This window comes from Lethenteron reissneri, chromosome 3 (genome assembly GCF_015708825.2).
Source record: "Lethenteron reissneri isolate LAM-NWPU_2019-01 chromosome 3, ASM1570882v1, whole genome shotgun sequence".
In the NCBI taxonomy this organism is placed as follows: domain Eukaryota; kingdom Metazoa; phylum Chordata; class Hyperoartia; order Petromyzontiformes; family Petromyzontidae; genus Lethenteron; species Lethenteron reissneri.
The window spans coordinates 13528393-13816750 of NC_083781.1; the positions used below are offsets into that span (position 1 = coordinate 13528393).

General features: G+C 47.3%; 9 protein-coding genes across 19 annotated transcripts; 4 read left to right on the plus strand and 5 right to left on the minus strand.

The window, feature by feature from the left end:
• Positions 1-1575: 1575 nt before the first annotated feature.
• Positions 1576-30903, minus strand: LOC133347136 (transcription factor 20-like). Of its 3 annotated transcripts, none has more exons than XM_061559153.1 (7): positions 30844-30903; positions 25502-25569; positions 8304-14396; positions 6579-6672; positions 5943-5992; positions 4538-4606; positions 1576-3715 (listed from the first exon to the last, which is right to left on the minus strand). In XM_061559153.1, exons 3-6 carry the CDS (start codon positions 14379-14381, stop codon positions 4562-4564), a joined length of 6267 nt encoding a protein of 2088 aa, XP_061415137.1. In that variant the 5' UTR covers positions 14382-14396; positions 25502-25569; positions 30844-30903; the 3' UTR covers positions 1576-3715; positions 4538-4561. The 3 variants fall into 3 exon arrangements, with proteins under 3 accessions (XP_061415137.1, XP_061415128.1, XP_061415147.1); XM_061559144.1 differs by lacking the exon at positions 30844-30903 and adding an exon at positions 29619-29788; XM_061559163.1 differs by lacking the exons at positions 25502-25569; positions 30844-30903 and adding an exon at positions 29619-29753.
• Positions 30904-52436: 21533 nt separating this feature from the next.
• LOC133347690 (GTP-binding protein Rhes-like) lies at positions 52437-62209 on the minus strand. The gene is given in 4 exon segments (XM_061560189.1): positions 52437-52752; positions 52754-53070; positions 56415-56752; positions 61765-62209. Coding segments are annotated over 3 exon segments (861 nt in total). The 5' UTR covers positions 56686-56752; positions 61765-62209; the 3' UTR covers positions 52437-52479.
• A 28132-nt stretch (positions 62210-90341) lies between these two features.
• Positions 90342-175690, plus strand: MYCBPAP (MYCBP associated protein). 2 transcript variants are annotated; one of them, XM_061559176.1, is made up of 20 exons: positions 90342-90483; positions 91801-91891; positions 96811-96950; positions 119285-119459; positions 126204-126310; positions 127695-127899; positions 133171-133286; positions 135402-135552; positions 146758-146888; positions 149094-149212; positions 154013-154121; positions 154998-155190; positions 156271-156458; positions 163135-163281; positions 164488-164595; positions 167710-167831; positions 168861-168973; positions 169437-169537; positions 170137-170316; positions 173655-175690. In XM_061559176.1, the coding sequence occupies exons 2-20, from the start codon at positions 91831-91833 to the stop codon at positions 173787-173789; spliced, it is 2601 nt and encodes an 866-aa protein (XP_061415160.1). In that variant the 5' UTR covers positions 90342-90483; positions 91801-91830; the 3' UTR covers positions 173790-175690. The 2 variants fall into 2 exon arrangements, with proteins under 2 accessions (XP_061415160.1, XP_061415170.1); XM_061559186.1 differs by having other exon boundaries at positions 169446-169537.
• Positions 175691-175772: 82 nt separating this feature from the next.
• NOL12 (nucleolar protein 12) lies at positions 175773-181231 on the minus strand. Its single transcript, XM_061559196.1, has 6 exons — positions 181024-181231; positions 179897-180002; positions 179664-179718; positions 178938-179083; positions 178086-178225; positions 175773-176982 (listed from the first exon to the last, which is right to left on the minus strand). Exons 1-6 carry the CDS (start codon positions 181098-181100, stop codon positions 176805-176807), a joined length of 702 nt encoding a protein of 233 aa, XP_061415180.1. The 5' UTR covers positions 181101-181231; the 3' UTR covers positions 175773-176804.
• Positions 181232-182592: 1361 nt separating this feature from the next.
• Positions 182593-188102, plus strand: LOC133347167 (zinc finger protein 45-like). 2 transcript variants are annotated; one of them, XM_061559210.1, is made up of 4 exons: positions 182593-183168; positions 184463-184609; positions 185067-185192; positions 186616-188102. In XM_061559210.1, exons 1-4 carry the CDS (start codon positions 182688-182690, stop codon positions 187203-187205), a joined length of 1344 nt encoding a protein of 447 aa, XP_061415194.1. In that variant the 5' UTR covers positions 182593-182687; the 3' UTR covers positions 187206-188102. The 2 variants fall into 2 exon arrangements, with proteins under 2 accessions (XP_061415194.1, XP_061415204.1); XM_061559220.1 differs by having other exon boundaries at positions 184466-184609.
• Positions 188103-191355: 3253 nt separating this feature from the next.
• LOC133347188 (protein phosphatase 1 regulatory subunit pprA-like) lies at positions 191356-209857 on the plus strand. 4 transcript variants are annotated; one of them, XM_061559274.1, is made up of 19 exons: positions 191356-191505; positions 192128-192233; positions 193266-193377; positions 194592-194681; positions 195488-195618; positions 196766-196818; positions 197286-197428; positions 198555-198641; positions 200307-200381; positions 200948-201003; positions 201906-202029; positions 202931-203013; positions 203110-203161; positions 203392-203455; positions 203624-203705; positions 204040-204107; positions 205186-205240; positions 205506-205604; positions 206364-209857. In XM_061559274.1, the coding sequence occupies exons 2-18, from the start codon at positions 192133-192135 to the stop codon at positions 205561-205563; spliced, it is 1434 nt and encodes a 477-aa protein (XP_061415258.1). In that variant the 5' UTR covers positions 191356-191505; positions 192128-192132; the 3' UTR covers positions 205564-205604; positions 206364-209857. The 4 variants fall into 4 exon arrangements, 3 of the variants coding, with proteins under 3 accessions (XP_061415258.1, XP_061415249.1, XP_061415239.1); XM_061559265.1 differs by having other exon boundaries at positions 207076-209857; XM_061559255.1 differs by lacking the exon at positions 206364-209857 and adding an exon at positions 205833-206242.
• On the minus strand, positions 205878-218052 carry LOC133347179 (splicing factor U2AF 65 kDa subunit-like). Of its 2 annotated transcripts, none has more exons than XM_061559242.1 (11): positions 217870-218052; positions 216013-216205; positions 215573-215676; positions 214700-214863; positions 214186-214302; positions 213451-213589; positions 212556-212638; positions 208915-209037; positions 208097-208183; positions 207149-207397; positions 205878-206797 (listed from the first exon to the last, which is right to left on the minus strand). In XM_061559242.1, the coding sequence occupies exons 1-11, from the start codon at positions 217916-217918 to the stop codon at positions 206666-206668; spliced, it is 1440 nt and encodes a 479-aa protein (XP_061415226.1). In that variant the 5' UTR covers positions 217919-218052; the 3' UTR covers positions 205878-206665. The 2 variants fall into 2 exon arrangements, with proteins under 2 accessions (XP_061415226.1, XP_061415217.1); XM_061559233.1 differs by having other exon boundaries at positions 208067-208183.
• A 20498-nt stretch (positions 218053-238550) lies between these two features.
• Positions 238551-254630, minus strand: LOC133347205 (NLR family CARD domain-containing protein 3-like). 3 transcript variants are annotated; one of them, XM_061559308.1, is made up of 9 exons: positions 254301-254630; positions 250245-251688; positions 245609-247552; positions 244597-244793; positions 242758-242844; positions 242372-242455; positions 241772-241855; positions 241252-241335; positions 238551-240249 (listed from the first exon to the last, which is right to left on the minus strand). In XM_061559308.1, the coding sequence occupies exons 3-9, from the start codon at positions 247508-247510 to the stop codon at positions 240153-240155; spliced, it is 2535 nt and encodes an 844-aa protein (XP_061415292.1). In that variant the 5' UTR covers positions 247511-247552; positions 250245-251688; positions 254301-254630; the 3' UTR covers positions 238551-240152. The 3 variants fall into 3 exon arrangements, with proteins under 3 accessions (XP_061415292.1, XP_061415273.1, XP_061415282.1); XM_061559289.1 differs by lacking the exon at positions 250245-251688; XM_061559298.1 differs by lacking the exons at positions 250245-251688; positions 254301-254630 and adding an exon at positions 248028-249927.
• A 3005-nt stretch (positions 254631-257635) lies between these two features.
• PLBD1 (phospholipase B domain containing 1) lies at positions 257636-273759 on the plus strand. Its single transcript, XM_061559318.1, is given in 12 exon segments — positions 257636-257700; positions 258362-258450; positions 261110-261341; positions 262229-262312; positions 263788-263928; positions 264956-265118; positions 267297-267441; positions 267996-268196; positions 268429-268569; positions 269758-269943; positions 271216-271322; positions 272064-273759. Coding segments are annotated over 12 exon segments (1746 nt in total). The 3' UTR covers positions 272256-273759.
• The last annotated feature ends 14599 nt before the right edge of the window (positions 273760-288358 follow it).

Below are 288358 nucleotides of genomic sequence, written 5' to 3' on the forward strand. Positions count from 1 at the left end.
TTTTTTTTATCAGTGCCTTTTCTGTTTCCGCAGCGTAATAATACAGTTGGCCCTTTAAATTGGTCACAGTCCAACGAACAACCTTGCCTTGTTATTGTGACGTGACGTGAAACTCAAAAAGGAAACTCGTGGCCATGGCCGCTCAAAACGCCGCGCCCCAGGAGAGGTTGGGGAAGGCGAAACGGACAATTCGGCTTCAGTCCCGGCTCCGCGAGGCAGGCATGCGGCTAATTGCCCTCAAAAAGCTTTTCGAGCAGTGTTCCGAGCCCCAATGTCGAGCCCGCACCGTGAAACGGCACGAAATGGGATACATTATCAGGAGCATTAATTAAGTGTAACAAAAAAATGATCCTGGGTAGTGTTATTTCCGAATTGCTTATGCCTCAAAAGTACAGAAAATGGATATTACTCCCCACACTTTGCTTTTGTGGCCAGGACAGTGATGTTTTGAAATTTACCTATTTTCAATGAGAAAACGCGGTGTGCATTTGTGTCTTTCGTTCACATACAAGTCCTGGCCACAAAAGCAAAGTTTGTGGGGAATCAGCCATTTTCTATACTTTTAGGCATAATCAATAAAAAAAATAACACTTAGTACCCAGGAACAAAAATGGTGTTAGTGTTATCGTCAGCAGCAGCAGCCACGATAAATCGACGATATGAAACCCTCTCCCAAGCCGGCCGTGTGTAATCCACCTCTAGCACACCTGCATACGGGTCGATTGCAGAGCACGGTTTCTCCATTGCGTGGTTTCTAGGCCACATTAGTCTTCGATTGCCACTTGCCTTGACCACCAGCCATCAGAGACACGTCTTACCCAATCCAACTTGTTACACGTTAAAATGATGCCAATAACCTGCATGTTTTCTAATTCACGTGCCTTTGTCTCAAATTAATTCCAAGTATGAAATATGTCCATGCTTCTTTGCTCACTTTTATAGATTTGTTGATAGGTTCTGAGCTATCATAGCAGACAGCAGTACACGGCTGTTTCTTATTTCGGCACACTGCAACGTTACGTTTATCAGGTTCAAAATAAATTATTCGCCCGTTAAAAACTAAGCAGTTTTTGTTTTGTGCGTTTAAACGCAAGACTGTATGGAGCACTGCGTAGGCATGCACTGATTATAGAGGGCAAGAGTAAGCGTCAAGTGTTGGAAGGTAAAAAAAGCAGTAGGGGGTTGTATGCAAGGGACATCGTCAACGTGTGTATACATCAGATTCATTGCAAAAATGAATCAAGGACAACATGCAAGGGCAACCCAAGTGGGTGGGTGGGGGAGGTTAGAGAGTCAACGGTGATGGGAATTTAACCTAATTTGTGGTCGTAAATTTGATAAGAAAGCTTATTGACTTTAAATATTTGGCATTTAATTTGTTGCTTTTTGAGAAACATCCGTAGGGCATACACACACACTGCCAAATAACAGCAACTTCGGCATGTGACTTTGTAAAGCCACATGGTACGGACATTAACAAAACACTCACAAAGGAGAAATGTCACCCAAAATAAAACTTTTAAACGGGTCTGCCGGTGACTGAGCGACAGTGAATGTATACACACGCGTTGAGAATCAACAGTAATAACATTTTATTGTATAATACATAAACAATACAATCACGTAACATTCAATGTGGCGCAATCCCACACTTACGTAAAATTGAACTTTACAACACAAAAAAGAAAACCACCAGCAGATTTATGAACGAAATGGGCACTTTCATTAAAAATATGCACAAAAATACAATAGAAGTATGCACAGTTTGTGGAGTTCTAACCCTATGGAACGTCAGAAAATGTGTGTCGCTTTCGTAAAGGAAATTAAACGCAAAATGGACCAACAGAGCTGGGATTTTAAAGAGTAATATTTCATTTGAACACAAGTCCTGTCAATATCATTGAATGTTCACCATGGCAAGACAACAGCTTGTAACTCAACATTGGTGACTTTATGCAGTTCCGTTGCCGTGTACGTGCTCAGCCGTGTTGTTGGCTTGTGTATTAAAGCGAAGGCGCAACACGTGTCATAGAAACCGTAGGAAGCTGTAGATGATATGAATAACTCGGCGGGACAAAGGCGGTTGCATCTGATTTGCGGGGGAGAAAGCCAGCCAGCTGTCAATCACGTTACATTGCTGAATAAACCTTTTCAGCAGCTAAAGAATGCTCCGTAACTACAAAAGTTTTCACTTTAAAAATTGGTACGAATGCTCTCGTCGTAAGATTCCACTGAAATTGTGCATCGGTCCTGAATGGGGATATGACATTTTACTGCGCACAACGAAGTAGAATTGTAATTTTTTTTTTTAAACTAAATCCTCGCCTAGCAAATTTAAACAAAACTATGTGAAAATAGAAAAATATGATTGGAAACCAATTCATTTCTCATCTAAGTGCAAAGGGGCCCAAAAGCAGTCAGGGCAGATTCTCGGTGACAATGGAAGCACGCCTCAAAAGAACAAGGCAGTAGAACACTGCTGCAATACCGCGTGCTTCCAGAGCGGATGCTCTTTCAATTTGTTTAAACACTGTTTCTTTTTTTTTGCAAGGGAAGGTGAATCAAGGCAACTGATGTTGTTCTTTAGCTACGAGCTTGGTTCCAAAATTTGCGAGATGTTTTGCACAAAGCACTTCCAAAAATGTGTGAAAAGGAATTCTCATGTGGGACGTTGCGTGTATATTTTATTGTTCAAACGACAGTCGGTGACATGCCAAGAATACCCCCCCCCTTCAACACTGCCGTGGTTTCCAACTAAACTAATACAGTATAACCATATTTACCGCCCTTTGTATACAGCTTCTTCCCTTAGCTTCAGAACACTAACTTACCTACAAGGACTAGATGATCAAAAAGTAAACGCTGGCATGAGCACTATGTCATTGGCAAGGGTTAAATTGTAGGGAAGGTGGCAGCTGTAAGGGGAATTTGTGTCATGTTTATTCCTTATTCTTTCACAAGGCCAATTGAAATGCAGCTGCTCCCAGTTTAGATACGGCACTTGCACTAAGCTGCATTACGGGTCCACCACTTATAAAACCAAGACAATGGTCAATACTCCTCCTACAATTTAACCCCTGCTTGTTTGTAAACTGTTAACTCTTTATCCATCAAATTATTCTGCAGGATTATCTTTTTCCTGTGTTTCAGGCCACATTTTTAAACATTAAAAACAGTCTTACAATGAGAAGAATGCACATAAATTCTAATGGGAGATCTTTCTACAAAAATGCATTTAAACTTTTGCTAACCGTTTTTGATATTTGAAAATGTTGGCTTGCCAGGGGGAAAACCGAAGGTGTTAACTATCGTTATGCAGATGACGTTTAAAGAATACATAATTCTGCAGCTCTTAAGAAAGGTGTTGCACACTTGTTTTAACGCCTCAAATTGTAACATAATCCTGGCAAGCCGACCGATATATTACAACAATACAATGCCATCACCTGGTCAGTGCTAAATGTACTCGACTATGAATGAGTCGTATAAGCGAGTTCTTACAGGCTGTCTTGTCCGTGGCCAGTAGCAGCATGTGGACATCACGTGGGTGATTTGAAATAAAAACAGCTGTGAATGAACAGCAATTCCACCAGGCCTTTTTATTTTTTTCCTTTCTTAAAATCCTGGAGAACTGTGCAGGCAGCAAATTGCTAGAGGGCAGGAAGTTGTGGGGAGATGGTAAATAATTTCTACTGATACATCAATCCTTCGAAACCTGCAAAACAATGGAAATGCGGTGGTGTTATGTTCTTAAGTATGCATTTTAGGCAGTGATGTTTAAAATGCTATGCATTTTACCTAAAAGATTAATGTGATCATAATGTAATATACTCTTCACTATTCAATTTGGAATAATGCATAATACATCTATTAATAGTGCCCACATGTTTTAATCTAAAACAAGAGTCATTTACAGTCCTTTTTCAAGATCCTGCTTGATTAATCCAACCACACGACCGGGTTGTGTTTAACACATTTCACCACGAAGGACAGGTGAAGGGCAGGGTGGGGGGGGGGGGCCAGGAGCGGTTTAGAGATCACTCGCCACCGATGTTAGTCGTAGCCGGGAATTAAACTCAGGTCGCGCCGAGTTCACAGCGCACCAAGCACTGCACTCACCAATTCAAGACCCACCACCACCACCATCACCGCATTCAACGTGAGCCGCTCGACCGATTTGATCAGTGTCAGTCCTGCACAGCAGATGGCGCTGTGGCTCAAAATCAACCTATATTTCAGAGCCAGACAAGGGCAGTTTCCTACGATGGCAAGTGCGCTTACACCAACCACGTCTTATTATGTTAAGTGCAAAGCGCATGATGAAAGCACCATACACTAACGGCAAATTGGTCTGCCAGTGTGGATTTTTTAAATTTTATTTACGACTGTTCTTATGGTTCATTTGAACCACCCATAACCCCCTTCAACACGGGCTTGCCTGTACCCATCCCTATTGAAGAGTTCACATATCTTAGGCGCTAAGCCCGTAATGGTTGTGTGGTGTTACTGCCCAGTGTTTGGTGTTCATTATTCATACCATTCTGGTGATAAGAGAGCGTGGTTATCTCCTCTCTGTGCTTTCCACAGAAGCAGCCATCCCTCTACCCTGTCAAAACAACAAGTCAATGGAAAAATATTGCTCGCCAATACATTCAATTGGTTAGCAAACAAATGCAGTATATATATAAAAAACTCGATCCAATGCAATTAAATGTAGCTGGTATAATAAAAAAATAACCCCTTTAAAATTCAAGTAGTTTAACTGAATATAATATTGTCACATTTGTTCCTGCCCATCAACCTAATTTTCGACTGATTGCTCGCTAGAATATTTCGTATGTAGGCTTGACGGTCGAATAGTGCCACCAATAGGAGAGAAGCATGCAAAACGTACAGAAAAATTAAGCATTGATCACGGAAGCACAATACTTTATGAACAATAAAATGACCAGTCTAAGACGACATACGCATCTTAGTACACGAAATCAAATTATACGATTCTGTACCTTAGAAATATTCACTGCGCTGTGTAAAGTAACGAGATATCAAACGAAGGACGCCACGTGAGAATAAACACACGGACATGCTTATGTGTCAATTGTCCAAGGGTGTCGTTGCGTCTTCGTACGCACGAGTTTCCACTGGGTTCTCTGGGTTTCCTCCCACATTGAACCACTCGCTCACGGAATTGGCGAAACATATTCAGTTTGGAACTATGCTGATAATAGTGTTCAAGTGGAGCGAGTGAGGCCTTCCCTGGGTAAATAATTGACCTCAAAATAAATAGTGACATTATGTGTATATCATTTACAGATGTATTTAGTCATTACATTTACAGTTTTAACTGTGTTGGGCATATTACACATTGTGCAGCCTTTGATGTTGGCCAACACAATTGTTGACAACATAGGACGTTTTTTAATTATGCGTTATTAAAACGATTGAGGTTTGCCACTTTAGAATGGGCACGTCATTTAATTGATACTGTAGTGCAAAGACTAGTTTTCACTTCCGCATTGGGGGTTTGAGAAGTAGGCTTTTATCCTCTGAAGCACTCAACGTGGTATTTAAGGGGGGAATTTTTTTTTCTCAAGACATTTTCAGTCTATAATTTGTCCATGTCAAAATGTAAAATGATCGAGTGAACAACACAGAATGTACACTTTAAAACATGTTCAATTTTGCAACCTGGTATTTATTGTAAACATGACCTTTTGTTAGTGGTTTATCTCGCACACCCAACATGCCATGGCTTCACATGAAAATTGGAAGGCAATTTTAACTACGATCTTTGAAATTAATGTTGTAACTCAATCGAAAATTTTCCCCAAAAGATTGTAACTCACAAGGCGATTGTACAATTGATATACAAAACCAAATGTTTTCACAGACAATGAAAATCGATCATGTAAATACACACTGCAAAGAAGAGTCCACCATACCTTATGTTTGGCACATTTGATCAGGAAATTATCTTCGCATAGCAAACAATCTGTAAACACAAGCAGAATTAATTAGGGCAAAAAGTCCTACTTTCACTTGTACACACATATCTTATTATGCATGTTGCATGTTAAGTCATATGGAGAGTCAAAGCAGGGCTATACAAAAACTAATTAAATATGAAACTGCTAAGACTCGCTTATGCAAGTAATGCATCTCCAGACTTGCAAATGTACCGAGGATTGGACAAAGGAACAAGGGTCATCTCGTATTGAGCACATTCACCGCTCAAGACGCAAGCTGGTTACCATGAACCTGATATAAATACTAATTCAAACTGTAACTATGTCCAGAGGTTGGGTACTGCCCGTACCTTGCACACGGTGTCCAAAAATACAGCCAAGACGGACTCTGTAATGACATCAGTGGCGATCGCACTACACAGTATGGATCTTGGTATGCATGGGGTTGGACCTGGGGTGGAAAGCTTTACGGCGCGCTGGCTCTGTGGCGAGGCGCAGCTAAGTGCAGCAGGGCACGGCGCCCAGCTGGGAGGCTGGACTACGAGGGCAGCCACTCACGGTTAGAGTCGCAGACGCGTTACGCAATCGTCAATTAAAAAGAACAGCACCCACCCGCTTCCATGGCACAGATGAAGTGATAGCGCTGGGCGCATCCCTTGCCGTGGCATCCCAGCGTGGCTCCTGTCCGCTGGCACTTGGAACAGCTCTGTCGTGCCATGGGAACAATACGCGTTTTTTTTTACATATAATATGTATGTAAAACGAGCTAAAATTGTTATCTACGCCAACATGTTTTTATTATGGCACTTGTCCGTCCAACTCCTTTGATAAAAACTGCAGCAACAGACCAAAGAGCCAACGGTGATCTGATCGCGTTTTGAAAATATATTGGCCAAAAGGAAATGCTCGTAGATACGGCTTCACTCGGCTGTGTTCCCTCCCTTCACAGCTGAAATATTATTCTGTGTCGCTTGACGCGTTCCGTTATTCATGAAAGTAGTGGCTACTACCAATGTGACGCGGTGCTGACTGGCCGAGAACAGATATTGCTGCCCAGGGCTACACTCGGTGGAAACGATCCAAATTCTTACGGTTATTGCTTGCAATATATCGTGTCAAAATATTTTTTTATCTACATTTACTTTTTAAAAATGTTACATATCATGACATGCGAGCTTGCTTCGACATATGCAAGATATTCAAACGGAATATACAACCTAACCATTTTACATAGCTTTTAAAAGAGAATGATTTTAATTGCTGTCAATACGTATACAGCTATGCTCAAGTAAACATTTGATGAAATTTATAAAAGCAAACGTGTTTCTGCTGTGTAGGGAACATATTGTAACACAAGTTTAAAATGGCAAACAATTGCAAATACTTGTAGATAAAAGTTACAACCTGCTATGTAACCAGAAATGAAAAAATACTATTGCGGTATATATTACTGTTACAAATTCCAAACATGCACATCACTCAACTCCTCCACCTTGGGAATATCTAAGTCACATGACAAACACGTGGAGGTGATATTATGCAATGTGATAATCGCAACATAGATCTGCAGGGAAACGTAGATTTTTCATTCGGCTCTTCCACGGCGAGACAAGTGACACCGCCGTGCGATAAAACGGGTCCCAGCTGTGCCGTGGGGTGCAATGCGAGAGAGTTACTGCACACCGACGACGCGGAAAGTCACAATTGCAGCGGGCGCACCGCCTGCTGTAGATGCTGCTCTACCCTCGTTTTCGTGGTGTGCCGGGGAAGGTGGCAGCTAAGTTTAGGACGGAGACGCAGTCACGTTTCGCAAACGATCCCCCCCCCCATTTACTACACGAATTGCTGCGGGTGGCCTTGTAGGTGGAGCAAATGAATTAGGCCCACGGCACGCATTTACTTAGGTGTTTATTTTGCGTTTCCGCAGAAGGTCATGCTGGCAAAGCTAAAGCAAATAGAGCATTATTTCAGCAGTACTTTTTTCTTTGGGTGCCATATCAGCATTGTATATATACGATGTCGGGAATAAAAAATATGGGGAGGGCTACTTTATTCTGAAAGGCTTTAAATCAACGCTGAAACAGAATCACAAAAGACTTGGTTTTAAAGCCATAAGGATAGTTTATGATGTCATTAATATGGATAAGATTCAAATGTGCTTTCGTAAAGCTGTACTTTGATTTTAAACAATGGCTTATGCTGGTGAATGGTACATGGTGAATAAGCTCCTGTTTTTTGCTGGGGGAGAGAGGAAGGGGTTAGAGCACAAGCCAATGATTTGTACAAAGACAAGGTCATATTGCGATTATGATTTCAAGAATGCAAAGCCACACTCACAACGTCACGAGCAATCTCCACCGCTTCGAGCAGTCCGTAGAGCCGCCCTCCGACGAGGAAGACGTCGCTAGTCCACACGGCGCACGGCTGGTGGACCCAGAACTCCTCGTTGTCGAGCGGCACCTCGGGAGGCGGCTGCGCCTCCGCAGTCGGCGACTCTTTCTCCGCCGCCTCCTTCCTCCCTTTCCTGGAGCGACCGTCCGAACTCTTCTCCACGGCCCCGTCGCTGTCCACGCAGCAGTAGCAGCTGGGTTTGCGGCAGCGCGCCCCCCTCGTGCTCCCGCGTAACGACGCACAGTTCTCGTCCGTGGAGCCTGCCCGTGGCTTCTTTGTTCCTCTGTGGTCGCTCGACCCTGCCGGTTCGGCAGGGCTGGCCTTGTGTCCTGCTTCCTCGGGCTCCTCCGAAACTCGGGTCGTCTCGCTCGCGACCTCGGCATCCTCGCTCGGACGATCCTTGCTTGGGGCCGACTGAGGCTTCCTTGCCGCAGGTGCGTGGCCTTGTGGGTAGTATGGGCCAAAGAGGTCCCCGAGCTCTTTGAAGTTGGCAGAGAAGCCGCAAAAGCAGCACACGAGCGCGCCCTTGTTCTGGGTGTCCGTTACCACTCGACCCATCACAAAGCAGGATGACAATGGAACGATGTGAGAAACCGTTTGCGTGAGCGCTGTGCCAGATGATTTCTTTGGTTTGTCTAATTTAGACTCCTCGTCATTGCTGTTCACAACAGTACACATGGACTTTAAACTATTCTTGTTTTGCAATCTGATGTACGGAGAGAAGCATTTGATTTTCGAATCGGTTTTCTCTTCAGGCCTGTGAGACAAAGATTTAAGCTTTATCTCAGGCTCATTGGGCTGCACTCTGGGTCCAAACTGCTTTTTGGGTCGCCCCCTTCTCTTTTTTGCCACTGGCCCTAATTTCTTTCCTTTATTGATCATCTTTCTCTTTCTGGTCTCATCACCCTTTCCAGTATTAGAAGCATCATGCTTGGCTGTACTCTCAGATACCGGTTCTTTTTTAATAGCACACACAGGCTTGTCTAAACCCTTTACATACGACCTACACTGCTGCTCTGCAAGCTTTGCGCCTGAACCTGTGGCCGATGCTCTGACTATGACTGGGCCTGTAGCAGAAGGCCTAACTGCTGGGACATTAGATGCTGTTTTTACAGAGTTACCTGGAAGCCTGACGTTTGGTGAACACAATGTTGGTCTGACCATCGTACCAGGTGCTGCAAGGCGGACAGCCAGGCTCGGTGTTTTGTGTCTGAACGTCGGACTTGAAACCATTGGTCTCGTCGCTGAACCCGAGCCAGTGGGTTGCACTACAGCAGGTGGAGCCCTCGGTCTGCCAACAATTCCAGGAGTCCTGGGTCTGGCAGTGTAACTCGACGATGTTGGCATATTAGGTGCCGCAGGAAACCTTGGTCCGCGATATAAAGTAGATCGCCCAGGAGGGGACAATGTGGAAGATGTGTTGTAAGCATTGTTTAAATTAACTCTGGACCACTTGGGGGACGAGGTGGATGCCTTCATTATATTTTGGGCAGAATTTGCATTTTGAGGTACAGATGTCGTTGGGAGTGCAGGAAATGCATTTGCCCGATTCATGGCATGGGGCGGTGACTTCACTGGAGGCATTCCTGGCTTTGTAATGCCATCAGAGTTTGGATATTTAAATGGCTGTAAGGATGCAGCTTTTCTGATTCCCTTGTTGGTCCCCCCATGCATCTCTTCATCGCTGTCCCCTATTGTAATCGTTACTATCTCAGGAGAAACTACTCCCAGATTACCTGGACTTACATTTAAATTAGTCTTCTGCTGCGGAGCAGGTAAAGCCAATTTATTGTCAGATTTATCCTCCGGCTCGACCTTAACACGATGTTGATCAGTGTTTCCTGACAGAATTGCTTCCAGACAAGAACTATTTGTGTGTCCATCGGGAGTATTGTTGGCCGAAGAAGAAATTAATCGTTTTGGCGATGTGATTTTCTGGACAATCTCTTCCAACTTCAGTCCTCTGCTCTTTCTTGGAGGAAGAATTTTTGTCCTACCCGGAGTTGGAAGGTTGGACAGACTTTGTTTACAGTGAGAATTTGGACTTGCTTTTACCTGGCTCTCATTGACAACCGATGCCTGCTTGTTAACGTTAGCATCTAACGACTCGGAACGTGGTCTCTTTAGAGAAAGGTCTTTAGCTGGTTGTTTGTACTTTCTTTTCATAGAGTCATTTTCTTCCTGGTCATTGCGCAAAGCAAGCTCTTTTCGTGCAAAGTTTCCTTTCGACATGTCAATGGCTATGGTTGCATCTGACACCTGCCTCCGTTTATTCATACCCTGCCTGTAATCAGCCGATGCAGACGGTTTTGCTGATTCTCCCATTTCTCCTTTAGAGTTGGTAGTCGAATTTACCATTTGGTGGTCCGACGGAGTTTGTCTGATCTGACTCAAAACCCTGTTAGAGGGCGAAGCGGGTAGAATGGGGCCATCTTCCGCAGACATACTTCCACGAGGGGATGTCTTTCGTGGGCTCATCCTTGTTGGATACACGGGACTGTTGGGAGGACCCTGCAATTTCTTTGCCAGCTGAGGGCTGGTAGCAGGACTGACACTCACTCCAGCAGTTCCAGGCCCTTTAATGTTTTCAGCCGCGGAGCCTGAACTAACTCGACGCAAAGGCCTTTTCCCTGCAGCCTCTGTACTTTGTTGTTCTTCGGTCCTCTTGCCCTGCTCATCCATCCGCTTCTCATTTCCATCGTCGTCTATGGTTCCTTTTTTGTCTGTTGGTGAAAACTGTGGCCTTCCAGACCTTCGCAATGTTGGCGGAGTGTTCTTGTTCCCCGTCATGTCTATGCCTGCAGATGGTTTTGTGGGCGACAAGCTAACACTCTGATCGCTGTGTACTAGTGGAGAGGGTTTTGTTGTATGACCGTGAACAGGAGACCTTTGCTGGCCATCAATTGAATTTTTGACACTTGGCCTACGTCCCGACCTCTTTCTGTCAGGTGTAACAGACATGGAATAATCTATGCCCTCGGCACTTGCCGCTTGTGCAGGAATTTCCAATTTGAGTTTTTTAGCCTCAACATTTCTTCCTGGCTTTTTGGAATCGTAAGCATTCACTGGGTTGGGTTTTCCCATTGCCGCGGATGGTGCCGAATGAGCTGTGATGGGCATTCCGTGGGCAACGCTTCTTACAGGTGATGTTTTACCACCCCTAAAGTAACTACCGGGGGCATGTTTTTGTGGAGATTTACTGTGTTGGGAAAAATCAACAGCAGACTGATTTTTATCCATGTTGGCTGACTGTAAAACAGAAGACCTCGTATTGGACCTCGGAGATTTTCTGCTGGGGATTTCAGATTGATGGTTTGATACACACTCGCCCTTGGAACCCAACAGCTGATCAGGTTGTTGAGATGCAGAATTCCTTTTATTAACATGACTATCGACACTCTGGAGTGGAATGGACAGGTCACGAATCAGCTGTTTCATCGAAGACATTTGCTCGTGTTCAGATTTTTCTATGAGCCTACTAAAACTTTCCAAAGCAATGCGACTGTTCTCTGCACTATCCGAGCATCTGTCAGATGACTGAGGGGGCCCATACTTTGTGGGAAACCCACCCTGGTGGTCTTTATTGGGGGTGTCTGTACACTGTGAATGATATCGGCCATCTGAAGCTTTTGCGTTACTCGTATTGTTGGCTTCTTGAACAGGTATTGCCATTTGGCAGGACTTGCCCATTGTGCTGGTGGCGTTTACATGGGACACTAAGTCACTGGTACTTGGCCTAGAACTCATATTTACAGCATTTTCTCTATTTACATTTATTTCCCCCGTCAGACTGTCCGCCTCCCGTTTGGTGGGATCCTCCATTCCCGAAGAAATAACGCTAACGCACTGAAAAGGCCACCGCTCATTCATCTCAGTTACTAAGTTTGTGTCACTTTTTTCAACTGCACCACCTTGCTCCTTACGTATGACGTACTCCTTTGAGGACATGTCAATGCCATCCCTTGAAACAATAACGCCAGGACATTTGCCATCTCCCTTTGTCAAGTGGTTTCCTGAAATGGGTTCTTTAGGAGCTCCTACCGAGTTTCCAGAGTCTTTGTTAACCAGTCTGGGTTGAGATACAGGAGAGATCAACTCTGTGCCGTGAGATATACTAGGTACTGGCTGCTGTCGGTGCAGCATGTAGGATGACGACAAATGACTCTGGAGCAGCTGATCTTTGTTCTCCAAGTGAAAAGATTTCTGAACATCGGTCTCCTCGCCAAACAGCATCCGTTCAGAACCGGCCGGGCTACTGCAGTTGCTGCTTTTTATCGAGGATTCCACGCTCCCTGGCTGTTCACGCAACGTTTCCGACTTTTTTGGTGACCGTTTCCCACCCTTCTTATGCGCTGCAAGAGGATCCGTTAGCAGCAGTTGTTGAACGGTGTTTGGAATGTTCTCGACCTGAGAACTGAGAGCGTTCAAGCTGCTTAGACTCGGGTCCATCCTCCTGCTTTCAGGAAGAGGTGACGCTTCCTGACTTCCTGCACCGATATCTGAAGCCGTTCTGATGTCCAAACCTGTTCCGGTCATATTAATACCACCACTGGTATCAGCTCTCTTATCAGTCCCTTTCCTAATTATGTCCAAACTTGGCCCAGGTCCGCACTCAGAAACATTTCTACCATCGCCCGCTGGTTTGCTGCCGTCAGAATTGGACACGGCATCCAAGTTAATTCGCATCGCGTCCATGCACGATCTCGACTCGGTCGCACTCCTGACATCTGCATTCACCCCACCATCCAAAGCAGGAGCCTTGAAGTGGCTATTTGCTAACGTGGTGGACGGGTTTGGGGAGTGCAGCAGCTGCGTCATGGGACCCCTCACATTGCCGGCGAGGGGCGTTTGAAGATAGTGGCTCCCTTCAGGGCTCTGAACCATGGGAGAGGTGTTGGAGCTGTATGGAGGGGACTTAATTTGCTGCTGCTGTGGAGCTGGGGAGTGTGTGGATGCAGGGCTGAACGGTTGGTGGTGAAACTGCGAGGGAGATTTCACCCCCATGTCTGCATTGCTGTATAGGTTAATCTGACCAGCAGCTTGACTGTGGGGTGTTGAGAACTGCCGCTTTTGTGTTGCCTGCGCTTGCTCAAAGCCGGCTGCCACTGCTCCTTGCTGGTACCCGAACCCGCCACCCTGATTACTGTAACTGCCACCACCTCCACCGCTAGGGAATCCAGTTAAATGGGCATCGTACTGCGACATGGTGAACGGGTGCGACTTTGGGTTGTAATGTTGCTGAGACTGAAAAGGGGATGGTGAAGATGACTGGTAGTGCTGCGAAAAGTGCATGGGTGTCGGAGGGTAGTGGGGTGACTGCTGCTGCTGTTGCTGCTGTTGCTGCTGTTGCTGCTGCTGCTGCTGCGAATGTGACATGGTGGACTGCGAGAGGTGTTGAGACAGGCTGGTGGGCGGCTGAGACGTCAGCGATGTCGGGGTTGACGCTGGGTGCTGCGACAGAGGCGTTGGCGCCGGCGGAGGGTGCTGGGAGAGGGGCGTCGGGGCAGGCGGGGGATGCTGGGCACCCCCCGAGTGCTGCAGCTGCACCGTCCGCACGCCCTGCACAGACTGCTGCGATGGTGCCTGCGTCTGCTGGTAGTGCGGCGAGGAGAAGGGGCTGCTGTAGCGGTCCTGCTCATACAGAGCATACGGCAGCGGTGTCGACCGCGGGCCCCTCCACTGCAGCTGCCCCTCGCTGTTGTACTGTCCTATGTAGTTGCCATCTTGGGCCGGGAGGTAATTACCAAGTCCCGTGGCCGACTGCGCGGCCTGCGGTGGCTTGGCCCCGGTGTAGTAATATCCACTGGGATTGTTCAGATAGCTGTGGTACGGGTGCTGGCTGCTGTAGTAGTCCCCCGCCCCGGAGGCAGAAGGGGGCGGTGGCTGCTGTTGTTGCTGTTGCTGCTGTTGCTGCTGCTGCTGCTGCTGTTCGAAGCCACGGTACTGGCCCGTCGCTTGGTAACCCTCTCTTAATCCTCCTGGTTGGGGGTTGGTTATACCCAGCTGCTCGCTGAACGACTGCATTTTCTCTCAAAGAACCTGAAAATGCAACAACACGTTTTGTATAAGCATCGGTTATATGAGCAGCAGCGTCATGTTGTGTCAGGTCTATCGTTGCATCTCCCTCTACAAAAATAACGTATAATGTTGCCCGCTTTCATTTGCAGTTATCATATTTGCATAATATACATATTTGAAGAGCAGTTGGTCTCTAGCACACACTGGCACAAGCAACGTTTTTAAATAAAGTATAAATGTAGCACTTATATTGGCTACGATTAGAAAAAGGCTGGTGGCCATTTTTGTGAGGCTGACACGCAACCATGTGAACCTGCACAGCGCACTGTCCGGCACTGCGTATAATCATCGCGCCCATTAGTTTGTGCTCCAGGGTTAAACGGTTGCCAGAGGAATGTGAGCACGTAGCGCGACGTGACGCACCGATAGCACAGCACCGATAAGTAATGCTCAAACGATAGCCTAAAAATCTATCGCAACGCCCATTGTAATCAATAAACACGTGGATAATCTGCCAGTGTATGCAAGACACATGGGTTTGTCTAAAAAAATCGTGGACAAACCGAAAAATGAACAATAGCAGCTTTCGTACCTTTCTAAAATAAACCTAAAGTCGCCATGGCAAAATCTAAATAACTCCCAGAAACAGATGACTATTGTGCTACCAATAACATGTCCAAGCATAGCCAGCATTGCACATTATAATACCTGCGCGGGAGTCAAGATTATTTATTTTAGGAATTGTTTGAGGCATAAACACAAAATGCATGCTGCTTGATAGCCAATGTTTCATTTCTGGCCATATTTGTATTCATAAATAGCACTACCAAAAGGGAGTATTTGTTTACAGAAACAGCTCTTGACGGTAGCATAATTTTAAGACCATGCCAGAAGCAACTTCTTGGAGGCATACATGTGTGCAGAAGTGGTTTATTGTTGGCATGATTTAAAAATGTATAATGGGGATTAATGCATGTAAATTTGGGTAACCATGTTTCTGGGTTTCACTCGACTGTCTTTCTCAGTGACAGGTACGACTGATTATCATGGAAATCCTTGGTTACATTTTTAAGCCATGCCGACCACTGTACAATAAGCTGCATTTAAAACACTTAATGAGCATATCACAAGGGATTATTTGTTCATGCAGATTATTGAATGAATTGAATGAATCATGATATGAGATCACTGCTTTTCTTTCCTTCACACAGTATACCCCATGATATTTTTACAGAGTAACAATGTAATACAAATTAAAGAATAATACTATCCACACATTTATCATGGACAGTATCTTATGAGGAGCAGACCAACCATATCCTGGCTAATCACTAAAATAAATATATAAGCAAACAATACGCACCAATCTGCAACCAATCAAAAATAAATGAGTGCTATTTTGTTCATCAATTGCAAAATTAGTGCAAGATTGAGCCAAAACCCAAGCATGTAAACACCCCCCCCCCCCGCACCTATCCGGAAAAAAAAATTAATCAGATCCAAAGGATTCTCTTTAATTATAGGTCTCTGCATCTTTGTTCCTCGGCACCGACACGCAGATAAAAATAAATTAACGGAGTGGATATTTTAAAATCCGAACGTCAACATACGCACGGCATAAGGCCTCCTTCGGCCTGCATTCAGTGTACGGTGAAGACTGATATTTTTCTTGGCACAAAACCGTTCTGTGCAAACAAGGCCACATCTCCATACGTCAGGAGGCCCACACCATTGAATGGCGCCAGCGCAGATGTCACACACGCCTACATTTACTATTGTTACCGTCATCTGCTCCCCCCCCCTCCCACCATCCTGTGCGTACAAGTCTCCTGGCAGCGGTGGAGTGACGGGCAGGTTGGGCTGCAATGCCTTGCATTACGCAGACAGTGCACGCGGTAATGAGAAAAGAACCATTGAGGGACCGGTGGACTGGCCAGACGCATCACATACATCGTCGCATGCTTTCAACACAAGTGTAAAAAAACCTCAACAGAACCAGACCTTGCCACTGGCGCATCGCCCCCGAACATCCAAATGCTCAGTTCTCACAGCCCACGCTGAAATTCTCTTCCGCTAGCAACGGCGAGGCAAACCTATGGACAGCTGTTTGCACCAAGTACGACAAAAAAACCCACGAACTGCAAGCAACGGCATGCTTTGTTTGTTCCAGTTATCTAGTACCAAGCGCACACGTTAAATGAACTCTGCATTATAAGAAAAACAGACAATGCAATAATAAAAAAGCATATAAACATGCGAGTCCAGCCAATGTGCACTTGCAGCGCTGAATCTTAACTCCAGTTGCGGTAGTGTGCGGTTGTAACCGCACAACAGCGGCCCTCCTTTGCAACAGCTTTAATAAAGCACCGCGAGACTTCGTACGCACCCCCGCGTGAAGGCAGATTTAATAATACAGCTCCATTGTGCTACGAGACATGCATGCATGCTTGCTTCTGCTTCGTGAAGTACACGAACCGTTATGGAAAGTGGAAGGAATATTCTCGTATGGACACAATCACGGTGTGTTACGTACTAACTTAATTGTATTAACACAGTTATTTGTTAGGATGTTTTTTTATCATTACATACCTGCGGACACTGTGCACCCGACACAATAAGACACGTGATTCCATTCGCCTCATTATCCTCCCCTGTGACCATATGGCACCCTTAGCATTTTATTCCCAGCAGCAGATTCCTTACGTAAAGCTCAAAGGTAAACACGGTCCTTCCTTCCGCAAGCTGCCGATTCACATCTGTTACAACACAAACCGCACTGTATAACAGGACAACATTTGGTATTTCTTACTGGCCATTCACACGAACGTGCTTTAATACGATTTACTCAAGGCTGTTTTGCCTTTTCAAGATGCGTTTACCGTTAATCAAAGTGAGAATTCAGAGGTTAGGAAATCAGTTACTGTCATTGTGAACATAATTTCTGTTCAGATGAAGACATAGCCTATTTTATGTTTATTTCATTGGCTGCTGTATCAATAATAAAATTGCTTATTTTATTAATTCTCTAGGCTGCTGTAACACACAAGGGGTATTTTTTTGCTCTCAGAAAACACACGAGAGCACGAACATTTGACCAAAGCAAAATCGACTATGGTGGTGGCACTATTTAAGGATGCGCAGATTCAAAGGCAGCCTACATTTGCCCCTCCCACGACAAAAGCACTACTTGCAAAATCCCTCCGCGGGGAAAAAATGTGCCGTGTGTTAGCCCAATGGTTGGGTGGTCTCGTGGAGAGCAATATTTACCAGCAACCACCCAGATTGCAGTCTTCCAAGTGAAGCCTTACATGACCCACAATGTTTGTCAAATTAGGAGAAATTTATTCCAATTTCTCTGCTCAACATAACAATGTACGACGATATTTGTCCAGAATAATGATTTGCCTATTGTGAGTAAAAACTACACCCAGGACGTGAACAGTCTGTTCATCCACATTTATACTAGAGGGAGGACAGCACTGCGTATTTCCTACAAATATATCGGCACGTAGCTCAATGTTGCCGAGCCGCAGACTTAATGCGCTTGACTTTTCTAAACGAAAGGCGGTTTTGTACTTGGCATCGACCTCCTCAGTTGACTAATCTTAAAAGAAGTGCCAACCTCAATGCCGCGGAAACAAAGGCAGCAGCAGGGCACAGTGCTGGGCTATATCTACCTTCTGGTGTGCAGCCGGGAAATGTGTGCCACAGGCCCAACGGACCAGAAAGAGGGGGTCTTGTCTTTGTTGTTGCACATTGCCTTTTGAGACTGGAAACCCACAAGGAGATGCAACTTAGGAGGCGATGGAGGTAAGCTCAGCTGCTGCACCTTGTACCAACATAATCAAAGTCCTCAGCCCAAAGCAAACTTCTTATATTTTGTCTTAAGAGCCGCTTTGCACGATTTGAAAAGCCTCAAAACATATAGAATAGGGCAAGACAATGTATTCATCCCACACACAGCCATGAGAAGCAGTACCTGCTCAACTGGCCTGATTTGATTACATTCCCCCTCCACTTGTGGTATTTGGCACACACCGGCGTCATTTCCCGTGCACTTTTGGGCATGCATCAAATGCTAAATGTGCCCTTTACCGGTGCTTTATCACAAAACGCCTCCATCTCATTACAAATTTTAAATACAGCATTAAAAAAAACATACTACAACACGCAGCTTGCTCGGTCACACAATATCAGGATATTCTGTGGAAATGTCGTCGTCTGCAGCGCTTTATTTGCAACGTAAGGAAGGGCTCTCATAGGGATTTCATACATTAAAAAATTCTGCGATGTTTTAAAAGTTGTACACTCAAATTTGACGAAGGTAACAGCAGCAAATGACGCTTTGTCATGTGTATTTGTCTTAACCCTTAAACGTTTGGGCATGTTTGTAGAATATTCATGACGCACCCCAGTTCATGTTTTCCCCCTAGCTTCCTCCTAAACGTGTGCCAGTCCGATCATGTTTTTTTCTTGTTAAAAATCCTTAGACTTGTTTTTCACTCGGCAGCCTTTTAAGTGTTAAGTCACATTGTACATCTAGAAATGCAATGCAGTACGCGTGCGTGCGCGCACACTAGAATAACCGCATTAGCTACAGATTTCAGATCCCAGCAGCAATGTCCATCGCGCCATGGCACGTTTGCTCACATTTACCCAGGAATTGCCAATGAATCGTACAGAAGAACAGACTGCATTTGCCAAAGCGCCTATTCAGGTGTTCCGTGTAATGACAATATACAAAGCCGTTTGTATATTGTCCAATTTGTGCTTTTTTCTCGGCAGGTCACTTAAGTGGTCAAAACATTGCACTGTGATTGTTAAATGCTGTAATTTTATAACGCTGTAATTGTACATTGAATACTGGAGAGGTATGCCTCGGAGCACAAAATGGACATTTAAAAAAAAAAACAATTATTTTCAAATAAAAATCCCACACGCATGCGCGCAGGAGAATGCCATATTTATAGAAAGGTCGATAAAAAAACACACAACCGCACACTTCAGCTTAAACTCGCCCCCTGCCTTCATATTATGGCATTCCACTAGGTCTCACTGAAGGCAATAACACACAAGTTGCCATAGCAATAACGGCTCCAAAGTCGCATGCCGCTCATCGTCCCGATGCTGCGTGGATACCACGTAAGGCAATCATTTCATTTACAGCCCTTTGTCAATCCACTGCTGAATGAAATCTGCTCCACGCTCATGTTGATCACTGGGGTTGTTTGACAATACTTCACCAAGTGTGGGTTGGTGAAGCAAGGGAGAAAGGCCAGAACCGGTTTACTCACTGCTAGTCTAGTAGTAGGTTTTTACCCTTTCAACTGGTACACAAAACTGACACCTTTATACAAGGCATCATGTTTGCAATAACCACAACACAAGCAGTCAAAATGCAAACAAAAAGAAAACTCTAATGATGATAATGATATGCACTGTCCTTGAAGTTGATTGGTCCACACCCGAGACAGCTTTTCTTAGAGCCTAGTCTCCATTGGTGTTGGACCAGATGACGCCAAAAGGCGTACAACTCAAAGACAGCACACTATCAGAGTATTGAGAGCTCGGGGTAAGCATTTACATTATGAGACCTCCTTTACCAGTGGCAAAATATAGTAATAGGTTTTTACCCTTTCAACTGGTACAAAAACTGACACCTTTATACAAGGCATCATTGCTAGTCCTTGGGCCAGAGTAGAAATCGGTACCACTTAAGGTCTTAAACTTTAGTACCAAATTTTTGCACATGGCTAATGATAATTACTTGACAAACTAATTTCAAATGGTTATCACATCATTCGCTGTCATTGGCCACATCTAGAAATGAAAACCACAAATGTTATGCGACCTTGGGGGTGGTACTGACAAGTGAAACATCGGGTCTAGGCTCATGGACTTTAACAGCCGTAGTCAGGAATCAAACTCTGGTCGCTGGATTTGTAGCGCAGTGCACATATCACTGCATCACCAGGTAAAAGCACAATAAAAAAAATCGGCAGCTCGTAAAAACATGCCTCATGCAGACAAATGAAGGATTTTTTATGAGACGTTCAGCAAACAGTAGGAACAAAGCAATACCTTGTGTCTCTGTAAGGCTCTGACTGAATTTACAGGTTCTAAGCATTGATGACAGTACTGTAGGTTTCCTACCATGCTAAAAAACATTAATCTTAGTCGTAGGATGCGACTGCTGGCCATTAAATACACAAACACCATTTTTGTGATCCCCCAATTCTTGAAGCTGTCTGGCAATCGTAAAAATAATAAGCTTGTTTGACACGGCCATGCTCAAGATTTTGATGTCGGAGACACAATATGCCCATTTAATCCAGGTTGCCACATTTCACTTGCCGAGAAGGAATACAATTTCATAGCTGAATACAAATCTCGTATGTCCACAGTACATATTATTTTTAAAATCACGAGTTTTTTGTACACCCACTGGACATAGGGTATACACTATGGTTAAGCTTTTAATGATTGCACATACTTATTAATGTAGGCTGCCATCAGGCAGTGTTGTATCTGTGGACAGCATTACATTGAGAGCAAGCTGAACTAACTGAAATACATGCGACAGTCAATTTTAGCACAAGTATTTTCCGTCTGTTTTTCCAACCTCATCCAAGTTTTGCCCTATATTTAGCAGCGGAAAGAAAATTATTGCAATCAGTGGAAACGTGTAAAATCTATTACGTAAATGCATGTAATATTACTGAAATGCCAGGAATCGTTCAATTGGCATGAAGTGCAATGGACAGGCAACAATGGGTGGCCTCATTAACCACGGTCTATGGTAGTTCAATGTGTTTCAGTTGTTAAGTACTGTACATCAATTTCAGATTCCGAGTAGGCGTATTACAGGATTGTCATGTGTTATGCATATAAAGCAGGGCACTCTTATGCAAAAGCAATAAACAGCCATGGTCTCTCCATCGCTAAATGAAGGCATGCGCCAAAGTCATTGCCATCAATAATGGTCCTGTGAAGATATCCATCTCACTCCGGTGTACCGCATCGCTCCATCTCCATGGTGGTCACTCTCAAGCACGTTTCCACCTCTGGCTACCGTTCTTTCACCAGTTTTGTGGCTCGGCCATCATTCTTCCTCAATTTGCTATGCGCCAAGTTCACCTTCTCAAGTCAATACAATGGCTCTGATCTGCATTGGTTCACGGATCCACACACTTCTCTCGCAGTGTGATTCCGAGCATGCAATCTGCCACGCTGCTTTATGCTTTTGTTCCATTTTCTTTGTCAATGTCAATGTTCCTTATTCATACATCAAAGTGGAAAAATGCACCGACTGAAAACGTTCTGCTTCTTCGATACCGACCGGTAAGCTGCTTTATACACAAAGTTCAGCTTTCCAAAAATAACTCCATGCACCTCCAATTTTTGCCCCTTTCATACTTTTTATCCCAATCCACATAATTTTCACACCTCCGATTAGCACGCTGCTAAGGAAGTTCAACACACATACATTAAAAAACTTCCCCGGGGCATACAAATTTCCGCATTTTGAGTTGTTTCTCCAAGCAATACAGGGTGACCCAATGTACAAATCATGTTTCAGTGGCCATCCAATATCTGGACATAAAAAAAATGGTGACAAAAGTATGCAAATTAAAGCGTTTTTCTTTGTTTAAAGCATGTTTTATCTTCAATCTTTGAAACTGTACCCCCCCAAAAATCTTTCCTGAATGTGGCACCAGCTTTATTATTTCCAAAATCCCATTGTATTTTACGATTATTTACTCACTAAATAAGCAGGTTTCCCAAGAGCAATGGGCACCACCTCTGTTTTTCTTCAAGTGTTATCTCTGATGAAAATAAAGGGCGGACAAAACACTGGCTCACTCGGCAAAAATTCCGAGTCGCAGGTTTCATCTCTTTTGTAAAATTGTCGCCACATCGGCGCGATGCTGCAATGGGTCGAAAACGTTTTTATTATCGATACATCTCAAAAGGGCACTTTTGCAGTAATGGCAAACAATGTCCCTTTTGTGAATCCCAACACGTGGTTACAGGGCATTGTTCTAATGATGATTGTGTCAATGGTAATATGCCCTCAAGACAAGTTGTGTCCAATCCATTGGATCTATAAAAAGCAACACATCGTTTTGTGGCGCACCATCATCATCGGCGGCATTACTGCTACGTGTCTATCACGCACTTTTCTTTACATCAGATCTACAATGGCATAAATACAATTGTTTATGCAATACAGCATCACATGAAATGCATGCATTTCCTGAAAATTGCACCAATAAGAACACCAGTCTGCATAGCAATGAGATCTGAAGAAAGTGTTTCTTATTGCTCGTTACATATCCCTAATGGTCTCAGGCACTGAAGTACAGAACAATTCTCCTTGTGTCAGACCTAGCGAAAGTATATCCCCTGCTCTTTTGAAGACCGCATACAGAGCTTGTAAGCATTTATTTTTTTCAATTGAAATTATTTACACACGGTAGGTACAATATATTGCATATAACCAGTTTACTGGGACATTTTTCTTATCTTTAAAGAGATCCCTACATATTTCAAAATACCACATCTATACCCAACGGTAAATCCTTTCGTATTATGGCATCATTTATACTCAATGATGTATGTCATATTGTACCTATAATTTTTTTAATTAGATGTATGAAGGGCACTTGAGCCACGGAAGCTTGAAGATGAAATCGTCACTCGTAGGGCCCGATTGCCATCATGGTGGAAACTTTTCTACCTGCTATTGGGTAAAAAGGCTGCAAATATTTCTAAAAAAAGGTCACGGCTTAAGGCGAGCCAATTGAGGCTTGGAACACCATAACCTAACTGGGACTCGGCTTTTGTATTTCATGGAACTCCAGAAAACACATCCCATCAAAATGATAATTGTTTACTTTAATCCTTAGTATCTGCATGTTGTTTGGACACAAGCCAAACGTGAAATAGTTTTGGTCAAGGCATGTGATCTGTGAAGAATTTGACCAGAAATTTCTCACTTTTGCTTTGTAAAGTGAAATATTTGTCCAAAATGGGATTGACACAGAGTCCTTGTTTTTATCAAATTTCTCCATCATTAATTACCAAATCACTCAGAACGTGAAGAATCTAATCAGATTTTAGAAACTAAGCGGGGTTGTTGCATGGCTCATACACTTGATGGGAGACTGCTTGGGAACACCAGAAATTGTACGCTTGCTCTGCAAAGTGGCCAGAAAATGGCCGTACTTGTTTCCTCTCACAAACCAAACGTTTACAAATTAGCGGACCAAACATTGGAATGCAGGACCTTCCGTAAAAAGGGTTTTAGCGGACCAAACATTGGAATGCAGGACATTCCGTAAAAAGGGTTTTGAGAAATTGTGAGGGTTTCCTGGGCATATAAATGTCTTTCTTACTATTATACGAGCACTATGCCAATATTGTGATATAGGTGCCAGCAATATTGGAGGATTCAAGACATTCATTTATTGAAGAACATTTTATATTAGGTTGCCGTTTGGATTCGCAGTTCTTTCTTCAATGGCTCCACCCCTTCAAGAATCAGTGCCTTGGATTTACAATGGGATAAGCATCAAGAGGAGGTAATATCTGAACTGTGTGGAGGTCACAGGAAGAATAGGTTAAATCAGGGGATTTAAACTTGAATCTTGGGGTCACCCATCCACAGTCAAAGCTTTACATATCAGTGACAGAGCAGGTAAAACAAAAATGTGATATTGCCATTAGCACACACAGCACTTATGCGAATTCGGTTGATTCAAAGCAGGAATGCGGCACTGTTGTAAGAACGGGGTTTTGCGAGCACTGCTGGCCTAGAAGGTTATTTCCGGTAGAAGAGTACAGTTACATGCGATGGATTTTTTTTACAAGCAGCCGAGGAAGAAGTACGTAAAAAAACCTTGAGGCAAGTCTGGGTATAGCTGACCGAGCCCAATCTTCTCCCCAATACTTTCACCTTTGTCGTATTGCAGTAATGCAGCTAAAATAAGCACAGGTTTAAAAAAATTTTTACACATGAACGTTAAAACTGATGTTGGTTTTTCTAAAGCCAAGGTAATCTTTTACATTTTAATGATGAATTTCCCCTTTGTAATGAAAATCCAGGATGCCAACTTCACACTATAATTATGCCATTTATTTACTCAGGAAATATATAGTCGAGTTATTTTCCAGAGGGTCTTCTACATTGTGATGTTTGGTCATTGCTAGGGATGTGATTATGCATCGCGTCACCATTTAATATTGACTTTTAAGCCTTGCAATACAAGGATTGAATGTCAAAAGAATCAATAATTATTTGACTTATGCAAATTCTGTTGATGTAACATTTATGCTCACAGAGTGAACTGTACAAAGGTACAGACAAACGTGAGAAAATACGAATGACGCAGGAAAAGAGACCAAAAAAATACCGATTCTGGCACAATCACTAGTCTGAATTCAACAAATCACTGGGAAGGCGAATCGTTTCACCCCCCTAAGCAACACCAGTAATGAGTGTATAGGCAGGTGGGAGGAAACTACATAGCATACGGAGAAAACCCCACGTGTACACGAGAGAATGGGTGACACTGGCCACTGCCGTGTCCTGGATACCCCCACTGCCCCACACCTATAAAACCTGTCAAGCCCTGGTGGGGTCACCCTTACGAGTACTATCCAGGCTTCAATAGCCCATTGTCTAGACGGGAAATTCAGATGTTTTTCTTCACCACTTCTCAACGGCACAGTATTTCATTTCACAAAAACCTTCCCATTATCCACGTTAACCGTGAATGTTATGCTATAATTTTATATAACCACATGTTTAGATTGACCATAAATTTGTTTTAACAAGTCAGCGATTTAGAAACCACAATAAAACTACTTTTACATTTAAAAGAAAAAGTTTAAAAGAGGAAGCGAATATATTACCAGCAGATGAGTTACAAGCATGGAGACATTTCCAAGAGAGGCCTGGAATGCAGTAACGTTTATTTTTACTGCAAACAAAAGAATCGCTCAGTAGGAGCAATAACGACTATCAACTGAGCTGGTCACAAATGTGGCTTAGCCCACATAACATTGTGAATGAAACATTCAGACAGGAGATGTAAATACAGCACAAACATGTATTGACTGACCTCATGTAGTGGTAAGAATCCACATGAGTGGTCAGCAAGGTCCCAAAGTGCACTTCAAGGGTCATACACTGTAATGAAAAAGAAACATCAGCTTGCACAGTGTCTTGTGGTCATTACAAAGTCCATGTCTCCCTGCTACAACAAGCTAGAGTAGTACTTATCTCCATTGGTGACCGAGACAGTGTTTTAGAAATTAGACGCTCGTTTGGCGGGAGAATTACCGCTGTCAAGTTCCCACAGAGCAGTTCTCGTTTTACTGAACCTCGATGGATGATGAGCTAAACCGATAACCCCCCACCGGTCACCATTTGAACTCACAGCTTTTCTGTTTGGGAATCAGGAAATCTGACAAGGGAGTCACAAGCAACCTGAATTCAGTAACAGGATGCAGTCCAAATCGAAGCTCAATTAAGATACGAATCCATCAGAAGCAGGAATGTTGAACAAGCATTGTTTAATCGATTATTTTATTTTAACGTCTTCTTACTTTACACGCAATTGGTGATACTTTGCAGTTGATACTGTACTCCAAAATAAAATGTACAGTACTGAGTTAGGCAAAGGTATGTGAAATATTCATGTCGGCACCAGCCATTCTACTGTTGTTACAGCAACTACAACCACGTGAATCTTGAAATCAATGTGCGCGACGTTGTACAACGGTGAATATGTGAAAGTACTGTACGCAAAATAAATAATGCCCATCACGGTTACGTTGACGTGGCTGCACTACAGCACAAATGTGCGGTGCCGACACACATTTAGCAAGTGCATTCTTGCGGGCTCCCTGTGAGGAATGCAAATGTAACCAGACCCTCCTGACAGCTCCATTTAAACCCCCTTTAATGTGTAGGTGGGGTAGTAGAGTGGTGGCACAGTGATGAGTCCACTGCACCATGAACCCAGAAACCTACTAAGTTGATTCCCCACCTCGGCAACAGCAACCGAGAATGATATTTGAAGCGGTCCATGCGCCCTGCCACCCTTCTTCACCAAACCACTCCAAACCAGTTTGGAGGACATTTCAACACCCCCCCCCGCCCGCCATAATCGACAGGCGTGGGGAGAATTTCATTCACCTGGTACGCTAATATACTCAGCCATAATGAAACCAATTCACCGAGAACCTGCCTGCACATCCTCTCGCATGAGTTGGTAGCAATACAGCTGCATTTTATAACTGCAAAACGATCGTGATGATAATGCCTTGCAATAGTGCCTTACATTCTTGACTTGGCGATGACAATTCACAAGGTGTTTTCAACCATTGGCTTGTCTGCCGAGTGCACCCATGAGCTTCAGCACTTTTACACAGGTATAAAAGTTACACATCCATGCCACTGTGAGCATAAACACAGCACAGTAGACGTACTAGCTTTATAGAACTGGCTGGCTATTGTTGCCTGCTGCTGTAACATTAAACCCAATTACGCCACTTTCCAGTCGAGGCCAATGCCACGAGTCACAAATACTGTAACCTACAGATTTCGTGTCACAGTCTCCCCTAAACCTATTTTTTTCACACCCTTTCGTGTTTTATATTTTTTGTCTTTGTGATTCTTCCTCCCCCCACCCCCTTCTTCCTCGCAAGAATGTCCTTCCTCAAGATAGTCTTTTATCTGGTTAAAAAGGGATTTGATGGATGTATTTGCGCCTATTACTTAACGTGGCCTAAAATTCTCACTCATGCCGCTAAGGGGTTCATTTAATCACAGCACAGCACGTATTGTTGTGCAATCGCGTTCTTAATGGCCTGTATACCGTACACAAGGCCCTTTAGCTTTCACGTTATGAAGTGGACACTCGTGTCCAGCCAAAGATGACAACATCAATTCCAAGTTCCTCCGAAACGTTACATTTACAAATTGTTTAGGGGGACAATTGCCTCTGACTAAAATCACCCGGGATGGGTTCTATCCCCCGTAAGACTTCAGAAAGCTTATCAGGTTTTGAGCCTGGATAATGGGCGCCCAGCCAGCACAAACAAACAGGTTTTGTAGGCGCTGCAGGCAGCAGAGGGCAGTGGTTAAAATTCCATTGTTATGTACTCAGCCCCCCCCCCCCGCTCTCATCCAGTGGTGAATTGACAAGCCGGGGTAGTTGTACGTGCAAGACAATTGTGCAAACGAATTGCCGCCTTTAAAAAAAAACACTCGTCCCTCTAAATATAAATACACCGAAGCTATAATAAAAAAAAAATGTCACGCTTGTCAAATCGGACTTTCACATTTTAAAAAGGGTACATTCTCTCTTTTTACGTTATTTTCTCATTTCCACTTTCACACATGCCCGTGAAGTAATAATCTGGTCGCGTGATATATGAGAGCTGGCGTTATACCAGAGCTTTGATCCTTTTTTCAATGTATCTGTTTACACGATACAATGCATTGACATGTATGTGTTGTTATGAGAAACATGCATTTCTCACGGGTTGATATTATGAATGTACGCTTTTTTCTTCCAAATCCGTACCGAAATGTTGTACATAACATACTTTGAATTTGAGATCTCCCCTGCAAAATGTATATGTCGGTGTGTATGGGATCCCACCGACGTTTCGAGCGTTGCGGTGGCCAGATGTTTACTACCTCGCCTGGTACGCAGGAGGTCGTGAGTTCGATCCAGACCCTGCTGTATATTTGGATTTTGCATGTTCTCTCCGTGGTCGCGTGCATTTTTCTCCGGGTCCTCCGGTTTATCCCTCCACAATTAGAATCAACATCACCACGCGTTCAGAGCATTTGGCTGATATAAATGTCCACGTGATAAGCCACTTTATTAAGCTATCATTTGTGACCAGGTTGCTTATAAAAAAAACTTTCTCAGTGGGCCTTACCTGCTAAGATACATGTTTTAATAGTTCACGTACTGAAAATATAAACCACGACGACAGTATACAACCCAGAGTATACAGCCTTAAAGTTACACGTTGTTTTGAGGACAGTAGTAAAACTAGACGTGGGTCAAGAGTAAGGTTAAATGTGTCATGGTCTTAGATTTAAATGACAGCAAGATGAATCTCTTTGGTCAAAATAAGTGTGCGTGATGCCAGCAAGATAATTACCGATATAAAAGTTAAATGTGGTGGACAACAGAGAGGTGAAGTATTTCGCAACAATAAAGATTCCATATACAGCTATCCACGTTTCAGGCCATCAGTAAAACTGAGTACAGTAACAATAAATGATTGGTCTTACATGTGCTTACTGTTGTAACGTTGTGTGACGCTGCGAGTCAGCGGTGGCGATCCAAAAAACATTGCAATGTGTGGTTACATCAACCCCGGTAATGGTGAAATACACCCGCAATGTCTCACGACGGTCAAAGTTAACAATATTACGGAGATAAGTCGTTTGAATGCTGGTGTGCAAGGGGGCCGAGATCCACCACCCCCTTCTCTCTCTCGTCTGTGGTAAAATCTGGGCCTTTCCATGAGGATGTGACTCATCGCCACCGGTGGTGGGTTGGTGGTGGTGGTGACCTCAGCCTCTTGCGTGCAACGCACTTGCCCATCCGCCACGGTTCCAAGCGACACGGCCACAACCGATTCCCATTAAACCACTTGCGAGGGTGACAACAGAGGAAGCAACAACAACAAAAACATCCACCGCTAATTAAACGCAGACGCGGAGAAGAAAAAAAAGCGTAGCGTAGGAATCGAGAGCGAGCGAGGCCTGTGACGCACCGCAGCTCTCTGCAGCGAGCGACACGCAAAGTCGACAAATCGACCACGCCAGCAACAGTCGCAGTAACCACATCCAAGCGTGACCACATGCAAGCGAAGACAACCACACAATAGTGTGTTTAATATAACAAGGGGAGTAATTGGGAGAGTTCTATTGCGAGCAAGGCGAGTCGCCACGCTTGACGAGCACACCCGCTGTTACACTAAACATTAGATGTTAGCCAGCGCCGAGGCGGGGTGCCCCACACACGCGCGGGGCAGACGAGGCCTGCGACTCGTTGCAGATCGCCACGCTTCACACGCAACCATTTCACAGCAAACCTCGCACGAAGGCACCCACACCGATGATAGCGAGAAGAACAGAGTGTGTGAATGGAGGAGTGTGGAGGGAGAGAGAGAGCAGCGCGGGGCTGGGTGCGTGGGGTCACGTACGCGACTGCGGGAGCGCGACTCGGCCCGTAGCAGGCCCCGGACATCACCGCCTCCGCCTCCTCCACCTCGCCTCTCAAATCCCGTGCTCGCCAACAAACCTACTCCTCCCCGCCACGACTACGAACCATCACTCGTTCGTATTGGTCCACGCCGATTCAACAGCCGTATCGCTTTCTCGATCGCGCCTCGCGGACGCCGCATGAGCCGCAGCGCCAGGTAAGAGCCGCGCGGCTCCCGACACAACTACGACTACTGCCACCACTACTACGACGACGACTAATAATATTTTAAAATAAACGACCGCCTTGCTGCATTCGCGCTATGGCGAACGTCGCCGCGTCACGCGAGGTAACCGCATCGGTAACGTCTGCTATGATTAATGTATCCTGTGCTGGTGGTTGATGTTGTTGTTGGTGGTGTTGGTGGAGGAGCGCGCTGCTGTTTATTGACGCCGAGGGCGGCGCGCGCAACAAAGAGCGCGGGGGGGGGGAGCGCGGGCGGGGGGGGAGACAACCGGAAGGGGCGGGGCTAAGAACGCGGGAGGCGGGCGCGGGCGGCGAGACAACCGGAAGGGGCGGGGACTAACAACGCGGGAGGGGGGCGCGGGCGGCGAGACAACCGGAAGGGGCGGGGACTAACAACGCGGGAGGGGGGCGAGAAAGACGACCGGAAGGGGTGTGAGCGAAGAGCTCGGGCGGGGGGGACAGCGAGGCGAACAGAATGGGCGGGGCTTAAGGACACGGGGGAGGGGCGGGAGCGTGGGTGGGCCGGAAAAGGCGGAGTTCAGAGCTTGGGGGCGGGGCGAGGCGACCGGTGGGGGCTCGAGGCGCGAGGGGGGCGGGGCGAGGCGACCGGTGGGGGCTCGAGGCGCGAGGGGGGCGGGGAGGAAGCGGCAGCCGAAAAAGGCGGGAGAGCGGCTGAGCGCGCCACAGCCGGAACAGCAGCGGCGGCGGCGGCTACCATTACACGAGTGTCGACGATTTTTTTGCCTCAAGATCACTTTTATTGTGCATCAGCGATGCATGGACAGGCTACACGAGTTGCAAAGTGTCTGTGAACCTACAGGTTTGTTTAATAAAAAATATTCTATCTTACGCGTAATAATAACTCAACAAATTCCTCACAAACACTGCCTTTAAAGGAAAACATGTCAATAGGCGGACGTTTCTGATAATAGCCCTTCACATCACACGGATTATTCCAGGCACGATTTGACGCATTGTACCGTGAGTGCAGTCCAAAGATTGAATCTGAATCGCGAGATTGTTCAGGACTCCCGCCCGTTTTAACCCGTTCATCGCCGCGGTGGGGGCGCGCCAGCTCCTCGTTTTCGCGCCAAATCTCCATCGCGACAGCCCCTCCCCCCGCCCCATCGATAGATAACCCCTTGACCCCCCCCCATCACAGTGCAGCCCCGCCCCTCTTCCACGCATCACGTGACATGCCGAGTCCCCGCCCCTCGTCAGAATGGCTCCGCCCCCACACACACGTCACTTGGATTCTAGATTTGAAGCTTTTCGTGACTGCAAGTATTCATATTTTTAGGTTTTTTGGTAAAGTCACGGAGGTAAAAAATAAAAATGCATAAAAGTAAAATATATTTATAATATAAAATATATTTTATAATATATTTTATTTTTATTTAACTTTTTTTAATTTTAAACCTAAAAACACGTCACTTGGACACTGGCCAAGCCTCGCCCTCGGTACACGTGAACGTGCCACACACGAGCCACGCCTCTTCCCACCACGTGACACCTACAGGTCGGTCCTTCCTTCCCACCACGTGACACAGGCCCCCCACTCCCTTTCCACCACGTGACACCCACGGGCCCCGCCCCTCCCCAACCACCACGTGACACCCAAGGGCCCCTTCCGCTAACTGCGTCACACCCGCAGGCCCCGCCCCCGGTCACGTGGCACCGACGGCCCCCGCCACTCGCGCGGTGCCTGCGAGGAATTCCAAGCGGTGTCTTAAGCCGGCCTTCACTCGGCCCCAGCAATGTATTACCAATAATACTACCACTACTAATTACATACAGCAAGCTACACTAACATGGCCCAACACTGGTACTAATAGACCCGCAATAGCCACGGCCCTCGTCACGGGGGCAGCAGAGAAACTCTCTCCAAGCCACCACTTTAAGGATAAAGTGGTGGCTTGGAGAGAGTTTCTCTGCTGGTGCCAATACACGTGAGTGGCCACAGGAGTGGCCACTCACGTGTATTGGCACCATTGCAATAGAAGTCCTATGGGAGGTGTGGTTGTGAATTCGGTGCTGACTTCGTGGACGGAGTTCTCGCAGCTGTCAACCCAGACGGGTTACTCCGTATTCTTGTCCAGGGAAATAGGGAAATCGACTTTTCAGGTCCATACCGCGTACAGCCTTTAAATGCTGAAAAACTTTTTTTTGTCTGTTTCTCCCTTGTGATGGGACTTAGTAGAGATAAAGTCTCCATTTATAAGGGCACGGGGTGAGTAATAATGTCTGAATTGGTCTTTAATAAGGTAGGGCACTGATAAGGGTTTGACAGGTATGAGTTCTACAATACTGTAAAATTAAACCACAGTCCACCAATGGATTGAGGCCTCCCATACTTTAGCGTTGGTTAGTGTGGGTTGGTGAAGGGTGGTTCATATCAGAAAATTGATCCTGGAAGAATCCGATGAGCTATGAAGCTCTTTTTCACAGATGTATATTAGGGGCTTGTCAGCGATTTAATAATGACAATACAAAACAACAATAGCAGTTAAAAGTATAGAAAATGTAAGTCACTTCAAATAAAGTACTGCATATTCTGTAGGTACACAAATTGACATTGCCACTGATGTGAGCCGTGGCTGAGAATCGAACTCAGATGCCCCACGTAGAATGTTCTCAACATTGCCCCAATGACCCCAACGCCCTCGTTCAATCCCGTGGCCCCTGTGTAGATGACCAAAAACACGGGGCGTCTTGCCGATTGTCACTCGCCTCGTTAAAGGGCACGGGCCAGTAATTGTCTTCGTCATTACATTATAACTGATGAATCAAATTAAGCCATAATATAGGTTTTATTTTGGGTTAGATCGCGTAAATATACAAATGTGTCGTTAAAACCCGTCCGTCACGTAAACAGAACGTGGCCAATTCGTCACTAGTACAGCACTTACCGGTGTGTTGGAGAGCCAAGCCACAACATTTACAATCTGAGTACGACGTTTCGCTAGTAATTACAACTAGCTTCATCAGTATCAAATGAAGTTGTAGAAATAATGACGTTGTACACCGCAGCAATATGTCGTCACGCTTCTTACAACGTTAATAATGGTGCAGCCACTGCAATGATAGCACTGAACAGCACTGTGTTTATTTGCATAATAACACCAGCACATCTGCATATTAAAATTTCCGTAATGCATCCTGTAGATAATGCGATATTGTTTAGTCCTCTCATCACTGCTCTGTCAACTGCATAATAGCATCATCTTATTTTGCGTCGCCTTAATTGCATTTATATATATATCTTAAATGCACTCTCTATCCACTGCTGGCTGCTGTATACATTGTCCAACACCCCCAACACTCAACAGTTCAACCCGATGTGACATCATCGATTTGATCAGCAACCTTCCCAGTTTTCCTTTGACCAACTAATTAGAATGCCATTAAGTCCACCCTAAAGAAATCTCACCTCCCAGTAGACAGTTGGGAAGAAGTGATCTAAGACCGCTCTAGTTGGCGAAGCCTATGTCACATCTCTTGTGTCACTGTTTGAAAGGCAGCGAATTTCAAAAGCCCAAAAGAAGGGGTATGATCGCAACAACCATTGATCTATCGCTGGTGTTATCCACTGGTCTGGAATGTCCTGGCGTCTGCGGGTTCAGAATCAGACTCCACAGTCAGATGAGAACCCACATAATAAGTGCCGAAACAAGCGCGTACAAACGACATCTGACTCCTACGCCCCGAACACAACTAGACTTCGTTGCAGAGAGAGCACATCAAGGGCCTCCATTGTCGACTAGAGCAGACGCCCATCATCACCACTTGAGGAACAGAGCAGTATGGAAGGTGATAGGCCGCTGAAGGGATCTTGCACATTGAACGATTTAGTGACGGTAGGGAGGACCTTATTGTCAGATATCCTTCAGCATTCATCCTAGGTGCAGGCCTGGCTTGTAAGGGAGATCTGGCTTGAATATAAAAAGTGTACAGTATATATATAAATCCGAATGTTAAGAGAAGCGAGCTTTACGAGTATACAACAAAAATACCCGTGTGAAATTAAATATTAATCATTTACAGGGGCCCATTATATCTCCATCTTTTTTTTTTACCATATATAGCCAAATACATAATGCCAAACAAAAATGCTAATTTTACTTTGCACAAAGAAATTCAAGTCATCACACAAAAAAGATAATAATAAAAATGTCATCAAGCATTCCTGGAATTTCTTAGCTTGCCAGCATGATAGCTGCTAAAATATTTATATTAACATTTGTTCATATAAAGAGAGGCCAGACATAATTGGTGCAATTAGCGTGAATACGTAAATATACATTATATTTCTACAGGCCTACCTTATGTATGATGTGCAAACTATCACTAAAGCTTTCTTGCTCTCTCAGTAGAGTGTGAATTTGCGTTTGATTGCGATGAATTAAAAATAAATTATAATTTGCAGCGCTTGGTCAAGCTACTGCCAGATAAAAGCCTCCCTCACACCATGTCAGTCAATTGGGCTATTTTTCCCTATTTCCCCGTGTTGGTCAGTACTGATTGGTGAATGGGGGTGCGCCCAAGACCTTCGCTCTCACCTTCGATGAGCACGGTTGGCTTCGTATGGTGTGAAAGAAGTTCTACATACATACAAGACAGATTCTGATATCAGGCACCACTCATATTAGTCGTGGCCAAGTGGTGAATCAAACTCAAAATTGCTGGAATTCAGTGCAGTGTGCTAACCATGACTCCACCACTCCACCCTCGCTATACATTGTGTTTGGCCGAAATCTAGACTTTACCATTTCATTCCCATTTATGCTCATGCCTTCTGCATGTGTGAGCGCTGTGTTCATATCGGTAGTCATTTGTGAGATAAAACACAACCATCTGTGCTTGTGGCTCAATGAGACCTGCATGCAACCTATACAGTATTGTAATTTTCAATTTGATGAAACTCATGATATTACGTTTTCCAATCTTCACTTACCTTCGTGATGTGGTACGTCTGTATGGAAACAGTGTCCTCACTTTAATTAAAACAAATTAACAATTCAGTTAATTTTAATTTCAATTATGAAGGCGCACCTCCAGAAATGTTAAATTGTAATCAATGGGTATGTTTTGGATAATCACGGTAGCATAATTATAAATGGGATTTCATGAATAGCCTGAGGTAAGTGTAATGATAATTACCGTGTTTACTATTCAGCGCAGTTTTCTGGATGCCTGAGAAGGCCTGCAGGCAGATTATATCTGCACTAAAATAATATTTTAAGAATCTCTGTCGTTCAGAATTAATTGATGCTACTGAATGGCATCTTTCATGCACACTACTGAGGTTACATCTTGTTATCATGTCTTGTTGCCTCGTTTAACAAATTATTGCGTGGTGTCGCATTTAAAGTGGCGCGCAAGCACGAAATAGCAACAACAACACATTCCTCAATAACTCTCCCTTCAAGGAAAAATATATACAATAATAGGCGACGTTTTGGGCAACGACCCTTTTTCATAGACTTTTCTTTCATCTGTCAGCACACCAATCCGGATCGTTCCAATGTGGTCCACACAAATGAATGTGCCCTCGTGCTTAAACGAGCCTTGCGTGGCCCAGGGCCAGTGACGGAATTCCACAATTCCCAGAATGATCTCAGATTAATTGCGCGCACATCTCACTATGGGCATTTCCCCGTGTACTGTTTGTTGCTGACCGTAGGACGCGTTTGGCCTTTGGGCATGTGTATGCTCTGCAAGTGACACACAAAACAACACACGTATACTGTGCTGTTTTGAAGAGAGTCAATTCTGCCTGTGCTCCGTTGCCACGGATCGTCAGTCGACTCAAGGAGATGGCTGCCGCCCTCTGCTGGACGACAGTGGAGAGTCTTTGACCCTTGAACCTTGGGATCTTTTGTTTTGTTACGAGGAGTCGGCAACTACCGGGGATGTTACTCTCCCCTGAACTCTCGGAAGAATCCGATTGTTTATAATCAGCCTCATTCTTGCATGCATGTGTAATGAGCTCTGCGTGATATATCTACCGGGCACTTTTACTGGTAGGAACCTCCTGGTTACACCAGCCCACAGAGGATTATTGTGTCCGTCGTGCAGGGAGGGGCTGGGTGGGGAGGGGAGGGTGGGGAGGGGGCTGGGTGGGGAGGGTGGGGCTGGGTGGGGAGGGGTGGGGAGGGTGGGGAGGGGCTGGGTGGGGAGGGTGGGGAGGGGCTGGGTGGGGAGGATCTGGGTGGGGAGGGGCTGGTCACCCCGTGGTGCCCTTATAAAACTCAACGTTTGACCTACTCACACCGGCTTGTGGTCGCCCTCACAGTCGGGCATATTTGCGGAATACACCACGCCGCCGTTGACCCTGGCCATTGACCGAGCAACCCAACGTTCCTACCAGCTCCCTCCGAAGGAATGTGTTTTGTCAGTACGTTTAATGAAGATGATACAAAAAGAAGGCGTTACCATTTCTGGTAATAACAGAGGAGGTGTTAATATATTACAACACCAAATAGACACCTATGACAAGGTATCAAGTCTGCATGAACCACACATATTTGTGGTAAAACATGCAAGCGAATATGCTTTGATGATGGATGTCCTTGAAACAAACTGGCCTCCTTTATGGGTTTGTCTCACCGCACAAGGACTGTGCCAACGCCAAAGCGTTGGAAGCTCTGGTCAAGCACGTTTTTTTTCTTCTTCTATTTAACATCTGAACATCTGTGCTATTATCTTATTAATACTGGGAAAAGTGTCCCATAGTAATTCAGAATCAATCGCCATATAACTAAATGAGGACGAACAAATATGTGTGACACGTAGGCTTTCGCGACCAATATCATCTATAATCAATGGATTTTTTTGTTATATGGCGTATATATAAATGTGTCGTTAAACCCGCCACCACCCAACACAGCCAATTAGTGACAAATCTTACTAATTGGCTGTGTTGGGTGGTGACGGGTTTTAACAACACAATCATATTTACAGGATGTACCCCAAAGTTCTCCATTTATTATATATATGATATGATGTGTTACATTGAGTGGAACCAATCAGTCTTCTCTCGCCGATAGACGATAAGGGCAAATCCAGTGACACGCCAAGCTCCACCTGAAGACGGAAGCTTGTGTTGCCTCCGAAACGTCGTGATTTTTATTTTCTTTTTCTTTTATTAATTTAATTTTTTACCTACGTGACTTTACCGGAAAAAACCTAAGAATATGAACTCCTGGAACCCCATTGGCCACTAGATGGCGACACAAGCCCCCAGTGGAGCCTCTGAGTGCCGATGCTGAATGGAGAGGAAAATACATGCGACGAAAGAGACCCGAATTTCCTACTCGCGTCTGCTTGGCGAATTGGGCATTGACTCTGGTTAGGGGTAGAGCTAGTCACAGCTGTTCGTAGACTAACTGGTTAAGGCTAAGCTCAGTGAGGGGTTAGTTATAGTGGTTGGCTCGTGATTAGTGTTCAGATCATTGGGCAGGGTAGTACTCGTAGTGACTGGTTAGGAAGGCGTTTTGAGTGGTCACTGCGGGTTGGTGAATGAGCTGGACTCATTCACCACTCATGTTAGCCATTGCAGGGTATCAAACTCAGGTGGCCGTCGGGTTCACTACGAAGTGCACTCAACACTGCCGCGCCAAGCCACCCGCAGCCACCATTATCACCAGGGCATTAAACATTACCAACTGAGGCAGGCCCTGGTCCACACTTGAGACTGATTCAGCACGAGTCAACGTGTCCAGCAGAGTGTCTCCCTGCAACCAAACAAGCAACGGATCAAAGCTCAATTCGATTTGTGGCCCCCAGGCAGTGGTGGACTTTCCACATTCCCATGGTGGGGGCCGATCCCTCTACACCAGCGCTGTTCATTGCAAGGTCCCGTGGGCCCCTAGTGGCCCTTAGTGTGGGCCCCGACAAGACACAAAAGTGAAAACACCCCCCCATCATCATCACCATCGTCATGGTGCTGCTGTCAAACCCCGCGAAGGTTCAAATGGTGTGGCGGTCCTCACACTGACGACATCTTATCGGCGAAAGTGGCCCCCTCTGGACGTGAGTGGACAACACTGCTCTACACGATGACCAATGCTGATATCGCATTAAGAGTTCATTGATTTTTCAACTCCATGTGACATTTTTGGTTGGATAAAGCCCCGCACAGGATTTGAACTCGTAAGCATCCAACCTGCGGGTTGAGCAAATGGTGAATATTGTCCTTTTAAAAACACACTTGAAATGGTTTTTTTTCTCCAATTCTATACCGATTTTGCTATGGACATTACGTCACGAGACGAAACACAAATTGTGGTCCCTCTGAGAGCAGTGCAACCCCCTTTGTGTTAGAGAACGGCTCGCATAAGTGGATATCACGGGCCTATATCTGAGTTCCCTTCACATGATCTGTTCCTCATAGTACAGGGCAACACTTTCCCACCCACTCACTCTGCCAATGTCGCATGCCAGCGAAGCCGATGTTTTAATACTGGAGTTGGAATTTAGCCAAATCAAGTGCAGAACCATGTTTACTCGGATTTGGGTGGGAGTTTATTTGTGCGCAGTCATCAGTGACCGAGCTGAGACCACCAACTTTCCACACCTCCGATTACGGCGGTTGGCTACGTACGATGTGAAAGAAGACCGGAAAGCAGGTGGATGGCTTCACTATTCTGGCAAATCGCCCGAAGATGCTGGATGTCATTTCTAGCGACACGTCGTACTCACATTGTAAATGTTGTGGATTCACTCTTCAAACACACCGGTGGGCTGAACTAGTAACTAATTGGCGTTTTGTTAACGTCAAACATTTCTTACTGATTGGCCGTGTCGGGTGGTGGAGGGTTGCGACGCATTTATACTTACGCGATCTAACCCAAAAACCGTTATTATGAATATGTATACACTTACAATTTATTACCCTTGAGAACCCAGCTTTATTTATTTAACAATTTTTTTATTTGACCAGTTGAGACCAACTTAGCTATATAGATCGCAACCTGACCATAAATGGGAGGCCAACGAAGTGGCTTATCACGTGGAAATTTATAGCAGCCAAATACTCTAAACGCGCGATGATTCTAAATGTGGAGGGAAAAACCGGAGGACCCGGAGAAAAAATCCACATCACTATGGGGAGAACATACAAACTCCAAATATACAGCAGGCGTCAGGGTCGGGATCGAACCCACGAACCTCCAGTTCACCAGGCGAGGTAGTTAACATCTCGCCACCACGGCGAGATGTTTGATTGTTGAGATTATTTTGTTGCTATAAATGTCCACATGAATCGCCACTTCGCCCAGGTTAATGAGAGGCATCTGCCTGGATTTAAACCCAGGGTCACAGCATCACCAGCTCAGCGCTCGAACCTCAGTCACCTCGTGCGTTTGTACTTTTTAAAAGCTCACACCGTATTCACGCTCACTTAAATCTAGCCAATTGACGATTGTCACGCATTGTCGTGACCGGAGCAGTTTGTGTGGGAGCCACTTAGTGAAAGTGCTCCAAGTCAATACTGTAATTGGAATACAGATTAGGGCCCCATTGCTTTTATTATATTGATTCATTGCGTGTGAAGTACTCACTCGTAGCGATGTTGAGACGCCTTTGTTGACATCCTAGCCATTCTTAACATGCATGACACATATATCCATACAGTACATGAAACATTGATGCTTGCTTCTCATGGAAAGGGCATAATTAATCTCAGGGGGGTATCTCACATGGCTAAATAAAGCGCATCAATAAATCAACATAACGATAAGCAATATCTATAATTACCTGCATACAAACATGCATACTGATGAGATCATTAGTGCACTATGCTGTGAATCTGGCGACCGGAGTTTGATTCCCAGCCACGGCTAACATCAGTGACGAGCAGTGCCGGATTATACTAGTCGCAAAAGTACCTACATATGTAGAAGCTACATATGTAGTAGCTACTAGTAGCTACTACATATGTAGTCGATACGGGCCTCGCACTTTCAAGGGCCCCGCGCTAAAAGCTTTCAAGCTATCAATTCCGTTTCAGTGATTCTGCACTTGCTCTATTACTATAGTACTATACCGCCTTCAACTTTTATAAACGACTGGGTGTTTAAGGTTAGCGATTGGTCGTATTATCTGGCTGTATAGAAAATGAAAAAATACAATTACTTTACTGTACAAGTAAAAGAAAAGGGGTTTTAATATTTATGTACATTTTTTATTTAGGGCCCTTTTATAACGCATGCTATAGGTCCCGCACTAGCTTCATCCGGCACTGGTGGCGAGTGACATCAAAACTGATCCTTGGCCTTCCTGTCTTGCCGGCCCACACTGACAGGCGTGGTTGAGCATGGTCCAACAAACCTCATGACTGACGTGGTGCGCGGGGAGGCCTTCATCCAGCAGTGGATTGACGAAGGCTCACAACTGCCGGTAGCTGTGATTCAAATTCAGGTCTGCCGTTTGGAAACCACCGCATGACCACCGCTTCGCAACCTCCTACACCGTTGCCATGGATTGTTATGGCTAATAAAATAAATAAATAACATTCCTCCTTCGGTTTCTCCGCATGAATGAAAAGTGTCGCGGTCGGTCAGCCCTTGAGACCCAGGAGGTCAGAACGGGTCAAGAAAACAAAAGACGATATTGGTCCCGTGGGCGCGTAGGCTGATGAAATAAATAACATTTTAATAGTCCGAGATGGAAGTTTTCTAACGTGATTATTTACGTGCTTAATTATAGCAAGAGCTGTCACGAGAGTCAATGGGCGATTTAACGGTGCTGGGCACAATCCACACCCTCCGTCACTTCTCGAGCAGATCGGGAGCTGCCCCGCTTATTAATCAATTCCCTGCGACGTCGCTCACAAACGGCGACGCCGTCACGGCCAGACAGACGCAGATGGTCGCAGCACCGCCGCCAAACACCGCCACCACCGCTGCCACCGCTGCCACGGTCAGTCTTAGCTCAATTCATTGCGATTACGGACGCGAGCGTAGAACGCAAACGAGTTGAACATCTGGCGCGGACGGAATCCGAACGCGCGCGCGCTCGCTCTCGTCGCATCCACACGGGGCATTGCATCGCAGCGCCCCCCCCCCCACCTGACAATTGAGAGAGGGGTGGAGCGCGCCTTGATAATTAAATGAAGGTTTAATATCGATCGTGATGAACGCCGGTGGGAAGAGTGATGGCCTGGTGGGGGCAACTTGACGCGTGGAGTATTTTATTTGTACTCGCAGCACCTCCGGCTAGCACGGTTGGCTACGTACGGTGCGAAAGAAGTTTAAAATACATGCAACGCGGATTGGTGCACGTGGAGGTCACGCCAGGGCGACATTTAATTCGCATCTGGATGGTTATCATCATCGTCATCATCAGCCATGATAAATCCACTGCTGGATGTGGCATTTCCCCCAAGTTGCCACTACATCTTACGATCTTGCAATGCTGCATGTCAGCGACCTGGAACATATACCCGCAGCTGGCACACCACATCCACGATGCCTCTCGCAGTGGCTGTGGCCACGAGCCGTGTGCCAGCGGGGACCCAGGACACATTCAGCGAGAAATCACGGCCCGGTGCAGGCATCGCGTGATGTTACTCGGGTGGCCCACGCCTGCAAGACGGAGCTCCGGGGGTCGGGTTGGTGGGTGACGCGATATCTCAACCTGATGCAGGACATGAGATCATCACCCATCTGCGTGCACCCCTGGGGTGTTACCCCCTCGCAACCACGGGGTTTCTCTGGGAACCTTGATCCCCTCCCCACACACATACATCAACAACAACCGCAATTCGCCACTAAGTGGCGGTGACGTCACCACGACGCTTGTGCCAGGCCATGTGCACCTTGAGGCCACGTGAAGTGTCGAACGCCCGCTGGCAGGAGGTCACGGGGAAGACCCAGGTGCCACGGGTCGACTGACTGAGATGACCGAGATGACACATACCCACACACACACACACGTGCAAAACACTCACGAACACAATACATTGGCCAAACATATGCAGGACTCTCCTGAAAAAAGTATTGACGCGCAGTATCACATCCATGAATGTTTTATTACATTTGTGGGTTCACCCCCTGTGGTGTGTATGGCTGGACTTACCCAGTCCTCATATTTTGTTTAAATTGATAAACACTGCGACATGCAACACTGCATTGCTAAGCCCCATTATGTCTGAGGCAGAACACAACGTTTGTTTACACAATGCCTGTCACAGGATTATTTGACACCGTTTCCAATGTCTACTTAAGCACTCTTGTTTATTGGTTATCTACATTAAGAATACGTGGCCATATTCATCCATCGATTGATGACGATCTGCATTCAAGCTGGTGATTCCGTGCATTCGTGTGGTTTTTTTTCTCTTCGTGAATCCCAGACCTCTCGGCAGAGGTCGCAATCGGGTTCTCGATACCCGTACCCTACCCGACACCCGGCTACCCGTACCCGGCCGGGTATGGGTACCCGTTTGCGACCCTGGTGCGGCCGGGTACGGGTAAATAATCAAAACCCGTTTGCGACCTCTCCTCTCGGTGCTTCTTTGGGCCCTAACTTTTTCCATTCTTTCCCTGCGGTCGTTTCCTCTGCGCCTGAGCGCCGGCCACGCGCGAGGACACTTTCTCGGGCCCCGCGTCTTGGACGGTGTCCAGTGGTCAGCGAGGGAAGCGGGTGGCGACATTGACGCCGTTGCCTTTGTTCACGAGGCGCCCGAGAGCTCAGACTCACTCCTCCGTCACACGACGAGTGCACGAGACGCTCTTCTCCAAGGATAATCGACGGGCCTCGTGTGTCGATCCGCATTCAATTTACGACAAAGTACATTGGCTGCTGCGACATAATTTCCTACGCAGGAAGCAATTTCCTTTAATCTTTAAAAAAATGAATGTGTTATGAATGCTTTTTTTCCCCTCTATCTGAAGGTGCTTATTTATTTATTTATTCATTTCAGAGTCTTACCGGAGAGTGTTGCTATTAAGCCAGGTTTGAAAAGCCACGCATTTTTTTTTTAATATATATAAAGCAGTGCTTTAAAAACGACAACAAAACATTATTAATAAATGATAAAATAATCCATCATTGTTTCATTTAGCCCTGTTCCCGGAGCATCGCGACCTAATTAATTCCCCATGTCATGTTGTGTTGTGCTCCAGATACGGTAGAAACAAAATTGTGTTCATACAAAATACAACAATTCCCGTTTGTCACGAGTTGTACGCATTCCTGACCACGTGCGTCGAGACGCACACACGGACATTTAAGCCGAGGTGACGAGATGTGAATTCCCTCGCCTGGTATGCATGACGCCTGTAAGTTTGGAGTTTTCATGTTCTCCCCTCCGAGTTTTCTCTCCTTATATAGAAACACGCGTTTAGAGTATTTTGCTGCTATAAATTTCCATGTGATAAGCTGCTTCGTCGAGTTACCATCTGTGATGGCCAGGTCGCTTATGAAAAAGAACTACATTGCTCAGTGGGCCTTACCTCGTAAAATAAAAAATAGTTTAGTTCAGAGGCCCAATTTACGTAATTGTCAGGCCATTTCCAGGACGATCGCATATGTTGGCGCTGCGGTGGAGAGATTGACTCATAACAGAATGTCGCAAGTTAAAGTCTCAAGTCAGGGTTCCACTTGGTAGTAAGATGTCCAATCAGAAAGACTGGTCTCTAACATGGAAATGTGGAATATCTACCACTGGTCCCTCTACATAATGTAATACAGTAATTAAACAAATACAACTATCATTCATTTATCCAGGAAATCCTCAATACTGTTTCAGGAGGGTCCTGCATTGATATGTTTGGCCGATTCTGTGTTGGGACGTGTTTTGCGTGTAGGAGAAAACCAGAGTACCAAGAGGAAAATCCACACAAAAAATACTCATCATGATAATAAAAAAACAAAACTTGTAACGCGTACATATCTCACAAGTTCAATGCAATCTTCGATCGAGAACTCTGAGCCAGAGGTCAATGGCCTTGCTCGTGCGTCAATGCCGCCCGAAATGTTCACTCGGTGAACACATTCTCGTGCCGCCGGCTGTGCTTGGCCCTCGACGCCGTCGATCGCGCACCTCCTGAGCGGCGCTGTGCACGACTTGCCACGGGGGGAATTTGTCCTGAACCCAGTGTTGTTGTCGTCGTCGCTTTAGCCGATAAGACATAGGCAGCGTGAGGACCGCCGCACAATTTGAAACCATCGTGGGGTTTGATAGCAGCACCATGACAATGACGATGGTGATGGTGGTGATGATGGTGATGATGATGATGATGGGGGGGGGGGGGTGTTTTCACTTTAGTGTCTTGTCGGGGGCCGCACTAAAGGCCACCGCGGGCCTTGCGATGAAGAGCGCTGCTTGGCGCTGTCTCTCAGGGCTTCAACGTGTGTGATACGTGAACACAATTAGAGACCTATCGACCCCCGCCATCTACCCCCCCCCCTCCTCCTCTTCTCCAGTGCAGAGACATTTCGACCATTAACGGTCAATCGCCATCTCCAGCTGCTCGATGGACGTCTCTGATATTCCATACCCAAGGCAGGCCAGTTTCCCCCCGCCACCGCCGCCACTCCGGAATCACCGAGAGAGACATCCTGCGCACTCAGCCCAAGTGACGCGCGCGCACAGCAGCGATGGCTGAGCCGGCTGCTCCCGTAAGGACCCCCGAGTTTCTGGGCGCGGGCAGATGAACGGGCTCCATCGTCGATTCCGATGGGGCCTCTCGCTCAAGCAGTGCTCGTTGACCCGTGCTCTTGGCTTCGAAGGGCGGGCGAGCGCGCAACACAGTCCCAGCGGTGCTGCATGCAAGGTGGCGTGGCGCGGTCCGTGGTGGTGGTGGTGGCTTTGGTGGAGTTCACAATCGAAGTTTTTGGGTTAGATCGCGTGAATACGAATGTGTCGTAACCCTCCACCACCCGACACAGCCCTATTAGTAAGGGATTTGTCACATAAACAAAATGCCAATTAGTTACTAGTTCAGCCCACCGGTGTGTTGGAGAGTAAATCCACAGCATTTACAATTTGAGTAGTCCGACGTTTCGCTGGTAATTACATTGGCTGTGTCGGGTGGTGGAGGGTTACGACACGAATACTACTGCAGAGCCGTCAGAAGAAGTTATGGTAAAATCTCATTATTCGTGCGTGTAAAACTCAGTATTAGTGCGTGTAAAACTCAGTATTCGTGCGTGTAAAACTCAGTATTAGTGCGTGTAAAACTCAGTATTAGTGCGTGTAAAACTCTGATGACGTGCACGAGGGCTTACCAGTCAAGAACGACGACGCCCGTGATGCCCTCCTCCCTTCTACTGCGCCTGCAAACTGTGCAGCCCCCGAGACGAACATCTTGCGTCTGTTTGAAACATTCACGCTGGCCTGCCTACGATCCATCCTGGGCAGAACGCAACTGGATTGCGCGAGGAGCTCACAGATCGTTGAAAGATCTGGACACAGTCCCATCAGTGAGCTCCTTGCCTGTATGTATGTTGTACTTCTTTCGCACCGTACGTAGCCGACCGTGTTAATCGGAGGTGTCGGGAAGGACACCAAACTAACTCATTTATTGCCCCCCACCCCTCCGACTCCCCCTCTCTCCGTTTAAACGTCAAGGTTGCTCATGAGATGAAGAGACATAGACGGGAGACGTGACGAGATGAGAGAAATTTTGGCAAGAGCCAAAGATGGAGTTCGCTAAGAAGATGAGAGAAGAAGATGCGGACAGGAGGTGGATGATGAAGACGTTTAGATTGTTTGTGTTTATCGGATTTTATTACAATGATCATGTTTCTATGTTTTGAATTCGAGCTGGTGTTTGCTTCAGCCCGATCTTCTTTTCCATGAATCCGGTGCGCCCTTGAGCCTCGTGACGCCCGAAGCTGTTGCTCGCTTTGTTTCTTACCCAGCGCCACCGCTGTTGCAGTCACGGGGGTGGTTACCTGTTGTTCTTGTTGTTTTATATTTAACGTAAACATGACCATCGTGACTTCGCAATAGCGGAGACCTCCTTCACCCTTCTTGGTTCTTTCGGTAAAGTCACGTAGAAGAGAAATAATAAAAAAGACACTGTCTTTCCGACAGACCTTTTCTTCACCTGAGGACGGCTGCTTGCGTTGTGGCCGAAACGTCGTGATAATGATTTTATTATGTTTTATTTGTATTCTTTTATTATTTCTCTTCTACGTGACTTTACCGAAAGAACCAAGAAGATGAATCCCTGCAGTCACGAAAGCTTTAAATCGAAACTCCTCCACCCTCTCCACGCGACTACGAGAAGGAGGAACAGGAATCTCTCTCGTGTGCCGCCTTTTGTTTTTATTATTCACATCCGACAGCAGAGGACACTCGTCGATAGAGAAAAAGGAAAAGCGAAAGCCACGTCCAGCCAGGTACAGAGCGGTCGTGGTGAGCGCATCGCGACGAGAAGAGGCACCCCCCCCCCACCTCGTCACCTCGCACGCTTAGACTGCAACGTGTAACAACGCAACGCGTGCGAGTAAATCGTAATCATTATTTTTATTGAATTATCATTTACAGAAAGCGTGCTGGATGAAGGACCCCCCCCCCTACCCACGCACCGTGATGGCACCCTGTTTGACCGTACTTCACCCAGTTGGCTACGTGTGCGTGTATGTTCAACTTCTCTCGCACCGTACGTAGCCGGCCGTGATAATCGGAGGCGCGGTTCGTGCGGGTTGGTGAAAAGGGGAGGCGCGGGCAGGGTTTAGAACCAGATCGCTGGGTTCATCGAGCAGTGCGCTAACTACTGCGCCACCGATCCACCCGGTATATGAATAAAAGGCAATATAAGTCACCTCGCAATGTAATGACAATTAGGCTTTGCTCAGCTTCATTTGGTGGCCTTGAGCCGCTAAGTGGAAGCTCCACCTTCCTTTTGGCAGGGAGAAGTCATTGCGGTGGGACTGCCACTGATGACTCCACGCGAAATGTTTCTCACTTTATCGACCCTGCAGGGATTGTGGGTGTTGAGTTGACTCCCGATCGCAATTTGACATCACAAGCTTCAAATGCGAATCATCCACAGAACTTTAAATTTGGAAGTTGAAATCATACACAAGCTTCACACGCAGTAGCTCGTGTGTGCATTTTTAAGTCTGAATCGGTCCTGGGCCTCCCCTAGGTCGACTCAGCCTTAAATGAGTACCTGGTGCGGTGTGTCAACATCGCCACTGGAGAGACAAAGGTGGCCGGGCGTTGTGCTGACCACCCACCCCCTCGTGCGCCGTTCCGGCCTTCATAGGTGCTCGCTAACAGCACTTGCCCCAACAGTCTGTGAAGGCTATACGGGGGATCTTTGTCTGTGCATGTTTAAGTGGTGGCTTGCGCGCGTCTCAATGTCTGAGCGATGTTCCGTAGCACGCGGGCGGCTCATTCATTATCTGGACACGCAACACTCATCATTACCACCACCATCATCACCATCATCGTCGTCGTCGTCGCCATTATCGTCGTGTGGAACAAAGTGCTGCGCGTGCATCCATCGCTTTGTTAAATTGGGCGACTGTCTGGATAAATGTCACGGACACTTGGGCCATCTGTCTGTTACCTAACCCCCTGGTCTTCTGTTCCCCCACCCCACCACACCCCTTCATCTCGCTTGAGGTCACCGCAGATGGGTCTGGAATAAAGACAAAGATCCTCCAGCGTACGGCCTTCTGGCCATCATTGTGCGAAACGAATCAGGACGCTCCTGATAAAAAAGGGGTCTGGAGACTAAAGTTGCCACCTGTGCAGGTTTGACCTGGGCAGTCCAGGAAATGGCACCCGTGTTCTGATGGCAGGAATTGTGATGGCAGAAATATACAACACAGTATACTAAAATCTGTCGGTATTGTGCTGAACTTTATTACAAAAACACTGCACAGTGTTGATAGACCGTGGGCTGACGGAGAAACACGTCTGGGTCTGGTCTCACTGAGACTCGGCGAGGCTTTGGCTGGCTAAATACATTCTCGGGACTCTGTACTGTTGCAATGTTTCAGTGCCGGTACTAACCCGAAGTTTCCGACCTCAATTTGGGGCTGTGGGTAACATCAGAAGGCAAGCGGTAATAGCTGGAGCAATAATACAACAATATCGATAAGATAAGCATATGTTTGTACATCAATAACAACATGAGGATATCCCGTAATCATAGCTGTTAACACATACCGGGTTACTCCGTATTCTTGTACAGGGAAATTGAGTTTTCAGGTCCATACGGCGTACAGCCGTTTTAATAGGGCAACCTTTGTTTGGTCCATTAGTTTGTGTTTCTCCTTTGTGATGAGACTTTGTCGGTTGAACTTTGAGATGTATAGGGGCACGGGGTGACCAATAAGGTCTGAAATGTTCTGTAATAAGGTAGGGCACTGACAAGGGGTTGACAGTCATGCATGAGGCCTGTTGGGGCAAGTGCTGTTGGCGAGCACCTGTGAAGGCCGTCACGGCCACCGCTCTCTCCCCACAGTGCTGCTGATGTTTACGGGCTGCACCAGGAAGTCATTTACGGCTGAGTCAATCTAGGGGAGCCCCAGGGCCGGTTCAGATGTCCACCGTGGCCACGATTGACACTAAATCGTGTCGCCGGCGTCGTGGCGCAGTGCGAAAAACGCCGCACCGCCCCTCCCCAGAGTGAACACAAAGACAAAGATCCTCCGTATAGCCTTACCAAACTGTTCGGGGCAAGTGCTGTTAGCGAGCACCTATGAAGGCCGGAGCGGCACACGAGGGCGTGGGTGGCCAGCGCCACGCCCGCCCGGCCGCCTTTGTGTCCCGAGTGGCGATGTTTACTACACATCGCACCAGGTACGCGTTTTGAGGCCGAGTCGAGCTAGGGGAGGCCCAGGACCCGTTCAGATAATTATCACTGATGTTGGTCGTGAGCGAGCGGGAATCGAACTCGGGTCGCCGGGTTCGCAGTGCAGCGCGCTAACCACTACATTACCGCTCCCCATAAGTAAACAAAGACAAAGATCCCTGGTATAGCCTCTAACAGACTGTTGGGGCAAGTGCTGCAGAGGATTGGTGGCCAACACCAGAGTAAACAAGGACACGCACGCCACACTGATCCGGCCTCATTAAAAGAGTTTGTGACCCACCAAAGAGACCCGAAAATAAGAGGCATTCCTCGCGACCACCTTGCCATCGTGCGTGTGTTCGTTCCGTCTCGCGCGGTTGCGAGAGCGCACATTTACACAGAGCTATTTGGACAATGTTAGCAGAAGCAAATGCTCTTGTTGACGCGCCAACATAGCCCCTTTGAAATGTCACTGGTACAACACAAGCGAGCCGCTGACCTACGCGGCCCCGCGCTTAATGTCACAACGTGCACGGATGAATGCCAAAGCGACAGCGCAAAGTGCCCCTGCCCCAGTTGCCAGGCCAATGTGGAGCACGCCCACGTCGAGCGAGTGGCTTCGACGCGGCTGTTGTCCATCGAGCGATCACCGCTGCATCGGCCTTGGGCCATGGGACATGGACGGAGGTTGTTACACTTCGTTTACGATTGGCCTTCTAGATTCATCGCGGTGGCTAACAGCTCCACTCGGCAGCAATCGCCGACGGCTGCGACGCCACAGCGAAGCACTCCACACGCAGAGGGAGTAGGCCGAACCCCCTGAAGCCACGAGGTTGACGTTACGGCTCGTCGCGCGCGACGCCGCCGGCCCAGCAGCCCCGCGGGCTCTCTGCTGCAGGGCTCTCTGCTCCAGGGCTCTCTGCTCCAGGGCTCTCTGCTCCAGGGCTCTCTGCTGCAGGTCTCTCTGCTGCAGGGCTCTCTGCTCCAGGGCTCTCTGCTCCAGGGCTCTCTGCTCCAGGGCTCTCTGCTCCAGGGCTCTCTGCTGCAGGGCTCTCTGCTGCAGGGCTCTCTGCTGCAGGGCTCTCTGCTCCGGGGCTCTCTGCTGCAGGGCTCTCTGCTCCAGGGCTCTCTGCTCCAGGGCTCTCTGCTCCAGGGCTCTCTGCTGCAGGGCTCTCTGCTGCAGGGCTCTCTGCTGCAGGGCTCTCTGCTGCAGGGCTCTCTGCTGCAGGGCTCTCTGCTCCAGGGCTCTCTGCTCCAGGGCTCTCTGCTCCAGGGCTCTCTGCTGCAGGGCTCTCTGCTGCAGGGCTCTCTGCTCCAGGGCTCTCTGCTCCAGGGCTCTCTGCTGCAGGGCTCTCTGCTGCAGGGCTCTCTGCTGCAGGGCTCTCTGCTCCAGGGCTCTCTGCTCCAGGGCTCTCTGCTGCAGGGCTCTCTGCTCCAGGGCTCTCTGCTCCAGGGCTCTCTGCTCCAGGGCTCTCTGCTCCGGGGCTCTCTGCTCCAGGGCTCTCTGCTCCAGGGCTCTCTGCTGCAGGGCTCTCTGCTGCAGGGCTCTCTGCTGCAGGGCTCTCTGCTGCAGGGCTCTCTGCTGCAGGGCTCTCTGCTGCAGGGCTCTCTGCTCCAGGGCTCTCTGCTCCAGGGCTCTCTGCTCCAGGGCTCTCTGCTCCGGGGCTCTCTGCTCCAGGGCTCTCTGCTCCAGGAGCCGCTCTGCTGCGCCGTGACGGTCCTCTACTCAGAGGGCCACCGCAGGCTCGGGTTCGCCACACGCACCGCATTGCGGACGCACTTGAACTATTGAGGTCGGGGTTTTTGTTGTTGTTGCTTTTAGCGAATTCGAACAAAAACCGCCTCTTCTTGTCGTTTTGGTTGCCGGCCCCTGCTCCGGACAAACGGTGCGCGCTTGCCGCAAACGGGTGATGCGGTGAACTCCCCCCGACGCACGCATTAACACACGCAGCATTGCCAACAACAACAACAACGAACAGCAGCAACAACAGCACAACTTGTAATACAAAGTAGAAAGTGGACACTTTCAGCTGCACGGCTGGTCAAATGCCACCGGTGAAGCTCGTGCGGCGAGAGCGATGATGATGATGGTGGTGGTGGTGGTGATGATGATGATGGTGGTGGTGGTGATGATGATGATGATGGTGGTGGTGGTGGCGCCGTTCCACCTCGCCGCTTGAAGACTCCGCGGGTTGCGGCGCATTCGTTTAAGCGCTTTAGACAAAGCGGCGGCTAGGAGATGTTGACTACCTCGCCTGGTATACAGGAGGTCGTTTGGGTTCGATCCCGACCCTGACGCCTGCTGCTATATATATTTGGAGTTTGCGTCTCTCTCTCCCCGTGGTCTACCGGGTTTCCCCCCTCCACATTTATAATCAACATCACGCCTTCAAGAGTTATTTGGTTGCCAATTTCGTTGATCCATCATTTGTGATAGCCAGGTCGCTTCTGAAAAAAGAGCGAAATAGCTCCGTGGACTTTACCTGCTAAAGTAAAAAATAGTTTCGTTTCTAGTTTAGATGCCACTGTGAGCGCCGGCGATGAGGTAAATCACAGTGGCGCCACGTTCGGGAAATGAAAAATAACAAAATCTCTACTGCCTTGTCTGGAAAACGGTCTTGGGTGCAACCATCGTCAGTGTTACATTTCACAAAACTGGCAGAGCGCCACGTGTGCCTGTGTTGTTGATGTTGCTCACAACAACAACGACAGCTCAAGGTGACGCCGTGGGGAGAGCAGAGGTGGCGCATTCGCCAATCATCGCAGTCGGTTAACCCGTGACACCTGGGGGTGTCCCGTGACCAGCTGCCAGGGAGCCTTAAGCACGGCATCTCGTGGCCTCAAAGCGCACCTCGCCTGGGACAAACGCCGCGGTGGCGTCACTGCCACTGAGTGGCACGTGGCAGCTGTTGTCGCTGTTGTTGTTGCTGTGTACATCTGTGCGTGTGTGTGTCTATGTGGAGCGAGAAGGCTGGAGGTGGAGGGCGAAGGAGTGATCAGGAGGCACGTCCATCCTCTCGTTCCCCTGCCTCTCCAGATCTCTGCCGCTCATGGCGTTAAAGCCCAAAGCCTGCTCCACTGGGTTTTGATGAGACCCGGACAAAGCGGTTACGCTCCAGTCCAGCGGCAACTCGTTGCCTTTTGCGGCTGAAACTCCCCGCCCGTGCGTCACATCACTCGACTTGTCTCACCACGACACCTTGAGGCGGCTGATCGGAGCCCATCAGCTTCGTTTTCTCACAACAAGCTCCGACTGCAGCCTCTCTGCCAAAGTTATTATCAACGTTTACAAAAAAAACCGCGTTCTCTCTCTGAAGACGCTCTTCGTGCATTCTCTCTGTCCGTCTTGCGTCTTGGCTGAGGAGTGTCGTTGTGTCCGAGCCGTGCTCTGCCACGGGACGTTTACTGTTCGTGATCGGAGCCCCCGGCTGTCGCGTCGTCATCTGCTTCCTGCCAGCGCAGAGCCGAGTGATGTTTGTTTGTTTTCCCACCACGCGGTGCTCGAGGGTGGCATCGGTGTCTCCCGCGGTCTCCGCTCGCCGACCCCCGTGCACGCAGCTCGCACACGAGGTGACAGGCGCACGCTCACTCACGCAAGTAAAATAACCAAAGGTAGAGGACACCTTTTTTTAGTTTTCTTCTCTAAATTGAGAAAGTTAAAAACGCAACATTTTTCCAGAATTTTTTTTGTGTTTACGAAAAACCAATACACATTCCCTTGTACCCACCCACCCAGCCCACCCAGCCCACACATCAGTACCCCGGTACCAACCAGTGAGAAAGAACCCCCCCCCCCCTCTCCTCCTCCTCCACTGGGAAACGTCACGGCACGCGAATACGAAGACGACGTCACTGGACGACGCAGCGATCGCGCGAATTCCCCAGCGCCTTCTCGCGGATGTACATGAGGTCGCTGTTGACGCTCGGCCGCCGGGCGAACGGCGTGATCGCTCCGCACGCCTCCTCCTCCTCCACGCGGCTCGGCCGCTCCTCCGGCCCGCCGCCCTCCCTCGCCGCCGGCCGCCTGCGCCCCTTGCGCCTCTGCAGCAGCGACTTCCGCGCCAGCAGCTCGCAGTAGCTCACCGACAGCTTGCGGTGCAGCGCGGGGCTCATCTCGCCAGGGCAGCCCCGCGAGCGCGAACAGCGCCTGGAACATCTCGTCGACGCCGGTGTTGCGCTTGGCCGAGATCTCGAAGTAGGCGCTGCCGGCGACGTCGCCCTCCACCAGCTCCTCGGCCTCGCGCCGGGGCACCTCGCGGCACGCGTCGCCGCGGTCGCCCTTGTTGCCGCACAGCACGAGCGGGCGGCACGCGTCGTGCGCGAGCGCGCGCCGCTTGGCCTTGAGGCACGCCTTCGTCTCGAGGATCTGCAGCCGCAGCTGCTTGGCCTCCTCGAAGGAGGCGCGGCTGTCGAGGCTGAAGACGACCACGAACAGGTCGCCTGCAGGGGGACAGGGGGGGGGGGGGGACAGAGGTGGCGCACGGGGACTGGTCATGACGAGTGGCTGCAGGTCATGCAAAGACAAAGATGCCTCGTGTAGCCTCGGCAGACTGTTAGGGCAAGTGCTGTTAGCGAGCGCCTATGAAGGTCGACGCGGCACGTGGCGGGATGGGTTGCATAGCAACCATGCCCGGCCGCCTTTGTCTCCCCAGTGGCGACGTTTACACACTCACACGCACGCACCTCCCCCCCCCCTCGCCTCCGACTGAGTTAAATGATTCTCGTTCCACACACCAGCCTCTCCCTCGCTTGACACCCACGCGACTCCCACACGGACAGACGGGGATCTGGTAACAGCAGATTGATCAGCAGTTCCTCTTTAGAGAGGGGGCTATGAACAAGAACGAGTCCGATTCCACCGGGGCAGCAGCAGCGGCGGCGGCGGCAGTGAGCCGGCCAAGCCACTCGCCCTTCGTGACGAGCTGCGGGACGTCCTCCACCCCCTCCCTGTCTGCTGCTTTGCAACACCGCAGCAGCAGCATCAGCATCAGAGGCGCAGCTCCACTTGAATAACAATTCGGAGTTCAAGGTCGCAGCACGGCCTCTGTATTGTGCCGCCCACCCCGCCAGGGCTGCCCATGGGGGCAAACCCCCACCGCGTGGACCCCCCCCCCCCCCCCCACTGAAGCCTTCAAACTCCATGAGAAGAATGACATCTAACGCCGTGACGTCGATGCGTGGGCACCCCCCCCAAACCCACTCCCCCCAGCCCCCCTCAAACCCACCCCCCAACCCCCCCAAACCCACTCCCCCCAACCCCCCCCCCAAACCCACTTCCCCCCAGCCCCCCCCAACCCACTCCCCCAACCCCCCCAACCCACTCCCCCCAATCCCCCCAACCCCCCCCCAAACCCACTTCCCCCAGCCCCCCCCCAAAGCCCACTCCTTCCCAACCCTCCCCAAACCCACTCCCCTAACCCCCCCATCCCCCAAATCGCGGGGCCCGGGGCAGCCACCCCCGTCTCTCCGTACCCTCCCGGGTTTCGCCTCTGGCCGCCGTTGCGCTCCGCGGAGGCGCCGAGTCGCGTGCAGGCGACCCACTCGCGTGTCCGTCACAAACAACACGTGACTTATGAATAATGCGTAAATATGAAAAATGCGTAAATATGAATAATGCGTAAATGAGGACGATGCAAAAATACGACGAGCGGCCACCCCGAGTCACCCCAGTTACCCTCGATAAATGCGGATTGGACCGTACGGTGAGAGGCTTTAAGCGCGCAACCTATGAGAGAGGCGGCGGCGGTGGTGGAGCGGTGGCGCGGTGGTTGGCGCGCTGACACGGAGAAACCGGCAAATCTGAGTTTTGAAAAAAACTAAATCAGGAGGAAAGCAACGGGTGTACAAGTAGCGTAGGGTGCGCGTGTCATACTGCCCCGACACACCCCTACCTGCACCTTCCTGTTGAGATGTTTGTTTGTTTGTTTGTTTTTGCCAGATCGAGAGGTGAAGTTGTTCTCTGTTTCTGCGATGCTGATGGATGCTCACGGAGCCTCACTCTCACCGGCCGCCCTGTGAACTGAGCGCGAACTCCATCCACAGTCAACAGCTCCCGGAGAGTTTGACCGTGACCCATCCCCGGCACGTGACGACGCGCAGCCTTGTCTAGACCACCAACTCAAGGAGTCGCAACTGCGGTATTAAAAAAAAAATTATTCCAGGCAGCAGTAGCAGCGCATCTGTGTCACTACCCCTGGTTGCATCCAAGTCAGCTGACCCCAAGGTGTGTGCTGTTTGCTGTTGGTGAAATGAACACCACGCGTTCAAGGTGTGGTGGCTGTCACTCCGCTTAGAGGTCTCTTAGCCAAGGGACATTTTGTTCCAGCGATCCATCACGGCGCGACACCATCGTCATCATCACCACCACTATCACTATCGTCATCACCACCACCACCATCGCCATCGTCATCATCAGCCCAATGGGTTCGAGTCCACGATTCAGCCGCCTGCTATGTGACCCGGGCACTCCGGTGTGGCGAGTGCGATGTTGCTCTCTGCGCGCTCTCGCTCTGCCTTCACAGTCCGTTGCGGTTTTCCGGCCGCGTGGTTGGTGGCAGGGGAGGGGGCACGAGTGGGGTGGAGAGATTTACATTTGGATTGCTGCAGCTCGCAGTGCATCACCCCGTGTTTGAGAATGACCCCCCTGCCCCCCGCAGGATGATGTCACAGATCTACTTTTGAAGTCTCATCACAGACATTTTTATTCACACTAGGGGCTCACCAATGAATGCCCTGCAAACGTGTGTGTTGCTGTTGTTGCTGCTGCTGTATGTCAAACTGAAATCTAGTTTTCTTAGAGCTGGTAATGTTGCTAAATTAATTGAAGAAAATCATCAGGCCAAGACAATCAACGCTCTACACCTTAGAACCCAGTTTAATGACGGCTGAAACCCATGATTGCATCCGTGCTGGTTCAGTGTTCTGAGCCTGCAACAGCTGAGCAGCTCAGACACCTTTAACAAATATGTAAATTTACATTTGATTAAAACCGCTGTGATAATGCACGACTTCACGTTATGCAAATGATCCTCGTTTCAATTTGCGACCACCGCACGAACGAGAGGCCAACATTTTCCCCATTTTTATTTCCTGAGCGAGCGGCCGATCCAACGCCTCTCGTGCTTGGGAGGCGCCCAAATCTCAAATCGCCCCCGCGCCGCCACCACCGCCGCCGCCGCTTCATTGGGGCGTCTCCGTCTCACGCGGCCGCGGCCGAATCAAAGTCCCCGAGCAGCTCCCGCAGGGTCGCCCGGCTCACAAAGGCACCCGGGGAATGAGCTGTGACTGAGTCTCTGCGTCGTAATGATGCCGCCGCGAGGTCTGGCGGCGGTGAAGCGAGGACCACCTTGTGTACATCCTGACCCATGCACTCCCCTTCCCTGCCTCCCTCCCTCCCTCGTTGTGATGGGTGGCAGGGCTAGTGTCTGGTAGGCGAGTTGGTTATGGTCAGTGGGAGGGCAAGTGACTGGTTGAATACTTAGTTAGGGTCGGTGTCAGGGTTTGTACTCATGGCCTTGTATTAGTGGGTGGCTCTCTTGGTGGGGAGGTGCAACTCGGGACCTAAGCCACGATTTATCTCCACACCCGGCACATCACATCCAGGATCCCTCTATCTATCGGCTGATTCCTACTTGAGCTCCCAGCGCGTGGAGCGAAACTCAGCCGGCAGCACTGACATGCTGAAACGTCGGACAACGCGCGGCATCCACCCGAAAAAAACCCATCGGGAAAGAGGAGAGAGAGAGAGGAAGAGCAGCGCATCGAGTCTCCACCCCACGCCGTACCTGTGAGTAGGCAGAGGCGGCGCATGGCCGGGAAGGGATGGTTCCCGGACGTGTCGAGGATGTCCAGCTGGTAGAGCTCCCCGCGGATGCGGTAGAGCTTGCGGTGGAAGTCCTCGATGGTGGGGGTGTAGGCGTCCTCGAAGCGGCCGAGCAGGAAGCGCGACACGAGCGCCGTCTTGCCGACCTTGGAGGCGCCCAGCACCACCATGCGGTAGGCGTTCTTCGCGGGCACGCCGGCCGACGGCTCGCGCGACGGCGCCAGGCTCATCATGACGGCCCCCCCACTCCTCTCTCGCCTTGCTCGAGCCTTCGGTTTAGGGCTCTCGGCGAGCTGATGTCTGGGAGACACAGAGCACAAAGATCACCTAGTGTAATTCTAGATTTGAAGCTTTCGTTTTTTCGGTAAAGTCACGTAGGTAAAAAAATAAAATTAAAATTAATAAAATTATTTTATTTTATTTATATTATTACTTTTATAAATTTTCATTAATTTTTTTTACCTACGTGACTTTACCGAAAAAACCTAAGAGTATCACCTCGTGTAGCCTTAGCCAGGCTGCTGTTTCGCCAGGAGCAACCCATGAAGGCCGGCGTGGCACACGAATGGGGACGGGGGGCCAACACCACGCTCGGCCGGCCGGCCGCTTGCGTCTCCCCGGTGGCGATCTTTACTACACACAGCACCAGGTACTCATCTGAGGCCGAGTCGACCTAGCGGAGGCCCAGGACCGGCTCAGATAATCGCCGTCAATGGTGTTGGTGGCCGTGAACGGGAATGGAACTCGGGTCGCCGGGTTCGCGAGCGCAGCGCGCTAACCGTTGCGCCACCGCTCCCCACAAGAGAGAGAGACGCGCACGCGAGATGAGCCGTACAGGACGCGCCACGGGGCCGGCGGAGCAGCCGCTGAGTTGCCCGAGACCCACGGCAGCGGCGAGGACGCAGAGCGCTGAACTGCTGCCACCGCCCAGATTCAAGCATTTGGCTTTCAGTCGCCTGTCGTCAAATCGGCACACGTGACAATAACAACGCCACCCAATTGGGGTCGGAAATATATAATAGGCGACGTTTCGGTCAATGGCCCGAAATATTGCCGATCTTATAAATATATTTATCAGAAGCGTCGCAGTGTTGTTGACGAAAGTGTTGTTGTTGTTGTTGTTGTTTTTGGTGCGTATTCACCAAAGCCAACGCAGCAGGACACATTTTCAAAAACAAAAATGCGTTTAAACCGGGTTCTAACATGACCAGCGTGGTGGAGTATGGCCAAACAACCAACCACCGTGACCGACGCGACGCGGCGAGGCCAACCCGTCTCGCAGTGGATCGACCAAGCGCTGCACAGTCGCACACTGCCGCCGTGATCCGCATTGTGTCGCCTCGCGCGTCGCTCTCGTCGAGCTGGCGCGCCCACAGCGAGTCTCGTGGAGTCGAAGGGCGCTGAGCCCCGAGGAGTCGAAGGGGAACTTCGTGCCGCGACGCTCACCGCCACCAGGCGTTGGTCCAAATAGAACCGCGACTAAATTTTTTATTTAAAGCTTTCGTGACTGCAGGGATTCATCTTCTTGGTTCTTTCGGTAAAGTCACGTAGAAGGGAAATAATAAAAATGTAACAATAAAATATTAAATTTCGATTTAAAGCTTTCGTGACTGCAGGGATTCATCTTCTTGGTTCTTTCGGTAAAGTCACGTAGAAGGGAAATAATAAAATAATAAAAATAAAACATAATCAAATAAAATTGTATTTTGTTGTATTAAATATACGCTGCCAAGCTTGGGTGGTGTTCATTCAGACGCTGTCTTTCCGACAGATCTGTTCTTCACCTGAGGACGGCTGCTTGCGTTGTGGCCGAAATGTCGTGAGAATTGTATTTTATTATGTTTTATTTTATTATTTTATTATTTCCCTTTTACGTGACTTTACCGGAAGAACCAAGAAGAACCGCGACTGTTGTTGGGAACGCTCCAGCTCGCCTGAAGTTGGTCGGCACGTCCTCGACAAGAACGCGGGCAGAATGTCACAGCCCTTCCTGAACCTTCTCGAACATCATTAGAATTTACAGCGGTCACCGAGTCGCAGTCATCCATATGCATTCAGATGCGGTCGCCTAGGACATCCTCTTCAGATCAGACTCGTACATACACCTGGCTGCTTTGCACTCTCAGCCCCATGCATGCATAATGAGCTCGCGTGTGGAAAGCCACGCTTCTGTTGTGTGCGTTTGTCATTCGTAATCCAGCGCGTGCTCCCCGCGATAGGCTGCACGTTTGTAGGTGAGGCTGAGGCGACCCCTAGGTCGGCTCAGCCTCAAACCCGGTGCGATGTGGAAACATCGCCACTGAGTAAACAAAGGCAGCCGTGCATGCGTGGGTCTGGCCACCCACCCCCTGGTGCTCGCTAACAGCACTTGCCCCAACAGTCTGTAAAGGCTACACGGGGGGGGGATCTTTGTCTGTGCCTGTTGAGGCAGAGACGTAGTTCCCAAAATTATAACTCAGATTTCGCGTAAAAGGATCGGCCCTACAATTAATTAATGACATGCTCTCGCCACTGCTGGCCAGAGAGGCTCCACGAGAGGGAGCTCCAGAGAACCCTTATAGAGGGTATTTGGCCTACTCTTCCCACGCCGGCCTGACAGCTTGGAAGACAATGTACGAAGCACAATAACTACTACTACTACCGTATTATACATTGACAGGTCTTTGTCAATCCACTGCTGGATGAATCGCCTCCTCTCTTACGCCGCCGCGGTCGGAAATGGGAGTTGTCTTGACCGTGCCTGAATAATGAATCATCAGAACGCCGCCGAGCGCTGATGCGCGTCATTGGTTTGCCGGGCTCAGCGCGCACGCTGCGACACTGCGGGCTCACCACCACCACCACGTGCAGCATGCAAACCACAGCGGCGTGTGAACACGGCTCCACAGCGCGCACGTCATTATTGCTTCGCACCTCCGATGAGGCGCGGCTGCCTCCGCACGGTGCGAAAGAAGTTTACACGTGGGATGGGGGATGGGGGGGAGTGGTGGCGCAGCGGTTAACGCACTGGCGCTAATAACGCGACCCGGCCGCCCGCATTTGAGATCGACTCGCCCCAACCCCACAGCCAATAGCCGCTGCTGGTCACTCATTTCCTGCACCGACCTGCACTGGACCAGCGCGTGGTGAATTATGGTCAAAAAACACCCGGGACGGACGGGGGATGCGGAGGCGTTCATCCAGCATTGGATTGAAGGGCCACACATTGTCATTAATTATATTCTGTCTGTTCCACGCAGGTGATGAGATATTCGTCTAAAGGCGCGTGTAAGCCATCAATCGGTACTTTTATCAATACAACATCGCTGCAAATTAAAACTCAAATGCGGTTATGAAGTGGCCACAGGCTAGAGTAATTAAATTATCTTAAATGCATCAATTACGCTTTGCGCAATAGCTGAAGCAGCGATGATGTATCATTCATGTGGATGTGAATGCATGTTCTCCGTGACTTGTTGAGCACACACACAGACGCTGCACGTGTTGTCGTGAGACTCCTTTGGCGGTGGTGCACAATTCACAATGCCTCGACAATTATCAATGTCTCGCACACAGGTGAAGGACCTTTGTCCGAAACGTCGCCTGCTAGGCCTCCACAGTTGCGTGGGCATACAAGCCCACCCTACACTCGGGTACAGGCAATAACCATCTGTGTCAGAGCCGTACCCTAGGGGACGACCGCCCCAGGCCCCGCGCTATGGGGGGCTCCGCGCTTCGATGTCACGGTGTTAGAAGTGAGACTTCGGGGGTAGTCTGAGGGCGCAGAGGGCCCACGCGGTGGGGGGTTGCCCCGGGCCCCCCCCCCCCCCCCCCCCAATGGACGGCCCTGACGGATGTAACTGAAGCGGATTATGAACTGTGAATCACTCTGCACACTCTCCCCTCTCTGCGCTGCGAAGCCGAATCTTTCAGGGCCGTGCTATTGACGAATGTGCTGGCCTTTGGTGGTTTTATACAGTACGCATACAAATTATGTGCTTTTAATTCGGGCTGCTCTAATGAAAGTTATCGATGTTTCGGCTGAGTGGTCTCCTTCAGGAAGATAATTTAACACGTTTGTACTGCCACCTGTCATGTGTCTGTGTAATACCATTGACACGGCATGTGTCTGTGTGTATGTCTTTCTTTCGTTGTATTTGTGTATGCCACGAATCCGGCGACACGAGTTCGATTCCCGCTCATGGCCAACACCAATGACGATTTAATTATCCGTGATCCGAGGATGACTACGCCTCGAACGTACATGTTGAGGCTGAATCAACCTAGGGAGACAAAGGCGGCCGGGCGTAGTGTTGGCCACCAACTCCCCTCGTGTGCCGTGTCAGCCTTCATAGGTGCCGCTTGTTAACAGCACTTGCCCCAACAGTCTGCTAAGGCTACACGGGGGATCTTTCTAGTGTTTAGCACAATGCGCTCCGTGTACGCCGACCTCAGTTCTATTTCCTGCTCACGACCAAATTAGTAAGACACATTTAAACTGGCCTTTAAATAAGTACCTGGTGTGGTATGTTAAACATCAGCACCGAGGAGACAAAGGCGGTCGGGCGTGGTGTTGGTCCCACCTTCCCACTCGTGCCGCCCTTCGTAGGGGCTCGCTAACAGCACTTGCCCCAACGGTCCGTTCAAGTCGACACGGGGGATTTTTGCCTTTGTGAGTTCGTGTGTCTGTGAGTCTCTGCGTGTCTGCCTATGTGTGCGAGTATGTTAAGTTGTGCGTGTCATGCGATTTTCACGCGTGTCAGCGCCTGTACAAGTCTCCCTGCGCCAGTCTGTGCTTACCTGTCCGTCAGTCTGTGTGCACAAGCACACTGAACAACACAAACAACTCGTCAATACTACTCGCTCCTTGAGAGGAAAACAACAATCGACGTTTCGGGAAATGGTCCTTCTTCGCACCACATGTGAAGGGCCATTACTAGAAACGTCGCCGATGATATAGATGTGTGTGTGCTGAGAGCTGTTTGCGAGTTGAACACGATCGGCTTTCGCGACCAATATTATCCGTAAACGTTTGTTTTGGGTTAAATCGCGTAAATATGAATGTGTCGTTAACCCATCACCACCCGACACAGCCAATTAGTAAGGCTTGTCACGTAAACAAAATGTGACAATGAGTGACTAGTTCAGTACACCGGCTGTGTGTTGAAGAGTACACCCACGACGACATTTACAATCTGAGTACCGTGACGCTTCGCCGGTAATCACAACAACAATAACAACAATAACAACAACAATAACAACAATAACAGAATTGTGAAAACGCCTTCCCTCCTGTTCCGGCGAGCGATGGAATGCGCGGAGCAGCAACTCACCTGAGCGGTGAGCAGGTAGGACGAGGATGATGATGAGGAGGAAGAGGAGGGAGCGCAGTTGACAATCCCGTGCCAGACCTGGGCAGCACGCAGCGTGATGCGCGCTGTCTCCTCGTGGTTATCAGCACCGCAAAGCGACGTGCAACAACGAGAGCAGCTCACCACCAGCTCACCATCAGCTCACCACCAGCTCACCACCAGCTCGCCACCAGCTCGCTCGCTCGCTCGCCCACCGATCTCGAGCCGCGGGATGAGCCTCGCAGCCACGCGAGACTCGAATCCGCGAGACTGCACGAGTGTTCTAGCGAAGCGGAGCGAGTTGATGGAGCGAGCAATCTTTATATGGCGAATGGTGAAGGTATTACCCAGGGATATCTGAGCTATGTGTGTGTGTCTGTGTCTCTCTCAGTGTCTGTGTGGAAGCGCTCGGTCCCGTGCGCGTGGCGATGGAGGTGAGGAGTTTAATGAGCGCAGCGTGCGTCCTGCACGCGCCTTTATAGGGTTAGCAGCACCCCGATCCTCGCTCCCTCCCTCCCCCACATCCTCAACCTCGCTCCACTCTCCCTCCCTCCGACGACATCACTCCCGTCGCTCTCACTCTGTCGCGCATTCCGTCCATCACTAGTCTCGTCCCATCACTGCCTCTCTCCATCACTGTCACAACATCACTCACTCCCTTCATCCCGACGGTAGGCAGGGGCCCTGTCAGCCCCTTGACTCCCTCCTTCATCCTCACCTCCCTCTTACTCCATCGCTCGTTCAAGTTCAAGTTCATTTATTTATTAGTTCATTTATTAGGTATCGCCCTGTGAGCCATTCGGCTCGTTATCTCCATACTCCCTCTGTCACGAATTCCATCCCTGCATGCATCCCTCATTCTCTCCATTACGCACTCCATGACTCACCCCATCACTCCCTACCGCTTATATCCCCCCTTACCTCTCTCGCCCTCCATCACTTTCTCCTCCCTCTTCCTACATCACTCACTCCATCTCTGCCTCCATCACTCCATCCCTGACTCCATCTGTCCACCCCTACATCACTGCTTTCACCTCCACCGACCTTCATCCCCCTCCTGTCTCCTCCCATCATGCTCCATTCTTATCCTTCCCTCCTACATCACGCTCCCCAACTCCCTCCATCCTTGCATCACTCCCACTCCCTCCATCCTTCCATCACTCCCACTCCCTCCATCCTTCCATCACTCCCACTCCCTCCATCCCTCCATCACTCCCACTCCCTCCATCCTTCCATCACTCCCACTTCCTCCATCCCTCCATCACTCCCACTCCCTCCATCCTTCCATCACTCCCACTCCCTCCATCCTTCCATCACTCCCACTCCCTCCATCCTTCCATCACTCCCACTTCCTCCATCCCTCCATCACTCCCACTCCCTCCATCCCTCCATCACTCCCACTCCCTCCATCCTTCCATCACTCCCACTCCCTCCATCCTTCCATCACTCCCACTCCCTCCTTCCTTCCAGCACTTCCTCCATCCTTCCATCACTCCCACTCCCTCCATCCTTCCATCACTCCCACTCCCTCCATCCTTCCATCACTCCCACTCCCTCCATCCCTCCATCACTCCCACTCCCTCCATCCTTCCATCACTCCCACTTCCTCCATCCCTCCATCACTCCCACTCCCTCCATCCTTCCATCACTCCCACTCCCTCCATCCTTCCATCACTCCCACTCCCTCCATCCTTCCATCACTCCCACTCCCTCCATCCTTCCATCACTCCCACTCCCTCCATCCTTCCATCACTCCCACTCCCTCCTTCCTTCCATCACTTCCTCCATCCTTCCATCACTCCCACTCCCTCCATCCTTCCATCACTCCCACTCCCTCCATCCTTCCATCACTCCCACTCCCTCCATCCTTCAATCACTCCCACTCCCTCCATCCCTCCATCACTCCCACTCCCTCCATCCTTCCATCACTCCCACTCCCTCCATCCTTCCATCACTCCCACTCCCTCCATCCTTCCATCACTCCCACTCCCTCCATCCTTCCATCACTCCCACTCCCTCCATCCTTCCATCACTCCCACTCCCTCCTTCCTTCCATCACTTCCTCCATCCTTCCATCACTCCCACTCCCTCCATCCTTCCATCACTCCCACTCCCTCCATCCTTCCATCACTCCCACTCCCTCCATCCTTCCATCACTCCCACTCCCTCCCTCTTACCATCACTCCGTCCTACTGCCACCCCGACCACCATCACTCCCCTTCCTCCCTCCCTCAGTCCCTTGCAGAAGTAAACCGGTAACCCGCGGCTGCTCGCTGCAACACACGCGCGCGTGCACGTGTGTGCGCGTGCGCGTGTGTCCAGGAGCGTTGGTGTCGCTGGGTTCGTAGCGCCACGCTGCGCTACGAACCCGGCGACTCGGGTTCGATTCCCAATCACGGCCAACACCAGCGACGATCATCTGAACCGGTCCTGGGTCTCCCCTAGCCTCAAATGAGTACCCGGTGCGGTGTGTAAACATTGGGCGTGGTGCTGGCCACCCACCCCCTTCGTGTGTCGTTCCGGCCTTCATAGATGCTGCTCGTTAACAGCACTTGCCCCTACAGTCTGTTAAGGCTACACGGGGGATCTTTGTTTTTTGTCCAGACATACGATTGGACGGATGAACGTACATACACACGTGCGTACGTGGAGGTGCGCGTGCCCACTACTCTGGTCTTCTGCCCTGTGCGCGTGCCCTCTACTCTGTGTTGTCGACACGGCCTTGTCCGTATGAGCTCTCTCATCTGCAAACGTTGCATTGTCCCTCTCGTCTGTAGTTTCAGAATTGCATTTGTATTTTATGTGCCATCTTTCCCGTAGTTAGCACAATCGTTATACATACTCGCACATGATTTATAATTTAATGTATATAAATGTTAAAATACATCTTATTTTATTATTTATTTTTACCTACGTGACTTTACCGAAAAAACCCAGGAGTATGAATCCTTGCGGTCACGAAAGCTTCAAATCTAGAATTTCTGGAAGGCTCAACCTGAGCACATCGTCAACCGGCGGCCCCTCCCTCCCTCCGCCTGCCCCGCCCACCTTCACATAACCACGCCCCTTTTACATAACCACGCCTACCTTTGCATAACCACGCCCCTTTTACATAACCACGCCCCTTTTACATAACCACGCCCACCTTTACATAACCACGCCCACTTCTGCATAACCACGCCCACTCATTCACGAGCCCTGCTCATCTCCAAATATATAAAATGCAAAGTTGTGATTATGTGTGTCTGTTCAAAATGTTTAGCGTACTTCCCGACATGCAACAAACTTGAAATTTGCCATGTGGGTACTTTCCAGACTGTACACCATGCAAAAATTATTAAAACACACGTTTGTGTTTTTTTGGGGGGAGGGGAGGGGGCTCAATAATGCATTTATTTTTTTGCACGGCAAGTGAGCTGTGACGTCACATATGTCATGTGACCCGCGCACGTGGAAGCGTAACGCATTGTAGTGTAGCGGGTAGCGCGCTGCGCTATGAACCTGGCGACCCGAGTTCGATTCCCGCTCACGGCCACCACCGGTGACGATTATTTGAACCGAATCAGAATAAAATCCCAATGTTCACAACAGACATAGGGGGGCAGATTTTTTGACCCCAGCGGGACTCGCCATGCCAAACCGAGACATTTGGTGGCTTCATGTAACCACCAGAATAGAATTAAAATCGATAATTAAATTAATCGTTATCGTGTGTATACTACAACATTCGTAAATACCACGACCTTGCAAGGAAATAAAAAAAACATAGGTGACGTTTCAGGCAATGGCCCTTGTTCAGAGCAGATAAACAGAGAAGGCCAGAGAGATATCGTGACATTTGGAGCATATGTCTGCCTCTCCTGCCTTTCTCTCCTCCATTCCGTCTGTCAGACCATGTTGGCGCTCCTCCGTGCACGCGTGCACAACGTGTCAGGCGCACAGCGGGAGCTGAAGTGACGTGAATTAATTTAGACAATTGGAAAAGGGCTCTTGCATACGTACGGACCAGACAGGCAGGTCTGGCTCCCGGATCAATTGTCATGAATGCGAGAGAGACGGTGCGCTCATGACAGCGGGTGAGATGCAATCGATCTCTGTGCGTGTTCAACGCATACGCACATCCCTTTTGTCAAATCCAGTTGCTGGATTATGAGCCCGGCCAATCCCACGTCAGTCACGGGCAGGGCTTGGAAACCAAAAATAACAAGAAGAGGCCTTTTTTGTTCAAATTCTGTAACACCCCCGCCCACCCTCAATATTTCAAGAGCCGCAACGCAACGTGAATAACGTCACCAAGCAGCGGCCCTTCAAGAGCCACCGCATGCCGCTTCCGAGCTGCACGTTGCCGACCCCTGGGCGTGACGGACAGAGAGCACAGCCACGGGTGCGTAGAAGTACAGTCCAACAATTGCTTTGTTTTTATTTCTTTCTCCACTATCCTGTGCTACCCACAAGGCAGCCGCTACAGCAGCAGCAGCAGCAGCCGTAGCCGTAGCGGTCACCCATCCATTGACTACCCAGGCTCAATCCCTCCACATTTAACATCAACATTACGTCATGTCTGGATTATTTGGCTGCTCTAAATCTACACGTGACAAGCCGCTTCGTCGACCTATTAGTTGTGACCCGGTCGCTTCTGAAAAATAAGCTGCGTAGCTCAGTGGGCCTTACCTGGTAACATTAAAAATAGTTTAGCAGAGTTGAGTTCAATTATTTTATTGAGATTAGATATGTTGATATTGGCAAAAGGATCCCATAGATGCAACCACCTGTTGAGGAGACAGTATTTGAAAGCAGCGGGGTAACAGAATCAGAATCTTCATTGAGGCTGCAGGAGGAGGAATCCGATGAGCTCTGAAGCACTTCTCCACAGATGTCCGGTATGGGCGGGTGAGTGACCCATCTCTAAATGGACCACCCGGCCCTCTCTCTCTCTGCGTGTGTGCATCGTAGAGAGTAGCAGACAGCAGGTCGCGTGCAATGCTGATGGTGGCTGGGCGACTCAACTGGGCTCATGTCAAGCGAGGAGGACACGGAGCCAGCAACTCCCTCGGTTCGCGATTAAATTGGGCTCCCGATGGATGCCCCCCTAAAAAGAAGGCACCTGGTAAGACGCTGTGTTCACGTTCATTTGCCTTAAAGTTCAGATCGGAGAATTAAAAATGTTGGTTTGACAGACAACCTCGTGGGCAAAGTGCATCGCTGATTTTACGCCTGGCGAGACGGAGCCGATGGACTGACTGGCGACTACGCAGAATGAAATGCACCGCTGTTGTTGTTTAATTATTATTATGACTGACGTGCAGCGAACACACCGATGACATGATACGAAACGGCTTCGACAAGGAATTAAAGATAAATACAATAATCTGTGACGTTTTAGGCAATGCCCCTTCACCACAGCACGTAAAATATATTTATTTTCGTAGACCACTTATACCTGCTGCTTGAAAGGCCACAGCGCCGTCGATGAACGTGTTGATTGTTGTTGCTTGTGCAGCACTGTCCACGCAGCAGCGGCGGGGGCAGCAGGAGGATCACGAACGAAAGTGTCTCCAACTCGAGTGAATGCCGCGCGCCGCCGTCCACGTGTCATCGGTCTCCTCGACTCGCGACGTCGCACGCAGAGCACAAGACGAACAAAAGCTGCGGGGGGGGGGGGGGGGCAAAGAAAGTAAACCCCCAATGAAATGTCAGCATAAAAAAAAACTTTGCGAAACTACATGACGGTATATATACAGACACACACGCGTTTATATCTATATATAGTGTAATGTGAATCAGCTCAAGCCTCCGGTACATCACGTGACTTATGTGGGGTCACCCCTCACTCCAAATCTCTCCCCACTCGCCGTTCCCCTCGCCGATCTCCTCAAGGAACAGAAACCACCTCGGAAACTCCGCTCATCCTCCCTCATCCTCCCTCATCCTCACAGCAGCAGCAGCAGTATCGGTGGCGGCTATCAGGTAGCCATCGAACAAGGCCAGTGGTCACCGCACCGCGCGCTTATCAGATGCGGCCGTCTGGAACGCTCTTCCTTCCGATATTAGGAAGCCACTGGAGCTATGCAGGTTTACATGTAGATTGAAAACTAATTTCTTTAGAACCGATTTTTGTGTTTAGTTTGTTGTCCTTCCCCCGCACCTCCGATTATCACGGTTGGCTACGTACGGTGCGAAAGAAGTTCAGCACACAGTCCATGCAAAAGAGATGCTGCTTAGTGCTGTTTGCTCCTTCTCTCTCCCTCTCATCACCACCCTCTCATCATCCCCCCGACATCTTGGCCAAGTCATCCCTTATCTCCGTCCTCCCATTCAATCCCTTTACAAAAAATGTTTCCATCCAATCCCTCTTTATTACCCATTGTTGATCTTCTCTCTTCCCTATCCTATTCCACGAACTCAATCATTCACTCTACCCACATTCCCGTGGCGGTGTGCCACGGGTGCAACGTTTATATATAAAGACCAGCATTAGTGATGGTGCAGATATTTTGTATTCGTACACGATGTACTACCCACGCAGCAACTTAAGTTTAAATTGAACTGCTCGTGTACGTCAGTGGCGCTTGACGATCTTCCGGCGCGGCAGTTTTAACAAAGGGCCCCTGTTGATATATTGTGTTTTAATCCTCCTGCCTCTGTCCACCCGGCAGTGGCCAGTTCGAGCAGTCGATGAGCAGAATCTGCTGCGGCGGGTAAAGTGTGGGTGCCCACACCTCTCCTGACACCTGCAGCCACCGTGGAAGAGTAGGCAGATCACTCCCCGTTAGAGGGGCTCCCTCGAGCTCCCTCGAGTGGCGTGAGCGAGACATGGCAAGGCTGCACCCGTGCCCGAGACACGCGTCATATTTGCAAATTGTAATTTTTTTTATTCATCACTTGTTTACGAACGCAGAGTGGATACGCCCATCTCCATTCCTATTGATGTCGTGCCTGCGTAGAGCTGCGTGTACAGCATAGCGACGGTGCACCTAGCCTGGCACAGGCGCCCGTGGTGACGTCACCGCCACTTAGTCGTGTACATGTTTATCATGATCTATACATGAGATCGAAGATTCTCGATATTGTATGTTTTGTATGCTAATTGAATGGTCACCTCGATCGGATGCCATGCATGAGACAAAGATGGCCCGTATAGCCTTAACTGAGGTTTAGGGCAAGTGCTGTTAGCGGTGGGTGGCCAGCACCACGACCGTCCGCCTTTGTCTCCCTAGTGGCGATGTTTGCACACCGCGCCAGGTACTCATTTGAAGCTGAGTCTACCTTGGGGAGGCCCAGGACCGGTTCAGGTAATCGCGATCACTGGTGATGGTGGCCGTGAGCGGGAATCGAACTCAGGTAACCGGGTCCGTAGCGCAGCGTAGCGCTGACCAACTCACGCTACACCACCGCTCCCCCCACTCTCCCCTACAGCCCCCCCCCCCCACTCTCCCCTACAGCTCCCCCCACTCTCCACTGCAGCTCCCCCAACATCGTGACCGAGAAGGATGCTGCGCTGCCTGGGATACAGCCATATAATCTCGCTGCAGAATTTCCCGTGGGGATGAAGAAGAAGAGGGAGAGGCGTGAGAGTGTGCGGCGTTGTTGTTGTTGTGTCTCTCCCTCCCTCCCTCTCCCTCCCTCTCTCTCTCCCTGCGTCCGCGTGGAAGCGGAGACGGCGGCACCCTCGGCTCCCTCACTCGGCGCGCACCGCTCCGCAGACGCCCGCCTCTTCGTGCCGCGTGTCGCACGCGCTCGGGAGAGAGGGAGGGAGAGGAGATTTCTAGAAAGATGATTCTAGATTATTCGGCCGCTAGAAATGTCCACGTGATGATGAGCCACTTCGTCGAGTCTTTTCATTTCGTGGCCAAGTCGCTTCTGGAAGAAGAAACAACTCTATAGCTCAATGGGATTTACTTGGTAAAATACAAAATAGTGAAGTTTCAGTGTATTTCGATTTAAAGCTTTCGTGACTGCAGGGATTCATCTTCTTTCGGAACAGGTCTTCACCTGAGGACGGCTGCTTGCGTTGTGGCCGAAACGTCGTGAGAATAATTTTATTGTTTTATTTTTCTTATTTCCCTTCTACGTGACTTTACCGAAAGAACCAAGAAGATGTCAGTGTATTCATGAATGTTTAAGTTACTTGTTACCTTTCCCATACTTCGCACTCCTATCTTGTATTTGTTGATAAAACTTTATGAGCCGCCCCGACTGGACATCTGTGCAAAACAGCTTCGTATCTCATCGGATTTCTCCTCCAGGATGAATGAATAATAAAGGATTCTAATTTTGAATATTGACGCGGCACATTCGCTCGCTATGGCGTGGGGGGTTTTTTAGCTAATGTTGTCAAACAATGCACAGAACATTGCAGATTTACTGTTCTTCACAGGGAAAGTTTGTTCCACCTAAATGCGAATATAATCAGAACCTTGGCTCAGCTGTCTCTCCACGTATAAATGAAACATGTGTTTCAGTCCACCAGGCGACGGGCTCCCCGAGCGTTACGCGGGCCCGGTTTGTGCGATTTCGCGCATATGCGGCTCACCTATTCATACCCATAGTTCGCTACACTACGCAGTGTTAATGCACTCATATGCGACTATGCCGTTGGACGTGGGACAACATAGTGTAGGTATGTTGCACTTCTTTCGCACCGTACGTAGCCAACCGCGTTAATCGGAGGTGCGGGCGAAGGACAACAAACTCAGCAGTTCTGTGCGCGCTACTCGGCAGCCAAGCTGCCTCGTGCGGTTTCGCTTTGTGCGTCCCCTTTTGAATTTTGGAAAGCATCTACCGCATAAAGCGAGGGAAATAGCGAACCGCATTTATTTTGATCTTCCAGACCAATGTTATATGAAGCAGCATTTTTGTTTACGCACGCCAACTGTGGAACCGGTTTCGAACCTCTGGGTCTCATCAGCAGAGTCAGGCCTGGTTAAAGCTGGTTAAACGTGGGATGCCCATTTAAGCCAAAAATCAGAACCGCACACGAGTCCACGATGCGTTGCTGCGAACTTGCAGGGCTGTTGGTGTCACGGGGTCAATGGACATCTGTCCCACAGCTGGAATAAACAATTCCATAGACAGTACGTACGGCAATGGTACAGAGCACATTGGCTCTGGTCTAAAGAATAAGAAAAAGAACAGTTTCTGCACGTGAGTTTTGCAATAATAAAATGGTTGGTGAATGAAGCAGCTGTGGATTGGTTCTGCATGTAGAGAGAGGGAGAGAGCTGTTCGGTCTCCACAGGTGTGAATGATTGAACCTCACAGGTGATGGGTCTATTCAGCCAATGGGCGAGGGACATTGAATAGCCAGGGGAGGTACACACACACATATATAGGAGACCCAGATCTGCTCAGGAGGACATCAGTTAACTAGCCAGAGGCAACAACCAGCAGAGAGGTGGTGTATCAAGAACCAACCAGGGAGACTTCTCGCCAAGCTGGTAACCATCTGAGCCCCCTCCGCGAGGAGATGGATCTTAGTCGAAGGCCCCCACCAGCCCCCACCCCCCCACCGCCCCTGACTGGGAACTGAACTCACAACTTTCTGATTGCAAGTGGCGCTCTCTGACCGGCGCCTCCGATTGAGCACGGCTGGCTACGTACGGTGAAGAAGAAGTTCTACAGACAGACAGCAGATGGGATGTCGCACGGCGATTGTAGCACACGCGGTGCTTCATTTCAGCCCGGGAGAGTCCGGGACGCTCTTCTGCCACGTCCACCTATCCTCATGACAATGCAACAACGGCGAGTTCCATGCAACTAATTAGTTTGTTGTTGTTAATAAGCATGTCCATGGTATAGAAGGCATACGACATCCACTAATGTTTAGATGATTATGGACAAGGCGGACCGTGTCGTCTGGTGGCAGTGCCTGGTGTGTCGACAATCGCTGCTCCAAGTCAGCCTCGAAAGGGTTCTGGGAAGGGAACCAAACCCGTCGAGTGATGAATCCGAGCCCCGAGCAGGTGGCTGGAGGATGAGCAGTGGCAAGTGCCACCTCGCAGCGTCTCTCGCGAAGGGGTCACGCAATCCGGGGTCGTGGCGAGATTCAAGATTGCGTTGGTGTCGCTTGGGTCTCTGGTGATTTCCCCATCTTGTTTGTGCTGTGATTGGGATTTTTGTTGTTGTCGTCTGGATCGTTTGTGACGTGTTGCTCGCTCCCTGAGCCTAAATCTAACATTGGCGAAACACGTGTACATACACGTGTACTTACATGTGTACATACATGTGTACATACATGTTTACTTACATGTTTACATCAAGGCCGTAGCCATGGAGTCAACATTGGGGGGGGGGGGGGGACTAAATCTTCCAGGGGGTCTAGGAGTCCCCTCCCCAGAAAAAAATCTCAATTAGAAAACTAATTTCCTGCCATTTCCTGCCTAAAATATAAAAAAATTCACTAACACGTGGGATGGACTTTTCATTTATTTTTTACAATGATGTCTAATAGTTTATTGTATTACATTGCTCTGTTTTTTTCCTTTGTTACCTTTTCTTGTTTCATTGTATGTAATGGCAGAGATTAGGGATTAATAAAGTACAACCATAACCACAATCATATAAACAGAAATCTATGCATTGTTATGTGAAGACAAGTCCAGATATTGTGGCCAAGGTTTAGAAAATTGTTTTTTTTATTTACAACGCATAGCAATTATTATTTTTTAAAAATGTTGTTTATAGCAATATATTGGGGGGGACATTTTGAGCATATTTGAATATTGGGGGGGATGTGGGATGTGCCCACCCCCAATATATGTTATATATATTATAATAACGGCCTTGGTTTACATACACGTTTACATACATGTTGACATGCATGTTTAATCGGGCATTCGACATGGTGATGCATCCTTACAGGCCGAGTGCAAATGTCACCGAAATTCAAATGAACGTCGCATTAGGGCAGTCTGACCTTTTGTATAGTTCTATGCTCAAAGCATATTTTCAAACCGCTGCTCATGTTTCCAAAACGTATCCACAGCCCTCGCGGAAACTCGACTTCGTCTCATTGAGCCGCGTTCCTCTCTCAAGAAATTTCACGACAATTCATACAATTATCATCATCGGCGCGGATATATCCACTGCTGGATGATGGCTTCCCCCATCCCTGTCAATCATGGGACCTGTTTCGCCATACTTCACCAGTGCGGGTCCGTGAAAGGAGTTGCCCACGGGGCCGGTTGGGATGTTGACTCATTGCCGATACCCTCCGTGGCCGGGATGTGAATTCAGCTCGCCGTGTTCGGAGCGCAGTTGCGTTCGCGAGCCACTGCACCCGCGCTCGCCCGAGCGTGAATAGAAAAAAAACGTGTGTCTCTATATATTTATTACAAATAAATACGCGGGCGAAGTTGGCTTGGGAGGAGGAGGAGGATGAGGAGGCGGCTGAGAGTTGAGTCTCAAGTGGCGGGTGCCACAACCAGGATCCACGGCGGGAGGTCTGCGGAGCGAGACACGCGGCTTCATCACGTGGCAGTCGGGGGGCAATTTCTCGTTCTGCCCCCCCCCACACTCCCCGCCCCCCCCCATACAAAAGCGAATGCGCGGTCGTGACGGTCGCTCGTCTCCGTGCGCGCCACCTCCGGCTGACTTCCCTGCGGGACTCTGGAGGAGTCGGAGAACTCCTGCTCGTCGCCGGTGATGAATACTGACAGGCTCCTCCCATCCCATTTCGAGCTCGGAGACCCCCCCCCCCTGACCTTCGCCCCCCTCCGCACCATGACCCCCACGACTCCCTTCACCCCCCCCCGCTCACCGTTTAAAGCCTCAATTGGGGTATACACAGATTGAGGCCGCTAGCGCCGTGTCAAGCAGCGCGCACTGACATCCGTGGAGGGGCTTGCTTTTGGCGGCTGTGATTTGTTAAACTCTACCTGCAGACACTGAAACAGCCTCTCGGTACATCGATAGATAGGTGTGTAGGCGGGTGAATGGTATGTGAGTGGCTGTGTAGGATGGATGGATGAAGGTAGGTGGGTGGATGGGTGTGGATCGTAATAACAATAATATCTTTCGATTTAAAGCTTTCGTGACTGCAGGGATTCATCTTCTTGGTTCTTTCGGTAAAGTCACGTAGAAGGGAAGTAATAAAATAATAAAAATAAAACATAATAAAACAATTCTCACGACGTTTCGGCCACAACGCAAGCAGCCGTCCTCAGGTGAAAACCAGGTCCGTCGAGGCGACAGAGTCTGAATGAAACAGCACACGGGCTTAGAGCATATATATAAGCTGGGCGCATTGACAAAGGAATTTGCATATCAACAGGAATTTAGCATATTTATGGGAAATGCAGGAATGTAATTAGTACTGCATATGCATGTGCATTATGCAGGATTAACAGCATCAAAGGGAGCTGCAGTTACTGCTGCTGCAGCAGTTGCTGCTGCTGCTGCAGTTTCTGCTGCTGCTGCAGTTGCTGCTGCTGCTGCAGTTGCTGCTGCTGCTGCACTTGCTGCTGCTGCTGCACTTGCTGCTGCTGCTGCACTTGCTGCTGCTGCTGCAGTTGCTGCCTTATCCATTTTAATATAACACTATGTATTATTCTACCCACCCTAATGTGTATCATACTGCTATATGTTTACTGTACAATTACGACACCATACATTACTCTGCAGAGTATGGTGTCGTAGCAGTATGATACACATTAGGGTGGGTAGAATAATACATAGTGTTATATTAAAATGGATAAGGCAGCAACTGCAGCAGCAGCAGCAAGTGCAGCAGCAGCAAGTGCAGCAGCAGCAGCAAGTGCAGCAGCAGCAGCAACTGCAGCAGCAGCAGCAACTGCAGCAGCAGCAGAAACTGCAGCAGCAGCAGCAACTGCTGCAGCAGCAGTAACTGCAGCTCCCTTTGATGCTGTTAATCCTGCATAATGCACATGCATATGCAGTACTAATTACATTCCCGCATTTCCCATAAATATGCTAAATTCCTGTTGATATGCAAATTCCTTTGTCAATGCGCCCAGCTTATATATATGCTCTAAGCCCGTGTGCTGTTTCATTCAGACTCTGTCGCCTCGACGGACCTGGTTTTCACCTGAGGACGGCTGCTTGCGTTGTGGCCGAAACGTCGTGAGAATTGTTTTATTATGTTTTATTTTTATTATTTTATTACTTCCCTTCTACGTGACTTTACCGAAAGAACCAAGAAGAACAATAATATCAATTTGTAGCGCGCCGCGCAGAACTCGCTCATGGAATCCAGGCGGTGAGCCGGGACCAACAATATTCCAAGCTCTGCGGCCCTCTACATATTAAGGTGTTATCGGCGAGTTAGTGTTTACATGTGGAAGGAAACCGGGACACTTGCATGGGGAGATCCCACACGTGCGAGGGGACAACACTCGATCCCGTGCAGATGGAACGGGCGGAGTCCAGATTCGCTGTACCGCATCCTCCTGGCGAGCCACCGCGTGGCAACCTCCTCGATGCCGACGGGAGGGGAGTTGCGCAATATGTTCGTGATCCATCAGACGAAGGTCCATGAGGTCACGCATTCACGTCGTGAAAGCCGGCGAGAACCCCCTGACGAGTACTATTATCCTCAACACGCGTTGACCGTTTGAGAGGCCGTTGAGACTGATTTCCCGATGATCTGAAGACGCACAAGGGGGTTGTGCCTTCTGCCCATCCAAACCAACTCGTCTGCCCCTCCACTTCACCCCACCGCTTTACCTCGAAAAGTTGGCAACCCCCACGAAGGATCGCGAGAGAGAGAGAGAGGGCGCGTGTGCTAGTTGGCCATGGGCGATACGGACTGGAATGTCCTGTCAGGAGCACTGGGAACTCCCGGTTCTCATCTTCATGGGTGGCCATGAGTTATGCTAACGAACGGCGATGACGTTGATGGCGACGATGATGAGAATGATGCAGGTGGTGATGACGACGATGGCACTGCAGTTCGGGGACAGTGATGAACATGCTGATGCTGATGATAAAGCTATTGGTGGTGGTGTTGACGATAGTGATGTTGATGATTGTCTAGACGATGTATTTATTCAGCAAACACACGCTGAGCCTGAGTGTTTTGCAGGCTTTCGCGTTTGCAGGGGCTGGCGTAGACACTCTGTCTGGAATCTGGATAAACTGGTTTTCGAAAAAGTAAAATTACCAGCGATCCCAACGGATTCAAGGAAAGAGGAGCTTTTAGCCGTAAACACGTAAACTAGTATTGTGCTCTTTCAAATTGAGGAAATGAGTGGAAATTCAAGTAGTCGCGTGCGTGGTTGGTGGCGGTGGCGGTGGGGGGGGGGGGGGGCGGTGGTGGCTGGGTGGGTGGGGGGTGTGAGTTCTAGCACGCGGACGACATCGCACCCGAGGTGGGAATCACAAAGAGAAGGCGGTGGCATCGTGCCGGAAGATTTCTTCGCGTGCGTGCGATATCCGTGGTCGCAATACGCGGATCGCCGACCAGACTTCGCTCAACGTCCCACCAGGTCCGTCCACTGCTCGCCGAGCTGAATTGCCTCTCGCTTGCCGAACGAAACCCGTTTGGGAGGTCGCGCTCGTTACGCGCAAAGTGCCCGCCACAAATGAACCACCAACAACGTCGCTGATCTCGTCAAGAAGCAAAAACCATCATCACGTGAACCCCGGTCATCTGCGCAGTGGCCATCGAACAAAGGCGGTGATCACTGCATCGCGCCCTTTCAGTTGTGCTTCTGCGGCCGTCTGGAACGCTCTTCCTTCCGATATTAGGAAGCTACTGGAGCCAGATTAAAAACTATTATTTATATAACTTATTTTTTGCTTAGTTTGTTGTCCTTCCTCCGTATCTCCCGCTTAGCGCGGTTGTCTACGTACGGCGAGAAAGAAGTTCAACAAAACAATCGGACTCTCTCATATGGTAAGGAGCGCCATCGATGAGATGATCCGTGGAATCCAACGACGGTTCGAGCCCACACCCACACCCGGGAGTGTCGCTTGCGCGGCCTGCGCTTGTTTACAAGCTCCACGATTTCTGGGGGTTTGCAAGCTGAGCAGATGCGATGGAGATACGCTGCCTTATGTAAACGCGTTCATGGTTAATAGCCTCCAGTTATTATTGTTGCAGTGTTTACTGTATTCACATGTTCGTATACACACTGGTCCCGGGCACAACACGAGACGCGTAACACGAACCTGGAACGCCCAGATTCGTGTTTGATAAAGGGATGCCTCTTCCACCAGTTCGGGGTTACGGGCCACTCGGCCTCAGTTTTTGTACAACATTTTGGTGAACGCAAGGATTGCGTTTCGCTACCGTCTCCCAGTAAACACGAAACGTGTGCCCAACGTTAGCGAGGTGTTTGCTGTTTAGTTTGTGCCGAACGTTGGCCGTCAGTCGGCTTGGAGGTTAGTCGTAAGTTGGTCACCGGTTCGTCGAAGGTCATTCTCGAGGTCGTCGCACGCTGGTCAATGTGGCCACGGGCACGTCCCAAGTTGCCCATTGGCCTCGCAAGTTGATTGTCAGTTGCGCGGTGGCTGCGTGCATCGGTAGCAAATTGGTTGCAAGTCAGTCGCGCGATGGTCACAAAAGTAGCGCAGAAGAAGAGCTGCTCTACTGGCTTATAACAGGAGCTCTGCATCCTGCTTTGAGAGACAGAGAGTTGGGGGTGGTGCGGGTCTGTGCGTGATCGTCGAGTTTCGCTAAGCCCACAGGGCTCTGGGCGAGGGAGGCCAAGCAGGAGTCGTGGGTCGCTTTCACAGAGCGAAGACGTCAGCCGCTGTGGATTGCGAGCGAGCTCGACTCCGATGTCACAGGATGGGTGTTTGAGACAGAAGTAAATATCCATTTGATGTGCGCGTCCCGATACGCAGCCGGACTTTAAACAAAACAACTAGACAAAGAAAGTAATACGTAAATCAATATAGATCATCATGCTCTTCATTGTACTGTCGTGTTGATTTAACAATAAAAATGTTTGTCCATCCTCCCGCTCATGACTCGCGAACGCAAAGTGATGCGAGGATGAGCGCTGTACCAAACAAAATCAACAAAAAAATAGAATTCCCCATTCCAAATGACAACTCGGTGATTGTAGCGGGCTTCACCTGAGCTGGGGAGCAACCAAAGCGCTGCACAGAGAGAACGAAACATCGTGTTCTTAGGTTTTTTTGGTAAAGTCACGTAGGTAAAAATATTAAAATTAATAAAAGTAAAATAAAAATAAAATAAAAATCACGACGTTTCGGAGGCAACACAAGCTTCCGTCTTCAAGTGGAAGCTTGTGTTGCCTCCGAAACGTCGTGATTTTTATTTGATTTTTATTTTACTTTTATTAATTACAATTTTTTACCTACGTGACTTTACCGAAAAAACCTAAGAATATGAATCCTTACAGTCACGAAAGCTTCAAATCTAGAACGAAACATCGTGTTGGCAACCTCTGCCTCACTGCCATCTGCGAGCGTCACAGAGCTCGAAGTTAGCCGATGTTTCAAGGGCACCGATGGACGTAATGTTATGCGTTTTTGTTTTATGCGCGCTGGTAACTGGGCCGAGACCAGCTTCAGCTCTCTTGCACTCCATCACCTGTTCTAATCCCGGGGGCTGCTCTAACACGGATTTCAACCGAATCGCTCGGTCTGTGGCTCCTTCGGCACTGGCAACTTCGAGACGCGCCATGAACCTTGCGTGAGAAGTTGCCCGTGACATCTCGCGATTGGCGCTAGGTGAAATAACACAGCGACACGAAGCGCAATTGGTGGAATTGACGGGTAATGGTGGGCAAGCGATGAAGTATAATCAAGCTGGAATCCAGACTTATTCTGCAGGCATCGGGGTAAATGAGTGGATCAATGGCTACACATTCCGTCCTGTCGTCATACCGCTTTCTTGCTCTCACCTTTGCCAAAGAGATGTATTGTTGCATGGATGGATGAACTGTAAAACAAAACCTCTCTCTCTTTGAACATGAATCGGCCAAACAACCAAAAGCAGGCTTGACTGAATAAATAAACGACATTATTTGTACGCACATATTTCTGACGGCAATGTGCCCTGTAAATTCAAGGGCCGTCTAAGTACAACAGTAAATATACCATCCACAAAAAAAACAACAAGAAGATCCCTCGCATAATAATCGGCGCGGCCCGTAGCGGAATGGTGCTCTGAGCGACGGGAAAGTGCGGTCAGCACCCACGCCTCGGTCGCTTTTGTCCCCCCCCCCCACCCCTCGGTGAGAATGTTTACACACCGCTCTCGGTCCTGCATTTAAGGCCGAGTCGATGTAGGGGAGGCCCAGGACCGGTTCAAATATTCGTCGCTGGTGTTGACTGAGAGCAGAAATTGAACTCGGCTTTCGGGGATCGTGGTGTGTTGCGCTAACCCCTAGGCTACCGCTCCCCACACACACACAAACACGTGGGTGTAGGGCAGGTTCCGAAGTTAGCCATGGCCGGGAATCTAAATTACAAGTTAACTGGCTTCAGAGGGCAGTGCTCTCGCCACTGCATCGCCGTGTACAAACAAAGACAAAGATCATGTGTCTAGCCTTAACAGACTGTAGGGGCAAGTGCTTTTAGCGAGCACCTATGAAGGCCGGAACGGTACACGTGGGGGTGGGTGGCCAGCACCACGCCCGACCGCCTTTGTTTCCCCAGTGGCGATGTTTACACACCGCACCAGGTACTCATTTGAGGCTGAGTCGACCGAGGGGAGGCCCGGGACCGGTTCAGATAATCGTCACCGGTGTTGGTCGTGAGCGAAAATCGATCCCGGATTGCCGGATTCATAGCGCAGCGTAGCGCTAACCGCTGCACCACCGCTCTCCACGCGCCGTGTACGACACACAGACGCGCATACAGACACGTGACTGCTGGAGATAATGCGCTGCCCTTTCACGGACGCAACTTCAATGCGTTGTAAAGGCCGAGTTGTGTAAACAAGGTCAGCTTGTAACCCGTGTGCCACCGTGCCGTGGGTGATCACGTGCCGAGCCACCCGAGGCTTGGTGTGCCTCGGACGCACGGAAGTGGTCTCTATAAACTATATGTTTGTTTCATCTGACGAGGTGAGGCCCAATGAGCTGTGTAGCTTTTTGTCAGAAGCGACCTGCCCACAAATGACAGCTCAACACGAAGTGGCTTATCGCGTGGAAATGTATAGCAGCCAACAACTCTAAACACGTGTCTAAATGTGGAGGGGAAACCCGGAGGACCCGGAGAACAATCCACGCGGCCACGGGGAGAGAGAGACACGCACACTCCAAATATACAGGGGTCAGGGTCGGGCTCGAACCCACGACCTCCTATAAAACAGGCGAGGGAGTTAACATCTCGTTTGTGTGTGGTATAACACCCACATCACCCATGAGACACTCACTGCATGTTTGGATGTGGCTAAGAGAAACCCACAGCATGTTTAATGTGGTTAAGAAATGCACAGAATCGTAGACAAAAATCCTGGTATTTTTTTTAACCCACGTGTCTCTCTCTCTTGGACCAGACGACACAAACACTGGTTGCGCTGATGACGGAACCTTTTCAAAACGCAGTCGCGCACGGACAGCGCGCTCGGTGCCGAGTCGTCTCGATGGAACATAATCGCAGGGCGGTGACACTCCTCCCTGTGACGCGTGTGGAGGGCGAACTTTGATGATCGCCAGCTCTGGGGTTCACCCAGTGGCCACTGGCAGTGCGACTCGCGAGCAGAAGAAGCCCCCCCCCCCCGCCATGGCCACAGCGTGGCCGTGTCCCTGCTGCTGATGGAGGTGGTGGTTGAACTGTCTGGCCGCGTGTCAGATGTTGACACGCAGCTTGAACTATTTGTGCTCTAAGAGTCTCCGAGCTCACCCTTATGGGCCGTATGCAACATATGGGACCAACAACCGTGATGACATTCCTGATAAAAACAATAATTATGATGATTAAAAAACTAAAGTAGTTTTTATTTTACCGGCTAAGGCCCACTGAGCTAGGTAGCTACCTGGCGATCACAAGTGATAGCTCAACGAAGTTGGCTTGTCGGCATGTGGACATTGAGAGCGGCCACACAGTCGAATGCTTCGTGTTTACCTGACAAAAGCCTCACCGAGTCTTGAGACTCATTTAAACCGGAATCTTTATTTAGACTTCCAGGATAAATAAATATTCTAATTCTCAATAATACGAAAAAACAATGTAAGAGCAAGACAGGGAAAAGGTTTTCAAGTCGTTATAAATAGAAAGCGTACTGTATCGATAACAACCACTTTGGGATCGTTTTGCTAAATGTGTGTGCTTATTTTTAAAAGGGATAATTACAAAGGTTGACTTGTGATTTTTTTTATTGGGAGGGAAAAAATATGCACGGGCACAGTTGTATTATTAATTGTATTTCAGGACACCGTGTGCTCGCCTGCAACATCGAGGTTAAATGGTGATGCACATTAGGGAACGTGGTGTGTAATTGTGGATATTTGCTAATTAATTTTTTGCTTCCCTACATTTATGAATCTCGCAACAAAAACAACAACTTCTAAAGTAATACTATTTTAGACATTGAGCGCTCAATGTTGAGCTACTGAGTGGAAGGTGGATTGTGTGTTGTGTTACCCAGAAGGTTGAAACTGGTCCACGCGGCACGGGCAGATGAACGTCACCCAGTAAGGCGTTGACAAGGGGCTTCAAATGAGTACCCACTTCTCTTTTAATTGCAGCACAATAGACTGAGAAAGGAGGAAAATAAAGCCTCCTTGTACGATGACATCCCTGACCATTTCTATCAGGCCACAAACAGTCATTTGTAACAGACTGTTGGGGAAAGTTCCTGCGAGCGAGCAGCACCTATGGACACGTGAGGGGGTGGGTGGCTAACACCACGCCCGACCGCCTTTGTCTCCCTCGTGGCGATGTTCACACACCGCACCATCTGCTCATTTGCGGCTGAGTCGACCTAGGGGCGGCCTAGGACGGGTTCAGATAATCGTCACCGGTATTGCCCGTGAGCGAGAAGCGAGTCGGGGTCGCCGGGTCCATAGCGCGGTGCGCTTAGCGCGACACGCGCACCGTCGCTCCGCAGGCTGCACGCGCGCGCGCATGGCACATGTGTGCGCGCGTGCGCCAATCCACATTCCGCCTAATTGCCGTTAATGACGTCCAAGTCGCTAATTGCATTTTTTACCCCAAATTGTGTACGTACCCTCCACAACATGTACGCAGCCGGTCACTGCGGCGAGCGCGCGAAGAGAGAGAGAGAGAGGAGCGCTTCACCCCCCCCCCGTTCCCAGCTGTCTGAAATTAAACGATGAGTGCATTAGCGCGGCGCGCCGTCTCGTGCTGCCCGCGTCTCGCGTCCTGTGATTGAACATCTCGCCCGAGACCTCCGGGCCCACCCGCTGGGTGCGTCTGCGAGCGGACGGAGCCCCCGGGGCGATGCAGACGTCTCCGTGGCACGCGGAGCGCGCGGGGACAGCGGTCTCGTGGTAGCAGTCGAAGCGAGAGAGCGGGCGGGGTGGGGGCAACCAGAATCTGTATTGAGACTGGAGGAATACAATGAGATGTAACAGCTCTTTTTGCACAGATGTCCAGCATTATGGTGATATCGTTCGCGTGCGTCTGTGCCTGGTTCGGAGATGGACCTGTTGGGATTGGCAGAGGGCCCTTAATCGAGCGATCCGGACCGAGAGTTCGAATTTCAGGTCGACTCGGTTCTGTGATACGGGGCGATTTTTAACGAGCTGTGGTTGTCCTTGGATAGGATGGTCGTGGCTCGGAGAAATGTAAAAATAAATTGCCACAATGAGCACCAGGGGCATATTTGGAAATCTAAAGCAATGGTGCTTGTGCAGTGGTCATAGTCGTGGTGCTGGCGGTGATGGGGACATTGTTGATGGTTGTGTAGTGCTGGTTGTGACCGTGTGCTGGCGGTGATGGGGACATTGTTGATGGTTGTGTAGTGCTAGTGCTGGTTGTGACCGTGTGCTGGCGGTGATGCTGGCAACGTGTGCTCAAGTACCATGCCAGATGCCATGTATGTGACACCTAGCCCCCACGCGATTCAATGCATTGTCATCATTAAATAAATGTAATTTTGCTATCATTGTGGTTTAGTTTAGCAGCTTCTAGTGGCTGGAAGGGGCTCGTGTCAACCCATGATATGCAACATACATGAATTAAGAAGAACGACTCATTCACACGTGATTTGACGCATGTGTTGGCGAACTATTACAAAATAATAAAGATAAAACAATACAATTCTCACGACGTTTCGATTGCAACACAAGCAATCATCATCAGGTGTGAGAACCACAGCAAGAAAATGTTCTTGCTGTGGTTTAATTGTTTAATTTTTTTTATTTTATGATTTCCCTTCTACGTGACTTTACCAAAAGAACCAAGAATATGAATCCCTACAGTCACGAAAACTTTAAATCGAAATTTGAAGTATTACAAGTTAATATTAATTGATTAATGATGAATTGTATTAATGTTTTGGTCTTGCTATGGTGGTTTTGTTGACTCGACTCAATCTTGCAAACAATACTTTTCCTGGCCTCGAGTTCTGACCTCGTGAAACAACAGCAACTTGAACTAACTCATTTCGTTTAATAAGAATATAGCCACTCATTCACCATCTCGCTCGCCATTTCATTCACCCACTCGATCACCCACTCACTCATTCATTCTCATTGTCTCACTCATTCACCTACTCATTCTCTCACTCATGCACTCACTCACCCACTTAATCACCACCTCTCTCATTCTCTCACTCACTCATTCACTCACTCACCCACTTAATCACCACCTCACTCATTCTCTCACTCATTAACTCAATCACTCACTCACTCATTCTCTCACTCTTCGACGACATATTGAGTCCCTATCCGAGATCCTCAATGAAATGTGCAAAATGAATTTCATTACGATTGTTAAACCAAATAAACTTGAAACCTGGAATGTATCCCTCGACCTTTACCATGTATAAGTGCCTCTGAGCCCTGACCAGCGCTCGTTTGAACTTGGATTGCACTGCCTCTTGTTCATGTGGCTTCATCCCCCAGTCAGATGGTCCATCATCTCCGAGCCATATTAGTTTGGCGGTAAAGTTTCCCAGTAACCTCTTTTCAAATAGTTTAATTGCGTATCTGAAGTGTTCAATGTGCTCGAAATTTAATGTACGATTGTGTTGTGATAGTTCCCAAGCGGAAACGGCTGCCAAAAACCCGTTGCAGGATTAGGAAATTGTAGGCAATTAAATTTGTACTAAGGAAAAAGCAGTAACTCTCATTATGTAATTACGCTTATTCAGTTTTCTCTATACGAGATAATGAATTGCGATTGGATCGTGGCTGGTTAAAAATAGCACAGAACACCCAAATATGATGGATGCAAGGCCAAAAGACCTTCCCTATATTCTGCATGGACAGTTGTGGCGTCTTGTTAGCAAGCACCTATTAATGCTGACACATCGCAAGAGGAGGCATTCATACATTGCCCCAGTCAACCTAGGGGAGTCCCTGGACCTGTTCAGGTGTCACTTACCATTGATGTTTTAATATTATTTTAAAAAATTTACCTGGATGATCCTGTGAGATGGAACCTGTCGTTTTACAATAGTTATTCGTGGCCAGGAATAAAATTCGGGTCACTGGCGTTTGTGGTGTGGGACGGTAACCACTGAGCTACGACTCCCACACCCTACAAACATCACCCGTGTGGCATTATTACTTCCCTTCTACGTGACTTTACCGAAAGAACCAAGAATATTAAACAGACTTTTCGGTCAAGTGCTGTTAGCGAGCAGCTATTAAGGCGAATCTGGGTCGACGGGTTCATAGCGCAGCGCGCGATCCGCTACACTACACACACACTGATACAGATTTACCCTACACACACACACACTGATACACCTTTACCACCACACACCCCTGCTTATGACCCAGATACTCACTGTCATTATAGGGCACACACAAACACATTCACATCATTGATCTCTTGGTCGTCATCCCGTGCCTGTGCGGGCCCATCCATCATCATCATGAACCCACGAAGTGCACAGCGCACGCACGACAATCCAGATTGCGGTAGCAACATCGCTCAGGCTGGACTGGCGTGACACATTACGCGTATTCGTAAAGGAACGTAGGTCTCAACAACACACTGATCCCAACCACACGACCCCCCACCTCCCCATGGCCAACGCTCATTTGCGGACGGCAAGTGCCGACAGATGTTGCCAAAGAGTCAATTCCCTTCCCCGGGGTGTCCTCTTCCTCCGCAAGAGGCAATCTCTTTACCCCCCCACCCCCCACCGTGAGTGTCGAGGGACTCTGTCTAATTATGTAATTGTCAGATCGACTTTGACTGAGTTGAGACGACGTGAGGGATGGTCGCAGTGGTTATGCGCTGCTGCTTCTGCTGCGGCTGATGTCACGTCTGAGATTGTTATTTTGTGTTTCCCGTCACAGTTGCTGAGCACGGCAACCCAAGGGCCCAGCAACAAACAGAACCACGCCGTCCGTTCTCCTCCAGAGGTCTCGAACGCCAAGGGCCCAGCAACAAACAGAACCACGCCGTCCGTTCTCCTCCAGAGGTCTCGAACGCCAAGGGCCCAGCAACAAACAGAACCACGCCGTCCGTTCTCCTCCAGAGGTCTCGAACGCCAAGGGCCCAGCAACAAACAGAACCACGCCGTCCGTTCTCCTCCAGAGGTCTCGAACGCCAAGGGCCCAGCAACAAACAGAACCACGCCGTCCGTTCTCCTCCAGAGGTCTCGAACGCCAAGGGCCCAGCAACAAACAGAACCACGCCGTCCGTTCTCCTCCAGAGGTCTCGAACGCCAAGGGCCCAGCAACAAACAGAACCACGCCGTCCGTTCTCCTCCAGAGGTCTCGAACGCCAAGGGCCCAGCAACAAACAGAACCACGCCGTCCGTTCTCCTCCAGAGGTCTCGAACGCCAAGGGCCCAGCAACAAACAGAACCACGCCGTCCGTTCTCCTCCAGAGGTCTCGAACGCCAAGGGCCCAGCAACAAACAGAACCACGCCGTCCGTTCTCCTCCAGAGGTCTCGAACGCCAAGGGCCCAGCAACAAACAGAACCACGCCGTCCGTTCTCCTCCAGAGGTCTCGAACGCCAAGGGCCCAGCAACAAACAGAACCACGCCGTCCGTTCTCCTCCAGAGGTCTCGAACGCCAAGGGCCCAGCAACGAGCGGCGCTGTTGAAGAAGAATCCCAGCAGAGTTTATCGAGTGCATTCGTATCCGGGCGGAAATTGTCACTCGATATTTTCCAGAATGCTGCTAGGCTGGCTTAGGGTCGGGGTTATCGGTGTAAGGCAGAGTGCAAAGTACGCCCATTCGTAATACTCCTTCATTAGTGTACCCTATATAACCGCCCTTAAAAGTAAATACCACGAGGACAAAAAATTGAGTCGAGATTCGATGCGGGCTTGCCAACATCATCACCGGCACGGCGTTGGGGACTGTCCGGTCTGGGGCACCACCACCCCACTGCCACTCCGCCGACGACGACGACGACTTTCTACTCCGGAGACGGCGGCCGAGGCATCGTCACGCCACGTCGCCCGCATCTCGAGCCACGCCGAGAGCGTGTCGCCTTGGAGTCCCTCGTGGCCCCTCGTGGTCCCTGCGTAACAGTGGCGCGCGTTCTGGGTGTGCGCCGTTACCCCTTTCGCGCGTCCCTATTCGGCGGAAGCGTCGCTCGATCGCCTCTGCGGCAGGCGAAGGTAACGACCGCAGCCCTTCGCGGTGGATGCGTGCTGAGGGCGGGCAGGGTGGCTGTCTCGGAGTGAGCTGGGGGTCACTTGGGGGGCGGGGCGGGGGGGGGACACCACTGCCCCTCCCCTCAAAACAATCAACGCTGTACATCCCTCTGGGGAGCGTGCTCGCCGTGGCGTCTGCAGAGTGGAAATGTCTCCCCCCCCCCCCTCTTCATTTTGAACAGAAAATGAGCAATATGCCGCGCGCGTTATAAAACCCAAGCAAGTGGCTCCCTTTTGGCCAAAATTAGGTCAGGAAGGTTCCCTCGGAGGGTATGCGAGGATAATAATTTGAACTTGGAACGCTCCGCACAATATTAACCCCCTCTGGAATAAAGAGAGAGAGAGAACGACTTGGAGGAGCGAGGGAACCACGGACGAGCGGGAAAGGCGGGCAGCGTCGCGGCGAACCGGTGCCAAATTCACCCCCAAGCTCTGTGATCCTATCTCTATATTAAGGTGTTAAAGGGCAATTACTGAGCGTGTGTACACGCGGGTGGAAACCGGAGCACCCCGAGAAAATCCACATGTGAGAGGGAGCAACGCTCTATCCCATACAGATGGAGCCCACATGTTGCAGTGCCACCCTCTCTGGGGAATGCATGGTACGGGGCAATATATCAAAACGTGACGTTAATTTCTCGCGTTCTCTCGCTAGTTTTTATTGCAGAAATGTAAACATATCGCTTTTTTGAACTGCTCCAGCCCATTGAGTGTCAGTGTTAATGTTTTCAATACAGTAGAATTTGAGAGCTGAAATAGCATGGTAATTGCTGTTATTGTGGCTTTTTAGATATCAGTGCTTTACATTTTAAGAGCCCACGTGAACTGAATGTTCTCAAATGTGTTTTTTTTAAGTATGGTAATTTTGATTTAGTCGTGCGGCGAGCTAAAACGCATGTTCTCGTCATAATAAATCACATTAGCATGTTCAGGTAATAACATCCCGATGAAATTTAAGTCGAAGATTGAAGAAGATGTGAAGCTATATTGCCAGGATGGCCATGGGATATTGGGATTTCCTTATTCGAAGCCTGGCAGCTGTGCAAGAGAAGTAACATGACGCACAATTCATTCAATTTAAATGAATATTTTTGCATTTTATGTATTTCTTCCCGCAAGTAGATGAGCATTTTACTCATCTAAATATATTGCGTGCTATACTCATGCACCCATTCAACATGGCATACGTTGTATTAGACATCGGTGTGCCACGGTGGCTAGGAGATGTTAACTACCTCGCCTGGTATGCAGGAGGGTCGTGGGTTCGATTCCAACCCTGACGCCTGCTGTATATTTGAAGTTTGCTTGTCCCCTCCCCATGGTCGCGTGGATTTTCCCCCAGGTCGTCTGGTTTTTCCCCTCCACATTTAGAATCGACATCACGCGTTTAGAGTCTATTTGGCTGCTTCAAATGTCCACGTGACAAGCCACTTCGTTGAGCTGTCATTTGTGGCCAGGTCGCTTCTGAAAACGAGCTACACAGCTCAGTGGGCCTTACCTGGTATGATAAAAAAACACAACAAGGAGGTGTCCAGGGCTGTGTCCAGAAGGCACAAGAAAATGAAGAGGATATATTCACTCAAAACAGAGGGAGAGGGCTCCATCACTTGTGTTGTTGTCTCAGACATGAAGAACAGGGCCGCGGCCACGTGACAATTCCAGTGGTTCGTCTATCCCCCCCCGCCGCACCTTATGCCGTATTGGCCATTGTGGTTGTTTTGATGACACTTCACCAGATCTACAAATCTGACTGTATTCGTGCGTACACGTTACTTGAATTTGGGCAACCCTTGTAAACGTGTGAACGTTGTTAATCGTTGAACAAACCTTGTAAATGTTGACACTTGTCTGTTATTGAAGTACACCTTGCGTTTGTGTACGTGACTTCTTCTGATTGGGCACATATTGCAAATTTGAATACACGTGACATGTAATTGGGTACACCTTGTAAATATGTGCGCGTGGTTGTATTTGGGTGCACCATGTAAATGTGTGCGCGTGGTTTGTATTTGGGTGCACCATGTAAATGTGTGCGCGTGGTTTGTAATTGGGTGCACCATGTAAATGTGTGCGCGTGGTTTGCAATTGGGTGCACCATGTAAATGTGTGCGCGTGGTTTGTATTTGGGTGCACCATGTAAATGTGTGCGCGTGGTTTGTAATTGGGTGCACCATGTAAATGTGTGCGCGTGGTTTGTAATTGGGTGCACCATGTAAATGTGTGCGTGTGGTTTGCAATTGGGTGCACCATGTAAATGTGTGCGTGTGGTTTGTATTTGGGTGCACCATGTAAATGTGTGCGCGTGGTTTGTATTTGGGTGCACCATGTAAATGTGTGCGCGTGGCTTGTAATTGGGTACACCATGTAAATGTGTGCGCATGGTTTGTATTTGGGTGCACCATGTAAATGTGTGCGTGTGGTTGTATTTGGGTGCACCATGTAAATGTGTGCGCGTGGTTTGTATTTGGGTGCACCATGTAAATGTGTGCGCGTGGTTGTATTTGGGTGCACCATGTAAATGTGTGCGCGTGGTTGTATTTGGGTGCACCATGTAAATGTGTGCGCGTGGTTGTATTTGGGTGCACCATGTAAATGTGTGCGCGTGGTTGTATTTGGGTGCACCATGTAAACGTGTGCGCGTGGTTGTATTTGGGTGCACCATGTAAATGTGTGCGCGTGGTTGTATTTGGGTGCACCATGTAAACGTGTGCGCGTGGTTTGTATTTGGGTGCACCATGTAAATGTGTGCGCGTGGTTGTATTTGGGTGCACCATGTAAATGTGTGCGCGTGGTTTGTATTTGGGTGCACCATGTAAATGTGTGCGCGTGGTTTGTATTTGGGTGCACCATGTAAATGTGTGCGCGTGGTTTGTATTTGGGTGCACCATGTAAATGTGTGCGCGTGGTTTGTATTTGGGTGCACCATGTAAATGTGTGCGCGTGGTTGTATTTGGGTGCACCATGTAAATGTGTGCGCGTGGTTGTATTTGGGTGCACCATGTAAATGTGTGCGCGTGGTTTGTATTTGGGTGCACCATTAAATGTGTGCGTGTGGTTTGTATTTGGGTGCACCATGTAAATGTGTGCGCGTGGTTTGTATTTGGGTGCACCATGTAAATGTGTGCGCGTGGCTTGTAATTGGGTGCACCATGTAAATGTGTGCGTGTGGTTGTATTGGGTGCACCATGTAAATGTGTGCGCGTGGTTTGTATTTGGGTGCACCATGTAAATGTGTGCGCGTGGTTTGTATTTGGGTGCACCATGTAAATGTGTGCGCGTGGTTGTATTTGGGTGCACCATGTAAATGTGTGCGCGTGGTTGTATTTGGGTGCACCATGTAAATGTGTGCGCGTGGTTGTATTTGGGTGCACCATGTAAATGTGTGCGCGTGGTTGTATTTGGGTGCACCATGTAAATGTGTGCGCGTGGTTGTATTTGGGTGCACCATGTAAATGTGTGCGCGTGGTTGTATTTGGGTGCACCATGTAAACGTGTGCGCGTGGTTTGTATTTGGGTGCACCATGTAAATGTGTGCGCGTGGTTGTATTTGGGTGCACCATGTAAATGTGTGCGCGTGGTTTGTATTTGGGTGCACCATGTAAACGTGTGCGCGTGGTTGTATTTGGGTGCACCATGTAAACGTGTGCGCGTGGTTGTATTTGGGTGCACCATGTAAATGTGTGCGCGTGGTTTGTATTTGGGTGCACCATGTAAACGTGTGCGCGTGGTTGTATTTGGGTGCACCATGTAAACGTGTGCGCGTGGTTGTAATTGGGTGCACCATGTAAATGTGTTCGCGTGGTTGTATTTGGGTGCACCATGTAAATGTGTTGCCATGGGCACGGCGCCACGTGCGTGCCGTGCCCATGGCAACGGGAAGGACGCCGCGGCCCGCACTCGCCTCGCGGCGGCCTCCAACAACCCCGTTGAGTGCGCGCACGTCAATGTGCACCTAGCCTGGCACCAGCGCCGTGGGGACGTCACCGCCGCTTGTTGTTGTTTGTGTGTGTAAGTAAAGTGTGCGTGGTGTGTGTGTGTTGTGTGTGAGGGTGTTAGTGTGGAGTGTGTGTGTTAGCTTGTGTAAACGAGTGAGTGTGCGTCCATTGAAAGTGCACCTAGCCTGGCACAAACACTGCGGCGACGTGGACGTCACCGCGAATGGCATCTTTTGTTGTACGTGGCGAGTTTCATTCCCGTTCACGGCTAACAGCAGCGAGTGACGTCTGAACCGGTCGTAGCTGTGCCTCCCTTAGGTCTACGCAGCCTCAAATGAGTACCTGGCGCTGTGTGTAAAACATGAGCACTGGGGAGACAAAGGCGGCCGGGCATAGCGCCGGAAATAGTCCACTGTATTCTCGAGTACCGCTCAAAGCACCTGCCGTCACAACGCGTCGAAGTGTATGTGATTGTGTCTGCTGTGATTGTGTTTGCGAGGATGCAATGTGCACCTAGCCTGGCACAAGAGCTGATTGTGTGATTCCTGCAGTAGGTGTAAGAGTAACGTCTATGTCAGATGAACGCCGTGCATTCATATTGCGCGTACGATAGTGTGAGCTATGTGACGTGATTAATGATCTTGCGATTGTCAGAGCATGCAACACCACGGCACAGGTGAAGAGGAGAATGGTATTCGTGTGCCCTTGATTGCGAGTTGTATCGTGTGTCATGTGTGACGTTATGATTGCATGTCGGACGCATGTTTGCATGTAGTATGTGTGTTGACATTATTGCGCACCGTACGTCGCCAAACGTGTTCGTCGGAGGTGCGGGAGAGGGACACACTAAACACACAGAGTAGTTCTAAAGACATTAGTTTGAGTTAAAAGTGCCAAGCTCCAGTGGCTTCCTAACATCGGAAGGAAGAGCGTTCCAGACGGCCGCGATTGTGATCGTGTGATTGTGCTGCTACCAGCATTGAGATATGTTGTATGTGTCTGATAGTGGTGTGTTGTATGGGTGTCACGTGCAGTAGGTTGCGATAATAGGGTAAGCGTTGTATGTTTTGTACATTAGTCGCTGTGTGTGTGTTTTATGTGATTGTAGTACAATTGTGGCTGTTGTATGATCTTCGCATGAACGTTGTATGATTATTTTATGTTGTACGATTATTACACACACGTCGTGTGATGTGTGATCGTTTATTGAATGGGAGCATATGTGTAATGTACAGTCCAACAATTCGCTGACCAGCGTGGTGAAGTATGTCCAAATAATCCCCACGACCCACGAGAAGCGGGGAAAGAACCTCATCAAGCGGTTGAATTGACAAACAATGTGTGCACATTGTGTGATCGTTGTGCCACCCTCACCTGTTTGTGTTCACAGTTTGACCTCCGTCCCGTGCGTGGGGTCACGATGATGAATCGCGCTGTGAGCAGAGCGAGGAGAGATGGGGCCTCCAGGAGCCCAAGCACAGGTGACGGGGGACTGAGAGGGAATCAAAGCTGAATGCGCACACACAACACACGGCCAACGAGAGCCGGTGGACAATCAAATTAGCTGCTGAGGCCACAATGCCGTCAGGGGCACCGCACGTACATACGCTGAACTTCTCTCGCACCGTACGGAGCCAACCATGCTGATCCGTGGCGCGGCACGGTGTACCATTGGCACTGGTATCATGCAAGCACCTCCGATTAGCACGGTCGGCTACGTACTGTGCAAGAGAAGTTCTACACACAAGCGGTAGATTGCAGGGAAACCAAAAACAGGTGCAGAGACACCGATACGAGTCAACGTAGAAACTGAATCTCAGAGAGGGTGACATTCATAGAGACATAGCTACACAGAGACAGACACAGAGAAACAGAAGAAAGGCAGAGAGACCGGTAACTGAGACGGAGGCAAAAACACAGAAATACACAGAGTAATATCGACGGTCTTAGAGGCACGCACAGAGAGACAGCGGCCACGATCCCTCAAGCAGGGAATGTTAGACACAGACACGATCCCTCAATCGTGGAATGTTAGACACAGACTCGGCAGCGCACACACTTCGTGGAATGTTAGACACAGATCGGCAGCGCACACACTTCGTGGCTGGGTGATCACGGCAGCCGCCCAATGTCCAGAGCCGTGAAGGGCACAGGGAAATGTCAGAGGGGCACAAGCTGTGTGCGAAGGAAGACTCCACACGTATGACAACAAACGAACATGCAACGATTTTAATATTCGTATGGGGATGTAACACACATGGGAGTAATGTCCAGCGATCGATTGCTCGCACGGGGAATGGCTGTTCGTAGAGGGAATGAATGCTCACATTTTGGTAGTCCAAGCAGGCATACACATGTTGGACGTGAATAGACAAACCAAGATGTAGCATTTAACACAGTGCGATGAAAGCTCCCATATTCCAAGCACAATGGTGACCTGCACATTGAATTGTGACAAAAAAGAAAGTAATTTGACACTGTTGTGTTATGGACTATGTGACCTACTTCTCATCCACTATGATTCCAGGTGATACTTCACACAATGCAGTACACGCTGTACCTACAATTGTGCAGACAAATGCACATTTTATGCTTGTATTTTAAGCCACAGGGATGAAAATGATGCGATTTAGAATCTGACCATGCAGCGTGTAAAAGCACATGCTTCTTACAAGCTGTGGGGGAAAATTGCATAGTTATCTGGATAGATTTCTATTCAAATGTTTTGAATGTTCATTTTGAAATGATCATTCGTGGGAAAAAACCCACACTTTACAATGTGCGATGGTGTAGGTGTCTGCGGTTGTGCTGTACCGTTATAGCTGTCCGATCAGAGGGCTTCCCAGTGTCTTCATCACTAAGCAATGAGGGAAAATGCCCGAGGCGATATATTTGAGCCATTTAATCAAGATGTGAATGTGGCTTAATATCAGCAGGGCAAGTAACAGGGCAGTGTAGTTCACATATTCTACAAGGAGACATTTGTAAAGCAGTGATGGATTAAGCTGGCTCAAAACCTGTGCAATGCTTAGGACTGAGAGGTGAGCACTGCAGAATGAGATTGTTGGAGAAGCAGCAGAAGAAGATGGTGCTCTCGGTTGAGCAGAGTGTGGTGGTATTAGAAAATTAATGCTTAAATCGAGCCCATTTGTCATCACACACACGGATAGATTATGTTACGATGGAAATTATGCATCTTGCAACACTTGCGAATATTCAACTTCCCTCCGAAGATGAGTAGAGAAGTTGCAGTTTGATTTGAACTTTGGCAAATCGTGGCTGGTGATGCATAACACTTTAAAATAAGCTATGCATCACCAGAAGTGTTTTGAAGGAGGACGCCGGAAACCATCACTGTCTGTCATGGTCACTTGATGCAACAATCCCATGTCTCTTCTGCACGGGAGCTGATGTTGTTACTCGAGCTCTCAGAGTCGATGCCCTGTCGGTTGCATTCCCTCTTTTGGCTGCCATTCCAACATTAGTCTCGACCACCAGCCATTATTTCCTAGAGCGACATGTCTTGCCCAAGTTCACGTCATTTCCTCACAGTCTTTATGACGTCTCTAACTTGTGTATGTTCTCCAATCCATGTGACCCGCTTCCTGTATATCAGCGTAAGTACAAGCATGCACCACCTCTCCATGCTTCTTTGCGCACTTTATCTTTTCTTCGATTTTCTTTGTCATTGTCCACGTTACCGATACATAGATCATAGCAGGCAATATATGTTGTATACTGATTTAAAAAAAACACTTTCCTCTCCAAGCATATTGGTGGTTTGCTGCTTTTAATTATGAAGTTCAACATTTTCAAGAGCACTCCGACCTGCTCTCGTTTACGTCTAAGTAAATTGATCGATCGACTTGCCACACCCTCTAAGAGTGGGAACGTTTTTGTTTTGTTTATTAATCGCGGTCAACTTTGCACGGTGTGCACAACACGGGAGTAATTGCTATTGCTGTGATGTTAAGAATGATTGGCAGTGTGTAAGATTGTTTGTTGCTGGTTTTATTGAGCCGAGTGAATGTTTAATCAGGCAAAGTGTCCAAAGGTGTGGAAGAGGGTGCAGGCTTTTGGTCCACTGCTGAAATCACATTGGAAAGCTGGCTTGCACACAGTCCGTGGTGATTGCATTTTATCAGAAGGTGAATGCGGTTGGGGGTTTGTGGAATTTATGAATTGAAGCAGAAAAAAGAATGCTGATGGAATGTCATCCGTCCATCAAGCCCATTTTCTTAGGCGATCGATGACAAGCTTGGTCATCGTCAAAATCACCAGCTGCGAAACAGCCAGTGTGGTTTAGTAAGAAGAAAAGAAGTAAATAATACGTCTCTATCAAACAATAGCAGCTGACAAGCCAGTCGATGGAAGGAGCCTCAATTTAGTTGTGGCGAGTAAAGGCACCTGGTCAGCCTATTACAAAATAACTTCGCAATTTAGTAGCAATAAGGTGAATGCAAGACAATATTTGGACTAAGATGGGTTGGTACAATTTGCTTGTATAAAACTAAGTTAATCTAATCTCACTAAATATTCTCATGCTGACACAACCATAAAAAAATCACCAATGCTGGATTGAGTATTTCTGGTGACCACGTGACTCCGTTCTGCCAATCGGTGTACTTCATACAATGGGCACGCATTTCAAACCAGGTTTGGAAAACGTTGCATGTTGCAACGAAACTATTTACGAAGTGTTACTTCTTCCTGTATTAAATGGATGTGTGTTTGAACATCTAAACACCCCCTGTTTTATTGCCAGAAAGGGTAAAACCTATTCTTATTTGTAAAACGTTGACGTAAGCCACACTATAGCATGAAAGTTGCTATGTTTAACTTTGTTCTTACGCACATGCGCTAATTGACCTAGTACAGCCAGTAATTGGAAGAAAAAAAAGACTTTGCAAAAAGTATTTTGTCGACTATTTGCGCAAACATTATAAAGATCAGGGCACTGATATTCGTAAGCGGTCTGGTAAGTTTCAAAGCAATTAATCACGGGTCTTTGTAGTCTTCATGGAAACGGAGTTTCTCAGATGAATATACTATTTCCTGTGCATAGCGATAAGTAGGCTACAATTGCTTTCAAAGCGACAGCAACAACAACAACAAATATGAAAAGATTGAACACCTCCCCCTCCCCCCGCTGTGTTTAAACTATTTATTTTGGCAGTCATCCGGTGGAAGTTGACATAAAACAACAACAGCAGCAGATAAAATGACGCACACACATTGTGATACTATGCTGAATACAAATACTTACAAAAAACCCAATAATGACATCCTAAAAATACATGCTGGTAAATTGTTCGCCGGGTGCCCTTTGATCTCATCAGTGAAACATTGACTAGATGGAGGTTTCTTATTTTGCTCCGTCACTCAGTTTTGCTGCCTCTGCTTGGGCTATGGGCACAAAGCCACGTGACAGTTATCAGCCTACAGCGGGTTCAGAGAAGCAGCACCATCTTTGGTAATTGTAGTTGTAATTGGAGTGTTTCTGGCTCAATCGCTCTTCTGTTCAAGAGGGGAGACAGAATTGAGGTGAAGAATTCAAGGCCCATAGGTATATGCCATTACTATGGATATTTGTATTGACACTGGGAGTTATTTACTGAGAGTTTGATTGGAGAAATAAAGGCATCAGTGGTGAAAGTATTAACCATGTCAGATTGAACAATGTCATTATCATAATAGCTGATGGTAATGGATGACGGATAATGATTGAAGGACTTCAAGAGGGCTGTAAAGTGAGGCTCAATATAAATGCGAGGTGAAAGAAAAGTCACGCTGAAGAAAAGAGAATCATTGTCGGAGAGACACGGCTGTATAACACAGCAGCGTATGTGCTCGTGGACCAGGAAACAATCATTGGTAACACCACGATAAACTAGAGAGGTAGGCAAGAGTAGGATGGGGTTCTTTTGGAAGTAACTTGACAATGAAAAGTGGCATCCCATTGTGCGGAAACATTTTCAGTCGGTGCAAATTACCTGCCACGACATGGATCAAAACCATGGACTGTGGCAAAATGCACGGAACAAAAGCAGAAATGTACACAATGAACATGGAGAGATGCATCCTGGGTATGACACCGAGAGACACGCATGGATCAGAGGACAAAAACAGCGTTGCTTGTGCAGGGCACATCACTCGTAGAGATGATGGTCGATAGACTGACGAAGACATGGCAGTGCAAGAGGAGAGTGTGTCCATCCGTGAGTGTGTGTGCGTGTGTGGGGAGCGGTGGTGTAGCGGTTAGCGCTACGCTGCACTCGCTAATAGCGCCTCGCTATATGGAGGGTTTTTGTGCGTGTCTGTGCATGCATAGCTCTTCTGGAAATGGTTTTTCATCTGCTTTAAGACAGTGAATTTAAACGTTCGTGTGTTTTCTCCGCAGTTTTGGACAAACGCAAAGCAGCTATCAAGCCTTCGCTGGAAGAAGTGACGACACCCATCCTGGAGGAATCTGCCAGCAGTCACATCTTGAGTGGGGATGACATTCAGGCCTTGGCAGTGCTTAGGGAAGACCTGGCAAAGGTAAACCGACCGGCGGAGATGATTATAAGATGATGACGACAATGATGCTGATGGTGGTGGTGTTGACTAACGCGACTTTATTACGATGTCAGGGATTACAACGCATCTGTGAAGGTAAGGAGCAATATTTAAACCTTATTCACCAGATGCTTCAGATACTGCAATAACGCTTGATTTATTGTGATATATGAAAATACGTCACGGAAAGAAACAATGATTTTCCTGAGTAGTTAGTAATAATATACCTATTCTTTGGGTCTTTCGGTAAAGCCACGTAGATAGAAAAAATCATCAAAATAATAATAATATCACGACGTTTCGATCGCAACACAAGCAATCGTCTTTTTTCACCTGAAGGAACGTTGCAAGGGTTGATACGGATGCACATTTGGCGCTGCATCTTACACTGCATCATGCATTCAACGCTTTCTAAGGTGTTGCTTAAAGATCAAGTAAATGGAAGCGTAGGAAGAAAATGGAGTGACAAGAGTTTGAAACGAGAGAGGGGTCCTTTGTGCACATGCTCTCAGGCGCACATGGATCAACAGGCTTCTAAAATGTTCATTTGATCCTTGCAATGCGTGCTAATATGAGATGACTCTTTGTGAACAGTTGCAGTGGCATTCTTGCCCCATGAACCACTGACTGCAGCCTTGCACTATTTTCAATGACACCAGAAAATGTAGCTGTTATCGTTTGGGATGTTTACAGGCTGACAAAGTGATTGATTATGTGAGCCTATAACATTTAGGATGGATATTTTGATATGTGTCAAAATATTGGCACTACCCTAATACTCGATGGGGAATGGTGGTGCAGTTTCTCGAAGGGCTAGAGAGCGGCATCTGAATGGGTTCTGCGCCGCTCATTCATTAACTCAAACGAATCGGCATGGTGAAGCACGGTCTAATAACCTCCACGGACGACATGGCGTTGGTGCGAGGCCTTCATTCAGCAGCGGAATTCCAGACCCCATGAGCAGCAGCAGATAAGGAGCGACCCCCCATTTTAGAGGTCAGTCAGTAGAGAGTTTTGGCAAAAGACCTTGGTGGCTGGAGTGGAGAGAGATCAAAGGGGAGTCGAGTGAGAGGAGGGCGGCTATACGCAGGGATGAGTCCATGGAAGATCTGAAAGCTGACCTGAAGATGGTGTACATATATACTCTCTGTAAAGTGTTTTGTTTTGAGTGTATCTGCATGATCCATATACATTGTTACACACCGCCTGTATAATGTACTGTGTTACAAAAAAAACACATTTCAAATGCAGTTCACATTTGCCAAGTACTGTTTTGTGATTTTCATAGCAATATAGTAAATGGTATGGAAATTTAGTTGTTCACTTCACAGTGCTGTCAATATTAAAGCAACCTCTGGAATACTGCCAGCAAAGAGCTTTAAAAGATAATGCATGTGCTTCAGTGTCTTGTTCTCGTTTGAAAATATTTCAGTCGGCTACAGCGCGTAAATGTGCTTGTGCGCACGTGCGTGCATGCGTGTGTCTGTGTGCGATAGGGGGAGCGGTGGCGCAGTGGTCGGCGTAGTTTTACAAACCCAGCAGTTTGATGTGATTCACGGCCATAGCTCGTATCAGCGTCAGGTGAATTCTGAATTGATCCTCGGCCTCCTCAACTCAACCTTAAATGAGGGCCTGGCACATCAGCACTGGAAAGACAAAATCAGCCTGGCATGGTCCTCGCCACGCCACCGCTCATGCACCACTCAAGCCTTAATATGTGCTCGCTAATACCACGTGGCACCTAATTATTCAAGGCTCTCCGGACAATGTATTAGCACCTGTTTATCCGAGGCTTTTGAAGCTGCCATATTTTAATGCGATGGGTGGATTAATGTGGCCTGACTGCTGATGCCATGCTGGATTTGTGGGTGTACGCGATGCATGCGAGAGCAATCTCGGCTTATGTTCTGACAGAACGCTGTGTGTATTGTGATGCAGTCATTTATACTGGAATCTAATTTATTTTAGGAAATCCTCATTGATTCTTGAGATATAGTGTTAGGGTTAGGGACCTGCATTAGTATGTTTGCCCAGTGCAATTTTAAGGTGTGTTTGACATCTGGTAGGAAACCAGATAATTCGAAAACAATCCACAAAAAAATCCACGTGTTTATAAACTGCAGCAGCTGCACATTTGAGACTGAGTTAACCTACATGAGGCCCAGCATGGGCTTTCATAGCAATTGCTGCCAATGTTAATAGTGGCCAGGAATAGAACGACTGTGCCATGTTGTGCTCATCCAAATGAGAAATACCACGCACATTACCCGCCACCGCCTCCCCAAAATACAATACGATTTGTATTTAAATGTCATTGAAGTGCAACTGCATCTCAAGATGCCGTACGAAATAGCAAGACACTGATCCTGTTAAAGTTGGGGTCAAGCAGCCATGGAGGTCATAGTCAAGTAGCCTCGGGGGTTCATGAAGGCTATTAATTCAGGTGTAAAGATGCATGCATGTATTGATTGCATTATCGCTCGGTGTTTGCTCAATGATGAACAGTGAACACATTTTTTTCGGTACGTGGCTTTACCGAAAGACCCAAAGAATATGAATTCCTGCAGTCAAGAAAACTTTAAGTCAAGAGTGAACAATTTGTTATGTCTATCTTTTCTTAGTTCGTTTATTCTTGTGCCGAGCTACAGAGTGATTCTCGCTCAGATTTAAATACATTATCAACATTGACTTTCGACAGGATTTCAATTGCTACTGGGAAATATAAGCCACTGGGAAATACAATTAGCAAGCATTATCCATACATTTTTAGACTCGCTGATTTCTTTCCCTGATTCATTAAAGAGAGGTTCTTTGTGTTCTGTGTGGCGTGCTAATGAGTGGTTCTGGCAAAGCCCTGTTTTAGGTTGTGTATCAGCGGTCTTCATTAATCAGCCCGCTCGGCAGATGCAACTCGCTTGCTGCTCATGCCTGGCATTCTGCCACAGTTTTAATGTGGCACCAAGAAGATGGATTTTAGTGTGCGTTGAGTTCATCCATTGGCCAAGTGGCTAAATTGAGTGTTTGGTGTAAAACTTGCCAAGCAGTTTATTACCATTATGAATTCTCGCTTCTGATTGCGGTCTACTCTTGTTGCTTTATTTGTGCAAGTCAAACTGGCAGTGGAGCAGCGCTCATCTCCTTTGGTGGCTTTGAGCCAGTGGCGGATATTCCTCATTCCCATGACAGTCTCTGCATGGGATGAACACCATTGACTTACGGGTTTCTTTAAAACACAACGTCAACGTTCCTAGATGTTGCACAGCAGTTTAGCTTGTGCGTATGATATCCGCTTGTTGTTTTTTTCCTGCTGAAGTGCGATCTTGCCTCGTGACACGAATAATTGAGCAATGTGAAAGTGATTAACCCCTTGTTCCATTGCCACCTACAGATTATTCCATCGGCACAAAGACTCCCTTCCCTATGGGGGTTGCTGGCCACTGTTTAAGAAAAGAATGACCCATAGCTCGGGGTAGACATTTAATTGTACATCGGGGCTGGCAAAAAATATCCCTCGCACTCCGCCCACGCGGCTCGCCAGGTCTATCACTAGCGATGCGCAAAGGCCACCTTCACGCATAGTGGGGCTGAGTGTCCAACATTTAATTGTACAGCGTGACTCGCTAAAAATAGCCCTCGCACTCCGCCCATGCGACCCGCCAGGCCTCTCACTCGGCTATGCGCAAAGGCCACCTTTACGCACAGTGAGCCGAGTGTCCAACATTTAATTGTGGTCACATGCACGTGGCCTTCGGGAAGGATATTCCAATGAAAAACACCTCCAATTTGACCAGTGCCCGTGGAATTAATCGCACGGATGGTGTACTCTATCTGCACCGCGAATGACCTTTTGTCACTCGGAACAAAAATGTCTGCAAATCTGTGTCATGTGGCCATGCCCTGAGGCTAGCATAAGCATTTAGTGCTGCCTAATACGTCCGAGTTTGTAGCTGTCCATCTGCGCTAATTGAGGCAGGTTTTGACACGCCTACGTCGTCCGCACATGAGCCCCGCGCGTCTGTGTCGTTTAATTGTCGCGTGATTATTTTTTTATTTTTTGTAAAACATTTCCTGCAGATTTTAGCTGAGTTTGGAACACATGGCGGACGAACGCGTTGTAATTGTAAACCACGGCGCTGTCCGTTCGTAGTAATGTAAAACAATTCCGTTTACTCTTGAGACCAGTTCAAGCACCTCCGACTAGCACGGTTGGCTACGTACGGTGTGAAAGCAAAGTTCTACACACATCCTGATGTATGATTGTTCGTATGCTTCATTTATTGTTTTATTATGCATGCTAGGTCGGTTTACATGTGCAATGCAATGTTGTATGACACCTATATGCGTCCGAGTCTCAAAGCGCTGCACAGAAACAATGGGCTTTCTTTTTCGAGGCAGTCGGTCACGAGGCAGAGGGTGTTTCTCGCTCGGAGCATAGACTCCACTACATTCATACCAAATGTCAGCTCTCTAGCCCTTCGAGAAAATCATCACAATGAACATCAGTCACTCGCAACCAGTTATATCTAATTTATTGCAGCCCTTGTCCAACCGCGTCTTGATGGCATAGACATATGGAGAATAGCATCACAATGTCTTAATATGTGTGACCTCATAAATCACTCTCCCTCGCTGGCCTCTCTGTGTACTGTGAAGAAGGGTCATTGCTCAAAATGTCACCGATTGTATAAAAAAAGTTTTAATGTTGAGTTTTAATTGTTATTTGTGCCTGTGCACCACTGCCAATTCACTATCGGCAACATGTATATCTCATTATGCGTTGCTGTGGAGCACTGCTGTTAAAAGCATATGTAAGCAACACTCTGTGTGAGTCTCCACAAATTGATTTTTTAAAATATTTGTTTCTTGGGCCCTGTTGACTTTCCAGAGTTGGTAATAAGATATTGATTGCTGTGTTGAACAGGGCCCGATAGTCGAGCTGGAATGCTCTTGCAAATAAGATCCAGTAACCCAGCAGCGTTTGTTGAACAAGCCTGACTGCTGTTGAGACCCAGAAGGTCGACACCTGCACAGCGTTTCCTTGCTGAAACCAAATGCTGTTGGATAATATTGATCTGAAAAGCCAATCGGCCGACGGCCTAGACATTATATTTATTCATATATGGAGACAATAGAAGAGAGTTTGGCTTCTGTAGACATATATTGTTTGACACGTAGGCTTTCGCGACCAATATTATTCATAATCAACGTTTTTGGGTTTAGATCGATCTAAACCCAAAAACGTTGATTATGAATATATTGTTTGGTGTATCTGTATGCTGTACTTTGATACTATTCCGTACGGCATTTGAGGCTGGACGAGACCATGACAGCGCGGGCACACAAAGGCACATAGCTCAGGTAGAGGTTCGTATTTGAGGGTTAAAGGTCATCGCATGCTGCCAGCACAGCAGCCGTGAAAACCTGCAGGAGCTACCCTTGTGCTTTAATGAAAAATGCGCGTCCACAGCTACAGAATTTTGCGACACCTTATTCCCCATAACGTGACGGAGGTGTGCGTCAGTGCCGAACACCTTCCTCGCCTGATTATCTTCTCTCCCCAATGGTTCCGCCTTGAAGCGTTAAAAAAAACACCGGCTCGGATGTGAGCGTTGCCATGGTGAGCCCCGCGGGGTGCATCTGCCGGAGCAGCCGCAGCCTGGCGATTCGCAATCTTGCGGTGATTGTAAGCCTTGAACGTGTCTTGAGCTGAAATTCCAGTGGCACTTTTCTACGGCGACGTTGCTTATAACCATGCGTGTAATATACGGCGCTTTTGTAAATCCACTGCTGGATGATGTCTTCTCTATATCCGCTGCTGGATGAGGGCTGCTCCTCGACATGTTGAGGTCCACGTTATCGCTGCTGTGCTAGGTGTGATTTGTTTCTTAGTCCACTGCTGGATGAATGCCTCCCCACATCGTGTGGATCATGGGTGGGGGGGGGGAATTATTATCCCATACTTCACCACGCTGGTCAGTGTAGTTTGATGACACAGCATAGAATCACAGGACAACATGTTACCACTGCAGCATGTCAAAACCTTCAGTCATCCTCCCCTGAATGGGAGACTGCTCCATCTATGTTGCTGCCTGATATTCTCGTGATGTGGCCATTCACAATATGAATTCATTCCTCGTGTTCAAGTGTGGGTTGAAGAAAATTCCTCAGTGCCGAGAACTGACCATCTCCTTCAGTGAAGCATCTTCATTGGTACCTTTGTAATCTTCTCTCCTGCAGCCTTTTACTCTTTGTTCCCTCCTCTGGAGAACAAAAAGTCTCCTCTTAAGGTTACATTTTTAGTTCGCCCTTGTGCTGCAGAGTCTTGAAATGCGGTTCCATTAGGAATCCAATTGTCATTGTGCCGTGTGTCAAAGGTGAACATGTCAGACGAATAGGGGTGTTTGATTCACTGCTTGCTTTCCTTCTGCCATCAAACAATCGAAACACACACATGAATTAAACTGTTTTACTTTTACCAGTTAACATATATTGTTGGTTTCAAGTTCAAGTTTTGAGCCAGGTGAGAACTCAAGAGACAAGGATAGTCCAGTTTGCAAGAGTGAGCGTGATCATCAAAATGACAAGAGTGAGTACAAGAATAAAGTAAATATAAATCAGAGCTAATATAACCAATTACTGGACTTGAAAACGTGGGTTAATCGTGGATGGCTGAAACCCAGATTCGAGCTCAGGACTTGGGCAGTGCTGGTTCAATGCTCCGACTCATTTCTCTAGAATTGATTGTTTGTGTGTTTAGTTTGTTGTTCTTTCCCCGCACCTCCGATTAGCAACGTTTGGCTACGTATGGTGAGAAAATAAGTTCTGCATAGATACATACTGACAGAGCATTAGCCCTTCTGAGCCAACCGTTTACTGAGCCGTGCAGCCCATGGATGCACAGACTCATTTGTGATCATCCCTGAATCACAGGGATGACCACGCCAGTGCCATGTGACTCACCGCTGGTACAGGCAGTTGTGGTGGGTAGCCGCAGCCCTGGCGTGGACATTTTGGACATTTGATTGTCACCTTTTTAAGGTGAAAAAAAAACAAGAGATGTCATATGAAGAAGGATATCCCACAGTGTATTATTGCACAACTGACAAAACACGGGACTTTTGAAAGTCCTGTAAAAACTTACAGATTTTACAAGACAGCTGCCTCCAAAGAGATCATGATCCTGGGACACCGAGGACAGGTGGCAACCCTCGTGGACATGCGGGGTGGCACAGGCGAAACCAGCGTTTCACGGAAGACAAATCGTCGCTGGGCTCGTGCTGTCATTTTTAAGTGGGCACTCGGCCATCTGAGGGTTCGAGTGGCTATGTTCTCCACGTGTGCAGTGGCGGTTTTGTGGCCAAGGGGACAGCTTGAGTGTCGCGCCGTGTACCTGCTTCTAAATGGTCATTCCAGAAAAGATGCCAGGTAGTTGAATGGATGTTTCACAGCGGAGTTTAATGACACCACTTTCAGTGGGGCCTTCTGACGTAGCCTCGCCACCATGGCACCGCGTTGAGGAAGGTGACGGTGTGCACAAGGGCTCATCCTTGCACTTCTTCAGCACATCGAGTTAAGAAGCAGAACGATGCGCAGAGCTCATTAAATATAGAACAAATGATCACGTGGCCACAAGGATCGTGATGAAAGCAAGCGTCTGTCAATAAAGAAATGTTAAGCATGGTGAGTTGAACAATATTGTTGTTTGACCAGCCGTCGGTTAGTAAGTGTCTGGTGAACAATCACAGCTGACCTTACGCTCCATTCAACATTTTTGCCTACTGTCCAGGTCAGGTTATACCCTTTCAAAAAACGAAATATATTTTTGTAAAGGTGAATTTAGTTGTTGGTTTTAGTGTTTTGCTCACCGTTATGCTCCTGTGGGTTCTTAAGTTCTAAGAAGAATGACCAAACATATTTAAATGAATTGGTATTATTGATAACAAACGTAACAAGCAGGACTCCTTGCATCACATCTGGCGAGGTGGCGCTGTGATCAAAGGACTCGCCTCTGAATCAGAAGAGGCGCGAATTTGTGTCTCGGTCGAGGATCTGCCCGTTATGCCTATAGCGTTCATAAAATAGGTACTGCCTTTTAGGTTGCCAACAGAGTGTCCTATGGATAAACTGAATCAGTCATGGAAGTATGGAATGTCCACCACATGCTCAGGATCGCCAGTAGAAAAGAGCAAAATGGCAAAGACAAAAATTCCCCATATAGCCTTAACAGATTGTTGGGGCAAGTGCTGTTAGCGAGCAGCACCTATGAAGGACGACACGACACACGAGGGGGTAGGTGGCCAACACCACGCCCGTCTGCCTGTATCTCCTCGGTGGCGATGTTTACACCGCGCCAGGTACTCATTTGAGGCAGAGTTGACCTAAGGGAGGCCCAGGACCGTTTCACATAATCGTCACTGGTGTTGGCCGTGAGCGGAAATTGAACTCGAGTCGCTGGCTTCTTAGCGCAGTGTAGCACTAACCTGTCGAGAAGAGCGTCCCCTGTCTGTCGTTGACTTTCATAATACTCTACCTGTCCCAAAGCACGAAACACTTAGAAATACGATGACCATGCCACAGGAAGGCAGGTACATAGGGTAGGCTGACAGGTACCAACCTGTGCAGAATGCCAGTTTCCACAAATAACAGTTTTTTTGTTGCATTAATAACATTTCTTGAAATGTGTTTTAGATTCTACGTGTGCATTGAAACAAAGTGTAATGTAAAGCTATAGCCATTTTTACATGCAAAGAAAACAACGAAGCCAAACTGGTTTTAATTTGAGTTTACGTAAAACCAGGTTATTAGCATTTGTCTTTTTTAAATGTTACACATTTCAAGCCACCTAAACGACGTGAGGCTGGAGCGGTCCCCGCGATGGTTAGCATGTTGCGCCATCAACCTGGCGACCCAAACAGTTCCGGATGCGGCTAACCTCCGTGGTGAGTGACATTTGAACCGGTACTGGGGATCCCTCCTGCATCAACCTTCACTGATTGTTCTGTCGAAGTATGCTCAAATAACCCGCATAGGGGGAGAACTTCATCCGACGTTGGATTATTTAAAAAATGAATTGCTTCGGTTTCTTTAAATATTTGGGTTAAATTGGTTGCATTCAGCCAGGTTGTGCTATCTCACGGAAAAGTAAAATGAATTGTCAAAATCATTCTCTATTTTAAATCTCATTGAATGAAAAGTTTGTGACTTTGAATAGTTTACGTAAATCCTACTATTACTACGAAGAAAAAATAGTTCAATATAGCAGCACAATTGCAAAAGAGTGTTTCGACTATGCCCTCTGGTTTTTCTGATGATAAGTACATCTCAATACTGTATGCCTCTGATGTTGATTGAGAATATTGTATTCGACTGAGCCAAATCAAAATGTAATAACCTAAGACAGTTTGCTTTTATTCCCAGACAACAAAGATCTGTCACTGATACGTTTTGTATTTGCAATGTCTGCTTTCACAAAATTCAATTGGCTTACAAAATGATAATACATTGTGTCTCTGAGTTCCCAGCTGCTGTTTGTAGAAAATACGAGAGAGGTGGTTAATGTGTGGCATGCAGTACGAAAAGTGCGTGCAGGAGCACGTGTTTTCAAATGTACATAAGCAAACACGAGTACCCCGGGCTCACAATGTCACACTATTGACATGATGCATTTAAAGTTTAAGCTTTAAGATAAAAAGCAATGTTTATTTTACGGTTTATGACAAACAAGACACATATCCTCCATATCGCCTGAACAAACTTTTGGGCCAAGTGCTGTTCGCGATCACCTATGAAGGCTGCTACGACACATGAGGGGTGGGTGGCCAGCACTACGCATGGCCGTCTTTTTCTCCCCAGTGGCGTTTTTTTCACACCGCACAAGGTAATAATTTGAGGCTGAGTCTACCTAGGGGAAGCTCGGTTTAGAAAATCGTCACTGGTTTTGGCCATGAGCGATAATATAATCGAACTCGGGTTACTGGGTTCGTAGCGCAGCGTGCTAACCGCTGCACTGCCACTCCCCACAGCAAAGACATAGACACGCACACACAAGCAAACAGCACATTCGAAGCACATGTAACATATATATTATATTTTTCACTGGGAAGGATGTTTGAAAGAAGTAAAGTTGCCATAAAGTTGCCTTTGATCGGATTGCGTTTTTGGTAGAAATATATTTCTCATTATAGAATATCAATCTCGTATTCTTTGGGTCTTTCGGTAAAGTCACGTAGATAGGTTGAAAGAAAGTAACAAAAAACTACAATATCCATCTCGTTATCTCATCATACAACTGTACGGTACGTATTCGCATTTCTTCCAAAAATCAGTTTGGAGTCTGTGATTCCATCAACCTATTTCTAGAAAAATATATACTACAATGTGAATTGAAATCCGCGTGTGCATGTTGATTGCTATCCTGGCAGACGGAAAGGAGGCCATGAATCAAACATCCCCATTCATCTGAAAGCATTTCCACATGTGATGCATCATAATAGGATAGTTTGGATTAATATAGCATCTAAATGCAACTGCATCTCAAGACAAAGGTGCGACATGCGCATCACAGGCACAAAATGGAGGTGTTTATATTCTTCAAATAAGGTGCAATTCAAGTCACTTTTTAGATAGGGACGGTCAATCATAGACAGGGGACCAAAGGGAGGCATAGAATCTCGACTTGAACACGGGCAGCACGCTTCGTCGAGGGGAAGGAATTCTAGACCTGAGAGTCCGCAGTGGATACAATGGTGACGGCGCGGTGAGCGAAGGTTGGTCCAGTTGTGCCCGTGGTTGCTGGAGCTGAGAGTACGTGAATGAGAGTAGAGTGAGGTGAAAAGGATGAGCGTAGTTATTTTATAGTTTATTACTCTGAACTCTATGAGGGGATATTGGAGAGATCTGAGGAGTGGGGTGATGTCCCATATAACGATTCATGTGATGAGTCTTGCAGCAACATTTTGGATTATTTGGAGTTTGGAGGTGAGTGATTTGGGGGGGGGGAGGCTAAGCAGAGTAAGTTGCACTAAGTCAAGACAGGAGGTGATGAATGCATGGATGCGGGTCTAGCTGAGCTGGGGCAAGGGGCTGGCGGACCTGGGAGATAGTTACACGGAGGGGGGGGGGGTGTCAGAGGTCCTGCAGAGCTGAGAGATGAGGGCCAATGGCTCGCAAGGACGCGGCGTGATACCAGAGTTCACGTTCACAGTGGAGCCCTTTGCTGAGACTGAATGTTCCTCAATCCTTGCATGTCCCTGCCGTCTCAAACATGATGTTCTCTCACCGTTGTCCAAACGATGTCGAGCGCCCTGAGTGAAGGCGCTCTATGAATATAAAATGAAATCAGACTACATTTTAGCTCGAGAAAGATTTGAACCAATTCAGGACGAGCACACATCAAGGCAGGGTACGAGTGTGGACATTAAGGGTGGGTTCGTGGAGTCGGTAGTGATGCGGAGTTGGGTGTCGCCAGCATAGAAATGGTGTCTTTTTTCTGGCTTTTCCCTCCACACGCAGCAACATGCATTTAGATTATTTGGCTGCTATAAATGTCCACATGAGAAGCCACTTTGTTGAGCTATCTTTTGTGGTCAGGTTACTTTTGAAAAAGATTCTGATAGCTCAGTGGGCTTTACCTGGTAAATTAAAATTTGTTTACTTAAATTTTTTTCATGATTTTCTTACCTTTTCGATACTTTGCACTCCTATTGTGTGTGTTGCATTGTTCGTTGTTGTAACTTTCTGATCCGCCCAGACTGGACATCTGTGAAAAGAAGAGCTTTGTAGCTTATTGGATTCCTCCTGCAGTATACATGAGATAAATTTCGTGGCAGCTGAAGATGATTTAGCCAAGTGGGGTGGGGGGAAGCTTGGTGGGAGACGGATGGAAACAATCAGCTGGGCCGGGGATGTAGCCTCGTAGTTCACAACCACAACACGAGGGTTCCTGGGAAGAAGACATCGGGCCATAGCAGCAGTGTAGAAGGAGCAGCGCTTTGAGCGGTGGGAACAGAGCAAGGAGAGCCGTGCGCAGGAGACGCCTCCGTCGTTATTGAGACGCTCAAGGAGGATCGAGTGGTCGGTGGCATCGAAAGGAGCAGTGAGGTCCGGGAGAACTTGGAGTGAGATCCTTAATGAGAGGAGAGAATAGGAGGTTGTTCAGCACACGTAAACAGTATCAGTCTCTGACCTCTGATATGTCTCTGACCTCTTATATGAATGACCCTGACGGAAACCAGATTGTACTGGGTCGTGGAGACCTTAAGCATGTGACTTGAAACGAAGTGACATATTCATCTATTGCTGGAGCATGATTACTGGAGCATGTTGTCGAGCAGACATCAAGGTACACCGCGTGAGTTCATTACCTTCGCAGTCTGGCGAACGTTGAATGAAGTTGACAAATACAAGTGGAACATTGTATTCTTGGTTCTTTCGGTAAAGTCACGTAGAAGGGAAATAATAAAATAATAAAAAGAAAACAATAAAATTCTTACGACGTTTCGATTACAACACAAGCAATCGTCATCAGGTGTGAAAAGCACAGCAAGATTTTTTTTTAAAAAACCGCCAGTTTATTATAATTTTATTTCTATTATTTTATTATTTCCCTTCTACGTGACTTTACCGAAAAAAACAAGAATATGAATCCCTGCAGTCACGAAAGCTTTAAATCGAAATGTAAGTGGCACATTGGTAACATTTTGCAATTTTGCATCCTGATGATTTTTGGAATTAGCTGCAAGTGACTTTATTTGCTCTCTGAGGGCTTTCCATTTCGAATTATTAAATTTTGTAATGGATTCTAAATCATTCGGGGTAAAATCAAATCACATATACAAATAAACTAGCCTTTGGAACGAAGGAAAATTAGCTTGGAGCCTTACAAATGACTTGTTAGAAATCAAATAAGAGTATTTTTTTCATGAAAAGCTAAGCCTTGTTCGTCATATGTATCAATGTAAAATCGTCTGCAGTGTCCCCGACCACAGTTCCACATGAGGTTAAATGCATTTAATATGCATTCAGAATGTATTTGCAGTCTTACGTAGTCGTGCCGACTGCCGCAGCTGCTTGCACAATACCTGACGATGGACCTGAATCTATCAAAGATTAACTGGGCACTGCAGAAAAATAAACGAGCCTTTGCAATTAAGTCATAGCTGATGGAACTGCCTGCCAAGCCTGGCAATTTGGAGTATGCTTAATTTGCCTGCATTATTATCGGGTTGCTACTTTTATTTTTATTTTTTAAATAACAAACATACATGAATAAAAATAAAGAATGTTTCCGATCATGCACACGTGTGTCTGTAATATATGACTGAGGTCATCTTGAAGCCACACACACACATTCGACGTAGTAAAATAAGAATGGGGTTTGTTGTTTTAACTGGTATTTTTTATTATTATTACAGTAATAAATCACACATCAAACACATGGTGCGATGCCTACATCACCATGTGCAGATTTAATAATATTTAAAATCCCACTGGGATGGAAACGCAGCTGATGCCTAATTCATACCCATAAAAGAACAAACAAAGACGCTATTAGATACACCCACTGTGCTACAGCTTGCCTCTGGGCATGCAAACACACACGCATTAATAATAAAAAATTAAATCATTATCACATTAAAACACTACCTTGTAATAGGTTTACCATCTGTGCCTGGTTCCAGTACCTTTACTATTTGTGCCCTGATTTCTGCATGCAATGTATGCATTGCACTCGGAGTGTACATGATATAAACGTCTCTTATTAGGACATAGGTGCCAAGTTTCCCATTTGTTAACTTGATAATACATTTAAAACATTGTGAGGAAATGGGGGGGGGGGGGGGGGTGAAGTCCAACGAGCCAGAGTTTGCATCTCAAAGCATCCTCATACTTTTTGGTTATGAGTGCTCGGTGTGACCATACTTCACCATGCTGGCTCCTGCGGGATGTTCAAATGAGTATCGATGGGGGGGGGGCACAGGACAGGTTGAGATATCACTCACCACGGATATTAGTCGTGGATAGGGAGCAAACTCAGGTCACCAGGTTCATAGTGCAGTGCGGAAACCACGCGCCACCGTTCCACCTATTGCGGCCACAATAATGTTTTTGTTCCCCAATCAATGTGTTGCTTCTTCTGCTCAGTATGCTTTGTGTACTTTTAAACTTTTGTCAAAATGTCTTTGCATCGTACGTATCCAACCACGCTGAGCCACCAGGCCATTACCGTCAGCGGTAGAGCGAGTGGCACACAATGGGATGGTTGTGACTCCAAATTCTGCTTGGGGTGGGGGGAGAGAGGGGTTGACTTGGCCCATCATCCATCCTGTGTCGATATGGGGAAGTCAACAGTAGTGGTCCCACCACTGGCTCAGGGCTGTTGACTCTTTCCCGTTTTGAGACGTCTGCAAGTTGCAGGGTGGGTGTCCCGTTCACCGCTGAATCACGGAACGCGCAAGCGCTTAGCTGTTAATTTTATTTAGAGAGGCATAGCGGCGTTGTTTTAAAACACATCGTGTACACCGCAGAGAACCGTAGCGACACGACCGCACTCTACGATAGCTGGCGCCAAACTGTGCCGCTCGCCCTCACGCATCGACTTGTGGGAGCCTTGATACCGATAAAATTACGTTGTGTTGTTTTTTTTTCCGGTTCCGTTTCAATGACGTAGACGTACGAACACGTAAATCATCGGAATGGGAAAGGGTTAACAGACACTGCCTCAATGCCCTTTTTGAGCAAGAAAACACTGACCTATTTTCAGTGCCACACCACGCTCTGCAGAGCATTTCTGAATATGAGCAGTATGCATCTGGGAGTGTTTACATGCGCTCAAATAGCATGAGTAGCCGGTTCAGCCAATACTGCCTTAAGCTCAAATGAATGGATTTAAAGTCCTCTTAAGGAATTCAGTGAGAATTGGATTCGCAATTAGTCCATTAATACGACTGGAGACCATAATGTTAATTCTTTGCATCTTTTCTCCCTCCAGTCGTGTTCACATGAGCAGGTGATTCACAAAAAAAGACACTGGGGTTTAATGTGGCCTTGTAAAGTGGCACCGCGTTGACGAATTTCCCAAATTCCTCAATGGATTTTCGCTCGAGTAAGTCATCTCACTTTACCACCCCCTTGTGAGCTGGGGACAATGGGAAATAGATGCATGCCAGCAGCCCTTTGCTTGGCGACTCTCGTTTCGGCTTCACATGCTCACACTATGACGTCTTCCGTCGTTTGGCAGTAAGGAGGTGCCACTTGAATACGGACACAGGGTGTACTCTCGGTGATGAAAGCAAAGCGTGAATTCTGTACATTATGATATTCAGAATGTGATTTCCTGTTAAAGTTTTCATATATATTTGTTTTGGTCAGAATCGTAATCTTTATTTATCCTGGAGAAATCTGATGAGCTATGAAGCTCTTTTTCACATGTCCCGGAGACATCATGCATATTCAGGACAGGTTTATTTTATGGAATTAGGCCACTTAGTATTACATATAATAAACGTTTTTCATTCTCGTTTATTTATTTCTCATGCCGTTTGGTCCCTCTTCCCCCCCCCCTTCTCGCCTTACCATATGCTGTAATGAAAAATGGCATGGCGGTAAATCAGCCACGACCCTCGGGACTTGCAGACGTCGTCACCGTTAATGTGGCCCCTGAGACGTGTAATCGCACGTGCCAGTCACACCGCAGAGAGCGAAGAGGGGGGGGGAGCGGCGGTCGGGGGGGGGGGGGGGGGGCTTGGCTCCACTCGGCGCGTGGATTATTCAGTGGCGCGTAAATGTCGCAGCGTTGCTCTCGTTTCATCCTCCTGACTCGCAGACGGGCATCGCCTGCAGCAGGTCCAGCACTTCTGGCCCCTGAGTAACCTTTCGCATTTACGTTGGAGAGGATGGGAGTATTGTGTGTGTGTGTATTGTGTGTGTATTGTGTGTCAGCGGTGGTAGTGTAGCGGCTTGTGCTACGCTGTGCTCGGAGCCTGGCGACCCGAGTTCGATTCTCGCTCATGGCCAACACCAGTGGCGAATATTGGAAGCGGTCCTAGGCCTCCCCGAGGTCACCTCGGCCTTGTATGAGTATCTAGTGCAGTGTGAAAACATCAAAGGTGGCCAGTGCTGGCCAAACCACTCCCCTGTGTGTCATTACAACATTCATAGCTGCTTGCTAATATGACTAGCCCCAACAGTCTATAGGCTACTTGGGAGAGTTCAATCTTAATTATGGAGCTTTCATGACTGCAGGAATTATTCTTTGGTTCTTTCGGTTAAGTCACGTTATTTTAATTTATTATTTTATCTTTAGACGTGACTTAACCGAAAGAACCAAAGAATACTTGGGAGAGCTTTAGCTTTCATGTGCGTGTGTGTTCACACACCTGCAATCCAGCACTCTTCAGGTGAGGCTGGTGGATTGCACAAAACATATGTGTGCCTAAGATGCCCAATCTGCAGAGGGAGAAATGTGCCTCTAAAAGGCAGTATAGCAGGTAGGTTGTCACTATTTGTATATTTTTGCGTTAATAAAAAAATATTTGATTGAACTGTAACCTTCAATCATGACAATTCTTCTAACCGACGGGGGACTGAATCATTACACCTTTTTTGACAGCAACATCGGTGGGTATGTTGCGTGAACTTGGTCTGGGCTTCTCTTTGGTTGGCTCGGCCAGAGATGTGAGTGCCCGTTGCATTGCGTTCAGCAGCGGCGTGGGGAAGACGGCAGTGGGGCGGCTCTGTCGACGCCAACAGGCGCTTGCTGACTTTGTTACAGCTCTTGAAACGAGGAACAAGGCGATTGTCAAATTGCGGAGGCGTGTGGCCTGTGATTGAATGGCCCGCGCGGGTGTGTAAGTGGCGCGCGGTTGCCCTGGGCTCACCCCTGCCACGACCTCTCAGCGACTCGTCCAGATGCGTTTCACCTCCCACATTGCACCATCGTCATCTGCGATTCCTTGAGTAATCCACTCGTCGTCGTCATCATCATCATTACAATCCATAGGCAGATGTAGCCTGCACATTTCGTCATTTCGTCACCAATTAGTAATCAATTACACTACTGATTACGAGTTCGATTAAAGGACGAATTGGATAACGGCGGAAGTAATTGGATAGAACAAGTCTTGCCTCTCTTCCCACGTGTGCCGCTGGGCGAGAGGCTTGGTGATGTCACCGAGGTCAGCTGCATAGCTGGGCGTGGCGTGCGGGGGTTTCTCGCCTTCAAGAGGCAGGATGTCGAGATGGTTGCCATTTTTAAAATGGGCACGAGTAACCGAAAAGTAGTCCAATTATATTGCACTACTTTTTGGTGATCATCCTACCTCTAGATCGTCCTCATTACAATGCCATAGATCTTCACAACTCTAGATCGTCCTCATTACAATGTCATAGATCGTCACAACTCTAGATTATCTTAATTACAATGCCATAGATGGTCACACCTCTAGATCGTCCTATTACAATTTCCTGGATCGTCCCAGCTCTTGTGATAATTTATTATCATGCGGATGCTGGATGAAGTGACCTCGAATCCGTTCAAACGAGCGATGGGGTGGCGGCCACCACCTTCGGTCGCCCTTCGGCATTGGTGGACGTTGCATTTCCCATGGCGAGGGCAAGTCTTTTCACAGAACGACACTCGTAAATTTCCCGTGAAGTCGTACGCATTTTATTTTTCGCGAAGGGATGATAGGCTGAGTAAACTCCCCCCCCCCCCCCCCCCCGGCTGGGATTTGTGATTTGAGCGCTTTTTATCAAAAGTGTGCCGTTATAATAATGCCACTGCCCCCGCCCGTATGCAGCTTACGTTCACGTACACATGAAATCGCAGACTTCGGTTTCCTTGTGTTTCCTTCCGCCTTGGCACTTCCGTGCTAGGTGCGATCTTTTCCCTGTGCTAACTGTAATATATAATATATAATAATTACATTCACGTTTGGACCCTTGTCAACTCGCTGCTGGACGAAGGCTCTCCCTATGCTGCTGTGTCAGTTGTTGTGGCCATCTACATCAGTGTGGGCTATTGAAGGCAGCAGTCACGGTATAAATCATAATTAGTTTTATAATAAATTTGTAATGGTTAATTTGTCCGTTTATTATTTCATAGGATATGTAAAGAATAATTTGCCGGAAAGGAAGCACAAAGTGTTAAATATTCATCTATTCATTAATTCAGTTACTGTTTTATTAATGTCAGGGTCGCATAAAAAGCGCAATTACTGCATCGTCCCAATATTCTCTATGTCACGAAATATAATGTTGAGGCAATCAAAAGAGCCGTAAGACCTCTCTCTACATACTTAGATAAACACGCAGTTTGATGAAAGGGTAAAGCACGCTAAGATGTTAAATGTGAAGTTGGCTTCTTGAAAGGATTTATTCAGGACCGTACCAAATTACGTTTTATCCACTACATGAAAGAAAGCTTCGCTCAGACTGGTGGGTTCACTGTGAGAGAATTGAGACGAATTCTGAGAGTTCAGCGCTTTGTGCAAACGCAGCGAGCATCTTGCGTGACAGAAAGCAAAGAAGTTGTGAGTCCCTAGCAAAGGCAAGGAGGGATGACACGTTCAGTCAGTCACTTTGTGTCACGGAAGGCCCCATTCCACTAGCAAGCTCTTCATTGGCAACCTGGCCAAAACGGCAAGCATGTAACATGGGAAGGGAGGGTTCACATGGGTTGGTTTCATAGAACAAAAGCAGGGACATTTTATAAACAGGATTAATAATCATAAACAACCGGAACTATGTACAATGGAAATCGAGTAAGTGAATTTCAAAATGACGAGACGAGTGAGAGAACTCGCACGTGGGATGTAGTAATGGCATTCATGACAGCCAGAATCATAATTGCATTTCCTATTTTGTATTGTCTTTCCAAAATTGGTATTTTCAAGTCTGCAGAGTGAGTCTATAACAGCGCCTGTAAATAAAAAGTGTCAGGTTTTGGGCCATTTTATAGCCTGCAACATAATAATAAAAGCTTAATACTGCCCAAGAAAAACGTCAATGGCTATAGCAAGTGATAGCGCTGTAGTGGAGGTACTTTACAACCACTTACTCATCCGCTTTCACAAAGCAAATTACTGTCGTTTATTAACAAAAGAAAACAAAAAATTAGGTTAATAGCTCACCGTATGCCATCATTTAACTTTGGCAGTGTTCATAGGCCTGTTGACCTCCTTTCATTGTCACGGCTGCCATCGCATAAATGACCTGTAACTGTTCAAACGCTGCTATAATTCAAAACTATTATCGACGCACCACCCACACACAAGGCTGTTATTTTTGCAAAAGTTTTCTCTTGGTTCTCGTTACCTTTTTGTCGTTGTATGTAAACAATATATTCAGACGCTGTCTCCCCGACAGACCTGGTTTTCACCTGAGGACGGCTGCTTGCGTTGTGGCCGAAACGTCGTGAGAATTATTTTATTATTTATTATTTTTATTATTTTATTACATCCCTTCTACGTGACTTTACCGAAAGAACCAAGAAGATGAATATATATCAACTATGATGGATAGCATTGGTTCTTGCAGACTAATATTTAATTGCCAAAACCTTCGGGTATGTTGTACTGCTCGGAAATTACACTTGAATGGTTCCCATGGAAGTTCATCCCATTTTATAACCAGCCACAGTAGTTTATTCTTATACAGCGGTCGGGATGCCCTTGATTATATTCCGTGACTGCTCTCGTGTGGCATGTGAAATAATGGCGGTGAAGATGCCTGGACATTAATTCTAGATTTGAAGCTTTCGTGACTGCAAAGATTCATATTCTTAGGTTTTTTCGGTTAAGTCACGTAAGTAAAACATCAAAATAAAAATAATAAAATAAAAATAAAAATCACGACGTTTCGGAGGCAACACAAGTCTCCGTCATCAGGTGGGACCCCACGTGCAGTCTTTGATCACCGCTCACCCTCCGCTCCGACACGTTTCCATTCATTGTGTTGAGCACTGCGTGTTGTCTTTGATCACCGCTCACCCTCCGTCCCGACACGTCTCCATTCATTGTGTTGAGCGCTGCGTGCAGTCTTTGATCGCCGCTCACCCTCCGTCCCGACACGTTTCCACTCATTGTGTTGAGCACTGCGTGCAGTCTTTGATCGCCGCTCCTCCTCCCTCCCGATACGTTTCCATTCATTGTGTTGAGCACTGCGTGCAGTGTTTGATCACCGCCCCTCCTCCCCCCCGATACGTTTCCATTCATTGGCTACCACAGTCTGATAAGCTCTCCAACCCCCCCTCTCCACCTCCCTTCAATTTGCTTATAAGGGATTACATCTTGAATCATTGCTTCACTTGATGCAGCTAATTCGGCTGTGACGGTCCCACCTGATGACGGAGACTTGTGTTGCCTCCGAAACGTCGTGATTTTTATTTTTATTTTATTATTTTTATTTTGATGTTTTACTTACGTGACTTAACCGAAAAAACCTAAGAATATGCCTGGACATGCAGCCTTTACGCACTGTGTTCAATTAATGACCGTGATTGTTTAAGTCTTCAGCTAAATTTAGTACGTACAGATGACAGATGTTGCCAAAAGGGCCTTGACTTACAGGAGCTCGAGAGAGAGAGAGAGAACTCCACCACAGGGTACTTTGGAATTTGCTTTCATGCTGGCCAGATATCTTGTATGTTTTTTTCGCATCGTTCCTAACAAACCGTGCTAATCGGAGGTGCGGGTGATGGACAACAAATTAAACACAAAAAGCGGTTCTCAACAAATGAGTTTTTCAATTCAGAATTAAAAGTGCATAACTCCAGTGGCTTCCTAATATCGGAAGGAAGAGTTTTCTAGACGGCCACAGAAGCGCATCTGAAAGCGCGTGATGCGGTGACCGTCTTTGTTTGATGACCAGCCAAAAGCCGCCGCTGCGAGGATGACCAAAGTTCGCGTGATGGTTTATGGTCCTTGACGAGGTCAGCAAGGTATTGTGGTTCATTTGTGGCGATCACTTTGTGTGTAATGAGTGCGACCTGGAAAGGTATTCGTTCGGCAACCAGAAGCCAATGCAGCTCGATGAGCACTGGACGGACACGGTCAGATCTCGCAGTGCCCGTCACGACACGTGCCATAGAATGTTGTACACGCTGCAGTTGGAACAAGTGGGAGGACCCACACTTTACCCCACCATATGCAACCTGGTGGTCGATTGTTTCAACTGCCACGCCAGGGGATTTGAACTGGTGACCTCTTGATTGCAAGCGGAGCATGTGCTCACCATTTAATCATGGCAGATGACAAACCTATTCTTACGTGCCCTTTAGAAGAGGGCTGTTATTTTTTTATTTTCCCTATGGTGCCTTGAGTGCTGTATAAATTGCACTGGCATACTCAGCGAGTGTATTGGATAATGTGGCATTCAAGCTTTGAGTTGTGAGTGTGTATGCAATTGTGAGAAATATCAATCTTATTCTTGGATCTTCCGGTAAAGTCACGTAGAAGGGAAATAATAAAAATAAAACAATAAAATTCTCCTAACCTTAGGACGCTGTCTTTCCGACAGCTCTGTTCTTCACCTGAGGACGGCTGCTTGTGTTGTGGCCGAAACGTCAGACTTTTTGATCACCGCTTGCATCGTTGGATGTCATTCATAGTGGTGGTATATTCCACCAGCCATTGCCATCTAACCGTGTCTGGCTTGCCACACCGGCCCGTCTCATCTGTTGGCATACAGCACAGAAAGATAGCGGCCCTTGATTAAAAGTAGGTGCGAGATCACTAAAAACAAAGAGCTATTTTCAGGGGAGACCTGGTGGTCTGTGTCTGCAGGTAAAAGATGAGTTTGGAATTTAAAGTAAAATTTCAGATCTTTGTTCGTATTTTTTTTTATTTGAGCATTTATTTAATGTAGTAATTACATTTTGTTTCATGCTTACAAAAGTGACATCACCCGATGTCACATGACACCACATTTGGATGGGAAAAGCACGACATGTCATGGAAGTGACGTCATGTTTTCGGATCTTCCAAAATATTGATTTATCATATCCCGAAAATCGGGAACACAACCCTAGTGCGGGGTGGCATGAGGGGAGCATCAGGGGGTGTGTGGGGTGGATACTACCCTGGCACTAGCGCCTCAGCTTTTGGTAAGTTGGGTTTAGGTTGCCAGGTTGTGCGCGTCGTCGCGAGGAAGCGAGTTGGGATGGGCATCTGTGCGTGGAGGCTCCACGTTGCCCCACCTGCGAGATGAACGCGTGTCTGATGCCGCGTGTCTGTCGCCGCGTGTCTGTCGCCGCGTGTCTAAATGCCGCTTGTCTATCGCCGAATTTCTATCTCCGCGTGTCTAAATGCCGCGTGCAGACTCACCCCCTGCGTCCGCCACCCGCCAGCGAGCGGCCCTCGACGGTGATGCGCGTGACCGTGCGGAGACCGACGCGTCAGCGGCAGCAGCAGGAAGAGGCTGCGGGGAAGACGCGGCTGCTGGTGGTGCGTCCAGCTCCTCCGGAAGCTGCTGCCAGTCTCCTGGAATACACCGGTAATCATATCGGTCACCCTTCCCGAGGACTCCAGGATCGTTCGTGGGATCGAAACTGCCTACCTCTCACCTCTCACTCATCTCACTCAATCCCCATCTACGCACTCTAATACCTGTCCCCTCTCATCTCACTCCACTGCCCTCCACACACTCTCCTACTTCTCACCTCTTACTCATCTCACTCAATCCCCATCTACGCACTCTAATACCTGTCGTCTCTCATCTCACTCCACTGCCCTCCACACACTCTCCTACTTCTCACCTCTCACTCATCTCACTCAATCCCCATCTACGCACTCTAATACCTGTCGTCTCTCATCTCACTCCACTGCCCTCCACACACTCTCCTACTTCTCACCTCTCACCTCTGTTCGGCACCACGTACTCTCCGACCGCTCCCCTTTCATCTCGCACAACTCCCGTGCACGCGCTCTCTGCCTCAAGCCCCCTATGACTGACTATATCTCAAAAACATAACTACGTCCACTGTTTCTGTGCAGCATTTTGATATACGGTTGCATTTGGTGGGATGTTGACTACCTCGAGCGGTATACAGGAGGGCATGAGTTCGATCCTGATGCCTGTATATTTGGAGTTTGCATGTTCTCCCCATGGTCGTGTGTCTTTTTCTCCGGGTCCTCAGAGTTTTTGTCTCCACATTTAGAATCAACATCACGCGTCGAGAGTATTTGGCTGCGTTACATTTCCACAAGACAAGACACTCTGTTGAGGTGTCATTTGTGGCTAGGTCGCTTCTGAAAAAGAGCTATCATAGCTAAGTGGGCCTTGCCTGGTGAGATAAAATATAGTTTAGTTCATAGTACTTTAAAATGCACGTACTATGCAACGTTATAAGCCCTGTACCCTCACCCACTCTTGCCACATTACGTCACCTGTCTGCGAACTGACCTGTGCCGCTCAGCTGCGTGGTTTGTGTTTCCGTGTAAACTTGCGTCGCAGTGCTGCCCGTGCCTCACGATGCGCTCTGTCGTCTCCTCCTCGACCCCCCGTCCTGCCGACTCTGACACAGTCACCGCCTACAGTAATTCCCCCTCTCTCTCAACCTGATGACAGTTTGCGGGTTGCGCTGCGCGGTGAGCGTTTCTCCCCTCTTGCTCTCGCCACACGCCACTGTGGGCATCTTCAGCTCCTGAAGATCCGTGCACTAGTGCGTGGCGAAAGCTCCTGGGATATTCCTGCAATGGTGTGTGGTGACAGCACCTGGTGATGCCCGCATTAGTGTATGGTAAAGGCTCCTGAAGATGTCAACAGCAGTGGGAAGAGATGCTACTCGACATGCAACCTGATCCAGAAACTGATCCTTGGATTACAATTGGCTGCGAAATCATACGTTGTATATTTACAATTTGTTTTTAAGTCTATATGCCGACCATCCACAACTCCAGTGTCCCCATTGCTGATATTGGTGTGGTTCACAAAGGTCAAAGATCAGTAAATTTCAATAAAAATAACCCCTACAGGCCAAACACTCTTTTCTCTCGCAAAGGCTGCTGGCCATTGTGTTAAATTAATGCACATCCTGTGAGGACACATTCCCACAAAGCTTTTTCTTGAACCGTTTAATAATAGAGTAATCCAGTTCTTTTTTACCCATGAAAGCTTCGCTAGATCTCCAGTCTCGCTGTCTGTAGGGAAATGATATCCGACAATGTTGATCTCATTCTGTTTTTATAGTATTTTTGGTTTGTGTTTTGCGTATTGGCAAACCACACACACAATAGGAGGATGCAGACTCTGCGCAGATAGCCCGTAATCAACCTACTTTCTGTACTGCCTCTTTAAAGGAACCTTCGCACTGGCAAGTAGGTGTGTGTGTCTCACGCAGTTGCCATCGCTATGTAATCCACCAACTATGATGACAGCTGTCTGGATTGTGTGACTATCATGTGAATTTATACACACACATTAGCTGCGTCTGCAGTCCTATTAAATATTACAATCTACTCCGTGAAACTGAAGATATCATCCATTTTTATCAAGTAATTATTTAATCTTACTTTGCAGATGCATTAACACCAAATTATCTCTTCCTCGTTACTGTTTTTAGCGGCACTTAGCAAAGTCATTAGCATAACAAACGGCCCGTTAACAGAGCATGATAACTTTTATGCAAATAACAGGAAATATCTTCTGCAAAATTTAAGATAGTTTTTTTCCTTCATATATCGTCCTATAATCTCTTTGTTTCTTTCCAAAGGCAAATTGAAAACGAAAGTGCGCTCTCAAAATCCATCTCTCCATTACAGACACTGGCTTTAATTGAAAATTCTGTTACGTAGTCACCGGATGTATTGAAGGTGTTTGTCAAGTGTTATTGTTCCTGTCGGCAGCATACACAAAGAAAACATGTAAGCATACGTGGGAGATAATGACGTCAATGGAAACATTTGCCAAATATCTCCCTGCCCAGAAGACCAATTGAGTCGTGTGCATCTCTGTTGGTGGAAATTCCACATTCCCTTCGGGAGGCCAGGTTCACTGTCGTCTGATCACTGGTGGCTTCCCACAAAGTTGCACGCGTGTTTTATCGACCCCAAAGGGCTGCTGCATTTTGTCGCTACTTGACCAGCATTTGAACTTTCTGATGGCGCATGGCCAGAGGGGTGATGGCTCTAATCACAGTGTCACTGGTTTAGTTGTTGACACCGCGTTGCTGCATTGGATACTCCAGCCAGGGCGTTACGTTTCTCAGTCAGCCCTGAGTTTTCATTAATAAACGTAAAGTAATATTCATGAAGTGGCATACTTGAATTAATCTCAACGTGACCATAAAGTATGTGGCTACAGGAGGATACAATACAATAGCCATGCATTGTAGACTTGTATAGCATCTACGTGTGACCACATCTCAACACGCTGCATTGAGTCAGTGGGCACATTTATTTTACAGAAAATCAATCGGCCATAGATAAATGCAAAGCATGTTTTATGAGCTTGAGCCTGAATTTGAACAACGGCAGTGAGTCGACAGCACAGGTGGTTGGAAGAAGCAAGTTCCAGGATGTGGGAGCAGTAGAGGAAGATGAGTGACCTCCCGCTGAGCGGAGGTTCACCAGGGACTGAGACGAAAGGCCTTGGTGGGTTGCTGGCGTAGAGAGTGCTTGGAGGGGGAGTAGAGAGATGAGAGAACAGAGGTAGGCAAGAGTGAGTCGGTAGAGGATCTTTAAGATGGTGAGTGTAATATGATATGCAACCAGGTTTAGATTGGGACTCAGTGCAGGGTTTAGAATATTGTGGTGACGTGGTCTGGTTTATGGGTGTGGGCAGCAGCATTTAGGATCACGTTAAGTTTGGAGATGAAGGATTTGAGGAGGACTTTGAGGAGAGTTGCAGTAGGAACAGCTTCAGACTTAACTTCTCCACCGTCTGTCTCACAGTATGTGCCTGGTGCGGTGTGTAAAAACATCGCCACTGGGGAGACAAAGGTGGTCGGGCGTGGTGCTGGTAACCCACCCCCTCGTGTACCGTGCCGGCCTTCATATGTGCTCGCCAACAGCACTTGCCCCAACAGTCTGTTAAGGCCATACAGGGGATCTTTGTCTTTGCCTGTCAGCGAGCCTTCACTCACTACTTTTGCTTTGGCAGATCAAGCATAGGTCTTGTCGTGTCGTGAGTCTCCCAAACTCGCTGGGCGTTTAAGTGGCCAGGAAATAGTTGCGGAGCAAATTGGGTGCGTAAGGACGTGTCTGCAAACCGTCAAGAGTTTACTGCTTGTATGTGTGGTTTCTCTTCAGCCACTCTGGGCTTCTGTTCCACATGTGAAAACGTTTGGCCAATTTGGAATCAGCAGAACATCCCATTCGGGACGGTACTAAGACATTTCGTTGAGACTTACGAAAACTTTTATACGTATGAATTGTATTTTTTTTTATAACCACTGACATCACTGCAAAGTGAATTAATTAACCAATCAAAACATAACTGCAAAAAAATGTACTTGGGACCGAACTTGTTTTTAATACTCAGTGCACAGGCACCATTATGACTTAATTTCAGCTTGTAAATGTAGCACTAACTCTTGCTTGTCGTGATGTAGCTATGACATCAGAATTACACACAAAAAACAGTGCTTTTCAATCTTGCGTTTATTTTTAGCACCACAATTTACCATTCTTGTTTTTGGTTTGACGTTCTTTAAAAAAGAAATTGCCATGAAAATGTTTGTCTCGACTCTGTTGTTGTATTGATAACTCCATTTAAATATGACTCACCACTGCCAGACCAATTTATTCTAATTATGCTCTTGGTTCTTTCAGTAAAGTCACGTAGAAGGGAAATAATAAAATAATAAAAAATAAAACATAATAAAATACAATTCTCACAACGTTTCGGCCACAACGCAAGCAGCCGTCCTCAGGTGAAGAACAGGTCTGTTTTTTTTTCCCTTCTACGTGACTTTACCGAAAGAACCAAGAAGATGAATCCCTACAGTCACGAAAGCTTTAAATCGAAAAATGTAATTATGTTATCTGAGACCACGAGTTGACTGGAAATGGTGAAGAGTTTTCCTTGTCATTATGCAGTGCATTTGGAAAGTTCAGGATTTGTAAGTTAATTATCGGTAATTGGTGCCCACCCGTGACATCGCCTCTCGTATATCTTCGCGCACTTTTTTGCCTTTTTTCCATTTCGTTTGTCAGTGTCCGTATTTATGATCCACACGTTACGGCAGGTAATATAGGCTGACTAAAAACGTACTTATTTAGAAACATTGGCATGATGCTGGCAACTACACTTACAATGAGGAACACATGCATTATAGCAGCGGTCGGGAACATATATGGCTCGCGAGCCATATATGGCTCGCGAGCCATATATGGCTCTTCCAGTGAACGGCATATGGCTCCCAGACAATTTTGAGTTGAATAAAAAAAAATCAGTTTGTAACTGATTTTAAAATACTTGTGATATTTGCTTAATAATACTGTGTCATTTTAAAGTAAACAGAAATTAGTTTTGAAGATAAATTTCACGGGTCACGGGTCCCGTGACCAGAAGTCGCATTAAAAGTAAGACATATTTAATTTATTATACGTTAAAAATACTATATGGCTCTCAATGAAATATATTTAGAAATATTTGGCTTTTATGGCTCTCCTAGTCAAAAAGGTTCCCGACCCCTGCATTATAGAATATATGAAAACGCTATTTAGTGATATCATTAAGAAAAGATGCGTAAACTTGGGCAGAGCACGTTGCTCGAAGGAACGATGTCCAGCGGTCAAGACGAACGATGGAGTGGCAGCGAGAGGAGGTCACGTGACCGAGAGAGGGTGCCCACTGGGCAGAACAAATAACGAAATAAGCTTGTGCGCAGGTGCTCGGTGGATTGCTACATCACACAACTGTGAGAGATGGCGACGGCTGATTTGGTCATGGCCGATGATGATGTTTATGATGAAGCTCCCTGTGATGGATCCTACTACGGTGGGTGGTTCAGTCTCACGCGCGTCCCACGTACTTGATTTATCTAACTCGGAAGTGCACGTGGCTGACATCACACATGCCCCCCCCCGAGTGTTGCAGGAGCCCCCTCGTGTTCCGTTTACAGGCTCTGGTCACGCCACTCACGCTTGGTATTTAGTCTGAAACCACTCGTTTGATTGTTTCCCCTAGCAAAGGAGAATTGTGAACGGAATTACTTCGTCAGCATCGGTTGTGTGAAGTGCCACTCACCTGTAATGTGACTTGTCAGAAGCGGGCCGTGCTGAATTGATTGAGGATGCAAGTGCACGATGCACTTGAGCGCCGGGTCGAGAGATCGGCCCCCGTGACATTTCACTCGGGGAGTCAAGGGGCAGAGTTGGGATTTTAAAAAACAATGAGTGTCATGTGTAGGCGTCACATCCAAGTGAGTAACATAATAAAATAATGATAAATGAGATATTTACCCAGGAAAGCCAAACTGAGTTATCAAACTTTTTTTGACGAGGGTCCTGCATTGTGTTTTTATTTGATTTATTTTAAGATGTTTTCAGCCAATTAATGACGAGTGTTTATGCAAGTGGGATTCCGAAACCAGAGCACCCGGAGAAGACTCACGCAGGCGAGGGGTAGGTGGAGACGGATGGGGTTACTCCGCTTGGAAACAGGTGTAAACAGGTGGTGGTTAGCCCACTTTTCTTACGGCCTTCTGACGAGCCAGGAATATGGTGCCTCCTCGACACCCACTGGAAGGGAGTTTCACAACATTTGTGCGGTGATTCACCAACCCTCCCTACCTCCACTGTGCTGGATTACAGGCTACCGCCCGACTAGCAGTTCACTCCCTCCCCTCCCCCACACTGCACCACAATTCAATACATCGTTACGATTCGGGGTCATGATTTTATTTAAGAATCATCTCTTTTATTCTCCCCCGGCCCCTTGTCTCCCCCGAGGATGTTAGTTACCTTTATCCTTCCCCTTTCCCCTCCCCGTATGCATCTTCATGCTCCTGCACGTGGTCCCCACTTAGGTGGGCCAGCGAGCTCAAATTCCCCTGTCCATGAGGTCCTGCCGCGCCGAAATCGGGTTGCTGATTGTGGAGTTTCTGTTCCCCTCCATTTGCGATCAGAGTATTGTACCGGGCTCACGTTGTGTTGCAATCAACACATTAAAATAAAAATACTCGTTTCTTTATTCTAACTCTAGGGCAGGCTGAATAACAACAGGGGCAACTCCCTTGCTGTTAAAGGAACAAAGTCGAAACATTCGCCCGTGTGTGTGCGTTTCATCGTCTAGGACCTGGAGGTCCACGCTTTGATGAGAAGGGCCAAGTGCTGCTGCACAGCATTCTGGGAAGCGTGGAAGACTACGTTACAGAGGCTGTGGAGAGAGGAGAGACCAAGGTATCTGCATCTTCGGCTCGGCTCCTCTTGTGGATGGCAACGTGTTGCGGAGCTGAATGCAGGCCTGCGGTCCTCAACCAGAGGGCTTCAGGAGAGGGTTTGTGTCGGTTTGCAATTCCTCCTCTGTCGAGAGAGCTCAGACTACGGTGGATTCCTATATGGCCCACTGTTTACTTCATCATCTCCTGTGGCCATGGCTACCTCGTTGGATCTCGGAAGCTAAGCAGTGTTGTGCCTGTTCAGAGCTTGGATGCGTAACCACCAATGTTTTCGGCATGGCACTGTGATATGTCCAGGAGATGCCAGTGATGAGTGTGCATGGTGGGTTTCTCAGGGTACTCTGGTTTCCTCCCACACAAAGCCGGACATGAAAGGAATTGGCCCAACTGAATGCAGGACGTTCCTTAAACGCAGTCTGGAGACTTATCACTGCACATGTGTCAATCACACGGCAGCCTTTATATTCGTTTATATATTATATTAGTTTATATTAGTTGCCGAGAACCCAATGAACCTCTCACAAGGGAGACCCTATCCCCCGCCTGGAAAGATTCTGCAATACAATAAACTCCCTCCCCTTGCTGATCACCTCCTACCACCACCCCCTATATTTTCACTTCCTTAAACTGCAATTATGTCAGTCATGTATTCTGAACACATTGCACTCTGTAAGCGTGTCGTGAAAAACACAAGGGAAGAACAATGCGGGCACGAATTTAATGCAAAAGTATCTTTGCCTTCAGAGAACGATGCACTTTGAAAACAAAATAGCAAAAATGTGAACGGCAGTGCAGCTCCATCGCTATTATCATTGCCAGCCATGATCTAACCGCTGCCGGATGAAAGCCTCCCCAACCCGTTACCACCCTTCATGGACTTACGATGCAACAATTATTTTGGTCTCTAGTTGAGTTCATGCCCTGATTTTTTAAAAGGGTAGTTTATGCATGCGTTTTATGTATTGCTCACCCTTGTATATATTTTGCTAATTAACAAACATCCTGCCCAAAATGGGTGGTCGTAAGTAGTAGTGTGATATTCTTGATGCGTGATCATGTTCATGCTCCACGCCAATAACAAAGATAATCATTTGGTAATAAAAAAACATTTTTTACAGCCCTTCACTCCCCTGCTGGATGAAGACCTCCCCTTGCCGTGCCGGTCACGGGGGTTGTTTGACCATACTTCATCGCACTGGTCAATGACGATTGGTGAAGGGTGGCACGCCGGGCCGGTTGAGATACCACTCGCCACTGACGGTGTTAGTTGCGGCCCAGAATCAAACTTAGTTCGTAACGGCAAGCGCGAACGACTGCACGACTGCACCACGCCGACCACTATGACGTGGTGAGGCCAAACCTAACGCAGCCATCCCCGTGCGCAGGTAGCGCAGCTGGTCGGCGCGCAGCGGCAGGACGGCGACCAGTGGCCTCTGCCCTCCGATGCGCCCACGCGGGTGAAGCGGAGAGGTCCCAGTGGCGCCGCAGAGCCACCTCCTGCCGCCCCGACCGGCCTGGATCAGGGGCGCGCCCTGCAGCACTGGCAGCGCCGCATGGCAGAGCGCCGTCGCCTGCAGGGGCACATCGCAAGTGAGGCCTCGCGCGGCCGCCGCAACAAGAACGGCGAGCAGTGACGGTCGCCGCATCGTCGCGCGGCGCTTTCAGACGCGCTTCTGCGGCTATCTGCAATGCTGTTCCTTCCGATATTAGGAAGCCACTGGATTGAAAACGAATTTCTTGAGAACTGATTTTTGTGTTTAGTTTGTTGTCCTTCCCCCGCACCTCCAATTAGTACGGTTGGCCACGTACGGTGCGGAAGAAGTGCAACATACATATGTACACCATACATACAACATACGTGCATACAACACACGCCGGCACTTCCCGTCCTAGCGGGACTTTGGGCCGACGTGGAGTCATCCAGGGCCCCAGCGTGGAAAAGGTCCCTCCTCTGACGTACCGCCAGACAGCCGCTTGCCTAATTACAGTCGCGCCACCTGCTTAGATGATTAAACGCATATACGAGCAGTGATCCATTCGATCTTTGCTCATACATTAAACTAAATAATCTTTAGTCTTATCAGCCTAATGGAATTTAACACCAATCCTATGAAGTAGCGTTATGAATCCAGCATACGCTGGACCAGTTTTGACCTTCTGGGTCTCATCAGCAGAGTCAGGCTTGTTAAACAAATGCTGCTGGGTTACCGGATGTTTATTGGCAAGAGCACTGCATTGAAATGATGTGGCCCTGTTTAAGGCAAGAAGCGATACCGTTCACAAACTCTGCTTCAATGAAGATCTCTGAACGTGCCGGCTGAGTGTCGCTCTAGTGGTGTTGTCTTCGGCCCTGCCGATGTCGTCCTCGATGTGAGCGTGGCAAGTAGACCAACATGCACGTGTGACTTTGTCACTGTTAATGTTGCTGCTCTAAACACTGCTGATGAGTTCGAGCGGCACGTTTCCGTGTGGGTAGTTAATCGAGTTGGAAAGTACGGCCGTGAGGGACTGCTCTCACGCCTGTGATTCTCTGGGTAGTTGTTGCGCTTGACATTCAGCAGCGTTGAAATGTAATTTGGCTGCTACTTTTCACAATAACAGCCCTTATCAGCTTATCACAGTTTGCAGGGGAAGGAAATAAATTAGACACCACGGGTGACTTTGGCTTGCTCACTTTGCAGTTGCGGAGGATTCGTACAGCAGTCGTCCGATTTGCAATCCTACAGAGAGAGCAGTGAGTGGTAAGAGTTTGAAACATGGGTCTGTTTGCCATAGGTCTGAGCGGTGCGAGCAGAGAAATGGTCGTGAAACGGGGCGGGTGGGCATAGGTGCACAGTTATTGCTTAGCGCACCAAGAGAACGGGGTTTGCAATTACTGCACCATTTAGGCGACCGCACATTCCAGCCATCTGCATTGTGAGTTACAAGAGAGGCTCCCACAACAACAAGCAGTCATTGCGCGAACTTTGCAAAAATAATGATGCGCAGAGAGAGTCGGCGAATAGTGAACGGACAACGATGCTCCAAGGAGGTTGTACAAATGAGCCGAGGTGTCTCCGACTCCGCTTAATTGGGGGCGGGGGGGGGGGGAAGCGATTCGTGGAGCGTCCTCGCCACGCGTGCCCGCCCCTGCCCGCGCTGCCGGGGTGCGGTGTCCGTGCATGTGTAGACGTCTCGGCTCTTCGTCAATGCACTGCGGGGTGAGGACCTTTTCCTTGCACTCTGTGGGTCATTTGATCATACGTCACCGTGCTAGTCAGTGAAGGTGGGTAGCATAGATATGGCAGCATAGACGTACAATACAACCCACCATGCACACGAGGGGGTAACACTCATCACTGGCATCTCCTGGACATTTCACGTACAATACAACAGTGAATTTTGCTGCACTGGCCTTTGCTGCCCACCATGTAACCCCACAGCCTATAATACTTGTTGTGCATTGTGCTTGCCCTTCCGACAATATCCAGGCTCAATCCTGCTTTAAAGCAGCATGTTCACCACTTTAAAATAAATATAATTTAACATGTTTTTATTATACATGTTATATTACATATATTCTAAATTATATACAATGTACAGTGGGTTTTTTTCTATATTCTTGTATTTATAATTCGTTATAGAATTGTGTTTCAGTAATCTGGCATAGGCCTGGCTAAATCTGAAATATGTCTACCTGGAGTCCGGCTAGCTGGGGAATTCATGTATTTGCCAGTGATGTAGTGGGTGTTATGTAAAACTAAACTCATTTTATTTAACCAGGTAAGGCCCATTGAGCTATGTAGCTCTTTTTCAGTAGCGACCTGGCTATCACAAATGATAGCTCAACGAAGTGGCTTATCATCATGTGGAAATTTATATCAGCCAAATACTCTAAACGCACGATTCTAAATGTGAAGGGAAACACCGGAGGAACCTGGAGAAAATCCACAAGATCACAGGGAGAAAGAGGACATGCAAACTCCAAATATACAGGCATCAGGGTCGGGATCGAACCCACAACCTCCTGCTTACCAGGAGAGGTAGTTAACATCTCGCCACCCATGAGGTGCATGAAACTTTTGTCAGCATAATCAAGGACCAGCTCTGGAAGTAATGTCACTTCTGAAATGCAACTCTTGCCAAACACAACAATGGAATATCAATGCATTGTTTCATTTAGTACTCAGAGAAGCTGGCATGTGCAAAATCAAAACAAATTTTTAAGTTAATAAGATTATGTTTTTTGTGCTGCCAGTGGTGAGCACGGTGAGACCACCATCTCACTTTTCTTCAGAATCTGGTTATATCACAAGTTGCTGAAACCTCGGTTCAAATCCAGGTCTGCAACAATTGCGCTCGTCGCTTGAGAATTGCTGTTTTCTCAATCCTTATGGTCACTATTAGCTTCAAGAGTCCATTCTGTTGCTTGCACAATCCCTACAACTGTCAGGGCATGGGGAGGCCTCATCCAACAGTTGAGAAAGGTCATGTGCATGTATAATTGTCACGATAGGAAACCATATGCAGTTATACAAACCCTGTGTTACCGTACATTTAAAAATATATATTTCTGAAAGGATTCGGCTAATGTTTGGGCTGATGTTGTTGCTGCTGCTGTTGCTGGAGGCAGCTGCACGATTGTGTGTGATTCTTAGAGCTCATGGAAAACTCTCTAAAATGTAAAGGTGTCGAAACATTTCCCCTGTGAAGCCGAGGCGTAAGAAGACAGCGCTATGGTTTTTAGAGGCAGCTTTATTTACTAAGCCTTTTTCCATTCGTCTGGATTAGGGGCAGAATTACAAAACCGAGTGTGCGTTCTTAATTGGCCACATTTGAAAGGCAATATTAAGATGAAATGCATTTTTCTTGCAAAATTGTGGGCAGGTAAAAAGCGAAGCTGTTTGTAGAATCAGGGCACAGGCATCAATGTATCGTAAAAATGTGTGTTAGGAGTGACACTTTGATACGATGTGTGAAAAATATAAAATGCCCTTCATATCTGGCAGCTTTGAAATGCAATGATTGGCAGCAACTTCCTGCAGCCATCTGCTGAATGCTAGAATGAGGCGTGTATTTCATTTTATGTACACGGTGTTACATTTATGAGGAGATCGCATTGCAGCTGAGATGTAGCGTTTCTATTTGCAGGGCGATGATCGCGATGGCCGCAGACGAATTCGCCATTGCCTATTTGCGTTTCTCTGAGTCTTGCTTAAAGGAAAAAAAAATGCATATGACGCATCGGTCCTACAAAAAGGAAATGATTTCACTTCGGGTCATTATGCCATATCGTTATACAATGGAGAGGCAGACTGCAGAATAATGGATAGCTGTTGGTGTTCCGTGACTTACATTACCGTGGCAGGGCACTGGCGCTAACCTTAATGTCATTCTCTGTTGCTATAAGGAATGACGCCGATCAATAAACATGTTTAGATCCTCACGGACACGTCTCTGGGCTGTGTGTTCCGTACTGTCCAGGGCTTCGTTAATGAGGAAGATGATACTTTGAAACGATTTACAGGAGAGTATTCTCGTCGATGTCATTGCAGAGATTTTATAAAAAGTAAAATAAAATCACGCAGCTTGCGGCGTCACTCGAGCGGTAACGACTTTCGTAAACGTGAAATGTTTTTTCTCCCCACATTACAACGAAGACATTAAAACGAAGTTTCAAAGCAATGTCAGTCAGACAGCCTGGGGCCCAGCCTTGTTACGTATCGATACGATTGTAGCTGGTGTGCTTTGGTCCGTGTCCTTGTATAAAGACCCTTGATCAGTCCTGTTACACAACATGCATGGTTGCCTTTAATACTGTGGAGTATCTTCGGCATAAACGGGCAGAACAACTACAAGTGCATGCCTTGTTTTGCAGAACTCTGGGACCTCTTCTGACATCTTGAGATCCCAACTCCCATAATAATATTCTGCAGGAGCATGAGCAACCGGGGGTGGCACGATGTACCCCTCTGGCGTTTCGTTGACTTGCTGCGATCAGATTTCACGATGCTAATTCAGGGATATAATTTTTTACCCATTTGTGGTGAATGGTAGTGCCTCTCCTGACATTTACCGAATCACCCTCCGAGCGATGTGGTGAATTGACACAATTCCTGGGCTCACAGTTTGCGTCACGCGACAACATTAATTATTTCTCTGCTGGTAGAAGAGGGTGTACAACAGGTACAGTGTCATTTTGCTGACGCGATCCGACTCAAAATCGTTTACGAATCATAATATTGAGAGCCGACGTGTTGAAAATGTGTATTGCACGTTAACCGCACAACGAATGTAAAACTAGCATTGCCTTCTGTAGTATAGCAGAGCGCTGGGCAGCAATATTTCAATGTTCTTATTGAGGTTGATTAGGCAGTGGATGGCTTTAGTTGTAGCCTGGCAAACATTTAAAATGCTGATGGAGAGTGATCAAGGAAGACGCTGACGTATTATTTTGTCCACAGTTTGCCTTAAATGGCATCGTTGACGTCCGGTGTGTGCGTTGCTGTGCCACTTTGAAGTGATTCCTGCCGCGTGTGTGTGTGTCTCTGGCTGTGGGGAGCGGTAGCGTAGTCGCGGTTAGCGCTACGCTGCGCTACGAACCCAGCGACCCGAGTTCGATTCCCGCTCATGGCCAACACCAGTGGCGATTATTTGAATCGGTCTTTAGGCCTCCCCTAGGTCGACTCAACCTCAAAATGAGTACCTGGTGCGGTGTGTGTAAACATCACCACTTGGGAGACAAAGGCGGCTGGGCGGGCGTGGTGCTGGCCATCCACCCCCTCGTGTGCCGTGCCGGCCTTCAGAGATGCCCGCTAACAGCACTTGCCCCAATACTCAGCTAAGGCTACACGGGGGAATCTCTGTCTTATTTGCCTTCAGAGGTGATGGACACGTCGGAGGAGCGGCTGGTGATGTGTCAGAGCGGGCGTCACCGGCACGTGCAGGAGGAGAGGGAGCTCATTGACCGCGCCATCCCACAACTCGACTACGGAAAGGTAACGCGCGTGCGACGGTGGTGCGTTGCCTCGTCGCATCTGACCATTCGCTCGTCCCTTTTTCTAGGCCTCGCTCTATCGCTGCGTTTCCATGGGGAATTAATCAAAACGAATCAGACCCCGAGCCATGCCGTGCCATTTCTGGAACAGTCTGGCATGGCTCAAGACTTGTCTCTAAGCACGGCTCTGTGATCCCAACCTCTCTCTGTCCTTTTTTCTCCACAGCCAGCGGGAAGCAATGGCTTATTCTCGAAAGTTTTAGCCAAGTTTCATTTCACGCTTGGGTTACCGTACACTATCCAAAGCAAATACACTGCTTTTGTAATTTTGAAAGGATTGCCCTCAAGCTGACCGACCTGAGAGATGCTCTCGAGGGCGCACGTCCCTTCTGCGGCTGAAGACTATTGGACGATTGGCTCTCGGTGGGCTTGTCAGCGAGGCCAATTTAATTTCTCTTTCTACGAATTCTCACCGCAGCTCATTGCTCAAATGTGCCTCGTCTGTCGGACCAACTAACTCGCGCCGCCGCCACACCAGCAGTTCCCACTCGCGCGGCTGGTTTGCGAGCTAAACAAATTGTGTGCAAATACGAGACGTCAGTTCGTACGAGTCCACGGCCACGCGCTGTGTGATTGTGCTGCCCTCGTTGAGCCTCCTGACAATGGACGGTGATTGTTCTCTCAATCGATGCCTGTGGGTCTCTGTCATACACACACAATTGTGAGTGTATATACACTCACAATTATGTATACACACACGATTGTGTATATACACACGATTGTGTATATACACATACACAATTGTATATATATACACGCACACACAATTGTGTATATACACACACACAATGTATACACACAGATACAAGGTCCTTACACCGTTCCAACCTGGTGCTGTCCTCGTGTAATTCACCGTATTTGTAATACACACGACTGTGTATATACACATACACAATTGTATATATACACGCACACACAATTGTGTATATACACACACAATGTATACACACAGACACAAGGTCCTTACACCGTTCCAACCTGGTGCTGTCCTCGTTTAATTCACCGTATTTGTAATCTCTCTCTGAATGCGGGGGGTCACTGTTGGTGGAGTAAAACGTGGGGCCTTGTTTTTTTCCCCTCAACGATGGAGGATATGTTTTGGAAACCCATGTGAATAGTCACATTGATTCCAGGGATACAAATTTGTTTTCTAATTTGGCCTCATTACTTCAGATGTGGGATTATACACTCGTGCGATGGGTTGTAATGTTCCCGTTATGCTCGTTAATGCTTGAATCCAATCCACAACATTGAAGGCATTATCATAAATGTGCATTTGAATGTGCAATTTTATTACAAAATTAATATGCCTCTTTGAAGTTTGACATTTATTTTTTTAATTTTGAGCATAACTCTCTGTATATTAATTTTATGGGCGAGTGATGGCAGAGATGAGCTTTCTGCACTATGAACCCGGCTACCCAACTCAATGGCAAGCAATATCTGAACCTATACAGGATACCGCTACCTTCACCAACCTGCACGAACCAGTATGGTGACGTCTGTGTTCAAAGAACTCCCATCAACGACACGGCATGGAAGTAGCCTTCATCCAGCAGAGGATTACAAAGAACCGTACATCAACAATATCAGTTTCTTATTTCTGCATTGTGCATTTCGGATGCCACCTCGACGTACGTTGCTTTTACTGTTACTCGTGGATACCAGGAGAGCAGTATATATTAATTTTGGCACCGTGATATAATGTGACTGAATTCAATTTCAAAACCTGTCAGATTTCTCCGTATTCAGAGGTTTTACGGGTTCAACCTCTGTCCAGGGTCGACTCGTCCCACCATCCCTCGAGGGCATATAAAACAACTACCACCTAGTCAGCAACAGTTATCTTAGGGGAGGAGTGACCCCCTCACTATAAAAACGTGAAATTTCCACCGCTGGTCCTCGACAGTGAATAGAGATGCAACGAGCGGCGCGCCCATGCTCGCTTGCGCTGGGGAGACGACGCCAATGTCACCTTGAGCCTTCGCCGCCGCCACCGCCGCCGCGTGTCTCAGACATCACGGAGAAGCCGCGACGTTAATCCGCTGTGACGCAGGGCTTCCACGTGGGCAGCGAGTTTTGGCAGCTGCCCCAGCGCCTCGGAGACGAGCTTGGCGGGATCTCGTCCACGTTGACCCAGACGGAGCGGGGTCAGCCCTGGTCCGTCACTCACGTGGGCAAGCCAATCAGCACGCAGCGGGAGACAGGTGAGCACGGCCGTTTGAAGCTGCCCACTTGGCCCTGCACTTCCACGGCCCCCTCCACTCACACTCAGTCCTCGTCGTCATTCCGTGCACAGGTCGCCTTTGTGGAGAGTTGCATTGGAGTAATTGCGTGTCAAATGCGCAATTTGAAAATTGCTTGGAATTGAAGTGTAAAAAAAAACCTCATAATTCTTGTGAGAAAATTAAGCTTACCAGGCTGCCTTTCAAAAGAGATAATTATCTTAATGGCATCTCACCTCATTGAATGTCACTGATTGACATTGAGATTCACCCCCTCTGATCTCATTAGGCAGACAGTTTGATGCCAGTGTGTGGGACTTTAGAATTATCTGAATATTGATTTGTTTCTTCTGTCCTTTTCCCAAGAGAGCAGTATTGGTAGTGCCTCCGCGTGAATGTTTTATTGTTTTCGTCATACACCATGTACCAACTGGACGCGTGGGTGTGAGTCTAGAGGCGCCGTGGTCGTGGGGAGAAGGGGCACCGTGCCTACTGCACTGCAATTTCAACCAGGCCACCTAAGTTGGATTCTCAGCGATGACCAGTACCACTGGGTAGTGTTGTCTGGAGCTGTCCCCTGGGCCTTTCCTAGAATGACTGAGTGAGAGTTGACTGCCTGGTTCACTGTGTATACAAGAGCGCTCGGGAGTTAATGCAGTCAGGCATAGTGCTGGCCATAGCATCCATCTGTATGCATGGCCCTACTCGGTGTTCACCAACAACGCTTGTCCACCATCAGGCGACAGTACCGCCTGTCCATGAGCCATGGAGCCCCGTGCGTGAACTTGAGTTGCCTCTCACTGCCACATGTTTCAATATTTTTAGTCAATTCTAGTTGGCTGCCAAATTCGGACAGCAGAACCAAATAGCCAGGCTGATTTCACTTCCCCGGCTGCCCGGAATTAGTTACATCAGAATTTGGGCCAAGCGGGAATACATCACCAAACACGTTAATCAAAACGTGTTGATGGCGGCAGAAACATTTACATTCAGCATTTAGTTCTGTCAGTAACGTGGACTTGATCTTTACGTTGCGTGTATTTTCTGGGATAGTCTTACTCACGTGGTTTCTGTAGCAACTCAAAGAGTCATTCAATTGCAGTCATTGTTTTTGTTTCTAACCAACTCAAGTTGTTCATCACTCGAGTTTTGGCAGAAATCAGGCCAGCTCGAGTGGCCTCAAGTCGACTCGAGCTGGCTGTCCATGGACACAGGGCATACGACTGTCCAGTCTAAACGTACACACATTCTGTGTGTGTGTGTGTTGTGCTGGCCTGAATGAGTGCCTACTAACGTTGCTTCCCTCAACAGACCATGAGGCCAAATGGGCAAGCTTTCTCGCTTTATTTATATTTATAGCGCACACATTGTTGTCATTATAATTCGTATAGGCAGTTTATATCCATCGTGCACACGCATGCAAAGAACACAGGGTGTAACCCCTGTAAGATTCCACACGTGCATTTAGATTCGATACACGCATTTTTACTTGCAGCAAAGTATATGCTTTTAACAGCGGGGACTGCCTGCGGTGCAAAAACGTAGCGGCGCGGGGACAGGTGGCCCATCCCGATTCTGTGTAAAAAAAAATGCGACGATGCTCTTGGCGACGACGTGGAAAAACGGCACGAGCGCGCGATCGATGGAACCCATCGGCTGTGCGGTGACGTTTCGTCCGAGCGCGCGAGATTAGGTCGTGGCGGTGACGTTTCTTCGGAGCGCGCCAGATTAGGTCGTGGCGGTGACGTCCACGGCGACCAGTCTGCCATTGTGCGCGTCGGTTCTGAACGAAGCCACCAGCTGCGTTTCAGTTTTGTGTTTCAGTGGGTGCCTCTCCGCATGCCTTCAGTTCATCTCCTGTCATTATTCTCTGGTTCTGTCTTCGCCATCGTCATTGCCGCTTGTTCCACTTGCACGACAGCTCATCAGATATTGTAATCGTGTGTTTGTCATTGATATAATTATATTTGTTGTTGTAAAAATGTGCAAAGTCTAGCACTATTGTGAAACATCATTTTGACCAACGTCAGTGGTCGGGGGATTTGTTTCATTTATTGGGATCCTGCGTGAGGTGAAAGTATTGAATATAATTTAATGATTGAATTGAAGTTAACAATATAGGGATTATTGTCGATAATGTTACCGGCATGGGGGTGGTGTTTTCGGCTCTTCTGTTGGGTGGCATTGTTGGTGACCTTTGTGACCCCGCTTTAATCGCGGTTACCGTGGTTTGTAAAACGCGCATTTGAGGAATAACTACCTTGTGAGTGAACGGTCCTTTTCCCCACCGCTGTCCAATTGAACCAGAGGAAACGTCATCTTATTTACCTCTACCGCAATCGTTATTGATCGGTGATTATTTTCAGAGATGGGGGCCTTTTTGCGGTTATGAATGAAGTCTGTACTGAGAGCTCCATCGATTAAAAAAAATTTGTTGAGTAAAGTGCGTAGCATTTAACCCGAACAAATCCTGCCTTTGCGTTATGCCACGTTGCTTCTCATCATCATCACCGTGATCAATGAGCAGATAGCCCACACGTGTCCACTGCACATTTCGTCAATTGTTTCCAATTTCCTCTGCGTTGTGCCAATGTGCCCAAGTAGTGCGCACATCTTCCCGGCACCAATCTCTCATGACGTGGTCATCGTCAAGACATTCTCTGTGAGCTCTTCCTCTCTTTACGGTTCCTTACATTTTTTCCCGAACAACAACAACAGCACACTTTAGAGTTTCCTGTTCTTGTCCATCCTACGCGCGTGTTCAAATAGTGCCACTCTCCTGCCCAGACAGAATACTCCAGCTTACATTTGTCTATGGAGGACTGTTGGCATTTACGTCGGTTTTAAATGAGAGTACAAAAAATGTACGGTGCAGTCAGCCATATGTTTCTTGACTAAACAATACAATTTAAGTCTCTCGCCACAAACGGCATGAATAACTTCCTTCTTGGTGCAGCGGTTAGTTCAAGGTATTACAAAGCTGATGGCCACTTGATGCAGCAAATCTGGCTGTGACGGTCCCACCTGATGATGGAGACTTGTGTTGCCTCCGAAACGTCGTGATTTTTATTGTTTTATTTGTATTAATTTAAATTAAAAAAAATTTTTTTACCTACGTGACTTTACCGAAAGAACTTAGAGTATGAATCCTTGCAGTCACGAAAGCTTCAAATCTAGAACTGATGGCCAGAGTTCGATTCCTAGCCATGGCTAACTAACATCAGTGGCAACTGATATCCGAACTGATCCTCCCTCTCCGACAGCTTCAGCAACCTGCATTGTCCCGTCCATTGTGGTAAAATTTGGTCAAATAATCCTCATGACCGACATGGCGTGGGTGGGTGGGGGAGGCCTTCTTCCAACAGTGTTCACAAAGGGCTCTCAATTACCATCATCATAATCACCAGATTATAAGATGCAATTTTTTTTGCCTGTAATTTAAAGCAAAATTTGTGGGTGATTCTTATCATCCGGTAGGTGCGTGCATGCACGCGTAACCATATTTGTATTACTTCATTAACACTGCGCATAATTCTTGGGTGCATATTACTATCCATAATCCGAAGAATATGGCATAGGTTATCAACATGTGTACAATACTTGTTCAAACAATTCTCTGGAAGAGTGGACGATGCATTGTCCAAATTTGCCAAATTCTAAGATTGCCCACAATTACTCAATTTGGATTATGCAGGGCAATCATCACACCATATTGGCAGACATGCCCCAGGTCACCCTTGCAAATTAAACTATCCTGAGCTCTTGAGTCCTTGCCTGTGTAAACGGAATAAACTGAATGCACTCGAGCACCTATGAAGGCCGGAACGGCACACGGGGGAGTCGTGTGGCCAGCACCACGCCCGGCCGCCTTTGTCTTCTTTGCCACATTTTTTTGTCTGAACTCCGAAGCCAGGAAGAGACCCGAGTGGTTGGTCATACGGAAGCTACTGCAGAAAGCTTCGCTGCAGGCCTCGGCATCAGGAATGGTTAGCGAGCATGGCGTTGGCCACCTTGCGATGTTTTTAAATTGACGGTCTGCTCCTTAAATTTCGATTTGAAGCTTTCGTGACTGCAGGGATTCATCTTCTTGGTTCTTTCGGTAAAGTCACGTAGAATGGAAATAATAAAATAATACAAATAAAACATAATAAAATAATTCTCACGACGTTTCGGCCACAACGCTCCAAGCCCAGGACGTGTCATTCAGACTCTGTCTTATCGACAGACTTGTTCTTCACCTGAGGACGGCTGCTTGCGTTGTGGCCGAAACGTCGTGATAATTATTTTATTATGTTTTATTTTTATTATTTTATTATTTCCGGTCTGCTCCTTCTATAGACATCGTCGTCATCAGCCGTAGTCAAGCCGCTGCTGGATGAAGGCCTGCCCACTGCCACTGCCACGGCTCCTGCGAAGCAACAATCCCGCCCGGCACCTGCACACGGGTGCCGGGCGGGATTGTTGCGCCGTGCGTATCATTTAAAATAGATAAATTCATATACTGGACTTGTCATGATGTGAGGCTGTCATCAGTATACGACCATACGTCATCATGATGTCATCAAGCGCATATTTTTAGAAACCCTGGAGTAACACGTCACTGCTCCATCTGGGCGAGCATTACACTTCTGTGTGTGCGTGCGTGTGCTGGTGGGGGAGCGGCAGTGTCGTGGTTAGCCCATCGTGCTAAAAACCCAGCGAGCCGAGTTGGATTCCCGCCCAAGAATAATTGCGGTGATTTAATTTAATTTTTTCATTTATTTTATTTTTTACCTACGTGACTTTACCGAAAAAAACAAAGAGTAATAATTGCGGTGGCGAATATTTGAACCGGCCCTGAGCCTCCTCCCTTCGGTCAACTCAGCCTTAAATGAGTACCTACTTCGGTGTTAATACATCCGCACTGGGAGAGACAAAGGCGGCCGGGCGTGGTGTTGGCCACCCCACTCACCCGTGTGCCGTGCCGGCCTTCATAGGTGCTACTCGCTAACAGCACTTGCCCCTACGGTTTATTCAAGGCTATACGGATGATTTTTGTTTTTGTTTCCGATAGGATTTGGCGCTGTGCTAAAGGAGGCGCCTTTATTATGATGAGATGTAAAACCAAATCCTTTCTCTGTCACGTGAACATTAAAGATCTCATGACGCACTTCAGTCATAAAAGGAGGGAGGTCACTGAGGTCTCTCTCGCAGCTGGATCCTTCCGTTTGACTAATCGTGTTTTTTAAAAATATAAAACAACTTCGTATATGTATGGGGGCTGGAATCTCTGCAAATGAGCACTGCACATCTCACTGGATGCATCATTCTACCATTAGAGTGCTTTTTCAATCGCATCGCTAAAGTTCGTGTAAAGCTGTGAATTTTACTCAAACCAATGATTGGATGCATCCGATAGTGGTGTACGCATTGATATTCACACACTCCGTACAATTACACCGTGAAGGATTTACAGTGAACAAAAAACATTCAGAAAAATGCAACCATTCAGCAATGGCCCTATTCACATTTTATGAACACCTTTAAGAGAGAGAAAATTCGTAAATCCTCATAATTTTGTAAAACGTTACCATTACAGTATAATAAACAGCTCAGTACAGCCTTTCTTAGCTACATATTTACAAGATATATGTATGAACATTATTTAATTGCACATGTACAGCCCCTATATCAATCAGCCACAGGATGAGGGCCTCTCCGTGCTGATAGTGGGGGTTATTTGACCCATCTTGACCCGGCATGGAGCACAGCACTGCCCTGTGCTGACAGCGTTGCCCCGCAGCAGCCTATAACACCTGTTTTTATGCATATTTGTCTCCCAAATGAGCACTATCCAAGCTCAACCCTGATTTGCTTCCAAAATTTGATAAGTTCAGATCAGTTTCGGGTGATTTTGTCAGAAATTTAATCCTTATTCAGAATAGATTTTTGGGTCAGATCGCGTAAGTAAAAGGTGTGTCGTAAACCATCTGCAAGCCGACACCGCCAGTGTATTAATGGTGATCTTAATTGGTTGTATCGGGTGGAGGAGGGTTTACAACATACATTTCACTATGTGATGTGACCCAAAAATCTATTATGAATGATACCGGTCGCGAAAGCTTACTTGTTAAATATTTATTCCTGTCTGTAAATCCACTGTTAACGTGATAACTCAGGACAATTTCCGCTGATGAATAACGAGCATCCTAGAAATCACACGATGTTGTGCATATGTCACATTATCGAAGAATAAGAAACAGGAAAACACCTGCAATCTCAGCGTTTTTTTCAGATATTTTTAAGACTCGCTTTCCTTTGTGTACATTGAGTACTTTATAAGTGTCAGCCGTATTATGTGGAGTAAATGAAAAAACTTATTTTTTTATACAAACATGGTTAGTTTTCTAAACCCCATGAAGCCATTTACCAGAAGCACAACACATGCTGTCATACTCATGGCCACACGGGAGATGAAAATCAAACTTTGTTATTTACATAAACCCTGTTACTGGTCAACTCCGTTCCACGGTGGCTCAGCGCTACGAGCAAGCGGCTTGTAGTCAGGAGGAGGGTGTGAGTTCACATCCTGGTTGGGGGTTGTCTCAGCCCATCATAGCTCCGTGGGGGCCGATAAAATGAGTGCCACTTTGTTAAGTGGTAGTCGAATGAAGAGACTCATCTTTGCCTTAGGAATGGAGAATGTTCATCACTGGCTCAGGGCTGTAAGAAGGAGAACAGTGGATCGCTTCACCTGTTACAGGCCAACTCCGTTCCACGTTTAGGTAAAAGCACAAAGTGCAAAAAGCACCTTAACGATAGAGTGACCCAGATGTATCCAGCACAAGAGGGCTTAAAAAAATAATTAGGCCGCGCCTAATTGGCTGCCAGACTCTTGTGGCACAAAAGGCAAAACGCACGGCTGATGCGCACAATTAAATGTGAAATTGTGCTTTAAAAATGTTCATTAATTTTGACAGGCAATTGAATCCAATAACCAGTTAACGCAGGACGCCAAATGCTTTGCATATTCCATGCGATCACCTTGATTGATGGCATTGCCGATTGGCACGGGGACTGTCCCGGCTGTGAGCAGGTGGCAAAGCGGTGAATTCCAGCGTTGGTTGGAGGGCGCGTGCGAATGTCCTCTCTTTGGCATCATTTTGTTTCTCGAGCAGCCAGTGCAACTCTTGATTATTACAATGAGCGGCCAGATTGCTTTCATTATCACAGCAGAAGCTCTCCGAATCGCACAATTAACGATGAGTCACAGAGGACCTGAGCAAGCGATGTAAGAGGTGGGGGAGCAAGTGCCCTTATATTTTTTCATCGCGATTTATTTCATTTCAGACAGGTTAATTGCTGTCAGGGCATTTGCCATATTTAATGTTTGTCCTCATTACATTCTACTCGTATTTGACGTGCTCAAATTTGTGTGATTTACTGTCCAACTGTGTTTACTTTCCACGTTGGAAATGTTTATGTTTTCATCAACAGATCTGACCCGTGTTCATTTCTTTTCATGGTGTCGGCCTCAAAGGGAAATATGCTTTCAGTCGGTCTCTTACACATTGCACTGGTCATGTCATTGTTAGTGTTTCGTCTGTGCAGAGAACGATCACGGCTCACGTACAAGCAAGCGCTGCCAACACACATTTAAAGAATTCCCGATTTAGCCCCAGCACGGGCACACGACGATCTGCTGTTGCATCGTGGGGCCCTAATTGAACTCCGCTGCTCGAGCAAGGATCCTCAGGAGGGTGCTCGTTTTAAAAGCACTGGATTCAGTTTTCGCGAAGCCAGCGGTGTTTTTGTGTTACGAGAGCATCACAACAAAGTACGAAGCTACCAAGCGATTTATCTTATTTGCAAAGAATTCGTTGTAATTTTAAATCATCCTGCCATCTGCTTGCTTTTCGCTTTCGTACAGCAACGTATAAGTCCATGTCCAGGCCTGACAGCCACAGGACAGCATTGGGACAAGCTGAATGGATGTTTTCATGAATGCCACCGCTGAATTCACGAGGTTCACGTTCTTTTACAATGTGGTCCCCAGGCTCTCATGTAATACTCGCGATGAAGCTTCTGCACACACACACGGTTGGCTGTGTGTGTGACCTATTAATTTGTTTTTCTTAACCTGTCTCCTAGTTACACGCAAATGTTAGAGCGTGCATCAGAAAGCATCAACGCCCGTCTACAAGGCTGTCCTTCGGTTGAGTGCTGCGCTTGTCAAAGACCGTAACTTTGACATTTAGAGGTTATTTGAACGTACTGCGTTTTCAATTATCCCACCATATTATGAGCTGTTTGGCGTATATTTATTGCCATTTCAAATGAAATTGCACCGCAGGCATTTGAACAACGCGTGCGACTGTTAAAGGTCACCCGCTAATTAATGTGAATATTCAATCCTTCCTGGCAGCCATTTATCTGATGTTAACATCAAACAACTGGTATCATTCACCTGGACACATTGCGGCATTAAGAGCAGTGTGCTGAATCCGAAATAAGGAAACCAGTTCTTTACAAATTAATGACAGCTTGCACTAGTTTCATTTTTGAATGCTATCACGTAATAATGATATTATTTACTTATCCATGAAACCCTGCACACACTTTATCAAGAGGATCGTGCATTGGGATGTTTGGCCATTTCTACTAATGAGGAGCGTTTGACCTTTGGAATGAAAACGGGTTACCTGGAGAAAGCCCCCGACGTTAGAGAAGACAACAATAATATCCTCTACAGCCAGGAGCAACTTTTGCATTACAGAGCCCATGACGCTCCTGTACAACCCAAGTCTAGAACACCTGCTATTTATTTACTTATTCATTTAAATAACGCGCCGCACAATATTCGCTCGCTCACGGGGAGGAACCACGGACTCGGCGGCGAGCCAGCGCGACCAACACTTGCCCAAGCTCTGTGGCCGTCTATATATTAAGGTGTTATTGGCCAAATTGATGAGTGTTTCCAGATATTCCTGGGCTGTCTTCCCTCCAAGTGCCCACAACATTGGATGGACATCCAAATTATGGGCACAACATCCGGGTAGCTCCTCAGCACATCTCTACGAGGAACACAAGCAAGTAATTACGTACATAACCAACCACTTTATAGGCTGTTGGGGACAAATTATATTGGTATGGCATTCTGTGGGCGGGGACACGACCACCAGTAGCACGCTGCTTGCTGCTTGTTGTGGGGCGCCACGGTAGCGAGATGTTAACTCCCTTGCCCGGTGTGCAGGAGGTCGTGGGTTTCATCCCGGCCCTGACGCCTGTATATTTGGAGTTTGCATGTTTTAACTGAGGTCGCGGTGGATTTTTCTCTGGGTCCTCTGGTTTTTCCCTCCACATTTGGCATCATCACGCGTATAGAGGAATTTGGCTGCAATACATTTCCACGTGAAAAGCCACGTCGTTGAGCTATCATTTGTGGCCAAGTGTCTTCTGAAAGAGAGCTATATAGCTCAGTGGGCCTTACCTGGTCAAATACAAATAGCTTAGTTTAACTACAATCCAGGCTGCTCAGCTTCTGTGATCAAACAAGAGTGGCAAGAAGTAAGTGATGAACGGGCTACATAAAATACCTTAAAATAGGCTGGCATTAATATTGAATGTACAAAGAAAGCCGTGTTGCTCTTTCCAGGCGTATGTACGGGTTTTTTTTCCAGCGAGCTAAACACTACTCCACATTGGCAACTCGTTAACGTTCTGAAGTACGGGTTCATCTTATAAATAAGACACGTATTGCGTCTGCAGGCGGATGCATCATCAGTGCGTACGGCACGCGGGTGTGTGCCTGCACTCACCCGCTGGCATGGAGGAATTATATGCCCAGGTGACGGGTGATGACGCATAATCTGAACAGAGGTTAAAGTAGTGTTACGTATCTGCTCATACATACGTGTTTAACGCCAACACCATTTTTTTTGCAGCGCCGCATTAGCGTCAGAGATTCGGGCACCAATTCCTGTTAAATACGCGAATGTGCGTAATTAGGTGGCTGCTGTATAACGGATCTATCTATAGCGATGTAACTTTATAATATATATTAATACTATATCCGTGAGCTTATTCAATTCTTGCCGTGCCATTTAAATTATTCATTGATGTACCGGGCCGGGAGGTGTGAAGGCACCGCACGATGTATCATTCCAGGTTTGTGCTCGTGAGATGGTCATTTTTGAATATTTTACTGTAATGCCTCAAGGGTTCTGGCTGTACTGCTGGACTATTCCACGTATATAACACGCTCCATTGTAGCGCATTTTCTTAGGAAATGTTATATGATCTCATTTGTACAGTTTCGTCACTAAATCTCTTATTTATCAGTTGACAACTGCTATTTTTCAGGAGTGTTGGCCAGTCGGGTGTTATTATCGTGTCTACGTCGGATGAAACTCGAGTTCCCGGAGAATAACCCACGCGTTCGACAGGAGAACTCTCAAACTCCACACGCCTGTGGAAAAAATAATCCACAACTGTCCTACTGCCACGGCCACCCCCGTTCGTTACTCGCCATGTGGCATCTCGAGCAAATCACCGTGGCTCTTTCTCGACGTCATCCTTCTCCACCGCTCCTCAAGTCCCCAGAGCCGTGCACAGGGGCGGGGCAGGTGGGCCTCAGATCCGCGGGGGCCTCACAAAGTGCTGAGGGATCCATCTTCTTGGTTCTTTCGGTAAAGTCACGTAGAAGGGAAGTAATAAAATAATAAAAATAGAACATAAAATTATTCTCACGACGTTTCGGCCACAACGCAAGCAGCCGTCCTCAGGTGAAAACCAGGTCCGTCGAGGCGACAGAGTCTGAATGAAACAGCACACGCCTCGACAGACCTGTTCTTCACCTGAGGACGGCTGCTTGCGTTGTGGCCGAAACGTCGTGAGAATTATTTATTATGTTCTATTTTTATTATTTTATTCACTTCCCTTCTACGTGACTTTACCGAAAGAACCAAGAAGATGAATCCCTGCAGTCACGAAAGCTTTAAATCGAAATGCTGAGGGATCATCAAATGAATTTTGCCCCAGGCCTCAAAAAACCTTTTGGCGGCTCTTCTAGCCACGGCATCCATAACAGACACCACACTCAGTGGCTCGAACGTCCTTTGTTTGCAGGGTTCACGAGGGTCTGTACTTATCGGCATTGCCAAGAGCATCGTTTGAGCCGTGGTGATGGGGATCTCATTGTCCTATTAGGCTGCGGAGGTGGCGGTGGTGGATCCCTGGCGCAGGAGCGATTTCACAAGACGTGGGAGCGCAGCGAGTACTTGCAGCAGCGCAAGCAGCAGCTGTGGGACGTCCTGCGCGAGCTGGACTTCAACCAGCCGGCGAGTGCATCCCATTCTGCCGGCACATCCCGCACACTTTCCTCCTCCTTCGTGCTATGGAGAGATGTGCGGTCGTCTGAATTCGTGTTTAGGGTAAATATGCATATTCTTTGGGTCTTTCGGTAAAGTCACGTAGATCGAAAAATAATACAAATTAAGTGAATAAATAAAATAAATAAAATAATAATAAACAAAAACCACTAATGTAGACTGTATCCTGGTTCTTAACCTCGGTGAGTATACTGACAGTCTATAATGTAGACTGTAGCCTGGTTATTAAGCTGGGTGAGTGTACTGGCAGTCTATAAGGTAGACTTATTCTTTGGTTCTTTCAGTAAAATAATCAAATCAAATTTTAAAATGAAAGACAAAAACCACAACGTTTCGATCACAACACAAGCGATCGTCTTCATGAGGAAAGAGGATTATAACAATTGCTACAGTCTACATTATAGACTGCCAGTACACTCACCCAGCTTAATAACCAGGCTACAGTCTACATTATAGACTTCCAGTACACTCACTCAGCCTAATAACCAGGCTACAGTCTACATTATAGACTGCCAGTACACTCACCAAACTTACTAATCAGGCTACAGTCTACATTATAGACTGCCAGTACACTCACCAAACTTAATAACCAGGCTACAGTCTACATTATAGACTGCCAGTACACTCACCAAACTTACTAACCAGGCTACAGTCTACATTATAGACTGCCAGTACACTCACCCAGCTTAATAACCAGGCTACAGTCTACATTATAGACTGCCAGTACACTCACCCAGCTTAATAACCAGGCTACAGTCTACATTATAGACTGCCAGTACACTCACCCAGCTTAATAACCAGGCTACAGTCTACATTATAGACTGCCAGTACACTCACCCAGCTTAATAACCAGGCTACAGTCTACATTTTAGACTGCCAGTACACTCACCCAGCTTAATAACCAGTCTACAGTCTACATTATAGACTGCCAGTACACTCACTCCAGTACACTCACCCAGCTTAATAATCAGGCTACAGTCTATATTATAGACTGCCAGTACACTCACTCAGATTAAGAACCAGGCTGCAGTCTACATTTGTGTTTTTTATTATTTGTATTGTTTGTTTATTTTTTAATCACTTTATTTTATTATATTTTTTCTATCTACGTGACTTTGCCGAAAGAACCAAAGAATATGAATTCCTGCAGTCACGAAAGTTTTAAGTTAACATTTAGGGTATATATTATTGACACTGCAGGGGCGAGGTATGTAATTACATCACGGGATCGTGGTGGCTTTGGGAGGTCTTCATCCAGCAATGGATTGACCATGGCTGATGATGATGATTTATAGACCGCAGTGCAATGCCCTTCAGTCAAAAACATTGAGGAGTTGATAATTATATACACAACGTCAAGGTGTCTTCACACTATGATTTTTAACGAGTGGCTTTTTATTACTTAATCAAATTGGAAGCCATCAATACCTTAGTCAATGAACCCCATTTACTACCAAATGAGAGCCCATCGAGATGCAAGACTGTTTTGCAAAGGTGACTTGGGATAGATTATACAAGGTGCTCAGGTTTGAAGTCATAATAAAAAAAAAACCCTCAAATATCAACAAATATAGAATGGTACAATTTAATGAAGTGCAATTACCAGTGTTAACATTGTTGACTTCCCCTGAAGCTGTCGGCCGACCAGCTCTTGTATACACTATTACTGCAGCTTTATTATCATTGGTGTAATCGCATATTCCTGGAAAAAGTGGGTTGTATTGTAGGATGGCCAAGAGGACCCACACTGTCCCCAGCACCCAGTGTGCCTGTACATAATAAATACACAGACAATCCGCCTGCTTCCGATATCTCCCTTCCACATAACATGATTTAAACACATTTTTTCAGCAAAATAACCTTTAACACAAACTAATGATGAATATAGAAAGACAAATTAATATTATTCGGTCAGTTTTGTGCTCAACTAGAACTTGCATCTCATAGAGAGGCTCCTTATAAACACCAACATTGGTTCAAGCAACGTTGACTCTGCTCATGAGACACTGAATGTCACCGTCTAGGGTCAACAGAACACACCAAGCTCATCATCAATACATTCTGAAACGAGTGCTATGACTGACAGACTGCCAGGCTGACAGGTGGACGAGTGAAGTTTGATGTGTACATATTGGTGTACATGGTCCTGTGCAGGACATCGATGGTCTGGAAGTGCTGGGGACATCACAGCCTTTCTCGTCCACGTCTGCGGAGAAATTCCCCACCCACGAGGAGATCCTGGAGGCGCAGACGGAGGAGGAGCGAGAGAATGAGTAGGGACCACCGCGGGTGTGCTTGCCTGTGCATGTTTGCGTGAGTGGGGAGCGGTAGTGTAGCGGTTAGCGCTACGTTGCACTACGGAGCCGGCGACACGAGTTCGATTCCCGCTCACCGCTTTTAATATCAGTGACGATGATCGGAACTGGTCCTGGGCCTCCCCGAAGTCGACTCAGCCCTCAAATTAGTATTTGGAGCGGTGTGTAAATATCGCCACTTGGGAGACAAAGGCGGCCGGGCGTGGTGTTGGCCACCCACCCCCTCGCGCACCGTGCCGACCTTCATAGGTGCTCTCTAACAGTACTTGCCCCAACAGTCTGTTGAAGGCTATTCTGGGGTGCAAATGTATGTGTGTGTGTGCACCAAATCTATTTACCACTCTATTTAAAATTGATTAATTTCCGTCTTTGGGAGATTGATGCTTATTACTTTTCAAGGCAGGGGGCAAGGAAATCTAAATGTCTGCAGAGCTCGGTGGATTATTATATCACAGGGTTGATAGACGTGGTGGCGGCTTTCATCCAGCAGTGGATTGACCATGGCTGATGATGAATGTTCAAGAATGGGATTGTAGTTATGTTGGTGTCGTTTTTGTAATTTCATTTGTGATAAGAGCTCATCGTCGTTACGTTTCACAAACGGATTTCATTCATAAACTTGGCAAGAACCTACTGAGACAAAGGTCCGCATTGCAAGGGTTTCCAAACTCCCTTTCGCAGCAGCTGACGGAGTGGCCGTAACAGCGGCATTTTTCTGCCGTTGTTTCATTTTAACTGTCGAACCTTTCCAGAACGATCCTGCGGCGGTCTGAGCCCCTGGTAGGGGCTGCCCAAACGGTCGGTCGTCCCCTCGAGTCCCCACCTCGTGAGGGTACGGCCAGATGTAGGGTCTCCGCGTAAACCAGACACGGATATTAAAACACCGCGGGGTGGGTGGATATTAATTCTGAGAATGATGTGTGTGGCGGTAATGAAATGGACAGTTTAATTAAGCATTATGTCACAGGAAGGCGAGAACAAACCTGGTGCTCATGCATAAATGCATGATGGTGCTTACGTCACCGCTGCACGCGTGTGCCGTTTGTTTATGCATTTCGTTTTTTAATGTAGTCTCGGAACACTTTATCTTTGTCTTTATTAATTCAATGGCTCATTAGTTTGTTAAATTACGATTTTTACCCATTTATTTGGATATGTAATCCATTTTTAAAATCTCAGTTTATATTTGAGTTGAAAAATGTTTGGTTTACAATTACAGTACATATATTTTTGTATTTATGTAGCACTTACATGCAACCGTGTCTCACAATGCCATCAAGAACATTGGGACATAGACAGCCTGGGTGTAGAATGAAAGAAACAGTCATGGGTAGAAGAAAACAAGATGGTTTTTCGAGCCTACACTTAAATGGTTGCCCATCACCTTTCATCCAGCGGCACAGAGGTAAGACTTCTTTATTCAACATTTTTTGTGTTATCTGTTTAGTCGCATAATCTAACCGATAATGTAATCGGGAGAGCGATCGATTATTTCATAATCTGACAGCCCAATTTGAAAACGGGAAGGCAAAAGAAGTTGGGTTGTCTTTGCGTCGCTGCGGTGTGGATCGATCTTGTTAATTACTGAATTATTGTCGTCGTCTTGGGATATATCAAGAGACCTCCTCACATTCTGAATGTTGCATTATACATGTGTAGTGACACCGCGCTGACTGCTGCACAGCAGCTGCAACTGCAGGTGGACACTTAGCGCACACGCCATCGAGCATATACAGATGCTCGCCCGTTGTCGTTGTCGGGAGGGCGTCCCACGCGACGAATTCTCCGTGGCACTCGGAAACTCCTTCCTGGGCTGCGGTCTCTTTCCCCCTCTTCCTTCCCCTCCTCCCCCGTCTTAGTCTTCTTCTCGGACCGTCAGCTCGGACGGGACTTGTTGAGCATAAGGCCGTGGTGAGTCCTTCAGTGGCGATCCGCTTGCATGGACCCAATGTCAGAAAACAGTGCGAAGCAATTTCTCAATGGAAGACTGCATGAACAACTCAGCTGGCTGATCCTTAAGCTCATCTGGCGTTCAGAGCTATTGAGACCTGTAACTTCAGGGCAGTGCGATAGAGTGGATAGTAACAATAACAACGACAATTAACATGTAAAATAAAAAACAATGGAATAGCACACTGGTTGATAAACAACTGGGCATCTCTACATGTATCTTTACTAATAGTGGTAGAGTGCTACAGATATGGTACGTAAAATGCGCGTTCAGTTCCTGCTGCAATACTCATTTTAAATCCTTTATATTAAGTTCACTTGCCTGCTTGCTTGCGCGCTTACGACCGTGCAAATCTTTCGTCGTTTTTTAACCCACTTCCCGTGATCCAATCGAGCTGACATTTTGCATACAGACTCGTTGTGCGTGACAATTTATTTTCGTGAAAATTTTTTTCCATAACTTTACACTTTTTAGGAATTTTTTTAAAATATTTAATTACCAATTGCTTAATGGTGGCAGGCAATCATCTGACCCATAGGTGGCAGCCATCTCAAGCCAGAGGACGAGAGGACTCTAGCCTCCACGCATATAAAGGATTTATAGTGAAAAACTTAGTTTTTACGGGTTAATTTGTACAACAATATCCAGAGCAGACTGAATCAATGCCATCTGTTTCAACATGCTACTTTTATAGCTAACTGAGACCGGAAGTTGCATAATATACCCATACATGTTATAGATGTATTAACATAAAATATGTAATGTGATGTCTGATGCAAGACATTTTTTTTTTAACACAAAGGGACTGATGTTGCACACTGCACATGAAGTATCATTTATTAATTACACTGTCCCTCTAATTCCATTCTATAATCATAATTAATCTTTGAACTGAACACATTCGTAAACAACGACTTTGAAGTGAAAATATGCAATAAATGACGGTTTGGTCAATGATGCTTCTTCATAGACGCATAACTCGTGATGAGGCCAGACAGGTAGAGGAGTTAATTATGCTTTCTAGAGCACCGTAATATGGCAGGTCCATTACACAGGCGCTGAACAAAACGCACAAACATCAAAGATTCGTCACACGCCCACTGAGGTGAGATGCAAAGGTAGTGCCGCTTGTGGCGAGTGAAAGGCCGGGTTGTGAGTGAGATTTTGAATGGCGTCAGGCAGTGTCTCAGCGGCTCGAGAGCGCGGCTTGGCAAGGGCCGTTCCACAAGCACGTGGGCCGAACATCGCCGTTGTCGTCGCTGCACCCAGTTGGCCGTGCGCAGCAGACCTCGGGCCACGTCTGGACTTGTTGTCGGACAGAAGTTGCCCAATTACCAGGTCGGAGGGCAAAGTCTTGGACTCGACGCTTTGCGGGACCTGCTACCGACGTGGTCAAGCAATTCAACTTCGCAGCGTCGCTCGCGACTGACTGTAGGTGCTGTTCGAGCCGGCGTTGAGGCGCCCCGGCCAGCTGACAGTTGCGGTCGTCAACTCTGGAGACAACAATAAGCAGTTCACTCCAGTCTTGACGGCTTCAATGGGCAGCGCTTTCACGCAGCTGTTGATTCGCTGCAGCCGAAAGAAGCACCTGCTGACCTTCATACGGGCTGAATGAGAACTTCGAGGCCAGTATCACGCCGAGGTCACGGACTGACAGCGGTGGTGTGATAGAACATGAGCGGGGCCGTGCTCAGTTGCTGTTGAGGATGAGCAGTGGGACACGACATTTTAGAAATGTTTCCTGACGAACAGTTCTTAAGTTGGCATATGATTCTCTGAGACTCACCCACTCCAGGGAACAACATCCAACAATTTGCAATCTTGCAGATTTAAGTTACCGGCACGGGGAGAGGACTTCACTGTCCCCAACACACGTCACGCTGAATGCCAATTATTCACCATAATTACACCCCCCCCCCCTTCTCCTCGAGAGTGTATTTTTCCACAAGTGGCATTGTTTCATCAAGACAGCACGTTCCATGTTCCCTTCGCCGTACACTCCATATTAACCTATGCACTACCGTAACGTATACCACTTAACACACTGCAGTTTAAGTTCAGCCTTAACATTTTACAAGAAGGCATGCACACTGCACTTGCTTGCCCTCGTCTTGAATATCGTGACTTTCTCTCAGCAGGGTCCTGCCAAGTTCTCAGAGTAGTAGGGGGCAATGACTGCTAGATGTGTAATACCAATTTGGGTCATTTATGGGTAATTTTTCAAACTTGGCAAATGTGGACTAGGATACCAAGCTGCCAGGCAAAACAATAGCCGACTCTTATGAACCACGTCAGGGGATCTTTAATGTCCACTCGTGAAACGGACGGCACCTCGCACGGTATTTTTTGTAGAATGCACCCACAGGATTGATCATATAAGAATATAAGAATAGGTTTTAACCTTTCTGGCAATAAAACAGGAGGTGTTAAGATGTTAAAACATCTAACAGAAACCTTTTTCAAGGAATCCTGTCACTGCATTAACCACATATTCTTGTGGTGAACATGCAAACCAAAAGCACGCTCTAGTAGTAGATGATGATGCATTGTCTTTGACACGGATTGGTCCACACCAGAGGCAGCTTTCTTGAGAGCCTCGTCTCACACAGTGTTAGACCAGAGGACGCCAAAAGGCGAACAGCACAGAGACAATGCCACTGTCCGCATATTGAGAGCTCGGGGCGAGCAGCTACATCGTGGCGGCCGCAGGTCACCATCCACAGAATGCCCTAACAACATAATTTGTCCCCAACAGCCTATAAAGTGGTTGGTGTTGTACGTAATTCATTGCTTGTTGTTCCCCGTAGCGATCCACTGAGGAGCTACCCGGATGTTGTGCCTCTACCCATCATTGGGCCGTCCATCCGCTTCTGTGGGCAGCCGGCGCGCTGGACTGGTGCGGAGCCCATCCACGAGGTGACGGGTGTCACAAGAAACAAATCGCAGGGTTCCTAGAAATATTTTGTGCCAAAATCATTCTCGGGGGAAGAGTGTTCCACAAGCCTGGCGATACAAAGCAGAACAACACTGCACACCTTGCCCCAATCTCGTCAGATCTTAGATGCTATGCAGGGTTCAGGGCCGGTTGGTACGTGGACGGGTGACCACCAGGGCTTGTCAGGTGTGGCAAGGTGTGGCCAGCTGATTGCGTGTGTTTGCCACATGACAGTCAAACTCATGTTTAAAAAAAAAGTTTTATTGAGGCAGTGTGCCGGCCCGATACATCGCATTGTGATGCACGTATACACTGTCAACGTAAGCCAAACTGGTTATGAAAATCAGGGGATAGAAATAATTTCAAACTCATTATTAATTCTAGATTTTTGATGCAGCTAATCTGGCTGTGACGGTCCCACCTGATGACGGAGACTTGTGTTGCCTCCGAAACGTCGTGATCTTTATTTTATTTTATTTTTTATTAATTTTGATGTTTTACCTACGTGACTTTACCGGAAAAAACCTAAGAATATGAATCATTATTAATTCCCATTGCTGGAATTTTGCCAAATTAAGCATAACACTTAATTTAACGTCGTGGTTTTTTATGCAGTCATTGCGGACTGATCTGAGACTATCTGCTTGGCATCCCAGTTTAATCACAGGCGTCTGCGTGGATTTGAACCCACGATCCCAGCGGTACCAACTGGGGGACACCATTTTAATTTTAAATACAAAGGTGACTCTAGGACAGCGAGAGCTGCTCTTCACAGCCACAGGCACCCATGCCAGCCTGCCCACTTACGCACTGTGGGTGCCGCCACTGCCGCTGCTGCGGTTGCTGCTTGCGTGCAGGATGAGGTGGGAATCGCGGCGCGCATCACGTTTGAGGCCCTGGCCGGAGAGAAAGCCACCTCCTACCTGGAGGTGGTCAACGATGGCACCACCGCTATTTACTACGAGTGGGAGCGCCTGGTGCAGCCCGGGAGCTTCCCCAACGGCCACGCCAGGGCCCACGTGCAGCGCTTCTACTTTGACGTGACCGGTGGTATGTGTGTGCGTGCGCGTGTGTCCACCTCTGGGTGATTCCCACTCAAGGCCAACATCGGTGGCGATTATCTGAACCAGTCCTGGGTCGACCCAGCCTCCGAATGAGTAGCTAGTGTAATGTGTAAAATATCGCCACTCGGGAGACAAAGGCGACCGGCCATGTGCGGTGCTGGCCGCACAAACCCATCGTGCGCCGTGCCGGCACTTCAGCCTCTATAGGAGTTCACGATCGGCACATCCCCAACAGCCTGAAATGGTGTACGGTGATGTGCGTGTGCGTACGTGTGAGAGAGCGTGAGTGAGCGTGTGTGTTTTGACAAGTGGGATGCACAGGTGGTTCATATGCCAGTTAATTAATAAAGTTAACCTATAACACCTGGGTTTGTCCAGTGACCTACTGCCAGTGAGCCATTGACATTTCACGTGGCCTCAAAGTGCACCTTTGCCTGGACACGTGCGTTGTGGTTCAGGGAGTGGTGTCGTATTGTTAAGCATACTGCGCTATGAACCGGGTGACCTGAGCTCGATTCCTAATCAGAACTCGTTCTGGGTTTCAGCCAAGCCTTAAGTAAGTCCCTTACACGGTATTTAAGCACCTTACACGGTATGTAAACATCAGCACTGGGGAGACAAAGAACAGATGAGGGAGGAAAAATCCAAACTTGTAGCTATTTTCAAAACATAATTTATAACACATCCAGATTGTGTTCTGAATTATGTTTTGTAAGGAATTCCATATTCATGTGAGACTAGGCTCTAAGGAAAGCTGTCTCGGGTGTGGACCAATCAACTTCAAGGACAGTGCATACATTATCAGAGTTATGTTTTTTGTTTGCATTATGGCTGCAGGTATTGTGGTCTATGCAAACATGACTCCTTGTAAAAAAAGGTGTCAGTTTTGTTGCCAGATAGAAGGGTAAAAAAACAATTATCATTCCCATACCTGTTTTTTAATAACAGTATGCAACATCGCTCCACGCGTGCGGAGCACGGTACATGCGGTTCGCATTTCATCAGCCCCAGAGGAGCGATCGCGCCTTTCCCTTGCCGGCTTCGCGTCTCGCCGTGGCGCGTGCAGGGGTCGCTCTCCCCGGGGCCACGCTGCTCGCGCCCTTCACGTTCAAGTCGCCGTCGGCAGGGATCTTCGGCGAGCGCTGGCGGCTGCGCACGCGCCCGCTGCTGCTGAGCGGCGCCGCCCTGCAGCTGACGCTGCGCGGGGTGGCGCTGCACGAGGACCGCACGGCGGCGCGCAGGGACAGCATCGAGGTGAGCCGAGCTCCGCGTGCTCATCGGAGCGGAGCAGAGCTGCGATCAGCGCGGGTCGGCTACGTGCGGCGGTGCGGAAGAAGTCCGACGTGCGGCGCGCACGTGCGGGGCTGTGGTGGAGCCGCGTTGAGCCGGGACAGCCCAAAGTGAACCAGAACGTGCCAATACGCGAATGCAGGTCGGGAATTATCCGGGATAAGCTCGAAGAGCCTGGGTTGAGTCGGAATGTGCCGGAATGTGCTGGAGCGATCCAGAAAAAAATCGTCTTGAGACTCGGCGAAGATTTTCTTTGTTTGGTGACTGCTATCATTAATAGTGTCGCCTGTGACCAGTTGTCCTGGAATGTGTCTGCTCAAATCTCGGAAGCTAAGCAGGGTTTGGGCCGGATTCGTGCTTTGTAAAGGCGACTGCTATGCACAGACAACTTGTCAGAGACCTTCAGAGGCTATGTAGTGGGCAGCAGAGGTCAGTCCAGCAAAATCCATTGTCCTACTGTATTGCTGTGCTCTGACACCTATGCTCTGTCTTCATCAAGGTGCACTGACCAGCGTGGTGAAGTATGGTCAAATAGCCCCCACGAACTGCACGGTGCGGGGAGGCTCTTATCCAGCAGTAGATTGGCTAAACAGCCGTGTATGTGTGAACGCAATCGACGTTATTATTTTATTTTAATTTCGTTTTTTATTCTTTTTAAATGTTCGAGTAAGTATTAATGTCGCACCACACCAATTACTCCTAGATATAAAAAAATCCCTACGCCCGTGTGGCCTTTCCTCCCGACCACTGCGCGACACCTGCGGCCCCATGGAGAGCCAACCTGCAGAGGCCTTTATGAGAGAATAATGTCTCCAGGGGAGTCCATTCTGCCGAGACATCCTGCCTATTGATGAATCAATGAAGAGCATCAATGTGTCTCATCATGCGAGGATCCTGTTAACTAAATTGGATGGAGATCGGTTGTTGCCGCTGTTAAACGCGTCTGGCATTTTGTTCACAATGCACGGCAAGTATGTCACCGTGGTTTCTCTTGACGGGTAAAAATAATGACGAGAATAATTGTACAGACCTCTGTCAATCCACCGCTGGATGAGGCCCTCCCCACCCACCGTGTCAATCACAGGGCCCGTTTGGCCACACGTCATCACGCTGCTCTGGGGGCAGGTTGGCAAAGGGGGGCCTGAGACTCGTTCATTATCACCCGCCCATTGATACTCATCGTGGTCAGGAATCAAACTCAGGTCACCGGGTTCCATAGCGCAGGCAGCTAACCACTGTGCCAGTGGTCCCCTAACGGGTACGTTTCTGCATGTGTTTAAAAGAGGCGTTCTCTATGACAATTAGTTTCCCATTTTCCTTTGGCAGGGGCACCAATCTCCATATAAAAGATTGCATTGCATTGATGCCCATCACTCGGTGCAATCTCAGCAGCTGGTGCTAAGTTTACTGACCCCAGAGTGTGTAGTGTAGCGTCCATGCAAGCGTTTGTGCCTATGTTTTATCTTGAATAAGTGGGGTTAACTTCCTGCATGTGAACGCTCATGCGTCATAGGGCCGTGAGTGCACCCACGTGAATCACCGAGAGGCCGCTGGTTCAGTAGCCCCTGTGTGCGCGCACGCCGTACTCTTGTGTCTGAAAGCTGAGTGCCTCTGGGCCGAATGCTCGACGGAGCCGTTTAGCGATGCTCGCAAGCCGCGGGTTGCCGCATTAAATCGCTTTTGCCGAGCTGAGCTTGCGTGCGATTGGTCCGCACGTGCCCACGACACGCGGACGCAATTTCGTTACGGCAAGTGGTGATTGCTCAATCATGGTACGAATGCGATGGGGCCTTATTGCATTATTGTGCATTAATGCTGCGTGTCTCTCTCTATAATCAGCTTTTAATGCGGTTTTAGCGCTGCGCTGATAGCGTTTTCCGCACCATACTGAATCCGTGCTTACAGCGCCCAAGCAAATTATGTCCCAATTTCCACGGTGCAGGCTGCGACGGTGCCACAGCTGCCGAGACCACGTCGGCGCAGCGCTTCCCGTGCGGCGTGTATGCCGCAAAGGTCATGCACTCCAGTGCTGGATTATAAAAACGCCTTCTCTGGGACTGGCTTCAGATGCCTGCGCTCCACACAACATTAACAATGCTTTCTAAAGCCAGCCATGCGCAGGGATTTAGGAAGTGGTTTTGAAATGAAAGCTATTTTGGAAAAAAGTTCACTCGCCCCTTCTTTATACATGTCTGCCGATATTTGGAGACGATTGAGCCAAGCCCAGAGATTGTGGGTGGCAGTGAAATGAGGGCCACACAACCGTGACAGGGTGTGAAGAAACACAGTCGGCAGTATGGGGCAAGAGTGAGTGTTTGACTCAGAGATGTCAGGGATTCATGCTGGGCGTGCTTTTCTTATATGAGCGACATAAAGCTCGTGCTGCTGTGGATGTCAGGTTACGCGAATGGCACCGTTTAGTGTCGTACGGTACGTTCCTTGGAAGATTTGCATGAGCAGATTGATCTTTGAACCAGAGTAGTCGCTGCTTGCGAGCTCAGGTGACGGGTGAAATATACTGAAATTTTGCCATGAATCAGTGAAATGCATGTTTTAATACATTAAATACATACTCTTTGGTTCTTTCGGTAAAGTCACGTGGGTATAAAATAAAATAAATCACGACGTTTCGGGCGCAACACAAGCGTCCGTCATCAGGTGGGAAAGATTTATTTTATACCTACTTGACTTTACCGAAAGAACCAAATAGTATGGATTCCTGCAGTCACGAAAGCTTCAAATCAAAATTAAATACAATGCAAAGTTTTTTTAGAATTCATATCCAACAACGATAGAGCGCAAGATTTCTAGAAACGAGCAGAGCACGTGGTGGTTTGACGCGCCCAAAGGCTTCAGTCTCGCACGCGCTCCGTAGTGGTGACCTTACGCTCTCTCTCTCTCTCTCGCTGGGTCTGGCTTTGAGAACTTTGTCTCGGCTGTGTTTGAATGCAAGCTGTTAAATGTTTAAGGGGGGCCCAAGCCATGGTTAGTCCTAGCCGCCCGCCACCTACGGGATCGAGCCACATGTTGATAACAAGTCCTGGTCAATCTTACTCGCTTGTCTGGCGTGTTGGTGCTCTCGCCATTGAGGCGGTGTTTCTTTTGCACGATCAATATCTCGATTCCTACAGGTGTAGCATGACGCGGAGAGGCATCGCCAGGACGCGCTGTCTGCTGTAAAGGTGACATCACAGATCACACGGCATTTTTTGTGCTGTGTGTTCTGTCCCATTTTCAGAATTTGATAAATGACCCGCAATATGATGAAAAACTCATCGTTATTTTTATGGAATTTTGAAATTAGTCTTGAGACTTAGTGAAACTTTTTTTGGGTTATTCGGATGAGGTGATCGATCATCTTTGCCATCTCCGGTTATTGATTCTGCAGTCACATTCCTTCTTTCTCTCTCTTGCCACCACCGCCAGGTTAATCTGGTTTCACCTTGTTGTTTTATCGATGTCCTTAGCAAACCCTCCTGCAGGCAGTCTTGTGCCTGGTCATCTGTGTATTGGCTTCCATTTGTATGACAATGTTGACGAGCCCATTCTCACCATGTGTCCCACCCATTTAATAATTTTCTTCCTGATAACGTCAATGGTTTTTTTGTTCGGTTTCTAACTAATGCATCGGTGCGTTTGTCTATGTAAGTGGTTCAAAGTGGATTTGGACCCCAGTTATTCTAACAGACATCTCGCCGATGTTCAAGGGCCATCATTATTCAGCTTTATGAATCCCTGCCACGTGTTGTACAACGAGGACTTCCACTTTCAATTTAACTTTCATTTTCATTTCATCATCATGCTGTAAACAAACAAACAAACTTCTCTCAAAATCTAATCTCACTTCCGTCTTTATTGTCTGTTCCGCCGCCGAGATAAATTAACCTGGGCACCTTTCCCATGTGCCTTGTTTCCGTCGTCTGTCTTTGTTGTTCTGGACCATATCTGCATGCTGCTCTCACGATCATTCATTGTCTCAGCCTTTTCATTGTTATTCCCTAGTCCACTCTCCTCTTCTGACACAGCGGTGCATTCCACGAGCTAAAACATTATTTCAGCTATCAGTACCGTCTCGTCGGCAAATGCCGTACATTGTGCATTTACGTCATTGATAGAAATGCCTGATTGCATTCCTCGCTATCGGCCCCCGTATGTAATCTAATACAATGTTAAACAAAGTTGCCGATAGGATCCCAGCCTTGTCGAAGGCCTGTCAGTGTCACGGGCTTTAAAAGGACATTATCATTGCAGGCATTGATATGCAATTGAATTTAGATGTTATACGAATCCAAATTACATTGCAAAATTGCATTGTATTGATTAAGCACTCACAGCACCGTAGCAAGAAATATATTTCATCACATTGGACTTACATTTTTGAAATGAATACGTTTTAAAATGAATTTGTAGAATTGAGGTTAAACGGAGGAATGTTTGCACGTGCGTCAGAATGTACTAAAGATTGCGAGCAGCGATAACTCTGTTCTACGTGAAGCGCAAGCGCGCACACATTCTTACCATTGCTGGTGTTGAGTTTTAAAATGAAGTCCGTGTGCAACATCAGCAAATGGAATTACATCCGCTGGAAATGAAAGCCGGCCATTGAAAATGCATTCTTTTCCATTCAACATGGTGAGTATTTAAAATTATAAAAGCCATTCCGCGTGGCTTTATTCATTTTCGATATAAAACCAAATTGCTAGACACATTCTCATCCTTGAAAGTGCTTCTGAAAGCAGCAAGCTTAATTAAGATAGTAAGCCGAGAAAGAGCTTAAAAATGCAACATCTCTCTCTCAACGGATGCTCTTTGTAAAGATTCGCAAGAGGAGGCATGTGATGGGTTGCGATGGTTCATTGACATTCGAACTGCGGTGCGATCCTCGGCTACGGCTGAAACCCTCTTGCCTCTCCCTCTCGCCCCCGAGGGTTTTTATGCCGAAAGGTCAGCACCGTTGTTTACAAATGCCTTTCTGTGTTCTTTATTTTCTTTGGCTCAGAGCAATTATTTATATATATAAAGAAAAAACGAGCACAAGAACAAATTGCAGCTTTTAGGCTGCCAAGTGGCTCGGTGAGCTGAATCACCTCGTGTGATTAATATTCCCGGCGACCTCCAGGGTCTTCAGTTCGATTCCTCCACGAAATAAAAAACCCCAAAAACGTTACAATATAAAAGGGAGAAGCGATTTCAATTCTTTCTGCTCGAGCGACCCCTTTAAAGCAACTTGCACTGGAGAATGTGATGGCCTGGGACCTGTGAGACTCGCAACAGTTTCATCTGCAAGTGTCCTGGCAAATTGAGGCATTGCCATCTTTATATATTACACGTGGAAAACCTTAGCCAGTCACGACGCGGCTTTGAACACTGGGAATAGGACGTCCCATTATCGTCTGGTCTGACAATTGGTGAAGCTTGGTTGAGCGACGGTTACTGAGCAGTGGCACATGGCGCACGTGACCGTGTCTGGCTGAGCATTAACGGATATTGTAATTCATCGATGGTCCACGCTGTGGAAGCTCAGGTTTACATTGTAAATGACGTGCGTTGTCTCAATGAGCTTCCTTCCCGGTTGTTTTTATGATGATAATGACGATGATTATGAGTCGAATGATCATCGATCATCACGGTTGGCTACGTACGGTGCGAAAGAAGTTCAACATACATACATACACGTTGACTATATTGTATATTGCAGAGTAGCCCTCTGCATAAAAAAACTTCTTTGGAAATTGACGAAAGCGACAAATAAGCTCAGCTTTTCAAATCAACTGCATCGTGAAGCCCAATAAACAGGACAATGGTGCAGCCCTGTAATGTTTCGCTCGCACCACTGCTGGAAATACCCACACTTGACCCCACCATCGGCTAACGGTGGTCGAGTATAGCCACTTATACTGCTGGGTTGACAGACGGGGGGTGGTTTAAAGAAAACTAATTCCACACCGAGAGGTCAAATCAAATCGGCGACCTATGGATTGCACATCCAGTGTGCAAACTCTTACACCACGGAGGCTCAAAAGGCCGAATAGATTGCTCGTTTCGACGTTCTCAGTTTTCTGTCTCTTCATGCATTCATCCGTGTGCCGGGCAGAGATGTTAACTCCCTCGCGTGGTATGCAGGAGGTCGTGGATTCGATCCCGACCCTGACGTCTGCTGTATATTTGGAGTTTGCGTGTTCTCTCCGTGGTCGTGTGGATTTTTATCCGGGTTCTCCAGTTTTCCCCTCCACATTTAGAATCAATGTGCGTTTAGAGTATGTGGCTGCTATAAATGTCCACGTGATAAGCCACTTCGTTGAGCTATCATTTGTGGCCAGGTCGCTTCTGAAAGAGTTATATAGCTCAGTGGACTTAAATTTCGATTTAAAGCTTTCGTGACTGCAGGGATTCATCTTTTTGTTTTTTTTTGTAGCCGAAACGTCGTGAGAATTATTTTATTATGTTTTATTTTTATTATTTTATTACTTCCCTTCTACGTGACTTTACCGAAAGAACCAAGAAGATGAAGCTCAGTGGACCTCACCTGGTGAAATAAAAATTAGTTTTTAATAGGCGCTCGCTCACAACACCTGTCCCGGAGTCCGTGGAGGCGGGACGTGAGTGGCCGCGTTGCCGTGTGTCTGCGTGTGTGTCTCAGAGAGGCTTGCGGCGCCGCGAGGCGGTGGCGGCGGCGCGCGGCCTCCTGCAGGAGGTGCTGGACGGGGTCCGCACGCCCCCGCGGGCCCCCTCGCCCACCGGCGCTCGCCTCTCCGACTGCGACCGCTTCAGCCTCAGCAACCCGCAGGTGGTGGTGGACCGCGTGCGCCTCGCTCCCAGCTGGCACGAGGGGGCGGGGAGCGATAGGAGCATGGACGAGGAGCGGAGAGGGAAGAGGAGGAGAAATATTTGAGTTGGAGTAAGGGGAGCTGAAAGTGGAGCCGGAAGAAGTGGAGAATGAGATTGAGGAGGAACAGGGGCAGGAGGAGAAGGGAGATAGCACAGCAAGTTCTCAGAGGATGCAGGAGTTATATAAATTATTTTAATGGTGACAATAAATATAGTTATAACGTGATGATATTGGAGATTATACTGAAAATAGTAATCATGGTGGTCATAGTGATGAGAGCAATAACGATCATGATGTTTTTGGTTAGTAAGAAGAGGATGGTGATTACAATTTTAGCCATGATGATGGTTTAATATGTTTGATGATGGCAATGAGAGCATTTCACGATGTTGTTAAAACATTCACAGTTGGGAAATATGGTTGCGTTTAGAACGGTTGGAGTGCCATATTCCGTGAATGATGATGATGGTGAAACTTTAACTATTTAAATAAATAAAAACATTTACCAGGTAAGGCCCACTGAGCTATGTAGCTCTTTTTCACAAGCGACCTGGTCACGAACAATAACCCAATGATGTGGCTTATCATGTGGAAATTTACAGCAGCCAAATCTTTTTAAAACCGGAGTACCTGGGAAAAAAAGTTCACGCGACCATGGGGAGAACACGCAAACTCCAAATATATCGAAGCTACGACCACCTGTAGACCAGGCAAGGTACTTAACATCTGGCCACCACAACGAGATGTTTGATTATTTAGATTATTTGGCTGCTATAAATGTCCACATGATAAGCCACTTCATTCAGCTATCTTAGGCGGCCATGTCACTTCTGAAAAATGAGCTAATAGCTCAGTGGGCTTTACCTGGTAACATAAACATAGATATGTATATATATTTTTAATAGTAATTTTTTTAACTTTCTTATACTTTGCACTGTTTTCCTATTGTTATTGTAACTTTCCCACCCACCCCTACACTGGACATCTGTGAAAAAGAGCCATATAGCTCATCGTATAAATAATGATTCTGATTCTAATAATAACAACAGCGATGATAACGATGATTGCCATGTGAGAATTCAAAGCCTTCCCTGCTGTGCACGAGCGCGTTGCGCCCGTCACTCCGCGCTCGACCCTTGCCGTGTGTTCGGTGCCCGCACGCAGCTCCACTACCACTTTGAGGTGGTGGAGAGCCTCAAGCAGCTGTATGCGGAGCACGCGGGACACGGCGTCACGCCGCAGTGGGACTTCTGCCTGAGATCCTGCAGGGCGGTACGTGCTGGAAGAGATAGAGAAACTTACGCGTGTCTGCATGTGTGTTGGGGAGGGGGGGGAGCGGTAGCAAGGTGGTTAGCGCTGCTGCGCTACGAAACCATTCGGACCGAATTCAATTCCCGCTCGTGGCCAACACCGGTGACGATTATCTGAACCGTTTATGGACCTTCCATAAGCTGACTCAGCCTCCTATGAGTACCTGGTGCGGTGTGTAAACATCGCCACTCAGGAGACAAAGGCAGGCGGACACGGTTCTCGCCACCCACCCCCTCGTGTGCCGTGCGGCTCTTCATCGGTGCTACTCGCTAACAACACTTGCCCTAACAGTCTGTTAAACGTTATACGGGGGGTCTTCGTCTTTGTGTGAAGGTCATTGCATGAGTAACGTGGCTGGCTGGCAGATGCATGGGACCATTAATGGTGAAGCCGTTATCCAGAGCTGAGGTGCGACATGTCGCCAGACTCGATGATGGAGACCGGTGGCCGAGACTATAAAGGGGATGGCAGCCAGTGAAGTAAACACGCCTGAGAGCAGGCCGTCCACCGTGGATGTAGAGCGATGCGATCAGCTTTTGTCTCGTATCCAGATGGATTGTTGCATCGCAGGATCAGCCGGATGGCAACGGCTTGGGGAAGCCTTCATCCAGCAGAGGATAGCCCGTCGCTGACGATGATTCAACCAGCAGTGAGTTTACAATGGTTGATAGGTGATGGTAATGACGATTTTAATGGTCAGACATATAATGATGCATTGATTCATATATTGAAATTGTTACTTTAGCTGCAGTGAATTGTTTGTGTGATTTTACTATTCGTGATTCACGAAAATCCTTTGCTAAATTTACATTTAAATTAATCATGACGGTTCCTTATTCACTGAGGGTGGTCAGCTGTTACGTGCCTCCCAATGATTCATACAAACGTTGTGAATATGTAAATAGATATGCCAGCTATTGCTGTTTTTAGCCACTGAAAAGTGTCTCTCCCTGAACAAATGAACAACAGAGCAGCGCTCATCTCTGTTGGCAGCGTTGACCCTGAAGTGTAAATTGCAGATGACCATGTCAGGGACAGGTTTGTCTGTATGATGACCTCTTGTTAGCTTCTGACAAAGTGGTATTCACTTTATTCACCCTTGCGGTATGATGGGCTGTGTTCACGCTCAACTGGAATCTGAAGTCATGCAGAGCGGGAATTCTGCTCACAGCGCCACCCAGTGCCCCCAATGAGGTGGTGCTACACATTGGGCTGTATCGCCAGGGGTTTACAGTGGTTCATCATAGACGTCTCACCACAAACCTCTATTATGGATGATATTGGTCGCGAAAGCCTACGTGCTAAATTTAACAGTGGTTGTTCTAGGGAGGGCCTGGCCCCTGCCACGGGAATGTGGAACTTCCACCACTGCCACAGCAGGGCCCTCGTTGAAGATGAGCACTGCCCCATGCTTGTGGGAACGGGGAGACCCCTTGACTTTTGTGCTGATTTAAGCTGTGCACTATTTGTGATACAGAGCAAATAACTAAACCTGCGGAATCGGAGCCGCACGCGGTGGCTCACTGAGGACTGCTGCTTCGTGACAGTTCTTTGTCAAGCACCACCACAGTCCCGTACTCACGACGTGCATTGTGGCTCTTGAACTGTTGAGCGTTGTTTTTTTTTTGTACCGAATTAGTAAAAAAAATGGCTCTTGTTGGGCAAAACAGTATGCACAGTGTACACTGTAAGGCACCACGGCGTCTCACTTGAATTCAATCTTTACACGAGTGCCAATTATTGATAACACTGCTTATAAACCGCGATGAAGAACAACTGCACTGGGAACAAAGCGTCTCTCCCGGGTGCAACCGGTTCATCCCGGAGCCTGCGGAGTGACCGATCACGATCGCTGGCTCCGAGCGGTCCCTGCGCTGTGCCGTTCCTGCCCTCGTGTGGAGTAACGCGTTATTGTAACACGCCAAGCACTGCCACTGAGCTACAACATTACCACGACGAATGTTAAATTACCGGGTAAGGCTTCAGAAGCGGCCTGGCTATCACAAATGATAGCCCAACGGAGTGGCTTGCCATTTATAGCAGCCAAATGCTCGAAACGCGTGATGTTGATTTCGCATGTTTCTAAGTGTGGAGGGGAAAACCGGAGGATGCGGACAAACATCCACACGACAACGGGGAGAGCATGCAAACTCCAAATATACAGGTGTCAGGGTCAGGGTCGAACCCACGACCTCCTGTATACCAGGCGAGGTAGTTAACATCTCACCACTGCGGCACCCTCATTGATTGGGGCAGCACCGCCGATGTATCCGCGGGAGCAGTCGCATCGCGCTGCGTTCTTGTGGCTCTGCTTGGCCAGTCTTGTGAACCATCCCAGACATTCGGCACAACGTAATCGATGTATATGCCTCGCTACAGCAGAAGTGGTGACACATCATCATTGCGTCCATCATGTATTACAGATTTGCAACTGTGGGGCCACGTTAGTCGGCTGTCTTTGTATCTGTGGTCTGGATGAGCACAGGGAAGCCATGCATTGGGGCAGAGTGCAGGACAAACGCACTGCTCACCGCACCTGTTGTGCCACCTGTTGTGCCACCTGTTGTTATGAATGAACTTCCATCTTCTCTGTGTTTAAAAGTAGCTGTGAGCCCTTTGGGACGGTGGCTCTGTTATGCGAAAGGCCAGAACACTTACGATACGTATACAACGTGCCCTATTAAATGGCACCACTAATAATTGACAGCACTGCTGGATTAAGGCCACCCCCAAGCATGTCAATTATAGGGGTTGCTTCACCATACCTCACCATTCTGGGTCATAGTGGATTGGTGAGGGTGGGGCCTAGGACGAGTTCAGATATCACTTGCCATGAATGTTAATTGTGGCCGGGAATTGAACTCGGGCCGCCGAGTTCACAGCGCAGTGTTTTACCCACTGCACCGTCACCCCCCACACCCGTTTGCCTTACCCGCAATGGTACGTTACCACATATTGACTGTGCATGACGCATCAACAGTTTTGTGTCACGACTCTAGACTCAACCTGTCGTAAATATATATCATCTAAAATCCCGTGTCCCTAACCGAAGGTGGCCGTGACATCGTACCGCAGGTGCTGCTGTCGATCGCCGATGCAGACAGGAGGGAGGCGGCTCTGGCCGAGTTTAACAGAGAAGCTGTGCAGCTCTCAGCCGCTCCGCTGACTGCGCACTACAGGCACATGCACAGCATCGGGTAGGAGACGCACTGGCCAAGTCGCGGCGTCTCCCTGCTCACACGAGCTTCGGGCTGGTGCTCGGCTCGCCCTGCGCGCGTGTTCAACTTATTTTTCACCGTACGTAGCCAACCGTGCTAATCGGAGGTGCGTTGGTGTCCCGGTGCCAGCAGTGGACATTCCACATTCCCATGGCGGAGGCCAGACACTCCTTAGGACGGCCACCGTTGGTTATCCCACAAAGTGACGCTCAATCGGCCACTCGTGGGGCAAACGCCGTCCCGGACTGGAACTCGCAACCTGTCGACAGTGAAACTAATGATTTGATGATACTGCGTTGGCAGCGGTGCACAAGCACACATAACAAAATAGGACTCAAGACATTCGTCAGTATACTGCCTTAAAAATAAAAAGTATTCAATAGGCGACGTTTCGGGCAATGGTCCTTCATCACGCCACATATGCCTCCCCAGGCAATGCTATTGAGGAATGTGTTGATTTATTTTGTTAAATAGTGAGGCGTGTTGCCGACCAAAAGTTCTATCTGGTTCGATTCAAAGCAAAATAGCAGTTAAGGAGTATTCCATCATGGAGCTTGTCACGCTGCGTGGTTAAGAACCATTCTACAAATTAAGAGTTGACTCTTTGTATAAATACCACCATGTGCTCATATCAACGAATATTTGTTCTCTGGGATATTTGTTGCCCTCTACTTATTTATACCCCTGGGGAGGGGTGAAGGGTTAGTTAGCCTCTCCCTCTGTTAAGACGAACTTAGGATCAAACCGAATATATAGAAGAGTTAAACAGTACTGAAAGCCAACTGAGCAAGTAATGTACAAACAATTTGGAAAGTGGTCTTAAAATTGAGATCCATGGAGATTGACTTAAATGCAAAGAAATATTTCTTTGTTACGAAAAATGAAGGCTGTGCAAATGTTCAGAATGGGAACCATTATTCCCGAATTTTAGTTCATTTGGGGGAACAAATATGAATTTCTGTAGGAACCAACATTTAATGGGGAACGTCTACCCTGTTGGACCGGCAGGTACCAGCTGCTGTCGCAGATGGTGGACGCGATGGTGGGGACATCCATGCTACTGCGCCACTCCATGTCGCTCCCGGAGAGGGAGGGAGGTTTCTCCCCGGACGACGACACCGGTTGGTTGGACAGACGAACGGGCGGGTGGATGGACGGACGGACGGTCGGGTGGATGGATGGACGGGTGGATGGACGGGTGGATGGACGGGTGGATAGACGGGTGAATGGACAGGTGGGTGGACGGGTGGATGGATGGACGGTCGAATGGATGGACGGCTGGCGGGTGGGCCGGTCGGTCGGTTAGCATTGTGTCCAGAATTTTAACTATGAATGGGTGCAATGATAGAAAGATATCTGAAAATAGAGGCAAGTGCAAAAATAAGTAGGAAGAGTGCCTTCACATTCCCAAATGTTAACGCTTTACAGAGTTTTGTCAATTCGCTGCTGGATGAAGGCCTCGCCATCCCACGCCATTCGTGGGGGCTTCCCCCATTGAGGTCAAACCAAGTGAAGTCTAATCTACTTCCCCTGTGGTTAACCTTAATGCACGAGATACATGATGCGTGCCTCCTCATCCGCAAGGTAAAAAAGGAGGGGTCCGAGTGGGCAAGGGGGAAGACCGGAAGAGCCATACTGGCAGAGAAGAGAAGAAGTCGACGGCCGGGAGGGACGACAGAAAGATGGTGAGAGAACCCAGGCTGGACTCGTTTTCCGAAAGAGCGTCCGAGCAAAAAGATTTAAATGAAAGGAAGCGTCAAGTTACCCTCACTCCATGCCCGTCACGTGTGCAGCAGACTCATGACGACGCTCACTTCTCCATCCTCATTTATACAAAAAAAAACCTCGTTTGTCAGCCACTGCACTCCAGCAGTGTTTGTTGCAAAGTGTAGAATGAGAGCTCATTGTAATAGGAAGGAGCCAGGGACCTATGTTATTGCTAATAAGCTGTGTATGATCTCTGAGCTTTGGACGAGGTAAAAAGAAATATACTCTGACCGACACCAGATTTCGCTATTATACCCACATCACTTGAGGATCGCAATGACCTGATGACGCCGAGTTAAGCCTCAGCATGTTTCACATCATGCAATGCAATTTAATTAAGCATGGTTATATATGTTGAACTTATTACACACCGTACGTAGTCAACCGTGCTGATCGTAGGTGCGGGGAATTTAGAACAAAGCGGCCGTGCAAGACAGCTTGGGATGCATCTGCTGCCACCCTTGAGCTTTGCTTTGGCTGATTGGCAGTGTGCACGGCTGTGTGTTGGTATGCGAAGGACCGGCCAGGCAGCAAGAAAGTGAAAATCAAAGAGGACAAAAAATCCAGCAAGACCCCCGGTGCGGCCAGAGATGGCAAGGAAGCCGCGTCTCTCGCCGACGGCGAGGCCGTGTCGCCCACGTCCACCCTCGTCGACCGCGCCACCCAGCACAAGTACGAGCTGCAGCTCTACATGCAGGTGGGTGTCGGGCAGGAGCCTCGCCGTGCCAACCGAGTTGCCAACCGTACACGATTGGCATGTACGGTTCGTAATTCAGATGGGTCTCTTCCGCCCTGTTCTGGACCCTTCGTGTACGTGTGGCGACCCGCTTTGTCAATGCGCTGCTGGATGACGGCCACCCCAGCTCTTGTGAAGGACATTTGAACATACTTCACCACGCTGGTCAGTGCGGGTTGCTGAAGGTGGGATGGGGAGTGCAGAACAAGGCATCTTGCTGCATTGCCCCCAACTGCCCAGTGCACCTGTTAAACCCGGCTTTGGCGCACGGTAAGTCACCCCACCAAAAACTATCCACGCTCGACCCCGTTTAGCTGCTTAGCTTCCTGGCTCAGACACATTGTGGGAGATTTTGACTCATTTAAATACCTTGTCTGATTTGAGCCTCGTGTGATTTACAATCTCCCCAAACACTTACACGCTATGATATGTGACGTTGAAGTAAAACATTTCCACGCACGATCTCTGTCCGATGATTGTTACATTCCAATTGTGGTAGCCCCTTACATGTACACACCTTGGCACGAAGCCTCGCTGGGCCATGCTGGGCTTTGCCACGCTGCGCCATGCCGTGTTACGAGGGCACTTGTTTCTAGCAGGCAGTGCATGCATCATTGAGCCAATGTTTGCCGTGCGCGCATTATGCGTTGAATCGTGCGCGTGGCCATTGGTTAATTCACGATTTTGTTCAGTGCCTCTCCACTCGAGCATCATCGCAGGCCTCCACCTCGTGACATCCTCTCTGAAATATGGCGCCGGACAAATAAATGTGCCGATTATTACAATTATAATAGTCATTAACGTTACAATTTTAGGCGAGAGGAGCGAACAAAACTGCACAAGCGAGATTATATAACGAGAAACGGCACAAACGAGACGGGAGGCACGAGACAAAAGCCTCCTGATTATTTTCATCGAATCGCCACTCTCTAAAGTGTGAAAGTTTCCGAAGTGTCTGGGAAGGTTGAAACATCACATGCCCGAGCACTTTCGTGTGTGACAGAAGCCACTCAAGTGAACCGACAAGAGTAACGAGCACAAAACTAATATGAATTTTAATGGAAAATATTATAAATACAGAAAAGATGGCTCTTGGGCAGGAGTGAGCACTCGGCTTTGGCGGCGTCTGTCTATTCTGGTCGATCAATTTTATTTTCTAATTCAGTGCGACCACACATTTTCATCTGGTGCTCCAGTTCTCTTTCCACCTCCGCGTGCCACGTCAAGCGTAGAATATGTGGCTATATAACGTCACAGTTTTGCGCCCGCTTAAATATCTCCTAACATTTTTTTTTTATTTTGAACAGTAAAACCCGTTCGTGTGCATTTTATCACGTGAAAGTTTGTAGAAAGCTGCTGCCAGAGGTAGGCTTGGTTGTGTTTATGGGACTAAAATGTGTTTTCATATCTTGATAGGACGGCACGCAACTGTGCCTTCAGATCATGGTCACCGTAGCTTGTGGACATAAAGAGATTAACAAGTGAAATATGACTGGCTCAACGTAAATCGGGAAAAGCATCTTCGTAAACCTGTTGAGTGTAATGTGAGCAACTTGACACGCTAAGCCGCGGAATGTGAAATACGCGAATGTTGAAATTGAACTATTGTAATAGAAATGGGAGTTTTACATTTTCATTGAAAATAGGAACAAAAAACGAATAAACGAAGCAGTTACTTGGGTGTCCATGGGGCTCTGGTACATTGCATCTCATGTGACGGTCTGAGAACACTAAGCGGCCTGGTTGCTTGCAGAAGTGGGTTTCCCCGTTCGTTTTTGACCAAATGAGTAACAACCAAATCGCCCGATCTCAGCAGATCTCAGAAGCTACGAAGCTAAGAAACTGGGGTGAGCACTCGGGTGGGTGATCACCGGGGCTTGTCAGGTGTTGTAGGTGTGGGGTTGCAAGGTGGCCAGGTGGCAGTACAGAATGTCACCGCTTCATAGGCGTTGGTTTTCTCTGGGTCCTCTCGTTTCCTCCCATATGCCGAACATTTATAAGCAACGGTATTGACCCCCCTCAATGCAAGACCCTCCTGAACAAAGAGCCTTCAGACTAATTGAGGCGTTCCTGGGTATTTCGATCATTGACTTTCACGCCGTCTTTTACATCCGTATTTAACCATAATTTTTTTTGTATAAAATCGTAATTTTCAGCCTGCCAGAACGGCCACAACCCACCACTTCAGATCAGATTTTTCGGCTCCGTTATATCACGCCGGTCAACCAAGTTGAGCGCAGCCGGTTCAATCAACCCCCATTGATCGACATGGTGTGGAGAGGCCTTCATTCAGCAGTGGGCTGTTTAATGATTGAATCAGTCAGTGCCTGGTGATGTGGTCGTCTGTTCTCAACCTTGCCGATTTGGCTTTGCTGCTGCAGAGCACAGAGAGATGCGTTCGCTCAGTGGCTGTTCACTTCTTCTACTCCACTGCCCACTGGAATACATCACTCTTGTTAGCCTGACTCAGCTCCTCTTCCGTTCCGCTCCCTGCTCAGGACATGCTGTGCCTCTTCACCTACGACTGACGCTTCAAACACTTTCTTCCACTGCAATATAGCTCTCTCCTCGTTGTCACAAACCGTTCCTTTCTATCCTTTCATTCAACTGTCGTTTTCCCATTGTGTCCATCACTTTGGTATATTGTTGTGTGTAAATGTCGCATTTACACACTGTGTGAATTAAAACTGTAAATGGAGCTCGGTATTGGGATGCATTCATCCTCTGTGCGCTTGACATTGGAACAAATATTCACCGATTCACTCCCGTCACGTGTTCTCCAGTGGTCAGTCGCCTCCGTATTCCTCTTCTGTCGCTATCACCGTGGTGACTGTTCCCGTGATCTTCGCTCGTTGATTCATCCACCCACGTTGAGGACTCGGCTCCACCAGACTGACTGCATTCCCTCGTCCATATTGTGTTGAACCACCACACTGCAGGTCAAAACACTTCTTCTGCTTCGTTCCTAGACAAGCTCGACCTTGCAATTCCCTCCTGCCATCACTTTCCAAAAGTTCTCATCACCTTGCCCAATTCGAGAAACGTATTCATCCCTTTATCTCTTACTCCTTCAACAAACGTTGTTTGTTGCTGCAAAGCAACTACAATTTAAAATTCAGGTGGTCAAGCCGGACAACCGCGTCAGGAGTAGCGGACGTATCGCCGTGACGTCTCCTCCGTATTTGTGGATCGAGGTGTTGTACGTTGTGTTCCAGACGACCACGGTCGCACGCTGGACCTTTGCTCAGAAACCGCGATACAAAAAAACTAAAAGCATCGAAACTGTCGTCGTTTTTCAGGTCTACGCCCTGCTCTCGGCCACGGTGGAGGAGATGGCCGGTCTCTTTGAAGAGCTTGATGAGAACACAAACGCCGAACCTCTATCCGCGTGGAAGCCTGCAGCCCAGCAAGCGACGGTGTCGCCACGTCGTTAACGGATCGTCGGCAGGGGGGCAAAGCCAACGGCGTGCGCACCCCGCCCGTGGACCTTCCCGACACGAGCTCTGCCAGGACTCTGCAGGACTCCGCCACACCACAAAGCACGAGAACGGTCATGGGGCAATTCACGACGATTCGCTCGGCACGGTTCTTCGGCTTCTTGCAGTAATGTCATTGTCTGTGGCGGTGTTTCTCAAACTGCAGTCATCAAGAACTCCTACGGTGCACCGTTCTATTACCAATCATTAGGCGAGTGTATTGTTTTTCAGCTTGATTTACATGTGAACAGAAAATATTGGATCGTCAAAAGGAAGGCTGCAGCGCAGGGTAATGGTGGACTTTGAGAAACAAGTGGCCTGTAGGTAGCGGTGTGTTCCTGCTCGAATGAGCAATGGAGTCGCAGTCATCTCCGTCGACAGCCTTGAGCTCGGAGTGGAAGTTCCACATCACGTCGGCAGACAACCTCTGCATTAAACACCGACCGCTGCGGAATTCATTTTAATAGGATGAACAGAGTCAATGCAAGTCTGGGATTCCAGCTGGCGAGCTTCCAATTGTATAAACACAAACACCCACCGAGATGCACGCAGCAACAACCGCTATCTGGGGTTTCATGGTCAAAGTCTTTCATTGGGCAGCGATGCGCGCACACCTGCTGTGGTTACAATCGCACACGCCATGAACTTGGTGGGCAGTTTGATTCCCAGCCACAGATAACATCGGTGGCGGGTGACATCTGAACTTGTCCAAGCACCCCCTTCAATACACATCTTTTCATTTATCCTGGAGAAATCCGATGAGTTATGAAGCTCTTTTCCACAGATGTCCAATGGCGAGTGTGATTGGGTATGGCCAAACAACCCAGATAACCAACACAGCATGGGGAAGCCTTCATCCTGCAGTGGATTGATGAAGGTCTGCAGATGATTTGATATGAAATCACAGGCAGTGGTGGAGCTCACCTGGAATCCCGCACTGTGGAGGAGAGAGATGGTGGATCTCACAAATGTTGTCACTCACTTCCCGCGAGCATGGAGGTGCCAAAACCCTAGCTCGCCATGTGAACGCGGTACAGCAAAAATGTGGACCTCGCCTGTTCTATCTGTGCGGGAGAGTGTTGCCACTTCACTCACAAGCACAGGTGTCTGTGGGTGCTCCGGTTTCCTCGAACATGTAAATGCTCACTAATTGGCCCCTAACATCTTCATATCTTGAGAACCATAGGGCTGGAGGGGGATGAGAATGTGGCACCGGCTCATCGCCAAGTTGCCTTGCCCACGTCTCTGTGGTTTCTCGCGCCTGTCGATTCGTTCTCGCTCTTCCAGAGCGAGCGAATAGGGCGCGGCGCGTTACAAGATAAAATCATCGTTACGGGTTTCCCTCGCTTTGAGGTAGTAGATGCACGAGACAGCTGCCTGCCGAGTAGCAGTGCACACACAGCACGCACAGTGCGCACACAGTACGCACACAGTGCACATACAGTACACACACAATGTTGTCCCACGTCCGACAGCATAGCCGCACGAGTGAATTGAAACCGCATGATATCGCGATTTTTGGAAATAGGTTCGCCGCATACATGCGAAATCGCATGAAACAAGGGAAACCTGTATTTGCATACTGTATACAGTGCATTGCTTTCAAGATGACCTGTGTGGTAGATTGATTTAAAAATTATATCCCAATTTCTGTTTATTGGCAGTAAAGTACAAACTTTTCGATACCGTTTACACTTCCTTTTGCCAGGGACATTCGTGAATGTTCCGTGGAAAATAAGATGGCAACACACTGTTTGCTTGAGAAATGTTAAAATGAGTTTATTCTAATATGTATTCATTTACATGTTCAAATGCAAAGTGTCCAATTGTGTTGGTACATATTACAAATCCTAAGAACCTACCGTTTCCATTGTATGTTCATACTTTTGGTCCACACATTTGCACTCTTTGATTTTACAGGAACGTAACATTGCTACGTGGTAAAAATGCATTTTTATTTTTTCAATCCTCCATTTGTGTATCAAGCATCCACATCTACCACGGTTGGTGCGGATGTGGCTTCGGGTTACTCAACAGCACTTGACAATTTTCTGGCCCAGCCGCATCAATGTAAAATTATAGTTGTTTCTCAATATCAGCATCAGCCATAGGCAGATTTAGATTTTCAATGTCACATGCAATAGTTATTTGTATAACACCGCTTTGGGAAGCAACGCTTTTAGAATTTGTGTTCAGGGGTAACAATGACAATCTCTGTTTTGTTAATTTCATTGCAATTTAAACCCACCCCTCGCCGAATGAAGTGGGATATTCCACAAGGCATATGGATGTTTGGCTTATTGAATAGTGGGGCGCACAGCGGAACATTCCAATTTCTATTCGGGGTATGTGCTGAGCAAATGACCTCAGACCGCACAATCGTGTTTAACGAGTATTTTATTACACTGCCCATGCTAATTGGATTGGTGTTTTAGCAGGTTCAGTCATCATTTGCACAGCCCACATTAACACATTCATTACGACGAATGGGCTGTCACAAGTTACACACACATTTGTTCACCCATGGTGACATTGCGGTGAACCGTGCATCTGATGCCTGAGCAAATGATCAGTCTCTGTGTTAGCAATTAACAAAAAAACTGCCCAGTAGGCATACCTCTCTATCTTTGTAGGGCTGCTTTAATTAGACATGAAAGGCGACTCGTCTTTGCTTCGCATAATTTAATATCAATCGTTTGTGTTGTTAAATGAAGAGCGTGCGCATCAGGTTCACGCTGTGAAAATATCACTTGAGGTTCTCCCACGAAGACACCGTCTGGGTTGACATTGTTGGCTAGGCACTTAAATCCAATGTGAGTAAGAAAAAAAAACCTAGTGTATTCAGGAAGATCCTTCGATTGGAGCCAAAACGTAGGTTCGTCCAATGCCGCCTCAGTAGTCTGCAGTGTATGACCCTGTCGCACGGCCACTGTTTATGAACTGAACATCCTTGCACAAACACCGATGAGCCATTCAACCTGAGAAACCTCCCTTCTTTTCACGGGCGCCGGTTCTCTGCCGGCGCTGGGTTTTTGTCGTCCTTCCCCCCTGCGCCGGTCGCTTGCTTTTCTTGGAGCTCTTGGCTCCTCTTTTCCACTTTTTGCCAGATTTGTTCTTCTTCGGATCGAGCGACGACATCAGCGAGGAGAGCCTGCGCGCAAAGGTGAGAAGATGGTGCCCGTTAAATAGAACTGATGGCGCTTTGCGTCAATCCATGGCGAGACGAAGGCCTCGACACGGCCGCGTCAGTCGTGAGGGCCGTTTCACCGTATAGCGCCACGGCAGAACAAATTGAAGGGAACCAGGTCCGGTTCAGATATCAATAGTCAATAACAACAAACAGCTCAACACCTTCGTTAATTACACTGCCTTATGTGGTAACATATATAACGTTTTTGGAACTGGGCTTCCCTTCATAGCACATGGAGCCATTGATGTTAGCTGTAGCCGGGATTGAATCCGAGAGCCACGGGGGGTTGGCTATACAGCGTGTGCTAACAGCTGTGCCACTGTGTTTCACCCCAGTTCATGTTTGTGCCCACAAATGCAGACATCCACAGGCATAATCAAGGGCACGCATAAAAGACAAAGATCTGGCTTGTAGCCTTCACCAGCCTAGTGCTCTTGGCATGCACTTATTGAAGCCTCAACACAATCGCATACACACGCACAGATATTCAACATGTGGGAGGTGTTTACACAAAGCAATTGAACATTTTATAACCTGAAGTAGAAACTTGCTTGAGACATTAGTTTTTTTAATGTTTGCACTGATTATTTTACATCTCTATTTAAGTTTCACACTTAGGCTTACTCTACAACACACAAGCGGTGTGCTCAAGTGGTAACTAATTGGCACGTTTTGTTTAAGTCACAAACCTTACTAACTGGCTGCATCGATTGATGGCAGGTTTAACCACACATTAATGTGATCTAACCTAAAGAAAAGCTTTATTATTAATTTGACCGTTATACAACATAGGCTAAACAGATTAAAATATATATAAATAGTACATTAACAGGTATTCTTGTTATTGTACGGCCTCCTGTTACTGATCCTTCATCTCAGTCGTGCCATCCCCATCGGAACCATGGTGCAATTTACAAACATTAACGCCGAGCAGAAGGGCAGCTATTTCCATAACCATCTGTGATGGCACAAACAGTAGCAGCTGTGCAATACATTTCCATAAATGCCTCAGAGCAGGATGCGAATATAAACGAGCCAAGAGACCTCTGGGCCTCGTGCACTACCTCTTGGACGTGAGACACTGCTTCTTGTTTGGCAGTGGGATGTCTTTCGGCTCTCCACCTTCTCCCCTCGCCTCGTCCTCTCCCTCTTTCCCTTGCTGCTGCTTGTCGTCGTCGTCGTCGTCATCATCGGCCTTTGCAAACTGACGGTCAGAAAATATCTTTCAGCGTGCTTGAATGCACCAAGCCCTGAAGAGGCTGCTTGACATTTAATACTGAAAAGCAGGAATCTGGTGCAAAGTATCAAACAATCGTTTCCACTGGTTCCCAGACCGCAGATGTACGACTGTTCATACCATAAGGCTTCGGCGCACAAGTGTCTCCTGGGTTGTAAAAAGGCACAGCATGTCTGTCACACTTTAAGATGTAACCATTACGACCACTATGTGTACAATGTGTGATAGTGCCCAAATACACTGGCATAGCCGTGGCCACCACCATGTGTGGCCGGCCTGTTCGTGGTCAAGTTCACTGCGAGTCATAACCTAAACCGTTTGTATGATGCGTGATAGTTGCCAGATACAATGACACAACCATTGTCCCCGCCATGTGTGAGATTACGTTAGGCTAGGAACACACCGAGATGTAACTATTATCATCACTATCACGTGCGTCCTGTGTTAGTGGCCAGGTACATGGATGTAACCGTGCCACGGATGTAACCGTGCCACGGATGTGTGCTAATGTCCAGGCACACTTGCACAATGCAACCGCTGTCAATACCATGTCCGAGATGTTTGTTAGTGGCCAGGTACACTCACGTGTAAATACTGGCAGCATGTGTGAGCCAGGTTAGTCAGCTAGGCACACTCCAAGGTGTAACCATAACCGCTACCGCACGCGTTCCGCCCGTACCGTGTTGGTGCCCAGTTTGAGGCCCTCTGGGTGACACAGGTCCAGGTCGCTGATGGTAGTCACCGTGACCGTGTGGTTGGGGTGGTGGTACTGAACGCTCTCCGTTTTGCTTGTCGTCACCAGGTCCAATTCGTCCAAGTCGTTCACTGATCGCAGGCGCAATGACGTGCATTCGATTAGGATGGCAAGCCGATACGCTACGTTCATTTGATGTCACGTGCCATTTGCGCCGTGCCACATCCTGGTCGTAATATTTGAATTTATTTCAAATGAATGACCAATTATTCAAATGTACCATAGCATATCAATGAATTAACTACAATGTTTGTTAATGTAAAACAATATACATTTTGATAATTGTTTTTTACCCTTTTATCTGGCAACAAAACTGACACCTTTTTTACAAGGAGTCATGTTTGCATAGACCACAATACCTGCAATCATAATGCAAACAAAAAACATAACTCTGATAATGTATGCACTGTCCGAGTTATGTTTTTTGTTTGCATTATGATTGCAGGTATTGTGGTCTATGCAAACATGACTTCTTGTAAAAAAGGTGTCAGTTTTGATGCCAGATAAAAGGGTAAAAAAACAATTATCATATTTTTTCTTCTGGCAAATGAGGTTCCAATGGAATATACATTTTATTGGCAGTTTCTGATCATTTTAAAGAGTACTTTATGTGTGCGATACATCAGATGGTCACGAGGATGCATCCCTCACCTATGCCCTGAGCTTTCCTTCTTTCTCTCATTAGATCCATGAACTGCTGCCTCCTCTGCAATTATCACACCGGGTACACACATCGCCACATTACATCGGGGCCTCCGGGTTTAATTGTAACCTTTGAAACACGACTGATGTAGTGATCGCAGCGTTCGAGACTTTATAGACCAAGTCCGTACACCGTGTCACATGGTTTGGACACAGTGGCACGTGCTGCGGATTTTTGGTACCTCGTCTTTAAGGCGCTTTTGCTCTTCCTTCATCTGCTGTACGAGCTCCTCTTTTGCCTTCCTCTTCCGCTCCACCTTCCGTTTGTGGAATCCTGTTAGATACGTCCTGCCCATAAAGCATCAGTAAAACGTTACGTGCGTTGTTCCCGTAATTTGCTGAATGGTTGACTGAGACCAACTCAGTAGAATGTAAACAGGGCCGTCCATGGGGGGGGGGGGGGGGGGCAGGGCAAATCCAACTGTGGGCCCCCCAACGCCTTCAAACTAAACCGGGAGTATTAGCATCTGATGACGCCGTGATGTCGAAACGCGGGGGCCCCCCCAAAGCGCGGGGTCCGGGGCAGTCGCCTCGATTCGCCGTATCCTAGGGTACGGCTCCTCTCTGTTTGTAAGGTCCACCACACATTTTCTCCAAAGCGGCATGATTTCAACTTCTGTATGATAATGTATTACTTTAGCAACACAACGATGGCTTAAGAGCTTCCCCACGCCGTGAAAGTTGCTGAGTTTGACCACGTTCTCAGATCTCCCTATGAAGAGACTTTGAGTATTCTTTAAAAGCAGATTTAAATTTCACATTAAACATTTCATTTTAATTAATTGTTAGCTATCCAGATCGCAATTTGAATCAATATTTTACCTCGCTTCAAGTGACCGTTGCATACAACAAACTAAATTGCCCAGTTATTTAACCAGTAAAGGCCCAAGCCTTTTCAGGAGGCACGGTGGTTAACACTCGGCAATGATACACCGCGCGCATTTGTACTTTGGTCGTAATGACTTCAATTTGTAATATAAAGCGGTACAGGTAATTGAATAACTTGGGGTTGTTTTATGCAACCAGTAGCCTGCGATGACCTATTGCAGCTCAGGGTTCTGAGTTGACATCCGGTCTGGATGCAAAGAACTAGTGTACCGCAGCGGGAAATGTCCCCCTGGTCATTTCAAGTAGGAATTTAACAGATACATTGTATATTTTTATATTTCAACCCGTTCAACGCCTTTAAATCGGCGTTTATAATCTCGCCCGGGCTCAATCAAGGAGCTGCGGACTTGTAATGTTGGCCGCGCAGGACGACTGTATCGCATTGCCGGGGCAAGTGCGCGCTTACTCATCGCCCACTTACGTTCGCTCTTCATCGTTGAACGTCAGGTACAGCTTCGTCTGCCTATTTCGAGGCGCTTTGCTTTTCGGCTTGCCCATTCTACAGCCCAGCCCACAGCCCAGCCCACAGCCCAGCGCCCAGCCCAGCACACAGCCCAGCGCCCAGCCCAGCACCGTGCAGTCACGCGCAGCCTCGCCGCCCCAGTGAACACCACCACGTGCCACGCACGTGGCCGCGCCGACTTCCGGGTCAAATGTGACCCGAGAACAATAAAATTTAAACAAAATTCTGTTTTTGTTTTTTTTTACAAACGGGGCCCTGGACGCACGCTCTTTTACGCTGCCGCAACCATCGCATACGACTGTGCCGCGCGATTAAATGTAAAACTAAAAGCGAGTTAATGGCTGTATCGTTGTTATTGTTTACGATGTACTTCCGGGGACACTGACCGGTCCAGCAAGCCGAGCCCTGCTGAGTGGAAGCGCGGTTTGCTCCGAGTCCCAACTCCTCTCTCTCCATCTCTCTTCTGTCAACTCTCTCGCTTGTTTTTCTCGTATCATCATCATCGTCATCATCGCTCGTGCGACGTTTAAGTTGCCCATACTCGTGTGTGTGCCCGCGCCATCGTGCGGCCTGTGCTGCGTGTCGGAGTGAGTGCACGTGGACACTCGGGGCCGCCGCGTCTCGATAACTCAAAAACCTCGGCTGGTGCTCTTGTTGTTGTTGTTGTCGCCTCGTGCCGTCTCTGTTCCGTGTTGTGCACCACGCACTCGAGGACACGCTAACGGCACTTGCCGCGAAAGTCGAAGTGCACCTAGCCTGGCACCCGCCACTTAAGTGGCGAACGGCGGTTGTTGCTGTTGAATCCGATCCGGGATTGATGAGAAACTCTCTTCGTCGCTTAGAGCTCCTGTGTTGTAACGTGTTGTGACTTGGTTGGGGTAGTCGCTGTTGATGTTTGTAAGAGTGTGACCCACTTGAGTCGTGATCTTCGTCTTGTCGCTGTATGACCACGGTAGCTTGGGCAGCGAGAATGTCTGTCACTGTCTGTTGAGGGCGACAGACTGGAGATCAGTGTTGGGAGCCAGTCTGTGCATACAGCACCTGGACACATTGTGCACGTACTCGACATTCAGTATACAGCCCCATACACATACACACAGCACCCACACCTACACAGACACACAGACGACAGCATCCCCCACACCGGCTGTTGTGAATATCCCGTAGTAGCCTGGCGTCACATTAATTGCACAGGGGGCATAGACGCCACTACTGTGGGTGGGGTGCGTGTTAGGTGGGTCGGTGGTGCGTGGGGTCGGGGTGTGTGGGTGGTGTGGGTGGTGTGGGTTGTGTGTGGGGTGGGTGGTGTGGGGTGGGTTGTCAGTGTGTGGGGTGGGTGGGTTGTGTGGGGTGGGTGGTGTGGGGTGGGTTGTGTGTGTGGGGTGGGTGGTGTGTGTGTGTGGGGTGGGTGGTGTGGGTGGTGTGGGGTGGGTTGTCAGTGTGTGGGGTGGGTGGGTTGTGTGGGGTGGGTGGTGTGGGGTGGGTTGTGTGTGTGGGGTGGGTGGTGTGTGTGTGTGGGGTGGGTGGTGTGGGTGGTGTGGGGTGGGTTGTCCGTGTGTGGGGTGGGTGGTGTGTGTGGGGTTGTCAGTGGGGGGAGGGGGGTAATTCCTGCAGCCACGACTATGGCCACGGCGGCAGTGGCGGCCGCAGTGGTTTCCCACATCAACCCGCGCCAGGACTTCCCGGCGTGGCTGGCCGCTCACGGCGTGAGCCTCAGCGTGGCCGAGGCCGTGGACCGGGAGCTGGGCATCGGCGACTACGAGGCCTTCCTGGCGTGCGCCGAGCAGCCCCACGTCAGGGCCGAGATGTTCGCCGCCGCCAGGGAGCGGCTGCCCTTCGCCTTCTACGCCGTGCTGCGCCGCCTCACCGAGGCCTCGTCCCCCAAGGGCCACGACGGGGCCGGCGGCGGCCTCCAGGCCGCTGGCAACACGGCGGCGTTCCAGCCGTTCCTGAGCGGCCTCCTGGACGCCATCGTCCTCATGCTCAACAGCCTGAGCCAGGAGCTGCTGCACTCGGCCGAGAGGTTCAGCTGCCTGGAGCCCGCGCTCTACCCCGTGGTGTCGCTGGACGATGGAGTGGCGAGCCACCTCGCCTCGGATGTGGGTGAGTCTGACAAGCCCCCCCCAACCTCTCCCCTGTTCGGTTGCATAAAATATCGTGAGCGATGTTTCCCCCACCCCATCCCCACCATCAGTTTGCAATGTGAATCGCTGTGATCTAAGGGGACGAGATTTAATTTTAGGGGGAGATTATGCAACTTGCCACTGGAAACCGGGACTCTAAGAATGCGTGGGTCAAGAGGTCACGAGAAGGGTTACCACGTTTCCCAAAGGCACAAACCCGGATTTATTTCTCAGCTGAGGTCTGTGACTCCTGTTGCAACATACAGTCATTAAGTTCAACACAGTAACGGTACCAGATCTCAGAACGAATCCAATCCCACCACATGACCGCACACATGCCAGTTCCTGGACTGTTCAGGTCCAACCTGGGCACGTGGCAACTCTCGTCAGGAGTGGTGCCCTCCCCCCTGCCCCGTGACACACAATAATGAGACGGTGGTCGACTGTCATCCTCCTTGGTTGCCTTCAGCCGGTGGTGGAAAAGCCACGTCCCATCATCTGTCATGAACATCATCTTCGTTACCTTTATATGCGGTTTCACACAGTCCAGGACTTGTCCAGAAGTGCGGTGTGACAACAATGTCTGGGTGTGAGAGGAGACCAGTAATCATAGAAGTACATCTTCACGTCAAGAATATACATGAGCCCATACACAACACACATTTTGATAATAGACTTTACTACCCCGTACGGTGTGGGAAGGCCCTCATCCAGCAGTGGATTGACATAGGGCTGTACATGTGCGGGCGCCGTGGTGGTGAGGTGTTAACTACCTCGCTTGGTATGCAGGAGGTTGTCGGTTCGACCCTGACGCCTGTGTATTTGGAGTTTGCATGGTCTCCCCATGGTCGTGTGGATTTCTCTCCGGGTCCTCTAGTTTTTCTCTCTGGCATTGTGATGCCTCCATGGGCGCCACGGTGGCTAGGAGATGTTAACTACCTCGTCTGGTATACAGGAGGTCGTGGGTTCGATCCCAACCCGACGCCTGCTGTTGTATATTTGGAGTTTGTGCGTCTCTCTCCCTGTGGTTGCTTGGATTTTCAATGGGTCTTCTCTGCACATTTAGAAACATGCGTTTCGAGTATTTGGCTGCTATAAATATCCACGTGATAAGCCACTTAATTTGGCTTATCTGGTGTCTTCCGATAAAGAGATATAGCCCAGTGGGCCTTACCTGGTAAAGTACAAATAGTTTATAAAAATAGTTTATATAATCGTCATGAAGTGCAAACTCACCACTGTTGTGAATGTTTTTTCCACGTGCGTGCTCACAGCAGAAGTGGTGGGAGATGTGTCTGGGAGTGAAGTAAATCACCGGTCACCCGACCCGCATTCAGACATTCAGCAAGAGCACAGCCTGCACCATGCGTGGGCAACCAATGGAGACAAAGTTGAGAGGCTCTTTCAGAATAACGTGGAAGGTAATGCAGCTGCACTCCTCATGGATGGATACATAAATACACAACTGCTTGTGTCCGCGTGAAAGTTGTCGTATTTTATTACATCGTAGGATTGTGCGAGATGGCGACGGTTTGGGGAGGCCCTTTATCCAGCAGTGGAGTGACCAAGGGCTCTAGATATATGATTACTATTATTCGTTAATGTACGTGAATTGGTATAACTTATTTTGGGGAATTCCCGACAATCATGCCTTTGTGTCACATTACGTTGTTAGTACTGTGTAGGGCTTTGTTGTATAGCTCTGCGATTTGTGTTCAGGTTTGTACCGTATGTTCAGCATGATGATGTTCGACGTTTCGCTCTATACACTGGGAGTTCCCATCGCAGACAACTACAAAAAGGAATTAATTTAAGAGCGGTGTTTTTAATTCTCCATGTGTGTAACTCACAGCTATTGTGGCCGGCTCTTCTTTCTAGAGAAGGCAGACTTGCCTCAAGTTGGGGATTGCTGGAGCGCCATCGAGGAGTCTCCTTGTGAAGTGGAGGAGACTGATGTGAACGTGACGTGGAGAGAGGTCAAAGCAGAAAGGGATGACGTCAGAGGTATCTCACGTGCCAACGTAACTCGAGAGATGAACCCTACCCTCTCGGCGGTCCACAGGGAAGCTGCTTGGGTTGCCAGTAACTTGCCAGGCGTGGAACAATTGATTAGTCGAAAAAAATCAGTTCTTACGCTCAGAGTGATGCATTGGATCGTGCGTGTAAAAAATGTATTCTTTACATTGCACGTAGATTATTTTTTGATGTTTCTTTTAGGCTAAGAAGCGAATGAAACTGTCGATACGATATAGAATGAGAAACAATACAAATGCAACAGAAAAAAACAAGACTGAGGATGCGATTCTCAAATTGAATTTAGAACCCTGAATCATTATAACTAGCGAGATGGGGAATTATTAACAACATGTTTTTAGATTACTACCAATGTCGTGGATTGTTGGCCAGAAGTGGTAATTTTATTGGGTTTTGAAGGACAATAATAGACTAAATCTATAGTTGAGAAACGTTGCAGATTAATGGACAAACCACTGTGTGTGCAGGCTGTAAGGGCAGTCATCTGAAAGAGAGAGCAAGTGGATGGTGTGTTGTTGACAAAGCCGAATTGTCCAGAGCCGATGAGATCAGCATAAGCCAGATCATTTTACTTGCAAGAGTGGTTGTGAATCAATGCTTTGATTGAGAGTTTTGTCAGCTGTTATATATGGAGAAGCTTGAAAAAGGTAATGGCCTAGATTCATTATCAACACCTCAGTGATGAAGGTTACAGGTGAGATGACAGTGATGGAAGTAGTTTATTCACAGGCTAATGCAAATACACTTGTTCATATTGTAGCTACAGTTTCTTATTTAATCTGTCACTTAAATGCAAAAAAGTATTGAAAAATACATTTGGAATATGTCACGTCATAATATTTTTTATTGAGTCAAATTTCGTGATAAGAATGCAGACAATCATGGTGAGGGCCACATGTTTTGGGTAATTATTCAATTCCAGAGTTGGTCAAATCTGGTAATCCTTTTATTATCTGAAGGTTCCAGGTCTCCCTTGCAAAAGCTATTGGATCTCAACTGGTTCTGAGAAAGGCTACTTACTTGCCTGCTAACATAGCCACATACCTCCTGCACAAGAGCTGATTTCAATGCTCCAGCTCTGTGTTGGGTGTACTTTCGGCCGTGTCCCCTCCTTTGGCTACTAATTTGTTATCAGCTTCGACCATCAACCGTCCTCCCTCCTACCATCTTGTCCTGTCCAAGCTAACTTGACAGTCAATACGATGTTTGTAACTTGCATATATTCTGTAATCCATATGTTCCTCTTGATGTCCCTCAGTATAATTCTGATCATGCACCTCTCCATGCTGCTTTGCGCACCTTTCAACTTATGTTTACATTTCTTCGTGAATGTGCACATTTCTCATGCTTACTATAATTAAACATACACCTCCGATGATGTATCTTCGCTCAGACGGAGAAACAGAGGCGACGGACGAGGAGTGTTTCTCTGTCATCACGAGAACCACCAACCAAAGCGCTCCAACCAAACTCGGCTACAACGGCGAGCTGCACTGCGTCGACCACCCACACAGGGAAGACGCCGCATACTATCCCTACAGGCGCGACACCGCCACGGCTGCCGAGTCGTACGACGGCCAGCAGGTCTGGCAGCAGCACCAGCAGCGACTGCTGGCGCCGCCGCTTGACGGACACCGATGCGATTCCTCCGAGCCAGGCGATGGCATGGATAACGCGGCGCCGTCTGGGGAGCGGCGGCCGGACAACAGCGGCGGCGGCAGCAGCGCCGGGCGCAGGGACAGCCCGCACTCGTCCACCAAGCCTTTCGGCTGCCGCGAGTGCGGCGCTCGCTTCGCCACCAAGTACAACCTGCGGGTGCACGAGAGACGGCACACGGGCGAGCGGCCGTTCGCGTGCGAGGTGTGCGGGCGGCGCTTCTCTCGCTCCTACTGCCTGGGCCGGCACAAGCGCTGCCACGTGCTGCGGCCCCTGGAGCGCGTCGCGGCTACCACCGCCACGCAGCCGCTGCGTTCGCTTCCCTAGCGTTGGGCTGGCGTCGCGGCTAGTTGTGAGCAGCGTGAAGATGGCGGTTCCTGCAGGCCTGAGGGAGGACGTTGATTTGCGTGTGGCCAGAAGCAGCGCCACGGAAAAAAACGAATTATGCACATTATTCAAATGGAACGTCGAGCGGTGTGTTTTATTTATTGTCATAATTCTTGGAGGTGGGTGGAAGTGGCACTAACATTTTGAACATTGTTGAAAAAGATTTCTGTGTTTAAAAAAAAAACCCCAGTCTGTTGTAGTGACAGGTAGGAATGGAATTTCATGCTTGTGCTGTATAAAACTGGGTGATTTTAAAGTGCAAACCATTGTCAGTGTAAATGCTGTTCGTACAGCGAGCGTTTATTTAAACGAGTTTGATTGGCAGTTGGGGTGTGACATGGTCATGATGTGTAGGCGTCATCTGGTAATGTCGCCCACTCAACCTTGTGAGAAAGCACAGCAGCGGAGAGAGGTGGTGGCAGGAGTTTCCTATACCTTGGTGTAAGGAGAGGCAGAGCCACCATTGGGGTGGCCACCAATCAAAAGGAGGAAGGTGGAGCCTGAGAAACAAAGGGGCGGGGACTAGGTGGGGTAGACATTCACAGCTGAATAATAACCATCAGGAGGCAAGAGGCTTTCGGAGGCAAACCTCGGACTCTGGGTTTGTACCAGAAACGTATTGTCAAGCCAATTCGTCAAAACGTTGTAGAGAGCTACAGGAACACATTGCATCTACACAAGATTAGTTTATTTTCTTCAAACAAATTCATATGCATTATGTGACCTCCTTTGCCAGTACCAAAATATGAGAATAGGTTTTCCCCTTTTTTCTGGCCACAAAACAGGTGTTAAGATGTTAAAACACCAAACCGAAACCTTTTACAAGGAATCATGTCTGCATTAGAGTATGTTTTTTGTTTGCATTCTGACCACAAGTATTGTGGTTAATGCAGACATGATTCCTTGTAAAAGGTTTCAGTTTGGTGTTTTAACATCTTAACACCTGTTTTGTTGCCAGAAAAAAGGGGAAAACCTATTCTCAAATTCATATGCAACTTAATACATGTTATAGGTACAAAAGAGAATATTTAAAAATGCTTTGGAAGAATCAAGTACTTTTGGTTTCTGATTGATCATTTAAAAGCGTTCTAGTTGCATTATATAACAGCAGCATTTTGTGTGGTCAGTCGTTTTACGATGACGGTTGCTTTGTGTTGATTATTGCAGGGGTATTGTCACAAACGTAAATATTTCAATACTACACAGGATCATATTTCTCGTATAGTGGCAGTATTCTGTTTCGCAATTTGTTCTAATATTGTGAGTACAGGAAAGGAATGCTATTACTTAAGAAATTGAGTCTGCTTGCTTAGTCTTTTCTGTGTGATGTTAATACACACGATGATGTCAACATTCGTTCATCAGTTCACAGAATTACAATATTTCTTGTTTTGTGCGAACATTAGTGGGGTTTTTTCGCCTAATAACAACGATCTGGAATGTTTGAAATTCATGCAACGGAATATTACAATGAAAAAAAATCACCGTTGAGGAATGGAACACTATACATTCAACCACTATATTTTCAATAATCGGTCACTTTGAGGAATCATTTTAACAAATAAAAGCTGTGCATGCCCGAGTGTTTTGTGCGTGAGTGTTTATCCTCCCCTTCACACCCAAGTGTTTCCACACCTGTGATTCTGAAACGTACCGCGACGTTCCTGGAATATCCTTGGAAGGGCCCATAGAATAGTGCTGGTCTCGTCCCAACATGGGCTTCTCCCATCGCCATCTCCACTCAAAGACTCATTGGTCTGAAAAGCTAGTGAATGGGTTGCTAATATTTTGAGTGGTAAGGGGACTAAGGTCTCTTTACATTTTGATGTACAAGCACGATGTACTTGCCCATGGTGCTTCCGATATGACAACGAATTGACAGACCCAACACCAAAACAAAAAGGTGTACGACAGGGCTGCCCACTTTCACCCAGTCTTTTCAACATCTACTCGGAGCAGATTTTTGATCGAACACTAGCAGATAAAAACATTGGTATTAAAGTCAATGGACAATACATCAACAACATCAGGTATGCCGACGACACTGCACTGCTGGCCGATTCAGAACAAGACCTACAACAAATCTTGGACGAGGTTGCCACAGAGAGTCAAATATGGGGCTTACGAATTAATAAAAAGAAAACAAAGGTTATGAAGGTCAGCCGAACTACAAGCGAAATAACAATCAAGCTGGGCAGCGAAAAATTGGAACAAGTACACCGATTTAAATACCTTGGTGTAATCATTGACGATCAGTTGAACCATGAAGTCGAAATCAAGAGCAGAATTGAACAAGCAAGGCAAGCATTTATTAAATGGAAAACACTCCTTGCAGACCGCAACTTGAGTATATCACTGAAACTGCGCACACTGAAATGCTACATCTGGTCAATTTTGCTGTACGGAGTAGAGACGTGGACACTGACAACAACAGCAACAAAAAGGCTCGAAGCTTTCGAAATGTGGCTGTATCGAAGAATGCTGAAAATCCCATGGACAGCCAAAACCACCAATACACAAGTTGTGCAAGATATGGGCACTGACAGGCAACTGCTGAAGACCATCATTAGCAGGAAGTGTTACTACCTAGGCCACATTGCCCGAAACGACCACAAATACCAGCTATTAAAGCAAATCCTGGAAGGAAAAATCGAAGGGAAAAAACGACCAGGACGGCCAAAAACGACATGGCTCAGTAACATCAAAACATGGCTACAATTAACAACAGCACAAACTCTACACGCCGTGCTAGACCGGGACCAATATCATCGTGAAGTCGCACACGCCGTTAGGCAGCACTCAAGAAGAAGAAGTGCTTCACAACAGCACACCATGAGTTTGTACAAGAATCATTATGGAGCTTTAGCTTTGCGCCGCAAGCCTCTGGCGTGACGAGAGCGAATCCTTAACATCTCCTCCTTGGAACCTTAAGGAGTCCTTGATGTTCTTCCATGGGACTTGGACATTCTTGAGGCATTCTTACTTAGGAATCATGAGGGAGCCTTAGGTTGGTGCTATGAGTTGCTAAGGAAGGCAGTGCATTTCTTTGGGTAATGTGCCTTTTTCACTACAGTCGTACTGGTCAAGGCTCTAGAATGCAGTACTGTGAATGTTGCCATGGGATGTGTGTTCTCGTCACTAGCCTTGCTTGCGTAAGGCTGCCTGATGTGCTACCTGTACCGTGGAACAACCAGAATGTATGTAAAGATGATTTAAGGCTAAACTGTGGCGTGCCATTGCAATATGGGAATTGTGACCAATGGCCAAAACTGCGATCACAAAAGCCGCATTGGCCACAGGGGCACCTGCAGGCGTGTAACATGGCTTTGTAGCGGTGATGTTCAATCAGCACCGTCATTCTTCACTAAAGCTAACAAACAATGACATGAAGCTACGTCTCACAAAGTGGGACCTGAATAAACACAATAAAAATCATAGCAGTCGTTTATAAAGAAGGAATAGCTACACTGAGATTGCATCAATACACGGCGAATCGTGCAAAGAGATAGACTGTCACCAAATGGATTGTAGCAATGATTGTATCAATACATGTCGAGAATATTAATCCTCGGTTCTGCATGGTGAATCACAACATCCAATGGGAATGAACGACAGGAAATGATTGAAGTCCATGACACAAACAAATTCTCCTGATACCAACAGGGTAATTGCCTGAAACGTCGCCGATGTTCTATTGTTTATAATGTTAAGGCAGTGTTATTGAACGGTGTCTGTTTTGTGTTGTCCTTCCCCGCACCTCCGATTAGCACTGTTGGCTACGTACGGTGCGAAAGAAGCTCAACATACAAACGTGTTGAGTTTATTATATTTTTTTTGGTTGGGGTACTTTGTGTTTGTGCGACGTTGCCAACCCAGAAGCAGAAGCAGCAGCAATCGCCAAATAGTTAAACACGAAATAGCAGAGCGTGCAACGTGGAGGAGTAGCTCAAGGTACACAGCCACTGTCGTATGCGACATGTTTACGTGACTTCACCGAAAGAACCAAGAATATGAATCGCTGCAGTCACGAAAGAAGCTTTAAATCAAAATTCATGAATTTAAAGTTTACATTTTTAAAAGCCGCACTTAGTTTGGTCTCCATGGCAACCGGCGTTGCTGTGAGACGCGAGGCCGCGACGAGGCGGGCTCCACTTCATCTTCACGTGGCGCGACATCTTCACGTCTTCACATCTTCACTTCTTCACGTTGCTGACGAATTTAAAACAAAACCTTGTTGATGGTAATACTCGCCACGAGTCTTGCCGTGTTGCAGCTCCGAGCGCGTCGCTTTAAATGAGCGTTAAAGACATTCGCGAGTGTTGTGGTCGTGCTGGTAGCGGCGGCCTTGTCGGCCTAGCGTGAGCCTGCCCGTAACAACAACTACGACGACAACAACAACAACAACAACGTGGTCTGGCAATTAACACGAGCGAATCGAGTTTAATTAGACGGCCACTCGACTCGACACGCTGCTGCCAATTGCGTGGAGAAATACAAATTAAAACGGAACGTTTCAATTTGCTGAACGTTTCAATTTGCGGGTTTCAGAGTTATAAACGGGTTCCACGTAAGTCGCTCGGCAGGTCAGGCGCGGTGAGCTAAAGGAAGAGTAGGCCAAGTACAGGACACTCTATCGGGCTTCTCCAGAGCCGCCTCTGGTGGCGGTCGTGCTGCCGGCAGCGGCGTGAGCGAGGGAGTTGCAGGGGCTGCACCTTCACCTTGTGCCATGCGCCGGCTCGAACCCTCGTCGCTGTTGCCGGCGGTCGCGGCGTTTATATTGAATAGCGAAGCAGCGCGATTGAAGGCGACATTTGTCAGTGCAATGTCCACGTGTTGTTGTTGTTGTTGGTGTGCGTTTACAGGCCACATGGAGGTGAAATGCGGTGGAAGTCCGTGCGCTCCTCGCCCGAGAGCGCGGAGACCCGGGGGGGCACGGCCATCTGGGCAAGCGGCAGCGACGTTGAGCAGGTAACGTGATTCAACTCGATGTGTGTGAAGCTTTCGTGACTGCAATGGTTCATATTCTCTTGGGTTGTTTCGGTACAGTCACGTAGGTGGAAATTAATAAATGAAAAAACAACAACAAGGCGGAAGCTTGTGTTGCCTCCGCAACGTCGTGATTTAACTTAGTTTTTTCATTTATTTATTTTTACCTACGTGACTTTACCGAAAAAAACAAGAGTGTGATTCAACTCACTCACCGCAAGTTGTTATTTAACCTTTTTTGTTTAATGTTACGTGCACCGATTAGACGGAGCGATGGACCTGGGCTCGTGTGCAGGTTGCGTTGTGGAATGAGGCCTTCATCCAGCAGTGGGTTGACCATGGCGATAATGAATGACACGAGTTCACATTGTAGCTCAGGAAAGCCTCGCTGACTATAACGAGTCTTTTACAGGAGGCTTATCTCATGTAGAGTATACTTTTACTTTTTCACGCCACGTCCTGTGCGTTGACGGATTTAATTAAGGTGAATTTGTTGTTAGGCATGCCCTTTTCATAAGCATGCTATGAGCACCCAACATACTGCTTTATGATGATGACAAACCAGGCCTAAAGTGGACGCTGCTTGTTTAAGAATGAATTGCAATCGTGCAAAAAAAACCCAAAGCAACGATCACTTCAAATCAAGTTGTGGCAGAAACTAACAAAAATATCTATCCCTTAGACTCGGCATTTAAATTACACAGATTACTGAATGTTGTCAGCAGAGGGCAGTGCAGCAAATTGTACTATATTATGCGCCTTGCCTTAACCAACCCGCATTGACCAGCGAAATGAATTATGGCCAATTATTTGTGTTTAGCTTGTTGTCCTTTCCCCCGCACCCCCGATAGCACGGCTGGCTACGTACGGTGCGAAAGAAGTCCCACAAATATACATGGCCATATGAATCTCCCTCTGCTCGCACGGTGAGGGAGGCCCTCGCCCAGCAGTGTGGACACAAGTTCTTGCACCACGGACACGACTTGCAGGATTCAGGTGGCTGATGTTGACCAGGTTTGCAAGTGGGCGGTCACGGAGTCGCCCGGATGCCAAGGGCTTGGAGGAGAAAAGGGGCATTGGAGGAGCCACAAGCCGGACGGCGGGTGTCATAGACCCGCATCGTCTGGTGAGGTTGCCGTCTCCTCTTCGATGCACCCGTCTGTTTACCCGCATCTGTATCGTCGACAAGTTGTCCGAAGCAGAAGTGTGTTGCTGACAACGAAGCACTTTGGTTAATCGTAATCACCATGGTCACTAAACTGACGTCATTTGCTTAAAGGTAGTAAGTAGATATCTCAATTCAACTGGTTAATTGACACTGAGGAGGACCAAGTATCACAGTGGTCCGTGCACTGCGCTAAGAACACGGCCGCCTGAGTTCGATTCCCGGACACGGCCAGCATCATTGTCGAATGATATCTAAATCGGTCTAGGGTCTGTCCCCCTTCACCAACCCGCACTGATGGAGTGGAGTACTGTACAACCACCATGACCAACACGGCGAGGGGATGCCTTCCTCCAGCAGTTTATTGACACAGTATTACAGATGTGTGAGTATGGCATTAAAGAGAATTACAGTGATTGACTTATTCCTTTGAGGTGCATTGACAGTGGCATATCACGGCAATATTGTGACATGCAAGAGGCCCATAAGGCTGACACACTGAAGTGATAGTGCTTCGCTCAAATGCCACTCATACCTGCCTATCCACCGTCGCCAGTATAGTTTGAGCCTTGGGCAATTTACAAAGATAAGCACCACCCAGATAGCCCTCTGGGTGGATAGATACAATTCAGAAACATGCCAGATATGGATGCAGTGTTTGGATAGGCAGCTATTGTACACTTTACGCATTCACAGTACAGATACAGTCTTTGTCAGGTACAAGAGGATGAATGAAAAGCTACCAGATTGATAAAACATTTCAAACACATCGTATCCTTCATCAGTTAAGAGACTCCTTTGAATGTGCGTTGAAAAGATTCAGTGAAAAAAAGCACAATAGAAGCATATACTTTTCTGGTACAGTATTCCCAAAGTGATGAACCACGGCATATTTTCGTGTTAATGATTAATGTATTTAAACACATGTTCTTTATGAGGTTCGTGTATCATCCAGAGTATCATCAGCCTACTATGTAGGCTTTGTAATATGGTCTATATGGATTGGCCGCTTATGTACTTGCTTGAAAACAAACTGGTGGTGTAATCTTGATTTGAAGCTTCTGGTGGTGTAATGGTTTTCTCATTTTTAAACATGTTTGGAATAATCGTAGAAGTTTTAACATTGCAGCGTATTGGGCTCTTTCAGTTGTATTGTGTTTGCAATTATTTTGCAGCTCGTCCAAGCTCGCGAGGCCAGCTTCAGTAACATTTACACCCTAGAGCTGCATGCAGAAGGCATCAAGAAAATAGAAAACCTGGAAAAGGTCAGTGTCATCCTTGCATTTACAGAGGGTGCATTGCCTTTTTTAAGTTATAATCTTATACCTTGTCTTGGGTTCTTAAAAACACAACAATCATCATCCTCTAAAACTACAGTAGTGAATTTTTCGGTACTGTGATATAGCTAAAAAATATGTTAATAACAGTGGCAGATAATATGCAATAAGAATAATGAGTTACATGTACACCAAGCTTAATTAGTCATGCATCAATGCATAAATCATATTTTTATGAAGGTTAGAAATGCACTGGCACAGTGCTACAATATTAAAAGTTTTGTGACCTGTTTTATCCTAAGAGAATTATCGCCATAATTCCCCCATTGCTTTCTTTATTTGACCATTTGAACAAAGGTGACTTAATTTTTTTTGTTCCAGTAACACCGTAGTATACACGATGCACAATACTTCACGAAGGAAGGTTACAGTGCAGTACAATTTGAATGTACCCTACACAGCGTTGGTGTACGGTGTTTTTCCTGCCATATTTTGCTGTCTTTTCTTTGATTTTCTATTTGCACTCAGTCACATATTCACTTTAAGATGTTTTTTTGTTCATGTTTTTGTTTTTTGTTTGTTGCGGTTGCACCCGATTCAAGAGCCGAATGGCTCACAGGGCTATACCTAATAAATTAACTTGAATAACATGGAATGTAACTACACTTTAAGATGCTATACATAAACAGTGGGCGTATGTATTGAATGGAAGAGACAGTCATAAGGCAGAAGGGAAAAATGAAGTTATTGAGCCTGGACTTGAACAGGGACCAAAAGCGTGGGTGTCTGCACAGTTTACACGGCTGAGGTCATTGGACCTTTCCTGCAACTACATCAAGTCTATTGAAGGGTTGGAGCACCTGAAAGACCTCCGGGAACTCAAGTTGTATGGAAACAAGATAACCATCATTCAGAACCTCAGCCGGTAAGACGTGTGTGCATATGGTTGGTGGTCCAGTGTAAGACAATGTTCTGTGTATGTGTACAATGTGTACCCTGCTGTAGACATAGAATAACATCATAGTTGTTATCCTCCTGCAATTGAATTGAATACTGACTTCATACCAGTTGTTTTAATTAGTGTATAAGGACAATGTGGGATATAAACAGATGTGTCACCGCAGTTATATTTTTTTACAGTTGTGCACTCTTTGGGAAAGTTCACAATACAATACAATGTGTGTTTATTAAGTGTATAAAGGTGACCACATCTTAGAATACTGTTCAGAAAAATGTATATGCTTTATGAGATTATGGGAAACAGGAGATTAGGAACTGGAGGATGTAACATTGGTGCCTTGGAATGGAATAAACCACGAGGATAGGTAGATGGGAGAAGAGGAAAGCATGAGATTCCTGAAGAGAAAATTGAGTTAAACGTGTAAATGGCCAGATGAGAGAAATCCAGTGTTATAGCAGCGGGTTTTGATAGGTTTGGGTTGCTGGTTTATATCCACAGGATGGTGAGTAGATAAACATATTGGAGAGTTAGACAAGAATAAGTTGATGTGGGATTTTGAGTCAGATGAAAGCAAATCTTTCAGTTGATTTAGATAGGATTGGTAGCTCATGTTGGGATCTGAAGATTGGGGTGACGTGGTATTATTCAGAAGTGTGGGTACAGAGCAGCTGTGACTTAGGGGATAAAGGTTTTTTTTCAGAGGTGAATTTAAATATTTTTTCTGATTTTATGACCCAGAAAATGCTCGGTGAGTCTCAGGAAGGTCCTGCCAAGTTTTCACATAAGGGTTGACAATTGCTGTGTTCCTTGACTAAATAATTTGCGAGTGATTTCTAAAATATGGGCAATTTTGACCATAGTGCCAGCACACAATGGCCTTATTTTCTTTGACTGACATCACAGGATCTGTAATGTTCGCTGTTAAGCAGACGGCACACATTTTATGGTTAAATCACCCACAGTATTAACCACGGTGGCATTCTGGAATCGAACCACAAACCTCTGGAACAGACAGCAAATGTGCTACCAGCAAGCCTTGTCACCACCCCATGATTGCATGCGTGGCCATTTTGTTATTGAGCAGCTTTTGTGAATTTCCATATTTTTTCAGGCTCAATGAACTTCAAATTTTACATCTCCAACACAACCAAATCATCAAAATAGGTAACTGATGACACAAGTATATTGTGTTTCAAATATATTTCTTTTACATCGTTATTAACCACTTTATTTATTCATTCATTTATGTTTCTATACCTAACCCCTACCGTACTTGCAGTCAAAATACTTGAGGACACTGCATATGAGTGTGTGATTTTTTGCATAAAATCTATTTTTGTTTCATCTGCCATGGCATAAAAATACATGCTTTGCTCTGAGATATACATCTTAAGTTATATCTTAGGTTGTATACATTCTACCTTCATTATCTAAGATGACAAGAATATGAGAAAAAAACAAGATAGAGTATAATAACGAGTGTGCGTCATCAGTTATAATCTGTCATTGAAAAGCAGGCGTGGTATTCCATATGTAGTATTGCTGTTCTATCATTGTTTGCCACTCTCACATTTGCGTTGAAGTTCCTTTCACTGACACCATTGTGTTGCGCTACGTGCACGCGTGCATAGGCACTGCTTTGGAAGGCAAGCAGAAGTTAAAGGAGTTGAGGCTGGACAGCAACCGCCTGTCCCGGCTGTCGCCCAAAGAAGTGGCTCAGTTGAGCAGCCTGCAGACACTCGATATCAGCCACAACCAGCTGACTGACGTCACGGTGAGTGGCTGCACGGCAGGGACGCTGCTGCTTTGCTCATACAGATTCCAAGAACACAGGATGAGATGTTACTATCCTTTGTGCAAGCACTTCCAAGAGTTCACGAACAGTGAGCCTGGTGAAATTTGGGGAGCGCATCGTCAGTAGTGTACCTTTGGTTCCTAGGGTGTTTCGGCCTTTCACACTATACACCCTCCCCAAAGGCGGCCAGCGACAGGGTGATCAATCCTACGCTTGCGTCCCATTCCCAATTAGTCATAGGAGTTGCCTTGTTGTTGATAGCCTACATCCCATGGGACTATGCATGGCAGGGGCGTCCTCCTCCCTGAGTCAAGCATTGTTGACCGCATAACGTAGTTAGTCAGTTGGCTGCATGTTGACAGTCATTTGTGAGTTATTTTTGCTTCGTGTAGAATGAGTCCTGTAAGTGCACAACACGTGATTGTGTGCGTGCAGAAGGAGCTCCTTTGATGCTGTTGGTGGATTTTATTGTCCGCGCTTCTCTGCGCATTTTCTTACTCTAAACCATGTGCACAACCTTGGATTACTTCAAGTTACAGGATGAAATTAATAATTTTGGTCATTTGTGGTAAGGTCATATCTGCAGATAAGCACAGATAAGTGGACACTTTTGCATAGATCTGTAAATCGATTCAGGGCACATTTAATGAGAAGAGCAGATAATATGAAGGTGAATGTACATATATATACTTTAGCATGTATAAGTAGGAGTGTGTATTTTTAAAGAGCACATTCTACCAAATCTTAAATTTCTGCATTGGCTGTCTGTCCATTTGAACATTGACTGCCATCTGCAGTCGCTGTCTCCCTTACTTTATGCATTTCTCCGTCACATTTTTTAAATACAACTAAAATAATATTTCTTCTCTGTTGCATGCACCTTATTGACTCTGTAAAAACGTTATTCCAATCTCCCTCTTCTCATTCATAATCCTGTTTTAATTATTTTTTTCATAAACAGATTTAGTGTAAAAGTCCACCTATGTTTTCACACACTCAATCATTTGTCTTTGTTTGCATGTTATAGTTGTGTGCATTATCCGGAAATATATTTTCTACTTTATTTGCTTTGTAAAAACGTCATTGTATTGTATGTGGCCCTTAGGCGGTGTCTGTTCTGCCGAGTCTTGAAGAGCTCCAGGCATGTGGAAATCAGCTGAGTGGCATCCCAGAGCTCAGCTGCTGTGAGCAAGTAAGTGTTGGTCTTCTTCTCTCCTTCAGTCAAAACACATTCCTGCGGAGGGAGCTGGTAGGAACGTTGGGTTGCTCGGTCAATGGCCAGGGTCAACGGCGGCGTGGTGTATTCCGCAAATATGCCCGACTGTGAGGGTGGGCACAAGCCGGCGTGAGTAGGTTAAACTTTGAGTTTTATAAGGGCACCACGAGGTGACCAGCCCCTCCCCACCCAGACCCACCCTCCCTACCCAGCCCCTCCCCACCCTCCCCACCCAGCCCCTCCCCACCCTCCCCACCCAGCCCCTCCCCACCCAGCTCCTCCCCACCCTCCCCACCCAGCCCCTCCCCTCCCCTCCCCACCCAGCCCCTCCCTGCACGACAGACACAATAATCCCCTGTGGGCTGGTGTAACCAGGAGGTTCCTACCAGTATTATTGTATTTGATACCACATTGTTACACCAGGACTAGCTCATGTAGAGATAACATGCTTAACAATGTACAGTCTTTGATTTTAAAAAAATCGATACAAGAAAGTGGTATTCCAAACTAACCTCTACATCATCTCAAGTCTCGTGTAAATCACGTGACTTGCGTGTGGCCACCCCCACTCTGAACCCCTCCCCTCTCTCCACCCCCTGTGAGAACAGATGCTCCGACCTTCAGCGTTGAGGCCCTGATGTCGCCTCTTCCTTCCTATCCTCAGCTTTCCTGACCCGTTGGTCACGTTTTTTCATTCCCTTTCCATCCTTTTCCCCTTATTTCCTATTCTTTCTCATACATTTCCATGCATTATATCCTTAACTCTTCTCCACATGGTGTATCACAGGTAAAAAGTTGTAAGTGGAATATAAAACGGTTTAATAAAGTATTGAATAAAATTAACATGTCTATTGTTAAAGGAACGGCAATTTCTGGGTATATAATACGTATTAGAATGTAGCGAAAAATTGGAACAAGTACACCGATTTAAATACCTTGGTGTAATCATTGACGATCAGTTGAACCATGAAGTCGAAATCAAGAGCAGAATTGAACAAGCAAGGCAAGCATTTATTAAATGGAAAACACTCCTTGCAGACCGCAACTTGAGTACATCACTGAAACTGCGCACACTGAAATGCTACATCTGGTCAATTTTGCTGTACGGAGTAGAGACGTGGACATTGACAACAACAGCAACAAAAAGGCTCGAAGCTTTCGAGATGTGGCTGTATCGAAGGATGCTGAAAATCCCATGGACAGCCAAAACCACCAACACACAAGTTCTGCAAGATATGGGCACTGACAGGCAACTGCTGAAGACCATCATTAGCAGGAAGTGTTACTACCTAGGCCACATTGCCCGAAACGACCACAAATACCAGCTATTAAAGCAAATCCTGGAAGGAAAAATCGAAGGGAAAAAACGACCAGGACGGCCAAAAACGACATGGCTCAGTAACATCAAAACATGGCTACAATTAACAACAGCACAAACTCTACACGCCGTGCTAGACCGGGACCAATATCATCGTGAAGTCGCACACGCCGTTAGGCAGCACTAAAGAAGAAGAAGAATGTAGAGCATCATTAATTTGTCCATTTATATGTCAGGAAGGGCACAGCTGAGAGGCACGGTCCATTGTTGACGGTGTGTGCCCCTTGCTGGCATCGACATGCCACGTGTGACTTGCATTGCAGCTGAAGGTCCTGGACCTCGCCGACAACAGAATAACACAGACTGTTGATCATATCAGCCTTCCCAAGCACCTCAATGTGAGTCTGTTATTCATTGTAATGTACTTACATGGCGGTGCCTTGCTCTCCTGAACAACTTAACCGATTATACGTGTAATCATCAATAACCTGCTGGCTTTATGTGCTAAACCGTTTTATTTACTTGTGTTGCCTGGCCAGGAATAATGCTCTAATATGAAAATACCATTGCGAATCCTATGGCTCGCAACTCTTTATTATTGCTACTTTGTAATTTGATGGACACATCTTGTTTATTTTGTGATAATGTTTTCCATAATATATTATGCTGGACCAAGGCATGTCTTTTCTTTGAGCTTAAGACAGTATATGAATTGACACACTTGTTCTGATCTTATTTTGGTTTACCATAAAAAGTTAACAATTTTTCATCGCTTATCATCATTATCGTGATCTCATTAACCATTTTTATGAAAGTTCTAAGCCTTGTTCCAATGTTGACTATCTCAATTACACAAGTCCACGTAGAAAACATGACCACTATATAATGTATTGTTGTACGAATGCATCAAATACGTTATGTTTGTAACATGATTGTGTTTTTTGTTGATTGGTATCTTGCACAGGCACTGAATCTATCAGGAAATGTTCTAAGTAGCCTTGAATCATTTGGAATCTTAAGGTGAGTGTCATGAGCACCGGTGCTGCATTTGAACGTGTTTGCATACCCAGTTGCCTATTTCTGCAAATATATATAATAATAATCCACTGCACAACAGAAGAGGGCAATAAAAGGTCGACTGGTGAAACAAGAGCTCACTTCCCCGTGACATTGTAGTTCCTGCAGGGTGAAGTTGTCGTGTCAGGAAATGTTGCCGTGACAATTCAGTCATGAGTAGTCGAGCTCTGATGGTTGACACGTCACACGTGCACCCACGACATGTAAAGCGGCACAGCAGTTGTAACCTAATAAAGGGCGATCTGCGGTAGATTTGTAATGGGTGTAATCAAAGCGGTTACCCCCATGCCAGATACAGAAGGTGGCTCGCTCCAATTTAACACCTCACATCAATGCATGCCAGAATAGGTCTTTCCAGAGTACTGTCGTAAAGACAGGTGTCGAATGTAAATGTGAAGCGTGCCAGATGGGATCTCATTTTAGTCATCGACCTGTGATGGTCTTCACTTAGTGCAGACTACACAACAGGGAGTCTCACCGATTTATTTCAGGTGCAGGTTGGGTTAAACCCAAATGGACTCGGGAAGCTTCGGTTTCAGTTAACCATATTTTAAAAACCGGTGTACACCAGTTAATATTTGATTAGCTAAGAAACAGCAAAGCAAAGGTTGCGTGTGCAATGTTTATTGCAAGGCAGACAAGAGATGCAGAGACAGAAATACAAATTGATAGACACATTTATATATTTACACGATGTAATCAAATTTTTTTTTTATTATGGCTGTTCGTACTTGAAACCAAATTATTTTTTATTTTTTGTTCCAGAACAAATTTTATTTGGATTTGCTTTTCAGTTCACGAAAATATTCTATACAAGTACTCATTTGATGTCTGCCGTTCCCCAGCTCCTTGCAGGACCTTGACTTGTCATGCAACAAGATACAGACTCTAAGAGACATTTCTGAGCTGTTCCCTCTTCTGGAGACACTGAACATTGCAAACAATTTGGTCAGCTCTTGGCAAGACCTGGTATGTGCCTTAATGTCACTTGAGCTCATGAACCTGCAGTAATAGTCAGTCTATAAGGTGCTTCTATTTTTGAGCACAAGGTTAATCAAATAAAATGATTGGCTTTGTGTTTCCAATATTGTTTCATGACCATTTGACATCACAAATGTTCAATTGTCACACGAACGATTTGGTGTTGGCACACAGGTGGCTACGATTGCATTTGAACCAAAAAATAATCATAAACTATCACCCAGCCACCCTAAAAATAATTTATTTTTAAATATTCAACGCAAGCTGGTGGTGCTCTCAGTGATATAAAGTGGTTCCAGTAAACATTTCCTTACAATATTTGTTCACCTCCTTTGTATTCTTCAGTGTCAAATATGTAACATAACAACGCACCTTAATTACCCAGGAATTCTCACCGACCCTCAACTTGTTTTTAACTTGGGCCTGCCGTGATGTGATTGGCCAATTCTATTAACAAGTGTTAGTATGTGGAAGGAAACTAGAATACCAGAGAAAGAGCACATAAAAGGTATAATAGTCATAGGTCTGCAGATGGATTCAAGCTAGATAGACTCAATAGTATTCCTCTGTGAACTGAATGCATTACTGTAATGTCAGACTTGTTCCGGTAGTGGTAACATTAACATCACAGGGCTATGAACGCCTAACACTTATTGGGGTGAGCAGAAAACCACGGATTTTTTATGATTAAACTGAACCCTGGTTACAGGGATGCCACACATATATAATGCCTAACATATATTTGTGTTCACCAAAACTGGTCGTGGAAGTGTGTACATCCGAAAATGAAAACGCCGCCATGCTTTCCAGTTCAAAATGTATTCTCTGTTGACACCTCTGAATGAATTCATGACGTCTGCACAGCAGTCATAATTTTTCGGCTCTTCAGAAACTTTTAGGCAACTGCATGAACTTACTGGAGCTGTGTGTGAATGGAAATCCAGCAATCACATCCAACAATGAGCACAGCAGGTACGTTGGACTCATCTCTACAGTGCACAGCATGTGGCCGCATGACATGAAACTTCTCAGTTCCACAAAACTTCTAAAGTCGTCTTGTTGTGACAGGTATCAGCAGGAGCTCACGAAGATCCTCCCACATTTGGAGATACTTGATGGGGTAATATTTAATTACTACATTTTTATACAGGAAAGCTTAACTGGAACATATTACATTGGCATGTTTGGCCAATTTGTTTTAACGAGTATTATGGGATTTCTCCAATGATGAGCGATGATTGATGGAAACGATGATGCTCATGATATAGATGATGGCAGTGACAGCAGTGATGACAAGAGTACTGATTATTACATTCCTAATAATGGTCCTGATGAAACTGTGCTTGCCAGGTATCAGTCACATCAAAGCAAGGATCCACAGCCATAAACATAAGGCCATTGACTGCCAATAGTGGTAAGATTCTTGGTACTAACCTCAATTTTGTCAACATTAAACTAGTTGTATACTTTTATGGTATATTTTTGTATGTAGATATATCAGTTTTTCTTCATGGCACTGGAGTATTTGGCAAATGTCAATACAGAATTGTTCTGCATCTAATTGAGTTTTCATTCCTGCCAGCAATGATTTCTCAGAAACTTGTGGGACAGATGGAGTCTTTGGAAGGGCAGATGGAAGCCACACTCGGGTCTCTCCAGCAGAGGTCTGTAACTCAGTTCCATAAACTGAAATAAAATAAACCGCAGGACATTTTAATATTGTTGCAATTATTTGCACATTGGTTGGAATTTGACAGTTTCCACCACTATATCAGTTGCTTCAATGGCAGACAGACAATAAAAAAGCTAAGCATTTAATAAAACGAATGTTAATAAGTTTAAAAAAATATATGCATTAAATAATTTTTGAAATGTCATTTTATAATTACGAAGATTATGCACGAGTTCGTATTTTGTAAATATATAAATGATGTTTACAAATACATAGTTAATTAAATGATCCAAGACCTATAACGTGACCCACTTCTTTCAACGCAGGTTCAGTGAAGTCAGATGCCTTGTCGTGAACTCATTACCCCAAGTGTCGCCACCCAGACCAACATCAGGTGGGGAACTGTTTGAACACATCGGGTTTTTGCTGTTAATATCCACGAATTTTTTTATATTAACAACACAAGCATGAAGTCCCCTACTCTGGGCATAGGGTTGCCAACTCTTGATGACTGAAGCTATTCTGGGAGATTTTTTTTTACCCCAACCTGGCGTATTGGCATTACGCTGCATAGGAAAAGATAAACGACATCAGATGACACCGTTACGTTTTAAAAATGTATCTTCTGTATGAATTGTGCATTCATTTTATATATTTACATTCTATTAAAATCTCACAGATTGCATGTTGAACTTCCTTTGCATCGTACGTAGCCAACCGTGATAATCGGAGGTGCTTTTTTTAATAGTTGCTTGTTTAAGTTCACGTGAGATCAATGTTAATTCCAGTAAGACTCCTGGCCAATCCAGGGTTGACAACCTTCATCTGGGCACTTCATGGAGTCCACTGAAGAGTAAATTAAGTGCATATTTAAACATGGGCTCTTAAAAATAAGTTTTCTTTAAATTGTAAGTCTTGTTTGATGAATACATTATGCTGCATCTCATTCACACCGGCAGTACCGATTCACATGCCTTTGACCGGAGGCACATGCAGCACTTTAAATGTAGTGAACACTATCAACCTCACACCATTTGCAGTCCACCCTTTACTTTTCTAACATGGAATGCTCTTGCCAATAATTGCTTAAAACCATGAGCATGTAACAAGCCCAACTGCTGACAGGATGCCGGTTGAACCAGTCCAGTTTTTTTTTGCCTAAACAAATGCAACTGAACAATATTAGTAAGGACCGATGGTCTAATACATATACTTTTATTTATATGAGCACTGCTCACATTTGTCCAGGATACACGTTCCAAGTGGAGGAAGGCAGGACATCAGCATGCACGAACCCGGTTCTACACCTAATATGGATAACGTCACATCAGATGTGTTCAACCGTACACTAGCAACACTTGTGTAATTTAGCACGATTTTAAGTCTAAAACGGAGCAATGTGTATATATTGACCTATAGCCAGTGCGCAACCACAGATTGATGAGAGCTTTCAGTGTTTTTTTTTTACGCAGGACCAAGTAACAATAAGGAAATGGAGTCATTCAGGCTTTCCAGCCAGTGCAGCAGGTAAGGACGGTGACATGCAGAGAACAAGTGAGGGACAGCCCCACATTTAGTAGGCAGATGGGGATCAGTATTTTCTGCAGGCCTGATGAACATCCGGATAAATCTCTCAAGCAGTGGGTGCTGCTAGACCATACATAAATAAGCTTTCACATGCCAGGCTTTCATTATTTCAAGAGCCTGCATGAGGTAAAAGGGAATGTTTTATTATGCAAGATTTGAAATGTTTCCAGCCATATATACTTTGCAAAATATTGTGTGTGTGCAGTCGTAAACGCATAGAAGACGCTAGAAAGTTTGCAGCAGATCACGACGGACAAGCTTAACTGCGTTTGACATCTGGATCAAGTTTACATGAAAATCGTTGGTAAGTTTTACAAACCAAGCCAAAACAACCCGTTTTGGTAACAAGTAAACCCGTAAAAACAAAGTGTCAGCTCGATTGGATCACGGGAAGTGGGTTAAAAAAACGAGCGAAAGATTTGCACGGTCCTAAGCAAGCAAGCAAGCACGCAAGCAAGTAAGTGAACTTATATACAGGATTTAAAAATAGCCATTCGATTTATAAACGTGCCATGTTTGTGGGTCTTTCCAGTATGAACCAACATCTTCATTATGCAACAAACTTTCAAGACAGGAGCACAATTAGTTGAAAACTTTATTGAAATACTCAAGTTTCTTGCAAATTCAGTATGGGAATAAACATAAATCGTGCCAAGTTATGCATGACAAATACATCAATGCTGGTCTTTTATAATGATGCAATCACAAGTGTCCGCATATTTAATTTTACCACCCTAACAACAAGTACTAAAGTTTGTCTTGAACATCTGGCTCAAGCCTTGGGACAGGGGTTGCCTATTCCCAAATGCAACAGCCACTGACTGTAAAAAGATACAGATGCAAAAAGACAAATTCGATGCTTCCATGGGAATTCCTCGCATTGTTACATTTAGCCAAAGGTAACAAATGAAAACAATCTCACAAACACCTAATTACACCCCCCCCCCCAAAGAAAACCTTGTCACCACCTTCTGTAAAGTGGGTACTAAAACCTGTACTGATGTCAACATGAATATTCACAAAAGTGACTATTTCCTCCCACCCCTCCCCCCCCGCTCTTTAGAAACCATTATTTTAACGGAATATAAAAAAATTGGTGCCACTGTTTTTCATCAGACACCACTACCGTGTAGGCTGCACCACGCACAAATGCATAGCAGTCAACTTTTTGACAAAAGCACACAGACAATACACTTACCGATAAAAAAGGAAAGGGAGACCACCAAGAAAAATGCTGCCAAGTGAGCAGGTGGAGTTGCCGAATCGTGCAGCGTCACAGACTGCTTTGTGAAACGGTGCTCAAATCTTCACACATCGATAACAAACAACGCCAAAGAGCAGCCCATGATGGAGCAGGTTGCACATCTAGAAATCGTGACAGTGGTATTTTTCCAGGTTGTAGTACTGTGTCACGACCACGCGGTTGGCAAACTTGCGGCCGCTCAGCGCCTGCTGGGCCCTCTGGCAGTCGAGTAGTGACGCAAACTCCACAAAGATCTGTTAAAGTACAGAGAAGGCACAGGGAACGGGCCACATTGGCCACAGGGCATGAAGTTAAATCAAAGCACTATGGATCAGTTGAGTTCACAAATATTTTAATGTAGTTCAGGTCATAGGTCTTAAATCGCTCATTGTCAATACCATAGGTCCCTGGTTCCTTCCAGTCAAGAGTTCATTTCTGCGATTTAAATATTACTCGAGAAAATCTTTGACCGACAAGACCCGCAGATGGATAAATTAAATCTATTATAATGTAGACATTGTTTAATGTGCAGAAAGCGGTGCAGGTGCAGCAGGCCGTCCCTCAGGTGTTAATAAGGCAGCAGCAGCGCGTGCGTGCGCCCTCACCTTGCCGCATCCCGGGATGTCGAGTCCGTTGACGGGTCGCGGGATCTCTACGGAGCGCACGGATCCATACTTTCCGCACTCCTCGCGGATGTCCTCCAAGATGTCCTCGTATTCCTCGTCGTCCACCAACTCCTCAGGGGTCACCATGTTCATGAGGCACAGCACCTCTGTGGGCAAGCCGCTGTGCTGCACCTGACTCGATGCCAGCCCCGGAACTTGCAGCGTCACGGGCGTCTGCACCACCACCGTCTGTTGGTGTGCACGCAAGCACACGCACGCACAGGTGTTGAAGCACATACTAGTGCAAGCAGATGATACTGTTCATTATTGGTAAAGTTCAATTTGTCAGTGGCTGCCCAAATTTAAGTTGACTTAAGACATTTTTTTACTCAAAACTGTAATTATAAAAACTTTACAAAAATTATATTCTTAAAAGTCCATTCAAAACAAAACCACTCATCATTACATTAAAAAAATGTGTACATCAATATGCTTGTGCGTTAACCACGAGTGTTATTATGGCTTTAACATTTAAATTCACCAAATGCAATTAAAGTTTCCAATTATAGACGAAGTTAGGTGACCTCTACATAGACTCCCATTTTTGTTGAAGGCAGTTTTTACAACATATGAGTGGCACTCACTGAAACTGGCTTCCCCAGCCTTACCACTAGCACTTTAAAATGAATGTCGAAAGTTCAACCTCCAAATGGTAAATTTAATGTGGGAATACAAACAAAATATTTTTCATATTGACAAATATATTTATCAAGCACATCACAAGTAATGCAAATTGCATAGATTTTACTATTGTGTGCTTGTGTTTAAAATAATCTCACTAAGTGCATTAGCTGCAAGATTTTTCTTTAAACAATCTAAATTCTCAGATTCAACAAGTAGTGTATGCATGTGCCATACCACGCCGTCTGTGTCAGGTGCTCCAAATACCGGGTTGGCATTCTTGGCCCCCACGCTGGCTCGCTGAACAATCAGCTTCTTGTCACCCAGCTGCATGCCATTCAGTCCTGCAATAGCCTGCACATGGGAGCAGATTGACAGCGTGTGAGGAATAGTCGCAGAGTGGCTGGATGCTCTCTCTTGACTGGTACTGGAACTACAGCTTTATATCATGGGGTTTTAGCTCAATGAGAAAACGCTAACCTCTTCCCACTTAACTTAAAAAAATGTAACCTGCAAACAACGCACACTTTCGTATTCGCACAAAAACCACTAAGGAACCAAACTTTCTAAATTCTAATTCTAAATTATACATGACATAAGGATGCTTTTGGAAGATTTCTCTGCAAGGTTTTCATCCATAGGAAAGGCTATGGCATGAAAAGTGTGAACCCAAAGTATTCCTTTGGGCTTGGACAAAAATGACATTGGGATAAACAAAAGGCGTTTACAATTGTAAATAGAACAATTCAAGTAGGCTACACAGATTAATTGGAATCGGGTGTTTGGCAGAGTATCCTTACAACTTGTAAGGATGCCTTCTAAATAAAACAAACAGTTCAAAAACCTTCTTCTTGTGCCATTTGGGAGGTAATGAACCAATATGTACATGTTCCTCTGGATTACACTTTAAGCAAAGCAACAGGTGTCAAAACATCAAAGCTCAGTTTGTACATTTGGTGTACATTTTGGGGTCAACTTAAGCACAATAATTAACATTTACCCTGCCAGGGTCGAATCTAGTGAGAATCAAGGACAAATCAACGCTTCCTAGGAATATATTACCAGATAAGCAAGGTAAAACTCACCTGGTCGGTGACATTGACGTCTGCGTACTCGCAAAAGGCGTAGCCCTTGGAGAAGCAGGTGGCACTGTCCTTCACCAAGTTGAAGGCCTTCAAAGGCCCGAAGGACGTGAGCAGCTCCTTCACCTGCCAAGTGAGGCACACGTACAGTCAGCAGGGGTTGAAGCGCTGGATACGAGCTCCACAGGAGGCAGATTTTTTCGGCAAAGGGTATCTCAAAAACCAGCAGCATCCATGAAGTTGCCTTAAAATGCAATTAAGTGGGCTTTCATATGCAACATGAACGTGCCGAGAATTTTATCATGCACACCTAGTTGCAGCCAAGCAATTTAACCGGATGGAAGAGACAGCTATAAATATATGCATGGGTAATACAGGAGTGATGCATCTACATTTAAAATTAATGTATAAAACATTTGCATTGGAAATTAAATGCAAGTGTATGAACAAATGAAAATCTATGTACCACACGAATAACTCTCGTTGCAATTGTGGAAATCACAATGCACTTGCTTAAACAAACTCAATGACAGTTTCTAGCGGCACATTTTGGTGGACATGTTTTACCAATATCTTGCAAGGAAAATGTTGTGCTATGCAAATATAAAAGCCCACTTAAGTACTAGATTTTTAAGATTTGTCATGGAAAGCTTTAAAGTTCCAATATATTTAAATATTTTAAAAAAGGGTTGGGACTCGCCAAGAATATAGATGCAGTGCTTTGCTGCACATAAGTTATGCAACATTTTCATTGACACTCAAGTCAAGTCCCAATCCGAGAGGTCACTCACTTAGACGGTTTCAGAAAATAGTGCAGTTTTGAATAAAAAAAAGTCGCGATGTTGGGAAAATGTATATGCATATGCTGTTTGTATGAAAATGTAGCTGTGAAGTATGTACCTTAAGAGTGATGGTTTAACATAATAAACTTTACGCCCCCGTTTCAGTGGATCGCAGTGGTGTCATGTTTTGCTCAGTGTGGATATTTATTCTAATCTACATGACAAGATAAAGTATGCTCAAGTTGAAGTAAATATACTAAGATTCACCCTAACCATATTTAAATGTACTCTCACCAAAATATATTTAATCTATTAAACTGTGCAATGCACACCGGAATAAACACAAGCAACAAAGGCATATTTTAAAATATTTTTGCAGACAGGTATGTACAGCAAAAGCTGTTATCTGGCGCTTTACCAATCGGGAATGTCCTATTAACCGGCATCTGTCATAAATGGCAAAACAAATCTTCCTTCACGGATCAGGAAAAATTCCAACGGCCATCCGGCATCTTGCCATGTACTTATCAAAGATCCGCTGTTTACGGAAACTTCAGGATGCTGGCGAGTAGTGGTGCTAGCGAAAGATGTACATACAGTACTGCAACCTCAATATGATATACAGTAAAACCTTGGATTGCGAGCATAATTCGTTCCGGAAACGTGTTTGTAATCCAAAGCACTCGCATATCAGTTGTGATCACGTGACGCTCGGCAGACAAAGCGTATACACGTACTACTCGTATTGCAAGACCTCGCTCGTTTATCAAATTAATATTTATTTAAAACGTTTGCTCGTCTTGCAAAACACTCGCAGACCAAGTTACTCGTAATCCAAGGTTTTACTGTACTCTAAACGGCCCCAATGCTTCACTACAATCAACTTAGAATGCTACAACTGTCTGGTGAGTACCTCTGTAAAAGAGTATATTTCTAATGTCGTACTTGGAAAACTTGGTGAAAAAATGGTTTAAATAGTTGGACAGTTTTTTAAACCATAAGTATAACTCAGATAACCGGCATATTTGATTAACCGGCACCCTCCATTCCTCATGGATGCCGGATAACAGAGCTTTTGCTGCATCTCCTTTATCAAGAAATGCAATGGTCCCACTGAGGTAGGGAACTAGAGCGCACCCCCCAGTGCTTGCAGGCACCCCAAGAGCAGCTTTTATCTCCATCTCTGGGGCAATGAATGATTAGGCGTGTCACTGGGAGCAGAGATCTCCGCACAAATATGGACACTGGCATAAATGTTCGTTGACAACCATCCATGGTTGTCTGTTTGAGGGTGCAAAAGCATTACGGTGGCAAAGCTATGCGGTGTACTTAGGGCACAGTTGCAGTTTAAATCAACGTTATTACCACAGCCGTTTCTCAGTGGAGTATTCGGCCAATTTAGCATTAGGGTGAATCAAAGCATAGCTTTACAAAAAAAATGCTCAAACAACAAAAAGCTGCCAAAAATCCAACTTCCCCCATAAACAAAACACTATCCTAATTGAATTTGTAAACACTGATCCAGGCCACACCAAGTGAACCCTCCCACAATCCCAAATCCTGACCCCCATGATTGGTTCTATTCCTTTAGGGGGAAGGGGCCAGAGGAACCAGAAGGCGCGGGCAGGTTTTGTTGGTGCCGGTCTACTTGCCTTTGTTAGCAGGCGGGTAGCACTGCCGCAGAGGGTCAAGTGCTACTGAACAAACGGTACTACGCGCCGCGACTTACGCTCTTACAGGCCCCTAGCTGGGGGATGAATTAGGGGAACAAACATAAAACAGCCATCAGTATCACAAACTGGAGGGAACACGTCTGAACACTTTCCTACACCGATTACATCGGCATTGCTTACTGATACGTCTTTCGGATTTACGGAACGTGCATGATGCAATGCGGCTTGAGAGCCCGCTTTTTTTATTAAGAAAATGCTACATTTCAGTGTCAATTGCTATATTTTTTACTCACAGCAGCATACAACATTATAATGCACGTTCCGGACTGGTAAGATCAATTTAATACTTTATGACCTATCTCTACAGAATGCACAGACGATTGATAATTATGTCCATACCTTATGATTTAAAAAGTCGCTAGTTAATGTCAATGGGGAATCTCACCGTTGGCGTACGATGCTCATTCAATGGAATTTCAAACCCTGTAAGCTGTGAAAAAACTGCTGAAAAAGAACACTCAGGCTCCAGTTGCAGAGAAGGCCCTGTATTTGGAGAGCTGCAATTTAAAACTCTTAAATGGCTGTTCAGATCCAAAGAAACCTAAAAACACAGCGATGCCCCGGCTTCTAGCACAGAGCCCTAAAAGCACCTGTAACTCAACAAGGAGGGGTGGGGGGGGGGGGAAATAAAAAATAAAAAAAGTGCGGGGAAAGAAAAGTATTCTTGGCCGCCCCTAAAACTTGACCCTGGATAACAGAACACCACGATCGCGCGAAACTGTACGCCCTTGTGAGACGGGTCCAGGTGCAGCAAGCCCTTACCTTGCTGAAACACACAACAAACTCAGGGAGAAAACACATTACCTGCACGTCCTCCCATGCCCACTGTTGTGTGGTCTTCTTTTATTTAACTACGCGCCCCTCGGAGGCAAGTGGGGGATCGAATGCGTTCATGTGTGCTAACACGTGTGCATACAGCATATTAAAGAGTGCATGCTTCATGGGTGTTTTCAGGCTCAGGTGAAAACTGTTGCAGATAAAGGTGAAAGAAAAAAGTAAACTTTTTGTGGTTCACATTATTCTGTTATTCTAAGATGAATGACAGAAAGAAGCATAAGAGAATAGTAACACATTCCCAAATTCCTTGGGCAAAAGGTATACATATAGATAGTGAATTTTTAAAACTTACCTGATCATCCGTCAGATAGCTGGGCAAACCTCCAATAAACAGCTTGTGCGGCGTGTCTTGCACAACAGTGGACACCACACCTACTGAATAGCATACATTTGCAACAGCAGAACCAAAATGAATAGCCAATCGAAGAAGGTGGAAGACATCATTTGTAACAAGGCATTCAACAGAGGTCAACATTGTTTTACCAGCAAAACCAGTGTAACAGGTGTCATGTGATGCAACTTTACACCTTGTGTGGTGGCTGTGACATTTCAGGAAAACCAGCTCGGGAAGACAAATAATAGGCATGCAACGAGTCAGGATTTGATTTGAGAATATGATTAGTTTGCCTTGTATTTTGGTGTTTTATGTTTAACATGTACTGGCTCGTTCAATTAAACAATTGGTTCATTAGCATTAGGTGTGATAAAATGCATTTATCCATTGACCAATACTGATGCATAATCTTTTATACATCAAAACCAAATGGTTTTTGATAAATTTTTGGTGTCTTCACTTCTGGAGTCACTAGAGGAGCTACTATACACGCAATGTTAAGTATGATCATCTATTGTTGAATCAAATTGTGACTGAATAATAATTGTGTCGAGGGGATAAATTACCCTAAATTAGCATATAATTTGCATACATAATATAGATTAATGTACTGCCAGAATAGATTTTGAAGTTGACATTTTAAGATGTCTAATTAAACATTCCAGAAGATACATTTGGGGAGGCATGAGTGACCGCTGATATAATCTTTGCCCACGTTCGCATATGTCACTCGGTGAAACTTCTGACAAAATTAGTAACTTGTCCCCTCAGAGAGGCAAGTGTGCTGCACAGCCCGTGTGCTGCACGAGCGCGACAAAGACCACCATAGGTTGCGCGTTCTCACTCGACGTACCTGGTACATGCAAAGCGGGAGACTCTGACATGCCAGGCAGGGGCTGGTAGTCGTGTGGGCGGCGCAGCTTGAGTGACTGGCCCTGGAAGATGATTCCGTCGAACGCCAGCGCTTGCGTCGTTTCATCCACTGACCGGAACTACGTAAAAGAAGTGCAAGCAATGAGGCGACAGCAGCTCTTTGCGAGGACCTGCACGGTGGCCCTGAATTGCAAGCATCTGGCCATCTGGATGCGCTAACCACAATCAACATTCTACTCGTACGACTTCACCCTTGCCAGTATGCCACACCAATACGAAAGATGTTTGGCCAGCAACGCTAATCGAAGTGCGGGGGAAGGACAACAAACTAAACACAAAAAGACTAACGTGTAAATTGGGTATTATTGCTGGTAATTGTTTTTTTCTGGATGTTCTGTGTTGACATATCAAGATTGCATTTTTGATAAAAAAAACCTAAGCCTCCAAAATACACGTATAAATATATTGTAATTATATCGATCACATTTTGCTTAAAGGATGTTAAAGCATGTTATAGAATATTTCAGATTAAGGTTTTAAATAACTTCTAAATCCCGTTACGATGCATCCCTTCTGAAGCCTGAACACCAATGGACAAGCAATTAATGTAAGAAAAAAATGAGACGTCGGTACATTAATATTAAGTGCTTTGCCCATTAATAGGATGTGTTATAATGGATGTAATTGTATCAATAGCTCTGTGTCACGTGTATACCTCAAGGAAGGCAAAGTTCTTGTCCAGGTTTATTTGGACAGCAAGAACAGGATTGCCTGGAGCCTGTGCCAGTCCTGCCAACTTCATCTGGTTGTTAAAGAAATCCATCATGGCCTCCTACAAGCAAAACAACAGGAAAGCAATACATTAGATCAATGTTGGATAAAAACGTATTTCTTGAATTGAACCAGCTGAAAAGAACTTGCAGAAAGGAGAACATGGGAGGGATATTCCAAAGTTGAGCAGTTCGAGGAAAGAAGCAGAAAGAGTTTTGACCTGCATTAAGGTGGTTAAACACAGTATGCAATAAACAAGTCATTCTGTGTAGACAAGTGTTCTCATGAAAAGTGGAGGAATCGTGTGCCGTTGCCGGGCTTCAGAGGTGCCCTGCTAACAGCACTTTCCCCAACAGTCTGTTCAGGCTCTTCAGGGGATCTTTGTCTTTGATGGTGTCGTGTGACGACGGAAGCTAGCGAGTGCACAGTGCTGCACCGTGCAGGGCACACGACCGTACCTCTGTGACTCCAAAGGGAATGTTGCCGACGTAGAGACGCCGCGCCTGGCGTGTAAGCTGGCTGCCCACGATGGGTACGGGCATCGCGGCGGGATTCGGCAGGCCAGCCACCGTTGCGGTGGTAGTCGTGGCGATGAGAGCAGTTGCTGGGATCTGGCCAGCAGCTGTGAATAGAGGAGATATATGACATTCAAATATAGCAGTGTCAATTCACTGGCGGTAAACAAAATCTAAATATTCATATTTGACTGCAAATGACATGCTATTAAAGGCATTATTGAAACATTAGATTTTTTTTACAATGTTAATCCCATAACTACAGCAAAAATATGTAATCACTGCATAGTTTAGAGTTAAAGCTTTCGTGCCTGCAGGGATTCATCTTCTTGGTTCTTTCGGTAAAGTCACGTGACTTTACCGAAAGAACCAAGAAGACACTGCATAGTTGATGAAATACTTGAAATGTTAGTCGGGTACATGACCGTAGCGTACAAGTACTATCACTGCACTGATGTTCATGTCAATGATGCAATTTATCTTAACTACAGTCAACAAAATATATCTTTTTACTACAAATGCTTTCAACTTGAGTGACAATCCAGGCCACAAAGCCTGGGTACATATCGAGACGATAACAGCCGTTTGTTTAATGGGATTTGTCACGGCAGGTCAAATATTAAAAAAAATAAAGACATGAAAATGTGTCATTGTGTATGTAGTTGACAGTTTACAGTTATTTGTTACTCATAAAATCACTGAAGACGGCTGACGATAACATTTGTACAATTTTACTTAGTTTAAGTAGAATAATCCAAATGTTTAGGTAAAGTGCTTTGACATTCTAGATTTGCTTTGACATGTTGTGCTAGTAACCTTGCATGGCTTTGTACTGAAGGGGCGTGATGTGTTCGAAGCCAGGGGGTGGCACGTCCCAGTACTTGTACGGCTTCTTCTTGCGTGGCTTGCGAGGGGAGCGGCTAAAATGTGACAAAGCATCAAGTCGGTTAGAAAGAAAGCGCCTTTAAAGACTTGACACAATCTTGCCAGCTGTGCGCAACTGCATAGCAATGGAATTACTTTTTTAACTAGTGGCAATCATAACCCACACTGATGACATATGCAAGCATGAAACTAATCACAGTTTATAGCTTTTATCGTATCCAGATTGTCAGACAATTAACACAATAACCTTTCAACCTCTTAACATGCCTATTCTGCAAAACCGTATTAGGGAAAATTAGACTGAAGATTAAATCATAATCGATTAACCTCCACAACAAGGCTCCCAAAGTGTCAGAGGTGGCAGTTGATACCTGCGTATCTTATCGCCTTTCTCCTTCTTGTCTTCTTTCTTTTCATCCTTCTTGTCTTTGTCACGGGAGGGGCGCTCACGACTCCGGCTCTTCCGATCTTGGTCGCGGTTCCGCTCGCGACTGCGGCTGCGCTTCTTGCGATCACGGCTCCGCGAGCGACTCCGCTTCTTGTGTCGCCGCTCCTTCTCGCGCTCTGTCAGGTGAAGCATGACATGGCAACTCCATCATCATCATCACTACCACCAACAGCAGCAACGATCATTCCCAGTGCAGGATAAATGCTGCCACCACGTCGTCACTAGCTCTCTGTCCTTCAATGGCAGCTTACTCTTCATCATCATCACTACCACCAACAGCAGCAACGATCATTCCCAGTGCAAGATAAATGCTGCCACCACGTCTTCACTATCTCTCTCAGTCCTTCAATGGCAGCTTACTCCTCCTGCACGAGCTCATCTCATCACTGTTTTCTCCGTGGTGATCACCCTCTGGGGCATGTTCACCAGTCTCGACCATTAGATATAATTCCTACAATACTATCAGCAAATGTGAGATGGTTAATACTTTAATTTGATCATGCTCTACATTTCCAATACAATGTTTGCTAAATATCTGCGGACAGTGAACAGCATAGGTGGGAGAGTACGTCCAATATCCCATAAAGCGCTATTTCACGTAATATATCAGCTACACAAGCGGCACTGGAGAAACGTTATGGCAGCTCCTTCGCTACGCTAAACATATGCAAATTGATCCCTGTTATGCATCGGTTTAGTCTCATACAAATTATGAACTTTATGGTTAAATGTTATTCGCGCGCACAGAGAACTCCACGGTACACACACACACTAGGATCACACCAATGAAGAAAACAGCGCAACTTATTGTCAGCAACACGTACGAACTAGATACGTATGCACGATTGGCAACTGGACAAGTTTTGTTTAAAAATAAATGTCCGAATACCGTAAATTATCTGACCCCGTCATAGCAATGTGGAATTTCGAAGGGTTACCAACCAAGCGAAGAGCATCACCGCTTGTGTAAATGGCACATCGCCTTATACTTGTTTTACACGATTTAGCAAGCGGCTTGAAGTTTCGACTGTTAGTTTGTTGTGCCTGTGAAAGTGAATGCGCTTATTGATTAAACGTGGAGGTTGCTGGTTTACGAGCGAGTTTGTGGACACGGCAGTAGTGCCACCACCACCGCCACCACCACCACCCACCACGCTGCCACCACCGCCACCACTCACCACCACCACCACCAACCACCACGCTGCCACCACCACCAACCACCACTCACCACCACCCACCACCCACCACCACTCACCACCACGCCGCCACCACCGCCACCACTCTGCCACCACTCGCCACGGCCCGGCTCCCTCGCCGCCATTTTAACTCCCCGCGCTGTGCGCCGCGGCGCCATTCAGAGCGAGGCGAACCGCGCCAACGCCTCCCCCCGTCCCCCCAAAATGTTTACACGGCGCATCCGAGACACTTCTACTCGCGCATGTCAAGTTGTTTTTAACCGCAATTTGTATTCTTTTACCTCGCCGCGGGAGCGCGAACACGCGGTTTTGCTCTCGGGCGGGCCTAGACTAGGCCACCCCCACCAAACTCAACCGACGGCTCCGTGTCGCCTCAGTCACGGCAGCTCACACGCCACAGCGGCGACAACAACCGCAGCCAAACATAAAGCCAAGTCCATTGCAGCTGAAAAAACTGTTTACACAATTGCACAGTCGTCTTAAATCAAGACGACCGCGTTAGGCCGCGAGGTGAAGCCTGCTCTCGCCTAGCTCCCCTCCCTCGCGGCTGCTTCGTCGTGATTGCGCGGGTTTTGCGACCTCACCTATGCGGGTTTCGCGCATTTGCTTCTCCAACTCGACGAAGTCCGACATGACGGCGATGTAGTTGCTGCTGTTGTTGTTGTTGTTCTTCTTGTTGTTGTTAACGATGATGAGGCGGGAGCAGGACGCAACCTCGCCGCTTTGTGCTGCCAAATCCCCCCACAATGCAGCGCGCCCTGGCGGGGTCACGTGACCGGTGCAGCCCCTCCCACTCCCACACATTCCCCCACTCTCAAACCCTCCCACTCCCTCCCACTCCCACACATACCCCCACTCTCAAACCCTCCCACTCCCTCCCACCCCCCTACTCCCCCGCCCCCCCACCCACAAACCCACCCCCTCCACCCCCCTCCTCCACACCCCCCCCTCCACTCCCCCTTCCACAACCCCCCTCCACACCCCCCTCCACCCCCCTCCACACCCCCCCACACTCTCTCCACCCCCCCACATCCCCCCCCACTCCCCCCACCCCCCCTACTCCCACACCCCCCCCCCACTCCCACACCCCCCACTCCCACTCATACCCCAACTCCCCCCCCACTCCCACACCCCCCCACTCCCACACACCCCCCCTCCACACCCCCCTTCCACAACCCCCCTCCACACCCCCCTCCACCCCCCTCCACACCCCCCCCACACCCACACTCCCTCCACCCCCTCCACATCCCCCCCCCCCACTCCCACACGCCCCCCAATCCCACGCCCCCCCCCTACTCCCCCACCCCCCCATACTCCCCCCTCCACCCCACCCCCTCCACACCCCCCTCCACCCCCCTCCTCCACACCCCCCACACCCCCCTCCACACCCCCCCCACACCCACACTCCCTCCACCCCCCTGCACACCCCCCTCCACACCCCCCTCCACACCCCCCCACACCCACACTCCCTCCACCCCCCTGCACACCCCCCCACACCCCCCTCCACACCCCCCGTCCACACCCCCCCTCCACAACCTTTCCCAGAGATGTCCCCCCTCGTGTATATCGTGGCCTGCTGACGTGAGTACTGCCGTACACCGCAGTTTCCCGTTTTCGCCAGCAGCCAGCGCTATGCCACTACATGTGTATATTCTTTGGGTCTTTCGGTAAAGCCACGTAGATAGATCAAATAATAATAAAAAATAAAAAATATCACTACGTTTCGATCGCAACACAAGCAATCGTCATCAGGTGAGAAATATCGCGGGAGAGCTGCTGAGAACATATGGTGGGAGCGCTGCTAAGGTAAGGAGTTATAAAGGTTCGGGATGGGTGCAAGCCCAAGGGTCAGTGGGAGGGGCTAGAGATGAAATTTGCATGTAAATGTAAGATCGGGTAAATCTTGACAAACGCAGCTGTGGCGGTGGCCATTGTATTGTGAAAGATCAGCATGTCAATGTAAGAGATTAGCATGTCAATGTAAGAGATTTGCATGTCAATGTAAGAGATTTTCATGTTAATGTAAGAGATTTGCTTGTAAATGTCAGCTCGGAGAGAGCTCGGCCAGAGCATTGCCACTTGGAGGTGGAAAAGGATGGCAAGCCGCCATTTACTAACACAGCTAACGCATATATTATCAGAGTTATGCTTTTGTTTGCATTTTGACTGCAGGTATTGTGGTCTATGCAAACATGACTCCTTGTAAAAAAGGTGTCAGTTTTGTTGCCAGATAGAAGGGTAAAAAACCAATTATCACAGCTAACGGTGGTTGTGTTAGTGAATGTAATTCAGCGAGTTCAAAATAACTGCTACCATAGGTAGGTAGGGAGGGGACATCACAGCCAGTTATGACCTAAACTGGTTAATAACGTCCTTCATATGTATGTTGAACTTCTTTCGCACCATACGTAGCCAACCGTGCTAATCATAGGTGCGGGGGAAGGACAACAAACTAAACACAAAATGCATTCTTATAATCCAATGGCTCACTGGTTACTGTTCTGTGTTGTACCTGTATATCATCTGAATCGTTGTCACCCTGTGTGTATCCTTGTGTCCCCGTGATTCTGTTTCCTTGCATCTCCCTGTGTCTCCCTGTGTGTGTCTCCTTGTCTCTTGCCTGTCTCTGCGTTTCTCTGCCTTACCCTGTCTCGGTGGAACTGTATCGGTGTTTCAGTCTCACTCTGTTTCCGTGGTCCTGTTTAATTGTCTCACTCTGTGTCTCTCTGTGTCACTGTGTGTGTGTGTCTCTCTCTCTGTCTCTGTGTCACTGTGTGTGTGTCTCTCTCTGTCTCTGTGTCACTGTGTCTCTCTGTGTCACTGTTTGTGTGTGTGTCTCTCTCAGTCTCTGTGTCACTGTTTGTGCGTCTCTCTCACTGCCTCTGTGTCACTGTGTGTGTGTCTCTCTCTCACCGTCTCTGTGTCAATGTGTGTGTCTCTCTCAGTGTCTCTGTGCCACTGTGTGTGTGTCTCTCTCTCTCGTTGTCTCTGTGTCACTGTTTGTGTGTGTCTCTCTCTGTCAGTGTCTCTGTGCCACTGTGTGTGTGTGTGTCTCTCTCTCTGTCTCTGTGTCTCTGTGTCACTGTTTGTGTGTGTGTCTCTCACTGTCTCTGGGTCTCGGCTTCTGGGCAACAGCCTTAAACAATAAACTCAATGCTGCATCTCTATAAATGTTAATTCCAAAGGCAGCTTGAACTTAGCCAACCCCAAGTGAACAAGGGATGTTGAACAGGAAGCTTCATCATCTTATATATTTATGCTCCCTGAGTAACGACACCATTCAGAGTTCAAGCCACGACAAGCGGCTGAGTCGTCGTGCGCTATCCTTGGTGCTTTGATCGTTCTCAGCACAATGCCAGGTACACGAGTCGTCGTCTAAACACCAACACGTTTCTCTCACAGCAACGGCATTACAACAAAATGTACACTTGTGAACAATTATGTAGCATTGCAAATATTGCCATTTTAGTAAAATGTATTTCGGTAAAGTCAATGGCTATGACGTACTTCACATGCTAATATTTGCATACAATATACTAATTGTCGTTGTATATTATAGTTTAGAGAACAAGTAACTTCTACATTCTACGTGAAAGGATTACTGTAAAGAGCTCCTCCGTGTTGTTATAATTTTTCACAACATTGATGGCGACAGTGAAAACAGAGATCTTTGATTGTAACAGCACATTTTAAATGTGTTGTTCGTTTTAGTACAATACACTTTCCTTCTTGTTTTAATTTACACGTGACGTTATTGCTGTTAAAGATAAAGCTTCAGTTGATGTGACCTTCTTTTGTTCGGGTGACATCAATATCCCATGCGTTTATTCAATACGGAGCAAACCTTTAATTTTATACAATTCAAAGATTATTATTATTGAAATATTAACATTTCGTAAGCGAGCGTTGGTGCATTATCAATTAATGGGGTTTTCTGGTTCACACTCAAATGTGTGTATGATGGAGTTGTCACTGATGGACGCAGTTCAGTGGCGTCTTTTGGTTTATGCATCAGCAGTCTAGGTTCAAATTTACTTTGTGTATATGCGCACAGACTTATCAATTGGTGCCTAGGTTTCTTTAGCTATTCAGTGGGCGTTGGCTGCAAGTTCATTGTTCCGCTTCATATCCGTAGTTTATTGTCAATTCATGCATTTCCTCATCAGATGCTATTTGTCCTCGCCAACTTGCCCCTATCAAGGAGTGAAGGCATTTTATATTTAGACATAGCCTCTACATAACATAGCCCGCCCCCCCAAATATGAAAGGCGCTACATAAGGTGTAATTACAGTACTTAAAGCCTATGAGGAAAATATGGTTAGGGGGCATAGACACATATTTTATTTAAACATTAACAAAAAAACTTGTTTGTATTCATAAATACATATATTGTATAGCATTGTTTTCACTTAACTTACCTTTAATATTTCGATTTAAAGCTTTCGTGATTGCAGGGATTCATCTTCTTGGTTCTTTCGGTAAAGTCACGTAGAAGGTAAATAATAAAATAATAAAAATTAAACATAATAAAACACAATTCTCACGCTGCCAAGCTTGGTGGTGTTCATTCAGACGCTGTCTTTCCGACAGCCCTGTTCTTCACCTGAGGACGGCCGCTTACGTTGTGGCCGAAACGTCGTGAGAATTGTATTTTATCATGTTTTATTTTTATTATTTTCCTTCTACGTGACTTTACCCTTTAATAATGATGAACATGAACATTTCAAAGTGCAAATATCATTTTTTTAAATTTATTTTAAACAGGGACGTAAGTCCAAAGACATGTGAAGGAAAGCACACGCGGTGTAAGCAGTGGGGCTCACAAAGGCCGCGTGAGAGGGGGGCAGTAGCAGCACGTGGGGCTCACGAAGGCCGCGTGAGAGGGGGCAGTAGCAGCACGTGGGGCTCACGAAGGCCGCGTGAGAGGGGGGCAGTAGCAGCACGTGGTGCTGACGAAGGCAGCGTGAGAGGGGGGCAGTAGCAGCACGTGGTGCTCACGAAGGCCGCGTGAGAGGGGGGCAGTAGCAGCACGTGGGGCTCACGAAGGCCGCGTGAGAGGGGGGCAGTAGCAGCACGTGGGGCTCACGAGGGCCGCGTGAGAGAGGGGCAGTAGCAGCACGTGGGGCTCACGAAGGCCGCGTGAGAGGGGGGCAGTAGCAGCACGGGGGGCTCACGAAGGCCGCGTGAGAGGGGGGCAGTAGCAGCACGGGGGGCTCACGAAGGCCGCGTGAGAGGGGGGCAGTAGCAGCACGTGGGGCTCACGAAGGCCGCGTGAGAGGGGGGCAGTAGCAGCACGGGGGGCTCACGAAGGCCGCGTGAGAGGGGGGCAGTAGCAGCACGGGGGGCTCACGAAGGCCGCGTGAGAGGGGGGCAGTAGCAGCACGTGGGGCTCACGAAGGCCGCGTGAGAGGGGGGCAGTAGCAGCACGTGGGGCTCACGAAGGCCGCGTGAGAGGGGGGCAGTAGCAGCACGTGGGACTCACGAAGGCCGCGTGAGAGGGGGGCAGTAGCAGCACGTGGGGCTCACGAAGGCCGCGTGAATGGGGGGCAGTAGCAGCACGTGGGGCTCACGAAGGCCGCGTGAGAGGGGGGCAGTAGCAGCACGTGGGGCTCACGAAGGCCGCGTGAGAGGGGGGCAGTAGCAGCACGTGGGGCAACTTTCGCGTTCTCACGATCGACGCCGCTCCCGAACCTCGCCACTTCTCGCGTGGTAGTAGCGCACACTCCGAATATTTAAAAAACAGCCCTGCGAATATCAAATAGCACCGATAAGCAATACAAAACACACTTTATAAACTCAACGAATATTAAGAGTTTACTCTGTTATTTTTTATTATTCTTTGCATCAGCACATTCTACATATATGAAAGAATTGGCCACAAAAAAGGGAAGTGTATTGCTGCCACTCACAGAAATTGCAAAAGTGGAGAAAAGTATTCTCCCAAACCATGCTTAGCTTCGATGTGTGCATGTCAGCACCAATCTCTTGTAAAGTGACACTTTTTACATCGCGATAATCGATAATCTTAAACTCCATATATGGATATCATTGCATGATAAACGGTTTCCCATTTTGTGCTCGACACATAAACACAGAATTTGGTCAATTTATTTTTTACATATGTAGTATAATAATACAACAGATTGTATATATACTGCATATTTGTAGCATGCAAATGCGACTGCTTCCCCAAAACCCTGGACGTCACAGTATTTTGAAAGAAGCATTTTTGTTACCTTAGAAAATAGGTTTCAAATGGGGAGAGAACATGGGCTAGGACGGTATAAGGCAGAGAGGCAAATGGTAAAAGTGAGAATGAATACACATCAGAGAGAGAGAGACTGTCAGTCATAGGCAGTCGGGAAAACAAGGTCTTGAGATGGTACGTGAAGAAGAAAAGCAAAGTGGCAGTGCCAACAGCCAGTTGGAGGTTAATTCTGGACAATGAGGGCACCACACCGAGAAAGAGCTCCTCCCACCATAAGGAGGTTGACAGGAGAGGGGTGGTTCTATTGCAGTATTGGGTTGCTATCGCAGAGAGTGCGTGTAGGGGTTGTAGACTGAGATAAGAGATGAGTGAGGAGGACATGGGTGAGTCCATCGAGAAACTGAAAGATGATGAATGCTATCCAGAAATTAATTCGGGATCGGATGCGGAGCCCGAGGAGCAAACAGAGCATTGGGGTGACTTGGTGGGGGTTGCCAAATTTGGATAGATGATGTACGATATATAACGATATGTGATGTTACGTTATGTGATGTACGATGCATTGCTATGCGGTGTTCTCCACAGACATGCAGTCTTCACCAAACGACCAACATCAACGCTGCAGCTGCATGGCTACCGTTATGTCCCTGTTATTTGTGATGAACACCATCCTTGCCATTGCCTTGGTGACCAGCAACCTATTCAGTGCGTTGTCCATCATACACGAGGCTGACGTTGTCCATCATACACGGGGCTGACGAAGTGAATCTGACAATTCACTACTCTAAACAGATTTTGACACTCAACATACATGCCTTGAATCATGGGAGGTTTTTTTATTCGTGTAAACCGTTAATTTTAACAGATGGTCAGAACAAACCTAATGTGAACCAGTTATAATTGCCTGATAAATATAAGCAGTAGGAAATTAGAAATTTTGGGTCAGGGATAATTTTGTGCAAACAATGCAATACAGGATAACAATTTCGTTTTCTTTCAGTTGTCCACACAATTCAATCAGTCGCCACCAACTTTCAAGAAGAACAGCTTTTGATCGTGGATCATCAGGATGTTCAAACGGGTAAGTCCACATTTGGACATACGTTTCAATATTCAGACATTACTTTGATACATCAGAGAAATACATTTAGTTTGGAAGACAGTCACCAATAATTGTACAACCAAACCACATCCCAATGAATTTGGTTCTATGCTTAATTTGACTAAATTCCAGGTCTGAGAGTTAAATATGTTGGCTGAACATTACTTCCTATAGCAGGGTGGGTGGGAAAGTGCTGCCCGCCACTGTGAACTAGAGATGATTTGAAGTGATCTCAGAAGCAGTTGCGATATCCGATTCCATTGGCCGTTCCCTCGAGTTGGAGAGTTACACAGCTTTGCGAGAGATCTGAATCGATGTTGAGTCTCATGGCGCGACACGAACAGCAAAATGTAAGATATGATTTAAGGAAAATACAAAGCTCACTGCCATTAAATTGTTAGAAGTTTTGAGCACCAGCTGCAAAGTTGAAGCATGATAATCTTTAGCTTGAAAAGGGAGGGAATAATTACGGAATATAACAATACAAATTATTTGGAGATGAGGATAGGGGCAGAAAAAAATCTTGGGGAACTACCGAGAGGATGCAGAGAAGGATCAGCTATTCAAAGGCAAGACAAAGACTGCCCAAGCAAAGAAGGCATTTGAGGGTGGCCAGGCAGGCCAAGGGAGGCCCAATTATTCTTTAAGTCAATTTATCTGGTTTAAGTTCACAATTTAAATTGTGATGTTGACTTCAGTGCCCGTGTAAGGACATATATTGAGGGTGGCAGGTGGAGGATTAGAGGGTGCCGGCACACAGCTTGAGATTGTCTAGCCGTGGTCTAAGACTATGGGGTGGTATTGTCCTGCAGACTTTATGAATATTGTCTCCAGGTTCTCATGGGTGCCTCAATTAAAAGTTGCCTGGAACCCTTTTCTCATGGAAACCACACTCCGCCACTGTCGGATGAGATGCTTCGTTGTACAAATCACTCCGTTGAAATGTGTTTTATTCCAGTCATAGTGGAGAGCCTTGAGCAGCAGATCAATGCCAAGATGTCTGGCATGAAGGAGCAGGTGGACCAGCTGAAAGACCAAGTGCGCATACTGAATGAAAACAAGGGTAAGAACCTAAATGCTAACATCACCATTCAATATTCGCGTCGATATGATACAGGCTTTAGCTGAGCAATCTCAGACAAGATAAACTAATTAAGCACTTTAATACAAATCAAAAACAGTGTAAAAAACATCCTGTCATGGACATGTAAATAAACCATATATTATAAAAGCCCGGCGCTCAGAAGGCCTGAATCACAAAGTTATAGAATGTGGACCCTCCTCCAGATGTGGGGGTAAGAAGTTGATCCATCAGGGTTCCAAAAATTGACCCCCCTCCCCCCCAAAATAAATTTATCTTGTAGGCATATATACCTACACACAATAGTCAGTAGTATCTACTGACTTTTTCTTCTTGTGTCTCCTGTCCAACCTATAAAGTATTTTCTCAATATTCTGCACAGGCCACCGTTTCTGGTGTTGGCATTGCCAAATCTTGAGGAGTGCATTGTGGTGCTGCTGGGCATCTCAGGAGATGATCCACGTGGTTTTGCTTCTCCTGACAAGCACATTGTTCGGTTGCACAGAAGCCCCATGATTTCATGAGATATGCATCTGCCGAAACTCACTCTCATTCTGTTTAGGCTCTGCCATGTGAGCCATTTGGAATTGGAGCCAGATGCGAGCTCCTCGCTGGGGATGATTCCTTGCCGGCTCCATTCAGCAGTTTTGTCACTCGATTTTTCCCATTATTTTTGCCAGAGGGAAGATCTTGCAGATTTCGTTGATGTGGTCAGTGGGACACTGTAGCACAAGCAGCTGTTTCTCGATGACAGACGACGGTGTGCTGGCTGATGGCCATGTAGCGGATGACGGTCGTCCCACCCTATGACTTACCGGTTAGGGGACGCTTTGCGAGATAGGGGGCGCTTTGCCAAATAGTGCATACAGGCAGGGTGGCTCTCAGGCACCCTGATATGATTCTGCACGTGTCATGTAGGGTGGTGTCGACAGGTTTACTGTGGGGTGAGCGTCCCCAGGTAGAGAATGCATATTCAGCCACAGAGAAACAAAGTGCTAAGACAGTGGTGCGTAGAGTGGATGGATGTGCTCCCCACTTTGAATTTGGCGAGCATTCGCAGAATGTTGTTTCATGTGTTGACCTTGGCTTTGGTATTTAAAGTGTGCTTTTTGTAGCTGAGTATACGATCCAGTGTTACCCCGAGGTACACTGGGTGACTGGTGTTCGAGGCTCTGGTCTCCCTAGTGACATTTAGGTGTAGCTCTGCATCCCAGTTGCTCAGGTGGAAGGCACAAATTTGGGTTGTACTCGGGTTGGGTTTGAGATGATTATTCAAGGAGTATCTTGACAGCACATCCAGAGCCCTCTCCAGGATATTCTCTGTGTTCTTGAAATTCCTCTGCTGTGTGGTGATACAGAGGTCGTCAGCATAAATGAACTACTGAAATTCAGCAGGAAGTGGCTGATGGTTGGTGTAGATCTTTTCTTTTATATATATAAAAGTCAAAAATTGGGGTGGGTTTTGTGGGTTTGTGTGTGGGGTGGTGCGTGGTCGCGCGCTCGTTTCTCCAACGGTGGGGTATACGTAAAAAAAATAGCCAGGTACCACGCCGTAAGCCCCGCGGTCAGCAAGTGCTATTCCTTTTCCACATCCGTCAGCTTTAAATTAGTTTAATTAGCGAGTTTGTGCGATTTTGTGCGCTTTCATTTTATTTATTTATGACGCGTGCACGACCATACCAACTCACGCGCCTTTGGTGGGGGGAACGGCCCATGCCAAGTCGCACGCCTTCGGTGGGAGTGAGGGGGACATTTTCTGTCGCGTAAAAAATTCTATAAAAATACACTAAACGCTGACGTAAACTCTTCACTGTGTGATGTCCCCCCCCCACCCCGATGCGTGCAGTTACTAATTTATACAGTCACTAGATGCTAGCACTATAGGCCGTAGATATAACTGCAGAGTGGCCGAGGAGATCGTGGCTGGGGGGGGGGGGGGGTCAGGGGTAGCAGCCCAGCCTGCCAAGGTGCCACCTCGGCCGGCTGGACAATCTAGGGGAGGCCGGAGGCTCTGCACGAGACTAGACCTCGCCACGCTCTGTCAGGGGAGTACTTTGTGCTATACAGTCGATAAATACTGCTATAGAGTCAGCATGCACTACGGTATGCACTGCTGTAATCATAGCAGGTACCACCACAGTCAGTACGCACTGCTAGTATTGAATAAAAGTGGTGCGAGCACACTGCCTTGTGATAAATCATTCTTTTGAGAATGACATCTACTTTTCTGCCCTTTTAGTTCCACGTCGAAGTGTCTATTGTCTAGGAGGCTACTCGTGGTCTGGCTAAGGTCTAGGTCGCCAGTTATGAGGTAGTTTGTGGATCAAGATGCAGTGTGAACAGTGTTATATGCATACTCTTTGGTTCTTTTAAGATCGAACCACTTCTACGGGGAAGTTTTAAGCTTATCTTTTTCCCTCTCTCTCTGGTTTTTTGTTTTCTCTCTCTGCCTGTGTCCTCTCTTTGGAATTTTCACACTTAAATTCTAACTTAGCAATCTTTGAAATACGTAATCAACCGGGCTATGCGTTAATTGTGTGTTGACCGACTCTCTGTGTTGCATTACATTACATTTCGATATTTTACTAGGTTATTTAATTTTAGTGTGTCTTTCTCCTAATTTTCAAGCTTGCGTACCGTACCACGTCGTTGTCCACTCATTGACATGCTATTTTTTTCTCTGCCCCCTCCCTCTCTCCACCCCCGCCCCCTCTCTATATTTAAGGCCCGGTCACACAGACGACCTCTCTCTTTGTGCCGATACGTGTTCTCTCTCTGTGTATCTTTATGATGTCTGTCTGCTTATATGTCTGTCTATAGTTTTCTGGTTAGATTTTTGTTGCTATTTCTTTTATACCTAATGATGATTGCTTGTGTTGCAATCGAAACGTCGTAGTATGCTATTCTTTAATTTCTTATTTTATCTTTATACGTGACTTTACCGAAAGAACCAAAGAATAATTCCTGCAGTCACGAAAGCTCCAAAATTAAGATTGCTCTACCTGCTGTTCTACCATTCCCCGGTAGTATAACACATTCTCGGAGACGATGGAGCTTAGTTATAGTATTCATATCAATTGTGGCAGAGATAATCCTGCACCGTCGCCTTAAAACACATGCTAAAGAAGGTAGATTTGGGCTAATACGATTGGTTATGAGGACATCCCAAAAGGTGGGTGCTGCGCAAGAGCAGGCCCTGGAACCAGTCTAAGTTCTCAATCTAGCAAGGGTCAACAGGCAGCCAGAGTTTCTTGGATTTTTGATGGTTCGAGAATGTCAGTTAAATATTTAGCTAATTTGGAATAAAAAAACTTTGTGGATGAAAATAGTCCCGTGTAGATCTCAACATAACTCCAGCGAGGTTAGACTAGCTTCAAAATAAGCTCACAGTGATGAGTTATAATACGGGGTCATCTAAGGCACATTTGAGAGCCGAATGATAAAGAGAATGTAGTTTATTGAGGAGAGTGTTTGATCTGCACGCTACATCACAATAGCAAGGCAGATTTTGAGAGGAAATCAGTGCTTATTTATATAGAAAACCAATTTTACATGTATTTATTTATTTAGTAAACACATCGTCATTGTGAGTGGAATGTAACATAAGAGTGTCTCAGGAGGCCAAGGTGTTTTTAGCGGGTTGTCTGTTCGATACATTCACCACTGACAACTGTAATTAAAGTGGCTAGACATGGTCTCATATGGGTTGGACCAGATGACGCCAAAAGGCGCACAACTCAAGGACAATGCACCTTTTGGGTTGTGCGCCTTTTGGCGTCATCTGGTCCAACCCATATGAGACTAGGCTCGAAGGAAAGCTGTCTCGGGTGTGGACCAATCAACTTCAAGGACAGTGCACATTATCAGAGTTATGTTCTTTTGTTTGTATTATGACTGCAGGTATTGCGGTCTATGCAAACATGACTCCTTGCAAAAAGGTGTCAGTTTTTTTGACAGATAGAAGGGTAAAGAATCAATTATCATATTTTTACTGGCAAATGAGGTCCCCATAGTGTAGATGCTTGCCCCGAGCTCTCATACTCTGATGGTGCATTGTCCTTGAGTTGTGCGCCTTTTGGCGTCATCTGGTCCAACCCATATGAGACTAGGCTCGAAGGAAAGCTGTCTCGGGTGTGGACCAATCAACTTCAAGGACAGTGCACATTATCAGAGTTATGTTCTTTTGTTTGTATTATGACTGCAGGTATTGCGGTCTATGCAAACATGACTCCTTGCAAAAAGGTGTCAGTTTTGTTGCCAGATAGAAGGGTAAAGAATCAATTATCATATTTTTACTGGCAAATGAGGTCCCCATAGTGTAGATGCTTGCCCCGAGCTCTCATACTCTGATGGTGCATTGTCCTTGAGTTGTGCGCCTTTTGGCGTCATCTGGTCCAACCCATATGAGACTAGGCTCGAAGGAAAGCTGTCTCGGGTGTGGACCAATCAACTTCAAGGACAGTGCACATTATCAGAGTTATGTTCTTTTGTTTGTATTATGACTGCAGGTATTGCGGTCTATGCAAACATGACTCCTTGCAAAAAGGTGTCAGTTTTGTTGCCAGATAGAAGGGTAAAGAATCAATTATCATATTTTTACTGGCAAATGAGGTCCCCATAGTGTAGATGCTTGCCCCGAGCTCTCATACTCTGATGGTGCATTGTCCTTGAGTTGTGCGCCTTTTGGCGTCATCTGGTCCAACCCATATGAGACTAGGCTCGAAGGAAAGCTGTCTCGGGTGTGGACCAATCAACTTCAAGGACAGTGCACATTATCAGAGTTATGTTCTTTTGTTTGTATTATGACTGCAGGTATTGCGGTCTATGCAAACATGACTCCTTGCAAAAAGGTGTCAGTTTTGTTGCCAGATAGAAGGGTAAAGAATCAATTATCATATTTTTACTGGCAAATGAGGTCCCCATAGTGTAGATGCTTGCCCCGAGCTCTCATACTCTGATGGTGCATTGTCCTTGAGTTGTGCGCCTTTTGGCGTCATCTGGTCCAACCCATATGAGACTAGGCTCGAAGGAAAGCTGTCTCGGGTGTGGACCAATCAACTTCAAGGACAGTGCACATTATCAGAGTTATGTTCTTTTGTTTGTATTATGACTGCAGGTATTGCGGTCTATGCAAACATGACTCCTTGCAAAAAGGTGTCAGTTTTGTTGCCAGATAGAAGGGTAAAGAATCAATTATCTTATCTGTTGATTTCCACAAATATGGTTCGGATTTGACGACTCGCCAGTGTCTTCTTACCTGATGGGGGGGAAATATAAATACAGTAAAGGCTCAGAGTACGCGGGGGTTAGGTGCACCGTGTACGAGTGTATCTCTCCAATGTATGTGTATACTTCTACATACTACAATACACACCTATACGAGTGTCTATATCCAATGTATGAGTGTATATACAATGCACATGTTTAATAAAGTCCAGTACTGTACAGTCAATTATTCTCGAATGATCGATAGCATCCAGGTCAGATAGAACACTCTGGATTTATTTGGACTCGTTTCTTGCACGGGCGATAGTTCCACGACATCAAATCCATCGCTTCCTGCCCTATGTGTGTGGCGAAAGTACGAGTCGCAAATGTAAGTAGGAATCGGGGTCGGTCGCGGGTCCACGTACTCCGAGCCCGCGTAGTCCGAGACCTGACTGTGTATATGCTTCCCCATCTGCTGGAGGCTTTGAACCAGGAGTGGATATTCCACATGTTCATGGTGGTAGCGATGTGAATGCTCAGTCACAGATTAACCTAACTGGATTTCTTCATACACTCTATTTCACAAGCACACACGACTTACTATATTTTTCACGAGATAATTTATTCCACTTAATCTCTGCCACTCATGCCATATGAACAGCCACACAATCTCTCCCCAACCCTAACACAACCATGCTTTTCCTTCGGCAGCGTTTCAAGTGGATGTAGCGTACGTGCTCGTGAAAGAAAAAAAGACCCGTGCGGATGCAAGAAAATATTGCCAAGAGATAAGAGGGGACTTGGCAAACCCAAAGTCCGATTTCCAGAACTATCAATTACACAAACTCATTGAGGCCAAATCGTATATTGGAATTAATGACATAGATACCGAAGATAACTTCGTATATGCAGATGGAACACCACTAGGTCAATTCATGAACTGGGATAAAAATGAACCTAACAATCAGGGGGAGGAAGATTGCGTTGAAATAAAAAGTAATGGAATGTGGAATGATATCACATGTTCGGGGGAGCTTCCATTCTTCTGTGAGATTCCAAAAAATAATTCCAGCACTTAGATTACGATGTATAGTTATTGCTTATCGAATATAAACTTCAGACATTGTATGACCCATATTTGTTTTGGGGTTAGGGCCACGTCGCATTCTTTTTTGCCAAAAATTGTCATTAACCCTCCACAACCTGCCATAATTGTCATGTTTTTAATTGTATTATCGATACGTGCTATTTGTTGATCAAATCCTGCCCAATAGAGCTTATAGCCATTTTACCCAATTTCAAAATTCAGTTTATGACACAAAAAGTTGGTTTCCATCAACACCTGAATCACACCGTTGAGATTTCAGATTTCTCATTTAGAATTATAGTTGTGGTTCGTGGCCTTAAGTTGACGTAACAAAGTCTGCATCTGAGTTTCAAGTCTCACGTGATAGCGTAACATGCACATGTAGATTCGGATTCATTGAAAAAAATTTTACCCGTAAAAACAAAGTTTTTCACTATAAATCCTTTATATGCGTGGCGACTAGAGTCCTCTCGTCCTCTGGCTTGAGATGGCTGCCACCTATGGGTCAGATGATTGCCTGGCAGCATTAAGCAATTGGTAATGAAATATAATTTATTTTTTCCTAAAAAGTGTAACATTTTGGAAAAAAATTTCACGAAAATTAATTGTCACGCACAACAAGTCTGTGTGCAAAATGTCAGCTCGATTGGATCACGGGAAGTGGGTTAAAAAACGACCGAAAGATTTGCACGGTCGTAAGCGCGCAAGCAAACTTAATTTAAAGGATTTAAATAAAAAACGACCGAAAGATTTGCACGGTCGTAAGCGCGCAAGCAAGCGAACTTAATATAAAGGATTTAAAAAATTTAATGCACCGACAAATCCTTAATGAACGGCGCCTCCTCCACCACACGGGCGCATGCAGCCCAAGCACTTTCCTCGGTGAACTGGTCTGGTGGGAGCTCAGCACGGTCGCATTGTGATCATACATTGCTGTCTTTCCGACAGCCCTGTTCTTCACCAGAGGACGGCTGCTTGCATTATGGCCGAAACGTCTAAGAATTGTATTTTATTTTATGTTTTATTATTTATTTATTATTTCCCTTCTACGTGACTTTACCGAAAGAACCAAGAAGATTGCCTTCGTGTTCAAATTATAAACGAGTCTACTTACACAAGTTATCACATCGCACTGGAAACCTGAATCAGACTTTGTTAACTCTGGAACCCGGTGCCATTAATTGTCACTGCACGGCAGTGCAGTACAACCTGTGTAGAACTGTGTGCTTCTTCGATGTTCACGTGTTTGTGCTTCCTGCCTCCACGTGTACTGACGAGCCATGGGTGGAAAAACCCCGATTTTTCCAGCGGCAGGCACCGGGTTTTTTCTTTAATACAATTAAACCCGATTTCGGGGAATTAAAACCTGGTTTAATGAATACGAAGCTCTAATAGGCTTTGGCTGCTTCCTCGTCGGTGCTATCATCGTACTCGGGGCCATCGGGCACGGGGTAGTTGTAGAATGCGGCGGGCAGGTTGGTCTTGATGAACACGAGGAGCTTCTCCTCCACAATCGTGGGCGCCAGTGAGTTCCTGAGCTTGGAATGGATGAAGCCCATCGTTGAGAAGTGCGCTTCTGCAATTAGAACCAATTAAACCGGATTTCTCCCAATCTCAGATGATGGGGTTTAATATAAAAAGACAATTAAACCCGATGGTAAAAACCCGACTGTGCCACCCTTGACCCCAGCACGGGGGGACGTCAGACAACGCCTGCAACCCACGTGGGGGGCACTTGCCAAGTAGTGGATGGACAAACGAGTGTCCATGTACAGCATAGAAATACTGTACAACATTTTTCAGCAATTTTTTACATTTTAAGTTTCACGTCCACAAATATAAAACCATGGGCGATACATTGGCAATCTACTCATCCATTGATTGTATGTATGTTTCTGTTTTGTAATCTCTTGAGTATATTTGTATTACAGCATGTTGTATTCATTTACTTATATTAACCTCCTTTCAGCTATACGAATTAAAGTTGCTTTAAAAACATCACCGAGTCTCATTTGTTACGTGGTCCGTGTCTTTTTGCTCGTTTTCAGCGCCTTCCATCTGTGCACCGTCGAATGGACATGGAGAGATCGCAGCCACAGAGGCATTCCGATAAGTGAAGCCCTCAAGAATGAAATGCGTGACGATGCAGTTTAGTCGACTACACGATACAGATTCAGAATCGGTATTTATCCTGGAGGAAGCCGATGAGCTATGAAGCAATTTTTTCACAGATGTCCACTAGGGGCGGGTTAGCAAGTTACAAGATGAAACAATACACAATGCAAGGCGGTAAAAATCCTTCCCAGAGCTTTTACCACAAGGGCACGACCTATGACGTTAAAGTAAATACTTTTCATGGAGAACTGTTAATAACAGGAGCACACTTCTGTGCATTTGTAAAGAAGCTACAGGGAGACGTCCACTCTTTAAAAAGGTGAAGTGTTTATTTACAGCTAATAGCGTATTTAGAACTCCGCGATCAGTCGGCCACGCCCCTTATTATGTAACCGCTAGGCCACGCCCCTTATTATGTACCCGCTAGGCCACGCCCCTTATATACCCGCCAGGCCACGCCCCTTATGTACCTACCAGGCCACGCCCCTTATTATGTACCAGGCCACGCCCCTTATTATGTACCAGGCCACGCCCCTTATGTACCCGCCAGGCCACGCCCCTTATGTACCCGCCAGGCCACGCCCCTTATTATATACCCGCCAGGCCACGCCCCTTATTATATACCCGCCAGGCCACGCCCCTTATTATGTACCCGCCAGGCCACGCCCCTTATTATGTACCCGCCAGGCCACGCCCCTTATTATGTACCCGCCAGGCCACGCCCCTTATTATGTACCCGCCAGGCCACGCCCCTTATTATGTACCCGCCAGGCCACGCCCCTTATTATGTACCCGCCAGGCCACGCCCCTTATTATGTACCCGCCAGGCCACGCCCCTTATTATATACCCGCTAGGCCACGCCCCTTATTATGTACCCGCCAGGCCACGCCCCTTATTATGTACCCACCAGGCCACGCCCCTTATTATATACCCGCCAGGCCACGCCCCTTATTATGTACCCGCCAGGCCACGCCCCTTATTATGTACCCGCCAGGCCACGCCACTTATGTACCCGCTAGGCCACGCCCCTTATTATGTACCCGCCAGGCCACGCCCTGATCGGACAGTGCCCTCGTCCCCACTTACGGCACGTGTCGTCAATTATCTCAACGTGTTATTTAATTAATTACCTATACAGCGCCTTACGCCCACCTGTTCTTAATCTCAACGTGATCATTAAACACTTTCTCCCAAGTCCCCTGCACGTGTATTGTATAACAATAAATACGCCTGCCATTCCATTTACAACACGGAAACCAACATCTGTACAAGTGTAATGACCGAAATGAAGAGGCGCTCGCCCCAAGCCAACGTGCAGCCAAACTGTAATGCAAAAAGTAGGCCAAGGCCTCCTATTGGCGGAAGGAGGCCTCCACGATGATTGGTCGGGAGGCAGGGCGTGCAGGGATTGGTGGAGAGGTTTAAGCGGGAAACGGAGCGGGGCCCAGAGGCGACGGTTGGGAACCGTTGAAGTATAGGGATTGGCTGCGGGGGGGGGGGGGGAACAGCGAGGGGGGGCTCGAGAAAGGGGGGGGGCTCGAGAAAGGGGGGGGGGGCTCGAGAAAGGGGGGGGGGGGCTCGAGAAAGGGGGGGGGGGGCTCGAGAAAGGGGGGGGGGGGCTCGAGAAAGGGGGGGGGGGGCTCGAGAAAGGGGGGGGGGGCTCGAGAAAGGGGGGGGGGGGCTCGAGAAAGGGGGGGGGGCTCGAGAAAGGGGGGGGGGCTCGAGAAAGGGGGGGGGGCTCGAGAAAGGGGGGGGGCTCGAGAAAGGGGGGGGGCTCGAGAAAGGGGGGGGGCTCGAGAAAGGGGGGGGGGGGCTCGAGAAAGGGGGGGGGGCTCGAGAAAGGGGGGGGGGGCTCGAGAAAGGGGGGGGGCTCGAGAAAGGGGGGGGCTCGAGAAAGGGGGGGGCTCGAGAAAGGGGGGGGCTCGAGAAAGGGGGGGGGGCTCGAGAAAGGGGGGGGCTCGAGAAAGGGGGGGGCTCGAGAAAGGGGGGGGGGCTCGAGAAAGGGGGGGGGGCTCGAGAAAGTGGGGGGCTCGAGAAAGGGGGGGCTCGAGAAAGGGGGGGCTCGAGAAAGGGGGGGTCTCGAGAAAGGGGGGCTCGAGAAAGGGGAGCTCGAGAAAGGGGGGGGGCTCGAGAAAGGTAAAAGGGAGAGCACGAGGAGAGGGGGGGGCGTTCGCGGAAAGTGGCGAGCATCAAGAGCGAAGCCCGGGCATAGTGTTGTGGTTAAATTAAGAGGCTCTGCGTACACAGTCGGTGTCATTTCACAAGGACAAGCCGTTCACCAATATAAAAACACGAATCCCCTTTCTAAACTAAATAGTTTTTCTGAGATTGTGTGACCTTACTTGTATGAATGAACTTCTTTTGCACCGTAAATAGTCAACCGTGCTCATCGCAGGTGCTTGGAGACGGAAAAACGCTCAATGGAGTGAATGGTTGAGTGCGATGGTTCGCTTAAGATACTTATCCATCGATGGACAAACGCTAAATTGTAAAACCATCATCATATTATAGTTGAACTCCAAAATTCCACGCTACTATGGGAGAAGTGTATCACACACGCCCTCTAATTTTATCTCACTGCGATACTCAAATATTTAACATGAAATCAAATCGCATTTTTTTGGAGTGTTTAGCCGCGTGACTCACACAAAAACATTATTAGAGTTGCGAGGCACCTGTCTAACCACTCTACAAAAATTAAATTTGCTAAACCTCATGGATTTTGGGGGTCTCGCCCCACGGAATATTCGTTTCCGCGACCCATGGGGAGCACTTTTTGGATTCGCCAATTGAAGGTCATGGCGGGACCCCCGGGGTCCCATAAGCCCCCGAGATTCTCACATAAACTGCGTTGCGACGTCATTGTCTGTTGAAGGCGAACGACACGGCAATCAATTCCTCTCGACGAGCTCTACACAATGCGCTAATAAACGTTTCAAAGTTTTGTTTCTTCTGCGCATTCGTCCTTGTTGCGCTTAGATGACAACAGAATGATCCGCGCCATGTGGGTCGTGGCGTTTGTGTGCGCGGTGGGACGGAGTCGCCAACAATAAATAGATGAATTACGATTTTTACTTTTGTTTGTTCGGGACCCCGGGGTCCCGCCATAAGGTTCAATTATGAAGGATGTCTTTGGAGTTGTATTGCACTGTTTCTAATGCAAGGAAATGTATATACTTTTGCAATTGGTACTTATAGACTTAATATTGTTTACCAATTTATTTTAGGGATTTGTCTACCTTCCCTCTACCTTGCACTCCGTTTGTTGTATTGTTTGTTGTTGGAGCTTTCTGATCCCCTCCCACTGGACGTCTCTGAAAAAGAGCTTCATAGGTCATCAGATTTCTCCAGAATAAATAAAGATTCTGATTCTGCAAGCACCAAGCCACTTTGTTTCTGTGTAAACATGTATAAGCAGGTTTCCACTTTTGATCCAAAAGCTGGTCCTACTTCTTTCATGACATCAAGAGTTATTTCACCAATCCAAGAACTTTATTTAATGTTTTACAATTAAGATTGCCAGTTTAACTTCCACCTGTCTTGCTGACAATATATAGCAAACGGTGATAAGATGGCTGTAATTCCTCCACATTCAGTAGTATAACCAATAAGTGTTTCCTAAAAACAAGACAACTGAACAATTATAGTACTAAGAAATAATGTAATTAACAGGATGACGACGATATATAACAAATACGATGGCTCAAATGCTCTAAGATTCAGTCATAAAAACCACAGATAATTGCAAAAATAACCCAACAATCTGAACATTATAGTGCAAAGAAATAATATACAAATAGCTGAATGCATTAATACTGCTTTAAAACAAAGATTGTGCACAGACCAATGAGTAAATAAGATAGTATCACCACAAGACAAATATTTCCGCGTTCAGCACTGAGGTTGTGGCGCCACCTCTGACACGCGTTCAAGTAAACAGGAACTGAATCCACACTTCCTGCTGGCAAGGCAACTTGCTTATCCACCGAGATCTATTCAGAAAATAAAACATTGAAGGATATATATTGCTCATTGCTCTTCAAGTAAAACAGATACATTCTTTTGATGTATCTGAAATAAATATAAGTAGATACACGATTAAAATGGGCCTTGTATGTCAGACGGGAAGCCGCTGGCGACGGCGTGGCATGTTTCTCCCGTTACTCCGAGGATCCCTTAGAAACAAACCGCTTCGTTGGGGGAACATTTGGGATTTACATAGAGTTGTAAATCTCCTCTAAGCATGGTGCGTGGTGTTAGCGAGGCAACGTGCACCGACCCACAGGTCTTAAATAAACTGGATGAAGTTAATGTCTTCGTTTCATTGAGCGAATTGTTATAGGCCGTATTCTTATTCATCACATGCTCGTGGCTTAATGCCATGATCCACTCGTGCAATTTTAGGGCAATCGTGTTCCGGCATTAACCATGAGCTATGGCAACTTGGTGGTGTTTGCTTAACAATGACTGGTCTATAGAGTGAGATCATCTGCAGTTCACATGACTCAAGCGGCCCATCATGGCCCATCAGACCAACTCACCACACCATAACTCCACGTCACCACACCACCATCTCCATACCGTCGCACACGTAAAAAAATATTAACAAGCCAAACTATTGCCTCGCATCTAGACTTAAAAGCCACCACATCTTTTTTAAAGAGGGCGAGACATCGACTCGTCACGTGATCTCTGCATCTGATCCGATTGCAACTTGCCATGCCAGTTGCCCACGAGGAGGAGCTGCGATTATATTTGTACAGATTTTTTTGTTTCCATAATTTGTTTTTAAGTCTACCCTGTACACACCAAATATATAGTACAGATATGACATTCAAATTACAATGCTGAACTTGGAATTATTGCGTGAGACGAAAGAAAACTAAACACCGACTTGAAAAAGGTCAAACCGCAATTCACTTGGGGTCACCCCGCAGTAGTAACAGAAAGCCATGGCCGTTAAGACGAGATTTCTATCATAGCAAAAAGGCACTGGAGTGCTTCACACGAGGCAACGGTCGTGCGATCTAGCACAAGGCAGCAATGGTGAGGGGTGATGGCTTCAACGCCTGTGGTGACCTCTTGACCCCATTGTTCTGTAAAAGGTCTGCCCCGCTCACAATGCCACACATGTTGATAACTTCACTCGGAATGGCATTTCATATCCTTGTCTATTCACATATTAGTGCCACAGTCACCTGTAACTTCATTTTGTGTTTCTACTATCAGTCTAAAATGATTTGCCCGAGCCGATTTGCACTAAAGGGAATTTTATATGTAACTTTGATTTAACAGTGAGTCATGTTCGTGCAATATGTTTGATTTCTCATGTGATGGTTGTTTTCGGTTTGGATTTCTTGTTTTGCTTGTCATTTTGGCGACTGTAACACTCTTGCAAATGAGTTCTCATCTGGCTAAACGAAATTAACTTTGACACTTGAAAAGTGCCTAAACAGATGGATGGCCTCCAAATTCCACTTTTTATCATTTGAATACCGGCCAAACAGGTATTAAAACGTCAGGTACCCACAGTACTCCACCACGACGAGTGGTCGACAATATACTGCGGTGTATACTTTTACATTTTGGGTGGACAACGGCAGTACTGGATGAAGAGACTTCACGAGGCATGCCACCTGGTGTAGATATGCCTTGACAAATATCTTCCAGCATTTAGTGATGTACTGCTGACCATGACCATTCCAAAAGGATACAGTGCTTTACGCATTACCTGAGGAAATAAGCGACCACCTTGGCTTGGATTGAAACCCAGTATTCTTTGAGTTGTGGGTCACATCGTTCCAGCCACTGCACCATCTGGTGTAGATCAAGAGTCATATTGAAGAAACCCCAGAGGGTGCAACTAATTCTACACGTACTCTTCTCGAGTCTTCAGTGTAATCACTCATCGCAAAGCTGCTCACCGACGTATCTGTGAAGGTACGATCAATGTTGAGCTTCATAAAATCAATCGCCTCTGTCGACGTTAACTGAACTGCACACCTCTCTTTATGCAGCAACGGAGTGGAAATGGCCGATGATGATGATGATAAAACGCTCATTTTCAAGATCCTTCGAAGTAGATCTCTAGGTCGGCCTTCTCCTCCTTCAAGACTTTCAGCATATCTTTGGTTGTTTTAGTGAAGTTGTTATCATACAGCCTGGAAGAAACAATACAACCACAAAGGTTAAACTTTAAACAGGTGTTGGACAAATCAATGAAGACATTGCCTCTTGACAACACGTGCCAATTCTGTGATTTAAAACTGCTTCTGTGTTTGTATTACAAAAATATATAGTTTTACATATGAATAGACAATAAAACACAATCGTCAAACACCGAAAGCACGCGGATGTTCCTGAATCCAGGTTTACCATCATCGTAAATAGTCTGAAAAACACAACATGAGTATTTAATACCGAGCGTAGATGCGCACACCTGCAATCAAAAGCATATTCGTCAATAACACTGGCCTGAAATGAAACCATAAATAATAGTTTAACAATTTGTGGAAAAAATATATAATAGGCGACGTTGACACCATGTTATCTTCTGGATACGCTTTGTGATTGCGTGGTCTGGGTTGGAGGGTCGCACACACGCCGTCACGCGTGGGAAACGTCCTGCAGACCGCGTCATGGCCTGCGAGGCAGCACACCAACAAGGTTGCTACAGCAACAAGGTTGCTACAGCAACAAGGTTGTTGGCCTGCCCGTGTGGATGTTTAAGCGAATGCATTTCTGTGTGTACGGCTTTCCACTGGGCTCCACAGATTCCTGTCATGCAAAACAAAAGCTTAAAATGGAACGAAACCCAACGCACAACCTTCACCAACACTGACAGAGAAGGGAGAGCTTCTTTTTTTTTTACAAGAAAAATTAATCGGTCAAACATTTAAAGAAAGACGCCCGGGGAATAAAAAACATTTCTTGCAACTCAGAAGAAGTATTCCTGGTTAAAATAACTATTATAATTTTAGGGAATGGTTATCCTTCGCAGCATATATTCGAAAATCTAATTAAACTACAGGGCTGTGCTTTCAATGTAGGGATGCTACCTTCACTCTTCTACGCCACCGCAATTGTAACGACCGAATTCGCATTTCACGTTTCTGTAATGCAGTCTGCTTTTGCCTTGTGAGTGCCATATGAATGCCACGCACCAGATCTCCTTCATTCCTCTGTTGAGCCGAAGACCTTCGACGATATATCTTCCTCCCTCGTCGCACATATGATTGTCTCTCAACCTACAACATAAGAAACATTTTCTTATACACCGAGGAAGAAAAATCGTACGTACGTACGTATTCTATAACACTTTCCATTATACTTTTGTCCTCAGAAATATTTAATTAGTCGTAATATATGTATGTTGAAATTCTTTTGCTCACCGTATGTGGCCAACCGTGTTAATCGGAGGTGCGGGGGAAGGACAACAAACGATGCTATGATGTAAACGCGTGATGTTGCGAGTCGACGTCACACGTAATGGCATCACGAGGAAGCGAGGTGCGTGCACGTGGAGTGTGATGTCATTGCCTTGACCTGAAGAAGCTTATCAACTTGGCACTGGCTTTTAGTGCCAACTCTTGGGCAACCCTTTTATTAATTGGGCAACTTATCTGTAAGGACATGTCTAAAATGGTAATACCGCTTTATAATTTTATACGCGTAAATACTAACCTCAAGTTGGTTAAAGTTGTGTTGACCTTCAGCATCTCTCCGATGTAGCGCGCTCCCTCCGCACCGATTTTGTTGCAGGCGAACCTACGGCGTCAAAGGGTTGGGGGGGGGGGGTCAGGCAATCCGATGCGACGCATTTCGCCCGAAAGAAACGATTCCTAATTATGTGACTAAACCGTCCATGATGAGACAACACACAACCTGGGAGCGAGCGTCCCGGGAATGGTCTCGTGGCCAGTGAACTGAACAGGCACCGCTGTGATCCTGGGTTTGAATTTGGGTTTCAGACACCTGCGATTAAACTGGGTGGTCAAGTGTGGTTAGTTAATGGTCTCAACCAGGTCAAAATTAACTCCTCAACAAAATCACCACGTATAATTTCTCTTGCGGTTGTGAATAAATAAAAATATAGCGTGGTTGAAGTGTCACGTGACGAGCTGTAGGAAAGAGTATAAGTGCTGCCTCCTACTGCGTGCCACTGGAAGTGATCTCCGAGGTAGCTCTGCAACGTCTCGGAACGGGGAAGGGTTAAAGAGGAAGATCCGGGGGAAAAGCTAGCACAGGTGGCAACGCGAGTACTTCAAGGTGGCAAACCCTCACCTGAGGTCATCCAAGCTCGTGTTCACCATCAGGGCCTCTGCCACATGTCTGGCTCCCTCGGCACCGACATTGTTGTGAGTAATGCTGCAAGCGAATGTGCAGCGAAACATATTTTCAGACGACGTATTCATACGTACGACACACAAGTACACACGCACACTAATGTGAACCTATGAACAGCGGCAGAAAGCTTTTAAGGCGGAAATGTTAAATGTAACCAAAGCATAACGTTTGTTAAAATAATTGAACAACCCGACGTAAAATAAAAGGAATCTGACAGACTTTGTTTGTATGGGTTACTAATTTGTAACATGCTTATACTGCCAGTTTCCCGACAGGTTCTACTGTAATAATAACGGTGTGTTTTGGGGCGATTCAGTACTTACTAGAGAGCCTTTATCCGACAATCCTCGCTGCGCAGGGCTTCAGCAATCACCTCTGCTCCCTTCTCCCCCAGTTTGTTGTTGCTGAAGCTGTCACAGGATACAAGAATAATTTTTTTTTTAATAGTGCGCCCTTCAAACCACAGTGTCTCAGTGCTTAACCACGTGATAAATAATTAATAAACACTGAAAATTTTTCTTCCAAAAGTATTTTATTGAACAAACGATGGAGGTACACACAGATGGCATTGTATGGGAATTGACAATAGCATAGGCAAAACGCGGAGTACAATGATTATTACCAACGTGTTATATTTCGAACCTGCCTATGCCATGTGCTTCAATAAACTCTACATCCCTGGTGTCTACTTCCTTAACTTGGATAACCCTCGATAAAATTGTATTTAAAAAAAGGGTTAAAATAACTTAAAAGGAACGTGGAGAAAAAGATTAACAGCAGCGGAAAGAGGAGAAAGGGAGAGGGAGCTTGGAGGGAGGTAGAGAGACAAGGAAGCGGGGGTATAGCAGCCAAATACTCTAAACGCACGTTGTTTCTAAGTGTGGGAAAAATCCACGTGACCACGGGGAGAAATATACAGCAGGTGTCAGGGTCGGAATCGAACCCACGACCTCCTGTATACCAGGCGAGGTAGTTAATATTTCGCCACCGTGGTGCCCTTATGACAAGGGGCAAGTAGATTCCAGAGAAAAGGCAGGGAAGTTGGAGACATTTGGGGTGGGGGGGGGTAGGGAGTAGTAAGTTTCTGGGGGTCAGGAGTGCAGATCGCTCCGTGCCACGACCTTCAACCCCCAGTAAAAAGAGAGTATGACGAGATATTAATTGTGGGAGGGCGTCAATCCGAAATATACCAAGAGGGAGTGCCACATCGAGGTGGTAAAATGGGAATCGGAGTGCCCACCCAAAAGGATTTCAGATTGAATTTCGATTTGGAGAGTAGGGATATGTAAAAAGACCAGATATTTTGAGAGGTGGAAGAGAGGGAGAGATGAGGGAGGATAGAGATAGGGGGGGACAAAGCTGCAGAGGATTTTTGAGCCCGAGGTCATGGGAAATGTGGCAACGGATGAGGGAGCCAGCGAAAGGGGGAAAAAAAAACGGGTGAAGGGTGGTGTTCACGCGATCGGGTGGGAATGCGGGGCAGCACCATTTTGAGCCATCCGGAGTTTGTAAAGGTGGACATCAGGGAGGGCGTAGAGGAGGGAGTCACGGTGGCCAAGTCAAGAAGCGATAAGGGCACGGACACGCAGCTCAGCAGCACGAGCCACAAAGTACACAATGTGACTTTATCTTCTTGGTTCTTTCGGTAAAGTCACGTAGAATGGAAATAATAAAATAATGAAACATAATAAAATAATTCTCCGATGTTTCGGCCACAACGCAACCAGCCATCCTCAGGTGGAGAGCAGGTCTGTGAGCAGGTCGACAGATCTGCTCTCCACCTGAGGACGGCTGCTTGCGTTGTGGCCGAAACGTCGTGAGAATTATTTTATTATGTTTTATTTTTTGTTATTTCCATTCTACGTGACTTTACCGAAAGAACCAAGATGATGAATCCCTGCAGTCACGAAAGCTTTAAATCGAAATGTGACTTTACTTGCATACGTAGAGCCCTTTTACCGACCTACTGCTGGACGAGGGAAACTCCATGGTGTGCGAGTCGCGAGGATTATTTGACCGTGCTGTACCAAAGTTGACACTTGAAACAACCATGCCAATTTATCACCGCTTCAGCACACTCTGTGTGTTGGAGATCAATCGCCAACAATTAACAATTCGGTACAAATTTGAAGTAATAACTCGCGCTACACGTGCACTCGTACCACATCTTGGAGTAGAGCGGAAGGATGGGGAGGAGGCGTCGGAGGCCTTCGTGGTTCAGGTCGCAACCCTCGAGCCAGAGTGGCAGTTCTTGCCGGGAGGACGTCGTCAGCTCCAGCTGCAGCAGAAAGGCTAGTGCCGTGTAGTCACACGGGCGCAACGTTTCGACCTTCCCCCTTCCGTGCAGCAGCAACTTCACCTACAGCGCGCAAAGCCACGGGAACATTCACAAACGCATTCCACCGCCGGCGGTGGAGTGGTGGCGCAGCGGTTTGCGTCCTGCGATTGGTAACAAGAATGCATAGTCTGCGGCACGATAGTTGTCGCCATGTTCGATTCTCTACATATGCATACCTGTCAACGCATACGGTTTACCCGTATTCTTGTACAGGGAAATTGAGTTCAGGTCCATACGGCGTACAGCCGTTTCAATATGGGCAATTTTGTTTTGTTCTATTTGTTTGTGTTTCTTCCTTGTGATGGGACTTTGTAGGATGACCGCTGAGAGTTATAGGGGCACGGGGTGACCAATAAGGTCTGAATTGGTCTGTAATAATGTAGGCACTGATAAGGGGTTGGCAGGTATGCATGTGAGAAAACACTTTTTTAAGATGCGGCAGAAAAAACATGATGAAAGTATCACTGCAAAGTGCCTCTGCAGCATATTTTCTGTATCAATATGCTGGTTTCGACCTTCTGGGTTCAGAGAGCCGCTTGCTTAAACAAATATTTTCTTGCATCATAAAACGCAATTTCTTGCTCAAGCCACTGCTGGCAGAAGGAAATACACGGCAGGAATCACCACAGCATGCCGAATAAAACAGAGGGAGCGCTGGAAAGCTCCTGACAAAAGGTATTGGGCCTACTCTTCCACGCCTGAACAGATATCTTGGAAAATGCTTTATAACATCGTTCTGCAAAGCGAACAGGGCAAATAACCAAACTACCTATAACAATTATCACGTGCAGTCGTGAAGTTTTTGCGCCTATGTCTGGGCCGCGTTAAATGCTCACCGGCTCCACAATGCTGGTGATGCGCAGTTCCTGCAGGCAGTACAGGACGTTGATCGACTGCTCCGGCGGGAGCTCGCCGTGGGTCACCATCACTTCCAGTTTGGCCGCCACAGCAGCTGCATCGGGGCTGCTCCGCTCGCCCAACAGGCCCGGCAGCAGCTGCTGCGTTCGCTCCGACAGGAGTCCCGCTGCGAAGCGGCAGAACATGTCGAGGCGGCCTTTGCCCGAGCGTTCTTGCGACGCCCTGACGGCGCACAAGAACTGCCTCCGGAGGTGCCTCTGCCGGTTGAAGAGCCTGCTGACCCACGCCCTGCCCCGAGCTGCCATCCTAGCCGCCGGGCCGTACTCCGCGCCGAAATATAGCCGGCAGGACGGGAGTACCGCGACGACGAAGTAGAGCGCGGCCAAATACTCCTGCAGCGTGAGGTGAGTGAAGTGGAACACCTGCCTGCACGACATGTTCTCCTGCTTCAGGAATTCACGCAGGAACATGCTGGGGACGTTGGACAGCACCACGCCGTTGGCTCGCAGGAACTCGTCGGTAAACTCGTAGCTTTGAGAGAGCATGCCAAGAAAGCTGACCTTCCCCAAATTGAGAATCCACTCACGGTACTTCGTCAGGTCCCTGCACAGGACGCGAACGCTCCGTGTGTCCTCTGTGCCGTGATAGGAGATGATGAGTTTTAGGAAGGTGGAATATATTTCGGTCATGGTCTGCGGGCCATTGCTTGGATCGCTTTGTCCCTGTGGCAGCATATCCTTCAAAGAGTGAGTGACTATCCAGCAAAATGCTGGAATGTGACACATCAATAAAAGGGGTTTATTCATGTTGATATATCGTTGGACATTCTTAGCTTTTTCCTCTTCTCCGCAGTGTTTTAAAAAGTACTCTTTCCTCTGCTCGTTTGAAAACCCCAAAATTTCAACAAAAAGCTGCACCTTGTCTTCAGGTATTGTCCCACAAGCAGCTGGCCTGGAGGTCACCATAACCGTCGCATTTTCGAGCAGGCTTCCCCGAAGGATATTCACGAGCATGTGGGGCAGACTCTGGGGGCGACGCACATCGGTGCATATCGGAGTCGTCTCAAAATTCAGGTCGAGCTTGCTTTCGTCCAGACCATCGAAGATGACGAGCAGACCTTCCTGCTCGTCCTTAAGCATCTTCTCCAACTCATCCTTCAGGTGGCTGTAGTGTTTGACGACCAGGTCGTGCAAGCTCATCTCTCGTTCCAGCTCCTCCTGATTCAGCAGCTTGAAGGTGAAATGCAAGATGGTGTGAAACTGCAGGAAGGCCACCTCGTCTGCCCAGTCGCATATGATCTTCTGGAGAAACGTGGACTTCCCCACCCCGGCGATGCCCAGCACGAGCACAAGCCGGGGCGCCTGACCCGCCACGTCCAGGAATATCCGCTCGTTCTCCAGCACGCGCGTGAAGGAACCGTCCTCGTTGGAGAGCGACTGGTACCTCTCGATGTTGTCCAGCACCTCGTTGCTGGGCCTGTCCGTCACTTTTCTGCTGGCGACGATGGTCGTCGGCACGTAATGAGAGCAGACCATCTTGCCGCTTTGCCCGGACACCCCGTATTCATGCACAACCTTGTGCCTTTTCTTCAGGCACTCCCGATGCCTCTGCCGTTGGGGGCTCCGCGCGGTCTGCGAAGCGTACTCCTGACCGTCCATGACTCGGAGGAATATTTCGCAGCTCTCCTCGCCCCTGCCACGTAGCCTCGCCAGGAGCTCTCGCGCCTTGTCGTCGGGAACCCTCCCGGCGCGCACGCGGTGGACGTCATCCTCCACGAGCGCTCCCCTCGCCAGCAGGACATCGAGGACAGGCTCGACGCACGTCCTCAGGGCCTCCACGAAGCCAGGAAGATTCTCCCGCAACCGGTTGACATTTGCCATTTACTGGGGTTTTCACGCGCTGAAGCTGCTCCAGATGCAGTTCTGTAACAGAAATAAAAAAACGAACAGGTTAAATACAAGATCATGGGTCACCTCAGACGCATTATAAAAGGTATAGGGGTAACAAGGTAAAGGTGCAGCCCTGAAATGTTTTGCTCTTGCCACGACTGGAAGAGGGGTCAGCACTAGAGAGAGCTCTGGAGAACCCCTCTATTTTTTGGCCTACTCTTTCACACTATTCTATAGACAGTAATAATCCCTCGCCAAACACGGACTTGCCAACCACGGCATTCATGTACACACGCTTTATTAGTTGTATACCAATTTTACCAAAGGCGGCCGAGACATTTTGAGTGTCCACGGCTAAGCACGGGTCCCCAAAAAAGCATTCGCAACGTTTTCGGGGCCGCGCGGTTCTCGTCCGCGCCACCGTGACGCTACGCAGCTTGTGAGCTGTCCGTCTGTCTTGTTGACCGTGTCGCACCGCAATCACGCAGCGACGTGTACCGGGACTTACACACAAGACAAAATAATGCAGCATCCATCCAGCCTAACTTTTTTTTAATGAACCGAAACAGCACCACCGATCCAGCCAACATCACCACTGTGCCTGCTTCCTCACCTGCCCACTCACATGTCATTAATGGCCCGGAGGAAGAGGGTGGGGCTGAGCCATTCCTCCCCACGCCCCACCCCCCCATTGTCTCATTGTCATCATCATAATCATGGACTTCTGCCCTCAATATAAAAATGTAAAGTTCACTTAATGTTTATGTTTGATTATGTTATTGTATAATGTACTGTATTTGATTAGTGTTTAGTTAAGAAATAGGCAACTTACTTAATCCACGATGAGTCTGACCGCGGCCGGAGTTCCCTTGACCCCTTATTGCCCATAGGCCCCCTGTTCTTTGTGGAACAAACCACAAGATTGTCTTGTCCTATTCATTTACCACGTAACAATGTGGCAGACACCCAGAATGTATGCAGACAGTAACAACCGACCAAACCGAGAAGTCCGACTGCATGAGATGGCATAAAAAACACAAAGCACCAGGCAACGTCGCAATGCCTCTTATTGAGGCAGCAGCCCAACTCAACCAACCGGTTCTGATTCTTTATTAATATTATTATTATTCCCCATTCACCGATGGCATCGGTTGTTTTAAGTAGTTTTCATTTATAGATATGTAAGTTACAAAACAGGTACGTGTAAATTTGCTTGATTAAAAAATATAATTTAATAAAACCAAATTGATATTGTACATTATATACTCAACATGCTTGTGTCCGATTAGACACGCAGACATGTGTAGCGGCTCACATAAAGCGGTGTATTTTCCCATTAAATGTCACAATTGCAATTCGGATTAACACAGTATAGTGTAGTAAGTGCAAATGGACCCCAATACTCTGTAGAAGAAAAACGTCGCAACTTGGACTAGCAGGGGAAAGGGAGTCTTATTTATCTTATTTTACACAGCGAAACAGTCATTGGTAGAGGAAACGAGGAAGGCTCGGGGGAAGTTCAAGGCCTTCCTCTTTTTATCGACCTTGAACAGTGGCAGCAATTAAACCAGATGTTGCCTCTCAAGATTATTTTCCAATGATGGCGGGGTGGGAAGTGAATTCCATGCTGGCAGAGGCAATTGTACGTGTGGAGAATTCTAACCGTTTTTTTACTTCCCATAAGCTCTGCCAGGCTTGAAAAGAACTTCCACAAACATCAGAATTCGTGCAGTGGAAAACAAACAAGTCAAGTTCTGCCCATCCACTGAAAATATCGCCTTGAATTCAGATGACATGGCCTTTCTGGTACCTTCCAATATGCTGGATACGGTATTGGACTCCAGCCGCGGGTCAGTGTCACCGTGACCTTACACAACAAATAACCTTTAGTTTCATTATAGTCTTCAAAATGTCATTACGTCCCATTACAGAACAATGAATAACACTGGTCGCGAAAGCCTACGTGGCGTTAAACAGAACAAAAAGGCCTCCGCACAAGTGAACACGTGCAAAACAGCACTTATTTATAGTTGGCTTTAAGATGGGCATAAAACGGGTGCAAGTGGCACAGCGGTACCGGGAGCTCGATTTCCGCAAAGGCTAACACAGCAGTGGCGAGCGGAACTACCGTAGTTGTGGCAGCCCTCCTCCCTTGCCAAACCTGCACTGACCAGCGTGACGCGAGGCTCAACGACCACCAAGGCCGACAGACACGGCGTGGGGAGGAGGCCTCCATTCATCAGTGGATTGACAAAGGGGCTGCACGTTATAATTAAGATGTGAAAGATGATTTTATACGTAGGATTTCATGACTGACATGATTCATAATTAGTTAATTTTGGATTAGATCGTATAAATATAGTTTTTTTTTAACTCTAACTCTCAACCACCCAAGAGCCAATCGTATGAAGTTGTGACATTGGGAAATATGCCAACTGATTCGGGAATGTTGAAAAGCTAACAACATTTGACAACTTTTTAGGACCTCACCTTGTACAAAATGGTAGCGTCCGAATCAATTGGCACATCTGTCCACGTGACAAGGTTATCTGATTGGCTGTCAGGTTGTGTAGCAGGCCTATAGGTAAACAAGTAATTTCTGTTCTATTATTTTACCATGTAAGGCCCACGGAGATAAACAGCTCCTTTTCAGAAGCGACCTGGCTACAAATGACAGCTCAACGAAGTGGCTTATCATGTGGACATTTATAGCAGCAGCCAATACCTTAAACGCACGTTGATTCTAAATGTGGAGGGAAACAGCAGAGAACCTAGAGAAAAAATGCACGCAACCATGGGGAGAACAGGCAGACTTGCAAATATACAGGCATCAGGGTCGGGAACGAACCCACGACCTCCTGGATACCAGGCGAGGTAGTTAACATCTCACCACCGTGGCGCCCTACACGATCTAACCCAAAATAAACTAATTTTTAATAATGTGAAACTTTCTCTGCTACAAATAAAAAGACTGCTTTCACTAAAAAGGTAGAACTAAGTGAAAACGTTGAAAACCCTTTCCCGTAACATGAGCAAATGCCGGATATTGTGGTGAGGTTTATGATTTAAACGTGCATTTCCCGATATGGCACACGCTTTTGTGCAACAATTTAAAAATACATTGGCTGGCAGAGAAAAAGCCCAATGAGATTGGGAAATGCGTGTACTTTACAGCAAAGTCATACTGCAGCAAACGGAACTATATCCCTGCAGTCACGAAAGCTTTAAATCAAAATATAATGTAAGAGTTGAGATTTTGCATTCCGCAATGTTGTGCCGCTTTTCACTTTATTTCGTCACTGAAGACAAGTTCAACAGTAATTTAGTTACTGTAATTAGAGCCCCAGTTAAGAGCCCCAGCAATATTACATTTAGCTTGAAGTGTCAATAACAAATGGTACTGCACTGAGCGTAAGGAAGTGATTACCGCGACTGCAATAGAAGCATTTTCATACACATAAGAACCTGATTTTTGTATATTAATTGATGGTGAGGTTTCATTCTGGACACGTATTTGTAGCAGTATAGAACCATTTCATGCTACGGTGCGTTCCGTAATGATGTTAAATTCTGTTTTAATTTGTTGCACGAGAAATTGTGGTTATTATCTACCTTAGACGTTGCCACGTACAGCGCGCGTAAATAATGTGTTGTCCTTTCCAGGCATATCCCTGCACCAGAGATTTAGTTTTGGCTAACAATGTGTTGTTAATATTTAATTATATGCGAAGGATACAGTACTTAGAACAAATGCTCGAGTAAAACACTGCCAAAGAGGAACAGAGACTTTAGCACAACAAGAAAGCAACGTAATCAAGACCACTCAATCACAAATACCAAATTGAATGTGTTACAGGGCAGCCTTTTACTGGTTAGCGGTTGCACAATCCAGCCTTGTTTATATTATACAGAGTTCAGTGGGACAAAAAAAAGGTCCGTTCCACCAGAAGGTGAACCTTAAAGAAACGACAGCTACCTTTTGCGTTTAAAGACGTGTACCGTAATCGTCTGTGTTTGAAAAGAGCCCAATGAAACTCAAGTGTGTAAAATGCACTTCCTCTTATCACGTTGGAGCGACGTTTCCTCCAGGTGGCTGGCTGGGTTGTCAACGTCCTTTCAATCAGCAGCAGCTATGAACTAGCTGCCTACTCATTGTCCATACGCCCACACTAAATGACACATGCAAGAAAAACACATTGCACTGTACTGGCATTTAAATGTTACTAATGTACACACTGATGTGACCCGTCCATCATCATCACAATGGCGATGATGTAAACTTACATTCATTGCCACTCCACGTGTCTCACCATTTCACACAATACTGTACAATAACATACCACTTTGTGTGCATTCACGTGATCACAACATATGGACGAACACATTGGCAAATGGTATTTATTACTGGGGCAGTCTTTACAATAGAGTACTGCACTTATTCTTGGTTCTTTCGGTAAGAGTACTGCACTGCATTCAATCGCATCTTGAGAACAGGGTCATTAAAATTTCAGCAGAGTATCAATGAACGCATCACCCTAATAATATGAAGATAATTTAATGGACTGAACTCACATGACAATCAGCTGGATCACTCACCATTAAATGGTAAAACAAATCAACACCGCTGACCTATTTCAAATACAGGTAAAACCTCTACATGATGCATAATAAATACAAGATATACCGGGCTGTAATTATAATACCGTGGAAGAGTAGGCCAATTAGAGGGGTTCTCTAAGATTTGAAGTTTTCGTGACTGCAAGGATCCATACACTTTGGTTTTTTGGGTAAAGTCACGTAGGTGAGAAATATTAAATAAAATAAATTTAATCACGACGTTTAGGAAGCAACACAAGCAACCGTCATCAGGTGTTGACTGCTCCAGCAAAATTACTGAGGCATATGAAGAGGGTTATTCAGAGACAACGTGTTTATATAGGGTGTTAGGGGGGGGGGGAGTCAAGGGGTGGGGGGGGGCATGTGGCAGACAGTGTGCACGGTCGGGCACGGGATTAGCACGAGTTAAGCCGATCGATAACCATCTAGATAACCATCTGTATTCTTTTGTGATGTCAGGTCGAGGGGAGTTTGTGCACGGGTGCAGTATCTGCGCGACGAGTGATGGTGGTGTATCAGGCTGGGAGTAAAACACTGGAAGACATGGATATGGCTGTACAATTATAAGGCAGCTAAAGTTTGACTTGGTTGATGACATCTTTCCAATGATTGCTTAATTTACAAACCATCCTCTCGGTTGAAGTTGTGTCTATGTTTGTATATCTGGATGGCTTCATGGACAAATCTTTACCGAAAAAACCAAAGAGTATGGGTTCTCTAAGAGCCATCTCTCCCTCTCCTGTGGAGGTCCCACTGGCAGCGATGTCGAGAGCAAGCACCATCAGAGCCACAGCTGTACCTTGACTCATGGATTGAATTTCAGTATTACACAGAAACATGATTTTCTAAATGTCCCACAAAGGTTGGTCTGCCGACAGTGAAACAGTAGAATGATCCACACCCAAACGCCACCCCGAGGGGCTTCTGAATGCCCAAACCTGTATTCGTACAACTATTTGCGACAAACATGTTATCATCTCACCAGCCACGAGCTCTCCACTACTGGATCGCTGCAAGGAGAGACTGAAAACAACACGTTGCAGTAGTATTGCTCTTGTGCGTGTCACTGTACTGTATTGCTAGAACATTACAGGACTGCACCTCTAAGAGGACAAGGCTTTAATAGACCACGTGTCCCTGGTATTCCCCTTACGTGTGTGTGCGCACTGGGTGTGCCTCGCGTCTGTGGGGAGTGCAGAGACGAGGCTGCCAGGGGCTCCGTGCGGCTCCCTCTCGTGGCATCGCCACGGACTCAGCGGTTTAATAATCAAGATAATTATATTTAATTATTAAATTTAAAAAGTCACAGTATTTTTTAAATATTCTTGGTTCTTTCGGTAAAGTCACGTAGATAGAAAATAAAATTAAAAATAAATTAAAATAAAAGCAAAAAGCCCACGACGTTTCGATTGCAACACAAGCGGTCTTCATCATGCGGAGAGAAAGTATTTATATTTTAATTTTCTATCTCTGAGACTTTACCGAAATAACCAAGAAGATGAATTCCTGCGGTCACGAAAGTTTTCAGTACTTGTACTGTACGGTGCTTTACTTACAAGCGCTTGCATTGAACCGCTGAGGCTACTCGATATTCCTTCTGTGGGCTACAAGCTCAAATCCCCGTCGGGGTTCGACTCGGCCCATCATCTTCTCCGTGGTCGATACAATCGGTATCAATTTGGCCCATGATGGCCACTCAGCTGAATGAAACGCAGCACGTTTTAACGACCATTAGATTATCATATTGTCCGGATTATAAGACGCAAACAAAACTCTTGCTTGAAAATACGAGGGGGTGTTGCGTTTTACAATCCGGAGTTTACGGCACTTGTATTCGTCTAAGCGACGAGCACTCGTACAGATACATCATTATTGTTAGACGTATCCCTAATAAAGCACAATGACGATCGCTTTAACTGGTAACAAATTATGTTGGCAGTGGTGCACCAGGCACAATTGACAACGAGACAACTCAACACAGCCAACAGCAACAGCGGATTCAAAATGAAAACAAGGAGACGTTTCGGGCAAGGGGCCTTCTCTGCACGGCGCAAGAAGGCCACTGCGCGAAACGTGCTGCGAAGGGTCATTGCCCGAAACGTCGACTTCAACTGCCCACTTACAAATGCAACGTAGCGGTCTGGGTGGTGTAATCAGCGCTCACCAGCTCGGCGTTGTCGGTGATGCCGGTAGCTCCACTCACGCTACATCCTTCAGCGCGTTGTGCGTGACCCCCCATCATTCACTCGCTTCTCTTCCTGGGCCGTGGTCCAACATGAACACACGACGACGCAGCGACATCTTTCTTCACAGCCACAGTAGGCAAATACACCCGGGCGGGCTGGCGCTGTGAGTGCAAGCGGAACACGTGGGCGGGCACACTCGCTCTCTCTCTCGCTCTCTCGAGATGTCCACAATTCCCTTTGTTTGCTTTCACAACACCCACACTCGCCGCCTCTTACGCCGCCAGTAAAGTTTTCGTTAATTGGCTAAATCCAACAGCCACCCCTCCCCAACAATGCGGAGGAGGAGGAGGGCGTGAACGTCTGAGACTTGGCCAGAGGCACGCGAGCCGGTGGTGATGGGTGGTGGGTGACTCAGTGGGCTGCCCGAGTGGCGTGGCCGGCTGATGCCACGTGCCCTGGCAGGGCGGGATTCACTTGGGGGCTTCTCTTGGCCCGGGGAAAGTCCCGCGGTGGCCTTTAGTGCGGCTCCCGTCAAGACACAATAGTGAAACACCCCCCATCATCATCACCATCACCACCATCATCATCACCATCATCGTCGTCATCACTACCACCATCATCACCATCGTCATCATCACTACCACCATCATCACCATCGTCGTTATGGTGCTGCTGTCAAAGCCCACGATGGTTTCAAATGGCGTGTCGGTCATCACACTGACGATATCTTAGGGCCGTCCATAAATAACGTCACGCGATTTTGGACGAGTTTTTACTCCCCCCCCCCCCCTCAAATATGACGTCACAAAGCTCTGTCCCCCTTCCCCCCCAAAAATATGACATGCTTCAAATCGCTTTAAACTATTGTCATTGTAGTGCGTATTTAATGTGGCGCTGCAATCTGATGTTGTAGGAAAAAAACATTTACTAAAAAGTCTATTTAATTAAGGACGGCCCCTTATCGGCTCAAGTGCCCCCCTTCTGAGCACACTCGAGTTGCTCGTGCGCTTTGCAGAGACCTAGAAACCCCCGTGGCGGATCGAGGTCGCTCCTCTCCCACGAGCCCCCTGACAATGTTTTAACTCTGGAATGGGCTCAATGTCTTCGATAGCATGAATCCTCCACACACAGAGCATGGACATTCCTCACGCTTTTCTGGCTGAGTTAGTTGTATGATGAAATACAGTACGATCAATATTTATATATATATTGTTATACGTTGGCCAAACTGTACCAACTCTGTCAACATTGCTGGGGTTGTGGACTCCCAGACGGCGAATTGCGTAAGAGATGGAGAAACGTGTATCATGTTATTTGCATTCTTCACGACACTCATTATTCTGTGTCACGAACAATACGGCCTTGCGTCCAACTTGGCGGTTCTTCCCTGTGGCATCTGGCAGACCGCCAGCATCGATTCAAGCAGGTCTGGCTCTGCTGGTGAGACACTGGGGATTGAAACTGGTCCAGAGTTTGCTCGACATACACTCACAGAAAGGCCATCTATCGGATGGGTTGTGTCATACTTTAGTTGTTTTTTTTTGTGCGGAAGAACAGATACATGGAGATGTGGCACGATACATGCTTACCTGGTTTATGTTATTTTATCCACAATGGGGCCGATTATTTTTTGTCATTTTACATTTTGGATTATTTTCATTTTTTTTGGCCAAGGTCTCTTTTCAACAATATACTTTTAATTCAATGAGCTCTCCACTGATTACACTATGCAACACAATTTTTGTTCCTGGGTATTAAGTGTTATTTTTTAATTTCTTATGCCTAAAAAGTATAGAAAATTGATATTATTCCCCACAAACTTTGCTTTTGTGACCAGGCCAACCGTGCTAATCGGTGGTGCGGGGAAGCACAGCAACCAGAAGCCAACGCAGCACGGCGCGCCTCTCACTTCGCATCAATTCGAGTTGATCTCATTTGACCCCGGCCGGAAATTCAGATTCCAGGATGCCTCATTCGTGAGGGCGACCAGGACGATCGCCATCACGTCAGGCCGTGACTCTCTCCTGCCACGTGACCCTCTCCCCTGCCACGAGTCTGACCCTCACGCCAGGCTGTGAGTCTCACCCCTGCGACGAGTCTGACCCTCTCCCCTGCCACGAGTCTGACCCTCACGCCAGGCTGTGAGTCTCACCCCTGCCACGAGTCTGACCCTCTCTACCACCACGAGTCTGACCCTCACGCCAGGCTGTGACTTTCCCCTGCCACGTGACCCTCTCCCCTGCCACGAGTCTGACCCTCACGCCAGGCTGTGAGTCTCACCCCTGCGACGAGTCTGACCCTCTCCCCTGCCCCGAGTCTGACCCTCACGCCAGGCTGTGACTCTCACCCCCCATACATCAAGCACAGCAGCAGCATCTGAGGTGCAAAGTGACGATTGCCCTCCACGTGCTTCACAGCCACGAACGCAGACCCCCGTTGTGTGCCACGTGCCGCCTGCTGGGTGAGAGGGGCGCGTGGAGGAGAGCGCGGAGGGATGTTCTTGCTGCGGCTCACGTCGCCGTGAGCTGTGTATCTCTCTGCATGCCCTGCCGTGTCTGTGTACCGGCGTGTGCATCGTTTGTCCTGTCTCACACATCGGGATATCTACAAACACAGCCAATGGATGCCAGGTACACACGGGACGTTGGGTCAACGTTGGCAGTGCTGTATAATTCGCATCAAAGCTGCGAGTTCAAGTCGCTGTACCGCACCGCAGGCGATTTCATGAACACGACTTGCCGCTGTGCAGACAGACGCAGAGCAGTGGGCTCTGTTGTTTATCACCGCCTGCTGCTGCTGCTCATGGTGCTGCCCATGCTGCTGCTGCTGCTGCCCATGCTGCTGCTGCTGCTGCCCATGCTGCTGCTGCTGCCCATGCTGCTGCTGCTGCTGCTGCCCATGCTGCTGCTGCTGCCCATGCTGCTGCTGCTGCTGCCCATGCTGCTGCTGCTGCTGCCCATGCTGCTGCTGCTGCCCATGCTGCTGCCCATGCTGCTGCTGCTGCCCATGCTGCTGCTGCTGCCCATGCTGCTGCTGCTGCCCATGCTGCTGCTGCTGCTGCCCATGCTGCTGCTGCTGCCCATGCTGCTGCTGCTGCTGCCCATGCTGCTGCTGCTGCTGCCCATGCTGCTGCTGCTGCTGCCCATGCTGCTGCTGCTGCTCATGCTGCTCATGGTGCTGATGCTGCTGCTGCCCATGCTGCTGCTGCTCATGGTGCTGATGCTCATGATTGCTGATACTGCTGCTACTGCTGGCGATGATTGGCATGAGCCATCCCGCGTGACGCGCTCGCGACGCCGCCCCACGTGGTTCTATGCGGAATTTCCTGATGCCGCGGTCGGCAGAGTGAGGGGAGAGGAGGCATCGTCACCAGTCCCTGTTAGTCGTGGGGGGGGGGGGGGGGGGGCATCATCAGCTGATCGCCCCGTGTAAAGCTCGTGCAGTGGAAGGCTCATCAGCTGATGAGCTCGCATCGTGGGGGGACGGCGGGGGGGTCATCAGCTGATGAGCTCGCATCGTGGGGGGATGGGGGGGTCATCAGCTGATGAGCTCGCATCGTAGGGGGATAGAGGGGGGGGGTCATCAGCTGATGAGCTCGCATCGTAGGGGGATAGAGGGGGGGTCATCAGCTGTTGAGCTCGCATCGTGGGGGGATGGGGGGGTCATCAGCTGATGAGCTCGCATCGTAGGGGGATAGAGGGGGGGGTCATCAGCTGTTGAGCTCGCATCGTGGGGGGATGGGGGGGGGCTCATCAGCTCATCCAGTTCGGGGCTCATCAGCTGATCAGCTCGCACTGTAGAGGGGGGGACTCATCAGCTGATCGGCGTTTGAAGTTGGAGTGGTGGGGCACAGCAGCTGATTGGCCAGTGCTTGGTGTGGGGGTCGGGACAGATCAGCTGATTGGCACGTGCTGGGGGTGGGGGGGACAAACAGCTGCTCGGTGCGTGCCGGGGAGACAGGAAGCGAACCAGCGAGGGAGCAGAGGGCTCTCTGCGTGTGTGTCTGTGTGTGTGTGTCGTCTGCGTGTTGACAACTCAGGGCCATGAAGGACGTGAAGAAGACGGCGGGAACCATCTCCTGCGTGGCACTCGTGTTGCTGATGTGCTGTGCTCAGGGAACAGATGCAGGTGAGAGCGAGAGCGAGCGAGACAGACGACGTTTGCGACGCGGTACACTCTGGTGTGAGGCTCGAGACGAGGTTGATGTGATGACTCGCGTGTGATGTGGTGTGAGAGACGCCGTGTGGTGGTCTGCTTAGGCGCGCGTCTTGGTGCCAATTCTCACGCCGCGTGGATTGTGAAGCAAGTGGCTGTGTAACAAGGCCGTGTTGCAACATCAGCAACTCTCCGTGCCACCGTCTTCTCTTCCGGGTTATAAGACGCTCCGGAAAATAAGACTGATCCCAAACTTGAGCCCCATGGGGTCAAATACCTGATCCTAGTCGCACACGTGCGCGCAGCTACCGGATTATAAGACGGACCCTACCCCCAAACAACTTTGCTTTGAAATACAGGGGCTGGAGTGGGGAGAATACGGTAACACGGACAGCTGTGGTTGGCCTCTGTTGCCACTCATTGGTCGGCATTTCTAACTTAAGAGAGAATCCGTGGTGGAGTAATTCGACCATACTTCACCTCTCTGGTCAGTGCGGGTTGGTGAGGGCTGGGTACACAGACGTAGCATCATAGAGTTACGGTTACACGCGAATGGGGTGTTTTGCACTGCCCTCCAACTGCCAGCCACGTGTAATAATTACAATGATGTGTTTTTGATAGAATGGCCCTCCTATACACCGCGCGTGTATCAAGGCACTTGGCGTCACATCTCATCAATACATTTGAAAGTGCACCCCTGGTGGCAGCTACCCCTGTGCGGCACAACGTGACTGGCAGTAAGGGGGGGTATAAGCAGCGAAGTCGGTTGAGATGAATGTTGCTAAAGCAGTGGTCCACTAATGCACTCGTGTGCTGCTGCTGCTGCCCCTACGCCACTCCGGGTCACGTGCTCCGCAGACACGTTGGGATTTCAGATATTCGGCACTTTCAACTTTTAGACTTTTCCATTCATGCCTCTTATACTAACACGAGCTAAAATACAGGCGATCGACTCCGAATGCATGGAACTGTATTTGTGTAACTTGTTATTATAAGCTAGCTTAATCTAGGATGACATTTCGTATTGTACATTAGACGGCCATCTGTAAATGCACACGTGGATGGAAGGCTACTCACACCTTGACCGTCACGGGGGGTTGTTTGACCGCTCCTTGGCTCTTGAAACACGGCGGACGGGATGAGAGACTGGAATCGCTTCAGACATCACTCGCCACCGATGTTGGCCGTGGCCAGGAATAGAACACAGGCTGTTATATTCATAGCGTAGTGCCACGCAGACCACTCTGCCAATGCTGCCCTCCCCCCAGCAATACAGTATGGTCCAGATTGTCTCATTTTGACCAGGTGAAGCTGTGGTGAAAAATAAGAATCGGGTTTACTCCTTCTGGCAATACAACCAAAAGTGCGTGTGGTTAATGTAGACTTTATTCCTTGCGAAAGGGATCTATTTGGTGTTTGAACATCTTGACGCCTGTTTCATTGGCAGAAAGGGTAAAACCTATTCTTATTTTTAATACTTTGATACTGGTAAAAAGGTCCCATGATAAAGCGGTGGTGTTTGGCCCAGTTAGACCTGCATTGTAAAGTTACCAGTGGTGTTGGCCCAGTTAGACCTGCATTGTAAAGTTACCAGTGGTGTTGGCCCAGTTAGACCTGCATTGTAAAGTTACCAGTAATGTTTTGCCCAGTTAGACCTGCATTGTAAAGTTACCAGTAATGTTTTGCCCAGTTAGACCTGCATTGTAAAGTTACCAGTAATGTTTTGCCCAGTTAGACCTGCGTTGTGAAGTTACCGTCAACTGTATTTCGTACCAAAAATGCAGAAGTGATCTCGCGTGATATTTTCACTTTTCATTCGCGAAATGTGCACTGTTCATGACCTCATTCTCGTGGTCACAAGACGGCCCACGGCTTGTTTTCCCACACCTCCGATTGGCTACGTACGATGCAATAGAAGTTCAACATACACACGTGCATGTGTTTATGCACCACTGCACTTGACAGAAAATGGAGCTGGCACACATTTCTGAGTAATCCAGGAGGCTGCGTCCTCGAGCCCTGCTCATCGCATCTATACTCATCGGGGTGTTTACTCTGCCAATTTAATGATGGTGACAGGCGCAGACAGAGTACTTTGCCAGGCTAAAATGGTCCTCTGGCAACACAGGATTCCCATCCCATGTGTTAAGGAGGCAAAGGCGGCCATGCACTGAACAACATCCTATTTACATACAATCGCGTGCCAAACCCGTGACAACAGTCAGTAGCACCTTCCCTAGCAGTTCAGTTGAATTGGACATATGCGTACTCGCTCTGTGCGTCCATGTGACTTATTAAGATTACGGGGAGTGGAAGTGTAGTGTAGTGGTTAGCGCACCACCCTACAAACCCCGCGACCCACGCTGGAATCCTGCTCATGACCATTATAAGTGATGAATATTTTAACCGTTACCGTGGCCTCCCCTGGGTTGACTCGGTATCAAGTGAGTACTCGCGGTGCAATGTGTAAACATCGCCACTCGGTGGGCAGAGGCGGTCGGGTCGTGGAGTTGGCCACCCCACCGCCACGCGCGCCGTGCCGACCTTCGTCGGCGCTACTCGCCAACTGCACTTGCTCTCAACAGTCTGTTGAAAGGATATACACGGGGGACCTTTGCCTTCGTGACTTCAGATTACACGACGGTCACGCTGTACGTGAGCGGCAACCCGCGCCATCCGGACGTGGCGCTGGGCAAACTGGACCCGGTGGGAGGAGCGGCGTACGGGACGCTCAACGACTCGCTCCTCTCCACGGGCTGGGCCGCGCTCGAGGTGCGCTCGGGCTACGGTGGCGGCCGCGGCGCCATCGGGGACTCCGACGTCGCCTTCCTGGCCGGATACGTGGAAGGATACCTGACGGCACGGTGCGCGCACGCACATAGACAAAGAGCCCCCGTGTAGCCTTGGCAGGCTGTTGGGGCAAGTGCTGTTAACGAGTAGCGCCTGTGAAGGCCGGCACGGCACACGAGGGGGGGGGGGAGGTGGCCAGCACTACGCCCGGCCGTCTTTGTCTCTCCAGTGACGATGTTTACACACCCACATAATATAGGTGTTTTGGGTTAGGTTGCGTAAATATAATAATGTGTCGTTAAACCCGCCACCACCCGACACAGCCGACTTGTAAGGGTTGTCATGTTAACAGAACGTGCCAATTCGTCACTAGAACAGCACACCGGTGTGTTAGAGAGCCAAGCCACAACCTGCACGCCTGTGAAGTGAAGGAAAGAGTGAAATGCAATCCGAAAATACAACGCTCCAAGTGAAGGTCAAACTTGGTTCTGTGATTTATTTTCCAGTTGTACCGCATGCTTTGTTCGGCACGATATCCAACTTTTCGTTTGCGTGCACTGGAAGCTGCTTTACAACTTAAAAATTCTGGAATTTTCAGAACTAGGTTCCTGAATAAACTCCCAGCATGTGAAGTGAAATGTAGGACATCGTGCGTAACAACCCAAAAACACATTGGAGAGCCATGCAGCACAACTGCAAAAACCTTCGCAGTGGTGGTAAAGATCCCGATTTTGTTATTGGAAGATGCGAATGAAGTTGGCACTGCCACCATCAATCGCAATTGGTGGTTGGTGCCCATGGGATGGGGTATTGAGCACGATGCGTCATCACACGCACCAAGACTGAACATGGGCACATTTGCTTGAATTAAATAACCCCACTGCTTGCCATGAACGAGGAGTCTTCTGCAGTAAATTATAAATGTGCTGCGTGCTTTTTGTTGTTGTTTTTCTCCAAACAGACACATCAACAACCACTTCAAAAACCTGTACCCCACATTCATTAAGGACAATAAGACCCATGCCATCCTGGAAGATTTCCTCCGGTACGTGTCGCCGATTATGCCACATGAAAGAATGAACATCAAGACGTAAAAACGTGTTTACATGCCACGAGTTCACGTCCCACGAGTTCAAATCCCAGTCAGGGTTTCACTCGGCCCATCAACTATCCAGGGTTACTAAAGTTGATAACTGCGTCGTGGGAAGTAAACAGCAATGGTTATTGTCTTACGGATATACCGACCCTTGCCACAGGAAAGTGTGGTGAACATTGAATGATTGATATGCAGGTGTTTGAGGCATCCGATGTGAGTGTTGGATAAGAGAGGCCTATTGATGTATATCTTGTTTTAAAGTGACTTCAAATTGGGCTCATTTCAGCCGTTCATTCCCTGGTATAATCTGATGCTCTGCCGGGCTATGAATTTCCATCAGGATGTTTCTGAACCTCATGACCTAACAATCATAACACATCATCGTGATATAAGGATAACACCATCGCGTTGCAATTTCTTACCCAGGCCTCCATCTCTTCTGCTTCCTCGTTGAATGGAAACATGTCATGATAACGATAATAAAAATGCTAATTTAATACATTCGTTTGTATTTGCGCCATTCTTATTGCACAAAGCCATCACGAAACGTTCTCTTTAAACACTGTTCCAGAGCCTCGTATTGACGCGTCGTGGGTCGGAAGAGCATCTCGCTCTTAAGCGAGCAGTGCACAGCTTAATTGAGCCTCCCAACACACGAGGTCTTTAATCAATAGCTAAATGAGGCACACACATGATGGCTTAAATTAAGTACAGGTCCAAAGGCTGTGTGGCTCGAATCCAATGCTTATGTCACAGAGCTGATTTGGCGCCACTTTGTTCCTGGGCTCAAACGCCTGGGGCAGACGAGCAAAAAATGAACGCAGGTTTCTTGGTCCGGAGCAACATTTGTGTGCTGCCATTTGTAAACGAGCGAACATTTCAGCCGGTGGCCTTGGTTTTCCACTGCCAGCTGTTGACTACAGCTCTATAACTCTGAAGAATGTCCACTGTGATTGGTCGGCCTTGACCCATTTGTCTCCATAATGATCATCGACTTCGACGTTAGGGGGGATTGCAGTTACACGCGTGAATGTGCGAACCGGAGGAACGTTGCTCGCTCCGTAGTTGAGTCTTTTTCAAGGATGTGTTTAAGTTTATATTGTTTGTTACACGGGTGATCCCGTGTTTGTCTCTATTGGGTTAGACGGAAGGAAAGGCTCACGATCATTCACCACACAAAGAAATATTTCTGATTTGCGCACGTACAGGGAGGCTCAAAAGTTAGGACGCATCAGGTTGCGCCATTTATTTTAACGCTGGCATTACAATTTATTTCAATGTTTATTTGTTCAGTTAATATTTTATCTATGACTATCGTTAATATCTATTTTTATCCCTCCTTTTCAGATGACGCTTAAAAATGAAAAGAGAATTTACTAAAGTAAATGTACCTCCGGGTTTCGGTTTGCGCTCCGCTCTGCCAGGAAGCAGGACTCGTGGGCGCGTGTTCAGTCGCGGGAGAACCACGACGACCCTTTCTGGAGGAATGTGGACTACGTGCTGTCGCAGCTCGACGGGATGATCGCGGGAGCCACGCGCAGGAACGCCGAGCACGGCATCAAGGTGTGGCCCCGCAGAGCGAAGTCGAAGGCCGGTGGCGGCAGCGACGAAACCTCGGCCCGAGAAGCTGCCGTTCTCGTTCAAGAGCAGGGCCCATCCGGTGCTGTGGCCGTGGGGCCAGAGAGAGAGATGCGAGCCACAAGCTGCGCCGCTTGGCTCACGGTGGCTAGGAGATGTTAACTACCTCGCCTGGTATTCAGGAGGTCGTGGCTTTGATCCCAACCCTGACACCTGCTGTATATTTGGAGTTTGCATGTTCTCTCTATCCCCGTGGTCATGTAGATTTTTCTCCGCGTCCTCCGATTTTTCTCTCCACATTTAGAAACATTCATTTAGAGTATTTGGCTGCGATAAATTTCCACACGATAAGCCCCTTTTGTCGAGCTCTCAATTGTGACCAGGTCGCTTCTGTACATTAATGGCGGGGGTGAGGGGGGAGCATGGTAACATTTAAAGGGTGGAGCACTTAGGAAAGAATAACTTGGACGAAGCGTGTTGGTGAACTTATCAACCTGTCATAGCCCCGGACGTTATACGAGTATTGAATGACTAGCTTGTTTGCCCGTCCTAGGACGGAAGCTGCATTTCACTGTAGCGCTGTGTATAACTGACCTTCCATTTGTTCAAATTCACTGCTCTGATACTTTATTCTCTTCTGTCTTCGGTCGCTGGGGTTGAAATAAATAGGAATTCGATACAATATCTGGAAAAGCATAAATTAGACTTACCTTTTGTGTCAAGTGCTGAAGAAATAAATAAAGACGCCAAATCCACTTTGTTGCTGCGTAGAATTATTTATTAGATTCGCTTTCAATAAAGAAGCGTCAAACTTAAAGCGAATTTGCGAAGAAAAAATGTCTTTCCGCTCGACCTGTCCGAGTGTAAAAAATCCAGCCGCTCATGCACATTAATAACGGGGGGGAGGGGGGGTGCGGCACGTGGAGTGATGTCACGTGCGTTACACACAAACGGACGTTCTTGGCTCATTAAAGTCGTATTGAATGATTGTTTGTCGTCGCCCTCCCCACGCAGACAGGACCTCTCCTTCCCCGCGCTGTATCTCAACGCCGTCGGCGACGTCATCGACCTCGTCAACGCGCTGGTGCCGTCGCGGCGGCCCCCGTGGCTGTCCCTGAGCAAAGCCGAGGCCAAGAGGCTGGTGCAGAAGAGCGGCCACTGCTCCGCTCTCATCAAGGTGTTACACGAACAAAACAAAATTGCTTCCGCGCGGACGAATAGGTCACGGTCGTGAGCGACGCAAGACCCAGCTACGCGTAAACTATTTCATCTATTGTTTACTTAGTTTACCGGGTAAGACCCACTGAGCTATATAGGTATTTTTCAGAAGCGACCTGGCCACAAATGATGGCTAAAGGAAGTGGCTTATCATCACGTGGACATTTCCAGCAGCCAAATGCTCTAAATGCGTGATGTTGATTCTAAATGTGGAGGGAAAAACTGGAGGACCTGGAGAATAATCTACACGACCACAGGGAGAACGTGCAAACTCCAAATATACAACAGGCGTCGGGGTCGGGATCGAACCCACGACCTCCTGCATATCGGCGAGGTAGTTGACATCTCCTAGTCACCGTGACCCCTCGAGTCACCGTGATCACAGTGCGATGCATTAACCACTGGGCCCCACCGCCTCACCTGAGTCCAGTGGCAATTGTTGATGCCAATACTAAATCATTGGGAGTTTAGGAGACTTGTGTGCTTTTAAATATCCTCTCATGATGCTTACTGCCAATATATTCCGATTTACATTTTATATTTACATCTACAATTAAAATATTAACTCTCACCGTTGATTGCAGTCCCAATAATCAATAATTTAGTTGCTATTATAGATTCCTAATTTAAATGAATATTTACTGGCTGTTTTAAAGTTGTACTGTAACATCGATTCTTCTACATCGGATAATAATAGACACTGTTAAAATGCGCTCATTACCAAACACGCACAATTTAGTAAACATTTTGAAAGTTGAGCTAATCTTGTTTCCTCCATAGATTTTACCTCCTGAGATGTGTGCATGCCAAATATTGGCAGATAAATATTGAATGTAATCTTCATTACGCTTGCTCATAAGATCACAAAAACCTGTATAAACGTCTGCCGATGTTGATTTTAACTTGCCCAACGTACCATCAATAAACAGGAGTGCTCCACACAAATTTATGACAGGTTTTGGCAACAAGATGATACGCCAATTAGCTCATCGCCATGCTAAAAGCAAGAGTAGAACACAGCAAAATACTGCTCGGAAGCTGATCGTTCAGCCCTTGATTTACAAACTACATTTTCTGTTTTATGTTTTAATTATGTTTAATCGTCATCATGATCTTGGTCATGAAACGTGCTCCATCCACTGCTGTAAAATTGACGAGAGCAAGTGATGATTAATGTTTTAGATGGATGGGGAATGGGTGGTATTCATGGAATTGAGATTATGAAGAGGAAGCGGGGATGGTAGTGGCTAGAAGGGAGAGATTGAGGGGTCATGGGATGAGCGAGGTGAAACAGAAGCTGCCATTGCGTTATCAACTGATCTATCAGCCACCATCTCTTCTCACTGTGCCTTACCGAAACCTGCTTGCTGTCCTGAGTTAACATGAAGTCTCTGATCGGCTTCGTTTCATCGTGGCCCAGGCGCTCCCCTTTACATTCCAGCGTCATTCTGAGCTTCCATATCTTCACGCTACTTTGCACACTTAAAAAAAAAATCCCATTTTGTCAGCGTTCATGTTTCTGGTCCCCAGTCCCGTAATGTCGTTGTAGCAGGCCTTTGGAATACGTCATTGCTGGCAATATGTATTGTATCTATGCCCTATTGTCTTCGATATTTTATAAGTATTGTGCATTCATATACATTTTATTCCATGTAAAGTTTGATGATTTGCCTTTATCTGATGTGAAGTGCACTTTTTATGAATGAAGATCCAATGATTGATCTGTCTTGATTTAAAGCTTTCGTGACTGCAGGGATTCATCTTCTTGGTTCTTTCGGTAAAGTCACGTAGAAGGGAAGTAATAAAATAATAAAAATAAAACATAATAAAATTATTCTCACGACGTTTCGGCCACAACGCAAGCAGCCGTCCTCAGGTGAAAACCAGGTCCGTCGAGGCGACAGAGTCTGAGGCGACAGAGTCTGACTCTGTCGCCTCGACGGACCTGGTTTTCACCTGAGGACGGCTACTTGCGTTGTGGCCGAAACGTCGTGAGAATAATTTTATTATGTTTTATTTTTATTATTTTATTACTTCCCTTCTACGTGACTTTACCGAAAGAACCAAGAAGATTGATCTGTCGTAAAGAAAATTGATCGTCAAATTTGTATTTTTTTTATATATCTTTTATCTTTAGATTCTGCCTGGATATGAGAACATATTCATGTCCCACTCGAGCTGGTTCACCTACGCAGCCACCATGAGGATCTTCAAGCACTGGGACTTCAACTTTCTGGACGCCTCCACGGCGAGCCGGCAGATGTCCTTCAGCAGCTACCCAGGTCGGTGTCGCACGCCGCAGCCATCCGCCATCCCTTACCCACGGCCCCACTCGGACGATCGACGGTGCGGAATGGAGGAGCGTTTGGCTGCGTCGGTTCGGCTCGCCAGCCCGGTTTGGTCGTCGCTCCGTGCGTCAGCGGGGAGCGTAAACGACGCCGACGACGCCGACGACGATCCCGTCTCTCCCTGGCAGGCAGTCTGAGCCCACGTTTCGGTTGCGTGAGTAGGAAGGGGACCAACGCTTGGCTTCTCGTGGTGTTGCCGCGTGGCTCTTGCCGACGTGTTGCCGGGTCGCGTTGTTCGGGACAGCGATGTCCGCCGTTTCGCTGCACGTGTTGGGGGAGCTTCTTTAGGCTCCCAGTATGTGGAGCGAAACGTCTGACATTGTGCCAAAACGTCGCGCATCATCGTGCACGGTACGGACCGAAAACGTGTCCGAGAGAAAGAAATAAATGTTCGGCTTGCTGGGAACATCCGGCTGCCACATCATGTTGAGCATACTCTCTTGTTTTCGTAAACCTCCCCCCCCCCCACTTGTCTTGTTTGACCGCAGGCTTCCTGGAGTCTCTGGACGACTACTACCTGCTGAGCAGCGGGCTCGTGCTGCTGCAGACCACAAACAACGTGTTCAACGCGTCCCTGTATGCGGCCATCACTCCTCTGTCGCTGCTGGCGTGGCAGCGTGTGCGCGTCGCCAACATGATGGCTCGCGGTGGCCGGCAGTGGGGCGAGGTCTTCTCAAGACACAATTCAGGTGAATGGGGCGCGTCGGAGGGGAGGTCGCACCGCCGGCGAGGAGGCGGAGTGGTGAAATCGGCATGTGGGCAAGATGCTCGGTGGATTTGGTGAACTTAACACGGTATTAGGGTTTTAGATTTTTTTGGGGGTTTTTGGCCATGTGATGATGATGAATTGTTTAGGTTGTTTAGTTAACTGTAATAGTTGGGAAAAATAATGAAATTGAGAGCCTTGTTGATATCTCACAGGAACCTACAACAACCAGTACATGGTGCTGGACCTGAAGAAGATTGAGCTGAAGAAGAACATCGCGGACGAAGCCCTCTTCGTGGTGGAGCAGATTCCCACACTCGTGGTGTCGGAGGACCAGACGGACATCTTGCGCAAAGGTGAGCCGCCGAATCCGTGCGACGTTTTGGCTGCTCCGCAGTGGACGGGCCCCCACGTGTCACGAGGGTTCGGGGGGCGGGAGGGGGCACGAGTGCTCTCGCCTATGACATCAGTCGCCCGCGGGCAGCATCTGTTTGCGCGACACCCTGCTGATGAGACCGAGAAAGTTTGAAACCGGAGAAAGTTGATGTCATTCTCACTGAAGTGCAATGAGGGTGAAGGAGTCTCGAGGCACTCTGGAGGCGAACAAGGCCTCGTCGTGTCAGCGAAGTGCCACGCTTGTTCCACTGGTGACTGTAACTCGTGGCTGGGAGTACGGCGGATCAGATGTGAACATTGCAGGTCATAGAGGCTCACCTCGTGGCTGGCGATGTGCATGGCGATTTGCTGGAACCTGAGATGTGCGCTCCACCAACCCCCCCTGTAGGTTGGCTTAGCCTAGAATGATGACCTGCTGTGGCACCAGATGTGGTGGCAGCACCACCACCCTCCTTCCTGCAGCTTTCCCAACCATAAAGAGACGCTCACTGTAACGCGCACACACAAGCACGTATACGCACACATGCACGTATACGCACACAAGCACGTATACGCACACATGCACGCTCGTACCGGGAAACACAAAATACAAAGATCCCCCAGTATAGCTTTAACATACGGTGGGGCAGATGCTGTTGGCGAGCGCCGATGAAGGCCGGCACGGTCTTCATTGGTGGTGGGTGGCCAGCACCACGCCTGACTGCCTTTGTCTCCCTCGTGGCAATGTTCACACACCACACCAGGTACTCATTTGAGACTGAGTCGATCTAGGGGAGGCCCACGACCAGTTTACATATTACATATATTTGTCAGTGGTGTAGTGGTTGGCGCAGTGCGCCAACCACTACACTACCGCTCCCCAAACGCCAACCACTACACTACCGCTCCCCAAATGCGCACATACACACGCGCACATACACACACACACGCACATACACAAATACACACACACACGTGCATGTGTGCAGTCAGCAGAGCCATCGCTGTCACCTCTTCCGCTTGACGCACAGCGAGGATTTTGGTGGCGAGCGTCATGCACGGCTGCCCCTTTGTCCATGGGACAGTGGAGTCGTAGCCATGTCCGCAGTGATTCGCTCACAGGATCACTGCACAATGCGCTGCACCTAACCCGCGCCTCTGCCCGCCAGGATACTGGCCGTCCTACAACGTGCCGTTCTACGAGTCCGTGTACAACCTGAGCGGCTACCCCGAGTTCGTGGCCACGCACGGCAGCGACTTCTCATACGAGCTCGCCCCTCGGGCCAAGATCTTCCGCCGCGACCACGGCTCGGTGGTGGACTTGGCCTCCATGAAGGGCATCATGAGGTCCAACAGTGAGTACCCCCAGCGCCCCCCCCCCCCCCCCGGCGACGGAGCCCTCGACGACACCCGGCGGTCGTTGGTGCCGCCTGTGGAACCCGACGCGGCGCTCGCAACTGAGAAGACTTTAGGGACCGGTGGCGCTGTGATTGAAAGAACAGATTGATTTCAGATTGCCCCCTTCACTCACACTGCCGTATTATAACAGCGGGTTGTACGATACGCTGGCAGCATTTGCAAAGTGCCACATTGTACAATGTGTTCTACAACTGTTGTATAAGTCACAGTGTTCTGTTTGCAGTTTCTCTCCTTAAGATGCATCATTGCCGAAAACACAAGCCTCCTCTATCATTTCCTGTCAAAGGCATTGTTCATAAAAGTTGTGGTGCGATCGTGTAGATGTAGTTTGAATGCATTCCAACTGGAACATATAAAAGATTATTCAAATGAAAGATCGTTTTTTTTCTTAAAAGTCGATGTTATAGATCCTGTGATGATATTTATAAGCCTGTGTTCTTTTGCTCTGGTGGTGTGCCCAACATTTATAAAATTTGGAATTCAGAATTTGAGAATATATCCTTGAGATATAGAGCCGTGCTTAGAGCAGTTTGCTTGGAATGGACCTAGGATTATCAGTCTGGGTACATGCCGTCCTAAGGAGAATACGTTTCCCGTCATCGGAGACACTTTATGGAAGTACGTATGAATAAAACATAGAAGCGTAAACCTCAAACAATAACATTTACATGAACGCCTTTTGACGCATCAAAATGTGACACTTCTGCGGGGTTAATGAGGCACTCATTGGTATTAATTGTTAATGAAGAGGTTTGAACAGAACATGCCAAGTTGTTTACTTGAATGCCTTTGAACTATAAATAATTAGCCGCGTCTTACTGAATTAACACTATTGGCCGAATGGAAATAAGTAGGTGGTTAAGTGCCCACTCTAGCATGGTGTGGCACTCATTTCTCGCTTGCAGCTCTGAGCCATTGGCAGAAACGCCACACTCCTCTGGCAGGGACATATTTATTCATAGATAAGCACTAGTTACTCATGAACAAAAACGAATTTAAAAAATCCTGGTATTTGGAACCTTATAATTACGCGCCACACGCTCTGACCACTGCTACGTGGCTTGAAATACTTTGAATATTCGAGAATTTCTGGTGCTCGAATGCAATTGTCTCGGAGCAGCTGTCAATGTGATATAAAAACACAGCGATGTACCAACAACAATGCTGCTGCCTCCCATGGCCACTCACTCCCTTTTCTCCGCGTGCAGATTACAAGTACGACCCTTATTCTGAAGGCGACCCTTGCGATTGCATCTGCTGTCGTGGTGACCTCAACCCAACAAAGCCGGCTCCCGATGGCTGCTACGATACCAAGGTACGGAGAAGAATGGCCCACGTCCCTCACCACATGCAGCCGTGCATTTAAAGCCCTCTCGTGTCACTGTCACGTGTGGCTTGTTGGGAGCTGCACTCTATTAACTATGAACAATTTTTATTTTACCAGGTAAGGCCCACTCCATAGCCCTTTTTCAGAAGCGACCTGGCCACCAATGATTGCTCAACGAAGTGGCTTTTCACACTCCAAATATACAGCAGGCGTCAGGTCCGTATCGGACCCACGACATTCTGCATGCCAGAGGGCTAACGCATCGGAGAGAAAGAGACGGAGCTTGACGGACCATGCCTGGCCAAGGGCTGCGGTACGCAGGATGGTGGTTGCGACACAGCGCAGTCCGTGTGTGCTGGGGGTTCGTGTAGAGGAGGAGTTGTTTAGCGGAGTCGTTGTGACAGACTGTGCTGGTGAAAGGCGCCACACGGGGAAAACGTCACACAACAAGAGACTTGGAAAATCCGTTTCGGTCGCAGGCATCTGGAAACTGTGTTTTACGTTTTTGGTTCCATACTTAAATGCGTCGGCGTATCTCGGTTAATTATGGAACGGTTGTGAATGGCAATGTTGTATGTTGCTCTCCACCGAGCCTCAGGATTTAATGCGGGCACTTTGAGAGCTTGCGCTCGATCCCGGGACGGTGAACCATATCGGTAACCGAGGGCAGCATGCAGATTTACCCTGGTGACACCGCGTCCGTGTGTGTGTGCGCGCGGGGTGCCCCAGGTCACGGATTACTTCAACGCGCGGAACTTCACGTCGTTCGTGGTGAACGGCCCCACGGTGCAGCCCGACACGCCGCCCTTCAGCTGGAGCAAGTTTAACGGCACGTCCCACGTGGGGCTGCCGCCGATGTACGACTTCCCCTTCGTCACCGTGTGGCCCGCCACCTTCGCTGCCACAGCGGGGCTGCCATGAGCTGGGGGCCTCGCCCAACGCCGCGACGCGACCCCCTTGACTGCCGCTTCCCTGGGGGAGGCCTCTCCCCAGCAGCGAGGCCGCTACCTCTCTCGCCCTGCGCGTCCGCCTAATGCAGGGGTCGGCTACCTGCTGCTCAGGAGCCGCACGGGGCTCTTTAAGGGCTGCTTTGTGACGTTAATCGCATTGCGTTGCGGCTCTAGAAATATTGAGGTTGTTTTGACCAAATTATTTTGGTTGCCGACCCCTGGCCTAACGTGATGCTTCTTCGATTTGCCCCGATATCTTCGCTGCTTAACCCGGCCACGCGGCGCTGTTCGCAGAGGCCTACACTCACAGTCACAATAATCTGTTTTCAAATCCTTTTTCGGGTCATTTACAGCTCATCATCCCACCAGGGCCAATGAAATAAACACCATTTTGTGGGAAGTCAACAAGATGTGTTTTTCTAGAGACTGGCTCTTCGCCATGGGAATGTTGAATTGTCACCGCTAGCTCAAGGCTGCCAATGCTCATTTATGCAAGGAGAGACTTTGACCTTTTGACTCGTCTCCACTACAGCTGCCCCTTTGTGCGTGTGCTCTTCCCTGAGTGCTGCTGCTGCCATTACTCGTACGGTCCATCAGTTGCCTCCCCTGCAAAAATCACCAGCTCCAAAGTGTGAATTTTTATTTTCTCCTGTGCATGGTTCGTAGTCTTTGCAGACTTTTCACTTCTCAGTGATCGCATCTTTCTAACCACTTTCATAGCTGGCAGCCTGCCCTAGTAGGAGAATCCTGTGAAGGCAAGGGGAAGGGGTCTGTCGCTTTTGAAGACAGAATTTTAAATACAAAGAGTGCCAAATGTCACTCGTAAAAATATCAGCCAAAAGGGCTGGCAAGTCCATGATTTAATATTAGGTAGATTTTTGTCTCTTCGATGCGTTTTTCTTATTTGTTTACTTTTTATTTTACATTTTCTAAAGGGAACTGTGTTCCTGCATATTCGCTGTCGCTCATAATACGATGCAATGTGCTCAGACCTGCGCTGTATGCCAATGTATTTTTACCAAAAAAATACAGATTTTTTTCCAACGCAAAACATTTGGCAGTTTAACTCCGTCTCAAGGTCGCCAGGCTTGTGACTGAGATGCCCCATGGCTGGCTGTTGTTGCCCAAAATGCAGGCACCCTGCCAGAATTTACACAAACCGGTTCACCCTTTGTGAGGAACAAAGTTGCCTACACATATCATGGCAGACATTGCAGAACTAATAATGTAATCGATAGATATAGTAACAGGAAGGAGGCTGACTGCAGCAGTTCAACTCCGAATAAATATCAAAAGCCCATCTCAGCATTGTATTTTTTTTTGCTCACTGGAGCACTTACTTCCAATCGGAGGATGGTCTTTCTGATGCATGGTGGGAAAACCTATTGCACTACAATGATTTTTTTTAAATTCTGCTTTCACGATAATGCAGCACAAAATAATAATTATTGTAATAAAACACCGAACGTAACATTCGTTTGCTTCCCGATGTTGTGTTTATGGTGATCGAGAGGACGACGTAGTCCCCTCCTGCCATCTGAGCCAGGTGTGCTGGTGGTGCACGCCTGCGATGCAGCGCTGCGTGGGCGAGGGCTGGTGGATCGTGCGAATGTTGTGAACCTCCCGTTCCGTGGACATCAAGGTGCCATTCCCTGAGGATTCAATCGTGGATTTTCTCTGGGTACTCAAGATTCCCTGTGAGCACAAAGTCAACCGCTGATTAACGGAATTGGCCAATCATCCCAACGCAGGATGCTCCTGAATAATATTGCAAGTCTCACTGAGGCTTTCTTGAGCTTAATAATTATTATAAGCACATGGCGAAATCACTTAGAATATGCCCACTAGTGTTACATCTCGGAAGCCAGGCAGGGTTCGCCCCCGCACAGTGGTTGATTGGGTGATCACTGGGCATGCCAGGTAGGCGCCAGGTAGGTGCCAGGTAGGCGCCAGGTAGGCGCCAGGTAGCTTGCTGGGCTGTGCCGTGTGGAGCTCATCGGAGGGCAATGCAGCGCACCGTTGTGCACGACACTTTTGTGCGCCCACGTCCCTGCTCCCGCACCTTTAACTTTGTTGTTTGTTGTTTAGACCAGGAGATCGATACTCGATTTTCGGGCGCCGCGTTGACGGCATTCCTCGTGACTTCTCGCCTAACGGAGCGCGCCGCTCAAAGGCCGCTGCCATCTTTCCACTCGTGTTCGCGCACCGACGAGAGTGTGATGGCCGTGGCCAAACAGCCCCCGACAACCCTCGCGGCGTGGAGAGGAGGGCCCCTTGTGCAGCGGCTGGTTGACTTCGGGGCTGTACATTTACGTTATAATAACAAGGGGCATTATTTATGTTTATTACCAATCATGTCCGTGGGGGCAATGCCTGGCCCTTGACGGGTGTGCGTGACGTGGAGCGGAGCGGCAGTGAAGGGGGGGGGGGCCGCGGTGGCGGCTCGCGCATCGTCGTGGAGATGCAGCGGCCCCTCGGGCCCCGTAGCTCTGTCACGCAACAAAGACAAAGATCCCCCGTGTAGCCTTAGACTGTTGGGGCAAGTGCTGTGAGCTAGTAGCACCTATGAAGGTTGGAACAGCACACGAGGGGTGGGTGGCCAGTACCACGCCCGGCCGCCTTTGTCTCCCTAATGGCGATGTTTACACACCGCACCAGGTACTCATTTGATGCTGAGTCGACCTAGGGGAGGCCCAGGACCGGTTCAGATAATCGTCACCGATGTTGGCCGTTAGCGGGAATTGAACTCGGGTCGCCGGGTTCATAGCGTAGTGCTAACCACTACACCACCGCTCCCCACGTTCACACACACACGCACGAGTGCGCGCGTGTGTGTGTGTGTGACGCCAAACCCTGACCTTTCCGTAGGACCTCCGGCTCGGTGAGTTTCATTGCGGGCGGCACAGCGCCCCAAGGAGTGAGACCTGTCTCTGAGAAGAGCGACGGTGAAGGGGTGTGTGTGGGGACGCCGGGTCGCTCTGGGAAACGACGCGGCCACGTTATTCTGTTATTTCGGGAACGGGGACAGCTACGGGGCTTTATTTACCGGTTTGAGCGATTTGAACACGTCTGCCGGGCAGGAGAAAAACGCGACGTGTGTTTACGGGTATTATTATTATTTTACCAGGTAAGGCCCACTGAGCTATGCAGCGAAGTGACATGGCCACGAATGATAGCTCAACGAAGTGGCTTATCACGTGGAAATATATAGCAGCCAAATACTCAACGCGTGTTTCTAAATGTGGAGGGAAAACCGGAGGACCCGGATAAAAATCCACGTGGCCACGGGGAGAAAATGCAAACTCTAAATATACAGCAGGTGTCAGGGTCTGGATCGAGCCCACGACCTCCTGCATTCCAGGCGAGGGAGATAACGTCTCGCCACCACAACGTCTTTCACTTCCGCTTTCAGCTCAGTTTTAATAAGCAAAGTGTACGGACGATAACAACTGGGAGTGGATGTTGAACCGATACTATCACAAGACTTAAAGGAACTGGTCAAACATCCCATAGGTAAAAAAACGAGGTTTTCAACGCACACACGTTCATTTACAAAATTAATTGTGACCGCAGAATTCATCACTTTTGATGTTGATTTGAAGCTTCCTTGACTGCAGGAATCCATACTCTTGGTTCTTTCGGTAAAGTCACGTAGGTAGAAATACAATCAAATAAATCACGACGTTTTGAACGCAACACAAGCGCTCGTCTTCAGGTGAAAACCGCGACAGCTGCGATGTCTGCTGCCCGCAGCACGATGTCTGTTGTGAGCAGCACGATGTCTGCTGTGAGCAGCCCGATGTCTGCTGCTCGCAGCACCATGTCTGCTGCTCGCAGCACGATGTCTGCTGCTCGCAGCACCATGTCTGCTGCTCGCAGCACGATGTCTGCTGCTCGCAGCACCATGTCTGCTGTGAGCAGCACGATGTCTGCTGCTCGCAGCACGATGTCTACTGCCTTGTGGACATCGTGCTGCGAGCAGCAGACGTATCAGCTGTTGCGGTTTTCACCTGAAGACGGGCGCTTGTGTTGCGTTCGAAAGCAACAGTGGTTGTTTACGACCAACAATGTGCCCTCCAGAACCAGGAGTAATGTGCCTCCGTGAATTGAAAGTTCATCTCGTGTCATCTTTGTGTTTTCACCGGGTCCCTCCGCGTGAAAGGACCACCACCACGGCAGAGCGGACGCAGTTTTCCCCGCGCTGCAGATTGCCCCACTGAACACAAGAGGGAGAGCACGATTTAATATTGAGAGGCTGATGATACGTGTGTTGACGAAGAGACACGTTTCTTATGGATTTTAGCCATGAACGTTGCCACATCATCAATTAGGTTTTTGTATTATGATATATGCACACTGATGGGAATTGCCTCGCCGCCAATGCTATTCTTACAGGATATGCACACCACTCACATTGGCGAGCTCCTCTGGCAATCGCTGGCAGCTACGTGTTTTTGTGGGCTGTGTTGAAGCGTGGAGCAGCGTAACATTCGCAGCTACGCGCAGGCAGCTATAATGTTTGTCTCGTAATTATGCAAATTCCCAGCAAATGCAAAGACAACCGACTCAACAGAACGCTGCCTTTCCAGACGTGTTATTGGAAGTAAAATTATGGACACTGCAGTTACATAAACCGGGAAAAAAACTGGCTGGAATATGAAACGTTAAGTTATGCATGTGGAACATAAGGGGTTAGGAATATTTGTATGCAGCTGTGTCCAAGCGTGCTCATTCGTGGACAATGTTTGAAAGTCTTCATTAGGTCTCGGGCTTAATAAAACAGAGTGATACATAGACTCGAATTGGCGACCTTGGCTCCGTTGTTTGTGGATAATAATCCACAGCGCGTGCAGCTGTGCCACACTGTGCTAAGGTAAAGATGCAGCCCTGCAATGTCTTAGGTATGGGACTGCTGGCCGGAGGGCCTCCACTCGAGTGAACGTACGTATGTTGAACTTCTTTCGCACCGCGCGTCGCCAACCGTTGTGTGATACCTTTGCATGTCTTGCTGGGTACAATTATTAATAAAACACATTTTTACAGTCCTCCCATCAATCCGCTGCTAGATGAAGGCCTCCCCACGCCGTGCCGATGGGGAATGCTTGACTATACTTCACCGTGCTGGTCAGTGCGAATTAGTAGATTGCCCAGGACTCGTAAAGATATAATTTGCCATTGATGATATCCACGGCTGGTAATCAAACTCAGGTTGCCAGGTTCATTCGCACAATGTGCAAACAATTTTCCCCGCTACTTTATCACAATAATGTACACCACAGTGATATTCCCTGCTTAATCGGTGTAACCTGACTAAACACACACATTGCCATCACAGCTCTCTAGAATGTGTTGGGGTGAGTGCTGTTCGTGAGCAACTATTAAGGCTGTCACAGCGAATGACAAAAGTCGCATGGATCAGCACTATGCGCGGCTCAGTTCTGATATTGACGCACCGCACATGATAATCGTGGGTTTCCTCCGAGTTATCTGGATAGAGAACGGGCACAACTGGTATTGGTCAAAGCATCCCAAATACTGAAAAAATTAACCCGTAAAAACAAAGTTTTTCACTATAAATCCTTTATATGCGTGGCGGCTAGAGTCCTCTCGTCCTCTGGCTTGAGATGGCTGCCACCTATGGGTCAGATGATTGCCTGCCACCATTAAGCAATTGGTAATACAATATAATTTATTTTTTCCTAAAAAGTGTAAAATTTTGGAAAAAAATTTTCACGAAAATAAATTGTTACGCACAATGAGTCTGTGTGCAAAATGTCAGCTCGATTGGATCACGGGAAGTGGGTTAAAAAACGACCGAAAGATTTGCACGGTCGTAAGCGCGCAAGCAAGTGAACTTAATATAAAGGATTTAAAAATGTAGCTGCAAATGACTCCACTGGGAGTGCGCACAGCGGCATTGCCCCCTCCTGCGATCATTTGTCAGGGGCATTAAAAAAATATCTTGAGACTTGGCGAGGCTTTTCATGGGTACATAGGACATCGTTATTATTATGTTGAACTTCTTTTGCACCGTACGTAGGCAACCGTGATAATTGGAGGTGCTAATTTTTTGACCAGTTGGAAACTCGATTGAGATACCGAGAAGAATTGAGAATTTTTGTAGAGCAAGGATGCAAGATACCAAAATTGACTCGAACAAAACAAGAAGCCACACAAAATAAGAATGTAAAACAATGCAATTAGCAAATGTACGATGTGTGTTGCAATTTACACGTTCACTTTCCTTTCAGTACCCTGCATAGAACATGTGAACTTCAGCGCGGATCTCAAGGGAGCATTGCATGGCGCTCACCTACCTCAGTTTGCGGTGCTGAGCCAGTAATAACCGATCACAATAAAAACAGCTCGTATCAAGCGAAGCAATAAGAAAGTGTACAAAACCAAGGAAAAGGCAACTCTCTGCCGTTAAAAATCAATATTCCCTCCATCAAAATAATGTATTCTCATTCCTATTCCAGAAAAGTTCCGCGTTTGTCAACAGGACGTCATGAAACGGCGGCCTTGCCTTGCGAGTCTCCTCTCCGTGTGTTTGGTAGATTGGCGGTTTGTTAAGGAGCATTGCGAATCTTCACAGCTCACGCAACTGAGCAGCAGTTACTGCCACGTTTGGCCTCAACGTGATCACCGATTCCTGATTTGATCTACTGATTAACATAGCCTTGCCACCTCTGATTTACAACGCTCAGTTGAATGAGTGGGGGGGGGCAGGATGGGTGACAACTAGATCAACAGCTTTTATGGTGCTTGTTTAAAAAATGCAGTTTTTAAATGTAACGGGTACGGACTTTTCACCTGGCCCATGGAAAGTAAGCTAGGAGGAAATTTAATAGAGCAATTCACCACCAGGATCTGGTGTATCGATCCATCATTAAAAGCCTGTGGGCGGGTATGATGGGCGGTGGGCCAAAAGCCATATATTGATAGTATTTTTTTATGCCTTTGGGGCAAGATCATCTCCTATTATGGGTGTCTTGACAGCCAGAGAGAGCCAGATTGCACTGAACTATGGGAAATTAAAGGTCTCAGACCCCAATAGTCAGAATGAGAGTTCTAGCAGATGCTATCAAATTTATTCCTAACCAAGAAAAATACTGAAATTGACGGTTAAAACAAGAGAACGTTCGCACATCACATCAGAGGAATTCCTAATGAAGCAATTACTGCAATCTTTCACGGTTAAAAGAACAGACAATACCTACCCCATGCTATAGAATGGTTCCTAACCAAGTAAAACTGTACTAATATTTTCACAAATAAAACAAAATAAGTCTAGCATATAACATCCGAGTGACTGTTAACTGAGCAAAACTGCAATATTTCACAATTAAACCACACACGGAGTTCAATGCACAATGCCTGCCAAGGCTGCGTACTTTGTGCACTGCTGAATAAAAGTTGGCCCCAAAATGCCCTTAATGCGTCATGCGATGTGTGAGAAAGTCCATCATACTACTGAGTCTACAAGTCATCACGACACCTTTATAGGGAACAGTGGCACAGTTGTTTGCCAATAGCCTGGTGACCGAGGCTTTTGTTCCCAGCGATGGATAAAATAAGTCGCAAGTGGTATCTGAACCGATCCTGGCACCTTAATTTAACAACCTAGACCAGGGGTCGGCAACCAAAATAACAAGAAGAGCCATTTCTTTCCAATTCGGTACAAAATTCAGTATTTCAAGAGCCGCAATGCATCTGAGTACATACTGTACATACGTACATATCGTCAAGAAGCAGCCCGTAAAGAGCCGCATGCGGCTCCGGAGCCGTAGGTTGCCGACCCCTGACCTAGACCATCCAGCATGGTGAAGTATGTTTAAAAAGAAACCTATATGACCTGCATAGTATATGGGGGGCCGTTATCTCGTCGTGGATTTATAATGGGCAATAAATTATTTATTTTCATTACTATTCCAGTCCATTTCTAGGCATTAAATGTCTTCGGATATATATTCTTCTATACGCTAAGTCTGCGCAAGAAAATAAACTGCTGTAATATTAATGTCTCTCGATTGATTTTTTCCGTGTAATTTAGGAATCCGCACAGCTGCGTTGAGGTTAAGCCGCTGACGGTGTGGAATTAGGAGCTACTAATTAAACTCCCGCGCTCGTGTGAGTCAGCGCGCAGTGTAAGTTTGATAATTATGGGACTTGGTGTCTGGGCGAAACGAGGTCTTCTCGGGATAGAGGACCCAACGTTGAGCTCCACGCCCAATTACCCGCCTAAGCACCTTGCGCGAGCATCAATTAAGGCAGAGCGGCAGTTGGCTGTCCGTTATTTAAGAATCTGTGAGTGGCATTCAGGGAAATGATTCACAGTCGATGGCGGGTCTTCTGATATGTAAATCCTGCGCCTCTCAGGGACAACTGCGTAGGCGTTCGTGGTTGCGCTGTGCAGTTTTCTGCGATGCGTTTTCGGGTTGTACTACGCTTTGTTCGGCACAGTGGCCGACGATTCACTCAACCGTACTGGGGTGCCACGGTGGCTAGGAGATGTTAACTACCTCGCCTGGTATGTAGGAGGTTGTGGGTTCGATTTTGCGTGTCTCTCTCCCCGTGGTCGCGTGGATTTTTCTCCAGGTCCTCATGGTTTTCCCCTCCACATTTATAAACGTGCGTTTAGAGTATTTGGCTGCTATAAATTTCCACATGATAAGCCACTTCGTTGAGCTATTATTTGTGGCCAGATCGCTTCTAAAAAAAGCTTTATAGCTTAGTGGGCCTTACCTGGTAAAATAAAAAAAAGTTTTTTTTATCGTTTTTGTTGTATAGTTTATAGTTTGCTGGACGGGAGAACAGCTTGGTGTGCCGCACATTTCAATGCACTCCCAGTGAGTGGAGTGAAACGTCGAAAACCGTGCCGAGCAACACGCAGAGAGTTGCACAGTGCAAGCAAAGGACACCCACGCAGAGAGAGAGAGAGTGAGAGTGAATCTGTGTGTTGTCGCAATGACTCGTGTCGGTGGCCAGTGTCACCAAGGTGCGGCTCCTGTTTAGAAATGGATGATAAGAACAATGGTTACGACAATAATTATATGGTTATGTCATTTAACTAAAGTACGGCAGTGTGTGCTAGTGTCATGATCCACGTCCCAAATGATATATGTATGAGAAATTTTTGTTAACAAAAAAAATAATGGTCCTTCCTAAAGGAGTTCATCATCAGAGCTCGCTCGCAAAATAGATTATACTGAATTTCAATTGGCTCTAACCTAGTTTCATTAGAATAAATTCAACTGTTATAACCCGAAAAGTTAAAAAGACGTATTACTTATGAAGCCGGGTATCTAACGTAATTAATTATATTTTCTTTAAAACAAGAGAATGGGAAATGAAGCGGCACAGAAAATGGAAAATATTTCAATTAAAAAAATACATGATAGATTGAAATGCGCGAAATTTAAGTAATGCGCTGGCAGTGCTGTACAACATACAGATTGAACAAAATAAAATCACACACCTATAGCCATCATCGTTGCTCTTGCCAGATAACATCACTTGAAACAGCGGCTCACTTGATCGTTTTTCGGCTCCGCGTGCTCTGCGTATGTCGTGTTGACCTTTTATTTTCTTTCAAAGTCTCCAACTGAAATTCGTGCACAATTACAGAATCGTCGGACTGCGCTGGATGTCGTTTAAACAGAAGCCCCAATAGAATTCAGCTGTCAAGAAACTCCTGGGCTGCGCTAGGCTTGGCTGGGTGAAGGGAAGTTGTGTGGGTACATTGCGAGATTTCTGTATATAAATAAGCCCTTAAAAAACAACACTGTTTTATTTAAGAATGCTGCGAGTCTTTCCAAACTTTTGTTCTTTTGTTGACCAGAACAGTGGATTTAATTAGCTCATTTTGCTCCCGTTCCTTTATCTACATTTACAGATGTACGACCGCGGGTGACGACTCTGGTTCTAATTTTAGTCGTGCTTTCGAAGATTTAGAACGCTTACTTTCGGCACAAATATCTGCCAGGTCGACGCTTATGCGTCGACAAGAATCTCAACACCAAAACGTTTAACGAAATGTTGTTCACCCCCTTACAATGACGGGCTGGGCTCAAGGTTGGTCGAGAGGCTCCCCCTCTCCGCTGCAGCAGGGCCCTCTCGAGCGTCATGAAACAAAAACAAGACGACTGGATTCTGGCCGAGACATCCTCGCATTGCGGTTTCTGCAAAACGCGCGCCGTTTCCGGCGCATTGAGAGGCGCGTGGTCCCCCGATCCCGTCTTGCACGGGGCCATCGCCACACTCGAGACGATCGTGGCGCAGTAGCGCGGCCGCAGAGGAGGCAACAGAAGGCGCGATGGGCAACTTGAATGATGGCAGTGTCACTGTCAATATCGTGGTGGTGGTGGTGGTAGTCACCCACCTCCTCATGTGCCATTCCGGCCTTCATGCATGCTCGCCAGCAGCACTTGCCCGGACAGTCTGTTAAAGGCTATACGGGGGATCTTTGTCTTTGTAGTAGTCGTCGTAGTAGTGGGCTGCTTCAGAAAAAAAATATTTTCAACACGTGGTTTGTGTTCTAGTTCGGCATTTAGCAAGTCGTGGGCTCTGGCACGGCTCATCGTGGGCATTGCCACAACATGGCGGTGGAACAACACAGCTCTCTGGCATCGTGCGCTGCAAGTGCTGACAGCAGATTTAGCAAGAGGATGTAGCCCCGTGCACTGTGGGGGGGGGGGGGGGTGACACGTGCCCCCCAAATGATCCGATCGAAATCCCTACTTTGGATCGGATCATTGGGGTTTATTAGTAATAAATCGGCATTTTGCGACCCCCACTGCCACTGTGTAGCATATTATTACGTGCCAGAGACTCTATGAGATGGTAGGACAATAGTCTGAGTCCATAATTGGCAATAAGTAACGGCAAAGTGGTTCTAAGTGACTCACAGAATTGTGCGAAGTTGCGTATACAGCACACGACTTCAGCGAGCGCGATGCCGATCACACAACGCGGTTCGAATTCGACCCTCGATCGATGGCTGCGCCATCGCCGCACACGCGTCGAATAAAAAGCAAGGGACGAGTCCTTACTCACTAACAACTCTTTACTTACTAACAACTCCTTACTTACTAACAACTCCTTACTCACTAGCAACTCCTTACTAACAACTCCTTACTTACTAACAACTCCTTACTTACTAACAACTCCTTACTTACTAACAACTCCTTACTTACTAACAACTCCTTACTTACTAACAACTCCTCTATCATTTTTCATTGCTGGAGGGGTTGCCCCCCCCCTACCTGAAAATCCTGGCTTCGCCATTGGCCCAGTGGGTGGTGCAAAGGGGGGTGAAAGTGGATGATTCTTATTGGGAAAGCAGGGGGTGTACATATTCTTATTCTTCCCCACGGCTGCTGCTCTAGATGCAGAGCAACGACTACAACGTCACATTCAGGTGGCCAAGGCAGACAGCAGCGTCGGGGGCAGTCGTGGAGTGTGTCGCTGTCCTTCCTATTTGTGGATCGGACATTGGCTTGGTATACGGTGCACGGTCTGTTCTGGATGACCACAGTCGCACACGACTACTGGAGAGTTTTTAATTTTGCCGCATCTACTGCTGCCACGGTTTGTGCAGTGGATGCGGTTTAGGGTGGACCACGAGCTTCGGGCTGTAAGTGATCGGGATTGATGGACATGTCGGGGTCGTGAGTCAGGGGAATAACAACGGTTAAGTCTGTGTCGTCCTGGTGTTTTTGTAAAGCGGAGGTCCCGTGATGAATGTCTCGCCACGCGAATTATCATTGCCATCCGATGTCCCTGTGCGGCCTCGGCAATGATATCCTTTTATTCGATGCGGCTCATTCCACGGTATTTATTCATTGCGTGACTAATCTGGGTTCGGGTGAGTGTTCGGGTTCACGTGAAGGTAAAGGTTAGGGCCGGGGTTACGTCCGTCAAGTGACAACGGGATCGAGTGATGTAACGAATGAATATGACAAATCCAGTTCAAGAAAATGAGCTGTGACCGGCGGTGAGATGCGAGTCCAGATTTCGGAGACAATGCTATTGCCGATGTCCGTTTAAAAATAAAAAAAATATTATATGTATTATTCACATGACTGTCTGATTAATAATGTTATGACATTGTGTATGTGTGTATTTGTACGCACTGTATGTGTGCATATGTGTGCGAGAACCTGGTGCGGTGTGTATAAAACACCAGCAGCGATGGAGACAAAGGCGGCCGGGCGTGGCGCTGGCCACCCACCCCCTCGTGCGCCGTTCCGGCCATAATTGGTGCTCGCTAACAGCACTTGCCCCTACAGTCTGTGTGGGTTATACGGGGGATCGTTGTCTGTGTGCATGGGTTTGAGCTCGTGCGTATGCATGCGCGCGTGTGTAGGGGTGTGTGCGTGTGCGCAATAAGGAAAACGTGCAACAGCTCACAGTGTCTCGCCAATGGCACTCATCTCTTGCCGCCTGCTACGGGGGTGGGTGAGGGTGGCACTGCCCGAATAAGTCGCCCGGTTGTTGGAAACGAGGCAAGCGGTGGCTCCAATTTGTGCTGGCGCGCTGCTCTGGCTCCGAGTTCAACCTTGGCAGCCCAGCCACACTGCGGGCCGTCATCACCACTGCACCATTCGTGACACGTGCCTTTCACGCGACAGGGCACAGTCCCTGTGACTGCATGCTCGTTTAGCCAGATGCAGGATTCATGGGTCTGCACATTCGTTCATCCATTCCTAATAATCACCCGAAGTCGTCGGTCGGCCTCAACCAAGTCTCATGGCTTCGACTTGTGGCTCATCAATGTGTAAATGTATCGCAGCTAAAGACTCTAGACGCGTGTTTCTAAATGTGGAGGGGAAAAAAACCCAGAGGACCCGGAGACCAATCCACGCGACCACGGGGAGAGACACGCAAACTCCACATACACAGCAGCAGGCGTCAGGGTTGGGATCGAACCCACGACCTCCTGTAGACCAGGCGAGGGAGTGAACATCGTCGAGGGATGAAGTTACACGGCCCCGTCCATGAAAGCAACAACGGGCTCGCCGCTTAATCTCTTGAATCAATTCTCTGCAGGACGCTGACCTTTTGAACCTTCTCACCTATCCTAAAATTGAGAGTGAATTGGTGTGTGCCAAAGTGTGTGCCAAAGTGTGTGTTGTGTGTGTGTTGTGTGTGTGTGTTGTGTGTGTGTTGTGTGTGTGTGTTTGTGTGTGTTGTGTGTGTGTGGTGTGTGTGGTGTGTGTTGTGTGTGTGTGTGTTGTGTGTGTTGTGTGTGTGTTGTGTGTGTGTGTGTTGTGTGTGTGTGTTGTGTGTGTGTTGTGTGTGTTGTGTGTGTGTGGTGTGTGTGTTGTGTGTGTTGTGTGTGTGTGTGTGTTGTGTGTGTGTTGTGTGTGTGTTGTGTGTGTGTTGTGTGTGTGTGTTGTGCAGGTGGGGAGCGGTATTGTCGTGGCTAGTGCTCTGCACTGCGAGCTGGCGACCAGAGCTCGATTCTCGCTCACAGGCTGTTGTCTGAACCGATCCTGGGCCGCCCGGCGGTTGACTCAGCCGTAAATGAGTACCTGGTGTGCTGTGTCAACATCAGCACTGGGGATACAAAGGCACCGCCATGGGGGTTGTCATCGGTGGGCGTCAGCGTGCCGCAACAGGAAGAGTCTCGAATCATTGTGCAGAGACGACTGATCGATATGAATGGTCACGAAATGTCGCTGTTTAATGATTTCTGCTGCTGCCCTCGAAGCTGATTTGCGACATTTGATTCAACTACGCGTGAGGCGACACTCACGGCGGTGACGTGTGCAGTTCGTTATTTTACTATTTGAAGCTCGCCACGAATCTGCCAAAGTCTACAATCGGCAATGTTGTTTTTCTTTCACGCAGCCGTTCCGCAACATTTGTAGAAATGTCACCCGCTTGTGGATACGTCAACACGCTCGCTCCCCTTTGTATTGAGAGAAACAGCTGGGCGGTGTTTTGTCAGGGGGCGAACGTCAATTGTTTCATCTTCGCGTTGTCGCTCACAAAACGTCGCTGTGAAGCGCCACTGACGAAACTGACGAACACGCAACGAACATCGGAGCGCGCGAGATGGTGGTGGATCGGGGGAGGCCTCCATCCAGCAGTGGATCGACCATGGCTACCGCCGATTGTACATGACGAGGCCTCTTCATTTCAACTGAACACTTTTGTCTCATTCATTCAGTTGGCACGCGTTTCAAAAATAGAAAGTTGCAAATTAAACGTTCCAGTTTTTGTGGAGCATTACGACTGTTACATTTAGAGTGTGTGCAAAACTATTCTCCTTGTAGACACTTATAAATACAGAACATGTTGAGTCCATCGGCCTATTGGCTTTCCAGAGCAACATCATCTAGCAGCGTGTTGGTCTGAACAAACGCAGAATGGAGTTACATTTGTAATCTCTTGGGAAAAACATGCATGCATGCTCCGATAATAGATATGCATCGTCTTTGGTGTTTGAACATTTTAACACCTTTTTTTATTGCCAGAAAAGGGTTCAAGTTTGATTCAAATTTGTCATGTTTTTGATACTGGCTAATAACATGTCTTATCGATACAAAGTAACCTCCACCGGATGGCTCGGATGAGACTTTAGCGCGTCGTTGTTGCTTGTTAAGCGAAAATTCGTGAAACGATCTTCGTGTCCCCATTGACTGCCCCCATGTTAAAAGCTGAGTTGCGTTTCAGCCCCAAAATGTTCCACTCTTGAACATTTTTGTAAACGTGAGAAATACAAATTATACATAAAAAAATAAAGTGATAAAACATCAAATGCAACACTTACCACACATGCAGCACCCGAGTGCTTGCTGGTGCCAATTCTCTGCGTCTCCAATTAATTAGCCCAATCACCCGCCCCTTTCCTCCCACCTGCCCCTCCCCCCCACCCGCCCCTCCCCCCCCACCCGCCCCTGCCCCCAGAAGTGTGGGGATTGTGGGGGGGGGGGGGGGGTTAAACGACCCGGCTTCACACCGTCATCCTCAACATCTCCGTCACCAGCATGCCCATGGCCACCACAGCGCGGCCCTGCGAGTCACTCACGGCCACGTGGCCTCGCGACCCACGGCGGTGCCGTCGGATGTGCAAGACGCCCGTCTGCGTGGTGCCCTCGGGAAGATTTTGTGTGTGTGTAAAAGATATAAACAAATAAATAAATAAAGGTATTGGGGGGGGGGGGGGGAGAACACAAAAAAGCGATGGGCAAATATGCACATTAGCATCATGCGACGGTGGCAACAAGCCCGCAGGGATCCCTGGGACATCTGGAAATAGAGAAATAGGAATGGTAGAGCGTGGCACGGTGCCTTTATCACAGTCTCATTATCATAAACATTAATAAACGGCCACGCTCTGTGGCATTATCCAACCCCGTAGCCACATTAATCATGTGCCTTGCATTCTGTTCACCTGCTTCTGGACATGAGTGGCAGACAATTTTCTTCACTTCTCGCTGCCAACGCGGTGGCCCAAGCTCCGTGTTGCACCCTCGAAAGATGATGAATCGTTACTGCAACGCACGGCCCGTTGGGGCTGGACTTGGGTGGGCGGTTACCCGACCTCGTGAAGATTCTCCGAACCGTTTGATGTCACCACCAAAAGCGCGTGGGGCGGTGTGCGCGCTTAATACCTTGCCATCGCTTTGGCAGCTACAGAGGGAGGGATTAACCGCGACCTCGGAGGTAAGCAAGGTCAATCCCTCAGCTGCCCCAAATTCTCTGACGAATGTCACAGGACGTGCACTTGCATTGCCGTGGCAGCAGTTAGCTCTTCGTGCTTGATGTAATGAATCAAAGTTGCTTAAAAATAGAGAGAGAGCGAATATTTGAAGCACGTGACCGAACACGTGCACGAGCGCGTGCACTGGCCGTGCGGGTTATTTTGTTTGCACTCCTCTAAACGGGGCCTTGGAAACGGTTCCGTTTTTAGTAATCACCAATTCCTGTGTCGCGGTGGTTATGGGAACGTGTCACGAGGTCACGCGAGCAGCAGGGCTGGCGAGAGGCGAGCCTTGCTACCCGCTGGGTGTAATCGGCCCCGCGACAGATAAATAAATAAATAACGGCATAAACACCGGGACA

What these genes read in the sequence shown, in the direction of transcription:
- LOC133347179 (XM_061559233.1), bottom strand. Translation starts at nt 217,918, where the DNA reads ATGTCGGACTTCGTCGAGTTGGAGAAGCAAATGCGCGAAACCCGCATA. An exon ending in TCCCGCTTTGCATGTACCAG is followed by an intron (nt 212,639 to 213,450) that starts GTACGTCGAGTG and finishes TATGCTATTCAG; the next exon opens with TAGGTGTGGTGTCCACTGTT. An exon ending in CACCTGACACAGACGGCGTG is followed by an intron (nt 207,398 to 208,066) that starts GTATGGCACATG and finishes GCACACCAACAG; the next exon opens with ACGGTGGTGGTGCAGACGCC.
- MYCBPAP (XM_061559176.1), top strand. Translation starts at nt 91,831, where the DNA reads ATGATGAATCGCGCTGTGAGCAGAGCGAGGAGAGATGGGGCCTCCAGG. An exon ending in TGGAGAGAGGAGAGACCAAG is followed by an intron (nt 126,311 to 127,694) that starts GTATCTGCATCT and finishes CCCCGTGCGCAG; the next exon opens with GTAGCGCAGCTGGTCGGCGC. An exon ending in GGAGGGACGACAGAAAGATG is followed by an intron (nt 169,538 to 170,136) that starts GTGAGAGAACCC and finishes TGGTATGCGAAG; the next exon opens with GACCGGCCAGGCAGCAAGAA.
- LOC133347188 (XM_061559274.1), top strand. Translation starts at nt 192,133, where the DNA reads ATGGAGGTGAAATGCGGTGGAAGTCCGTGCGCTCCTCGCCCGAGAGCG. An exon ending in GAATCATTTGGAATCTTAAG is followed by an intron (nt 201,004 to 201,905) that starts GTGAGTGTCATG and finishes GCCGTTCCCCAG; the next exon opens with CTCCTTGCAGGACCTTGACT. An exon ending in TCCAACAATGAGCACAGCAG is followed by an intron (nt 203,014 to 203,109) that starts GTACGTTGGACT and finishes TTGTTGTGACAG; the next exon opens with GTATCAGCAGGAGCTCACGA.
- LOC133347205 (XM_061559289.1), bottom strand. Translation starts at nt 247,510, where the DNA reads ATGGCAAATGTCAACCGGTTGCGGGAGAATCTTCCTGGCTTCGTGGAG. An exon ending in TGTCGGATAAAGGCTCTCTA is followed by an intron (nt 242,456 to 242,757) that starts GTAAGTACTGAA and finishes ATTCGCTTGCAG; the next exon opens with CATTACTCACAACAATGTCG. An exon ending in ACGAGCTTGGATGACCTCAG is followed by an intron (nt 241,856 to 242,371) that starts GTGAGGGTTTGC and finishes TTGACGCCGTAG; the next exon opens with GTTCGCCTGCAACAAAATCG.
- LOC133347167 (XM_061559210.1), top strand. Translation starts at nt 182,688, where the DNA reads ATGGCCACGGCGGCAGTGGCGGCCGCAGTGGTTTCCCACATCAACCCG. An exon ending in CCACCTCGCCTCGGATGTGG is followed by an intron (nt 183,169 to 184,462) that starts GTGAGTCTGACA and finishes GCGTGCTCACAG; the next exon opens with CAGAAGTGGTGGGAGATGTG. An exon ending in CTTTCAGAATAACGTGGAAG is followed by an intron (nt 184,610 to 185,066) that starts GTAATGCAGCTG and finishes TCTTCTTTCTAG; the next exon opens with AGAAGGCAGACTTGCCTCAA.
- LOC133347136 (XM_061559153.1), bottom strand. Translation starts at nt 14,381, where the DNA reads ATGCAGTCGTTCAGCGAGCAGCTGGGTATAACCAACCCCCAACCAGGA. An exon ending in TGGAGATTGCTCGTGACGTT is followed by an intron (nt 6,673 to 8,303) that starts GTGAGTGTGGCT and finishes ATGGCACGACAG; the next exon opens with AGCTGTTCCAAGTGCCAGCG. An exon ending in TCAAATGTGCCAAACATAAG is followed by an intron (nt 4,607 to 5,942) that starts GTATGGTGGACT and finishes TTGTTTTGACAG; the next exon opens with GGTAGAGGGATGGCTGCTTC.
- NOL12 (XM_061559196.1), bottom strand. Translation starts at nt 181,100, where the DNA reads ATGGGCAAGCCGAAAAGCAAAGCGCCTCGAAATAGGCAGACGAAGCTG. An exon ending in AAAAGCGCCTTAAAGACGAG is followed by an intron (nt 179,719 to 179,896) that starts GTACCAAAAATC and finishes TGATAATTGCAG; the next exon opens with AGGAGGCAGCAGTTCATGGA. An exon ending in CAGTGTCTCACGTCCAAGAG is followed by an intron (nt 176,983 to 178,085) that starts GTAGTGCACGAG and finishes CTTTGCGCGCAG; the next exon opens with GCTCTCCTCGCTGATGTCGT.